Source organism: Pleurodeles waltl, chromosome 11 (genome assembly GCF_031143425.1).
Source record: "Pleurodeles waltl isolate 20211129_DDA chromosome 11, aPleWal1.hap1.20221129, whole genome shotgun sequence".
Lineage (NCBI taxonomy): Eukaryota > Metazoa > Chordata > Amphibia > Caudata > Salamandridae > Pleurodeles > Pleurodeles waltl.
In genome coordinates, this window is record NC_090450.1 from 955,253,095 (window position 1) to 955,496,887 (window position 243,793).

The window sequence follows — 243,793 nt, forward strand, 5'->3', positions numbered from 1 at the left end:
AAAAATATATAATATTTATCTGGGTATCTTCAGGTCAAAACGATCAAAGATGCAATATGAATTTGTAAAGATATCACTGAAAAGTGATATAAAATGTCTTAAGTCTTTAGAAAGTAAACAGAGTCTCTTTCAAACACAAAGTACCTGGTTTCTGGTGGAAAATCTCCTCAGAGGGCCACAAAGGAAGAGGTGCGTGGAAAAAGGGTGTGTGCGTCGATTTCTCCCCAGCACACACGGACTTGCGTCGTTATTTTCCACGCGGGGAAGTCGGGCGTCCTTTTCCGGCGCGCGGACAGTCTCTTTCTGTGGGTCGCGGGGATTACCAGATGTCCCGGGTCTGTGCGTGGATTTTCCTGCTTGTTTTCTGGCTGCGCGTCGTTCTGCGGGGCTGCGCGTCGAAGTTTCGATCTCACGGCAGGCGTCGCGTCGATTTCTCCTGCGGAGTCGGGCGGCGTTGTCCTTGCGAGGCCGTGCGTCAAAGTTTCGGTCGTCCCGAAGGCGTCGCGTTGATCAGCGTCGGTGTGCGGCGTTTTTCTTGCCGCGGAACAAGCTGTGCGTTGAAAAGTTCGGCGCACGGAGCGTCCAAGAGGAAGAGTGAAGTCTTTTTGGTCCTGAGACTTCAGGGAACAGGAGGCAAGCTCTATCCAAGCCCTTGGAGAGCACTTTTACAGCCAGGCAAGAGTTCAGCAAGGCAGCAGGCCAACAGCAAGGCAGCAGTCCTTTGTAGAAAAGCAGACAGGTGAGTCCTTTGAGCAGCCAGGCAGTTCTTCTTGGCAGGATGTAGTTTCTGGTTCAGGTTTCTTCTCCAGCAAGTGTCTGATGAGGTAGGGCAGAGGCCCTGTTTTATACTAAGTTGTGCCTTTGAAGTGGGGGTGACTTCAAAGAGTCTCTAAGAAATGCACCAAGTTCCCTTTCAGCTCAATCCTGTCTGCCAGAGTCCCAGTAGGGGGTGTGGCAGTCCTTTGTGTGAGGGCAGGCCCTCCACCCTCCCAGCCCAGGAAGACCCATTCAAAATGCAGATGTATGCAAGTGAGGCTGAGTACCCTGTGTTTGGGGTGTGTCTGAGTGAATGCACAAGGAGCTGTCAACTAAACCTAGCTAGACGTGGATTGAAGGGCACAACAAGTTTTTAGTGCAAAGAAATGCTCACTTTCTAAAAGTGGCATTTCTAGAATAGTAATATTAAATCCGACTTCACCAGTCAGCAGGATTTTGTATTACCATTCTGGCCATACTAAATATGACCTTCCTGCTCCTTTCAGATCAGCAGCTGCCACTTCAACAGTGTATGAGGGCAGCCCCAATGTTAGCCTATGAAAGGAGCAGGCCTCACAGTAGTGTAAAAACGAATTTAGGAGTTTCACACTACCAGGACATATAACTACACAGGTACATGTCCTGCCTTTTACCTACACAGCACCCTGCTCTAGGGGTTACCTAGGGCACACATTAGGGATGACTTATATGTAGTAAAAGGGGAGTTCTAGGCTTGGCAAGTACTTTTAAATGCCAAGTCGAAGTGGCAGTGAAACTGCACACACAGGCCTTGCAATGGCAGGCCTGAGACAGGTTTAAGGGGCTACTGAGGTGGGTGGCACAACCAGTGCTGCAGGCCCACTAGTAGCATTTAATCTACCTGCCCTAGGCACATGTAGTGCACTCTACCAGGGACTTACAAGTAAATTAAATAGTCAATCATGGATAAACCAATCAGTAGTACAATTTACCCAGAGAGCGTATGCACTTTAGCACTAGTTAGCAGTGGTAAAGTGCCCAGAGGTCAAAAGCCAACAACAACAGGTCAGAAAAAATAGGAGGAAGGAGGCAAAAAGTTTGGGGATGTCCCCGTCAAAAAGCCAGGTCCAACACTTTGCCATCTCTATTTTCAGATCTCTGTGTCCCACTCTGGCTCCTGCTATGTGTACTGCTGCCCACCAAAGTTCATTCCAAAGTATATTTAACTGTACATATGACTTTCAATGCTTTGATAAGGTTGAACTAATACATATTTCAATCATTGGACAGACTCCAAATTTGTATTTGTTCCAAGGGTGTTTATTTAAGTGTTCATAAGTATAGGGGGATGTGCAATGGGCTGGGGTGATGGTGGAGGAAAGTCTAGGGTAGAGTCCAGTCTCTTGGTATCACAGGTGCTTTGTCCAATGGGGCATAGGAAGAGGAGTAATGGCAGTTCAAGGTGGACAGGGTGACAGAGTGGGACACAAGGGTGACAGTCAGGAGAGTCCTATTTCCCGGCGGGGTCTTGGCAATGTTCTCTGGCTTCTACCTGGATCGCAGGGACCGTTTGCGGGGTGGTTCTCCTTCTGCAGTGGGGTGCTGGTGGCCTATTGGTCCTGTGGCGGGGACTCCTGTCCACTAGCGCCGGCGGAAGTGGAGGGCTGTTCTTCGGTGTGGCTAGTGACAGGGGCCCGTTGGGGTGCCACTGTCTCCGTCATGGTGTTGGCCATGTCAGCCAGCACCCCTGCAATGGTGACCAGGATGGTGTAGATGTTTTTGAGGTCCTCCCTGATCCCCAGGTACTGTCTCTCCTGCAGCTGCTGGGTCTCCTGCAACTTGTACAGTATTTGGCCCATGGTCTCCTGGGAATGGTGGTATGCTCCCAGGATATTGGTGAGGGCCTTCTGGAGAGTCGGTTCCCTGGGCCTGTCCTCCCCCTGTCGCACAGCAATCCTCCCAGTTTCCCTGTTGTCCTGTCCTCTGTCCCCTGAACCGTGTGCCCACTGCCACTGACCCCAGGTCCCTGATCGTCTTGTGTTTGTGGGGTTGCCTGGCGTCCCTGTAGTGGTTGGCACACTGCTGATTGATGTATCCTGGGGACAGTGGCATGGGCCCGCTGGGTGGGTGCTGTGCTGGTGTTTCCTGAACGGGAGGCTCTGTGGTGGGTTGGGACTGTGGCAGGGGAACCGACTGTCCAGAGGTCCCTGATGGGCCAGGTTGGTCATCGTGATCCAGGCCTGCAGAGCTGCTGTCATCACTGTGGGCCTCCTCTGCCGGGGACTGGATGTTGCTGGCACCTCATCTCTGGTGACGTTGAGTAGGGGTCCTGTGTGGATGAAAATGCAGTGTTATTGCATCTGTGTGTGCCATCTTGTGCATGGGTGTGTTTCTCTGTATGGTTGTGATTCCCCTGTCAGCTTTGCCTTGTATGTGTGGTGATTTTGTGGGCTAGGTGATTCTCTCTAATGGGCATGCTGTGGTGATGGGTGTCCATGCAGGGCTGTGATGGGGTCCATTGATTGGTGTTACATGCAGGGCTTGGCTTTGGCATGGGTGGGTTGTGATAGTGGGGTATATGTGAGGTGGTGGAGTGATGGGGGTGAGGGTAGGAGTAGGAGTTTCTGATGGCATGCAGGTAGGGTGGGGGATGTAGAAGAAAAGATTTGACTTACCAGAGTCCAGTCCTCCTGCTACTCCTGTGAGGCCCTCAAGATGCATTATTGCCAAGACTTGCTCCTCCCATGTTGTTAGTTGTGGGGGAGGAGGTGGGTGCCCACCGCCAGTCCTCTGTACAGCTACCTCGTATCTTGCAACCACGGAACGCACCTTCCCCCGTAGGTCGTTCCACCTCTTCCTGATGTCATCCCTTGTTCTGGGGTGCTGTCCCACTGCGTTGACCCTGTCCACGACTCTCCGCCATAGCTCCATCTTCCTAGCAATGGACGTCTGCTGCACCTGTGATCTGAATAGCTGTGGCTCTACCCGGATGATTTCCTCCACCATGACTCTTAGCTCCTCCTCTGAAAACCTGGGGTGTCCTTGGGGTGCCATGGATGTAGTGTGAGTGGTATGTGTAAGGATGTGTGGGGTGTTGTGTTGTGAGGTGTGTGGATGGTGTATGGGTGATGATGTTTTGTGCCTCTGATTGAGTGGGTGCTCCTGGCTTGTCTCTCTCTGCTTGCTATCTTTTTTTTCACTGTAAGGGGTTGTGGGTATTGTGGATGTGTGTTTTATAGTTGTTTGGGTGTGGTGTGTGAATGTGTGTCAGGTGTGTGTAGTTTGAATTGTCCAATGTGGTGGTCTCTTGTAAGTGTGTGTGTATTTTGAGGGTGGTGGTGTGTACTGCCAATGGTTTACTGCGATTGATTCATGGGTCGTAATACTGTGGGCGTATTCCTGTTGGCGTAACGGTGTGGGTTTTCCTACTGCCAGTTTATCACTGACCTTTGGTGTAGCGGTCTTGTGTGCGTGTCTGTATGGTGGCAGATTTCTTAGTGTGGGACATAATACCCATAGTGGAATACCACCGTGGTCACGTTATGTTGGCGGCTGTCGGCACGGCGGTAGGCAGCATTAACCGCCAGGGTTGAAATGAGGGCCTTAGTCTCCCACACCGCGGGCGATTCTGCAGCTCAAAATCCAGTAGTCTCATTAGAATAATGAGAGCCTACGTGACACTAAAAAATAACTTTAACATTTCCACATACTCGCCTTTCCATATTTTTTCCTTTGTTGACATCATTAAATGTGCTCCTAAAGGCTTAGATGTCCCCATATAGGGTAACTTCTTTACCTTCAACTCTTTACTCTCTAATGGTTCCTGCTGCACTTTCTCCTACATTTCCTCGTCTCCTGAGTCCTTGTCCCGTCTCGCTTGTCTACATAACTCTGCCTGCTCTTCCCTTTCAGCTTACCTACATCCTCTTTAGAAGACTTCTTCGGTCCGTCTTTGTCATCCGACCTTACAGCCATTCCTACTTCCATGTCATGCACATAAATACATTTACAAAGGCGGGCCTCCCCACCCTCAGGCGACCCTTTCGCTTCCACAGCTACTGACACTATATGCAAACACTGTCCTAACCAGCATCTAGGCTTACCTGGTGCCAAGGTTGGTGCCCGCTCTTGAGCCCTCTGTCTTGCCGGCTGCCTCTGCCGTACCGCTTCCCCGTGACAACCTTGGCCTTGCACTGAATCTGCTGCCTGTAACACATAAGGCACAGATTGATGAGAAACTCCCCACTGCCCACAATTGCCCTTCTTGTTCTTCTTCACCTTCCTCCCTCAATTCCCCTTCTTCCAAGCTCTCCTCATCGCAGTCTAACATAGTAGTATCTAGAACACCTCACTCGCCTGCCCATGATGTGACTTCACACGGCTTACTCTGTGCCAGTACCTCCGGGTGCACCAGCTCTCTACTGCTGCCGATGTGTGAAGAGGCTTCACAGCATCCCTCCTGCTGCTTCTACAGTTCAGGGCGTCTCGCCCTGTGTGCCCTGATGCCCGAGGATGAGCCTCACCCTCTGTCTCGCAGCACCAATGTTAAAGAGACCAGTATCACATTCCAGCTGGCCACACGGGCATCCCTGTCACTTCACCTTGGGCCATGGGATTGCACTAGTCTCCCCCGAGTCCGCAACCTCCTACGTTGTGCTGACCTGTTGGTAAGAGAAATTGTTCTGTGTGCTTGTTGAATCTACCAGTTGCCCCTTTCGTCCAGTAATGCTGTCCATCTCTAACTCACTCACCTGCGCTTGCTGGGCCCCCAGCTCAATGAGCTCCACCCTGGCGGCCTCTCTGCACCATGAGATTGAGGCGGCCTGCCTATTCAAGAAGCTTCACAGCCTGGGCCACTTTTATGTCTGCTGACATACCCGTAAGACTCTATTCTTCTTATTAAATTTAATAGCCAATGAGAGCATGACTACAAGCGTGACACACTTAGTTGTAAGGAAAAAACCCTGTTGCTTACACAACCAACCACTGTGTCACCACTACTAAAATGGTGTTGGACACAGAAAATGTCCGTCTATATAGCCCAACCCAAAGAAGCCCAACCTAGTCCAAGCAGTTCTCAGACTGCAACAATGACCAAATATCCCTGGGGTCCTGTGGTCGGCTCCCCTCAAGACCCCATTGACCGAGGCACAGGAGATTAGTTGCTGCATCAGCAGTGGGGGCATGTGTTCTTTTGTTATGCTCTTCTCCTTTCCTGCTACTGAGTTCATTGCAGACGGCAAGAGATAAGTGGCTGCACCATCGGAGTTATGGGTGATGCGAATGCTTGGAGTTGATGTATCTGAGCATACGTGCTCTTTATCTTCTGGCTGGAGCTCGAAGTTCACTGTTTCGCAGTTTTTAAGAGCACTGTAGCAGGTAAGTGTGGAAGTGCTGGAACCATATTGAGAGGCTATTTTGAGCATTGTTTAAAGTAATCCTTTGCTGTGTTGAGTACTATTACCCTGCTGGGCTGCTATTACTACAATTTGCGATGGGGAAGCTTTACTCAAAGAGGCATCATACCTCTTTTTCTCGGTCTCCTTCTTTATCTAGAGATGAGATTTCTTCTCCCTCCCCAAAGAGAGGTAAGCGGGGGGTAGTGGAGGATGAGGAGGAGAGCATTTACTGTATAGTCCTAGAGACTTTAATGTCTTTTAAAGATGATTCCAGGAAGGACGTCTCTAAGAGAAGTCTGTTGCTGATCACCTTTCGGCATCTGACATGTCTTTGGACAATAAAACTTCTCTGACTGCTCCAGATCTCAACTGGAAATGCATCTATAAGGAAGTATTGCAGGACATTCTTTCTCATGTTTGGGAGAATATGGGATTTTAAACCAGTTCAAAGGCCTTCCTCTTCTGAGAACAATTTGCTGCAGCAGTTTCACAAACCTCTTAATGTGGATTTTCCAATTCACCAATTTATTTTAGATGTAATCAGAAGTGAGTGGAAAGATCCTGAAAAGATATCGCTGCCAAGATTCATGGTGAAACTCTATCCTTTGGAAGACATGAAGAACATGAAGTATGTTTTACCGGATTCTGTCCAGGTTGATTCCATTGTAGCCAGTTGGTGGGTCATTCCTCGGTGGCAGAGGAGAATATTTTTAAAGACCCTGTGGAAAAGAAGGTGGACTCTTCGATAAAGAAAGTTTTTTTTATAGATCTCAGAATGCGCTCAGAGATTAAGTTTATGGAGCATATACAACTCAGCCTTTGATTTTAAGCTATTTAAAGGCATTCAGGAGGAGAAGGATAGTCTTCCTCTTCTGGAGTCTTTGGAACGGCATTTTGAATTTCTACCAGACATATCCTTTGATGCAGTGGGATTATCGACTCTTGCAAATGGAGCATCTATTTCAGCAAGGCGGATTCTTTATTTAAAAGACTGGAAAATAGATGTGGGCCAGAAGTCAGCCACCCATAAAATGAGTTTTGAATGCCAAAAATTGTTTGGAGTAGGTTGGAGACGTTCCATTGTCTATTCAAGGAGAGGAAACATTCCTTGTTTCAAAATGTTAAAGTCCCTAAATCTTCCAGGTCTTCTCGATCGAAATATTTTCGGCAGCCTTCAAGGAGGCAAACGTCGGGTCATTCCCCCAGACCCCACGGCAAATCTTTCTAGTCATGTCGTTATTTCAGGATACAGAAATCAGACGGTGGATCCAAAAAGCAGAGTTCCTGACTATGCCAGGGTGCAGGCTCCCTTACAGGTTGGCAGATAGATAAGGGAGTTTTTCTACAAACAAAGTCCAGGAACCTCAGGCAATTGGGTCCTCAGTATCGTCAAGAGGAGCTATCAGATAGAATTCCAGACTCCTCCAATTCCGTCAGGGAGAATCTGCACCCCTGTTCCCCTGAACATCAAACCTTGATGGAGGGAACTGCCTCTCTCGTAAAGAAAAGAACTGTTTGTCCTGTGCCCCAGGAAAACAGAGGCTGAGGAGTCTACACCATTGTCTTCCTGATCACGAAATCCTCTAGGCAATACTGTCTGGTGACAGGCTTGAAGAATCTGAATCTCTCTATTACAGATGTAAAACTCAAGTTGGAGACTCTCCAGACGATTGTCCCATTGATACCATTCCGTAGTTTCATGATCACCCTAGATTTAATGGATGCCTTGCTGCATATCCCTCTTGCAAACAAAGTACTGGAGATTCCTGGGATTTGCAGTAGGGAGTCATTGGCAACTTATGAACATCCCCTCTGACATAAAATCAGCTCCCAGGGTATTCACCAAAATGATGGCTTCTGTTGTTGCTCATCTTCATTTACATGGGATCCCAATTTCCCCTTATGTAGGAAAGTGCCACTGTTGGCATAGTTACCACCCCACTTTTTGCCTAATGTTGATGCCAACTTTGATTGAAAGTGTGCTGGGATCCTGCTAACCAGGCCCCAGCACCAGTGTTCTTTCCCAAAATCTGTACCTTTGTTTTCTCAATTGGCACACCCATGACACATAGTTAATTCCCTTGTAAAAGATACCCATGGTACCATGGGCCCTGTTGCCATGGAAGGTCCGCAAGGGCTGCAGCATGTATCATGCCACCCTGGGGGACCCTCCACCAAGCACATGTACACTGCCTTTGCAGCTTGTGTGTGCTGGTGAGGAGAAAAAGACAAAGTCGACATGGCACCCCTCTTACGGTGCCATGCCCACAAACTACTGCCTGTGGCATAGGCACCCCTCTAGCAGGCCTTACAGCCCAAAGGCAGGGTGCACTATACCAAAGGAGAGGTCATAGCTGCATGAGCAATATGCCCATACAGTGTTTAAGTCCATTCGTAGACATTGTACATACAGTGTAGCCATAATGAGTATATGGTCTGGGAGTTTGTCATTACGAACTCCGCATTTCCATAATGACTTCACTGAATACTGGGACGTTTGGTATCAAACTTCTCAGCACAATATCGCAAAATACACCCAGAGGGCATCATAGAGATGTCCCCTGTATGTTAGCTAACTTGCTAATGCAGGACTGACCGGTCTGTGCCAGCCTGCCACTTTCAGACAAGTTTGTGACAACATGGGGTGAGAGCGTTTGTGCTCTCAGTGGTCAGAAACAAAGCCAGCACTGGGTGGAGGTGCTTCACACCTCCCCCCTGCAGGAACTGTAACACCTGCCAGTGAGCCTCAAAGGCTCAAGTCTCGTGTTACAGTGCCCAGGTCACTCCAGCTAGTGGAGTTGCCGCCCCCCTTCAGACAAACTTCACTTTTGGCGGCAAGTCCAGCGTAAAAAATACGGAAAAGAGGGAGGAGTGACCACCCCAGCTAGGACCACCCCTAAGGTGTCCAGAGCTGAGGTGATCCCCACCCTGCAGAATCCCCCATCTTGGTTTGGAGGACAGGGGCCAATATGGTTAGGTTTGTGCCCCCCTCCCCAAAGGGAGTGGACACAAGAAGGGTATAGCCACCCTCAGGAAAAGTAGCCATTGGCTACTGCCCTCTGACCCTTGACACACCCCTAAATCTAGGATTTAAGGACCTCCCTGAACCCAGCTCACCAGATTCCTGACAACCTGACAAGAAGAAGATGGACTGCATAGCTGAAACCCCAGCAGCGAAGAAGGAAGATGACAACTGATTTGGCCCCAGCCTTACCAGCCTGTCTTCTGCTTCAAAGAACCTGCACTTGAACAGCGACGCATCCAGCAGGACCAGCGACCTCTGCCAAGCTCCAGAGGACTGCCCTGCTCCCAAAAGGACCAAGAACTCCTGTGGACGGCGGCCCTGTCTAAGAAGAAACTACAACCAAGAACTCCAGCCTCACTCCGAATGTGTGAGTCCTGACCAATCTGCACCCGGCACCCACGGCCCGTGTCCAGGTGGCCAAACCAGCTAGAGGAACCCCAGGCGATTCTGAGAAAATGCCCACCCTGGGTTGACCTCTCCATCCCTCCACGACCACACTTGCAGAGGGAATCCCAAGGACACCCCGACCGCGGAAGCTCCAGACTAAGATATCTGACACCTAAAGACACACTGTACCCGCAGCCTTCAGGCCTTGGAGAACCCGACCCCCGGTGCAGCAACATTCAGCAGGCGGCCCTCCTCCCTGTCTAGCCTGTGGTTTGCCCGAGACAACCTCCTGGGCCTCGCCTGCAGCCTCTGAGTGACCCCCGGAATCCCCTCATGGAGAATCATTGGAAACCCGACGCCTTGTTTGTACCCTGCACCTGGCCACCCCAGCGCCGCTGTCGGTGTATGTTTGGTGCCTATTTGTGCCCTCCTTCCACCCCCAGTGCTCCTCTAAACCCTGCAGGTCTGCCCTCCGATGACGCAGGTACTTACCTCCCTGCAGATCCAAATCCAAGTGCCCCCAGTCTCCATAGGAGCCCATGTTAATTTTGCCTAATTTTTTACCTCTGCGCCTGGCTGGCCCCGTGTTTCTGTTGGTGGGTGTTTGGGGTTAACTTGAACCCCAACCTTTGGACTTCCTAACCCCCAGAGACTACAACTGTAAGTGTTCTACTTACCTGCAATCTATCCAACTTTTCTTCCCCCCAGGAACTGTTTCTGAAAATTGCACTGTCGACTTTTGAAACAGATCATTGCCAATATTTCAAAAACTGTATAACTTAACAATTTCAAACAAAGTGCTATTGATACATGTGTGAAATATGAAAATATTGAAGTACTTACCTGCATCTCAAATTTTGTGGTTCTAAAAATAAATTAAGAAAATATATCTTTGCTATATAAAAAACATTGGTCTGGAGTTAATTCATTGAGTGTGTGCTTCTTCTATTGTATGTGTGTGTACAACAAATGCTTTGCACTACCCTCGATAAGCCTAACTTCTCAACCACACTACCATAAAAGAGAGCATTAGTATTATCTACTTGAGCCTCTGTTAAGCCTGTGGGGAACCCCTGGACTCTGTGCACAATATATCTCACTTTGCTATAGTATATACAGAGCCAGCTTCCTACACCTTACCTCAACAACTGGCTTCTTCATGCTCCTTCCATTCAGGACACCTTGGACATTTTGCACCGCACAAAGGAGGTGTTTAACAGGGTGGGTATTTTCCTCAATCTTCCCAAATGTCAGCAGACGCCCTCCTAGGAGATCAGGTTTATAGGAGCCGTATTCAGGACTGATTTGGTAAGAATTTTTCTTCCCCAAGATGGGGTAATTTGTATGCAAAGCCTAATCAGTTCACTTTTCCTCAGCACAGAGGTTCTGGCTTGGCTGCGTCTGGAAGTCCAGGGGCATATGGTTGTATGGATGTTCACAGTTCCCTGGGCACATCTACATCTGCGTCCATTCATTTGGCACCTGCACAGGTTCTTCTCCCAAAAGACCCACTCCCTGGATCACTTAGTTCCTCTCTCCAATCATGTCAAGCTGGTAGAGTGGTGGATGGACACTTGCAAGCTTGTCAAGGGTATGCGGAAGAAGCAACCCTTGGTCTTAAACACCAATGCCAGCAAGATCTGCTTCGGTGTCATGTATCTAACTCAGCCATGTCAGCAGAATGGTCATGGTTAGAGCACAGGAGATTGACAAACTGAAGGGAACTCATGACGATCTACATAGCCCTGAGAAACTTCTTGGATCTCATCAGGCAAAATGATGTGTTAGTGAGATCTGGCAACCCAGTCAGCATTGCTTACATTAGCCATCTGGGGAGCACCAGATCCAAGACTTTGAATCAAGTGGCAACTTTGATTGGTCGCTGTGTGGAATCCAGCCTTCTGAGTTTGACAGTGTCTCATATCATGGGTACAGACAACTCTCAGGCAGAACACTTGAGCATGTCATTTCCTTCATCAATGGATCTGTCAATTGACTCTCAAAGACTTCTACCAGACCTGCATGAAGTTAGGCCATTTGTTTGTGGACTTGTTCACTTCAGGAAACAATTTTAAGGTTCAGAAGTTTTATTCAAGGTTCCCAAAGCAGGGAGCAGGGGGCCTGGATGCTCTCCTAGTAGATTGTCCCCCAGAGACTGCTTTATGCTTTCCCTCCATGAGTTTTGGTCCCATCCATGGTGGCAGCAACATAAATAGGAACAGAGATTCTCCTGACATGTTGAAAATCCCTAAAGGGATTGTAACTAAATATGAAGATGGTGATGACATCACCAAATGGTTCACAGCTTTTGAGAGGGCTTGATCAACCAGAAAAGTAAACAGATCTCACTGGGGTGCTCTCCTTTGGGAAATGTTCACTGGAAAGTGTAGGGATAGACTCCTCACACTCTCTGGAAAAGATGCAGAATCCTATGACCTCATGAAGGCTACCCTGACTGAGGGCTTTGGATTCTCCACTGAGGAGCATAGAATTAGGTTCAGGGGGTTCAAAAATCCACGAGCCAGACCTGGGTTGATTTTGTTGACTACTCAGTGAAAACACTGGATGGTTGGATTCAAAGCAGTGGCGTAAATGATTATGATGGGCTGTACAATTTATTTGTGAAAGAACACCTGTTAAGTAATTGTTTCAATGATAAACTGCATCAGCATCTGGTAGACCTAGGACCAATTTCTCCCCAAGAATTGGGAAAGAAGGCTGACCATTGGGTCAAGACTAGGGTGACCAAGACTTCCACAGGGGGTGACCAAAAGAAAGGGGTCACAAAGCCTCCCCAGGGGAAGAGTGTTGAGACATCCAAAGGGAAAAATAGTAAAGAGTCTTCTACAGGCCCCCAATAACCTGCACAGGAGGGTGGGCCCAGAGCCTCTTCACAATCCAATTTTGGGTACAAGGGAAAAAACTTTTATCCCAAAAAGGCCTGGTGTCGTAGCTGTAATCAGCCTGGACACCAAACTGGAGACAAGGCCTGTCCCAAGAAAGGTTCCACTTCTAACTCTACTCCAGCTAACACTGGAATGGCTAGTCTCCAAGTGGGATCAACAGTGTGCCCAGAGCAAATCAGGTGTCACACTGAAGCTACATTAGTCTCTGAGGGTGGGGTGGATTTAGCCACACTGGCTGCCTGGCCCCCTAACATGCAAAAATACAGGTAGCAGCTTTTAATCAATGGGACAAGTGTAGAAGGCCTGAGGGATACAGGTGCCAGTGTCACCATGGTGACAGAGAAATTGGTTTACCCTGGTCAATACCTGCAGGGATGTGGAATTCCTATCACCTGGGACATCTTGCTTGGGGTCAAGGGCAACAAGTTTTTATGTTTACTTTGTCCTTGGGACAAGTAGGCCTAACCATCTCCAGCACAAACCCTTTGGCTGCCTGTTTACAGAGAGAGGAACTCTCTGCAGTTGAGGTAATGTGTTTCCAAAAGATAATGCTGTTCGAACTTGTATTTATGGTTCATTATTTGAAAGCCTTCATTATTAGGGTGAGTGCTGTAAATAAATGTTTTAAGGTCACACTTCACTACTGACGTTGGTTCCAGTACACAAAAAAAAAAAACGTGTATACACATGTTTGAAAAGTTTAGGCTATGAGGCTAAGTATAATGCTCCCAGAATGCTCTCTAATTAGATGCAAATGAAGTGTCATTTAGTAAAATGTGTTGATGCATGTTACTATTTCCCAAAAATATTTCTAATGGAAAATCAGTGTAACCATTTTCAACACGAATATGGGAAGCATGAAAATAAACAAACACTGACAAAGCCAACTGGTCTGACATATTTTTATAAGTCTTTTAGTTTCATCAATGCGTGTCTTGTTTTGACATGGCCTTTGTAACACTTTATTGTTGTGGGAGCTACCAGGACCTCAACATTGTAACAAACACTGGCAAAACCCCCCCAAAAAGTTTTTGAACTCTAAAAGCACACGTTGCCTCCAGTGGCATAACAAAGGCCCCGCAGCCGCCCTCCAGGGGGCCCCTTCAGCACAGCACCTGCCATGAGTGAATCTGGAGAGGGGGCTCCTCCATGTTCTTTGCAAAGGGGCACCCTCCAGTTTCGTTACGTCACTGATTGCCACTGTAGTTCCTGACACTGAACAAAACTACTTTGTGTGCCAATATGCTCCTTGTGGAAGAGCAGAATGTGATCACTCACAGTAAAGCCAGCCGAAAGAGAGAGAAGTAGAAGATTAATAAAAACAAAATGTCTTTGTTAACACCAGACCTAATTAGGGGCCAAGACCCTCATGTAGGTAGCTTTTTGCATGTCGCAAACAGCGACTTTCGCTGTTTGCGACGTGCAAAAAGCACATTGCGATGCACAAACCCAGTTTTGCGATTCAGTAACCTGGTTACCGAATCGCAAAACGGGTTTGCGACTCGCAATTAGGAAGGGGTGTTCCCTTCCAAATTGCGACTCGCAGTGCAATGTAGGATTGTTTTGTGACCGCGAACGCGGGCGCAAACCAATCGCAGTTTGTGAGAAAGTAGCCTCTTTCTAGCCTTGTTACCCCCACTTTTGGCCTGTTTGTGAGTGTATGTCAGGGTGTTTTCACTGTCTCACTGAGATCCTGCTAGCCAGGGCCCAGTGCTCATAGTGAAAACCCTATGTTTTCAGTATGTTTGTTATGTGTCACTGGGACCCTGCTAGTCAGGACCCCAGTGCTCATAAGTTTGTGACCTATAGGTATGTGTTCCCTGTGTGATGCCTAACTGTCTCTCTGAGGCTCTGCTAACCAGAACCTCAGTGGTTATGCTCTCTCTTTACAAATTGTCACTAACAGGCTAGTGACCAATTTTACCAATTTACATTGGCATACTGGAACACCCTTATAATTCCCTAGTATATGGTACTGAGGTACCCAGGGTATTGGGGTTCCAGGAGATCCCTATGGGCTGCAGCATTTCTTTTGCCACCCATAGGGAGCTCTGACAATTCTTACACAGGCCTGCCACTGCAGCCTGAGTGAAATAACGTCCACGTTATTTCACAGCCATTTACCACTGCACTTAAGTAACTTAAAAGTCACCTATATGTCTAACCTTTACCTGGTAAAGGTTAGGTGCAAAGTTACTTAGTGTGTGGGCACCCTGGCACTAGCCAAGGTGCCCCCACATTGTTCAGGGCAAATTCCCCAGACTTTGTGAGTGCGGGGACACCATTACACGCGTGCACTACACATAGTCACTACCTATGTGTAGCTTCACAATGGTTACTCCGAATATGGCCATGTAACATGTCTATGATCATAGAATTGCCCCCTCTATGCCATCCTGGCATAGTTGGCACAATCCCATGATCCCACAGGTCTGTAGCTCAGACCTGGGTACTGCCAAACTACCTTTCCCGGGGTTTCACTGCAGCTGCTGCTGCTGCCAACCCCTCAGACAGGTTTCTGCCCTCCTGGGGTCCAGCCAGGCTTGGCCCAGGATGGCAGAACAAAGGGCTTCCTCAGAGAGAGGGTGTTACACCCTCTCCCTTTGGAAAAAGGTGTCAGGGCTGTGGAGGAGTAGCCTCCCCCAGCCTCTGGAAATGCTTTCATGGGCACAGATGGTGCCCATTTCTGCATAAGCCAGTCTACACCGGTTCAGGGACCCCTCAGCCCTGCTCTGGCGCGAAACTGGACAAAGGAAAGGGGAGTGACCACTCCCCTGACCTGCACCTCCCCTGGGAGGTGCCCAGAGCTCCTCCAGTGTGCTCCAGACCTCTGCCATCTTGGAAACAGAGGTGCTGCTGGCACACTGGACTGCTCTGAGTGGCCAGGGCCAGCAGGTGACGTCAGAGACTCCTTCTGATAGGCTCCTTCAGGTGTTGCTAGCCTATCTTCTCTCCTAAGTAGCCAAACCCTCTTTTCTGGCTATTTAGAGTCTCTGCTTTGGGGATTTCCTTAGATAACGAATGTAAGAGCTCATCCGAGTTCCTCTGCATCTCTCTCTTCACCTTCTGCCAAGGAATCGACTGCTGACCGCGCTGGAAGCCTGCAAAACTGCAACAAAGTAGCAAAGACGACTACTGCAACTCTGTAACGCTGATCCTGCCGCCTTCTCGACTGTTTTCCTGGTGGTGCATGCTGTGGGGGTAGTCTGCCTCCTCTCTGCAATAGAAGCTCTGAAGAAATCTCCAGTGGGTCGACGTAATCTTCCCCCTGCTACCGCAGGCACCAAAGAACTGCATCACCGGTACCCTGGGTCTACTCTCAGCACAACGAGCGAGGTCCCTTGAATCCAGCAACTGTGTCCAAGTGACTCCCACAGTCCAGTGACTCTTCAGTCCAAGTTTGGTGCAGGTAAGTCCTTGCCTCCCCACGCCAGACTGCATTGCTGGGAACCGCGACTTTTGCAGCTACTCCAGCCTCTGTGCACTTCCGGCGGAAATCCTTTGTGCACAGCCAAGCCTGGGTCCACGGCGCTCTAACCTGCATTGCACGACCTTCTAAGTTGTCCTCCGGCGACATGGGACTCCTTTGTGCGACCTCGGGTGAGCACCGTTTCACTCCTCTTCGTAGTGCCTGTTCCGGCACTTCTGCGGGTGCTGCCTGCTTCTGAGAGGGCTACTTGTCTTGCTGGGCGCCCCTTCTGTCCCCTGACACAATTGGCGACATCCTGGTTCCTCTTGGGCCACAGCAGCATCCAAAAACGCTAACCGCACGACTTGCAGCTAGCAAGGCTTGTTGGCGGTCTTTCTTCAGGAAAACACGTCTGCACGACTCTCCACGGCGTGGTGGATACATCTTCCAAAGGGGAAGTCTCTAGCCCTTGTCGTTCCTGCAGAATCCTCAGCTTCTACTGTCCAGTAGCAGCTTCTTTGCACCCACAGCTGGCATTTCCTGGGCATCTGCCCATCTCCGACTTGCTTGTGACTTTTGGACTTGGTCCCCTTGTTCCACAGGTACCCTCGACTGGAAATCCATCATTGTTGCATTGCTGGTTTGTGTCTTTCCTGCAGAATTCCCCTATCACGACTTCTATGTCCTTTGGGGAACTTTAGTGCACTTTGCACTCACTTTTCAGGGTCTTAGGGTGGGCTATTTTTCTAACCCTAACTGTTTTCTTACAGTCCCAGCGACCCTCTACAAGGTCACATAGGTTTGGGGTCCATTCGTGGTTCGCATTCCACTTTTGGAGTATATGGTTTGTGTTGCCCCTATCCCTATGTGTCCCCATTGCATCCTATTGTAACTATACATTGTTTGCACTGTTTTCTAAGACTATACTGCATATTTTTGGTATTGTGTACATATATCTTGTGTATATTTGCTATCCTCATACTGAGGGTACTCACTGAGATACTTTGGCATATTGTCATAAAAATAAAGTACCTTTATTTTTAGTATATCTGTGTATTGTGTTTTCTTATGATATTGTGCAAGTGACACTAGTGGTACTGTAGGAGCTTCACTCGTCTCCTAGTTCAGCCTAAGCTGCTCTGCTAAGCTACTATTATCTATCAGCCTAAGCTGCTAGACACCCTATACACTAATAAGGGATACCTGGGCCTGGTGCAAGGTGTAAGTACCCCTTGGTACTCACTACAAGCCAGTCCAGTCTCCTACACAGTTTGCACCCATTTCAAATGGGTGCTAACACTTTCGCAAAAGGGAAGGGGTCCCTATGGGACCCCTTCCCCATTGTGGATGTCACTGTAAACATTTTTTCAGAGCAGGCAGTGGTCCTGTGGACCACTGCCTGCTCTGAAAAAATGAAACGAAAACGTTTCATTTTTCGTTTTTTGTAATGCATCTCGTTTTCCTTTAAGGAAGCAGTCACAGACATGGTGGTCTGCTGTCTCCAGCAGGCCACCATCCCTGTGAGGGCCGCTATTCGCAAGGGGGTCGCAAATTGCGACCCACCTCATGATTATTCACTAGGTGGGCATTTGCGAAGCCCTTGTGAATCACAGATGGTGTCAGGGACACCATCCTACATTCGGATTTGTGACTCGCAAATTGCGAGTCGCTCTGACTCGCAATTTGCGGGTCGCAAATCTGAACCTACCTACATGTAGCCCCAAATTCTTAAAGAAAGTCACAAAAGTGCACCCATGGTATATGTCGTACCCCCTATAAAATATTTGTGAACTGTATTTTAGCACGGGTAAATACGCATGTGTAGATTTGCTCATGTGAAAATCTATTGAGCATTTGCAAGTTCATTTTCCCTCCGGCCACTTTCTTCCCAACCCTGGAAGAAGTTCTAATTCTGCCATTGTCAGGAGTAAATGTCCAACCTTTCTTATTATGGGAAAATATTAGGGAGAAGCTGGTGAAAATCTTTAAAACATGCAGGTTAGTAGGTTTGCAGACTCAAAGGCATTCCAGCCCTGGAACTATTGTTTACTGCTTCCTCCAGCCCCAGTATGCAGATCTGCAGAAAGGTGGCAAAATAAGGAAATTGCTACAGTAGGGATTGAAACTGCAAGTATTCAAGCCCTACTATGGTAGTAGCGCTGGCATAATCAAAGAGGCTATTATCAGAGCTCTTACATAATGAGATTGCTGCCATCATTTTTCGCCACACTACATGGCACCAAAGGGACAAGTAGATCTTTTTACAGGACAAGTAGATTTGAGAAGCAACCTGTCCCTTGGACAAGTAGATATTTTACTAAATTCCACACCCCTGATACCTGGCTGGACAAACTTATCCAGTCACCAACGCTGACAATCAGACTAAAGTACATCCCATGGCTATGGTAACTTTAGAGTGGGGAGGGGTCAATGGCCTGAAACAGGTGGTGGTCTCCTCAAATATCCCTGTAGACTGTTTGCTTGGAAATGACCTGGAGTCCTCAGCATGGGCTGAGGTAGAACTGAAAACCCATGCAGCCATGCTGGGTATCCCTGAACTGGTGTGTGTCAAGACAAGGGCACAGTGCAAGGCTCAGGGTGAAAAAGTGGTGTTGGAGCCTGGAAAAAGGGCCCAACCCACCAAGAGAAAAGGAAGGAAGACTGGGGAACCAGCTTCCACACAACAAGAAAAAGAGAACCTCTCTTCCCAGGAAGAAGTTCTGCCCTCTGAGGGAACTGAGCCTCTGGAGTTAGAACCTTATCAGGTTGAGCTCCTAGGCCCAGGGGGACCCTCAAGGGAGCAGTTGTGGAAGGGGCAAGAAACCTGTCCCTCTCTTGAAGGCCTTAGGCAGCAAGCTGCTGAAGAGTCCAATGGAAAGATAACAGGAACACATAGGGTCTATTGGGAAGATGGACTCCTTTACACTGAGGCAAGAGATCCCAAACCTGGTGCTACTAGGAGAGTGGTAGTGCCTCAGGATTTTTGGGAGTTCATTCTGACCTTAGCCCATGATATTCCTCTTGCTGGGCATTTGGGACAGACCAAGACGTGGGAGAGATTAGTCAACCACTTCTATTGGCCCAACATGTCCCAGAAGGTCAAGGAATTTTGTTTCTTCTGTGCCACCTGTCAAGCCAGTTTTAAGACAGGTGGGCACCCAAAGGCCCCCCTCATTCCACTTCCAGTGGTGGGGTCCCCTTTGAAAGAGTGGGTGTGGACATAGTGGGTCCACTTGAACCTCCCACAGCCTCAGGGAACCTGTACATACTAGTAGTAGTGGATCATGCTACTAGATACCCTGAAGCAATTCCCCTTAGGTCGACTACTGCCCCTGCAGTAGCCAAGGCACTCATTGGTATTTTTACCAGAGTGGGTTTTCCTAAGGAGGTGGTGTCTGACAGAGGTACCAACTTTATGTCAGCATACCTGAAGCACATGTGGAATGAGTGTGGGGTGACTTACAAATTCACCACACCCTACCATCCACAAACCAATGGTCTTGTTGAGAGATTCAACAAGACATTGAAAGGCATGATCATGGGGCTCCCTGAAAAACTCAAAAGGAGATGGTATGTCCTCTTGTCATGTCTGCTTTTCGCTTACAGAGAGGTGACTCAGAAGGGAGTAGGGTTTTCCCCCTTTGAACTTCTGTCACCAAGACAGATGCCCATCCCATTCCAAGGGCAGATGAACTCATTGACAAACTAGGTGCTGCCAAATACTTAAGTACCTTTGACTTGAGAGCAGGGTACTGGCAAATCAAAATGGCACCAGGAGCAAAAGAAAAGACCGCATTCTCCACACCTGATGGGCATTATCAGTTTACTGTTATGCCCTTTGGTTTAAAGAATGCCCCTGACACCTTCCAAAGGTTGGTGAATCAAGTCCTTGCTGGCTTGGAGTCCTTTAGTGCAGCTTATCTTGACGATATTGCTGTCTTTAGCTCCAACTGGCAGGATCACCTGGTCCACCTGAAGAAGGTTTTGAAGGCTCTACAATCAGCAGGCCTCTCTATCAAGGCATCCAAATGCCAGATAGGGCAGGGAACTGTGGTTTACTTGGGTCACCTTGTAGGTGGAGGCCAAGTTCAGCCACTCCAGCCTAAGATCCAGACTATTCTGGACTGGGCAGCTCCAAAAACCCAGACTCAAGTCAGGGCATTCCTTGGCTTGACTGGGTACCACAGGAGGTTTGTGAAGAGATATGGATCCATGGTGACAGCCCTCACAGAACTTACCTCCAAGAAAATGCCCAAGAAGGTAAACTAGACTGTAGAATGCCAACAGGCCTTTGACACCCTGAAACAAGCAATGTGCACAGCACCAGTTCTTAAAGCTCCAGATTACTCCAAGCAGTTCATTGTGCAGACAGATGTCTCTGAACATGGGATGGGGCAGTTTTGTCCCAAACAAATGAAGATGGCCTTGACCAGCCTGTTGCTTTCATAAGCAGGAGGTTACTCCCCAGGGAGCAGCGTTGGAGTGCCATTGAGAGGGAGGCCTTTGCTGTGATTTGGTCCCTGAAGAAGCCGAGACCATACCTCTTTGGTACTCACTTTGTAGTTCAGACTGACCACAGACCTCTCAGATGGCTGATGCAAATGAAAGGTGAAAATCCAAAACTGTTGAGGTGGTCCATCTCCCTACAGGGAATGGACTTTATAGTGGAACACAGACCTGGGACTGCCCATGCCAATGCAGATGGCCTTTCCAGGTTCTTCCACTTAGAAACTGAAGACTTTCTTGGGAAAGGTTAGTCTCATCCTCTTTCGTTTGGTGGGGGGTTTTGTGTAAGGAAATGCCTCCTTGGCATGGTTACCCCCTGACTTTTTGCCTTTGCTGATGCTAAGTTTTGATTTGAAAGTGTGCTGAAGCCTGCTAACCAGGCCCCAGCACCAGTGTTCTTTCCCTAACCTGTACTTTTGTTTCCACAGTTGGCACACCCTGGCATCCAGGTAAGTCCCTTGTAACTGGTACCCCTGGTACCAAGGGCCCTGATGCCAGGGAAGGTCTCTAAGGGCTGCCGCATGTCTTATGCCACCCTGGGGACCCCTCACTCAGCACGGACACACTGCTTACCAGCTTGTGTGTGCTAGTGGGGATAAAAAGACTAAGTCGACATGGCACTCCCCTCAGGGTGCCATGCCAACCCCACACTGCCTATGAAGTATAGATAAGTCACCCCTCTAGCATGCCTTACAGCCCTAAGGCAGGGTGCACTATACCATAGGTGAGGGCATAAGTGCATGAGCACTATGCCCCTACAGTACCTAAGCAAAACCTTAGACATTGTAAGTGCAGGGTAGCCATAAGAGTATATGGTCTGGGAGTCTGTCATGCACGAACTCCACAGCACCATAATGGCTACACTGAAAACTGTGAAGTTTGGTATCAAACTTCTCAGCACAATAAATGCACACTGATGCCAGTGTACATTTTATTGTAACATACACCCCAGAGGGCACCTTCGAGGTGCCCCCTGAAACCTTAACCAACTACCCGTGTAGGCTGACTGGTTTTAGCAGCCTGCCACACACCAGACATGTTGCTGGCCACATGGGGAGAGTGCCTTTGTCACTCTGTGGCTAGTAACAAAGCCTGTACTGGGTGGAGGTGCTTCACACCTCCCCCTGCAGGAACTGTAATACCTGGCAGTGAGCCTCAAAGGCTCACCTCCTTTGTTACAGCACCCCAGGGCACTCCAGCTAGTAGAGTTGCCCGCCCCCTCCGGCCACGGACCCACTTTTGGCGGCAAGGCCAGAGGAAATAATGAGAACAACAAGGAGGAGTCACTAGCCAGTCAGGACAGCCCCTAAGGTGTCCTGAACTGAGGTGACTCTTACTTGTAGAAATCCTCCATCTTGCAGATGGAGGATTCCCCCAATAGGATTAGGGATGTGCCCCCTCCCCTCAGGGAGGAGGCACAAAGAGGGTGTAGCCACCCTCAGGGCTAGTAGCCATTGGCTACTAACCCCTCAGACCTAAACACACCCCTAAATTCAGTATTTAGGGGCTCCCCAGAACCTAGGAACTCAGATTCCTGCAACCTAAGAAGAAGAGGACTGCTGTACTGAAAAACCTGCAGAGAAGACGGAGACACCAACTGCTTTGGCCCCAGCTCTACCGGGCTGTCTCCCCACTTCTAAAGACACTGCTCCAGCGATGCGTTCCCAGGGTCCAGCAACCTCTGAAGCCTCAGAGGACTACCCTGCATCTAGAAGGACCAAGAACTCCCGAGGACAGCGGCTCTGTTCCACAAAGACTGCAACTTTGCAACAAAGAAGCAACTTTGAAACAACACATGTTTCCCACCGGAAGCGTGAGACTTTGCACTCTGCACCCGACGCCCCCAGCTCGACTTGTGGAGAACAAACACCACAGGGAGGACTCCCCGGCGACTACGAGACCGTGAGTAGCCAGAGTTGACCCCCCTGGCCTCCCACAGCGACGCCTGCAGAGGGAATCCCGAGGCTCCCCCGACCGCGACTGCCTGCTTCAAAGACCCGACGCCTGGTAAAGACTCTGCACCCTCAGCCCCCAGGACCTGAAGGATCCGACCTCCAGTGCAGGAGCGACCCCTAGGTGGCCCTCTCCCTTGCCCAGGTGGTGGCTACCCCGAGGAGCCCACCCCCTTGCCTGCCTGCATCGCTGAAGAGACCCCTAGGTCTCCCATTGATTTCTATTGAAAACCCGACGCTTGTTTGCACACTGCACCCGGCCGCCCCCGTGCCGCTGAGGGTGTACTTTCTGTGTGGACTTGTGTCCCCCCGGTGCTCTACAAAACCCCCCTGGTCTGCCCTCCGAAGACGCGGGTACTTACCTGCTGGCAGACTGGAACCAGGGCACCCCCTTCTCCATTGAAGCCTATGCGTGTTGGGCACCACTTTGACCTCTGCACCTGACCGGCCCTGAGCTGCTGGTGTGGTAACTTTGGGGTTGCTCTGAACCCCCAACGGTGGGCTACCTTGGACCCAAACTTGAACCCCGGAGGTGGTTTACTTACCTGCAAAAACTAACAAACACTTACCTCCACCAGGAACTGTTAAAAATTGCACTGTGTCTAGTTTTAAAATAGCTATATGTCATTTATGTGAAAACAGTATATGCTATTTTGCTAATTCAAAGTTCCTAAAGTACCTACCTGAAATACCTTTCATTTGAAGTATTACTTGTAAATCTTGAACCTGTGGTTCTTAAAATAAACTAAGAAAATATATTTTTCTATACAAAAACCTATTGGCCTGGAATTGTCTCTGAGTGTGTGTTTCTCATTTATTGCCTGTGTGTGTACAACAAATGCTTAACACTACTCCTCTGATAAGCCTACTGCTCGACCACACTACCAGAAAATAGAGCATTAGAATTATCTCTTTTTGCCACTATCTTACCTCTAAGGGGAACTCTTGGACTCTGTGCATACTATTCCTTACATTGAAATAGTGCATACAGAGCCAACTTCCTACACCCATTCTGGCCGAGATGATCTAGGTTCTTCTACAGTGATTGGCAACTTGTCCTCCATGGCGTCTCCCATCAAGTCTGTCTCCCTTCGAGACTCCTTGCCCTCAACATCTTCAACTCACTGTCTTGGTTTGGAGGTTGAGAGGCCAAACCTTTTAAGTAAGGGTCTCCCAGATGTTTTGGTCGAGACCATTCAGAGCTCACAATGGCCTTCGACTCTCAATGCCTACTCTAGACACTGGGATATTTTTCACAGATAGTTTTCGCAGCATGATCTCTTGGCTTCTTTGTGTCTCTTTTCTGCAGTTTTGCATTTTTGGTGGAAGGTCATCAACTTAATCTTTCTCTCTCTACCCTTAAATCTCACTGGCTTTCCATTAAAGAGTTTTTCTATTTTGAGGGTTATGGTGAAGTCCTCTCCTACTTCGGATTTGCCCGCTGCTTTCAGGTCTTTATAAACCCCTCCTTTCGAACAGTTAGAGGAGGTCAGTTTGAAGTTTCTCTCCCATACAGTTCTTGTTCTGGTGGCTATCACTTCACCTTGAGGGATTGGTGAACTTTCTGCTTAACTGTCGTCTTCATTTTCTCTGCTTTTTTGAGGATGAGGTTATTCTCTGCCCAGATTCTTCTTTTCTGTCTAAGGTCAACTCTTCTTTTGATGTTTCACAACAGGTGATTCTCCTTTCTTTCTTTCCCTCTCCTTCTTTAAAGGAGGAGAATGCCCTTCACTCTTTAGATGTTAAATGTCCTCTCTCTCTTAACAGGTCTCAACTGTTCAGGGAGACAGGTCAAATTTTTGTGACTTTTGGGCATGCGGTTCAAGGCAAGCCTGCAACCAGAGCAAAATGAACTAAGTGGTTGAAGGATACTATCATGCAGGCCCAGCAGGGTCTTTCTGGAGGTGCCTTGATTCAGGGACAGTCTACCAGCGGTATGGCTGCCTCTTTGGCAGAGTTCCAGGGAGTTAATCTTCCAGGGATTTGTAGAGCAATCACATGATCTTCAGACTATACTTTTGTGAGACATTACACACTGAAAAATGTTCTAGATTTACTAAGAATTTTAGTGTGGGAGTGTTAAGTTCAGTTTTTAAATGAATTACTTTGGTTAACCACTATTAATTTCACAGGTTTAGTGAGCATCAATTCACTGGCTGTGCATACTTTGATGTGTAGTATGTTTTTATCAAAGGCTTATAATGTGGTATATCACATGATGTAATGACTTCTGCTTGGATGTTTCAGGAGGATTCTGGGTAAACCCACACCTTAAGTGGTACACAGTGGGTGGGTGGGATTTGCTAGAATTCTCATTTTTTTCTGTCCAGAGGGTGGAGTCACCCTCATTGTGTAATAACTGTGATGAGGACGAATAGGACTAAGATTGATAATGATTAACAGTGTAAGGAAATGTCTCTTTTTGCATGATCATCCCCACATTTTGGAATGATGTTGATGATGTTTTGACTCTGAGAGTGCACTGAGGTAAGCTAAACAGCCCTCAGTCTCAGTGTTCTAACCTATTACGAAATGTATGTTGAATTAGTACCCCCAATTGGCATAAGCTCACTTACTTATAAGTCCCTAGTATATGGAAACAAGGGTACCGAGGTCATGTAGGACAGAGTGTCCACACAGGGCTGCAGCACTGGTTGTGCCACGCAGTATGTGACAAAGTATAAAATGGCTCCTAGCCTGCCACTGCAGCCTGGAAGAGCAGTTTTAAAACTGCTAGTTTGCCTGGCTATTAAAACCAATGGTAAAGTCACCACTTCCCATAGCAATATATGTAAGTCTCCCCTATGGAAGGCCTGTCGAGCCCTAAGGCAGGGAGCTATATACTATTAAGTAGGATATATACTTTTAATATGTTCTAACAGCAAATCTTCCAAATTGTTGTGTGGAAAGGGTACTAGCCCCGTTGGCTAACACAAACTTACCAGCTGACCTCTTCATCCAGTTAACTTCTGAATGGGACTTCTAAAATGAGCACTTCAAGGTATCAAATTAACTGTGGAATTAAACCTGTCTTGTTGCCCAAATAAAATGTAATGTAATTTTTACGGAAAGGCAACTTTTAGAAGGTTGCCACTCTTTTGCCCAATTTCTTCAGTGGCCTTGCACAGTTGCTGGCCCCAAGACGGCCTTCTGTACTCCTGGGGAATTTTGTGAACAACACCCAAGATCTGTAACAATAGAAGCCTGCTACAGTGTGAGGTGTTATCTCCCCCTTCCAGGAAGCCACATAGGGTGCTTCCCAAAAGGCGAGCTTCAAAGGCTAGGCCGCATTTAGTGGACAAATAGCAATCACACTCCTGAAGGGTTGCCCCTTTGTTCAGGTAGACAGGCTGGCGGCTGCAACAGAGAGGAGAAATCAGTGCTTAAACTGGTTTTCATATAGGCGGGTTGCCCACAGGCAACCACACATCAAGAGTGGGCTACCACACTCCTAACATCTAAGGAAGGGTTCAAACATATTGAGTATGGGCAGAATAGTGCACTCTGGGATTGCTAGATGCCATACATAGCCAGAAGTCATCACAGGGCAAAGGGATCCTGGTAGCCCATTGGCCAGTGACCGCATCACCCCGCCTCCCCCAGGGCACTTTCTGAGCATAACCAGGGCACCCATATGACCCTGAACTTCAGATTGCAACGGAACTGGAGAAAGGACCAAAGAAAGACTGCTCTGCTGTCCCTTGGATCTGGCAAGAGACTGCATTGAACGCTGAACTGCATCTGCCACAGCTTGGGCTAGCAAAGAGAGAACTGTACCTGTGCCTTCTGCCTCAAGGAAAAGTCGCTCCAAAGTCCGATACCAAAGAAGTGATTCCAAGGGTCAATTGGCTGACCTCCTGCCACCAGCACCAGGGCCATCAAAGCTGAAGAAGCCCACTCTAGCAAGTCAATAGTCACATTCTTCGAATCACTGTTGACTGTCGCTGGGTGGCCCAAGCGACTGATCCTCGACAGCCAAAAGTTGTAGCCAAGTCTGCTCAACCCGGGAGTGTTGTGTGAGTCCAGATTGGTCACGAAAGATGGACACCAGCTTTCACCAAAGGATACTGTAGGAGGCTGGCCTGGTTTGTAGTGGTTACCTAAGGTACTTATACCGTATACCAGGTCCAGTGATCCCTTATTAGTGAAATGTAGGCAGTGTTCTAGCAGCTTAGGCTGTCTAGAGGCAGCTGTAGCAGAGCAGCCAAGGCTGAACTAGGAGACATGCAAAGCCATCCATTATAGTAACACAGTAATTGTACACAATAAAAAACAATACTCAGTGTTACCAAAAATAAAGGTACTTTATTTTAGTGACACAAGGCCAAAAATATCTTAGAGGCAATACTCCTTCTGGAGGTAAGTATTATAGACAATATATACACTAGCAACCAAAATCAGCTACGTACACAGTAAGAAAATAGTGCAAACAGTGAAAAATGCAATAGCTTGCAATAGACCTAGGGGCAACACAAACCATATACTAAAATAGTGGAATGTGAATAACAAATTCCTCCCTAGGCAAGTGTAGTGTGTAGAGGGGTGCTGGGATTGTAAGAAAACACCAAAGGTAAGTAAAATATCCCACCCCAGATCCCAGGAAAACAGGAGTAAAGTACAGCAAGTTTCCTCAGGACACATTACAAGTTGTGATGAAGAATTATGCAAGAACCTAGCAAGACTGCAAGCAACAAACAATGGATTCCTGCACCTAAAGACCTGTGGAGAGGGGAGACCAAGTCCAGAAGTCATAGAAGAGTCCAGGAAGGACAGGAGCCCCTGCCAACCTAGAAGAAGGTGCAAAAGTGGATTCTCCAGTCAGAAGAAAAATACAGAATTGCATCAAAGAAGATAGTTGCAGGTTCCTGCTTGGTGCAGGAGATGTCCCACGTTGAGTTGTTGGATACAGGCTGTTTGCGTCACTGGATTTCGCAAACAAGCCCTGGTTCACGCAAATAAGCGGTTTGCATCAAAGAGGAGCTACCTGGACCCAGGAGGGACCTGGAGTCTCAACTCGAACTGAGGAGACAGAGGGGGCTCTCAGCACTTTAGAGAGGCCTTAGAAGACCAGGCAGCACCCACAGGAGTCCCAGAACACGGGGACAAAGAAGATGCAAAGTGCTGTCATTGCAGCACTACACTGGAGGGTCACACGCCGCCGGAGGACAACTCAGGGAGCTGAGCATCGCAGGATAGAGTGCTGGGGACCTGGGCTACGCTGTACACAAAGGAATTTTGGAAGAAGTGCACAGAAGCCCAAGGAGCTGCAGAAGACGTGGTGATCAGGGGTACTGTCGCAGCACAGGGAGGCAAGCTCTTACCTCCACCAAATCTGGACAGCTGGACATTTGGATAGTCTGGGTCACTTCAGTCCACCACCTGTGTTCCAGGGATCACACTCGTCACCAGGAGAGGAGTCTCAGAGTACCAGCTGTCGTCGCAGAAAGGTGCCTGCAGAAGCAGGGAAGTGACTCCGTCCCTCCACAGGAGCTTCCTTCGGTTCTTCTGGTGCAGGATGAAGACAGGCAGTCCTCAGATCGTGCACACCTTGGAAACTGTTACAATTGCTGGCTGGAGCTGAAGTTGCAGGTCACAGTAGCCTTCCTGGATACTTTGTTACAGTTGCAGTTACAGCGGTTCCTGGAGCAGTCTGCAGTTGATCCTACAGTCAGAAGCTGAAGCAGAGGCAGCAGTGGAGTCATGGAGGTGTCTTGCAAACTGAATCAAAGGAAACACCCAGAGGAGAGATCTTAAATGGCCCTGAGAGTGGCATTGGCTACCTACCCAAGTATGCACCTATCAGGAGGGGTCTCTGACGTCACCTGCTGGCATTGGCCACTCTGAGGTCTCCAGAGGGTCCCCACACCTTGGAATCCAGGATGGCTAATGCCAAGGACCACACTGGAGGAGCTCTGGGCACCACCCCTCGGGTGGTGATGGACAGGGGAGTGGTCACTCCCCTTTCCTTTGTCCAGTTTCGTGACAGAGGAGGGACTGGGGGTCCCTGAACCGATGAAGACTGGATTATGCAAGGAGGGCACCTTTTGTGCCCTTCAAAGCATTTCTAGAGGCTCTGGGAGGCTACCCCTCTCATCCCTGTAACACCGATTTCCAATGGGAGAGGGTGTAACACCCCTCTTCTAAAGGAAATGCATTGTTCTGCCTTCCTGGGATTGAGCTGCTCAATCCCTAGGAGGGCAGAAACCTGTCTGTGAGTTGGCAGATGCTGGGGCTGCAGTGGAAACCTCAGAGAGCTGGTTTGGCAGTACTGGGGGTCCATGGTGAAGCCCCCAGGGTGCATGGTATTGCCCCCCCAATACCAGATTTGGATTGGGGGGGTTAATTCCATCATCTTAGATACCTCACATGGCCATATTCAGAGTTACCATTGTGAAGCTACATATATGGATTGACATATGTAGTGCACGCTTAAAATGGTGTCCCCGCACTCACGAATTCCGGGGAATTAGCCCTGGACAACGTGGGGGCACCTTTGCTAGTGCAAGGGTGCCCTTACACACAATAACTTTGCACCTAGCCTTCAGTAAATGAAGGTTAGACATATAGGTGACTTATAAGTTACTTAGTGCAGTAAGAAATGGCTGTGATATAGTATGGTATGGAGGTATGCGTCCTCCCACGCTCATCCACTTCCATTCCAATTAAGAGTAGTATTTTATTTGAGGCATATGAGATCAGTGCAGCAATAAATAAAATGAAAATAAAGAAAGCCCCCGGCCCCGATTGGATTCCAGTGGACCTATTTAATCCTTACCTGATTTGTGGGTTCCGCTAATTACAAATGTTTTGAACAGTGCTATTCAAAGCGCTATCCCTCCCTCATGGCTAACGGCAATACTTGTCCCGATATTTAAAAAAGGTAATAGGCTTGACCCCTTCTGCTATAGACCCATTTCTCTCATTGACTCCACAGCTAAGATTCTGGGGAGTATCATTTTAACTCGGTTGGAGGAGTGGGCTGCAGGGAAAAACATTCTATCGCCAATTCAATATGTGTTTAGGCCTGGATTAGGCACAGTGGATCAGGCCCTAAATTTACATCTCATTCTTAGCAAATATGTTATTGCAAAAAGGGAATCTATCCACCTAGCCTTCATAGATCTGTCCAGTGCATTTGATATGGTGAACAGAGCAAAACTGTGGGAAATAATAGACACAATGGGGATTGAACATGATTTGTTGGATTTGATTAAACGCCTATATTCTGACCTTACTATTATAATTCAGTTTGGACAACATGGCGAAAGATCCCATCCTCTCGCATCCGATCAGGGTGTCAGACAGGGCTGCACTTTGGCACCTTTTTTATTTCTGTTGTATATAAATGGTTTGTATAGTTATTTAGCCCAAAATGGCAAGGATTTCCCAAGGAGGAGTTTTAGACAATTGCCGATTTTATTATACGCTGACGATGCCGTTTTAATTGCCCGCACGGCTAATGGCCTACAGTCCCTTTTGGATCTTTTTTTAACACACATACAAGAGCTTGATCTGAAAGTTAATTTAAAAAAATCACATGTTATGATTTGCGGCCCTAAAAACACACGCACTAAATGTTTTATAATGGGGGGAAATGTTTTAACAAAGGTAAAAGATTTCTGTTATCTAGGTCTGTATTTAAGTACCACTTTGTCATGGAAATTTAATCTGAATTTTAAGCTCCAACAACTGGAAAGAAATGTTGAAGCAATTTTTCGCTTTGCCCGTAGATTAGGGCATAGACCGGTTCATCAGATCATTACGCTCTATAAATCTAAAAGTGTTTCGGTGGCGATTTATGGGAGTGGCCTCTGGGGATATACCAGTTCAAGCATATTAGAACTGGCAGAGAATACATTTCTCCATTGGTTACTTATGGTGCCCAAGAACGTAGCAAATATTATATGCCATGAGGAGTTGGGAATTCGTCACATTACAGACCTGATAGATATTGCCCCACTGCTGCTATGGATAAATGTATGGTCAAATCCGGCGGCCATCTTAACACATGATTGTATAAAAGACTGTATCTTGTTAGCAAATTTTAATAAAATTCCATGGTTAAATTCTGTTCGCAATGGCTTTCGAAACTTGGATTTGGAGTATATGTATCTCAAACCAGAGCTTTTGTCTGCCAATGTGAAAGAAATTTTTAAACTCCGACATAAAGAGCATGTTATGAACCTTAGATATCAAGTGGCAGAGAAACTGAGTTCTTTTAATTAGTATGTACAAATTTCATCTTTAGATTCGTTAGAACCTTATTTTGTTTGGTTCCCGATTCCCTCCTTATACTCTTTACTTGTACTTTTTAGATTTAACCTGATCCATTTTAGAGTGGCGTTTCCGACAAAATGTGTGTGGGAAAAATATTACCACCATGTCCTTGTGATAATTTTTCAAAACAAAGCACTTGCCATTTTATTTTATTTTGTACACTTTACTCAGCTCCTAGGAAAAATGTTTTATTACCTATTCTGCGTAATTTGCACACCCTTTCCTATAAAGAAGGACTGATTGGCATTCAAAGCCTTTCATCCAAACAAATGTGCAGCTCTATTTTAAGTTTTATCAAATCCGCTCTCACCATTAGGAACTGATATGAATCAGTAATGTGATTATTAATTAAGGAAATTTAGATATTGTTTTACTGTTGTACACAATTTTATAAGTATTTTTATTTTATATTGATTAGTAGGTTTAAGTGGTAAACTTAGATTTTATAGGTTTGCAGATTTAATATATTTGTCTTTGAATTATATAAATAAGTACTGTATACCATGATGATTTATATGTATGTATGTGTACTTTTCTGGCAGTATGCTGAATAAAGTTATTTTGACTGACTGACTGACTGGCTGTGAAATAGTGTGTGCACTATTTCACTCAGGCTGCAGTGGCAGTCCTGAAGAAAGGTTTGTATGAGCTTCTTATGGGTGGCAAAAGAAATGCTGCATCCCATAAGGATCTCCTGGAACCCCAATGCCCTGGGTACCTAGGTACCTTATACTAGGGACTTATAAGTGGGGTCCAGTATGTCAATCAGAATTGGAATATGGAGTCACTAAACTGAAGTAACAAATTAGGTAAGTAGAGAGAGCATACGCACTCGAGTTCTGGTTAGCAGCGCTTCAGTGACACAGTCAAGCACACTGACAACACATATAGGCCACAAACTATGAGCACTTGGGTCCTGGCTAGCAGGATCCCAGTGAGGCAGGCAAAACACACTGACAAACAGTTAGAAATTGGGGGTAACATGCCAAGAAAGATGGTACTTTCCTACACATACACCCAAAACAAGGGACAATAAGGCTAACCTTGGAGAGTCCATCTGCATTAGAGTGGTTACTCCCAGGTCTATGTTCCACTGTAAAATCCATCCCCTGTAGAGAAATGGACCACCTCAACAACTTAGGGTTTTCTCCTTTCATTTGTTTTAACCATAAGAGAGGTTTGTGGTCTGTCTGAACAATGAAGTGAGTCCCAAATAAGTATGGTCTCAACTTTTTTAGGGCTCAGACCACAGCAAAGGCCTCCCTCCCCATGGCTGACCAATGCTTTTCTCTAGGGGTCAACATCCTACTGATAAAAGCAACAGGTTGATCCTGGCCCTCTGAGTTCAGTTGTGATAGCACTGCCCAAACCCCCAGTTCAGATGCATCTGTCTGGACAATAAATTATTTAGAGTAATTTGGCCTTTTTTCAGACAGGTGCAGTACACATAGCCTGCTTAAGCTTCTCAAAAGCTCATTGACAGCTGGCTGTCCATAATACCTTCTTAGGCATCTTTTTAGAGATTGGGTCATTAAGGGGGGCAAGAATGGAGCCAAAGTTCTTACTGAACCTCCTGTAATACCCAGTGAGACCAAGAAAGTCTCTAACCTGGGTCTGAGTAGTAGGGGAAGCCCAGTCTAAAATAGTCTGTATCTTCCCCTGTAGTAGTTCAATCTGTTCTTCTCCTACCAGGTGGCCCAGATAAACCACTTTCCCCTGCCCTATCTGGCATTTTGAAGCCTTGATAGTGAGGCCTGCCTTTTGCAAGGGCCTCCAAAACTTTGCACAGGTGGGCTAGGTGGTCATCCCAGGTGGAGCTAAATACAGCAATATCATCTAAGTATGCTGTACTGAAAGCTTCAAGACCTTGGAGGGCTGTGTTCACCAGCCTCTGGAAAGTGGCAGGTGCATTTTTCAAATCAAAGAGGCATAACTGTAAACTGATAATGCCTTCCAACGACTGAAAATGCAGTTTTTGGCTTAGCCTTCTCTGCTAATTTGATCTGCCAATACCCTGCAGTCAAATCAAAGGTGCTTAGATACTTGGCAGAAGCCAGTGTATCTATGAGCTCATCGGCCCTGGGTATAGGGTGAGCATCTGTTTTAGTTACAATATTGAGCCCTCTATAGTCCACACAAAATCGCATTTCTCTCTTTCCTTCTTTGCTATGAGGTTTGGGGACAAGCACCACTGGGCTGGCCCAGGGGATATCTGAGTGCTCAATAACACCTAGGTCCAAAACTTTTTCAACCTCAGATTGAATACAGTCTCTGACATGATCAGGCTGCCTATAAATCTTACTTTTGACAGGCAAACTGTCTCCAGTATCAATGGTATGTTCACACCAAGCACTGGTACCAGGTGTGAGTGAAAAGAGTTCAGAAAATTGGACTAGTAAATTCTTACAGTCCTCCCTCTGCTCTGCTGTAAGGCAGTCTGCAAGTACAACTCCTTCCACTAAGCCGTCAACTTCAGTGTTGGAGAACAGGTCAGAGAGAGGGTCACTTGCTTCCTCCTGCCCCTCATCTTTGGCCATGAGTAGGGTCAAATCTGCCCTATTATAGTATGGTTTAAGGTGGTTGACATGAAGTAACCTGGGGACTTCTGCCAGTGCCAAGGTCCACCAAATAGACCTCACCCTTTTTCCTCACAATAAGATGTGGTCCATTAAATTTGTCCTGGAGTGTTCTTGATGCCACAGGCTGCAAAACCTACACCTTCTGTCCTGGGCTGTACTCAGTCAGGATAGCCTTCTGGACATGCCATTGCTTTTGAAGCTCTTGGCAGGTTTTTAGTGGCATTTTTCATATACTCAGCCATCCTTGATCATAGGTCAACCACATAGTCCACAATGTCTTGTTTAGGGGGCTTCAATGATTGCTCCCACCTCTCTTTCACAAGAGCAAGGGGACCCCTTTTTGCCTGATATTGATACTGACTTGACTGAGAAGTGTGCTGGGACCCTGCTAACCAGGCCCCAGCACCAGTGTTCTTTCATTAAAAATGTACCATAGTTTGCACCATTGGTACACCTCTGGCACACAGATAAGTCCCTTGTAAAAGGTACCAGTAGTACCAAGGGCCCTGGGGCCAGGGAAGGTCCCTAAGGGCTGCAGCATATGTTGTGCCACCCTAAGGGACCCCTCACCTAACGCATGCACTCTGCCATTGTAGATTCTGTGTGTTGGTGGGGAGAAAAAGCCAAAGTCGACATGGCATCCCTCTCAGCATCCCATGCACACAAACTACTGCCTGTGGCATAGGTAAGTCACCCCTCTAGCAGGCCTTACAGCCCTATGGCAGGGTGCACTATACCACATGTGAGGGTATAGTTCTAAGTCTATTCTTAGACATTGTAAGTACAGTGAGGCCATATTAAGTGTATGGTCTGGGAGTTTGGCAAAAACAAACTCCACAGCTCCATAATGGTTACACTGAATACTAAGAAGTTTGGTATCAAACCTCTCAGAATAATAAACCCACACTGATGCCAGTGTTGGATTTATTACAAAATGCACACAGAGGGCAAAGATGCCCCCTTTATTTTATTCAACCCTTCAGTGCAGGACTGACTGGTCTGTGCCAGCCTGCCACTGAGATGAGTTTCATCCCCCCTGGGGTGAGAGTCTTTGTGCTCTCTGAGGACAGAAACAAAGCCTGCACTGGGTGGAGGTGCTTCTTACCTCTCCCTGCAAGAACTGCAACAGCTGGCGGTGTGCCTCAAAGGCTCATGCCTTTTGTTACACCACCCCAGGGCATCCCAGCTAGTGGAGATGCCCGCTCCTCCGGCCACTGCCCCTACTTTTGGCTGCAAGGCTGGAGGAGATAATTAGAAAAACAAGGAGGAGTCACCCACCAGTCAGGACAGCCCCTAAGGTGCCCTGAGCTGAGGTGACCCCTACCTTTAGAAATCCACCATCTTGAGATTGGAGGATTCCCCCAATAAGATTAGGGATGTGTCCCTCCTCCCCTCAGGGAGGAGGCACAAAGAGGGTGTAGCCACCCTCCAGTACAGTAGCCATTGGCTACTGCCCTCCTGACCTAAACACACCCCTAAATCTAGTATTTAGGGGCACCCCAGAACCCAGGAAATAAGATTCCTGCAACCTACACAAAGAAGAAGGACTGCTGACCTGACGACGAAGATGACAACTGACTTGGCCCCAGCCCTACCGGCCTGTCTCCAGACTCAAAGAACCTGCACAGCGATGCATCCGACTGGGACCAGCGACCTATGAAAGCCTCAGAGGACTGCCCTGAACTGAAGGACCAAGAAACTCCTGAGAACAGCAGCACTGTTCAAAAACAGCAACAACTTTGCAACTTTCTTGCAACTTTCAAAGACTTCACTCTTCCCGCCGGAAGCGTGAGACTTCACACTCTGCACCCGACACCCCCAGCTCGAGCTCCAGAGAACCAACACTGCAGGGAGGATTCCCAGGTGACTGCAACCTCGTGAGTAACTTGAGACGACCCCCTTTGACCCCCCACAGTGACGCATGCATAGAGGATCCAGAGGCTCCCCCTGACCGCGACTGCCTGGATCAAAGAACCCGACGCCTGGACCAAAAACTGCACCCGCAGACCCCAGGACCAGAAGGAACCAAACTCCAGTGCAGGAGTGACCATCAGGTGACCCTCTGCCTAGCCCAGTTGGTGGCTGGCCCGAGAAGCCCCCTGTGCCCTGCCTGCACTGCTAGAGTGAACCCTGGGTCCCTCCATTGATTCCTATTGAAAACCCGACACCTGCGAAGCACACTTCACCCGGCCTCCCCTGTGCAGCTGAGGGTGTGTTTTGTGTGCCTACTTGTGTCCGCCCCAGTGCTCTACAAAACCCCCCTGGTCTGCCCTCCGAAGACGCAGGTACTTACCTGTTGGCAGACTAGAACCAGAGCACCCCTGTTCTCCATAGGCGCCTATGTGTTTTGGGCCCTCTTTTGACCTCTGCACCTGACCGGCCCTGTGTTGCTGCTGCCGTGAATTTGGGGTTGTCTTGAACCCCCAACGCCCAGGAACTTGAACCTGTAAGTGCCTTACTTACCTGGAAAACTAACCACTACTCACCTCCTCCACGAACTATTGATTTTGTGCACTGTGTCCGCTTTTAAAATAGCTTAATGCCATTTTAACTAAAACTGTGTATGTTACTGCTTTAATTCAAAGTTCCTTACTTACCTGTGTGGAGAACCTTGCATTTTATGCATTTACTTCAAATCTTGAATCTTGGTGTTCTAAAATAAATTAAGAAAATATATTTTTCTATATAAAAACTATTGGCCTGGAGTTAAGTCTTTGAGTGTGTGTCCCTCATTTATTGCCTGTGTGTATACAACAAATGCTTAACACTGCCCTCTGATAAGCCCACTGCTCGACCACACTACCACAAAATACAGCATTAGAATGATCTAATTTTGCCACTACCTTACCTCTAAGGGGAACCCTTGGACTCTGTGTACACTATGGCCCTCATTATGATCATGGTGGTTTGGCCCCCCATGCCGGCAGTGGCGGCTGAAGCCGCCAGCCAACGTGGCAGGCCAAACTGCCATATAATGTACATGGTGCCAGGCTCCCGCCATCAGGCAGCCTGGCAGCGGGTTGAAACACCATCCACCAGGGTAGCTGGCTACCCTGCGGATAATGGTTCATTTCCCGCCAGCCTTTCCCGCCAGGAAAAGGCTGGCAGAGGGGGTGCCCTGGGGCAAACCAGGGGACCCCTGCACTGCCCATGCACTTTGCATGGGCAGTGCAGGGGCCTCGGTGCAGAGCCCCGTCGCGCATGTCACTGCCCGATTTTCCGGCAGTGATCTGAGCGACGGGTGAAACTGCAGCTGCTGCACAGAGGTATTGATGGCATCTCCATGTGGAGCCGCCGTCAATGTCCCAGCCGAGCCTTTCTGTTTCTGACTGCCGGCTCACAGAAATGTTCATTATCTGGCCGGCGGGGTTCCAGGGTCGCTGGTGGGCACTGTTTTGACCGCCAGCATGAACACGGCGGTTGTTTCCGCCGTGTCCATAATGACCACCTATGTCTTACTTTGAGTTAGTATACACAGAGCCAACTTCCTACATTGGCACCAGCGATAGGATCTAAGACTTTGCATTTGCTGGACTACTCAGCCAATACCTGATCACATGACTAAATTCCAAAAAATTTCATTAGAAACTGATTTTTTGCAAATTTGAACTATTTTTCTAAATTTTTAAAAGTCCTGCTAGGGCCTTGTGTAAGTCCCTGTTAGCATTTCTTTTAGAGTTTAAAAGTTTGGATTTAAGTTCTAGAAGTAGTTTTTAGATTCTTAAAAAGTAATCCCAACTTTTAGAGAAGTAATGTCTAGCACAGATGAGATGGTGGTGGAACTCAGCCTCACCCCTTACCTGCATCTAAGGAAGTCAGAGTTAGGAACTCTCTGTAAGCTAAAAAAGATAAGAACTGGGTCCACCCCTACCAAAGTAAAGCTCCAGGAGCTTTTGGCAGAGTTCAAAATGGACCACCCCTCTAAGGATAATCCTTCAGATGGGGAAGTTAGTGAACAGGAGGATGAATTCCCCCCTCTTGTCCTAATCAGGGAGAACAGGGTCCCTCAAACTGTGACTCCTCAAATCATAGTCAGAGAAACTGGTTCTTCCACAGGGGAGACCAGTACCTCTGGAAGTATTGAGGGTGGCCTCAATGAAGATGACCTCCTGTTAGCCAGGATGGCCAAAATATTGGCTTTGGAGAAGCAGCTCCTAGCCATAGAAAGGGAAAGACAAGAGATGGGTTTAGCTCTCATCAATGGTGGCAGCAACTTAATTAGGGTCAGAGAGAATACTGACATCCTAAAAATCCCCAAAGGGATTGTAACAAAATATGAAGATGGTGATGACATCAGCAAGTGGTTCACAGCTTTTGAGAGGGCTTGTGCAACCACAAAAGTAAACCGATCTCACTGGGGAGCTCTCCTTTGGGAAATGTTCACTGGAAAGTGTAGGGATAGACTCCTCACACTCTCTGATAAAGATGCAGAATTCTATGACCTCATGAAGGCTAGCCTGATTGAGGGCTTTGGATTCTGCACTGAGGAGTGCAGGATTAGGTTCAGGGGGGCTCAGAAAACCTCGAGCCAGACCTGGGTTGATTTTGTAGACTACTCAGTGAAAACACTGGATGGGTGGGTAACTAGACATGAAGTGTATGACTTTAATGGGCTTAATAATTTGTTTATGAAGGAACACATTTTAAGTAACTGCATCAATGAAAAGTTGCATCAATATCTGGTAGACCTAGGTCCAATTTCTCCCCAAGAATTGGGAAAGAAGGAAGACGACTGGGTCAAGACTAGGGTAACCAAAACTTCCACTGGGGGTGACCAAAATAAAGGGGTTACAAAGCCTCCCCAGGAGAAAGTGGGTGACACTAGAAATAAAGAAAAAGAGTCCTCTGTAGGCCCTCCAAAATCTGTCCAGGTGGATGGGCCCCAAGATACAACCCAAAACAAAGGTGGGTACCAGGGTAAGAACTGGGATGCCACTAAGGCATGGTGCCAAAACTGTAGACAGACAGGGCACCACACCAAGGACACTTCTTGTCCCAAAAACAAACCCCCTAGCAAAATCCCAGGGGTGACCAGTGTAGCCATTGGGGATGACTCCTCAGATGAGAAGGTCTTCATAGCCTTCAATTGGAAAAAGGGCCCAACAGGTGGGTTGGAGATTCCAGAGGGAAGTAGACACTTCCATCACCTACTGGTGAATGGAATCCCAGCCACTGCCCTAGGAGACACTTCAGCCAATCACACTATTGTGCATGACAGGCTGGTGTACTAAAACCAGTACATCCCAGGTGAGACTGCCAGAGTAAGAGTTATCCCAAGCAAGGTCACTGATAGGCCTGTGGCTTTTGTGCCCCTAGAAGTGGGTGGGACTTTTAGCTGGAGAATGGTGGTAGTCCGTACAGACCTCCTCCTTGATTGTCTCCTTGGAAATGACTACCCAGAGGTTAGTCAGGGCCCAAGAGAGGAACTGGTCCAGTGCCCTTTCTATCCCAAGGATTCTGGAGGTGCTGCCCCTGCAGTAACTGCAATCAATCAATCAATCATTTGTAAAGGGCACTACTCACCCGTTAGGATCTCAAGGCCCTGAATGGGGGGAGGGACTGCTACTGCTCAAAAAGCCAGGTCTTGAGGCGTTTCCTGAAGGTCAGGAGGTCCTGGGTCTGTCGTAGGTGAACCGGGAGGGAGTTCCACGTCTTGGCGGTGAGGTGGGAAAAGGATCTGCCACTGGCTGTGGTCCGACGGATGGGAGGGACGGTGGCGAGGGCAAGGTTGGCGGATCATGGCTGGCGGGTGGGAGCGTGGAAGGTAAGTCGCTTGTTGAGGTAGACAGGGCCTGCGTTGTGGAGAGCTTTGTGAGCATGGACCAGGAGCTTGAACGTGGTCCTCTTGTTGACGGGAAGCCAGTGTAAGTCTCAGAGGTGAGCTGTGATGTGGTCGCGGCGAGGGATGCTGAGGATGAGGCATGCGGAGGTGTTCTGTATTCGTTGCAGTCTCTTCTGGAGCTTGGCCATAGATCCTGTGTAGAGTGCATTGCCGTAGTCCAGTCTGCTGCTGACAAGGGCGTGGGTGACCGTCTTTCTAGTTTCGGTGGGGATCCATCTGAAGATCTTGCGGAGCATGCAGAGGGTGTTGAAACAGGCAGATGAGACGGCGTTGACTTGCTGGGTCATGGTGGGAGATGAATGAAGGATGAAACCTAGGTTGCGTGCATGGGTGGTGGGTGTTGGTGAGGTTCCTAGGGTGGCTGGCCACCAGGAGTCATCCCATGCAGAGAGGTTGGAGCAGAGGATGAGGATCTCAGTCTTGTTGAAATTCAGTTTGAGGCGGCTCATCTTCATCCAGTTGGCGATGGCATGCAGTCTGTCGTGGAGGCTAGTCTTAGGGGTGGCAGGGTCCTTGGTGAGGGAGAGGATCAGCTGGGTGTCGTCTGCATAGGAGATGATGTTGAGGCTGTGGGATCTGACAATGTTGGTGAGCAGAGCTATGTAGATGTTGAAGAAAGTTGGGCTGAGAGAGGATCCTTGGGGAACGCCGCAGATGGTCATGGTGGCTTGAGACAGGAACGGAGGGAGGTGGACTCTCTAGGTTCTGCCGGAGAGGAAGGATGTGAGGCAGTCCAGGGCCTTTTGGTGGATCCCAGCATCGTAGAGGCGTGTGTGCAGGGTGTGGTGACAGACGGTGTCGAAGGCTGCGAGAGATCTAGGAGGATGAGGGCAGCGGTTTCGCCCTTGTCGAGCATGGTCCTGATGTCGTTGGTTGCGTCGATGAGTGCGGTCTCGGTGCTGTGGTTCCTACGGAATCCGGATTGGGAGATGTCTAGCATGTTGTTGCCCTCCAGGAAGCAGGTCAGTTGGCCGTTGACGATCTTCTCGATGACCTTCGCAGGGAAGGGGAGGTAGGAGATGGGCCGGTAGTTCTTGAGGTCTCCGGGGTCTGCTTTGGGCTTCTTTAGCAGGGCGTTGACTTTGGCGTGTTTCCACATATCCAGGAAGGTTGAGGTCTCGAAGGAGCTGTTGATGACGTCTCGGAGCTGGGGAGTGATGATTTCGTTGTCCTTGTTGAGGACGTGGTGGGGGCAGGGGTCTGTAGGGGAGCCTGAGTTGATGGAGTTCATGGTTTTGCTGGTTTCTTCATCGTTGGTTGGGGTCCAGGAGTTCAGTACTTTGGTGCGGCAGGGTTCTTTGGTGTTGGTTGTGTCGTTGGTGCTGATGGTGGGAGATGCTGATGTGAAACATTCTTGTATATCTACGATCTTGTGGTGGAAGTAGTTGGAGACGGAGTTGCAGAGGTCTTGGGAGCGAGGGAGTTCGGTGGCGCAAGTAGGCCCCAGAAGAAAAAGAAAAAAAAGCAGTGCAGGAAGGGTGGACAACGTTTAGCCACGGTTCCAGCAAGCCAAGGAGACTCTGCTCCAGTAGGGGAGAACTCCAAAAGTGGCACTGGTAAAGTCCAACCTGACCCACAAGAAGTCCTGGCTAGTCAGGCTACTGTTAAGCCTGAGTGGGTGGATCGTCAGCTAACAGAAGAAAGGGTGGAAGAAGGGTGTTTACTACAAGTTGCAGTAACACCTCACTCTAACACAGCTGACAGGCACCCTGAACCCAAAGAAGCCTGTAGCTTAGCCCCTTTCCTTGTAGGTGAAGAGCTAAAGGTGTGGTTGTGGGCACTGACAGCTGTCAGTGGCCTCTGCTGGGTGTTAGCCTTTATGGCTGCACTGTCCTTGGCATGGTGGTCTGACCCCATGCCAAATAGCAAGTTAGGCCCCCTGACCCTGTTGGTCATGGTGGGGTTACTCCAGCTATGGGTAACCTCTTCGTGTAAGCTAGGGTTGACCCTGGCTAAGATAAGATTAGCAGGGGTGAATACCTCTAACCACAAAATAGGGAGAATGGGTGAAGACATTTACAAAAACAGACAAGAGGCAATTCAGACTAGGTCCTATCACTATGGAAATAGGTCAGTTCCCTGGAGGGAATGACTTGAACAGGAGGATGTAAAGCAGACTAGGCCCTGCTACAAACCAACCTGTTTTCCCTACTCTTCCTCGCCTGACAGACTAGGAAGACTCTTCCAGCTTTGGCTGAGTCTCCTGGCCTGTGGGCTGGGGGGGAGCTTGTGTAGGAAAATGGATCCCTGTTGCAGTTACCTCCCACTTTTTGCCTGATATTGATGCTGACTTGACTGAGAAGTGTGTTGGGACCCTGCTAACCAGGCCCCAGCACCAGTGTTCTTTCATTAAAAATGTACCATTGTTTCCACAATTGGCACACCCCTGGCACACAGATAAGTCCCTTGTAAAAGGTACCAGTGGTACCAAGGGCCCTGTGACCAGGGAAGGTCCCTACGGGCTGCAGCATATGTTGTGCCACCCTAAGGGACCCCTCACCTAACACATGCATACTGCCATTGCAGATTGTGGCCCTCATTATGACATTGGCAGTAAAAGCCACTTACGCGCCGTGCAGAAGACCGCCAAAACACCACTGCGGCCACGGAATTCCGCCACAGCTATTATGACCCACAGTTCGGAATCTTCCAAAATTCAGACACCCACACCAGTCCGCCACACCAAAGGTCAGTGATAAACTGGCGATAACAAAACCTCCACCGTCACGCAAACAGAAATACGCCCACACTATCACGACCCACGAATCCGCGCAGCGGTCTTTCAACCGCGATATTCCATTGGCGGTACACACCGCCGCGCTCAAAATACACACACATTTACAAAACACAATCACATTGGACAATTCGAAATACACACACCTGATACACATACACACACCACTCCCACACACTCAATACAATATAAAACACACACCCACATCACCCACAAACCCTGACAAGCACAAATCACGAACGAAAGCCAGAGAGAGACACCACCATCAACAACACTAGCATCCACAGGCACACAACACCATCACCCACATAACTTCCACACACCTCACACAACACACCACTACATATCAGCACACTTATCACCCCACACACCACCCCACACATCACCAACACCACCCCATGGCACGGCAAAGACACCCCAGGTTCTCGGAGGAGGAGCTCAGGGTCATGGTGGAGGAAATCGTCCGGGTACAGCTACAGCTATTCGGATCACAGGTGCAGCACACCTCCATTGCAAGGAAAATGGAGCTATGGCGAAGAATAAGGGTCAACGCAGTGGGACAGCACCCAAGAAATCGGGAGGGCATCAGGAAGAAGTGGAATGACCTACGGGGGATGGTGTGTTCCGTGGTCTCCAGACACCACCTGGCGGTTCAGCGGACTGGCGGCAGATCCACACCTCCTCCCCCACAACTAACAACATGGGTGGAGCAGGTCTTGGTGGCGATTCTGCATCCTGAGGGCCTCACAGGAGTAGGTGGAGGAATGGACTCTGGTAGGTCAAAGCTTTACTATTACATCCACCACCCTACCTGCATGCCAGCCCATACCCCACCCTCACACTCACCCCCATCACTCCTACTCCTCACAAATGTCCCACTATCACAAACCACCCATCCCAACACCAAGTCCTGCATGCAACAACAAAACATGGACACCCATTATTAAAGCATGCCCACTGCACATACCCATACACCCCCCTAAACCATCATCACACAAGGTCCCACACAGGAATGCTAGCACTGGGGTACACGGTCACCCACCCATTGCACACCTTGACACACACAGATGCAATAATCATGCTTTTATACCCCTGCAGGACCCCTACCCAATGTCACCAGACAGGAGGGTCCACACGTGTCCACACCAGCAACAGAAGAGGCCCACAGTGATGACAGCACCTCTGTCCAACTGGATCTAGATGACCAGCCCGGCCCATCGGGGACCTCGGGACAGTTGGTTCCATCATGGAAGCCTACCACCACTCCCAGGAGACGATGGCAATGGTACTGGCCAAGTTTCAGGAGACCCAGCGCCTGCAGGAGTAACAGTATATGGGCTTCAGGGAGGAACTCAGAACCATCAATTCCACCCTGGGCACCATCGTAGGGGTGCTGAAGGAAGTACTCAACACCAGGAGGGACACTGTGGCACTAAAAGGGGCCCCTGACACTAGCCTGGACGATGAACTGCCCACCACCACAAGTGGACAGGAGGCACCGCCACAGGACTACCACACCAGCACCCCACCCCCTGCAGATGGAGAACCACCTTGCAAACGGTCCCTGAGATCCAGGACAAAGACAGAGAACGTTGCCAAGACCCCCGCCAAGAAATGAGACCATCCTGATAGTCATCCTACAGTCCCACTTTGTCACCCTGTCCATCCTCAAACTGCCCTAGCTCCACTTCCTATGCCCATTTGGGCAATGCACCTGTAAGACTAATAGACTGGACTCTGCCATGGACTTTTCTCCGCCATCACCCCTCACCATTTTACAACCCCCTCCAATATTGAGCACTTAAATAAGCACACTTAAAGCACAAAACAATCTGGAGTCTGTTTGTGATTTCGGAATACTGTATTAGCAATATCTGTGGCAAAAAGCTTTTTCATTGGTAATGGCAACATACCTATGTCACACAGCTCTAGTCCAAGAGGAATCAAAGCAGATGTCACACAGTGGGACCCACATCTGTGAAATCGTAAGGGAAAGTGACAACTCAGTGACCATACACTGGGTGAAAACGACAGACAGTAGAGAGGTAGTAGTGTTTAAGTACATGTGGTAGGCAGGTTTGTATTCTTACCTGTGTCACACTGGAAATATTGCTGGATCACTGAGTCCCTGTTGTCCATGTCTTCTTCCTCTGCTTCCTCGACTTCACTGTCCACAGGCTCCACAGCTGCAACAACACTGCCATCTGGACCATCCTCCTGCAGAAAAGCCACCTGTCGTCGCAAAGCCAAGTTGTGAAGCATACAGCAGGCCACGATGATCTGGCACACCTTCTTTGGTGAGTAGAATAGGGATCCACCTGTCATATGGAGGCACCTGAACCTGGCCTTCAGGTGGCCGAAGGTCCGCCCGATCACCCTCCTAGTTCGCCCATGGGCCTCATTGTAGCGTTCCTCTACCCTTGTCCTGGGATTCCTCACTGGGGTCAGTAGCCATGACAGGTTGGGGTAACCAGAGTCACCTGCAAATGGCGAGGGACAACTGCTAGACACACACTAACCTGGAGGGATATCCCCAGACCCAGACAACCATTCCCACTGACTAGCTTCCAGGTGCTCACCTAATAGCCACACACGGTGCTTCTGGAGTTGCCTCATCACATAAGGGATGCTGCTATTCCGCAGGATGTAAGCATCATGCACTGAGCCAGGGAACATGGCATTCACATGGGAGATGTACTGGTCTTCCAAACATACCATCTGTACATTCATCGAATGATAACTCTTCCGGTTTCTGTACACCTGTTCACTCCTGTGGGGGGGGGCCAAAGCCACATGTGTCCCATCAGTGGCACCTATGATGTTGGGGATATGTCCCAGGGCATAGAAATCACCTTTCACTGTAGGCAAATCCTCCACCTGAGCAAAAACGATGTAGCTCCGCATGTGTTTCAGCAGGGCAGACAACACTTTTGACAACACGTTGGAAAACATAGGCTGGGACATCCCTGATGCTATGGCCACTCTTGTTTGAAATGACCCACTTGCAAGGAAATGGAGCACCGACAGCACCTGCACTCTGAGGGGGGATTCCTGTGGGATGGCGGATAGCTGACATCAGGTCTGGCTCCAACTGGGTACACAGTTCCTGGATTGTGGCACGGTCAAGCCTGTATGTGATTATCACATGTCTTTCCTCCATTTTCGACAGGTCCACCAACGGTCGGTGCAACGGAGGATGCCGCCATCTCCTCACATGTCCCAGCGGATGGTGCCTATGAAGGACAACAGCGAGCACAGAGTCAAACAACTCAGAGGTACGTACCCACAGCCTACACAGAACACCATTCATACTCAAAAAGTGGCCTGTATGTGTGTTGAGTTTAGGACTAGGCATGTGTGACGCAGTTGAAAATGAAGCCATGTGGGCCCCTGAAATGGCGGCTGCCTGACCTCTAAAGTGGCACAATGGGATGTGAGGTAACTGCGCTGGCGTTGTAAACCGTCGCGGTAGGCGGTCGAAGACCGCGGCGCAGTGCTGCATTGGTTAACATTGGACCCTATGGGTCCCAGGAGCCAATGATGATGTACGCTTGCGGTGACGGTACGCACCGCTGCGGACGTGACCGCCATTTTCTATCTGTTCACTCACTCAATACCTGATTTTCGACAGGAGAGGACCTACACTGCAAGTGCTGCTGTGACCTTGGTCTGGAAGAGACAATGGCTCATGTGTCTGGGGAAAGGGGCCCTGCCTTCACATCAGAGGAGTTGGAGAAACTCGTGGATGGGGTCCGACCCCAGTACACGCTACTCTACGGTCCTCCAGACAAACAGGTAAGTACACTGGGAGCATGATGTATGGGCTATGCCTGTGTGGAGAGGGGTGGATGTAAGAAGGAAGGGGGGAGAGTGCGGCGTGCATGAAACGATGGTGCGTGCATGTGCCACATGGAAAGGGTAGGGATGGGGGCCAATCACTTTGATGGTGCAGTTGGTAATAAGTTTATCTTCCCCCTGTACAAATCATGTAGGTCAGCGCCCACCAGAAAAAACATATTTGGCGTGCCATCGCCAAGGACGTCCGGACCCTGGGGGTCTACCATAGACGGAGCACCCACGGCCGGAAAAGATGGTAGGACATTTGCTGCTGGAGCAAGAAGATGGCGGAGGCTCAGCTGGGGATGGCCTCCCAACGTGGGAGGGGTGCCCGTCGCACCATGAGTCCCCTGATGTTCAGGATCCTGGCGGTGGCGTACCCGGAGTTGGATGGGCGCTTGAGGGCATCACAGCAGCCACAAGGGGGTGAGTACACTCGCATTCTGCTGACTTTGCGCGCAGTGGAAGAGTCTAGGTGGGGGAGGTGGGCTGTGGGTTTCCCTAGGCCAGGGCGAGTTCCGTACGCAAGGTCCCTCCGTAAGGCAGGGCATGTGGCACCCCACCCCACCTCTGTAGAGTGACAACTACACCTAGTCATGCCCCTGTGTCATCTATGTGTGCAGATGTTGTCCATAGCCTTGTAGGCCATTTCCCAGGAATTGAACAGTGGAGCCCAAGAGCGCAGCGTAGTTCAGGGGGCTTCTGTGTCTGTCGTGTCCGCCAACTGTAGCGGTAATGCATGCACTCAACATGTCTTTCTTCTGTCACCCCCCCCTTTTTGTGGTCTCCCTGTTCTTGTGTGCATTAGCATCATCAGGCGGAGGACCATTGGCACCGGAGCACCAGGAGGCTGCATCCCACATTGCCATGGAGGGCCACACTATGGAATTGGAGTTCACCAGTGGGACGGAGGGCAAGGGGAGCTCCACGGCAGGGACAGGAGCTGAGACCAGTGACATGGACTCGTCCTCTGATGGGAGCTCCCTTGTGGTGGCAGCAACATCTGTGGCCCCCCCATCTACAGGTACAGCCGCCATCCCCCCTTCCAGTACCGCCCTCCCAGCAGCCCCTCAGCCTTCGCCCCATGGCCGCTCACCCGGGAGGGTGGGCATCACCTTCGCCCCAGGCACCTCAGCCCCTGCCCCAGTCACCCCTGCTTCCCTCAGTGAGGAGGCCATTGACCTCCTCAGGTCCCTCACTGTTGGGCAGTCTACCATTTTGAAAGGCAGTTGCAACAAACCAATGCATTCCTGGAGGGCATTCATTCTGGTCAGGTGGCCCTTCAGCAAGCTTTTCAGACTCTGGCCTCAGCACTGATGGCATCCATTGTCCCTGTGTCTAGCCTCCCCCCTCCAACTTCCTCCACCCGACCCAATCCCCTGTACCTCAGCCTATCCCAAGCACACCTACAGACCAGCATGCACACACATCAACACACAAGGGAAGCTCAGGGAAACATAAGCACCACACATCCTACAGGCACTCACGCAAGCATCACACACATGCAGACACACCAACATCCACTGCCTCCACTGTGTCCCCCTCCTCCTCGTCTCCCTCCTCCCTCCCTGTCTTGTCTACACTCACACCTGCATGCACTACCTCTACAGCCACTACATCCCTCTCCAGCACACCCACCACCACATCCCGCTCACGTGCAGTCACCACCCCCACTACCATTCACACGTCCCCTGTGTCCTCTCCCAGTGTGTCTGTGACGCCCCCTCCGAAGATACACAAACGCAGGCACACACCCACCCAACAGCCATCCACCTCACGACAGCCTCCAGCGCATGCACCTTCACCCAAAGTCAGCAAACAAACACCTCCTACAACCACAACCTCTTCCTCTTCTCACAAACCCCCTCCAGTTACCCATCCCAGTGTGTCAAAAAAACTTTTCCTGTCCAACCTTGACCTCTTTCCCACACCTCCCCCACCCTGTCCGTCTCATAGGTCCCGAACTAGCACCTCAGCCACAACATCTCCGGGACCAGTGGTGCCTGTAGTCACCGGAATCTGGAGTGCACTGGCCACCAGGGCAGCCAGTGTGGCACGGAGCCACAGCACAGGCAGTCCCCCACCTGTGAAGCATCAGAAGTTGGCCAGTGCCCGGCGGGAGAGGGGGAAGACTCCAGCCACCAAATCCGCTCCCAGGGGTCCCGGTGGGAGTGTGGAGTCAGCCTTGACACCTTCCAAGGTGGGGAAGGGCCACAAGAAACCCGGCAAGTCTGGGAAGAGCAGCACCGGCGGAGAAGACCACCATCATCCCCGCTGCCCAGGAGGCCACCGCCAGCACAAGCCCAGCTGCCCAGGAGGCCACCGGCAGCACAAGCCCAGCGGCCCAGGAGGCCATCGCCAGCACCAGCCCAGCTATCCAGGAGGCCACCGCCAGCACAAGCCCAGCTGCCCAGGAGGCCACTGCCAGCACAAGCTGAGGAGGCCACCGCCAGCACAAGCCCAGCTGCCCAGGAGGCCAGCACCAGCCCAGCTTCCCAGGAGGCCACCGCCAGCACAAGCCCCACTGGGCCATGAAGGACCGCCAGCAAAAGCCCCGCTGGGCCATGAAGGACCGCCAGCAAAAGCCCCGCTGGGCCATGAAGGTCCGCCAGGAGCTGAGTCCCTGCAATGGAGACCGCCGTCTCAAGCACCGCTGAACAGGGCACTGCCGCCTCAAGCACTGCTAAACAGGGCACCGCCGCCTCAAGCACCGCTAAACAGGGCGCCGCCGTCTCAAGCACAGCTGAACAGGGCACCGCCGCCTCAAGCACCGCTGAACAGGGCACCGCCGCCTCAAGCACCGCTGAACAGGGCACCGCCATCTCCAGCACCGATGAACAGGGCACCGCCGTCTCAAGCACCGCTGAACAGGGCACGGCCGCCTCAAGCACCGCTGGCCCATGAGCGGCAAGGGCACTGACGCTACTGAGTCCGTCACGGGCAGAATGAAGCACTCTGGGCACCATGCCCCCTCCAGAACCAGTGGAGAGATCCATCCACTACCTCTGTCCTTAGCAGGATGAAGCACAATGGGCACCAAGCCCCCTCCAGAACCAGTGGAGTGATCTATCCACTACCTCTGTCCTTAGCAGGATGAAGCACTCTGGGCACCATGCCCCCTCCAGAACCAGTGGAGAGATCCATCCACTACCTCTGTCCTTAGCAGGGTGAAGCACTCTGGGCACCATGCCCCCTCCAGAACCAGTGGAGACTGTTATCCACTTGAGAGACTGTGGCTTTGCACTCCCCAGGATTGAACAGTGGGCAACCCACCCACTGTAGAGACTTGAGAGACTGTGGCTTTCCACTCCCCATGATGGAACAGTGGGCAACCCACCCACTATAGAGACTTGAGAGACTGTGGCTTTGCATTCCCCAGGATGGAACAGTGGGAAACTCACCCACTGTAGAGACTTGAGAGACTGTGGCTTTGCACTCCCCAGGATTGAACAGTGGGCATGTGGCCCCCTCGTGGATTTGGCGTTGTGCACTCAACCGGCTGAGGTGCCCCCCCTTTCCCTTCCCCTGAGGTGCCCTGCAGTGTTCTCTCCGTCATGGTCAGGGATCTTGTGTGGGCCTCGCCCATACCGTGTGGGCCCAGTGTTCCACTGACTTAATTGGAGCACTACCTGGACTACTATGCTTGGTATATAATTTGTAAATGATGTATATATATATTTTTACCTACTTGATTTTAATAGATTACAATGGTTACACTCATTTTCTATTGTCTTTGCATGGTTTCGGGGGGTTGGGGTGTGACTGTGATGTATTAATATGCATTAGTGTGTGTGTTGTAGTGGGTGAGGGTGGGGGTGTTGCGTGTGTGTGTCCCTGTTTTTTCCCTCCCCCCTCCCCTGTGTCGTAGGTGCAGTACTCACTGTGGTCTTCGCCGCCGCCGCCGTTTGTGCTCCTGGTAGAGGAGCAGGAAGACTATTGCAGGTAGAATTTGGAGCTCCGGGTCCATGGTGTCCTCGTGGGGTGTGTAGAGGTGAGCGTTTTCCCTTTGGAATTCTTGTTTCTGCCGTGTTTTTATCCGTGGTGAATCCGCCCCGGAAAAGGTGGTGGATTGGTGGGTTGTAATAGTGTGGGCGGTACATTGTCTCCCGCCTGTCTGTTGCTGTGACTGCTGCACTGTTTGTTTGTACCGCCGTGGCGGTCGGAGTGTTAAAGTGGCTGTCTTTGTTGGCGGTTTCCGCCACGGTCGTAATTGCAAATTTTTTACCGCTGGCCTGTTGGCGGTCTTACCGCCACTTTAACACCGTCCGCCAGGGTTGTAATGACCACCTGTGTGTGTTGGTGGGGAGAAAAAGTCAAAGTCGACATGGCATCCCCCTCAGATCCCATGCACCCAAAATCCTGCCTGTGGCATAGGTAAGTCACCCTTCTAGCAGGCCTTACAGCCCTAAGGCAGGGTGCACTATACCACAGGTGAGGGCATAGCTGCATGAGCAATATGCCCCTACAGTGTCTAAGTCTATTTTTAGACATTGTAAGTACAGTGAGGCCATATTAAGTGTATGGTCTGGGAGTTTGTCAAAAGCGAACTCCACAGCTCCATAATGGTTACACTGAATACTGGGAAGTTTGGTATCAAACTTCTCACAATATTAAACCCACACTGATGCCAGTGTAGGATGTATTACAAAATGCAAGCAGAGGTGTATTTTACCCAACCCTTCAGTGCAGGACTGACTGGTCTGTGCCAGCCTACCACTGAGACGAGTTTCTACCCCCCTGGGGTGAGAGCCTTTGTGCTCTCTGAGGACAGAAACAAAGCCTGCACTGGGTCGAGGTGCTTCTCTCGTCCCCCTGCAGGAACTGTAACACCTGGTGGTGAGCCTCAAAGGCTCATGCCTTTTGTTACAGCACCCCAGGGCATCCCAGCTAGTGGAGATGCCCGCCCCTCTGACCACTGCCCCCACTTTTGGTGGCAAGGCTGGAGGAGATAATTAGAAAAACAAGGATGAGTCACCCACCAGTCAGGACAGCCCCTAAGGAGCCCTGAGCTGAGGTGACCCCTGCCTTTAGAAATCCTCCATCTTGAGATTGGAGGATTCCCCCAATAGAATTAGGGATGTGTCCCCCCTCCCCTCAGGGAGGAGGCACAAAGAGGGTGTAGCCACCCTCTAGGACAGTAGCCATTGGCTACTGCCATCCTGACCTAAACACACCCCTAAATCTAGTATTTAGAGGCACCACAGAACCCAGGAAATCAGATTCCTGCAACCTACACAAAGAAGAAGGACTGACATTAAAGCCCTGCAGAGACGACGGAGACGACAACTGACTTGGCCCCAGCCCTACCGGCCTGTCTCCAGACTCAAAGAACCTGCACAGCAACACATCCGACAGGGACCGGCAACCTCTGAAGCCTCAGAGGACTGCACTGAACCGAAGGACCAAGAAACTCCAGAGAACAGCGGCACTGTTCAAAAACAGCATCAACTTTGCAACTTTCAAAGACTTCACTCTTCCCGCCGGAAGCGTGAGACTTCACACTCTGTACCCGACACCCCCGGCTAGAGCTCCAGAGAACCAACACTGCAAGGAGGACTCCCAGGCGACTGCGACCTTGTGAGTAACCTGAGACGATCCCCCTGGGCCCCCACAGTGACGCATGCAGAGAGGATCCAGAGGCTCCCCCTGACCGCGACTGCCTGGAACAAAGAACCCGACGCCTGGACCAAGCACTGCACCTGGAGCCCCCAGGACCAGAAGGAACCGAACTCCATTGCAGGAATGACCATCAGGCGACCCTCTGCCTAGCCCAGTCGGGGCTGGCCCGAGAAGTCCCGCTGTGCCCTGCCTGCACCGCTAGAGTGACTCCCGGGTTCCTCCATTGATTCCTATTGAAAACCCGACACCTGCTAAGCACACTGCACCCGGCCGCCCCTGTGCCGCTGAGGGTGTGTTTTGTGTGCCTACTTGTGTCCCCCCCAGTGCTCTACAAATCCCCCATGGTCTACCCTCCGAAGACGCAGGTACTTACCTGTTGGCAGACTGAAACCTGAGCACCCCTGTTCTCCATAGGCACCTATGTGTTTTGAGCCCTCCTTGGACCTCTGCACCTGACCGGCCCTGTGTTGCTGGTGCAGTGACTTTGGGGTTGCCTTGAACCTCCAACGGTGGGCTGCCTATGCCCAGGAACTTGAACTTGTAAGTGCCTTACTTACCTGAAATACTAACTAATACTTACCTGCTCCAGGAACTGTTGTTTTTTGCAGGGTCCACTTTTAAAATAGCTTATTGCCATTCTATCTAAAACTGTGTATGTTACTGCTTTAATTCAAAGTTCCTTACTTACCTGTGTGGAATACCTTGCATTTTATGTATTTACTTCAAATCTTGAATCTTGTAGTTCTAAAATAAATTAAGAAAATATATTTTTCCATATAAAAACTATTGGCCTGGAGTTAAGTCTTTGAGTGTGTGTCCCTCATTTATTGCCTGTGTGTGTAGAACAAATGCTTAACACTACCCTCTGATAAGCCTACTGCTCGACCGCACTACCACAAAATAGAACATTAGAATTATCAAATTTTGCCACTATCTTACCTCTAAGGGGAACCCTTGGACTCTGTGCACACTATCTCTTACTTTGAGATAGTATTTACAGAGCCAACTTCCTACAAGGTGCTGTAGTGGTCCTTAAAGGGATGACTTCTGGGTATATTGTTGCATGGTCTACTACCACTAAGATGACCTATTACCAGAAGAAGTTGAGGGGTCAAGGGGGCAAACAATGTCAACCCCTACCCTTTCAAAGGGTGCCCCAACCACTGCCAGTAGGATTAAGGGCGCCTTTGGGTGCCACTGGCCTGGCAAGTCACACAATAGCGACAAAACTCTTTTGTATCCTCTGACATGTGAGGCCAGTCAAAATGAGGGACAAGTCTGTCCCAGGTTTTGCTTTGCCCCAGATGTCCAGCCAAGGGAATATCATGTGCCAGAGTTAGGAGGAACTCCCTATACTGCAAGGGAATGACCAGCCTCCTGATAGCACCAGGTTTAGGGTCCCTTCCTCAGTATAAAGGAGATTGTTCGCCCAGAAAACTCTGTGTGTGTCACTGATATCCCCTTGTTGCTGTGTGAGAGCTTGCTGTCTTAGACCCTCTAGTGTGGGACCGGTCTGTTGTGCCACACTCCGTTCCTCCCTGGCAGGCCCCCTGCACCCAAGAGCTCAGCTGTGTCAGCTTGAAGCTCCGCTGGTGTAGGTTCTGCACAAGGAGTTGACTCCTCCTCATCAAAAGGGGAATCTTCTGGAGATGGACGGATAGTGGACAAGTGTTTGCCCTTTCTACCCCTGGTTTTTGGGAGCACTTGGTCCATTGTTCCAGGATCAAAGTTTCCCTATCCTCTTTGCTTCTAGGCCTGAGCCCTGGTACACCCCTTGTTTGGCTATTTGTAGAGTTACCACCAGTGCTATTACTAGGGGTACTACTGGAAGCAGTGGGGGAGTGGTGGTGGGAGGCTTGGTGTTTCTTTTGGGACAAGTGGGGTCACTTGCCCAATGGCCTTTGTGCTTTCATAAATAACACCAAGGCTTTTCCTGCTGATTAGAAGAGGATTTGGACCCACCACCCCCAGAGGATGTATGTGGGCCTGATGAAGACTCTGATGACTTTTTATCATTGTCCCCACCCTTGTCATGTGACTTGCCAACCTTCTTCTTGCTTTCCTTGTCACCCCCCTGTATGAGCTTTTCTGCTCACCTATGTTCTGACCCATTTGTCTGGTTTCTTTCCCAATTCTTGGGGAGAGGTCAGATCTGAGTCCACAAGATATTGGTGCAACAAATCAGACACACAATTGTTAAGACTATGCTCTCTCAAAATCAGATTGTATAAGCTTTCATAATCAGACACCTTGCTGTAATGCAACCAACCTTCTAAGGCCTTCTCTGAACAGTCCACAAAGTCTATCCAATCCTGTGAAGACTCTTTTCTGGTTTCTCTGAACTTGATTCTATATTGTTCAGTGGTTAAGCCAAATCCATCCAAGAGTGCAGTTTTTAGAACATTGCAGTTGTCTGAGTCATCTTCTCTAACAGTAAGAAGTATATCTCTCCCCTTTCCAGAGAAAGACAACCACAGGATAGTAGCCTACTGTACCTGAGGGACCCTCTGAACTTTACAGGCCCTCTCAAGTGCAGCAAACCACTTGTAAATGTCATTCCCCTTCTCGTAAAGGGGGACATTATTGTGAAGGTTTCTAAAATCAAATGGGTTCTCTCTAACACTGGAACTTCTGAAACTACTGCTGCTGCTGCCACAATGGGGAACTAACCCCAACCCCTATCTTTCCCTTTCCCCAGCTAGGGATTCCCTATCTAAGGCCAACTGTTGCTGTTGCAGCCTCAGTCAGGCCTCCCCCAACCTCAGCTTTCTGAGTGCCCTATCTAGAGGTTGATCCTCAGGGTTGGATGTGTGGGACACTTCTGATACAGAAGTGACATGGGAATAAGCAGAGGTTGACCTTTCCCTGACTTGAGTTACTCTAGTGACCTGGCCTCTAGGTGTGACGGGTGCCCTACCTGTGTATGACCCCTTCCCACTACCAACTACACTAAGAGGTTTGTTAAGGGAAAGATCTGAGGAAGGACCCTCCCTTGGATCTTCAGGACCCCCTCCTGAATCTACCTGGGTGGAATCTCCCTCTACCTCCCCTTCTGATTTTACCTGGCCATTAGGATGCTCTTGGTCATCTTGTAACAGGAGATTCAAGAGAAATTCTTTGTTAGGGTTCTTCCCAATCCCTAAGCTTCTTTGCAAGCAGAGACCCCTCAGACTTTTGAAATTCAGACTTCCATAAGTGGTCTTAACAAACCTGGGGGTAGCCTCTATAACAGACATAGGGCCTCATTTTAACCCTGGCGGTCGGTGACCGCCAGGGCTATAGTGGCGGTACTACCTGCCGAACGGGACCGGCGGTATACCGCCATGGCAGTCCTGGCAGTCGCAATCCACCAGGGGAATTTTGACTCCCCTTACAACCAGCCTGTCCGTGGCAGTAGACACCGCCATGGAAAGGCTGGCGGTAAGGGGCCCCCAGGCACAGCCCCATCGCTATTTCCACTGTCTGCTTGGCAGACAGTGGTTAGCGTGAAAGGTGCTGCTGCACCCGCCGCACCCCACATTGCCGCCGGCTCCAATAGGAGCCAGCTGCAATGCTACGGCCCAGCGGGGATGTGGGAATGAGGCCGGCGGGTTTGCGGCCACATAGGCAGCCGTTTGGTGGTTCAACTTTGGCGGGCAGCCTCTGCCGCCCGCCAAGGTTGAAATGAGGGCCACAGTGAAAGAAAAAAGTTAGGGAGAAGAGTAAAAAGTTGGCAAACTATTTCACCTAACTTTTTAGAGGAAAAGAAAAACTTTTCAGAACTTTGTAAAACTTTTAAAGTGTGTAAGAACTTTTTGAAAGTAAAAAAATTACTGCTAGGTATAATTGTATATCGCTCTAAGTACTGGAGTACACTTTTCTTGTGAAAAGCACCAGTAACAATTGGTAAAGCAATTGCAAGTAGTTATCCCACCGCTGCACCACCAATGCAGAAGGCTGGCCTGGTTTGTAGTGGGTACCTAAGGTATTTACACCGTATACCAGGTCCAGTTATCCCTTATTAGTGAAATGTAGGCAGTGTTCTAGCAGCTTAGGCTGTCTAGAGGTAGCTGTAGCAGAGCAGACAAGGCTGAACTAGGAGACATGCAAAGCTCCTGCAATACCCCTATAGTTACACAGTACTTGTCCACAATAAAAGACAATACTCAGTGTTACCAAAAATAAAGGTACTTTCTTTTAGTGACACAGGGCCAAAAATATCTTAGAGGAAATACTCCTTCTGGGGGTAAGTATTATACACAATATATACACTAGTAACCAAAATCCAGTACGTACACAGTAAGAAAATAGACCAAACAGTGAAAAACACAATAGATTGCAATAGGCCTAGGGGCAACACAAACCATATACTAAAATAGTGGAATGCGAATAACCAATTTCCCCCTAGGCAAGTGTAGTGTGTAGAGGGGCACTGGGAGTGTAAGAAAACACCAAAGGTAAGTAAAATACTCCACCCCAGACCCCAGGAAAACAGGAGTAAAGTACAGCAAGTTTCCTCAGGACACACTACATGTCGTGATGAAGAGCTATGCAAGAACCAAGCAGGACTGCAAGCAACAAACAATGGATTCATGGAACTGAAGACCTGTGGAGAGAGGAGACCAAGTCCAGAAGTTGAAGAAGAGTCCAGGAATGACAGGAGCCCCTGCCAACCTAGAAGAAGGTGCAAAAGTGGATTCTCTGGTCAGAAGAAGAGTACAGAAGTGCACCAAAGAAGATGGCTGCAGGTTTCTGCTTGGTGCAGGAGATGTCCCACGTCAAGTTGTTGGATGCAGGCTGTTTGTGTCACTGGATTCCACCAACAAGCCCTGATTCAATCAAATATGCAGTTTGCATCAAAGAGGAGTTGCCCAGGAGGGACCTGGGGGTCTCAACTCGGACTGAGGAGACAGAGGGGGCTCTCAGCACTTCAGAAGGCCCTCAGAAGACCAGGCAGCACCCACAGGAGTCCCAGAACACGGGGACAAAGAAGATGCAAAGTGCGGTCATCGCAGCACTACACTAGAGGGCCCCATGCCACCGGAGAACAACTCAGGGAGCTGAGGATCGCAGGATAGAGTGCTGGGGACCTGGGCTACGCTGTGCACAAAGGAATTTTGGAAGAAGTGCACAGAAGCCCAAGGAGCTGCAGAAGACGTGGTGCTCAGGGGTACTGTCGCAACACGGGGAGGCAAGCTCTTACCTCCACCAAATTTGGACAGCTGGACCTTTGGACAGTCTGGGTCACTTCAGTCCACCACCTGTGTTCCAGGGATCATGCTCGTTGCCAGGAGAGAAGTCCCAGAGTACCGGTTGTCGTAGCAGAAAAGTGCCTGCTGAAGCAGGGAAGTGACTACGTCAGACCTCAGAGTGTGCACACCTTGGCTACCTACCCAGGTTTACACCTATCAGGAGGGGTTTCTGACGTCACCTGCTGGCACTGGCCACTCAGAGGTCTCCAAAGGATCCCTACACCTTGGAATCCAAGATGGCTAATGCCAGGGACACACTGGAGAAGCTCTGGGCACAACACCTGGGGTGGTGATGGACAGGGGAGTGGTCACTCCCCTTTCCTTTGTCCAGTTTCATGCCAGAGCAGGGACTGGGGGTCCCTGAACCGGTATAGACTGGATTATGCAAGGAGGGCACCGTTTGTGCCCTTCAAAGCATTTCCAGAGGCTCTGGGAGGCTACCCCTCCCATCCATGTAACACCTATTACCAATGGGAGAGGGTGTAACACCCCTCTCCTAATCAATCAATCAATCAATCATAGTATTTATAAAGCGCGCTATGTACCCGTCAGGGTTTCGAGGCGCTGAGGGGGGGGGGAGCGCTGCTGATTTAGCGGTCGAAGAGCCAGGTCTTGAGGAGCCTTCTGAATGCGAGGAGGTCCTGGGTCTGGCGAAGAGATGTGGGGAGAGAGTTCCAGGTCTTGGCGGCGAGGAAGGAGAAGGATCTGCCGCCGGATGTCTTGCGCTGGATTCGGGGTACGATGGCGAGGGCGAGGTTGGCGGATCGGAGTTGACGTGTTGGAGTGTAGAAGTTAAGTCTGGTGTTGAGGTAGGAGGGTCCGGTGTTGTGAAGTGCCTTGTGAGCGTGGGTCAGGAGTTTAAAGGTGATCCACTTGTCTACCGGGAGCCAGTGGAGTTCCTTTAGGTGAGGGGAGATGTGACTTCGGCGGGGTATGTCGAGGATCAGTCGGGCGGAGGCATTTTGGATACGTTGGAGCCGTTTGATGTCTTTGGTTGGGATGCCTGTGTTGAGTGCGTTGCCGTAGTCAAGTCTGCTGCTGACGAGGGCCTGGGTCACCGTCTTTCTGGTTTCTGTTGGAATCCACTTGAAGATTCTGTGGAGCATTCGAAGGGTGTTGAAACAGGAGGAGGAGACGGCGCTGACCTGTTTGGACATGGTGAGGGCGGAGTCCAGGATGAAGCCGAGGTTTCTTGCGTGGCTGGCAGGGGTGGGCGGGGGTCCGAGGACGGAGGGCCACCATGAGTCGTTCCAGGCCGAGGGAGTGCGCCCGAGGATGAGGACTTCCGTCTTGTCGGAGTAGAGTTTCAGGCGACTGTTGTTCATCCAATCGGCGATGGATTTTAGACCCTCGTGGAGGTTTGTTTTGGCGGTGAGCGGGTCTTTGGTCAGGGAGAGGACGAGCTGGGTGTCGTCGGCGTAGGAGATGATGCTGAGATGATGTTGGCGGGCCAGTTGAGCGAGGGGGGCCATGTAGACGTTGAACAACGTAGGGCTGAGGGAGGATCCTTGGGGGACGCCGCAGATGAGGTTGGTGGCTTTGGAGCGGAAAGGGGAGAGACGGACTCTCTGCGTTCTGTCGGAGAGGAAGGATGAGATCCAGTGGAGGGCTTTATCTTGGATGCCGGCTTCCTGGAGGCGGGTCAGTAGGGTGCGGTGGCAGACGGTGTCAAAGGCGGCTGATAGGTCGAGGAGGATGAGGGCTGAGGTTTCGCCGTTGTCCATTTGATGTCTGATGTCATCTGTGGCGGCGAGGAGAGCAGTCTCAGTGCTGTGGTTTCGTCTGAATCCGGATTGTGAGGGGTCCAGGATGGAATTGTCTTCGAGGAAGTGGGTGAGCTGAGTGTTGACGATCTTCTCGATGACTTTCGCTGGAAAAGGGAGGAGAGAGATCGGACGGACGTTTTTGAGATCGTTGGGGTCGGCCTTGGGTTTTTTGAGGAGGGGTTGGATTTCTGCGTGTTTCCAGCTGTCCGGGAAGGTGGCAGAAGTGAAGGAGAGGTTGATGATCTTGCGGAGTTCGGGGGCGATGGTGGCGTTGGCTGAGTTGAAAACATGATGGGGGCAGGGGTCCGTGGGGGAGCCTGAGTGGATGGTGTTCATGGTTGTTATGGTTTCTGCCTCGTCCACGTGGGTCCAGGCGGTGAGGCGGCAGTCGCGGGAGGAGACGTCGGGGGTGGGGTCTGGCGGTGGACCGGTGTTGAAGCTGTCGTGGATGGTAGCGATTTTCTGGTGGAAGAAGGTGGAGAGGTCGTCGCAGAGTTTCTGGGAGGGCGGGATGTCGTTGGAGTTGGCTTTTGGATTGGAGAGTTCCTTCACGATGCCGAAGAGTTCTTTGCAGTCGTGGGCGTTGTTGTTGATGCGTTCGGTGAAGTGGGCGCGCTTGGCGATGCGGATCCGTTGGTGTTCGCGGTTGGCGTTTTTGAGGGCGGCGAGGTTGTCGGGTGTGCGTTCTTGGATCCATTTCTTTTTGAGCTTCTGGCAGATGCTTTTGGAGGTGGTTAGATCGTCTGTGAACCAGGCTGGTTTTTTCTTTCCTTGGATGGCGGTGGGTTTCTTGAGAGGGGCAAGGGTGTTGGCGCAGTCGAGGATCCATTGATGGAGGTTGATGGCGGCTGTGCTCGGGTCGGTTACGTCGGGTGGAAGGTTGTTGATGAGGGTGCTGGTCAGTTGGTCTTGGGTGACTTTGCCCCAGCGGCGGTGGGGAGGTAGCTGGATGCGGTGTTGCTCTGTGGTTTTATTATAGGTGAAATGGACGCAGTGATGGTCGGTCCAGTGGAGTTCGGAGGTGTGGCTGAAGGAAATGTGGTTGCTTGAGGTGAAGAGGGGGACAAGGGTGTGTCCGGCGATGTGGGTGGGCGTGTTGACTAGCTGGCGGAGTCTGAGGTTGAGGAGGTTGGAGGTCAGTGATGCGGTGTTGACGTCGTTGGCATTTTCCAGATGGTAGTTCAGATCTCCCAGGAGGATGTAATCCGGGGAAGCGAGGGCGTGGGTGCTTGCAAGGTCGGCGATGGTGTCGCTGAAGGGGGCTCTTGGTCCTGGAGGGCGGTATATGAGGGTTCCTCTGAGGGTCGTGTTGGGGTCCGTGTGGATCTGGAAGTGGAGGTGTTCGGCTGTCCTGAGGGTGTCGTCCGAGTGGGTGTGGATTTTGAGGGTAGCTTTGTGAGCGATGGCTATTCCGCCGCCGATTCCGTTGGTTCGATCTCTTCTGGTGATTTTGTAGCCATCCGGTATGGTGATGGCGATGTCCGGAGACGAGGAGTCGTTCCACCAGGTTTCGGTCAGGAAAGCCACGTCAGGAGCAGTGGTGTCGAGCAAATCCCAGAGCTCGATGGCGTGTTTTCGTGCGGAGCGGGTGTTGATGAGGATGCAGTTCAGGTGGTTGGGGTTGAATGTTTCAGTAGTTGGATTGGTCGTTCTGATGCAGGAGAAGTTGCAGGTACGGCAGGAAAAAGGTCCTTTAGTGTGCTTCGGGGATGCCCGGCAGCATTCAGTGGAGGGGCCGGGGTTGAAGGCGTGGAGTTCGTTGATCGAGTAGCGGATGCGGGGGGCGCGAGGGCCAGGGGGTGTGGCGCTGGGTGCGGTCCAGGTGCAGACGGGCGCAGACGGGCTTGCCTCTGGCATGCCTCCGGCGCGCCAGCGGCGCGCCCGCTGCGCGGACGCGCAGCGCCAGCCATTAAGAAGGGAGGGGGGAGGGAGGAGCAGCTGGGAGGCGGGAGGCGGGAGGGAGCGGCAAATGGGGGCGCGAGGGGGGCGGGGCCGCAGGGAGGCAGCAGCAGGGAACGGGGAGCGCACAAGGGGCAAAAAACACTGAAAAACGAGCAAAACTACAAGCAGTTACAATGAGAAAATACAATCAGAAATACAATAATGGCACAATACACGATCAGGGAGACAGCAATCAGGGGGGCACAAAGGGGGCAGAAGCGCCGGCGGCGAGGCGCTGAAAAAACGAAAAAGCCAAAAAACACTTACAGGACGGCGGAAGCGGCACACGGGTCAAGTGAGCCCACTAGCCACCAGGGTGGCTAAAGGAAATGCATTGTTATGCCTTCCTGAGATTGAGATGCTCAATCTCCAGGAGGGCAGAAACCTGTCTGTGAGGTGGCAGCAGCTGGGGCTGCAGTGGAAACCTCAGAGAGCTGGTTTGGCAGTACTAGGGGTCCATGGTGGAGCCTCCAGGGTGCAAGGGATTGCCCCCCCCTTACCAGATTTGGATTGGGGGTCAATTCCACGATCTTAGACACCTCACATGGCCATATTTGGAGTTACCATTGTGAAGCTACATATGTATTGACATATATGTAGTGCACGCTTATAATGGTGTCTCCGCACTTACGAAGTCTGGGGAATTGGCCCTGGACAACGTAGGGGCACCTTTGCTAGTGCAATAACTTTGCACCTAGCCTTTAGTAAATGAAGGTTAGAGATATAGGTGACTTATAAGTTAATTAGAGCTTAGTGTAGTGAAAAATGGCTGTGAAATCCTGTGTGCACTATTTCACTCAGGCTGCAGTGGCAGACCTGAAGAAAGGTTTGTATGAGCTCCTTATAGGTGGCAAAATAAATGCTGCAGCCCATAAGGATCTCCTGGAGCCCCAATGCCCTGGGTACCTAGATACCAAATACTAGGGACTTATAAGGGGGGTCCAGTATACCAATCAGAATTGGAATATGGAGTCACTAAACTGTAGTGACAAACTGGGTGTAGGAAGTTGTCTCTGTATATAATATTTAAAAGTAAGAAATAGTGTGCACAGAGTCCAAGGGTTCCCCTTAGAGGTAAGATAGTGGCAAAAGTAGATAATTCTAATGCTCTATTTTGTGGTAGTGTGGTCGAGCAGTAGGCTTACCAGAGGGTAGTGTTAAGCGTTTGTTGTACACACAGAGGCAATAAATGAGGAACACACACTCAAAGACTTCCTCCAGGCCAATAGGTTTTTATATTGAAAAATATATTTTCTTAGTTTATTTTAAGAACCACAGGTTCAAGATTTACAACTAATACTTTAAATGTAAGGTACTTCACTTAGATAGTTTAGGAACTTTGAATGAAAACAATATCATGTACAGTCTTTGTAAAAATGGCAATAAGCTATTTTCAAAGTGGACACTGCAAAAATCAACAGTTCCTGGGGGAGGTAAGTAAAGGTTAGTTTTGAAGGGAAGTAAAACACTTTCAAGTCTCAAGTTTCGGGCATAGGCAGCCCACCGTTGGGGGTTCAAGGCAACCCCAAAGTTACCACACCAGCAGCTCAGGGCCGGTCAGGTGCAGAGGTCAAAGAGGTGCCCAAAACACATAGGTGCCTATGGGGAACAGGGGTGCTCTGGTTCCAGTCTGCCAGCAGGTAAGTACTTGCGTCCTCGGGGGGCAGACCTGGGGGGTTTTGTAGAGCACCGGGGGGGACACGAAAAGGCACACAAAGTACACCCTCAGGGGCACAGGGGCGGCCGGGTGCAGTGAGCAAAGCAGGCATCGGGTTTTAGGTTGAAAACAATGGAGAGACCCAGGGGTCACTCTAGCGTTGCAGGCAGGCAAAGGGGTGGCGTCTCAGAGAGCCACCACCTGAGCTAGGCAGAGGGTCGCCTGGGGGTCGCTCTTGCACTGAAGTTCGGTTCCTTCAGGTCCTGAGGGCTGCGGTGCAGTGTTGGTTCTAGGCGTCGGGTCCCTTGTTACAGGCAGTCGCAGTTGGGGGGAGACTCTGGATTCTCTCTGCAGGTGTCGCTGTGGGGGCTCAGGGGGGTTGTCTCTTGCTACTCACAGGCTCGCAGTCGCCCTGAGGTGTTGGTTTTCTGCAGGTCGAGCCGGGGGCGTTGGGTGCAGTGTAGAGTCTCACGCTTCCGGCGGGAAACGTCAAGTCCTTGGAAGTTGCTTCTTTGTTGCAAAGAAGTAGCTGGTTCTGAACAGGGCCGCTGTTCACGGGAGTTTCTTGGTCCTGTAGTCCAGGGCAGTCCTCTGAGGCTTCAGAGGTCGCTGGTCCCTGTCGGATGCGTCGTTGGAGCAGGTTTTCGAAGTTGGAGACAGGCCGGTAGGCCTGGGGCCAAAGCAGTTGTCGTCTTCCTCCTTCTCTGCAGGCTTGTAGGTCAGCAGCCCTTCTTCTTTCTTCAAGTTGCAGGAATCTGATTTCCTGGATCTGGGGAGCCCCTAAATACTGGTGTGTTTAGGTCTGGGAGGGCAGTAGCCAATGGCTACTGTCCTTGAGGGTGGCTACACCCTCCTTGTGCCTCCTCTCTGAGGGGAGGGGGCACATCCCTAATCCTATTGGGGGAATCCTCCAAAACCAAGATGGAGGATTTCTAAAGGCAGGGGTCACCTCAGCTCAGGGCACCTTAGGGGCTGCCCTGACTGGTGGGTGACTCCTCATTGATTTTCTCATTATCTCCCCTGGACTTGCCGCCAAAAGTGGGGGCTGTGATCAGGGGGCAGGCATCTTCACTAGCCCTGGGACATTGTAAAACGAAGCTTGAGCTTTGAGGCTCACTGCTAGGTGTTACAGTTCCTGCAGGGGGAGGTGTTAAGCATCTCCACCCAGTGAGGGCTTTGTTTCTGGCCTCAGAGAGCACAAAGGCTCTCACCCCAGGGGGGTCAGAAACTTGTCTCTCAGCAGCAGGCTGGCACAGACCAGTCAGTCCTGCACTGGAGGATTGGGTAAAATACAGGGGGCATCTCTAAAATTCCCCCTGTGTGCATTTATTAATAAATCCAACACTGGCATCAGTGTGGGTTTATTATTCTGAGAAGTTTGATACCAAACTTCCCAGTATTCAGTGTAGCCATTATGGAGCTGTGGAGTTCGTTTTTGACAAACTCCCAGACCATATGTTTAATATGGCCATGCTGTACTTACAATGTCTAAGAATAGACTTAGACACTGTAGAGGCATATTGCTCATGCACCTATGCCCTCACCTGTGGTATAGTGCACCCTGCCTTAGGGCTGTAAGGCCCGCTAGAGGGGTGACTTACCTATGCCACAGGCAGTATTTTGTGTGCATGTCGACTTTGCCTTTTCTCCCCACCAACACACACAATGAGGGGGATGCCATGTCGACTTTGCCTTTTTCTCCCCACCAACACACACAGGGCCTGATTCTGATTGAGGCGGGCGGCGGTAGCCGGCCGCCTCGTGGTCGAAAGACCGCGGAGGCCATTCAGGCTTTCCCGCTGGGCTGGCGGGCGACCGCCAGAAGGCCGCCCGCCAGCCCAGCGGGAAACCCCTCCCCACGAGGAAGCCGGCTCCGAATGGAGCCGGCGGAGTGGGTATGTGCGACGGGTGCAGTTGCACCCGTCGCGTATTTGAGTGTCTGCTTTGCAGACACTGAAATACTACATGGGGCCCTCTTACGGGGGCCCCTGCAGTGCCCATTGCCATGGGCACTGCAGGGGCCCCCAGGGGCCCCGCGGCACCCCCTACCGCCATCCTGTTCCTGGCGGGAGACCCGCCAGGAACAGGATGGCGGTAGGGGGTGTCAGAATCCCCATGGCGGCGGAGCGCGCTCCGCCGCCATGGAGGATTCTGTAGGGCAGCGGAAAACCGGCGGGAGACCGCCGGTTTTCCCTTTCTGGCCGCGGCTGAACCGCCGCGGTCAGAATGCCCTTGGGAGCACCGCCAGCCTGTTGGCGGTGCTCCCGTGGTCGTTGACCCTGGTGGTCAACAACCACCAGGGTCAGAATGACTCCCACAATCTGCAATTACAGTGTGCATGTGTTAGGTGAGGGGTTCCTAAGCGTGGCACAACACATGCTGCAACTCTTAGAGACCTTCCCTGGTCACAGGGCCCTTGGTACCACTGGTACCTTTTACAAGGGACTTATCTGTGTGCCAGGGGTGTGCCAATTGTGGAAACAATTGTACATTTTAGGTGATAAGACACTGGTGCTGGGGCCTGGTTAGCAGGGTCCCAGCACACTTCTCAGTCACGTCAGCATCAGTATCAGGCAAAAAGTGGGGGGTAACTGCAACAGGGAGCCATTTCCTTACACTGGGTAAGTAGAGAGAGCATAAGCACTGGAGTTATGGTTAGCAGAGCTTCAGTGACACAGTCATGCATACTGAGAACACATATAGGCCACAAACTATTAGCATTGGGGTCCTGGCTAGCAGGATCCCAGTGAGACAGGCAAAACACACTGACAAACAGGTAGAAATTGGGGTTAACATGGCAAGAAAGATGGTACTTTCCTACAGATAGCACTGGGCCTGCTGTGTAAGGAGATCAGTAGCCCAGTTGGCCTTCTACTGGCTCAAAGAGCACTTCGAAGAACATCGACCCCTTTGGCCAAAGTCGCCCCAACCTACCTGTTGATTGGGAAATAACCGCAAGGACAACCCCATCGACCGCACAGCATCCAGAGCATCTTTCAGCATCATCAGCATCCTGCATCCCCAGCATCATGACTACTCTATTAAAGTCTATGGTGGTCTTGATGTAAAGTGTGGAACTGGACTTGAGACTGCTGTGGTGACCAAGTAACTGTCCAAATACTCCTTAGTTGCCCCCCTAACCTTCTCCCTGCTGGGTTTGGTCATCCCACTCAGGCTAGAGTAGCCTAAAACAACCCTTTTTTAATTTTTCAAGTTTCTAAACTTGCGCTTGGACTAAAAAGCTGAGATTTATGTTTTACTTAAAAATCTGTACCTCCAGAACCTTCCAGTGGATTTTGCTCATCTTGGTGTGTAATAATTCATAAAAGTATAATCTTTTTTTTTTTTATAAATTGGTGTTCGATGTCTTTCATGCTGTGTGACTTTCGTATTTCATTGTTTGGTGATTCAGCGCCTTGAGACCCTATAGGTGATTAGCAGCGCTATATAAATTTGTGACTGATTGATTGATTCTGAATCCTTTACACTAGTTCCATTGTTTAAGCCTTGCTGCTCGGAGCAACAGCTATCCAAGGTTAAGGTAAAGGTCCTACGAACGATCCTGATTGGACCCAGGACTGTTTTGTGAATGCATTACACAGTAAGTTCCCTCAACATACCATATAATACACTTAAGTCCTCACAACTGGTAAGTAATTGGCGCATAACACCTCCCACCAGCTGCCCTAGATCATCTTTTTAGTTGGGTACATGTACATCTCGCTTCTTGTTGAGAAATCTAAGGCTCCCTTCCTCCCCACTCTAGCACTCCCCCGAATATAATTGACTGATATACTGATATACGCCCTGGCTATGGTGGTGTCAGGAACAGTTAAAATGTTCATTAAGCAGTGGCAACCCTAAGTTAACGCGTTTCCGATGTTACTGCTTTCTCGGGAATTGCTATCGGCCCGAAATCATGTCGAAGGTCACCGGTGTCAGTGACCCGAGTTCTAATCTTTTTAGACCTTCCACCACATTCCAATCAGTCACCGTCCCTGCGAACCATCCTCAAACTGGCTTCGTCCTCAGTAGAGACCGAGTAGATAAGTGTAAGAATACCAGTGGCAGTGAACTTCAAAACTCCTTCCAGAACAACATGCAAGCCAAAAAGAGGTGCTTCTGGCACCTCCACGAAGCGCTGAACCCTGTAATCTCAATGCCCTAACGATATAAGGTAATTTTAGAAATTAACATTACATTTTGTCTTTTCAACATTCCAGGTAATGTTCATGATATTTCCGAGAAATATTTTATTTCATTTACATGAACGCACATGTGGGTCACTGTATTAAATTCCTAAATAACGTAAGCCACGCTAGACTTTTTAAGCGATATTTAAGTAACGTGCACAGTTACTAAAGTTACTAACTCAGTGGTTCCCAACCTTTTGACTTCTGTGGACCCCCATTTTATGATCACTTGAACCCGGGGACCCCCACTGAATCATTATTGGAGTCTGGGGACCCCCCACTGAGTCATTACTGAAACCTGGGGACCCAATCTGTTAACATTGTTTAATTTTCTAAGCAGTCGCGGACCCCCAGGAGTGTTCGCGGACCCCCAGGGGTCCCCGGAACACAAGTTGGGAACCAGTGTGCTAACTAATCACATCACCGCTCCTGAAGTTAACGAAAGCTTGTTAGGTCTTTTAGTTAGGGCCGTTATCCGTAGCAACCAATCCAACCCGATATCTGGCGTGGGCTCCTCCTATTGGTCCGCGTACTTCTGGCTGACAGCTGACAGCCATCTCCCAAAACAGACACGTGGACTTTCAGCCCTCAAAACAAAAACAGAAGTGGCGAGACTTCGGCACGCCTCCGCTGGGCGCACTGAATGCTGATTGGAGCACCTTGCTGCCGCCACGCTTTTGCCACCTGTCTGTATAAGACAGCAACCTCAAGGGCTCACTACTATTGGCTTCAATGATCATCAGTCAAATATGTGGTCCAATGAACAGCGAGTCCGCCTGCAGCCAATCATTTTACGTAACGTAAAAGGCAATCGCGGGGATTTCCCCATCCCGCAGTTCAGAGCTGTTGGGCGGGATTGCAGCGTTTTTCTGGTCGTTGGTTTGTAAGAAAGACGCTGTCTGTCAGGGGACAGGCGCACAAGGCAGCCCAGTCATTGGCTGGCTGCTGAGATGCCGGGACGGGGGCGGGGTCTTGTGTGTTAGCAGCAAAGATCTGTACTGACCTGTTCCTGTATTAAGTGACGATAGCTTCGAATTCGAGGGACCCCGGGAGCAGGCCCGGGTAGTCGCTGCTGCCTCCGCCATGGCCTATCAGGGCTTAGCCCAGGAGTACATGCAGATTCCAGCTGTGACCCGCGCCTACACCACGGCATGCCTGCTCACCACCGCCGCTGTGGTATGGGGCTGGGGCAAGGGGTGACGTCTGTAGGGTTCGGGGGCAACAGGTGGAGCAGGGCACATTGACATGGAGACTTCCACAACGTGGAGAAGAGAATACAGCAAGGGAGCATGGCAGACCAGACATGACAGAGGGGGTGGCACCCCGTCTAGTGAGAGGATGCAAAATGGAGGGTCTGTTGAATGATGCTGCTGAGGGCCGGGCCCCGTTGGTGAGGGCAAGCGGAGCCCGTACAGGTGGAGAGGGTGTGGCGACTCTTGTGGGTGGGTGAATGGCATGGAGAAGTAATTTAAGGGAAGAGGTGACGTTTGTGGGGAGAAAGTGAGGATATTAGGGACTTTTTGGGTGGTCCTGCACAAGAGAGTTAAGTTATATGATCTTTATTGGGTACATGAAGCAGGCAGGTGTGGAGGGTGGAATGAGGCTCCCTCTACTAGGAACTATGGTAGAGTGGGATGAGGCCGTGTGCACCAGGGAGGTATGGTGGTATGGAATTGAGTTGTGTGAGCCAGGGGATTATGGTTCGGTGACGTTAGGTGATATGCAAATGTGGCAGGATCAAATTGTGATCCGCGCATCAGAGAGGTGCAGTGCGATGGGATGAGGCTGCATACTCTCCTGAGGTCCGGCAGGATGGGATTGGGCTGTGTGCATCATGGTGATGTGTGTGGTCGTTCTTAATGAGGCTGTGTGCATCAATAAGGTAGCGTCGATAGCAGCGAGGCCCTCTGAACCAGGTCTAACTCAAAATAGGGAGATTGTGGGTTTGCACGAGGAGCATGGTAGGAATGGTAGAATGGGATGGTTGTGTGTGTGCACAAGGGGCATTTATTCGATGGGCGAGCACAGTGCTATATGCATCAGTCAGGTATGGTAGGATGGAAAAGGGGTTGTATGCACTAGGGCTGGTAGGATTGGAGGAGTTGTCCACAGAAGGCACGTGGTATGATGGATGTGGCTGTATGCACCAGTGAGGTATGGTAGAATGGAGAAGGGGTGGTGTGCCCCACAACATGTTAAGAGTCTGGGGAATCTGTGTATACGAGGCGTCTGGTAGGATGAAATGGGGCTGTGTCCATGGGATTGGGCTGTGTACACCATGGCTGTGGTAGGATGGAGTGTGGTAATGTGGAGTATAAAGATATGCATCACGAAGGCTCAGAGAGAGGTATGGATACCAGAGTTGGTATGATGGTATTAAACAGGATTACGTTTACAACCTTGCTAGGATGGTATGCTTTCGAGAGAACCAGTGAGGTATAGAGGTAGTAACAGGACTCTGCACCAGCAGGGCATGGGCAATGGAACGAGTCTGCGCACCAAGGAAGTGTGATGCAATTGAGTTGGGTGCACTAGAGGTCTGGTGGGGTTGGTTTGTGTGCATTAGAAGGATATGGACATGGGATGGGAGTGCGTGCACCAGCACGGTATGGTTTAATGTGTCTGTTACATGGATGAAGATTTAATGTGTCTGTTACATGGAGGAAGATGTGGGGCTGTGTGCACCAGGGAGCTGTGGAGGATGGAATGTGATAGTATGGACCAGTGAGGTACGGTTAGACACAACCGGAGTGTGTACACTGTGGACGGGTGAGAGCAAGGAGCATTTAGTGCTGAGGTAATTTTTAATGAATATATCCGTTTTATTCCCTTAATGGAGGTACCTTGTGGTTTATGGAAGATGATATCACCACTTTGGCTCAATACTCCCCGGCCTACTTCAACATAGGCTGTAGTTTATGCATTCTTTCACATCGACATATGTGCGTTTATCAGCTAAGCATAACTGGTTTTACGTCGTGCCTCTGTAAATTTAATTTGGTAGTGCAACTAGTGGATGATCTCCTCTGCAACTGTCTTCATTCCAGACCTGTCTAAATATTATCTGAAGGCAGGTATGAATTGTGTGACTGCATGATTCTTTGGTACGGGCGGAGGACCCAGATGGTAAGGTTTTCTGAAAACGAGCCCTGCATTGTGACGACAGAGAAGCTATAATCTGAATAGAGTCACAGCTTGAATCCCTGCCCTTAATTCAGAGCGAAATATGATCTTTTGCAAGTACTTACCACAACAACACTGAAGTGCAGCATCAACCTTCTGGGCATCTACCTAGTGGCAGGCATTGACACAGACTCATTCTCGTGGTGAGGGTTGGTGGCGAGGAAGGACAGCAATAAAAAAAAACCTGAAACTTGTGGCACTCAACGATAGATCAGATTCACAGAAGGTAATGGGCGGATTACTTTCAATTTATATAACCTCTCGGGTAGCATTCCAAACAATTGTTGGTCTGCCCACCATTACACTTCAGAATATGCACAGAGTTGTGCACATAGTCTTGGACCTGCTTCAATAGGACTCCCTCAATCAAAACACAAGCAACCCAAGACCAGTGTCGGTCTGATTGGGCCATTTCAGTGGGTACAGATTAGTTCCAGTGGCACAGTGAGCAGGGGACCCACATTTGGCACACCCTTGGCCACGTAGGGCGTTAAATAAACAAAAGATGATGGCAGAATGCTTGCAATATGTCTAACTATTGGCAATCTCTCGGGGTAGGATTCTATCCCCTTATTCTTTTTCCCACCGTGCCTCATCACATTAGACCCAGCTGTATGTAACTCAGTCTTTGTCCTGCTCTAGTAGGAACAGTTCAGCCCAAACTGTCAAGCTGGTCCTCCCTTAACTGGAGCACAAACAAACCAAGACCGGTTTCTGTCTAATTGAGCCTCTTCAGTTGGGTGCAACTTGGTTTCCAGTGGCACAGTGAGCAAGGGACCCACATCTGAGCATACCGGACCAACATGAAACCACATTCTACCTCTGGCTCTGCCTTTAGTGACTGGGCAAATGGTTCTTTCCAAGCATATCACCGCTAACCCACCTCTACATTCCACTGGACAAACCACACTTTCCTATTAGTCAAATGTCTGTTGACTCATTCAGTCTCATTTTTGAACTGTCACACAGACCCGTCCTTGCTGCGCTGGCCATTATATTGCGCATGAAGATATCATCTTTGTATGTTTGGTTATATTGCAGCCAAAGGAAGATCTGCAGTGGGCATAGAAGATGGAATAACCAACATAGATCACTTAAAACATGTTATTGATTTGGGGTCGATGCTCAGTCTGAAGAAGAGCAAGTTAGGGCAGAGGAATCAGACACAACTTGCCAAGTTAAGAAATGTCACCTTCTGGTTAGTCAACGTTCTTGTGGGGGCTAAAAAAGCTATAACAAGCACTAACATCTTCCTTTTTGATCTTCCTCAGCAGTTGGAGTTTATCACCCCTTTCCAGCTGTACTTCAACCCCGACCTGATATTTAGGAAATTTCAGGTAAGAGTTCTTCTTTTGTGTTTATATTGAAAGACCAGGCAGCCCTTCTGAGAGAAGGGTTGTGTCTCGTTACAGTTTCTTTATATAAGGATAGCTTACAAACTAAATGGTAACATGAAGATGATGGGATTTGACATCCAATTTATTCGTCAGCACAGGTACATCTAAATTACGAGGCATATACTTAGATACATATCTAGTCATATTTATGGATACAATCTACCACTTTTACCTTTCAAATTAACTACACTAAATATTCCGTTTTATTTGCTATTGTCATGCATGCGCGACTGTCTCCGCTTGATGTTTCTACACACGTTTAATTTACTTACGATGTCTCATAAATTGTTTGATTTTCCTCTAGTTCTCTAGATATTGGTTAATTTTTATGCATCATGCCTCATCTATACTTATCACATTTGCCTTTTGAGCATACACATTTCATGATCTTTTCGTGCTCCAGCTCTCATCTTATGCACCTATTTGTGTTTTTAGTCCAATTATCTTATGATCACAGGTTCTCTCTCTCTGAAACTATTTATCCTTTGCAGATATGGAGGCTCTTCACAAACTTCCTCTTTTTTGGACCCCTGGGATTCAGCTTCCTGTTTAACATGATCTTCCTGTATCCTTTGCACTCTTGCACCTCTCAATACAAGTTGTCTCTAGTTCAGATTTTTATTCTACAGTTAGGTGAGAGTTTGAAGATGTCAGCAATAAGACCTGTGTAAATTCTAATTCAGGTATGAACTTCTGTTTGCACGCTTCACTTGGATGCTAATTGCACACTCTGCAGGTGTTTGCCTACACATATTTCACCAAGTAAAACCTAGCACAAATTGTGCAGGCAGTCTATGTGAAATCTGTGTTTGCACACCTCAGAATGATAGATGACATCCACAGTAGCATATCATCCCCCAGTCCCAGGTCCAATTCTCATAATGATTTTCAAATGGCGCACCAGAGAAAGACCCTTCTCCATGGTATCAAGTATGTTCAGACTGCACAATTTGCATCCGTTAGGATGAAATTTGCAGAAGATGGTGCCCCAGAGGGCAGGAGGCACCATGTGGTACCACAGGACCTGAGGCTAATGTCTGCATGCTGTCGTGATGGGAGAGAGGTGGTTCAGGATAGCTGTTAGTACAAACCTGGATAGGACGTCAGATTGAAGCCAGTGTTTGTCAGTAGATTAACTTTTCAATAGCAAATGTAATATTATTAACATGTTTTTTAAAAATTGACTTTAACTGTGGTAACTATGCGTTCTTTCATCAAATAGCACACCCTGTGCTCTGTGTTTTTATCTTCCCTCCTAAAGGTGCTCTCCCGTAGTTTTGGTCATTCATTTAGAAGTCACAGCATTTTTAAGAGAAATGTTCTTTTAAAATAACAATAGTGGTACATAGCATCTCAGGTAGACAGGTGGTTAAAAAACACCAACATGAGAGTTTGTAGTAAGAATCATTTGCACCGTTTTGTGAGCGTAAACAGCGAAATGAAAAGAAGTGCTAAATATTGAAGCTGAAATGTAGGTGCAGGGCTTGTCCACAAGCAAGGTGGCAGATAGCCAGTAGAGGTTTTTGATGCTGACCACTTTCAAATACCTTGAAAATATACCAAGGGCTTTCAAGATGCAGTGCAGGAGGCAGAAATGATAGTCCATAATTGTGGATTACTAATTGCAGTGGATGGGAGCCCACCAAAAGCAATATGGCCGCAAACATGTTAAGATAAAAAACAGTATCAGTAATTTATATCTGGGCTCAGGCGCCTGGTAGCTAAGGCATGGAACATGTTTAAAGTTGTTAACAGTAACAAAGCAGTTTAATTATAAAACACAATACAGTAAAAATCCCACAACCAAATTAAGAAAATAGAAAAGCATGTAATAAGTAAAATGACACCAAAAGAAAAAAAATTCAATGAAAGGAAACAGTGATATTTTTTTTAATATTTTAAAAAAACGATCACCAAGAAAAAGTGAAGGGCTAGTCAGAAGTCACTGTTCATTGTTGACGGGGATCTACGCATGATTGCAGGTTAACCATGGATGGCGTGCAGGTCGGATACAGCAAGCCGGATCATCTGGTCAAAGATTTTACCTTCGGACTTAGTCTCTGAAATTGAAGTCAAGGCTGCATCTGCTGAAGGCCTCTTGAAGCTGGATAACTGGTGAACAAATTCCCACAAAGTCCGTTGGTTTTCTTGGGAAAAGCTTGGAGCGGGTGAAATTCAATTTCCGCTGCCAATGAAGTCCTTGCACTGCACAGCTACTTTTCATGCATTTGTCAGGTAAATATTTCTACCTTCTGACTTTGGGGATGTTTTATATTTGGGTGGTTGCCCCATCCTCCGCCAAGGCAAAGGAGTAAATTACTCCGTCACCCTGATGGAGATGTTGACCAACAACTTTTGAAATATCAGTTCCCCTGTGAATATTTCAAGCATGGAAAGGGTCCGCCGTGACGGTGGTCCTGCCATTGCATAGTACAGGGGTGTAGAATTCTTACAGCCCGACTCCCAGGACATATTGTTTGAGGTCAACAAGTTTTCATGTTTCTTTCTTTTGTCCTTGGGACAAGCAGGCCTAACCTCCTTTGGCTGCCAGTTTACAGTACTGAATGATGGATCAGGGAAGGGCACTGTCTGCAGTCAAGGTAACATTTGTTTCCATATGTTAGTGCTGTTCTAACTTGTATTAATGGTTCATATATGCAAAGCCTTTATTTTTAGGGTGAGCGCTCTATGGAAATGATGTAAGTTCGAACTACATGGTGATCCCAATATAAGAATGTGTAAACATGTTTGCAAAGTTTAACATTATGAGGCTATGTAGGAAACTGGCCCCTTGTTTGCAGTACCCCCACCTTTTGCCTGATATCTGATGCTAACTTGACTGAGTGTGTGCTGGCATCCTGCTAACCAGGGCCCAGCACCTGTGTTCTTTCCCTAAAACTGTACCATCGTTCCATAATTGGCACACCCCTGGTACACAGCTAAGTCACTTGTAAAAGGTACCAGTGGTACTAAGGGCCCCGTGACTACAGAGAGTACCTAAGGGCGCCAGCATATATTGTGCCACCCTAAGGGACCCCCTCACCAAACACATGCACACTGCCAATGCAGCTTGTGTGTGTTGGTGGGGAGAAAGAGATAACGTCGACATGGCATCCCCCTCAGGGTGCCATTCCCACCAACCACGGCCTGTGGCATAGGTAAGTCACCCCTCTAGCAGGCCTTACAGCCCTAAGACAGGGTGCACCATCCCACAGGTGAGGGCATAGTTGCATGAACAATATGCCCCTACAGTGTCTAAGTCCATTCTTAGACATTGTAAGTGCAGTGTGGCCATACTGAGTATATGGCCTGGAATTTATGCATTACAAACTCCACAGCTCAATAATAGCTTCACTGAAGTGTGGGAAGTTTGGTATCAAACGTCTCAGCACAATAAACCCACACTGATGCCAGTGTTGTATTTAATGAAAAATGCACACAGAGGGCTTCTTAGAGATGCCCCTTGTATTTTACCTAATCCTTTAGTGCAAGACTGACTGGTCTGGGCCAGCCTGCCACTAAGAGACAAGTTTCTGACCCCATGGGGTGAGAGCCTTTGTGTTCTCTGAGGCCAGAAACAAAGCCTGCACTGGGTGGAGGGTCTTCACCCCTCCCCCCGCAGCAACTGTAACACTTGGGGGTGAGCCTCAAAGGTTCAGGCCTCCTGTTACAATGCTCCAGGGCACTCCAGCTAGTGGAGATGCCTCCCACCAGGACAAAGCTCCACTTTTGGCACCAAGTTCAGCGGGAAACTTAGGAAAAACAAGGAGTGACCACTTCGGCTGGGACCACCCCTAAGGTGTCCAGAGCTGAAGTGACCCCCTCCCTGCAGAATCCTCCATCTTGGTTTGGAGGACAGGGACTAATAGGGTTAGGTCTGTGTCCCCTCCCCCCCCCCCCAAATGGAGTGGACATGAGAAGGGTGTAGTCTCTCTTGGGGACAATAGCCATTGGCTATCGCCCCCTGACACCTGTAATGCCCCTAAATCAAGGATTTAAGGGTCTCTCTGAACCCAGCTAATCAGATTTCTGGCGACTTAAAGAAGAAAAGAAAAAAGACTGCTAAGTCGATTCCCAGCAGAGAAGCCTGAAGACACCAACTGTCTTGGCTTCAGCCCTACTGGCCTGTCTCCAGCTTCTGAAGCCCAGCAACCAAAGGAAGATGCATCCCGCAGGACCAGCGACCTCTTTAAAGCCTCAGGAGGACTGCGTGCAACCCAGAGGACCAAGAACTCCTGTGGACAGCGGCCCTGTCCAAAAAGAAACACGAACAAAGGACTCCAGAATCACCTCGGATCAGCGAATCCTGCCCACTCTGCACCAGACGCCCACAGCCCGTGTCCAGGTGGCCCAACCGACTAGAGCTGGTCCCCAGGCGATTTTGACATAGTGTTCACCCTGTGTTGACCCCTCTTGTCCAACATGATGATGCCTGCAGCCTAAATCCGGAGAACTCCCCTCACTGCAACAGAACCGGATGAAGATTTCTGATGCCAAAAGGTACCCCTGCACCCGCCTGGCCTTGGGGAATCCGACCTTCAGAGCAGCAACGTGTTGAACGACCCCCCTGCACTTCACCTGCAGCAGCTTTGTGACCCCCCAGGGACACCCTACAAGAAAGCATTGGGAGCCCGGTGCCGTGTTTGAACCCTGCACCCAGCCTCCCCCCCTGGAATTCACCTGTAAGCAGGCCTGTGCTCCTCTAACCCCGTGTCTGCTCTCTGAATACACAGGTACTTACCTGCAAGCAGGCCTGAATCAGAGTGCCCCCACTCCAGGGATGTGGAATTCCTATCACCCAGGACATCTTGTTTGGGGTCAAAGGCAACAAGTTTTTATGTTTACTTTGTCCTTGGGACAAGTAGGCCCAACCCTCTGCAGCACAAACCCTTTGGCTGCCTTTTTACAGAGAGTGGAACTCTCTGCAGTTGAGGTAATGTGTTTCCAAAAGACAATGCTGTTCGAACTTGTATTTATGGTTCATTATTTGAAAGCCTTCATTATTAGGGTGAGTGCTGTAAATAAATGTTTTAAGGTCACACTTCACTACTGACGTTGGTTCCAGTACACAAAAAAAAAAACGTGTATACACATGTTTTAAAAGTTTAGGCTATGAGGCTAAGTATAATGCTCCCAGAATGCTCTCTGATTAGATGCAAATGAAGTGTCATTTAGTAAAATGTGTTGATGCATGCTAGTATTTCCCAAAAATATTTCTAATGGAAAATCAGTGTAACCATTTTCAACACGAATATGGGAAGCATGAAAATAAACAAACACTGACAAAGCCAACTGGTCTGACATATTTTTATAAGTCTTTTAGTTTCATCAATGCGTGTCTTGTTTTGACATGGCCTTTGTAACACTTTATTGTTGTGGGAGCTACCAGGACCTCAACATTGTAACAAACACTGGCAAAAACCCTCCCAAAAGTTTTTGAACTCTAAAAGCACACGTTGCCACCAGTGGCATAACAAAGGCCCCGCAGCCGCCCTCCAGGGGGCCCCTTCAGCACAGCACCTGCCCTGAGTGAGTCTGGAGAGGGGGCTCCTCCATGTTCTTTGCAAAGGGGCACCCTCCAGTTTCGTTACGTCACTGATTGCCACTGTAGTTCCTGACACTGAACAAAACTACTTTGTGTGCCAATAGGCTCCTTGTGGAAGAGCAGAATGTGATCACTCACAGTAAAGCCAGCCGAAAGAGAGAGAAGTAGAAGATTAATAAAAACAAAATGTCTTTGTTAACACCAGACCTAATTAGGGACCAAGACCCACATGTAGGTAGCTTTTTGCATGTCGAAAATAGCGACTTTCGCTGTTTGCGACGTGCAAAAAGCACATTGCGATGCACAAACCCAGTTTTGCGATTCAGTAACCTGGTTACTGAATCGCAAAACGGCTTTGCGACTCGCAATTAGGAAGGGGTGTTCCCTTCCTAATTGCGACTCGCAGTGCAATGTAGGATTGTTTTGTGACCGCGAACGCGGGCGCAAACCAATCGCAGTTTGTGAGAAAGTAGCCTCTTTCTAGCCTTGTTACCCCCACTTTTGGCCTGTTTGTGAGTGTATGTCAGGGTGTTTTCACTGTCTCACTGGGATCCTGCTAGCCAGGGCCCAGTGCTCATAGTGAAAACCCTATGTTTTCAGTATGTTTGTTATGTGTCACTGGGACCCTGCTAGTCAGGACCCCAGTGCTCATAAGTTTGTGACCTATAGGTATGTGTTCCCTGTGTGATGCCTAACTGTCTCACTGAGGCTCTGCTAACCAGAACCTCAGTGGTTATGCTCTCTCTTTACAAATTGTCACTAACAGGCTAGTGACCAATTTTACCAATTTACATTGGCATACTGGAACACCCTTATAATTCCCTAGTATATGGTACTGAGGTACCCAGGGTATTGGGGTTCCAGGAGATCCCTATGGGCTGCAGCATTTCTTTTGCCACCCATAGGGAGCTCTGACAATTCTTACACAGGCCTGCCACTGCAGCCTGAGTGAAATAACGTCCACGTTATTTCACAGCCATTTACCACTGCACTTAAGTAACTTATAAGTCACCTATATGTCTAACCTTTACCTGGTAAAGGTTAGGTGCAAAGTTACTTAGTGTGTGGGCACCCTGGCACTAGCCAAGGTGCCCCCACATTGTTCAGGGCAAATTCCCCAGACTTTGTGAGTGCGGGGACACCATTACACGCGTGCACTACACATAGGTCACTACCTATGTGTAGCTTCACAATGGTAACTCCGAATATGGCCATGTAACATGTCTATGATCATAGAATTGCCCCCTCTATGCCATCCTGGCATAGTTGGCACAATCCCATGATCCCACAGGTCTGTCTGTAGCTCAGACCTGGGTATTGCCAAACTACCTTTTCCGGGGTTTCACTGCAGCTGCTGCTGCTGCCAACCCCTCAGACAGGTTTCTGCCCTCCTGGGGTCCAGCCAGGCTTGGCCCAGGATGGCAGAACAAAGGACTTCCTCAGAGAGAGGGTGCCCAGAGCTCCTCCAGTGTGCTCCAGACCTCTGCCATCTTGGAAACAGAGGTGCTGCTGGCACACTGGACTGCTCTGAGTGGCCAGGGCCAGCAGGTGACGTCAGAGACTCCTTCTGATAGGCTCCTTCAGGTGTTGCTAGCCTATCTTCTCTCCTAAGTAGCCAAACCCTCTTTTCTGGCTATTTAGGGTCTCTGCTTTGGGGATTTCCTTAGATAACGAATGTAAGAGCTCATCCGAGTTCCTCTGCATCTCTCTCTTCACCTTCTGCCAAGGAATCGACTGCTGACCGCGCTGGAAGCCTGCAAAACTGCAACAAAGTAGCGAAGACGACTACTGCAACTCTGTAACGCTGATCCTGCCGCCTTCTCAACTGTTTTCCTGGTGCTGCATGCTGTGGGGGTAGTCTGCCTCCTCTCTGCACTAGAAGCTCCGAAGAAATCTCCCGTGGGTCGACAGAATCTTCCCCCTGCTACCGCAGGCACCAAAGAACTGCATCACCGGTAACCTGGGTCTCCTCTCAGCACGACGAGCGAGGTCCCTTGAATCCAGCAACTCTGTCCAAGTGACTCCCACAGTCCAGTGACTCTTCAGTCCAAGTTTGGTGGAGGTAAGTCCTTGCCTCCCCACGCCAGACTGCATTGCTGGGAACCGCGACTTTTGCAGCTACTCCGACCTCTGTGCACTTCCGGCGGAAATCCTTTGTGCACAGCCAAGCCTGGGTCCACTGCACTCTAACCTGCATTGCACAACCTTCTAAGTTGTCCTCCGGCGACGTGGGACACCTTTGTGCGACTTCGGGTGAGCACTGTTTCACTCTTCTTCGTAGTGCCTGTTCCGGCACTTCTGCGGGTGCTGCCTGCTTCTGAGAGGGCTCCTTGTCTTGCTGGGCGCCCCCTCTGTACCCTGACGCAATTGGCGACATCCTGGTCCCTCCTGGGCCACAGCAGCATCCAAAACCGCTAACCGCACGACTTGCAGCTAGCAAGGCTTGTTGGCGGTCTTTCTTCAGGAAAACACTTCTGCACGACTCTCCACGGCGTGGGGGATCCATCCTCCAAAGGGGAAGTCTCTAGCCCTTGTCGTTCCTGCAGAATCCTCAGCTTCTACTGTCCAGTAGCAGCTTCTTTGCACCCACAGCTGGCATTTCCTGGGCATCTGCCCATCTCCGACTTGCTTGTGACTTTTGGACTTGGTCCCCTTGTTCCACAAGTACCCTCGACTGGAAATCCATCGTTGTTGCATTGCTGGTTTGTGTCTTTCCTGCAGAATTCCCCTATCACAACTTCTATGTCCTTTGGGGAACTTTAGTGCACTTTGCACTCACTTTTCAGGGTCTTGGGGTGGGCTATTTTTCTAACCCTAACTGTTTTCTTACAGTCCCAGCGACCCTCTACAAGGTCACATAGGTTCGGGGTCCATTTGTGGTTCGCATTCCACTTTTGGCGTATATGGTTTGTGTTGCCCCTATCCCTATGTGTCCCCATTGCATCCTATTGTAACTATACATTGTTTGCACTGTTTTCTAAGACTATACTGCATATTTTTGGTATTGTGTACATATATCTTGTGTATATTTGCTATCCTCATACTGAGGGTACTCACTGAGATACTTTGGCATATTGTCATAAAAATAAAGTACCTTTATTTTTAGTATATCTGTGTATTGTGTTTTCTTATGATATTGTGCAAGTGACACTAGTGGTACTGTAGGAGCTTCACTCGTCTCCTAGTTCAGCCTAAGCTGCTCTGCTAAGCTACCATTATCTATCAGCCTAAGCTGCTTGACACCCTATACACTAATAAGGGATACCTGGGCCTGGTGCAAGGTGTAAGTACCCCTTGGTACTCACTACAAGCCAGTCCAGCCTCCTACACAGTTTGCACCCATTTCAAATGGGTGCTAACACTTTCGCAAAAGGGAAGGGGTCCCTATGGGACCCCTTCCCCATTGTGGATGTCACTGTAAACATTTTTTCAGAGCAGGCAGTGGTCCTGTGGACCACTGCCTGCTCTGAAAAAATGAAACGAAAACGTTTCATTTTTCGTTTTTTGTAATGCATCTCGTTTTCCTTTAAGGAAGCAGTCACAGACATGGTGGTCTGCTGTCTCCAGCAGGCCACCATCCCTGTGAGGGCCGCTATTCGCAAGGGGGTCGCAAATTGCGACCCACCTCATGATTATTCACTAGGTGGGCATTTGCGAAGCCCTTGTGAATCACAGATGGTGTCAGGGACACCATCCTACATTCGGATTTGTGACTCGCAAATTGCGAGTCGCTCTGACTTGCAATTTGGGGGTCGCAAATCTGAACCTACCTACATGTGGCCCCAAATTCTTAAAGAAAGTCACAAAAGTGCACCAATGGTATATGTCGTACCCCTATAAAATATTTGTGAACTGTATTTTAGCACGGGTAAATACGCATGTGTAGATTTGCTCATGTGAAAATCTATTGAGCATTTGCAAGTTCATTTTCCCTCCGGCCACTTTCTTCCCAACCCTGGAAGAAGTTCTAATTCTGCCATTGTCAGGAGTAAATGTCCAACCTTTCTTATTATGGGAAAATATTAGGGAGAAGCTGGTGAAAATCTTTAAAACATGCAGGTTAGTAGGTTAGCAGACTCAAAGGCATTCCAGCCCTGGAACTATTGTTTACTGCTTCCTCCAGCCCCAGTATGCAGATCTGCAGAAAGGTGGCAAAATAAGGAAATTGCTACAGTAGGGATTGAAACTGCAAGTATTCAAGCCCTACTATGGTAGTAGCCCTGGCATAATCAGAGAGGCTGTTATCAGAGCTCTTACATAATGAGATTGCTGCCATCATTTTTCGCCACACTGCATGGCACCAAAGGGACAAGTAGATCTTTTTACAGGACAAGTAGATTTGAGAAGCAAGTAGATATCCACACCCCTGCCACTATCAATAGGAGCCCTGTTAAATCGACCACAGCTTTGCCTTCTGCACCCGGCCGGCCCCATTTTGCTGGTGATGGGTGTTTGGGGTTAACTTGAACCCCAACCTGTGAACATACTAATTCAGACTGGAACTGTAAGTCTTGTACTTACCGCAAAACTGTACTATCTCTTCTTCCTACCTCCCCCCCCCCTCCGAACTGTTTCTGAAAATTGCACTGCCAACTTTTAAAGCAGATTATTGCTATTTATTTGAAAACAGTATAACTTGTCAATTTGAAGCAAAGTGGTATTGGATACTTAACTTGCAAATGTACTTGCCTGCAACTTGAATCTAGTGGTTCTAGAAATAAAGTAACAAAATATATTTTTGATATATAAAAAAAAACATTGGCTTGAAGTTAGTAATTGAGTGTGCGCTTCCTTTATTGTCTGTTTGTGTACACACAGACAATCCTCCGATAAGTCTAACTGCTCGACCACACCACAACAAAAGAGAGCATTAGTATTATCTACTTTAGCCTCTGTCAAGCCTCTGGGGAACCCCTGGACTCTGTGCACACTATATCTAATTTTGATATAGTATATACAGAGCCAGCTTCTTACAGGCTACCTATAATGCTCCCAGAATGCTCTTTGATTAGATGCAAATATTTGCAGAACCTTGAAAGCAAAATTGATGAGTCTTTGCTTTCCAATTAAATCTTCACAAAAAATGAAACTAGGAAAAAAACATTTTGCTCAACTAATGTGAAGTTTTAGGTATCCTTTCTTTGAAGCATCATCTACTAAAATGTGTTTAAAAGATTAGAGAACATCAGGTGAAAACTCCTAAAAAACTCAAGTCAGTACGTTTGCGCAGACTCCAAAGCACATTCCAGCCCTGGACCTATTGCTTAATGTTACCTCCAGCCACAGTATGTAGATCTGTGGAAAGGTGGCAAAATGCAGGAATCTTAGAATTAAAATCCTACTATAGTATGAGCCCTGGCATAATCAGAGAGTTTATTATCCGAGCTATAGTGAGATTGCTGCCATAATTTATGTAGCACCAAAGGGATAAATTGATTTTTTTGCAGGACAAGTAGATTTATGAAGCAGCCTGTCCCATGGACAAGTAGATATTTTATCAAGTTTCACACCCCTAATAGTCACTTAGCCGGATGGCTCCATCAAGCATGACAGAGCCGTACAACAAAGTAACATTTTTTAATTTTCAAAAAGAAAATCCCCAAACATCATTTCTTTTGGGAGAAAAAAAAAACATATCCCCTTGCCATGACGTTTCCTCCCATGGCAAGGGGGGCATTGAGCAGTTTTGGTGAACCATATCTGGTGGCGATGGACAATGAAAAACGGCTATATATCAGTCTGTCTGAATTAGGTGAGGGGTAACATAGCCAATTCTCCAACGGCACTCACTCCGTCAGGCTGCCGGAGAAGTGTGACAACGGTGGAGATGGAGTAGTCTCCACCATCGTCACATTATGGTCCCCCTTCAATTAAATCAGGTGGGAAGACCCTAGTCATGGTGGGGAGGAAACTCCATCACCGTTGTAACTTCTTTCCCCCTCTGCCGAGGTCTAAAGAAGGCTCTTAATGGTTTTTCTGGTCTCAAGGTTCTCCTGCAAAGTAGGCCTGAAGCTGCATCTGACAACGTTTAATTAAAATTGGACACCTTTGCCACAAAGTCCTCTTGACGCCCTGGTGGTCCTGGAAACACAAAAGGTTTCTAAGTCCTAGCTTTTCAGAGTTTCTGGAGCAGCTTTTCTTGGTCGCTTCTAAGGCTCCCAGGACTTCATGAACAGAAATTAGGCACAGTCACTCCAGTAGAGGCCACCGTTCGGGTCCTGTCCAATTCAGGTTGATAATGGTCACCTGGGTATTTCAGGAAAAATGCCTCTTCTGGCTTGTTTTGTTCCTATTGCCAATTGACCCTTGATGTCCACTTCTTAGGCCTGGGTGTGGGTGACAGCATATCCTTCCAGGTCTCCACACAGATCTCAAACAGCATGTCAAGTCTTCATCTATTCTTCTGGAGGTCCAGAGAGTGTTGCGGTGAGCTGTGTGCGAGGGGCCAACTTTATAGGTTTTACTAGCCAGTGGGTGGAGAGAATTCCAGGACACTCCATGACTAATGAAAAAAAAAACATTTCCCGGGGCAACCCTTCCCACTTTTGCAGCACATTGTGTTTGTCTTACTGCAAAGTATCTCATATTTCACTACTTTGAGGTACATCCAACATGGCAGAATCTTTCTGCCCCTGAGGAGAACTTGTGTGTCATACAGGGGTGTGGTTAGGGAAATGACCAGCCCTTGGCTGCACAAAACTGGTTCTGGGACCAGCTACCCCTCCCACTTGGTTGGTGCCCAACTGGCTACAGATGGTCTATGGAACAAAAGGCTTCTCTTCCGCAGGTCTTCCTTTACACTTGAATGACCAGGTGTCACTCACCCTGGTCACTTTCAGGTTAATGAAGTTCCTGAACCGTCCCTGCCTGTCCTTTCCTGAACTGCTATGTGTCACATATTTCATATCCTGGCCTTCCTATGAAAAGGACTAAGCCAATGTTCCTGCTCTGGGTGAAGTTATCACACCTCATTAAGTGGAACCACTAGCAGGGCCATTTGTGAGGTGGCTGATAATTAGCCGTCTACAGTCTCAGGGACGTAAAGTGAAATGTTTTAAAAGTCACTTTTCCTAAATGTGTATTTCAAATTTAACTTCATCACTAAATTGATTTTTTTTATAAATATTAAAAATAGTAGTTTAAGTACTGCTGTAGCTTGGGGGGCAGAGCCAAGATGGCGAACAGTGCAGTCACATAAGACGGAGCTCTGCGAGGGCCCCTGAGATTTTATCCTGTTCAGTGCCTGAAACCGGAGCGGGACACGCTTCACCTTGCCGCCCAAGGAGGGGCACGCGGGCCTGCAGGCGGTGGTGCTGTGACCGCGCCCAAGTCTGGTGCGTCGTGGAAGGGCGGTGCAGCCTAACGCCGGGACGAACAGCAGCGTGGTCGGGCCGTGGGCCCAGGATTGCGCCAGAGGTGAGCAGCAGAGGGCCACCAAGGAGGAGGTGCATACTGAGGCCCTACTTGCCCCCCCCCCACACTTGAGGAGAACAACCAGAGGCCTACCCCCAAAAGAGCCGGGTGAGCAAGGCTGCCCCCCAATGCCGCAAAGAACGTCATGCCTAAACTGGAGTGGCCGGCGACATGGCGAGGCCGCGGACCCAGTATCGTGCTGAAGGTGAGTGGCGGGGGGCCTCCAAGGAGATGGGACATACAGAGGCCCTACCTGCCCCCACGTTCGAGGAAAATAGCTGGACGCCTGCCCCCCAGAGAGCCGGGAGAGCAAAGCCGCCCACTGGGGCCGCTGACGCAAGGCGCACTGGGGGAACTCCTGGGTAACAAGTGGACCTGCAGGCGGTGGGTCCACTGACGCTCCCCAGGGACTGCTGCGCCACGAAGAGCTGAGAGGCCTGGGAAGGACGTGGACAGCAGAAGACGCGCAGCAGCGTGCAGAGATGGCGAGGGCCCAAGGCTGCGCAGGAGGTGAGATACAAAGGAGCTGCTGGAGGGAGGGAGGCGTGAGGACCCGACCTGCCCCCGCTAACCTGAAGGAACTGCTGGAGCCAATTGGGTCCTGATCACTTGTGCGCCGAAGGGGCAGGGACACCCCCACCTCGGGGACAGTGGACACGGTGCAGGCCTCGTGGGGCTGCTGGACAGTACGTGGATCTGAGGGTAGTGAGGGCATGCCCGCACTCCATGGCAGCTGCACCACGGAAGAGTGGTGCGGGCCGGAGAAAGAGAGTCCACCAACAGACACAAGGCCACGCGAAGGGACCGCAAAGATCAGAACTAGACCGGAGGTGAGGGGTGAGGGACTGCTGAAGGAGAGGTGGGGGATGCATGAGGAGGCTCTGTCCGCCCCTGACACCCGAGAGAACCGAGGGAGACCTCCTCGCCCATAAGGAGCCACACATATAAACTGTCCAGTTGAAGAATATTGGAGCGTTAGCCCTCTAAGATCAGGAGGGTCCCCTGAGACTCCACGGAGGAAGCTCTCACACAGCTTGAAACTAGGCTTATGGCATACTCCTCTCGGTTTGATAAGGTCCTCCAAGCTATCCTGGAAACAAAGATCTCCCTGGAATCCAGAATTAATGCAATATCCATGGACGTAAACTTACTCAGGGTAGACCATCATAACCTGGCGGAACGGGTGAATGGGGCAAGTCCTCCCTCGTCCCTTTCCGCCCTACAGTCCAGGAACTACAAACTTAAATGACGCAAGTCCTGACGGAAGTAGCTGCCCTTCACAGACGAGCAGAAGACGTCAAAGGGAGATCACGGCACAATAACATCAGACTGCTGAGCTTTCCCGAGCACATAGAGGGCCCCAGCATGGAGCTATTCGTGGAAAAATGGCTGATCGGTGGTAGTTCTTCAAGATTTTTTTTTTTGGTGGAGAGGGCCCACAGGATATGCCGGATACTCCTCCCAGGCCGGGTGCTCCGCCTCGACCCATTGTAGCCCGTCTACTTAATTTTAGAGACTGGGATCTGATTCTTCAATTGTCCCGCACAAAAGGCCCATGGCGCCATGAAGACGCAGAGATCACAGCCTATCCTGACTTCACCACTGAGGTACAGAGGTGGCGCAGCACATATGGCAAGGTGAAGCGACACCTCGGAGAACCGAACTTCAAATATGCGTTCCTTTTCGCAGCAAAACTTAGGGTGGTTGATGGCGAGGCGATCCAAATGTTTACCACCCCTGAGGACATGTGGACCTGGCTGCACATGAAGGGCTTAATGCACTCCCCAAGAGAGGCTAGAGCCGAGACGACCTGGCTAACGCCCTGCAGACGACGATGCACCCACAGATGACCTAAGGCTGGGCCGCCCGGGTCTCAGGCGGCTAGGGAGCGAGTGAAGGCAGTATTGGGGGCCTCACTGCTATCTATTAATCTCTTCCTCGCCGTCGAGGACCAGTGGCCCACCGACCTGGCTCGGACACAGAGACTCCAGTTGCCTCCCAAACTTCGCAAGAAGAAGGTCCGGCACTCACCCCATGTGTAGCCGATGATTTATAAGTGCATGGACATCCCCCCGGGCCTGCATAGCCCCGCAAGCTCACCCAAACAAGAAGAACCAGAACCAGTATTGGACTATCCTCTGGCTGGCTAATAACTACTTATGGGCTCTTGTTCCACATTTGGTTCTTCTCCGTGGGCCAAGGCCACAGACCTCCCCCCCCTTCTGAAGCCCTTACCGCGAGGGTTACTACCTTAACTGTACAGACTCAAGTGTACGAAAAGCGCCTGGTGCACTAGTTTAACCGGTTGGGGAGGTTGTGGCATGATACTTGTTGAAGTTCAAGCCTGGGTTCGGGGAGTTGTTATAACTGTTTCTATTGTTCTAACATGTCTCGCTGACAAGGAGAATGCTTGGTATTTGGTAGCGATAAGGGGAAATGGTGGGTGAGAAGTCAGAGGTAGGAATGGACATTGTAAACTTATGGTATGGCTGCTGATTATGTTGCATTGTCTTGGAATATCTGGGGCATGGGCACACCTGTTAAAAGACACAAGGCATATTCCTACCTCATATGTAGAAAAGTACACTTTGCATGCCTTCGGGAGACACACCTGATACATGGAGAGCAGCTCAAAGTTCACCAACGATGGAGGGGACAAATATATAGCACTGGATACTTCACCTATGCCAGGGGTACTCTTATCTGGGTTACCCCAGGAGTACCGTTTATCAAACACAGGGTTCAAGTTGACAGGGAAGGATGATATGTCCTCCTAGAGGGCACCCTGGATTGGCACCCTCTCATGATTGCGTCCATATATGCTTCTAACACTGCGCAAGGAGCCTTTCTGAGCACACTGTCTCTGACCCTAGTACAAGACCCCCGGGCACCCGGACTTTGGGGAGGGGACTTCACCTGTATACATGACAACACTATATTGCTCGGTCCCTCCCCTCCTGAAAACCCCTGGCTTGCAGGCCGGCAAACACTTTCAACACTCCCTTGCATGAAATATGGCACCTAAACCACCCTGGGGATAGGGAATACTCATACTACGGACCAGGACACCAAATACACATGCAGCTTGATTACTTCTTTTGTAACTCAGATTATTGGCCTCACATATGAGGATCTGGGTATTTGGGTAGGACTTTATCCTATCATTACCCTCTTAAAATTACCTTTCAATGGGGCAGGACTAAACCACCCATCCCACCGTGGAGACTAAGAGCGGAGGCCATCCATGATACGGCGTATAGAGGGACGATAAGCGCCCATAGTGTTGCATACTTCACTGGCAATGCAGGCTCTTTGGGAGATCCAGGGGTGGAATGGGACGCAATGAAAGCGGTCATTAGAGGCCATATGGCCACAACTTGGGGAGTGAAATCCTTAATCACACGCAGTGTATCAGAACTTGAAAACAACATCCGCAGACTTGAGAAAGAGGCAGTTCATGTCCCATCTACACGCCCCCTCCTAACGACCCAATGACACCAATATTGAGAAGAGCCACCTCACCTCTGTAATGATGACTACAAGGCCTACCTAATTAGATAACACAAGGACGGAGATAAACCTGGACACACGCTGGCATGGTTATTGCGCTCCGAGGCCCCTAGAACTGTCCTGGGAGCTATTCATGATTGCAGGGGCTAGGTGGTGAACACCCAAGAAGCGATTAATGACGCTTTTACCTGGTACTATGAGCGATTATACTCCTCGCCCCTTGCATTCAATCACTCCTACAGGAGATACCCTTGCCCAAATTAACGCAAAACCAAGTGAGTGACTTAGCACAATCATTGTATATAGATGAACTACATCTAGCTGCTCAACAAATGGCTAGAGGAAAAACACCAGGTATAGATGGGTTCCCAGTTGAATACTATGCTACTTTCAAGGATACCCTAGCACCTTGACTGCTGGTTATGTATAGGGCTTCCTACCAATTGGAGGAACTACCCAGCTCGCTATGCGAGGCACTCATAGTGGTGTTACCTAAGCTGGGCAGGGACTCACTAGAGGGGAGCTTGTATCGCCTGCTGTTAATGTTGAACATTCATTATAAGATCTTAAGCAAAATTGCGGCGAACAGACGGCTTCTGATGATGCACCATTTGATACACCCAGATTATTGTGAATTAGTGCCATGTACAGCCACATACCATAACATTAGACGACTATGCCACATCAAAGACACAGTCTCTGGAGAGGCAGGTCACCCAGCAGCCATCTCTCTGGACTTTGAAAAATCATTTGATACCCTGGGTTGGGCTTCTCTGGAGCGGGTCCTGGAGCGATTTGGGATCTGACTCAATTTTCGTTGCTGAATGAGGCTACCTTACACCACCCCATGAGCATGAGTTTGCACTGGCACCCAAATTTCCTGTGCATTCCCCATACAGAGGGGAACGCGTCAGGGCTGTTTCCTTTCCCCGGTGCTTTTCGCCCTAACTATGGAGCCCCTGGCTGTGTGGCTGCGAGGCAGGGAGCTGGACTGGGGAATCCAGGTAGGGGGATATTAGCACATATTATCATTATATGCAGATGATACCCTGCTATATGTGCAGGATGTAGCAAATACTCTCCCAATCCTTTTTGACCTCTTGGACCGGTTTGGTGAAGCAGCTGGTCTTAAGGAAAACTGGGAGAAATCATGTGTTTTCCCATTGCGATCAATGAGTGTCTTGCATCGTTGGATCCGAGTGGTGGGCTCATCTCGTGGGCTCTTGGGACCTTCTGATATTTGGGGTTTAACATTTACCACTCAGAGACAGACTTAATAGAGGGTAATCATGGCAGGGCCCTGGCCTCCATCTGGCAATCTCTGACCTTTTGGACGCTCCTGCCTCTTCTATGGGTAGAGCGGCCATAGCCAAAATGCTGGTTGTTCCCCAGCTCTTTTATCTCTTTTTGGCACTTCGTGTGACCCTTTTTCAAAACCTTATGCGGTCTGCTAACAGCACTCATATGGGGATCTGGACGCAGGAGGATGTCCATCAACACGCTCCAACACCCCTTAATGGAGGGCGGCATAGCGTGCCTAATATGGAGCTATACTTTGCGGCAGCTCAGTTACAATGGCCGATGCGTTGATTGGCTGGAAACTGCACAATATAAGGCAATATGTTTCGCACCATGCTGGTTGAAAGGAAGGTGCTAGAGTGGCTTCTCACCCTGAGCTCACACAAGACGCCCCTGGGCTGCTCATGTGGATCCTGAAGCAGGTTTGGAACCAATACATCCAACCGCGGCAGACCCCAGCACCCACTGTGGAGTTTACCCCAGTTGAGGTGCCTTCTCCAGACTCATAACTTTGCCCCCTGGAGAGACACTGGTCTCAATCATCTGGGTGATCTTTATAAGGATGGTTTGTTGTGCTCCTTTAGAGACCTCATGGAAACATATGGGCTGAGCCCAGGACAGTTTCTTTCTTAAGTAGCTGTGAGGACAGTTGTTGGGCGGGATTTGGCAATTGGGCCAATCCGAGCTCCTATCTCACTGGGGACTACATTGTATAATAGCACACGGCCTGGGCGGGAAGGCGGTCTCCACCCTATATATAGAATTGTGGGAAGCCCCTAATACTCTACACCTGCGCAGCAAAACCAAATGGGATGAGTGTGTAGGTGTTAATTTAACAGACAAACAGTGGGCGATGGCACTAGAAAGGGTGAAATATGTCTCATGCAACGCTAGACTGAAATACTCGCAGTTCAGCTACATTCACGAAACATACCTAACACCCCACCGCCTCCACAGAATATTCCCAGGAGCCTCCTCCCAGTGCCTGAGATGCGGCCGAGACGATGCTACTTTGCCACATGACGTATGAGTGTCCATTGATTCAGGCCGCATGGTCCCAAGTACTACAACATGTTTCAGAGATTATAGACACACCGCTCACACCAGATCCACTCCTTTGCCTTCTAGGAGTCACAAAGAGATCCAAGCAGACCAAACACTACTTACATTTTTTATACTCCACGGGAAGGGAGAGGGGTGGCTATGCTTTGCTGAAGTTATCAGACAAACTGAATCTCGAAGCAGCCGGAGATGCTCTCTCTGGTGGCTGAGGATCCGCCTCCAATCTAAATGCCACTTTCATGTCATGGAGGCCCTCGCAGTAATTCCTCTGGATACAGCTGGGACTATTAAGTGCCAGCTAACAGAATCCTTATACATCTGTCCATATATATAGACATACCATAGTCACTCCCCACGGCTCGCTGTGTCTCGGGGTGGTACTCTGGTACAGGGACCCACTGACGGGGCACATTGGCTTTATTTCCTAGTTAACTATAAGCCACTCTAGACATGTCTAACTGTTAGCTATCCCCCTTCACTACTTTTCCTCCCTATTTGCCTGCTGGTTAAGCAGGGATCCCCAGCAAGTTCTGGAAAGAGGCAATAACACAATGGTCCCTTTAGCAAGCAAAAAGGAGAGCAAGCAACGGCTGTTTCTAATAATAAAAAGACATTTAGCCTGAGGATGGCAACTGTATTACCATAGGTATATACTTGTCAGATCACTTACATGACATTTTACTAGTCGACAGGTATGTTCCTCCACATGTTCTGCTGCTATATACAATGAAATGCTGATACTTTTGTTTCTGTTCAAATCCAATAAAAGATTTTTTTATTTTTATTTGAAAAAGCACTACTGTAGCTTATCCCAATCCAAAGACAGCTTACCTATTATTTTATCTGAACTTTAGTGTTTCTGATAGGACAGCTACAGCCCTGAGAGTGAAAATAGCTTTTGGTGGCTTGTCACTAGGTGCATGCTAACATTAATTTCATGCATGTACCGCTTTTAAATACTAGACATACTGCCTTGTTGGCTGCAAAGCCTACTCAGCAGTGTGAGATTTAATATTTAAAGGTAGGATTCTTTCCTGTTAAAAAGGGTTGTTTTGACTGATTCGCCTGCAGGTTAAAAAGCTGCAGGAGTCAGGCTACACAAGTAAGGCTGAGGCCGGGTTTTCTTTATTTGTCACTGTAGTGGATGGCTTAGTAAGTGCTACAGTCCACAGGTGATGTTTAACGTTTCATGCAATTGATGTATTTCCTTGCAACATATATTATGGCCTTATTGTAAAGTTAAATATGTCAATTGGGACTGACCAATTTTACCATGATTTGAGGGTCAGAGTGCATTCACTGTGACCTCTATAGCAGTACTCCAGTGTACTAGTATTGCTGCCTTTTGAGCTCTGCACAGTGGGCCGTCAGTCAGATGTGCAGTTGCTGCTTGAGGAACTGAGTCTGTATAGTGCCTAGTAGCCTGCTTATCTGCCTGCTGAGTGTTGGAAGGAGAGTGCATGGCTCTGTAGTAGGAGAGTCCGTACAGGAGGAGAAGCCCAGTGTGTTCCCAGCTTGAGGAGCAGTCCGAGGAAGATGAGTGTCCTACAGAACCAAGTCAGGCGTGGCCTGTGTTGCAAGGGGAGTCTCCCGGTCTCCCTACATGTTTCCTGTTGTAACCTGCACTACAACTTTACAAGCACAAGTGACATTTTTTCAGCTTGCAGCCGCAATCGGTCCACAAGCTGGTGCTGCTACTTCCGAAGAAGAGAAGTCATGGAATCGGATCAGTCTGGGAGGCCCCATCAGCCAAAGACACATGACAGCTGACCAATCACTCTGGAGGCCGCAACTGCCTTGCCTGGATGCCCAGCTGCAGTCAGCCAGGGGGGCTATAACTGCAGTAGACGTGTCACTATGCCAAATATACCATACTGGTCTTGTCCAGCCATTCTGGTTCAGACAGAAAGTTGCAGTTGTAGTCCCTACAATGAGGAGCTGCCTCTGTGAAGGTTGAGGATGTAGGTTGCGCCCAGTGCACCTATCAATCTGCAACAACAGTGAACAACTTAAAGCAGGGTTTTGACTGTGAAAAAAATGAAGGTCTCTACCCTTTACATGAAAGGGGCCAGTAGTTGGTGCTCCCAGTAACTCAATGAAAAAGGTCTGATGATAATAATAGAGAGTCACAAAACATAGCACTTTACCATCACCACTTTATGTGATACTCCCAAGACATGGGCAGTCATCCACTGCTTACTATGAGGGTATTCTTGGTGCACTCTTGTAGGTCACAGGACAGTTCTTGCACCTTGGATTGCCAAGGGCGGGCCTTGGCCTCCGCATTCACACTAGGTTGGTCTGACACCAGGGTCTAAATATAAATTAGGATACCAGTTTCATATTAAGTCAGGCACTCGGAGCCAGAGTAGACAACTGTTTACAATGCCGGCGACATACCTGTTGCAACAGCGACACCCATATCTACTAATCAGGCACAAATGCATCTAATAAATGCAAAGTAGTTATCCTGATAAGGAAGGTGCTAACCTGTAAGGTCTTAAAAACCACAGAGGGCCAATAATTGAATAAAACATTTATACTGGGCCCTATGCCCCAGTTTCCCATAAGATGCATTTCTTTTCCTCTATATCAAGAGTCTTTTTAGGATTTGGCAGAAACAAGTTTATGATAGGAGAGGATTGAAACCTAGTCCTAGACCCCATTTCTGGACAGATCTGGCTCCCATGATAAATGCAGTGAGAATGACTCCGGCCTGATTTATCTATGTAGACTTTTGTATTTCAATATATTGTGCACATGGCTGGAGCTCCAGAACTGACTTCTTCCAGGTATCCACATTGCTTTCTGTATACTGGAAGTGACACTTTCAGATCACTTACCTGCCCTATTGAATTTTACCCTTAGCCACATGTCCCTTCTAGGCAAGCTTTGCCACATGCACAAATGAAAAAGAAAAACCTCTGCCAGGAAGACCATCCTAAAAACCCATATTAAACGCTGTTTGACAGACAATGACGGCACACAAATTACAACAAGCAAGTATTTGAGGAAGAATGGTGAAGATTTACAGTATCAAAAAGAGGAGGAATAGTGATGTGAAACAGTATTGTAGTGGGACAAGAACATTCTAGTTCTTGAGAAGGGCAAGGTGTGCAACTGGACGCAAATTGCTGGTGGCAATAAGTGACCAATATCTTTGCATGTAGCAGATATTTTTAGAAACTGATCTATGTTGGTTCAGTAAAAACAGATTCGGATTGAGTTGTAATCTGATGTTCCATATTCAGATTCAGTACGTAGGTCACAAATTGTGACTCCGTTAAATAGGTCACAATCACAGGGATGGTAGGTTGGTAGCCTGCAAGAATCATCAGGCTACCATGTCTGTGATTGATTTTCAGTAACGTAAAGCATTTTAAAGACAGCCAGTGATCCTTGAAGGAAAAGGTGCTTTATTATTTATATATATATATATTTGTTCGATGGCATGTGTAGCTGCAGATACACATGCTTTGCACATCCCGCCATCTAGTGTTGGGCTCGGAGTGTTACAAGTTGTTTTTCTTCGAAGAAGTCTTTTCGAGTCACGAGATCGAGGGACTCCTCCCCTTTCGGCTCCATTGCGCATAAGCGTTGACTCATCTTAGATTGTTTTCTTTCCGCCATCGGGTTCGGACGTGTTCCTTTTCGCTCCGTGTTTCGGTTCGGAAAGTTAGTGAAAATCTCCAAAAATTCAACGGTATTGTTTGCGTTCGGTATCGGGTTAGTTACAACAGATCGACACCGAATTTGGAAGAGCTCCGGTGGCCCTTCGGGGTTTTCGATTCCCCGGCGGGGCCTGGTCGGCCCGACCACGTGCGTCTTCAAGGCTAATGGAACGGACCCCATTCCGCTTCTGCCCCGGATGTCACAACAAGTATCCTTATACAGATCAGCATCTGGTCTGTAATTTGTGTTTGTCTCCAGAACACAAGGAGGATACTTGTGAGGCCTGTCGTGCGTTTCGGTCCAGAAAGACCTTAAGGGACCGAAGAGCAAGAAGACTACAGAAGGCGTCGGTGCCGACAGGACAAAAACAGATGAAAGAAGAAGAGGAAGCCTTCTCCATCGAGGATTCGGACTCGGAAGAGGTCGATCCTGAACAGACGCTGAAAACCGTGAGTAAGACGTCGATACACAAAACTCATGCAAAGACCACAAAAGCCCAGGGGATGCCACCGCCGGCAGTCCATGGCTTAACCCGAAAAATAGGTGACCGAGCATCGGCACCGAAAAAGGGCATGCATGTGTCGAAGTCATCCGACTCTGGTCGAGATACCGGCACAGAGCAGACTCGACCCCGAGACACCGGGTCAGAGCAATTTCGGCACCAAGAGAGCGGCACCGAAGCAAGTCGTCACAGAGAGATCACTACACCGAAGAGCAAAAAAGTGGTGTCGGAACCGAAAAAGGCAGCCGAAAAGGTTTCGGTACCGAAACATCCGGCCTCGGAACCGAAAACAAGTTGCTACACAGAGGAAAAAGGCCTGTCCTCACAAATGCAAACACATAGATTTGGACAGGAACTAGAGACAATGGAGCCAGATTACACCCAAAGAAGGCTCCACATCCAATAAGAAACGGGGAAGATCAGTACTCTCCCTCCGATTCGGATGAAACGAAAACTTGCCTTCCAAGAGAAAGACAAGCAGCCACAGGTAAAGGTGGCTCAACAAGTAACCCCGCCACCATCTCCACAACGCTCTCCGCACCCATCACCGGTAGCCACTCCACCAATGATACAATCCCCAACTCATACAGGTATAAGTCAGGATGATCCAGACGCGTGGGATCTTTATGATGTTCCAGTGTCAGATAACAGTCCCGACTGTTATCCAGCCAGACCGTTACCACCTGAGGACTCTACCGCCTACACACAGGTGGTGTCAAGGGCAGCGGCGTTTCATAATGTTAGCCTGCATACAGAGCCAGTTGAAGACGACTTTCTATTTAACACACTGTCGTCCACACATAGCCAGTACCAGAGCCTCCCCATGCTACCTGGAATGCTAAAACACTCCAAACAAGTGTTTGAAGAGCCTGTCAAAGGAAGGGCAATAACTCCAAGGGTGGAGAAAAAACGTAAACCGCCACCAACAGACCCTGTGTACATCACGCAACAGTTAACACCAGACTCGGTGGTAGTAGGTGCAGCACGCAAGAGGGCAAACTCACACACCTCAGGAGATGCACCACCTCCAGACAAGGAGAGTCGTAAGTTCGATGCAGCTGGGAAAAGAGTGGCGGCACAAGCAGCCAACCAATGGCGCATTGCCAACTCACAGGCCTTGTTGGCGAGATATGACAGGGCTCATTGGGACGAAATGCAACATTTTATAGAACATTTGCCCAAGGAGTTCCAAAAAAGAGCGCAACAAGTGGTAGAGGAAGGACAGAGTATCTCGAACAATCCGATACGGTCAGCAATTGATGCAGCAGACACAGCTGCTAGGACTGTCAATACAGCAGTAACAATACGGAGACATGCATGACTGCATACATCTGGATTCAAGCTGGAAATACAACAAGCCGTGCTGAATATGCCATTTAACGGACAGCATTTGTTTGGGCCGGAGGTGGACACTGCTATCGAAAAACTTAAAAAAGACACTGATACGGCCAAAGCCATGGGCGCACTCTACTCCCCACAGAGCAGAGGCACATTTTGTAGATCACAATTTCGAGGGGGGTTTCGAGGACAAAGCACTGAACCCACAACCTCACAAACAAGGCCCACTTATCAGAGCCAATACCAGCGGGGAACTTTTCGGGGACAATATAGAGGGGGACAGTTCCCAAAGAGTAGAGGGAAGTTCCAAAGTCCCAAAACTCCACAAAACAAACAGTGACTTACATGTCACAAATCCCCAACACACAACACCAGTGGGGGGGAGACTAACCAAGTTCTACAAAAACTGGGAGGAGATAACAACAGACACGTGGGTCCTAGCCATTATCCAGCATGGTTATTGCATAGAATTTCTAGAATTCCCTCCAAATGTCCCACCGAAAACACACAACATGTCAAAACAACACATAGATCTTCTACAACTAGAAGTTTAAGCGTTGTTGCAAAAAGATGCAATAGAGTTGGTACCAATTCATCAGAGAGGAATAGGAGTCTACTCACTGTACTTTCTCATACCCAAAAAAGACAAAACTCTAAGACCTATATTAGATCTCAGAACATTAAATATCTACATCAAATCAGATCACTTTCACATGGTGACACTGCAGGACGTAATCCCATTGCTCAAACAACAAGACTACATGACAACACTAGACCTAAAGGATGCGTACTTCAATATACCGATACATCCTTCACACAGAAAGTACTTAAGGTTTGTATTCCAAGGGGTACATTACCAATTCAAAGTGTTGCCATTCGGGATAACAACTGCGCCAAGAGTTTTTACAAAATGCCTGGCAGTAGTGGCTGCTCAGAAGACAGCAAATACATGTGTTCCCGTACCTAGACGATTGGTTAATAAAAACCAACACGCAGGAACGGTGCTCACAACACACAAAAGTATGTCATAGAAACCCTTCACAAACTAGGTTTCTCACTCAACTACAACAAGTCACACCTTCAGCCGTGTCAAGTACAACAATACTTAGGAGAAACAATCAACACAACAAAAGGGATTGCCACTCCAAGTCCACAAAGGGTACAAGTATTTCACAATGTAATACAGGCCATGCACCCAAAACAAAAGGTACAGGTCAAGATAGTGATGAAACTACTAGGCATGATGTCCTCATGCATAGCCATTGTCCCAAACGCAAGATTGCACATGCGGCCCTTACAACAGTGCCTAGCATCACAATGGTCACAGGCACAGGGTCAACTTCAAGATCTATTGTTGATAGACCGCAAAACATACACCTCGCTTCAATGGTGGAACACTATAAATTTAAACAAAGGGCGGCCTTTCCAAGACCTAGTGCCTCAATATGTAATAACAACGGATGCCTCCATGATGGGGTGGGGAGCACACCTCAACCAACACAGCATCCAAGGACAATGGGACACTCAACAGAGACAGTTTCACATAAATCACTTAGAATTACTGGCAGTATTTCTAGCGTTGAAAGCGTTTCAACCTATAATAACACACAAACACATTCTTGTCAAAACAGACAACATGACAACGATGTATTATCTGAACAAACAGGGAGAAACACACTCAACACAGTTGTGTCTCCTGGCACAGAAAATTTGGCATTGGGCGATTCACAACCACATTCGCCTAATAGCGCAGTTCATTCCAGGAATTCAGAACCAGTTAGCAGACAATCTCTCTCGGGATCACCAACAGATCTACGAATGGGAGATTCAACCCCAAATACTAAACACTTACTTCCAAAGATGGGGAACACCACAAATAGATCTATTTGCAACAAAAGAAAATGCAAAATGCCAAAACTTCGCATCCAGGTACCCACAGGATCAGTCTCAGGGCAATGCGTTATGGATGAGTTGGTCAGGGATATTTGCATACGCTTTTAACCCTCTCCCACTCCTTCCATATCTAGTAAACAAATTGAGTTAAAACAAACTCAAACTCATACTAATAGCACCAACTTGGGCAAGACAACTTTGGTACACAACACTACTAGACCTTTCAGTAGTGCCTCATGTCAAACTGCCAAACAGACCAGATCTGTTAACTCAACACAAACAACAGATCAGACACCCAAATCCAGCATCACTGAATCTAGCAAATTGGCTCCTGAAGTCTTAGAATTAGGACATCTAGACCTTACACATGAATGTATGGAGGACATAAAACAAGCTAGAAAACCTACAACAAGACATTGCTATGCAAATAAATGGAAACGATTTGTTTATTACTGCCATAGTAATCAAATTCAACCCTTACACGCATCTGCTAAAGACATCGTAAGCTACTTACTGCACTTACAAAAGTCAAAGCTAGCTTTTTCATCCATTAAAATACATCTTACCGCAATTTCAGCTTATCTGCAAATTACGCACTCAACTTCACTCTTTAGGATCCCAGTCATAAAGGCTTTTATGGAGGGCCTAAAAAGAATTATCCCACCAAGAACACCACCAGTTCCTTTGTGGAACCTCAACATTGTCTTAACACGGCTCATGGGTCCACCGTTTGAACCCATGCACTCATGTGACATACAATATTTAACATGGAAAGTAGCGTTTCTCATTGCCATCACATCTCTAAGAAGAGTAAGTAAAATACAGGCATTTACCATACAAGAACCCTTTATTCAGATACACAAGCATAAAGTAGTTTTACGAACTAATCCGAAGTTCTTACCAAAAGTCATATCACCGTTTCACTTAAATCAAACAGTAGAACTACCAGTGTTCTTTCCTGAACCAGATTCTGTAGCTGAAAGAGCACTACATACATTAGACATCAAAAGAGCTTTAATGTACTACATTGATATAACAAAACAAATACGGAAAACAAAACAACTGTTTGTTTCTTTTCAAAAACCTCATACAGGGAATCCAATATCCAAACAAGTCATTGCCAGATGGATAGTTAAATGTATTCAAACCTGTTATCTCAGAGCAAAAAGAGAACTGCCTATAACACCAAAGGCACATTCAACTAGGAAGAAAGGTGCTACTATGGCCTTTCTAGGAAACATTCCAATGACTGGAATATGTAAGGCAGCCACATGGTCTACGCCTCATACGTTTACCAAACATTACTGTGTGGATGTGTTAACACAACAAGCCACAGTAGGACAAGCAGTACTACGAACTTTATTTCAAACAACTTCAACTCCAAAGCATGTGTATCTGCAGCTACACATGCCATCGAACGGAAAATGTCACTTACCCAGTGTACATCTGTTCGTGGCATGAGATGCTGCAGATTCACATGCGCCCACCCGCCTCCCCGGGAGCCTGTAGCCGTTTTGAAGTTGATCTTGAACATTTGTAAATTTGTAAATATATCACTTTAAACCACATTATGTACATACATATTTACTCCATTGCATGGGCACTATTACCATAATACACAACTCCTACCTCACCCTCTGCGGGGAAAACAATCTAAGATGGAGTCGACGCCCATGCGCAATGGAGCCGAAAGGGGACGAGTCCCTCGATCTCGTGACTCGAAAAGACTTCTTCGAAGAAAAACAACTTGTAACACTCCGAGCCCAACACTAGATGGCGGGATGTGCAAAGCATGTGAATCTGCAGCGTCTCTTGCCACGAACAGATGTACACTGGGTAAGTGACATTTTCCATATATATATATATATATATATATATATATATATATATATATGTTCAATGGCATGTGTAGATGCAGATACACATGCTGTACATATACTTCTGCCATCTAGTGTTAGGCTCGGAGTGTTACAAGTTGTTTTTCTTCAAAGAAGTGTTTTCGAGTCACAGGATCGAGTGACTCTCTTCTTCGGCTCCATTGCACATGGGCATCGACTCCATGTTAGATTGTTTTCTTTCCACCATCGGGTTCGGACGTGTTTCCTTTCGCTATGAAAGTTCGATACGGAAAACTTTGAAAACGCTTCATCTTTCGTCGGTATTGTATTGATCGGGTTACATCTTCTAACGACACTTCGGTACCGTTGGAACAGACATCTCTACTCGCCCAACTCGGGCCTGGTCGGGCCGACCGCGTGGAAGCCTCATGGATCGGACTCCATTCCGATTCTGCCCTCTGGGCCACGCCAAATTGCCTTATACAGACCAACACCTCATCTGTAATCTTTGATCCTTCTGATCAAAAAAAGACTCTACGGGACAAAAGAGCACGAAGGCTCGAGAAGGCGTCCAAAAGCTCTGAACATCTTGACGTTGAAGAGGAAGAGATCATGCAGACAGCAGTCTCCGTTCGAGGTTCCGACTCCGACCAGGAATCCGACGAAGACAGACCGGTCACGGCAGGACAACACATGAGTACACCTGCCCCCTGTACCATCCCAAAGACCGAAATATAAGGCCTTGGGTACTCCACTGCCGGAAGGCCATGGCTCGACCCGTATGAAGACACCCGGTGACCAAAACCGGCAGTTCGACTCCCCTGAAACCATCTGAGTCGACGAAAGGCTCTGTGTCTGACTCGAGCAAACACCGCTCTTCGGAGTCGAAATTTCTGAAATCACTTTTGGAACCGAGACCATCCACAACACCATCTTTTTCGATAATGAGAAAGCCGGCTTTGGAGCCGAAAAGAGCAGGTTACACCGAGGAGCATGGACTTTCTAAGACACTCAAAGAAAGCCATAAGACTTCTGAAGAGGACTCCTAGGTACAGCCAATACTTGAAATAATGGACAAAAGGCAAGCCAGGATTCATATCCACAAAGAAACTGTCAGAATCTTAACAGCACCTCCTCTAAAACCTAAGAGGAAATTAACCTTTCAGGAGGAATTGGGCACTACACAGCCTCCAGCTAAAGTGCCAAAGCCAAAGGAGAGACCACCACCTCCTCAATTGTCTCCTCCTCATTCTCCTCCTCACTCTCCACACCAGCATATCTCTCCTCCTACCAATCAGTCACCATCACATTTGTTTGACTCGCAACAAGACAATGTAGACTCATGGGATCTTAATGATCCAGATCCCATTCCCGACAACGACCCAGACTGCTATCCCTCTAAGCCTTCACCACCTGAGAATAGTCCAGGGTACAATCAAGTGTTAGCTAGGGCTGCAGCATACCATAATGTCACCATGCACACTGAACCGTTGGAGGACGATTTTTTGTTTAATACACTCTCCTCCAAGCAGTCAAAACAGTGCCGGTTAGGAAGAAATTCATAGGATTAGGGCGCTCACAGAACGTCCATTAAAATCAAACACATTCCGTTCATGGCACGGTGCTTCTGACAAGAGGATCTTCCTTAGTCCTCCAATGTCTCAAGGGAAACAAAACAGCAAAAAAACAGATGTCAGAGCACTCATGATATCAAATTAGAAGTAAATTCAAATGTCCAATCTCCTTGGTGAAATTACGACAAACTCGTGTTTGTCTCAGAGTCCAGTTTAATTCATAGTATTCTATTGTTCTCCACAAGAACAGCCAACACGTGTTTCATCCTCTGAGAAGTTTCTCTCTTGAGGACTTCATCAGGGCTGAAAATAAATAATAATAGTGTCTATATATGTTGTACAAAACTAAAGTTAGAGCAGCAAAATGGGACAAATACAATTGAATATATTAGAGTGACAATAGTGCGATGAACAGAAATATAAAAATTGTGACTTATGTGAAAACCAACAAACAAACAGATCCGTTGATCTGTTTGTATATATTACATCTCATAATTCTCACAAAACCAAGGGAAAACCCCCTGATCAGTAAAGTATTGTGTGTCACACATCAGATATAAAATAAAAGAGTCTGAGTGCCGAAGGTACATGTAGTACGAATGTGCACGTCACCATTAAATAACCAAAAACTTGATAACATTCCATGTGAGTATAGCCGAAAAGGACCCCGATTCGTGCGTAAAAAGAAAATTAAGAGTTTTGAGTAGTAATAAAGATTGGAGCCAAGGAAAAAGTCCTGTACTGACCATCAACCAAATAAATATAATTTGGCTACAGCATACCTTCATTTCCATTGGATTAAGAAGTTGAAAAATCTCAATAATTAGGTGAAAAGTCTAGGAAAAGACAAAGGGAAAACACGCTATATCAGCCAAAGTCCCTAAATGAGTAAGGGATATTAAGCCATCACCAAGTATTGCCCTGAATAAAGAGGGGCGAAATAACCTCCACTAACCTTAATGCCATATAATCAGTCCAAAAACAATTCCTATACCGAGATAATCTCCGTCCGTATCTATGATGGAGTGAAGAAAACAGGAACAGTAATGTGATCGACCCCGTAGTATAGAGTTTAAATGTCTTTGAGAAGATTCTAAATGTCTAAAATCTGAATGCCATGGGGATGTCCAGACACTGGACATTCCAAACTCACCTCTCGGTTACTATCTTAGTTCAAATTTAGGTTCAGGAAACAGCCGCGCGGTCGGATACAACCTGCAGCGTTTCCATATCTTCGAACTGCATTGTATCCGAGCGTCCAGGAAATGGACGTAATTTTAACGTCTGCCCGCGTTGAGTATAGAAATAGAGAAAGGGCTCCGACTATCGGGCCCGGGCGCCATATTAAAGTGTCTCTGATACTACATGTTGAGACATAAAACCTATCTATTAGTTAACTTGCGGGTCCATACATGTAAGAGCAAGAAGTAGGGAACAACTCGGGCGCCATATTGGAATATCCACGTGATTATCCAAGAAATATATATAGACGAAAGAAAAACCTATTGTTTTGTGAGTACGACCAGTATAGAGTGCTTCCTTGTGATAGTGACGCTATTAGGATCAGTACAGGAAGGGATAAAGGGATAAAAGAACGATATGCTGCCACATAGGGGGGGACGATAGTAACGTGCAACATTAGAACCACATGTAACCATGTAACATATGCAGAGGCAAAATAGAGTCAAAACGACATTACACTGAGAATCACAATATTGTTGTGTCCTCCTTATTAGTAGTGAAGTATAAACATTATATGCTAAGTATATAACGTACATAGCACAGTCCAAGTAATCGATATGCTGCCACAGAGGGGGGACGATAGTAACGTGCAACATTGGAACCACATGTAACCATGTAACCTATAAGGAGGCAAAATAAAGTCAGACCGACATATATTGAGAATCGCAATGTTGTTGTGTCCTCCATATTAGTAATGAAGTATAAACATCAAATGCTAAGAGTCTAACGTACATAGCACGGTCCAAAACAATTGGACCTGTGTAAGAATCGATTATGAGTATGTTAACAGGACATAGATAAAAGCCTCTTACAGTACACGCGGTGATGAGTGTTCAGTCAAAACAAGTAATTGTAAATACAAGTCTGCATACAATAGTGACAGGAAGTAAGTAAAGGTGTATTATTAGTAGACTAACATTTCTGATGCATTAGTTGTGATGGTTCACAGGAAGGCTAAGTACATATCAGTCTAATCAGAGAATAAATTAAGGACAATAAATCAGTCCCCTAAGTAGTATTCCATCTCAAAATTGGTGTTTAGGCCATCTTCCACAGCTCTGAGTTTTAAAATCCAATAACATTCCCTTTTTCTAAGCGCTAGTTCTCTGTTTCCTCCCCTAGGGTCTCTTTTGATGTAATCAAATCCAAAAAACTCGAATCCACAATGGTTGTCGTGTTCAGGGCAATGTCGCATGTGGTTCTCTATAGGGTATCTCCCATCATCCTGTCTTAGGGCTCTGAAATGTTCACTTGCCCTGATTTTGAGTGGTCTGATAGTGCTGCCTATATAATACAGGCCACACTTACATATGATCATATATACAACAAAATTACTGTCACATGTGATATTGTAGTTAATGTTGTATGTCATACGAGTTGAGCTCATAAATGAGGTGATACCTGACTTTGCCCATCTGCACATGCCACAATGTCCGCATTTGAAAAAACCTTTATTGCGGTTGCTAAGCCAGTTGCTGAGATTCTGCTTAATGCGAAAGCTAGGGCATAGAATATTTTTGAGAGTTCTGCCCCTTCTAAATGTAAAAACCGGGGTTCTAGGGATCACTGTTCTAAGATTAGGATCAGCTTTGAGAATATCCCAATGTCTGTTCATACATTTGTTAAGGAGCGTCGCTGGTTTCGTATAGTTAACTATACATCTGATAATATTGTCCCTGGGTCTAGATTTGTGACAAAGTGTGTCTGATCTCTGAAGACGTATCGCCCTAGTACGGGCATTATTGATCACATTTGAAGAGTACCCTTGTGTCTTAAATCTGTTGCTCATATCCTTGATACATATACCAAAGTCTTCTTCAAGGCTACAGTTGCGTCTAGCCCTTACCATCTCACCATAAGGTATTGAATTAATTTGGTGGATTGGATGTGCGCTATTGGCATGTAATATAGAGTTACAAGAGGTGCTTTTTCTATAAAGACGACTCTCTATTTTGTTGTTTTGGATGAACAGTTCCACATCCAGGAAGGCAATTTTTGATACACTATGTTCGGATGTGAAATGAATATTGTAATCATTATTGTTAAGGTACAATATAAATTCATCCAGTTTTAGTAGATCACCTGTCCAGATCATCAGGCAATCATCAATATATCTACCCCAATAGAGTATGTCCGACATCCAGGCACTACCCTCTTTGCTCCAGATTTTATTTAGCTCAAAAAGTCCCATAAAGAGATTTGCGTAAGCTGGCGAGAATTTAGACCCCATGGCGACACCTTGTCTCTGGCGGTGCCAGTCATTTTTGAATAAAAAGACATTGTCGTTTAAAATCAGATCCACCATATTGATTAGCATAGTTGTGTGGTCATAAAATTTCGCAGGTCTCCTGTAAAGAAAATATCGCAGAGCTTCCTTTCCTTGTTCGTGATTGATACTGGTGTATAACGAGGTAACATCTAATGTAACTAGGATCATGCCTGGTTCCCATGTCATATCCGTTAGTAAGCTAAGTATGTGTTTGGTATCCTTAATGTATGATGGTAAGTTAATTACAAATGGTTGTAAGAAAATGTCAACATATTCCGAAAGTCGTTCTGTGGGACTTCCGATGCCTGATACAATGGGCCTACCTGGTTGGGATGTAGGGTTCTTGTGTCTTTTAGGCAGTATGTAAATACAAGGATTCCTGGGTCTGTGAACACGGAGGTACATGTATTCCTCTTCTTTAAGGAGAGACTGGTTTAAGCACTCTTGTAAGAATTTGTTGATTTTGTTGGACAGTGCGGGTATAGGATCTGAGAGGATCTTCTCATAACAAGTGCTGTCTCCTCATTGTCTAAAGATCTCCTGTTCATAATCTGAGGTATTCATAATCACAATGTTACCCCCTTTATCTGCTTCCCTTATGGTAATATCTTCATTGCTACGTAGTTGTTTTAGATTGCTCATTTCTGTCTGGCTCAGGTTACGGTGCCAGACACTTGTCCGAGTAGTATTCTTTAATTCTAGTCTATTGAGGTCGCACCATACCATCTTGAAGAAAGTATCTATACAGTTGTCCTTCACAAGGGTTGGACTCCAGGTAGATTTTTTCTTTAGTCCACTAGGGAGTGTTTCTGATGGGATATCCAGATCTGTTAAGATCTGTGTTAAGGTAGTCGGATCTTGTTCGTAATTGGCAATAGACAATAAAGTAGCCGTGTCTTGTATATCCTTAATGGATAAAGGGTGGCCCTCATTAAGGGCGTCTACTAGAGTATCTTTTTGTTTATAGTCTGGTTGGTTCATAAAATGTTTTTTCAATTTCAGACGTCTAATAAATTTATAAAAGTCGATTTTGGTAGTCTGAAAGTCTCCAGCCTCTCCTGGACAAAAACCCAGACCTTTGCTGAGAAGTGTTACGTCATGATTAGAGAGTTCAAGATTAGAAAGGTTAATGATGTTAATGTCGTTGTTGACAGAGTTTCCTATTTCCCCCTGTTCCAAGAGCGTGTTTTCATTCCTTTCTTTAGATCTGTGTTGTCTGCCTCTCCCACCCCGTCTGGTTTTCCTGGATCTACCAGGCGTCGATTTGTCTCCCACTGTCCCTGTCGTATTCTCTGGACCTCTGCTAAAAAAGAGGGAGTATCTTGTTGTGTTGTTAAGTCATGTCTAGATGTATTTGAGCAACCGCTCATCTCGCTGTTATTGGTGGATACACTATTTAGAGAGGATGAGGAACCCGCTTCATAGTTCTGTGGGGATTCAATCCTTTTGATCAAGTGGTCATATTTGCGCGAGAATGTGAAAATCCTACCATTTTTATAGTCTGACTCATCTCGTCTGAGTTTACGTGCTTTTCTCTGTGCGACCTCATTCTGGTGAGTATTTATGATTTCATTTAGAATTTTATAATTTTTGGCCGTTGGTTCCTCCAAATTCATATGCTTAATATCTGTTTCAAATTTTTCAATCTCTGTTTGGAGTTTAGTGACCTTCCTTTCTGAGTTTTCTATCAGGATATTCATAAGTCTGAATGAACTTAATGAGGGCCACCCTTTATCCATTAAGGATATAAAAGACACGGCTACTTTATTGTCTATTGCCAATTACGAACAAGATCCGACTACCTTAACACAGATCTTAACAGATCTGGATATCCCATCAGAAACACTCCCTAGTGGACTAAAGAAAAAATCTACCTGGACTCCAACCCTTGTGAAGGACAACTGTATAGATACTTTCTTCAAGATGGTATGGTGCGACCTCAATAGACTAGAATTAAAGAATACTACTCGGACAAGTGTCTGGCACCGTAACCTGAGCCAGACAGAAATGAGCAATCTAAAACAACTACGTAGCAATGAAGATATTACCATAAGGGAAACAGATAAAGGGGGTAACATTGTGATTATGAATACCTCAGATTATGAACAGGAGATCTTTAGACAATTAGGAGACAGCACTTGTTATGAGAAGATCCTCTCAGATCCTATACCCGCACTGTCCAACAAAATTAACAAATTCTTACAAGAGTGCTTAAACCAGTCTCTCCTTAAAGAAGAGGAATACATGTACCTCCGTGTTCACAGACCCAGGAATCCTTGTATTTACATACTGCCTAAAATACACAAGAACCCTACATCCCCCCCAGGTAGGCCCATTGTATCAGGCATCGGAAGTCCCACAGAACGACTTTTGGAATATGTTGACTTTTTCTTACAACCATTTGTAATTAACTTACCATCATACATTAAGGATACCAAACACATACTTAGCTTACTAACGGATATGACATGGGAACCAGGCATGATCCTAGTTACACTAGATGTTACCTCGTTATACACCAGTATCAATCACGAACAAGGAAAGGAAGCTCTGCGATATTTTCTTTACAGGAGACCTGCGAAATTTTATGACCACACAACTATGCTAATCAATATGGTGGATCTGATTTTAAACGACAATGGCTTTTTATTCAAAAATGACTGGTACCGCCAGAGACAAGGTGTCGCCATGGGGTCTAAATTCTCGCCAGCTTACGCAAATCTCTTTATGGGACTTTTTGAGCTAAATAAAATCTGGAGCAAAGAGGGTAGTGCCTGGATGTCGGACATACTCTATTGGGGTAGATATATTGATGATTGCCTGATGATCTGGACAGGTGATCTACTAAAACTGGATAAATTTATATTGTACCTTAACAATAATGATTACAATATTCATTTCACATCCGAACATAGTGTATCAAAAATTGCCTTCCTTGATGTGGAACTGTTCATCCAAAACAACAAAATAGAGAGTCGTCTTTATAGAAAAAGCACCTCTTGTAACTCTATATTACATGCCAATAGCGCACATCCAATCCACCAAATTAATTCAATACCTTATGGTGAGATGGTAAGGGCTAGGCGCAACTGTAGCCTTGAAGAAGACTTTGGTATATGTATCAAGGATATGAGCAACAGATTTAAGACACGAGGGTACTCTTCAAATGTGATCAATAATGCCCGTACTAGGGCGATACGTCTTCAGAGATCAGACACACTTTGTCACAAATCTAGACCCAGGGACAATATTATCAGATGTATAGTTAACTATACGAAACCAGCGACGCTCCTTAAGAAATGTATGAACAGACATTGGGATATTCTCAAAGCTGATCCTAATCTTAGAACAGTGATCCCTAGAACCCCGGTTTTTACATTTAGAAGGGGCAGAACTCTCAAAAATATTCTATGCCCTAGCTTTCGCATTAAACAGAATCTCGGCAATTGGCTGAGCAACCGCAATAAAGGTTTTTTCAAATGCGGACATTGTGGCATGTGCAGATGGGCAAAGTCAGGTATCACCTCATTTATGAGCTCAACTCGTATGACATACAACATTAACTACAATATCACATGTGACAGTAATTTTGTTGTATATATGATCATATGTAAGTGTGGCCTGTATTATATAGGCAGCACTATCAGACCACTCAAAATCAGGGCAAGTGAACATTTCAGAGCCCTAAGACAGGATGATGGGAGATACCCTATAGAGAACCACATGCGACATTGCCCTGAACACGACAACCATTGTGGATTCGAGTTTTTTGGATTTGATTACATCAAAAGAGACCCTAGGGGAGGAAACAGAGAACTAGCGCTTAGAAAAAGGGAATGTTATTGGATTTTAAAACTCAGAGCTGTGGAAGATGGCCTAAACACCAATTTTGAGATGGAATACTACTTAGGGGACTGATTTATTGTCCTTAATTTATTCTCTGATTAGACTGATATGTACTTAGCCTTCCTGTGAACCATCACAACTAATGCATCAGAAATGTTAGTCTACTAATAATACACCTTTACTTACTTCCTGTCACTATTGTATGCAGACTTGTATTTACAATTACTTGTTTTGACTGAACACTCATCACCGCGTGTACTGTAAGAGGCTTTTATCTATGTCCTGTTAACATACTCATAATCGATTCTTACACAGGTCCAATTGTTTTGGACCGTGCTATGTACGTTAGACTCTTAGCATTTGATGTTTATACTTCATTACTAATATGGAGGACACAACAACATTGCGATTCTCAATATATGTCGGTCTGACTTTATTTTGCCTCCTTATAGGTTACATGGTTACATGTGGTTCCAATGTTGCACGTTACTATCGTCCCCCCTCTGTGGCAGCATATCGATTACTTGGACTGTGCTATGTACGTTATATACTTAGCATATAATGTTTATACTTCACTACTAATAAGGAGGACACAACAATATTGTGATTCTCAGTGTAATGTCGTTTTGACTCTATTTTGCCTCTGCATATGTTACATGGTTACATGTGGTTCTAATGTTGCACGTTACTATCGTCCCCCCCTATGTGGCAGCATATCGTTCTTTTATCCCTTTATCCCTTCCTGTACTGATCCTAATAGCGTCACTATCACAAGGAAGCACTCTATACTGGTCGTACTCACAAAACAATAGGTTTTTCTTTCGTCTATATATATTTCTTGGATAATCACGTGGATATTCCAATATGGCGCCCGAGTTGTTCCCTACTTCTTGCTCTTACATGTATGGACCCGCAAGTTAACTAATAGATAGGTTTTATGTCTCAACATGTAGTATCAGAGACACTTTAATATGGCGCCCGGGCCCGATAGTCGGAGCCCTTTCTCTATTTCTATACTCAACGCAGGCAGACGTTAAATTTACGTCCATTTCCTGGACGCTCGGATACAATGCAGTTCGAAGATATGGAAACGCTGCAGGTTGTATCCGACCGCGCGGCTGTTTCCCGAACCTAAATTTGAACTAAGATAGTAACCGAGAGGTGAGTTTGGAATGTCCAGTGTCTGGACATCCCCATGGCATTCAGATTTTAGACATTTAGAATCTTCTCAAAGACATTTAAACTCTATACTACGGGGTCGATCACATTACTGTTCCTGTTTTCTTCACTCCATCATAGATACGGACGGAGATTATCTTGGTATAGGAATTGTTTTTGGACTGATTATATGGCATTAAGGTTAGTGGAGGTTATTTCGCCCCTCTTTATTCAGGGCAATACTTGGTGATGGTTTAATATCCCTTACTCATTTAGGGACTTTGGCTGATATAGCGTGTTTTCCCTTTGTCTTTTCCTAGACTTTTCACCTAATTATTGAGATTTTTCAACTTCTTAATCCAATGGAAATGAAGGTATGCTGTAGCCAAATTATATTTATTTGGTTGATGGTCAGTACAGGACTTTTTCCTTGGCTCCAATCTTTATTACTACTCAAAACTCTTAATTTTCTTTTTACGCACGAATCGGGGTCCTTTTCGGCTATACTCACATGGAATGTTATCAAGTTTTTGGTTATTTAATGGTGACGTGCACATTCGTACTACATGTACCTTCGGCACTCAGACTCTTTTATTTTATATCTGATGTGTGACACACAATACTTTACTGATCAGGGGGTTTTCCCTTGGTTTTGTGAGAATTATGAGATGTAATATATACAAACAGATCAACGGATCTGTTTGTTTGTTGGTTTTCACATAAGTCACAATTTTTATATTTCTGTTCATCGCACTATTGTCACTCTAATATATTCAATTGTATTTGTCCCATTTTGCTGCTCTAACTTTAGTTTTGTACAACATATATAGACACTATTATTATTTATTTTCAGCCCTGATGAAGTCCTCAAGAGAGAAACTTCTCAGAGGATGAAACACGTGTTGGCTGTTCTTGTGGAGAACAATAGAATACTATGAATTAAACTGGACTCTGAGACAAACACGAGTTTGTCGTAATTTCACCAAGGAGATTGGACATTTGAATTTACTTCTAATTTGATATCATGAGTGCTCTGACATCTGTTTTTCTCCTCCAAGCATACAACATACCAGTCGCTCCCTATGCTTCCTGGCATGCTATAACATGCTTATCAAATATTTAGCGAGCCAGTCAAGGCAAGGATAATAACTCCCAGGGTAGAAAAGAAATATAAGCCACCTCCCTCTGGTCTTGTCTGTATAACTCAGCAACTCCCTCCAGACTCAGTAGTGGTAAGCGCTGCCAGAAAGAGGGCAAACTCACAGTCATCAGGTGATGCACCCCCACCAGACAAACAGTAGGAAATTCGATGCTGCAGGGAAGAGAGTTGCATCCCAGGCAGTTAACCAATGGAGAATAGCCAACTCACAGGCGTTGTTGGCTAGATATATTCAGGGACAATTGGGATGAGATGAAAGATATAATTCAGCATCTCCCCAAGGAACATCACAAAAGGGCACAGCAAATAGTGGAGGAAGGGCAAGCCATCACCAATAATCAGATTAGGTCTGCCCTACACTCAGCAGACACAGCTGCCAGGAGTGTCAACACTGCTGTAACAATAAGGAGGCATGTATGGCTCAGGTCCTCCGGTTTCAAACCTGAAATCCAACAAGCGGTGTTGAATATGCCGTTCAACAAAAAAAACTTTTCGGCACAGAAGTGGACACTGCAATTGAAAAATTGCATAAGGACTCAGACCCCGCAAAAACTATGGGTGCACTATACACCACACAATACAGGGGATCCTTTAGGAAACCTCAGTTTAGAGGTGGATTTAGGACTCAAACTGCAGGGGCATCCACATATCAACCAAAACCAGCCTACCAACCTCAATACCAGAGAGGTGGTTTTAAGAGCACATATAGAGGACAGTATCCCAGAAGAAGAGGGAAGTATCAAACAGCTAAACAAACCTCACAACACACTAAACAGTGACTTGTTTCATTCCCTTCCACTCCACACCTCCCCTGTGGGAGGAAGACTACAGAAGTTCCACACCAATTGGCAAAACATTACCACAGACAATTGGGTACTATCAATTATCTGCAATGGTTATTGCCTAGAATTGATACAAACTCCCCCAATCATTCCACCAAAACCACACAAATTATCCACAGAACACATCAGTCTGTTACAGGAAGAAGTCAGATCTCTATTACTCAAACAAGCAATAGAGCCCGTGCCACAAAATCAAGTAGGGACGGGAGTTTACTCACTATACTTCCTGATTCCCATAAAAGGATGGCACCCTATGGCCAATATTAGATTTCAGGACCTCAACCATTACATCCTGTCAGAACACTTTCACATGGTAACTCTCCAGGATGTAATCCCACTACTTCAAAAACACTATTTCATGGCAATATTAGACCTCAAGGATGTGTATTTTCACATACCCATCCATCCGGCACACAGAAAATATATCAGATTTGTCATTCAAGGAAAGCACTATCAGTTCAAAGTGTTACCCTTCGGGATGCCAGCAGCTCCAAGGGTATTTACAAAATGCCCAGTAGTAGTCGCAGCCTCCCCAAGAAGACAACATATACATGTCTTTCCATATCTAGACAATTGGCTGATAAAATCAAACAGTCATACGCAATGTCAAAACCATGCGCATTACGTAATACAAACCCTGCACACGCTAGGGTTCTCAATAAATTACCAAAAGTCGCAACTGCATAGTGCGCAAATACAACAGTACTTAGGTGCAATACTAAATACTCAAAAAGCGCTAGCAAGTCCAAATATGTAAAGAATACAAGCATTCCAAAATATAATCGCACAGACACACATAGGTCAACACTACACTATCAGATTTGTCATGAAAATATTAGGGATGATGGCATCCCGTATTGCAAGCATCATGTATTGCAATAGTTCCACATGCAAGACTAAACATGCAGCCCTTACAACAGTCCCTTGCACAACAATGGTCAGAGGTACACGGTCAACTTCAAGATCTAGGTTGATATACCGCCAAACATACATGTCCCTTAAGTGGTGAAATTCCACAAATCTAAACATGGGGCGGCCTTTTCAAGACCCTGTGCCTCAGACCATAATTACAACAGAAGCATCAATGATTGGCTCAGGAGCTCACCTCAACAATCACAACATCCAAGGACAATGGGATACCCAACACAAACAGCTACACATAAATCATTTAGAGCTGTTAGCTGTCTACCCAGCAGCCAAAGCTTTTCAGCCTCTTCTCACTCAAAAGAATGTCCTAATCAAAACAGGCAACATGACTACCATGTATTACCTAAACAAGCAAGGAGGGGCTCATTCGTCTCAACTCTCCCTCCTAGCTCAAAAAATGTGGAAATGGGCCATACACAACCAAATTCACCTGGTAGCACAATACATTCCAAGGATACACAACCAACTAGCAGATGTTCTCAGCAGAAATCATCAACAAACACACAAGAGGGAGATTCACCCTCAAGTACTTCAAAAATACTTTCAACAATGGGGAACACCAAACATAGATCTGTTCGCCACAAGCGAAAACGCAAAATGCCAAAACTTCGCATCCAGACACCCACATCCCCTATCCAAGGGCAATGGTCTATGGATCAATTGGTCAGGGATATTTGCTTATGCTTTTCCCCTCTCCCACTCATTCCATTTTTAGTCAAGAAATTGCGTCAACACACACTCAATTTGATTCTCATAGCGCCAACGTACATTATTAGACCTATCAGTAGTACCACATTCCAAACTCCCAAACAGACCAGACCTGTTGACACAAAACAAAGGACAGATCAGACACCCAAATCCCAACACACTCACCTGGCGATTTGGCTCCTGAGGTCATAGAGTTTGGGTATTTACAACTACCATCTGAATGTATGGAAGTGATTAAACAAGCAAGAAAACCCAATAGACAATGCTATGCTAACAAATGGAAAATATTTGTATATTATTGTCAATCTAAACACATTGCCCCTCTTACAGCATCAATACAAGATATTGTATGCCATTTACTTCATTTACAAAAATCAAATTAAGCATTCTCTTCCATAAAAATACATCTTACTGCAATTTCAGCATATTTGCAAAATGTACAACACAGCTCTTTATTTAGAGTTCCTGTTAATTAAAGCCTTCATGGAAGGCTTAAAACGCATCATTCCACCCAGAATACCTCCAGTTCCTTCTTGGAATTTAAACATAGTGCTTACGCGACTTATGGGCCCACCATTTGAACCTATGCACTCATGTCAAATGCAATTCTTAACATGGAAGGTTGCCTTCCTAGTCGCAATTACATCATTGCAAAGGGTCAGTGAAATTCAAGCTTTCACTATTGAAGAACCGTTCATATAAGTACACAAACATAAAGTCGTACTAAGAACTAACCCTAAATTTCTTCCAAAAGTAGTATCACCTTTTCATATCAATCAAACAGTAGAACTACCAGTCTTCTTCCCACAGCCAGATTCTGTGGCAGAAAGAGCTCTTCATACAATAGACATTAAAAGAGCACTAATGTACTATATAGATAGGACAAAACTATTCAGAAAAACTAAACAGCTGTTTGTAGCCTTTCAAAAACCTCATACTGGTAACCCCATTTCAAAATGAGGATTACCAAGATGGATACTAAGATGCATCCAAACATGCTACGTTAAAGACAAAAGACAACTCTTAGTTACTCCTAAAGCACATTCCACAAGGAAGAAAGGTGCTACAATGGCATTTTTAGGAAAATGGCTGAAATATGTAAAGCAGCTACTTGGTCAACACCACATACATTTACTAAACACTATTGTGTAGATGTTTTAGCAACACAGCAAGCCACAGTAGGACAAGCTGTACTCAGGACTTTATTTTAACCCCTTCGCTGCCAGGCCTTTTCCCCCTCAGGTGCCAAGCCTTTTTTTGGCTATTTGGGGCAGTTCGCGCTTAGGCCCTCATAACTTTTTGTTCACATAAGCTACCCACGCCAAATTTGCGTCCTTTTTTTCCAACATCCTAGGGATTCTAGAGGTACCCGGACTTTGTGGGTTCCCCAGAAGGAGGCCAAGAAATTAGCCAAAATGCAGTGACAATTTCGTTTTTAAAAAAAAATGGGAAAAGTGGGCTGCAGAAGGCGGCTTGTGGTTTTTTCCCTGAAAATGGCATCAACACAGGGTTTGCGGTGCTAAAATTGCCAGCTTCCCAGCTTTCAGGAACAGGCAGATTTGAATCAGAAACCCCAATTTTTCAACACAATTTTGGCATTTTACTGGGACATACCCCATTTTTACAATTTCTTGTGCTTTCAGCCTCCTTCCAGTCAGTGACAGAAATGGGCATGAAACCAATGCTGGATCCCAGAAACCGCAACATTTCTGAAAAGTAGACAACATTCTGAATTCAGCAAGGGGTAATTTGTGTAGATCCTACAAGGGTTTCCTACAGAAAATAACAACTGAAAAAACAAAATATTGAAATTGAGGTGAAAAAATCTGCAATTTTTCTCTACGTTTTACTCTGTAACTTTTTCCTGCAATGTCAGATTTTTGAAAGAAATATACTGTTACGTCTGCTGGACTCGTCTGGTTGCGGGGATATATAGGGCTTGTAGGTTCATCAAGAACTCTAGGTACCCAGAGCCAATAAATGACCTGCACCCTGCAGTGGGTTTTCATTCTATACCGGGTATACAGCAATTAATTTGCTGAAATATAAAGAGTATAAAATAACTATCAAGAAAACCTTTGTATTTCCAAAATGGGCACAAGATAAGGTGTTGAGGAGCAGTGGTTATTTGCACATCTCTGAATTCCGGGGGGTGCCCATACTAGCATGTGAATTACAGGGCATTTCTCAAATAGACGTCTTTTTTACACACTCTCCTAAATTTGGAAGGAAAAAATGTAGAGAAAGACAAGGGGCAATTTACACTTGTTTTGTTATTCTATGTTCCCCCAAGTCTCCCGATAAAAATTGATACCTCACGTGGGTGGGTAGGCCTAGCGCCAGCGACAGGAAATGCCCCAAAACACAACGTGGACACATCCCATTTTTTGAGAGAAAACAGAGGTGTTTTTTGCCAAGTGCCTTCCTGTAGATTTTAGCCCCTAGCTCAGCCGGCACCTAGGGAAACCTACCAAACCTGTGCATTTTTTAAAACTAGAGACCTAGGGGAATCCAAGATGGGGTGACTTGTGGGGCTCTGACCAGGTTCTGTTACCCAGAATCCTTTGCAAACCTCAAAATTAGGCTAAAAAAACACATTTTCCTCGCATTTTGGTGACAGGAGGTTCTGGAATCAGAGAGGAGCCACAAATTTCCTTTCACCCAGCGTTCCCCCAAGTCTCCCGATAAAAATGATACCTCACTTGTGTGGGTAGGCCTAGCGCCCGCAACAGGAAATGCCTCAAAACGCAACGTGGACACATCCCATTTTTTGAAAGAAAACAGAGGTGTTTTTTACAAAGTGCCTACCTGTAGATTTTGGCCTCTAGCTCAGCCGGCACCTAGGGAAACCTACCACACCTTTGCACTTCTGAAAACTAGAGACCTAGGGGAATCCATGATGGGGTGACTTGTGGGGCTCGGACCAGGTTCTGTTACCCAGAATCCTTTGCAAACCTCAAAATGTGGCTAAAAAAACACATTTTCCTCACATTTCGGTGACAGAAAGTTCTGGAATCTGAGAGGAGCCACAAACTTCCTTCCACCCAGCGTTCCCCCAAGTCTCCTGATAAAAATGGTACCTCACTTGTGCGTGTAGGCCTAGCGCCCACGAAAGGAAATGGCCCAAAACACAACGTGGACACATCCCATTTTTTTTTACAGAAAACAGAGGTGTTTTTGCAAAGTGCCTACCTGTAGATTTTGGCCCCTAGCTCAGCCGGCACCTAGGGAAACCTACCAAACCTGTGCATTTTTGAAAACTAGAGACCTAGGGGAATCCAAGATGGGGTGACTTGTGGGGCTCTGACCAGGTTCTGTTACCCAGAATCCTTTGCAAACCTCAAAATATGGCTAAGAAAACAAATTTTCCTCACATTTCGGTGACAGAAAGTTCTGGAATCTGAGAGGAGCCACAAATTTCCTTCCACCCAGCGTTCCCCCAAGTCTCCCGATAAAAATGGTAACTCACTTGTGTGCGTAGGCCTAGCGCCCACGAAAGGAAATGGCCCAAAACACAACGTGGACACATCCCATTTTTTTACAGAAAACAGAGGTGTTTTTTGCCAAGTGCCTACCTGTAGATTTTTGCCCCTAGCTCAGCCAGCACCTAGGGAAACCTACCAAACCTGTGCATTTTTTAAAACTAGAGACCTAGAGGAATCCAAGATGGGGTGACTTGTGGGGCTCTGACCAGGTTCTGTTACCCAGAATCCTTTGCAAACCTCAAAATGTGGCTAAAAAAACAAATTTTCCTCACATTTCGGTGACAGAAAGTTCTGGAATCTGAGAGGAGCCACAAAAGTGCCTTGGCACCTAGAGGTTTCTCCCCCCCCCAGGGGAAAATCGGCCTAATAACAATAGGCCGATCTGCCCCCAGGGGGGGCAGAAATGGCCTAAAATAAATATACCCCCCCCCCCGGGGAGTGACCGTTGCCTACAAGGTGGCTCCCCTTGCGTGACGGCGCAAAAAAAAAGATCCCTGGTGCCTAGTGGTTTCTGCTCTCCTTGGGGGTAGATTGACCTAAAATCTGCCAATCTGCCCCCAAAGCGGGCAGAAATGGCCTAAATTTGCCTAATGGGTCGCTCCCCATCTCTAAAAAAACAAACAAACAAAAAAACAAAACAAAAATTGCCCTGGCGCCTAGAGGTTTCTCCCCCCACCCCGGGGGCAGATCGGCCTAATAATAGGCCAATCTGCCCCCAGGGGGGGCAGAAAAGGCCTTAAAAAAAAATGCCCCCCCTGGGAGCGACCCTTGCCCAAGGGGTCGCTCCCTTATGCCAGTTTCCAAAAAAAGAAAACATCCCTGGTGTCTAGTGGGAGTTTCATAAGCCGGATTGCAAGCAATCCGGCTTTTTTTAAAGCTTGGAGAGACTTCAAAGGGAAGGAAATACATTTACTTCCCTTTGAAGCCTCTCCGGGCCTCCCCCACGTGATCGAAAGAGAAATGCAAAGCATTTCTCTTTCGATGGGTGAGGTTCTGTGATTACCAGCGCGTGCTCGCGCGCTGACATCACAGGGGGGTGGGGGGGGTCGGGGGTGGAAGGGGAAGGGATTTCCCTTTCAGCCCTGGCCTGGGGGGTTGGGGGGATGGCCCTCAGGTGGAGCGCTAGCGCTTCCCCCGAGGGCCGGTCGCAGGACGTAATGGTTACGTCCATGGCGCCACACGGACGCTGCCATGGACGTAACCATTACGTCCATGGCGGGGAAGAGGTTAAACAACTTCAACTCCTACAGGTTAACCACAGCTTTTATGGGAGGACTAACTGCTTTGTAGTCTATGCACAGCATGTGTATCTGCAGCTACACATGCCATAGAACGGAAAATGTCACTTACCCAGTGTACATCTGTTCGTGGCATGTTCTGCTGCAGATTCACATACACCCTCCTCGGAAGCCTGTCGTCGTTTCAGTTAACAACATTTGTACATATATATTTAACATTCCATTAGCATGAGCATCTCTCTTCTTTATACTCTATCACTCCTACCTTACCCTCCGTGGGAAAACAATCTAACATGGAGTCAATGCCCATGCGCAATGGAGCAGAAGAGGGGGAGTCACTTGATCCCGTGACTCGAAAACACTTCTTTGAAGAAAAACAACTTGTAACACTCCGAGCCCAACACTAGATGGCAGAAGTATATGCACAGCATGTGAATCTGCAGCGAAACATGCCACGAACAGATGTACACAGGGTAAGTGACATTTTCCATATATATAAATATACATACATATAATCTTACTGGCGATAGCCAGTAGGTAGTTATAGTTAGGACCAACTTTTTCCATAGATGGAGCGTTTTTTGTTTTTTCGTCAATAACTTTGGCACCGTTTGACGAATCTTCACAAACGCTTCAAAACGAATACAACATTCACTTTAGCTGCTGTCTTGAAAGTTTCGGGTGGATTTGTCAAGCAGGGGTCGAGAAAAAGAGGGACCCTTGTTCCCCATTCTATGTCTATGGGATTTTTCAAATTTTGAACACGACTACAGCCCAAACCGTTGAACGGAATTACACTGAATTTGGCAGAAAGCTATATCTAGGTCCAGAAAGTGTGCTTTTTATAGTTTGGTGTAAATCAGTTCAGTAGTTTTGGAGTTATTTAAGGTTAAAAATGTATAGGGACGCAGATCCACTCAGGAGATCCGGTGGAAAAGAAAGACCCTGATTGGCCTTGGCTATATAACTTGTGCTCTAAGGTAACTATAACTCACACCCTTGCCATGCGCATTTTTCTCATCAATAATTATTTTGCAAATTTTGCGGACATATTATCAATGATGTCATAATAGATGTCATGGCTGATGTAATATGTGGGGTAATTAGCAGAGCATGGCAAGGGTGCGAGTCATAGTTACTTGAGTTAACCCTAACTATAACTGCTGAATTTTTGTGGTTTTGTGCTATTAAATTAATAACTTAGCTTAACGTCCCTGTAACCTTTGATTTTTTTCAGTGAATATATATGTATATATACATCGACACTAGTCCCTAGGAGTCCCCCCTAGATGCACTGCCTACACTTCAACAACTCCGGTCCTTGTGCAAATGGCTTACCACCTCATTTTGAGGTATTGATACATTTTCAATGTTGTGTGACTGGATTTTGCTTACAAAATATTGGCCCAGAAGATATTTATTCGGTATTTGGGGGGGGGGGGGGGGGGGACTCATACAACATGCCCCTTCAAAATACCAAATCAGTATCCATTCTGAAATCCATTTTAGGAGTTGGAAAAACTTTTCTGACTAATAAAATGGGATTAGGACATAGGAACATGCCTTACTGGAATGTTTGTGATTATTAAAATGCCTAGTACATCTGCCTCTATATTCTTTGAAGCAATGGAAGGAGTTTACTGCATAATGTTAACCAACTGTCTTTCCTTTAAAATCTCCCCTTTTACTACTGGGAACAAAAGTACATAAACAAACCAGAGAATTAGCTTGTTAAATGATTAACTGGTATAATTTTAAACAGATGATTTATTCTTCACCTAACTGCACGTAAGGTAAAACAAGCATTGGCAAAGTAAAAAGGTTTTGCCTATGTGAATTCTGTAACCTTTTCAATGTTATTTTTTTTTTTTTTTTTTTTACATATTGCAGAGCAGTTGAGCTGCTGTGCAATAGAACTTAAAGTTAAAAAAAATAAAAAAAACATTGTGACACGGGCAATGCAAAAGCCAATACATTTTGCACAGGCAAAACCTATTTGCCTTGCCAATGCTTGTTTGTGATGAATAATCACCGGGTATTGGCTGTTTATTAACACGTGTATTTGAGTAATCTCTATCAGTAATCTGGAGTATCTGAAAAGCGAGTCCGATGACGAGGCAACTGCACCGCTGGCCCAGAGCCAGCAGCTCTCATCCCTAAGTCCTGAACAAATAGGCGCTGTGTTATCTGGAAAAGGCAACAGCCCTTGAGAGATGTCACACTGCAACGTCAATGGAGGCTGGTGAGAATGGGTTGATGTGTATGGCTGATAGACTGAAGGGGAGGAGAAGAGGCTGTTATTATAGCCCCCGCAACCCAGGTTACTATCCTTCAACAAATAATCATTTTTGAGAAGCACATCTTACAGTGCTTATTTACAATAAACCTATGTTTGCATTTAAGACAGGTCCCTTTACTTTTGGCTTGGTCTGCATGTCTGATTCAATTGAGCTCTTCATCCTTCCCAAGTCGATACACAGGGCAGAAAGAAATTCAATACCACAAAGCCCATTATACAAAGTGCTTAGAATTTTTTTTTACGGTGCAAAGTGGTGTATAAAACACATAACATATTTTAATATCCCCGTTTGTTGCTACTTTTATTGAAGTAACTGGCTTATGTGTAACATCTTACAAACTGGCACATGGTAGTGACATAGAAGTGAAGTGGAGAAGTTTAAATTCTCGCAGTTCATCTTAGTTGGTCAAGGAGGGTGCCCTAAAGTCAGGTGTGACATCCATCAAACCCAGTTTCTTACCCAGCATTATGCTGCGATTATTATGGCATAATTCCAACAGTGAAGAGAAAACTACAAGTCCCAGAATGCTGTTGGCTAAAAGCCAGGACAATGTCTCATGTGACTGCTTAGTTCCTCAGGTTTTGACAGATGTGAATAAATACTTCGCCCATATGTAGTAACATACTGGAGTCCCAGGTTGGTTTGCTCTTTCTTGATCAGCTGAATACTACTCCTGGTTTTAAACATGTAGCTACAGGTAGCAAGTACCTCTCTGCTGCTGGCACATCCTCTCACTGAGCTGTCTTTCTAGTTTATCAGCATTAGCATTTTTACTGCACCTCTAGCGATGCATGCTCTTCCCCCACTGAGGTTTGCATTGCCCAGGCCTTGTGCTTTAGAAGTATAGAGAAGGAATTCACGTCTATGGGGAAAATACAGTGTTTAGTTTCCAAATGTATTGCTTCGTCAAGGGGTACTAAGTGCTATATAAATACAAATAAAAAGAAGAAAGAAGAGAGAAACTTCGGAATGAAACAGGCAAACCTGTTATAGCTAGTGGAAAGTTTATGTGTACTCTAGCCACCAGTCATAAGCATAGCTTTGGGAGTAGGAAATTAGGGAAAACTACTTAAAACCTTTCCACCCTTGTTATATTAAAATCTACCAAAATAACAGTATGGTACATCCGATGAGAGAGCAGCATTACTAAAGATGTGTTTAGAATGAAAGGTGTGCATACTTTAATTCAGGAACAAGTTTGACCTGCCGAAAGTTGTGTATGACACCTTGAGGCAGACCTTTAATATTTTAGAGAACTGCATATGTTAAAACTGAAAGTACAAGTCCCAGAGGACAACTTGCTGCTGGCAAAAAGGCAGGGTGGCTGAAGGTGTCCCGCATTACTAGTCAGCCGTATAGTCAGAATTTTGCAACTGCTCTAATTGTAGATGTGCAGTGTTCCAATTTTGACTGTCCAGCTTATGTGCCCATGAAAAGCTGCATATTCAGTTAACTTGCCAGCGATGCGGCAGAGGGCAAACAATCACTTCCCTGAGATATAGTTGTATTTGGATGGCGCTCCTGCAATCAAAGTTCAGTGAGAGAACAGAGGCCTATATATGTGAATTGACGAATATCCCTAAAAACAGATTTCTGGAACAGCGGTTTTAAGTGAAATAATTATGATGCAAAAAATACTGTGTTTCTGGGATAATCACTCAATCTCACCGTGCCTTAACAAAAAAAAAGATGAACGCAACATTATGTAAGTTAACTGATCCTCCTGTAACACACCCCAATACATTCGGGTGGAGTTCACACTATATAGAAGTAGAAATAAATGAGGCTAGGCTTCTTCTGGTAGATAGAACAGGAGAGAAGACTGCTTGCATATTCACTTGCAAGGAGCGCTCATTTAGAAATGCCAACAATAGTACCTTCACAGTGAAGAAGCCCGTGGAATAATACTGGTCAGTAGCCAGTGGCCACTGACCAGGAGTACTTGATTCAGAATCCACCCAATGGCATGGACGGCAGGACGGCAAAGCAGCAGAAGCCGCATCAGGCAGGAAGTGAAAGCAGATAACGTAGTGGCCAATGAGAATCATGTAAATTAGGGCAACTTTGGACTAAGCCAGTGGTAAGTTCAGGTAAGTAAGGGACGTGTTTTAAGCCCCTTTTAAGTTTATTTGTTTTTTTTATTCACAAAAGATTTCGCAAGCACACGTGTGAGGCGAAACCTTAAAAAACATCCATCAGTTCACTTTGGTAAGGGCTTATACCCTGCGGTGTCACAGCTTGTTTTCTACAGCACTTGGCATTGACTAAAATGTATTTAAATAACAGCTGAGTAATAAATCAGTATCTTGAACAAAATCGCTTTGAGGAGCTTCTTCACAATGAAAATTATTTCTAGCTTAAAATAGTATGTTCCATTTTTGGCCAATACAATGCAAGTCATTTTATTTTACAAATTTAGTAGAATTACACTTCTTGGAAAAAGAGAAGTGAGGTAAAGGGGGTATTTTAATCATTTTACCCTTACAGAACACCTGGAATTGTGTGGTGAAAATCAAGAAAATGTTTTCCTCTGCGGGTGGGTACTGTATCACATGCCACTATGGCCCTCATTACGAGCCTGGCGGTCTGTGACCGCCAGGCTCGCGGTTGGCGGGAGCACCGCCGACAGCCCGGCGGTGCCCCGCAGGGCATTCTGACCGCGGCGCTTTGGCCGCGGTCAGTGCAGGAAAACCGGCGGTCTCCCGCCCGTTTTCCGCTGCCCGTTGGAATCCTCCAAGGCGGCGCAGCTTGCTGCGCCGCCGAGGGGATTCCGACCCCCCCTACCGCCATCCAGTTCCCGGCGGTCCGCCCGCCGGGAACCGGATGGCGGTAGGGGGGGTCGCGGGGCCCCTGGGGGCCCCTGCAGTGCCCATGCCACTGGCATGGGCACTGCAGGGGCCCCCGTAAGAGGGCCCCTAAATGTATTTCACTGTCTGCTGCGCAGACAGTGAAATACGCGACAGGTGCAACTGCACCCGTCGCACAGCTTCCACTCCGCCGGCTCGATTCCGAGCCGGCTTCATCGTGGAAGCCTCTTTCCCGCTGGGCTGGCGGGCGGCCTGAAGGCGGCCGCCCGCCAGCCCAGCGGGAATGTCAGAATTACCGCTGCGGTCTTTCGACCGCGGAACGGTAACCTGACGGCGGGACTTTGGCGGGCGGCCTCCGCCGCCCGCCAAGGTCAGAATGAGGGCCTATGTCTTAAAGTGCCACATCAAGTATGACACAGGCCTATTTGCAAATCTCAGCCCGTCAGGCAATGGCCTGAGCTCTGCTTTAGGGGTTTGCAGCAGGTTCCAGCACAGATCTGGCAGAACCAAGAGGAGGGGAGGCAGCCAGATCTGTCTTTTGCTAAAGGAAGGGTGCTTTTCCCCACTACTTCTGTCACTCATCTGTCAACTCGTCCTCATTTGGTTGGTATTACTCTCTTTTCAATATTATACATCCTTCTAAAAAGCAGCATACCTCCCTAGACTTCAATTAATTCTCCACCTTTGCAAACCTCCATCACCCTTCATAAATGTCTTATTTCACATCTAATTTAATGGGATCACCCTCTTGAACCCTCTTATAACAGATGGTATTTTGCTTTTTTTTTAAATATATATATATATATATACTTTTCTAATTTTATGATTGTGTACATGACCGTTGCCTTGTGAAGTAGCTTATGCTTAAAACAGTAGGTCTGAGTTGGTTATAGTGACAAGCTGTAAGCCTTATTGGTGCACAGTGAACCATTATGTCAGATGCTATAGGTCTGATCATCTTATTATGAAAAGGTATGACAATGTCAGCAGGCCTAGCTTATTTATTGTAAAAAGCATCCAGTCTGCAACAAAATGTGATAATAATCATGTATTATCTATGGATGAGTAAGCTATGGTGCATGGGGTGCAGGGTTTGGGACACAATCTAATCTTCTTTCCTCAGCACTCGATGGCTAGAAATGTTCCTAATTACAGCCCTTGCATTTTGGACTACAGCGTTTTGCTTACTGTGGCATTTACATTGTTGGGAAACTTAGAACTTTAAGTCTTATCCTGCAAAGTGCTGTGAATTGGAAACTTGGGCCTACCTGCTGGTGTTTCATACACAATGGAGCAACTTGGCAGTTGGCTCGAAATGACATCGGTGTGTCTTCCATGGCTCTAGAAGAGTATCCACCTTCTGGAGTATGAGATAGGATTTTATGTCAGGACAGGAGGATGGCATTATGCATAACCTTTTTTCACCACTTCTGTGCAACAAACGTAAAAGCTTCCAAAATAGAATGTCTACACATCACAATAGAATTTTGAGTCCCATAAATCCAGCTTGTGCACCATTTTCTCCGTCATTTATTTGCTGCTTCTAAGGAAATAAGTATTGTAGATGTATAGGTTGTATGACTGGGTATTCTTTAGTTTTTGTCTACTTATGTGTGGATTTAATGATAGATTCTACCCAATTTATGAGTAATGTGTGCTTGACTATTATTGTCTATTTTGTCTATTAATATAGCGTTAGTTCTTTTGGATAAAAGAAATGTTTTTCAGTATTTTTTTTTTAAACAAGCAATATATTGCATAAGTCATTTACATTTTTAAATTGCTTGGGTATAGTTAGTTTCAGCCTTTTGAAGGGCTCTTTTTCGTAATGTACAATGCGGTTTAGTTACCGTTATTGATTGCGCGCAATGTTCGCTCGAGAAGCTTCAGGATTATCAGGAACTACGCACTGAGCGAAGCACCTGGAAGTTGCCTTTCCATCGTTGAACAATAACAGTTGGATTCCTTTTTAGAAGAGATTGAGCTTGTTTCTCAAGTGTGCTGGACGTGGTGTTGCACACATTTGTTTTTATTGGAAATTGGCTTTCTGACTATTCAGTAAGGTCATTTTCTAAGGGACCTAGCAGTACAAAGCTGTTTCCATGGGAAAAGAAGGAGCAGCTACGATTGTTTGGCAGTTCTAACCATCGGAAATGATTGCATACACACTAACTTAATTTTGTCAGTACCTTGGTGAATATTAGGTTGTTTTTTCCATACTTTTCAGGATTTAAGCGGTTCTTTAGTGAGTGATATATTTCAGTATATTTAGTTGATTTTTAAACACTATGAGTGAGCTCATTACAGAAGTTATCTTGCGGTAATTAATAAGAAATTCCTTGACTAAAGAACTACAAATGGTGTTTCAAGAGACAAGTCAACTAGTTTTGAGTAAAAATAAAGAGAAAAGGGATATAGAGGATGAAGAATATTATTCGATATCAGAAGAAAAAGATTTGAATAGGGGTCCTGGTGGTTAATGTCTGAAGAAACGAAAACACATGCATGAGGTGTTGAGTAATAGAGGAATCTAAAGTGGTTCAAAGAAAAAAGATGTCCTACATGACATAAAATGTCAGTTACACGCTGAAAGTAAACATGATTCATTCGATGATTTGGGATCATATGGTAAAAATCGTATTTAGACGAGTATATTCTGGATTAAGAATATAAAGATGATTTAGATGTTGATGAGGTGATTGTAATGAGGCACAAAATAAAATAAGAGGCGGCTGTTGTAGATCCATTTGATGAGAAATCATTTGATCGCAAGGATATTCATCATCCTAGAGGCAAGGAGTGGTGGCCCTTAGAACACATTGCAGATTATATTGAGGCAAGGTTATGTGAACCTTTGGAAAAAGATGAAAGAAGTATAATGAGGGCTGACTGCTCACAGCCTGTTATTGATAAAGTTACTATAAAACCTATTTTGGACCTTGATTTAATCACATATTTGTTTAAACTAGAAAAATATACTAGGAAAAGATTAGAAAAATCCTTAAAACAATGTCAAGACAAAGTCTTAGATATAGCGGGACCTTTGGCAAAACAAATTGATGCAGTATAGGATGCTCTCATAAAGGGTACAGATTGAAATATTATGTCAATGAGCAATATGTTTTGTAGGGAAAGCTAATACCAGGTTACTGAGTGAAAGACGCAAAACAGTGTTAATGCCTATAAACCCGAAGTTATGCGGCTTAGAAAAAACTTTTACTAGTCTAGACAAGGCGCAATACTCCAGGAAAAGAGTATTTTATGACAGTAGTTTTTATGGTAGGGCCGAACGACGAGAGCGCCATTCTGGCCGCGCATACAGTAGAGCCCAGTATCAAATGCAACAGTCAGGAAACCATGTATATGGCTCCTTTGGAAACCATGGTCCTTCTCAATTCTATACCCAGAAAGGGAGAGGGCATGGTAAATCGAACAGAGGTAGAGGACAGAATTCTACCCAAAGTCAAGGACAAGGTGAGTACAAGGATTATTTCCTTTTTTATCCCTACAAATGTTGGAGGAAGGTTGAGGTTTTTCAAAGAAAAATGGGAAATGTTTACTCAAGATGTGTGGGTTTTCCAAGCTATACAGGTTTACTATATAGATTCCAATCAAGAATTCCTCCAAATGAGAGAACAAAAAGACTTAGGCCCTCATTCTGACCCTGGCGGATTGAATCCGCCAGGGCCGAGGGCAGCGAATGCACCGCCAACAGGCTGGCGGTGCATTCATGGGCATTCTGACCGCGGCGGTAACGCCGCGGTCAGAAACGGGAAACCAGCGGTCTCCCGCCGGTTTCCCGCTGCCCATGGGAATCCTCCATGGCGGCGCAGCAAGCTGCGCCGCCATGGGGATTCCGACCCCCTTCCCGCCAGCCTGGTTCTGGCGGTTTACACCGCCAGAACCTGGCTGGCGGGAACGGGTGTCGTGGGGCCCCTGGGGGCCCCTGCAGTGCCCATGCCAATGGCATGGGCACTGCAGGGGCCCCCTAACAGGGCCCCACATTGCTTTTCAGTGTCTGCTTAGCAGACACTGAAAAGCGCGACGGGTGCCACAGCACCCGTCGCACACCTTCCACTCCGCCGGCTCCATTCGGAGCCGGCATCCTCGTGGAAGGCGCTTTCCCGCTGGGCCGGCGGGCGATCTTTTGCAGATCGCCCGCCGGCCCAGCGGGAAAGTTGAAATGCCCCCGCGGTCTTCTGACCGCGGGGCGGTGTTTGGGCGGTTTCCGCCCGGCGGGCGGGGTCCGCCGCCCGTCCGGGTCGGAATGAGGCCCTTAGTGTTTCAGAAGAATTGGAGAACATTGTACAGGAAGAAATACGGTGTATGTTAGCGAACAAGGCTATTGTGGAAATAACGGAAGAAAACAAGGGATATGTGAGTACCTTGTTGTTGGTAGAGAAGGAAGACAAGGGCTGGAAGCCTATCATAAACTTAAAAGATTAAAATCAGTTTGTGACATTCTACCATTTCAAAACGGAGTTGATACATTTGCTGAGGGTCATTCTTCAAAATCTGGATTGGATGGTGAAATTAGATCTCAAGAATGCTTATTTCACAATTCAAATGGCAATGGAGAGACAGAGATGTTTACAATTCCACTAGAAAAAGCAGCTGTGTTAATTTATTTGCCTTCCATTTGGATTATGATCGCCCCCTTGGTGTTTTTTATGAACGTTCTGAGACCAGTTGTGGGTTATTTAAGGGAAAGAGGAATAAGGATGATTGTTTATTTAGCCGATTTGCTCATAATGAATCAGGGTGTTCTAGAGTTACAACAGCAGTTGATAAAAGTGCTGGAATTAATTCAAGATTTGGGCTTCATGATAAACTCGGACAAATCCATTCTAGTTCCAACAAGGATCTGTAGGGGATTTGGAGGTAAGTCAATTACAATTTCCGGAAAAGAGGTATGAAAGATAAGAGAGAATGTGAAATTAATGTCGAAAAAGAATGTTGTAAAAATGAGGGATTTGGCTCGAATAATAGGTCTGTTATCTTCCATCCAAGCTGTGTTTCCGGGTCCCCTACATTACAGAGCTCTTCAGTGTTTGAAGACTTCAGGATTGAGGAAAGGTCTGTGGTATAGAGATATAGTGACCATGAAAGAGGAGGCAAGAGAGGACTTGTTCTGGTGGAAAGAAAATTTGGAGGCCTGGAATGGCCGAGCGATTTTTGGTATCAGCCTAGATTTTGTTGTAGAGATGGATGCAAGCACCTTGGGCTGGGGTGCGACTTGTTTGGATCAGGAGACAGGTGGAATATGAAATGAAGACGGAACACATACATTATCAAGAGATGCAAGCAAGGTTGTTTGTGATTCGCTGTTTCAAAGAGACATTGATGGGGAGTTCAGTATTATTACAAATGGACAGTGTGACACCATTAAGTTGTGAACAGGTTGGGGTACAGCAGATCCAAACAACTGAGAGAGTTAGCGAAAGAAATATGGTAGTTTTGTTTAGAGCACAAGATAGGATTGAAGGTGGAGTATTTCCCTGGGATCCTCAATGTAAAAGTGGACTGATATTTGCGGAATATTGGGTATTTCAGCAATTGGAAGTTGAAAGACAATTTATTCATGAGGATTCAAATGCTTTTAGGGCCTTCAGAAGTGGATCTGTTTGCTTCAAGGCTAACTTATCAATTACAGAATTATGTCAGTTAGAGGCCAGACCTTAGTGCAATGGAAATAGATGCATTCACTCAAGATTGGTCGGCAATGAAGGGTTACTCATTTGCACCTTTCTCAATGATACAGACAGTTTGGGTTCAGGTGAGGAGACAGATGTCAGTTGGTTCTTGTGACTCCCTTTTGGAAGACTCTGGTTTGGTTTCCAACAGTCATGGAAATGGCTGTGCAGATACCATATTTTACATGCTCTCAAAGAGGTCTTCTAGTGGGTGCAGGAGGGAAGGAACATCTGTTAGTAGAAGCAGGTCACATGAACCTTCTAGTGTGGAAGATATAAGGTGTTCCCGAAGATTCACAGGTTTTTCGAGAACAGCTTCTGGGTTACTCCATGAATCATGGGCACCTGGAACCATAAAGAAGTACAGAGGAGCATGGAAAGTTTGGTCATGGTGCTTTGAGAGGGGCTTGGATACATTGGAAGTTGATGATATAGAGGTTGCCAATTTTCTGGCAGATTTATTTGAGAAAGGTTTGTCTGCTAGGACTGTCAATAAGTCTGCAATTGCAGCAGGCCATTCTTTGCAACAAGGATTTTCAATTGGGAGGAATCCACCGATATGTAAAGTTATGAAAGTAATTTGTTTGCAGAGGCCTCCTAGGTTGAAATATCAGACCATGTGTGATGTTGAACAGGTTTTTACAGTTATTCGTTTCTCGGCCAGGTAATAGGTTTCTGAAAAAAAGGAAGTTAACTTTGAAATTGACGACTTTGTTACATTTAATTACTTTCAGGAGATTCTTAGATGTGCAAGCTTTAGAAATATTGCATAGGTTTTTTCCCAACCAGAATAAGTGATTTTTCAAGATTATAAACAAACCAAGACTGTGTCTGAATCTATATTATATCCAATGTTTGTTGACTTACCGAAATTGTGTGTGGTGAGATATCTGAAGGTGTATGAAGTTAGGGTATCAGTCAATACGAGAGCAGGTGGTACTCAGTTATTAATTTCTTATGTGAAACCTTTTAAACCAGTGGCAAATGCAATAATTGCTAGATGGTTTAACAGTAATGATTGATGCTAGGGTAGATTTGTCCAAATTTACAGCACATTTAGTGAGAGGTGCATTGGCAAGTAAGGTATGTATCATGGGAGGTCGTTTGGAAGACATTTTGAAAGCGGCGGATTGGTCACATGCGGAGACATTTAGGAGGTTTTATTTCAAAGAAGTTGAGCATGTTTCGAAATGTGCTCTTTAGGGCTTTGACCATGCTTAATGCTAGTGTCCTGTCCTGACATAAAATTGTGATTCTTATAAGTTCGCTTAACAAAGAATCAACATTTTATTAAAGACAAGGAGGGTAGCATTATCCCACCCACCCAGCCGTAGCGGTGGGAAGGTGATATACACATACATACATTTAGGTACAGCTATGACTGTATATACGTTTGTGTATATTAATCTGTACATAACAGTTTAAATCAATATATATGTATGTGTGTACATATATTTATGTGTATATATATATGTGTGTATATATGTGTGTATATATATATATATATACACACACAGTATAGGTGTGGTTTACATTTTAACACAGCATAACAGTTTAGGTATTATTTGCTTCTAGGAAGCTTGACTAGAAATTAATTTGAAAGAATGGATAAATCAGAAGTATTAAACGATGTTAGTGGAAAGAAGACAAACTAAAGAGGGAGAAAATGGTGGACAAGCTGAACTTATGGGACTCAAAATTCCATTCTGTTGTCATGTGTGCTCATTCTATTTTGGAAGCGTTTAAGTTTACTGCACATTGCTAGCCTCCTTGTCTTTTATAGAATCACGATTCATTGTTCAGCAAACCTATAAGAGTTGCAAATCTAGTGGAAGCAATAGACTCTATTCTTCTGGAGGCTTCTAATGGCTTCGATAGGCTCTGCACTTTCTGGAGGATGAGATGGACATATCACCCCTGGAGGCTGTGCATAGGCTTTTGCCCCTGCTAGAGTATGACATGCATATCTAGTGGCACTAGTAGGCTCTTTATTTCCCAGACGAGAAGCTGGGTTCTGCACTTTCTGGAATATGAAGTAGAATTAGGAAGACTCCAAATGGTTCTGGTAGGTTATATATCCACTACGGAATGAGCTATCCTCCTGTTGGCCCTGGTAAATTCTGCACCTAGTGAGATTTAAGCTAGGCTATTAGCAGGTTAATACACTCTGCATCTTCCAGGGGTGTCTCAGGCTCTTAGTAGTTTTTGTACATGTGCATTTACCAGGGTGATGAGTTAGGCTTGTAGTGATCTACTTTTCACAGAGGTTCTAGAGCATTTGCTAGCACCTGGGTAGCACTTCTTTGAGAGTTTGAGGCAGTCTTTCACTTACAGTAGTGGGGCTATCATGGTTGTGGAGGGCCACCCTTTCCCTCTGTGCCTATGAAGTAGAGACCCAATGGACAGTTGACACACTGAGAAACCAGAGGCATGAACTAGGTAAACCTAGACTTGTTGAAGCGTGCCAGACTTGTGGGTTTAACAAATATTGTATCTGTGTATCATTCTCACATGCTGCATCCTGTCAGTGAGCCTGGTTCCTGTTGGCGCAGAACCAACTATTAAGCTTCCTTAACTTTACATCCTGTCATCAGGTACCGCTACTGCCGCATGCTGGAGGAAGGCTCCTTCCGAGGGAGGACAGCAGACTTTGTCTTCATGTTTCTGTTCGGGGGACTTCTCATGACAGTATCCTTTCAGTGGGTCCAACCCCTGGTTTTCCCTGCTGCACTTCACCCCATAGCCCAAACGTTTACAAAGTGCGTTCAGGCGGCCACATCATTTTTTGAATATATCATCAACTGAAATAAATGATTCACCTGCTTGTTTAACCCCTTACCATCCTGTCGCACTTTGCAACTGTTTGCAACCAGCTTTTTCGTTTTTTTTCCACTAATCTTTAACACCTGCACTCTTCAAGAAGTCTGTGCATTATTGAAAAACAGCACAGACTTGTGGACATGAGATGCACGGTCCCTGAAGCATTGTGAGTGGTTGGTATCACCAGGGAACAAAATATTTTCCATTATTAATTGACTTATGAGCTATTTGTGTGTGAGGTACAAGTGTGAGATCACTCTTAATGTACCATGGGGGCTTTGCTATATACATTGGATAAATATAATATGTAATTCCTTAGCTGTATAGATGAGAGAACATGTAACTGGGTTTAATGTATGGTACAGGTAATTTGATTTCTTATAATACATTGCTGTATCTTCTATATCCTCCAGCCCCCAGTGTATCATTGGTTTATTGCTCTTTGTAGTTAAAGATTAACTCTGGTTTGACATGTAGAATGTGTATAGAATTTGTATTGCCAGTAATGCAAAAATTTGCAGCTTCCAGTTTGCAGAGAATATATTTTATGTATTTTTGAGTAAGTGCCGATCAAAGCCTGCTTCATTGTAACATGCAGGTAGATTCCTGTACTGAACGGCAGCAGTACAGAAAAATAATTTGTCATAAATTTCTCCCCATCAGTCATTGTTTCTTTCGTTGTAGGACATTGATGCTTTTGTCCGTTTTTTGTAGTTGAAATTCGTCTTAAGTAGCTGCTTTCCCAGTCCTGCCTGTGGAAGAGGCAGTGTAAGGTCACAAAGCTGGAATATGTGATTTTGTGGAGTAGTGATGTCATTTTCTTGCATCTGGTGAAAATATACATCTTAGCGCAACTGTGACAAGGAAAGTAGAGTATGATTGTATACAGAGTTTGCATCCCTTGTTATATTACACCATGCTAATGTACAGTAAATGCAGCTTTTCACAGGTTCCTCAGTTTATAAGTATCTCAGAAAACATTTCCCCAGCAATAGCTCTGCAGTGCCAACTGTGGGGCTATGCGCCTATAGCCAAGATTTCGCTTGCCAGATGTGAAGACACCAAAGCTTATCTGACACCAACAGATGTGCTGGCCTCAGACCCAGTTCTTCTGTCTTGTAGGCACGAATCTGGAGCTCTCTATGTGTTTCACTGAAGTAATTCCTTAGTATTTGATGGTAACTCATCATATGTCTCCTAACATTTCAGGATTCAAACTGTTGCAGATGCTGCAGAAACTGTTCTTGTTAGACCTATATAACATCTGCATGTTGTGTTTGGGCTCAGAACACCATGCGCCTGAAGACATCAATGAGAAATGGCGCTTCTGGTGACCACTTGGAAATTTTTGGTTCTGGCAAAGCCTACGTAAAGCTGATCACTCATTCTGTCCTGTTGCGTGAGATGTGTTATGGTACCTAGCACAACTTGAGTCCAGTCCATTCAGCCATTCTTCCTCTTTGGTGGGATGATGAGGGTAGAAATGGATGGAATGGTAATGGCAGATAGCTCCGTAAGTAGGAGGAGCAGGTGTGAAGGAACAACTTGTTTGAGTGAAAAAACTTGAAAGGTTGACAAACTGAGAGTGGTTGAAGTTCTGCGACCATATGAACTATAATTATTGCCAACAACAATACTTTATTTAAAGGGAGAAGTTGTAGTGGATAGCTCGAATGAGGATGCTTTAAGGAACTCAACACCAGATTCAAATCATATTGAGGAACAATGAACAAAGGGGAGGAAATGAGTAAACCTTTCTAGAAAATGCTCCAATATTAGTGGCTTAAGTAAGAATGGCTGATCAGGTAGACATAGAAACGTGAACAGGGCAACCTGGTAGCCTTTAATTGGAGATTCTGCCAAGAGACAGTAAACTGGAGAATGTTGGAATAGGGGCGATGTAAAAGGATCTAGGCCTTCAAACCTGCAACACACTGAACGAACTTGTTTCAGTGACTTGTATAATTAGGTTTTGTAATGGGTTCACTGGCAGCCAAATGAATTTTGCAGCCTCATCAAGAAGGCAAAAGTACTCTGTTGGCACCGCTTAATCTTCACATGTGCAGCCAAACTATTTGGAAACTTTAGTGGAAACTTGATCATCCTTCTGCAAAGGTAGATTCACCAAGTGTGGAATAGAGGTGGCCAAATGCTGACTGCCAACAGGTCAGAGTATCAGATCTTCCTTGCCAAATATGGGGCGATCATGATCAACTGTGCTTGATTCTCCCACAAGTTCTACAGTGTTTTTCACAGAGGAGGAATCAGTGGGAATGCCTCAATATCAGATTGACTTAACGGCATCCGGGGGAGGAGGTCATGGGAGATGGCCAGTCCGGACAAGATGGTGGGCACGATCTAGCATCGCTCCTACTACCTGACCCATGATCCGGCATAAAACTCTGCCATCCTTGCCATCACTGCCTTGGTCGGGGAGGATTAGCCAGTGGGTATTGAGTGGCGCCATTCCATCTGTTTCTTGGGCAACTGTGACAGATTGTAGCGACAAGGAGGCTGGTGAGCTGCTGCCAACATAGGGAGTTCTGGGCCGAGAGGTCTCTGGCGGCTGCAACAAATACTGCATCGCATCTCGGCCGTACCCAGGGTGATTGGTGTTGGCCAAGACATGGATCTCCCCACCGTTGACCAGACCTCGCCGCCAGGCTTCCTGTTCTGCACAGGAATGAGATGGAGGTGGCGCCTCGCACACCTTAACTCAGAGGTCTCCCTCTGGCACCAGGGTTTGAGTGGGAGGAATATGCCTGGCTGCCTCTACAACGGAAAGGGAGGCCATGGAGGACTTGCACATAGCAACATCAGCTGAGTCGCACTGGGAACACGGACCCAGCAGCCATCCGCAGCATCCACTTGATACCTGCCAGCAAAACTAAGGCCCGGCACGCGGGGTAGGTCCGGGTGAGTGGAGGTCCAGGGTGGCCGCTCACTCCCCCACGCACAGTATTTGTTGCGGGCTCCCCCCTTTTGTGCCTGGATGACCTTGGATTGAGCAAGGGAGGCCCCCCTTTTTTTCACCTCTCCTCCCTGTTTTCTGCACCCCTTATCAAGTGCTGGGGCTGACTGGGGAAGCGGCCTGCCCTGGCAGAGCTGCACTATATAGGGGCCCGAAACCTGCGTGTTAAGGCCCTGAGCCTTGAAGCCATGCACATCTGAACTTCGCTCCCATTGATGTGACCGGTCTGGAGGGGTGAGGCGGGTTCTATAGTGCCCCAATGAGACTGATCGTGGCTGGTACGCTTGGTGGTGGCGCTGCTGGAGGTGAATTGCACACCAAGGGGACGCGCTGATCAACCACCCACAATGTAATAAGGCTATTGCTGTGACAAAATAACTGATATTGGAGCAGGATAGGGCATCCTACAGTGAATTGGTGGGGCTTCATCTCTCCTTTTCTTTGGGTTTTAATCTTCGCTTGCTTCATCTGTAAGTGCCCTGAAGAAGGTGTGTGGTCAGCTGACCACTTCATACAAAATGCACGTTGGCACCTGTGCTTCAGCTGTACAGACAATTGCTGAAATCAATTTACATTGTGTTTATGGGATATGCACATCTGCAATGATAGGTCTATAATGTAGGAAGCTGGCTCTGTATACACTATACTAAAATGAGGTATAGTGTGCATAGAGTCCAGGGGTTCCCCAGAGACTTAACAGAGGCTAAAGTAGATAATACTAATGCTCTTTTTTGTGGTAGTGTGGTCAAGCAGTTAGGCTTATCAGAGGGTAGAGCAAAGCATTTGTTGTACACACCCACTCAAGAAATGAGGCACACAATGAATGACTAACTCCAGACCAATATTTTTATATAGCAAAAATATATTTTGTTTCTTTATTACTAGAACCAAAAGATCTTTTAAGTACAGTTGGAACTAGGTATCAAACGTGTATCAAATGTACTTTAGGTTTTGCAGATAAAACACTTTACAAGTAAGTAACACTTTTCAAGTTGACAGTGCAATTTTTCATAGGAACCAAAGCAGTCCTAGGGGAGGAAAAGTGTTAGCACAGTTAACAGGTAAGTACTCGAGTTACAATCCCAGGCTTCGTTCGTTAGGATGTCCACAGGTCAAAGTACAAGTTGACCCCAAAAGTGCACCACCAGCTACGCAGGGCTGGCCGGGTGCAGAGGTCAACATTGGTGTCGGATTTTCAGTGGAAACCTATGAAGACTGGGGCCACTCGGAAGAACACAAGTTGCAGGTAAGTACCCCTGGTTTCAGGACACAGGCCTGGATAGTTTAGGTCTGCACCAAACACGCACCCTTAGTGGCACAGGGGCAGCTTGGTGCAGGGTGCAAACACAGCTGCAGGCACCCAGTGCTTTTCAATGGGGGAACCCAGGTGGTCACAAAGATGCTGCAGGCTGGGTCTAGGTGGCTCGTTCTGGAAAACCAAAGGCTGGACAAGAAGGAGAGATGCCTGCTGGACGCTCCTGGACCGTCGGTCGGAATTCTCCAAGGCCAGGGGGCTGCTTGTGCAGGGGTCTCCTTGGGCGTTGGGAATCTCTGTTGGATCCAGTCTTGGTCATGGGGGTCCTCCAGATTCAAGCTGCAGGCGTCGTTGTGTTGGCCTGAAGGGGTCAACCCATGGTGAACTCAAGGTTGGAATCGCCTTGTGACCTTCTCTGGACCGGTGGGCCACCTGGACACGGGCCGTGGGCATCGGATGCAGAGTGGATAGGGCATGCAGGTCCAGGGTGGTTCTGGTGTCCTTTTGGAGGGTTTCTTTTTGGACAGGGCCACTGTCCTCAGGAGTTCTTGGTCCTCTGCTGGGCAGGCAGGTCTCTGGGGGTTTGTGGAGGTCTCTGATCCTGCAGGATGTGTTGTCATTTTGTAGCAGTAGTATTGAAGCTGGAGGCAGGCCGGTAGGGCTGGGGCGAAGTCAGTTGTCATCTGGGGGCCGCTCTTCAGTCCGTCTTCCTTGCGGCCACCAGGAATCTGAAGAGCAAGGATCGGGGGTTCACCTGAATACTAGATTTAGGGACGTTATAGGAGTTAGAGGGCAGAAGCCAATGGCTACTGTCCCTGAGGGTGGCTCAACCCTTCCTGTGCCCACTCCCTTTGGGGACGGGGGGACTTTCCTATCCGTATTGGTCCCTCTCCTCAAAAACAAGATGGAAGATTATGCAAGGAGGTAGTCACTTCAAGTCTGGACACCTTAGGGGTGGTCCTAGCTGCACTGGTCACTCCTCCTTGTTTTACCTAATGTTTCCACCATACCTGCCGCCAAAAGTGGGGCATGGTCCTGGGGGATCCCCCCCTCCCCAGCTGGACTGCCCCGGGCACTATTGAGGCTCAGCACCAAGTGTTGCAGTTCCTGCAGGAGGCAAGTTGTGAAGCACCTCCACCTAGCGCAGGCTTTGTTCCTGACCCCAGGGAACACAAAGGCTCTCACCCCATGGGGTCAGAAACTTGTCTGTTAATGGCAGGCTGGCACAGACCAGTCAACCCTACACTAAAGGGTTGGTAACATACAGGGGGCATCTTTAAGATGCTCTGTGTGTGCATTTTACAGTAAATCCAACACTGGCATGAGTGTGGGTTTATTGTGCTGATACGTTTGATACCAAACTTCCCAGTCTTCAGTGGAGGGATGCCATGTCACCTTTATCTTTTTCTGCCCACCAGCACACACAATCTGCAAGGGGAGTGTGCATGTTTTTGGTGAGGGGTCTCTTGGGGTGGCACAATACATGCTGCAGCACATAGGCACCCTCCCTGGCCACAAAGCCCTTGGTACCAATGGTACCTGTTACTAAAGACTTAGCTGTATGGCGGTGGTGTGCCAATTGTGGAAACAATGGTACAGTTTAGGAAAAGAACACTGGTGCTGTGGCCTGTTTAGCATGATCCCACCATACACTTAGTCAAGCTAGCATCAATATCAGGCAAAAGTTGGGGTGGGGGTAACCATGCCAAAAGGGGCACTTTCCTACATATAATACATAGATAAAGTATTGCAGACAGGAACTGTTGTAAATAAGCCAGCAACAACAACTAAGGTTTAGGAGGTTTATTCACAAACTCCTCAATGCCAACACTACTCCCAACGACCTCCCACCGCTCTCTCTCAACATTCCAAGGTAAGCTCCCGGCCGGTCCATTTGTACTTACATTCTAAGGAGGACCAGGAGTGTACCATTGGTTAATTATTTACAAATTGGTTCAATACACACTTAAAGTTTGCCTCATTACATTAATGATAATTATGAGCATAACATAATATTTACAAGAGTTTGGGGATGACAGTTCTAGTCTTTTATAAACATATCATCACTGTTTGTCATATACTTATAACATATCTCCCTTCCTTAATGAGGGAAAACAAAGGGGGTCATTCTAAGTCTGGCGGGCAGACTTCCCCCACCAAAATACCGCTCCGCGGTCGAAAGACCGCTGAGGGTATTTTGGGATTTGCCCTGGGCTGGCGGGCGACCGCCAAAAGGCCGCCCTCCAGCCCAGGACAAATCATCCTTCCCACGAGGACGCCGGCTCAGAATTGAGCCGGCGGAGTGGGAAGGTGCGACGGGTGCAGTGGCACCCGTCGCGTATTTCAGTGTCTGCATAGCAGACACTGAAATCCAAAGTGGGGCCCTCTTACGGGGGCCCCGCGGCACCCCCTACCGCCATCCTGTTCCTGGCGGGAGACCCGCCAGGAACAGGATGGCGGTAGGGGGTGTCAGAATCCCCATGGCGGCGGAGCGCGCTCCGCCGCCATGGAGGATTGACAAGGGCAGCGGAAAACCGGCGGGAGACCGCCGGTTTTCCACATCTGACCGCGGCCGAACCGCCGCGGTCAGAATGCCCTGTGGGGCACCGCCGGCCTGTCGGCGGTGCTCCCGCCAACCCTGGCCCCGGCGGTCTCTGACCGCCGGGGTCAGAATCACCCCCAAAGTCTTTATGCCAGGTTGGGCTTCTCCTGATCAGGGTGCTATTGCTCCGATGCCGCATAACTGTATAGTTATTGGCTTCACTTCCTGCTGCCGAGGTTCCTTCTTGCTTGTTCTCCGTCTCTTGGTGGCACACAATACGGTCCATACTCCAGATCTTACCATCCTCCAATTTTACATTTCTGTAGATTTCTTTAATCCTAAGGGGCTCGGAGAATTTACTGCCATTGTTTTGCATGCGAACTGGGAGCTTGACCCTGACCCACTGCCCGACCTGCCATGTTCTATCTTTGGTACCGAATTTATTATTGTACTATCTCCTGTATTTTTCTTGCTTTTGTCGAACACATTCAGCAGACACCTCTCTTTGCTCACACACTTGCTCACCTCCCTTTAACCAATTAGGATTCAGTTTGGTTCCCGGATGTCTTCCCTTTAAGGACTGGAAGGTGACAGCCCTGTAACTGCATTAGGTGTGGTGTGGTAAGACCATACCATTTGGTTTAGCGCTGCCTCTCCTGACATACCTGACACTCTTGCTCTTTGAATGCACTCTTTAAACATTCTGTTCATCCTCACGACCAACCCATTGGCCCTGGGGTTGTATAAAGCGGTCCTGAAATGATGAATGCCCCAATTTTTGAGGAATTCTTTCATGACATCTGAAGTGAATTGTACACCGTTATATGTCACTAATGTACTGGGAACTCCTTCCCTCATGAATGCTTCTGTTAGAAAGTTAACGGCATCCATTGTTGTTATTTGGTTTACAATTTTGAACATTGTCCAATGTGATTGGTAATCGATTAAAACAAAGATGTAATGACCTCTGCTCCCCAGATGATTTACTGGCCCTAATATGTCAAGTCCTAGTTTATCCCCAGGTTTCACAGGGACACTCACAGGTGACAGCAGGGCTTTGCGTGTTAGATTAGTTTTTTCACTCATGGCACATGCAGTACAATCTCTCACCATATTCTCTACCAACCAATCCATTTTTGGAAACCAGTACGTAGCTCGCAGTTTATTTTTTGTAAGGCTTCGCCCGAGATGTCCTTCGTGCGCTAGCTCTACCAATTTGTCCCATAATTTGCTGGGGGGTATAATTCTCTCTCCTCTCATGATTAGTTCATTAGAAATGTGAAGTCCCAATCTGATATCCCAGTAACTCTTAAGATCTTCCTCCACGTCTCTTAAATTATTTGTCCAACCACTAACAATCTTTTCCCTGAGTAGTTGTAGAATACGATCCTTCCTAGTTTCTTCCACCCATTCCTCCTTCGTGAGGCTTTGTTAGTTCTACCCACAACACTGGTTCAGGTGTCTCTGTTTCCAATTTACACTCCTGCTTTTCCACCTCTTCCGAACTATGCCTTGTAGATCTGGACAGGCAATCGGCTATGGTATTCTTGCTACCTGGAACATATATCACATAAAAATCTTTGCCTTCGAGGCCCAACATCCTCTTGGCTATGCGTGGAGTGGCGCGTTCCTTACCTTGAGTAGCAAATATGTTGATTAGGGGTTTATGATCAGTTCTAATCGTGAATGGTAAACCCCACAAGAAGAATTTAAAATGTGTTATGGCCCAGAAGCAGGCCAGGGTTTCTCTTTCAGTGGTGGAGTAGTTTCCCTCTGCTCCGCACAACGCTCTCGATGCAAAGGCTACGATTCTTTCTTGTCCATTAACACATTGAGACAACGTTGCCCTCAATCCTTGGTCGCTAGCATCCGTAGTCACCCACGTTTTTAATTTGGAATCAAACTTCCCTAAATGTGGAGAACGAGCTATGGCTTACTTGACATTGCTGAATGCCAGTTGACATTCATTATTCCATACAAAAGGAATATCTTTCTTTAAGAGCATCATCATAGGGGCCGTGACCATGGCAAAATTTTTTACAAACTTCACCATGTATTCAGCTAGGCCTAAGAAGGATTTGAGCTCCTGTTTGTTAGTGGGAGCTAATGCTTCCTTTACGGCCTTTACTAAATCATGTTTGGGTTGGACACCATCCTTTGTGATCTTGTGTCCTAGGTATTCAACCGATTCCACACAGAATTGACACTTTTCTTTCTTAATTGTCATCCCAGCTTGACTCAAAACTTGGAATACCTCCCTTAGAGTATCGTTATGTTTGTCTATACTGTCACCATAAATTAACACATCGTCCTGGAAACATAAGACATGATCAGTGTCTTGCTAGATATTTTGCATAATGCGTTGGAACACGGCCGCTGCGGATGCCAGGCCAAATGGCATCCTGCGATACCTGAAAGCTCCAAACGGTGTGATGAAGGAGGTGAGGGAGCATGAAGAAGGGTGCAACTCAACTTGGTGGTAAGCCGAGGACAGGTCTATGACGCTAAAAAAAAACAGGCTGGACCCATTGTACTTAACATTTCATTGATCCTGGGCAAGGGAAACCTTTCCACCCAAATATTAGCATTCAAATCCCTCAAGTCCACGCATACACGTATGCCTTTCCCTCCAGGTTTCCTGGCTAACACAATGGGAGCTAACCATAAGGAGCTTTCAATTGGTTCAATGACCCCCAACTGTTCCAATCTGTTTAATTCCTGTTTCAAAGGTTCTCGCATAAGGAACGGAATTGATCTTACTTTATGGGAAACAGGAACTGCTCCTTCTATAACTATGATTTTATGCTGGTAGTTAATCAGCCAACCTAATTTATCTTCAAATACTCTGGGGAACTCTTTACATATTGCATACTCACTACCCGACTTTTCTACTAGTAGTACTGGTTCCTCCATATTTGGGTCTAGGCGTATTCCCAATTCACGCTGATGTTCCCAGCCTAAGAAATTGGATCCCTTGCTAGTGAAATATACCTTGCTCGTGGTCTGCCTATCCTTAAATGTTATGTGCATGCTCAGCATTCCCTCCAACGGTATGGGATCGCTATTGTACCCACCCGGGGAAATAACCCCTGGTTTTAATATGTATCCTTTATTCTTGAAACTGCTTTCGTAGATGCTATAATTTATAAAGGTGAATGGGGAACAAGAATCGGCAAACACTCGTACACGCTTACCATCCAGAGTAATATCACATGAAGGGTATGCCTCATTCCTACGCTTGGTCTCGTTACTTCCACTACCCTTGTAGTACGAATTTGCTATGAGAATCCTGGGAGTCTTCTACTTTATGCACCACCTTCCTCCCATTATATTAATTTTTGTCCCCTTTGCATACTCTTATATAATGTCCCCTGGCTCCGCATTTCCGGCATATGCAATTCCGAGCCGGACACTCCGGGTTGTTAGCCAGATGTCTACTATTACCACATCTATAGCATCTATTTCTCGTGCTTTCTGGGGTGATTTCCTAAGTAAGACTTCCTGGACTCTACTTTCTTCCTCAATTTTAGGTTCTCTACACTCCTGTTTGGAACTAACCTTGACTTCCCTCACTTCTTCCACTGTGGTGGTACTTTTTATTAACTTCATGCACTCCGCTGTGTGCTCAATACTCTTGGCAACCTCAATAGCCTCCTTTAAGGTGGGGTTTAGTATCAATAGTTTTTCTTGTACTTTAAAATTGTTGGTGCATCTTACCAATTGGTCTCTAATTAAAGAATCTTCAAGGTGCCCAAAATCACAAGTTGTCGCAAGACCTTTCAGGCAAGCAACATAACTTGAGACCCTCTCATCTTTACCTTGCGTCCTACTGAAAAACTTGTGTCTTTCTAGAACGACATTAACTCTTAACCCAAAATGACCTTCTAATTTCTTAAGGGCTTTCTCATATCGTTTAGTTCCTCCCCCTCCTCTTCCTCGGGATCTGATAAGTTGTCGTAAACTTTCCGTCCTTGTATGCCTAAATTATGTAGTAGAATGTGCTGTTTTCTTAGTGGTGAGAATTTCTCCCCACCAGTGGCTATTCGGTATGATTCAAATAATTGTATCCAGTCCTTCCAAAGTAGGCTTATCTTTCCTACTTCATTTAGGAATGGAGGGGGTTGAGACATACTAGCAGCAGCCATGTTGTGCTATGTGTCTGTGTAGTCAATTGTTAACAATTAGATTGATATATAGTTTACTCTAATACCCTTGTACACCAGAGGAAAAAACATGAATATTCCTTGATCTGCACTTTGAGACAGTATACTTACTGTAGTCTACAATGGATTAGAGATTTCTGGAAAAAATCACATACATAAACAACTGTGTTTGCATGCATCTACTGTGCACTTGTTAGCTCTCAATATACAGTTAATTTATAAATCATTGATATTTAGTTATCTCTAATACCCTTGTACACAGAGGAAATGTGAATGTTCCTTGATCTGCACTTTAAGACAGTGTACTTACTATAATCTACAATGGATTAGGGATTTCTGAAAAGATTCACATGCATAAACAACTGTGTTTGCATACATCTACTGTGTACTTGCTTGTTCTCCATCTACAGATGATTTGTAGAACTAACACTTGCTGATATGGTAATAACTAGATCAACACGTTTAGTTTCCTCTTAAACGTATTCCCCGCATAACAGGGAATCCAAACTCTCAGCCGTCAGTCACAGCGCTGATTTGATCTTCGAAAGTGAGCCAAAACAAGCAAACACAAGATCATCTCTCGGCGCTGTCCACGACGCGTACGAGCACCATTGAAATATGCTTCCTCCTCACTTCAGAACCATGGAAACGCGTCTCTTCCACGCCTACAACTCCGCCTTAGGACGTCCGCCGTCTCAGTTCCTCACGTCGCCTCACTTTGCTGCTCCGATCAGAGAGTCTCTCGGCTGCTCCGATCAGCACCTCGCAGATACGCCGTTTTCCTACCTGGAGAAGCGGCCGATCAGCACCTCTCAGATACATCGTTTTCCTACCTGGAGAAGCGGCGTAGTCACGTCTCTCCACTGCTTATGTTGCTGCTTTGCTCGGCATTTCTCTGGGTTATCAACCTGAGGAAGCAACGTTCACAGCTCCCTGCACCGCCTCTTCCAATCGGCGCTCATCACCGCGCTTCTCCAGTCAGCAGGTTATTAACCTGGAGAAACACTTTGTGGGAGTCAATTGACTTTCCTTCAAATAGAGACAGGTTACTTCCACCGCACTTCGGCCTGGGCTCACGCAGGCTTCCCTCAGACGGCAACCCGACTCCAAGTTCAATGGAGGCTCGACAGCACGTAACGTCCACAATGGCACTAGAACCAGGGGTGAGGAGTTCAACTGCCCCCTGCGCAGTATCCCACTCTCGTCACCAATTTGGTTGTTGTTATTAAGCCAGCAACAACAACTAAGATTTAGGAGGTTTATTCACAAACTCCTCAATGCCAACACTACTCCAACAACCTCCTACACCTATCTCTCAACATTCCAAGGTAAGCTCCCAGACGGTCCATTTGTTCTTACATTCTAAGGAGGACCAGGAGTGTACCATTGGTTAATTATTTACAAATTGGTTCATACACACTTAAAGTTTGTCTCATTACATTAACAATAATTATGAGCATAGCATAATATTTACAAGAGTTTGGGGATGACAGTTTTAGTCTTTTATAAACATATCATCACTGTTTGTCATATACTTATAACAGGAACAATCGTCCTACTCTTGAAAACGATAAGTTTATTTGATGTATTTATAGTTTATATGCTGCACTAGATTTCGTTATTTGAATGATGGGTATTATATGGTGCTGTACAAAGTTGGTTCTGTTTGGATTACATTACTTTTTGACTTTGAGTATGATATGTGAGGTTTGAGTGATATGCAATTAGGGAGTGAGTGTATATGTTTCTGTTTGGGGGAGTTAGGCAGTCAATTAAAATGTATATAGCTTTGTTATAATTGTGGTAAAAAGTGTACACCTATTTTGAAATAAAAAAAGAAATGAGAGATGTAACTTATTATTGAAAGTTATTTTGATGTTCTGTTTAGTTTATGACTCTAATTATCGCGCATATTGTTGAGGTGGGTTGTTTATTTCTTATGTTTGACACACTGATCAACTCTTTCAGAGGGCACCGATCCTGGGGTTGCCTGCAGCAATTAATTACCTCCCCCACCTGTCCCTGGTGCTGGAGCATCCGCCTCAAGGGCCCGTGGGGGACGCTATGGGTAACCCTCCACTACCCCCCTCCCCACCGCGCATGGAACTGGGCTTTCTTCGTCCCTATCCCCACTTTGCTGCCAGCCACCCTGTCGGAGAGACGGACTGCACATGTCACCCTGAATAACAAGCCCTGTGGAGGGAAGCAAGGGTCTGGCATGTCTGTGGAAGACGATTGACAATACTCCACAGGAGCTGGCCTCTGATCCTCACTGACCCAGGACTGTTTTGACCTTGGAGTAACCATAGCACTAGAGCGGTCTCAACATGGGACGCCGGGCGGCAGGAGTCCCCAACCAGGTGGAGCGTAGGGAGCCTGGAGGGCATTGATCTGGCTGCTTGGGCAACCTTGCAGAGAGATGCGCCAGCAGCATTGAAGGATATGAAACTAGTAATAAATTATAAATCAAAAAGGTACACTGTTCCACAAAGCAGTAGATATGAAACTAGATCAAATCATTGCTGTAATTGCAGAGACAAGTGTTGTGAAGCAGAGTAGATGCGATTGCGGTAGAACTAATCCTGCTGTGCAATGACCAAAGGAAGCTTATTACCAGAGTCACACAGGCTTAAAACTCACTCAAAACACTCCGACCCGAAGTGACTGATCTGGAGACTCAATTTAAAAGCCGAACGACCAAGGTCCACGACCTCAAGAACAGGGCAGAACACTCAGAGGGGCAATCAAGTCGAAATAACCTGCAGATTGTTGGGTTTCCCTAGTGTGCTGAGGGTTAAGACCTGGTGGCGATCTATGAAGTATGGCTCGTGTGCACAGTAGCACTAGTAGAACTATCACCACACTACCTGGTTGAATAAGCCCACCGGGCCCACTGGGTCCCAGCAAGATGGCGGCGGCCGGGGACTCCCCCCTAGGCTGAATGTGGCTAGACTGATGAACTATAGAGACAAAGAAACTATCCTGCATGCAGTCCTCACCACTGGGCCCATCATGCACGAAAAGGCACAAGTCTTCTTATTCCCGGACTACACTCTGGACTCTGGAGAAAAGCTGCAGAGCATCATTTCTGAGAGTGAAAATGTCCCTGTGCTCAGTGGGTCTGTTTTACTTGCTACTGTTCCTTGCCAAATTGAAGGTCATGGTTAACAGATCCAGCTATTTCTTAATTGAGCAGGCAGACACCTATGACTGGGTGGAACAGATGATATGGGTCCTCAGCTGGCAGCACACCGGCCACGCAGACCTCTTCGGACTGTGTTAGAGATCGCTGAAACCGTTGACGTGAGCATGGTGTAGCAGGAGTCGGCTGTGCCCCTACTCCAGCCCAGGCCTGCAAGGAATAAATGTCTGCATTAACGGCCACCATCCTATGGGCAGAAAGATGATCCCCGTTGGCCCAGACTGCAGATGACATAGTTTGAGGACATTGGAGGTAAGGAGAGGGGGTTGTGCCTATGGACCGCCGGTAGACAAGGCAGGAGAGACCTCAATACACACTCGCCCTCCCAGGATGGTCAAGTGATGCACTTGATCACCCGTCCCCCATCACAGCAAGATGCTGCCTTGGTGAACTTGGTACTGTACTGTGGCTGGTGACGCTCACCCAAAAGATTTCTGGTACTGATTATCTGATTATGAAGAAATGGATGGGTAGGACCTCCCCCCCTCTTTATTCTATGGTTTCCCTTTTCTATTGTTAAAGCATGGCCGGATTTAATTAAATATCAAACTCGAAGGCCGTGATAGGCTGAGGCTTGAGGGGCACATGATGTACCAACATACGGACAGGTAATCCCCACCAATGGGACAATGTGCTGTTTGGATGGATATTTGAAGGTTGCTCGGCCACCCTGGGCTAAGGGTTGGGAGTTTTTTTTCTCTCTTTTTATAGCCATGCTAATTGATCTCGGCTGGTCCTGCCCTACCCCCGTGTTAGAACCCTGTTAAGGATTGGTTTTGCAGCTTATAACCCCCTCAACCCTCCTCCCCCACCCACCAAGTCTATGGTTAATGTAGGAAAGTGTCCTTTTTTACATGGTCACCCCCACTTTTTGCCCACTGGTACTGAGGGTTTTCGACTGAGGTGTACTGGGTCCCTGCTAAACAGGTCCCAAGTGCCAGTGCTCTTTCCTTAAAAATAGGTGACAGTGTGTACAATTGGAACACTCCTCTATCTGTGTTAGTCCCTAGTAAGTGGCACGCCTGGTACCTAGGGCATGGGTAGGGAAGAGGGCCCCTAGGGTTGCAGCATGTATTGTGCCACGCTAAGGGACACCCCCTAAAAACAAGATGCACACAGCTTCCATTGCTGTCTGCAAGTCCTCCTGCAAGACAGGCAAAAACACAACATGGCACACCCATTGTATACCATATCACCATCCCATGCAGTTCCATGGAGTAGCGGAGCTGTTTCTCTGCACATTGCAAGCACCAAAGAAGAACCTTGAGGACTCCAGACTGTCAAATACTGGAAAGCACCACTGCACCTGTGCCCCCTAGTCTGAGTTGCAATGAACTAATGGTGCCAGCATAGTCCCCAGGCCCTCCAGGTCCCAAGCCCACCTTGAGTATGTCAACTGTGGACTTCCGGATGCCACCTGCAGCTTCTTTGTGCAGGCCCCCTCTACCGCAACCGCTTCCGATGACAAAGACCCGATGCCTCAGGACACCTCTGCACCCGGCGTACCAAACCAAGGTAAAGAGGACCAAAGGTGTCCCTATGTCTCCAAGCATAGCAAGACCTGAGCCCTTCTGTTGGTTCATTCGGACTGCCCCTCCAGTCCTTACGTGCAGCCTCTTTTCCTGAGGACCGTTTTCCATTGAATCCAGTAGGGCACCCAACGCTGTAAGGTAAACCTGCACTCGGATGCCCAAGAGCCTCCTAGGTGACCTGTTGGTGCTGCCTAAGACAGTGTCCTGTACTTGCCTTGACTCCAGAAGAGTTGTCCTGTCAGTCCCTGTTGGGTACCTGTATGCAGTATATTTGTTTTCCCTGTAGGATTGCATTACCACATTACAGCCACTACAAGTATATTGCCGGATTTCCACAAACTGTATCAGTATTTATTTTCGTAAAAGGATTCTGGTGTTGAAACACAATATAAACAAAGCAACTATTTTTCTAACAATTGGTTTAGAGTTCCTTCTTGAGGGTGTGTCTCTCATTTACTGTCTCTGTGAGTGCAAGAAAATGCTTCGCACTACCCTCTGATAAGCCTAACTGCTCGCCAACACTACCACAAAAGAGAGCTTTTGGGATTGTCACTTGTAATCTTGTAAACCAATAAGGGTCGCCTGGACTATCTGCATAGTACCCCAATACATTTGGTACACTACATAGATAGCCAGCTTCCTACAGTTAGGTTGCGCTTCATAACATGGAACATCCAGGGCATGGTAACAGCTTGTAAAAGGCACACAGTTTGGCAATATACTACAAGGCGCTATGCCTACTTTGCGTTCCTTCAGGAAACTCGCATATCAAAAGAGGAAGACACATACTTGCAGAGGCGCTGGCGGTAGCAATATTGCAGCACCACATATTCCGGCTTTATCAGGGGGCCTCATATGGATTAGGCCCTTTTGCTGTGTATCCACTGAGATAGAACCCGAAGGGCACAATGTCCTAGTGCAGGGCAGCCTGGATGGTCGTTTATACCCTCTTCTGTGAACCTCCCCAGTGGTGGTAGCAGCTGCTTGTCTGTCTGAGTGTCTTACACTGGTCCCTGTTAGATAGCTGGCGTGCCTTAAATCTGACTGCCGGGGAATACTCTTACTGCTCGCCACCTCATGATCTGCATGTCCACTTGGACCACATCCTCTGTCAACACGCTACACAATTGTAAGTAGTGAACACTGAATAACTGGGGAAAACAATATCTGATTACAATCCATTTCAACTGCACTTGGTGTGGGGGGAGACACGTGCACCGGTCCCTACTTGGTGCCTACAGCCCACCATGTATTCAGGGATACAACAGAAATCGCCCTCTCTAATTATCTGACGGAAAACTGGGGCATGGCCACTTACGACTAATAGAGTGGGAGGCCATGAAGGTGGTCCTCTGGGGCCACTGTATATACTTGGTGGTGGGGGTACTTGCTGACATCCACGGGAACTCCTCTGGGTGGAAACAGCTCTAGGTGCCCTGGATGTTGTGGCATGGCACCTACTCTGCAGGCCCACCCTGTGCATGGCACAGGAGCGGTATGGTTAGCTGCTGGCATATATGCAAAGATTAGACTTTAAAGTGTATCAGGCGAAGATGTATGCAGAGGGTGACAAATCCGGTTGGTTACTAGCGTGGCTGTTGAAAAGCACTGCGCAGACTACCCTTTTCACCGTGATCCAAGCGTCCCCAACCCGCCTCAACACCACACGGGTAGACATTCATGAGGCTTTCACTGCACATTATTGTGCCCTATACGACCCCCACCCCCTGATGATCGTCTACCCAAAATCCTGGACTTCCTCAATGAGGTCACCTTACCTGTTATTGAGCCCACGGACAAAGAAGAATTGAATGCTCTTATAATAGAGAAGGAGATCTGTGGAGCTATTGGGGGGTGGAGGAGGGACACCTGCAAGAACCCAGAATTGGGCAGACTGCTTGTCGAATTTTATAAAGCTTACAAAGGCCTCTTGGTCCTCAAGCTGCTGGAACTGTACTGAGCTACCTTGGCAGAGGGTATACTTCTGCAGACACTTAGGGAAGCACTGCTGGCCTCTCTCTCTCTTCCAGAACCAGGCAGAGACCCTCTGGAGCTTGCGTCATATTGCCCTTTGTCTATGGGGACAGATTATAAAAATTGTGGTGACATGGCAGCTGGAACACCACCCTGTTTGTTCCACCGGGATCTAAACAGCTTTACCCCAGGCAAATTAACCATTTTCAACATACAGAGGCTCCACAGAGTGCTGGATGTGACTCCCATGCACTGGCCTTATGCAGCCGGTGCATGTTAGACTTAGAAAAATTGTTCAACACCATTGACTGAAACTGGGTGTTTTTGATGCTAGCTTCCATGGGCATAGATGCAGAGTGCAGTGGCATGTTACACTCTTTTTTTTCGGCCCCCACAGCCAAAGGAATATAGGGCAATGCATCTCTGCCCCTTTTCTAGTAAGCAGGGGAACGCCACCAAGGGTGCCTTCTCTGCCCACTCCTTTTCGCTTTGGTGATGGAGCCGTTGGCACAGAGGCTCAGACAACAGGGCCAAACATGGGGCAGACCATTGGATGGGTTGACACAGGTTGTTTCCCTCTATGCGGGTGATGTCCTGAATTATGTCCATGATACCTTAGAGGGCATAACAGAGATCACAGACATATTATTAGACTTTCGGGAAAACCTTAGGGCTTGCGGTGAACTGGGCTAAAACCTGCTTATTTCTGATACACCCAAAGCAGTTCTGTGTAGTGAACACCACCCACTCCGCTGGGAACCACATACCTTCAGGTACTTTGGGATTAACAAGCATCACAACCCCAGAGACCTCATTTCAGCAACTTGACGAAAGCCATCATCTCCCTCTACTCCCAGATGTCATTTTGCTGCACACTCACAGAACAAGGCAGATTGTCACTATCAAAGATGGTGAAACGCCCCAGACTGTTATATTACTTCCACGACCTTCTGGTACACATCCCCCGGGGCACATTCCGTATCTTGCATGTCTAGCTGGGAAGCTTCCTCTGGATGATGGGTAGACACAGCACAACACTGTATAAGATGCAGCTGCCAGTGGAGAAAGGGGCTATTGGGACTCCCAACTTTGAACACTACTATTTAGTGGCACAGTTGCAGTGGCCCGCCTGGGTGCCTGATGGACGAATTAGGTGTTCCCACAGGGGATCGAGTTCAATGCAGGAAGAGTTGCCCCTGGAAGTCAATAGCCCCTTACAGGTGGCTCATACCAGTTTCCTTAGAGGCCTTCCATGCCACAATACACGCCAGAGGTTCGACTTGGCTCCTTTAGTCAATTTAGAAATTTGGTCGGAAGGGAACGATTAGAGACATGGGAGGCAGCTGGCACTGGCATCGGAACTCTGAGCGTCCTGTTCGGGGATGGAGTGCTCATTCCCTTTGAACAATTACAAACTGATAATGCTTTGCTAGCTGGCCATTTCCTAGCTCATGGCCAACTAATGGCTGAGTTTGGACACCTGTGGTAAATCATAGACGGAACTGGAGCCGCATCCATTAATACACACATTGCAGACCATTGGTGATGGCTGTCGATTGATTACATGGCTAACGCAAGCATTAACGTACACATCACAGGACCCCTTGCTGTCTCTTCGTAGAACCTGGGAAAGGGACATTGGTCGTGACTTGTCCCAAAAGGAGTGGGATAGTGTGCTGCACCACCCACAGAAAGTATCTTGCAAAACTAAATCTCAGAATATCCAACATAACATATTACATAGAGCTTACCTCACCCCATCTAGACTTCACAGAATATTTGGGTCCCCATTAAATTGCCTGCAGAGTCAGGCACCAGATGCTGACATGTCACATGTTTTGTCTATGCCCCTGAAGGTGTAGCATTGTGGCATGAAGTAACCAGCACATTAGCTGACATAACAGGTAGAACTCATCTATGTACAATGGCGAGTGGCCTCTTGTGATAGTTCAGACTCAGGAAAGAGGGAGGTGCCACAAATCGCTTCCTAGACCTAGTGATGATAATGGTGCGCAGGTTGATTGCTATGAACTGGAAGGCTGTCACACTGCCCGCCCTGGAGCATTGGTGCACGGCTACACTTAGGTGGGGTTACAACAAGAGGAAGCACGAGGGGTTGCGTAGAACACCAATTGCATTGATTGGGAAGGCTTGTTAGATGAGTTGCAGACAATCGGGAGGGATCCCCTGCGCATGAGTAATGTGCAAGTCTGACAATGTACTGGGTGTAGCCCTCAGGGACAAAGTTTACCCTCCCCTCTTCATGAGAAAACATGACAGGAGGTGGGTGTGGGACCAATGGGGGTGTCTGACTGCACGTCTTAGGAATACAGATCCCTGAGTAATGCGATTTGTACTATTGGCTACTTTAGAAATGTAGGGACTACTTTCTCGTTGGAGGGCCATAACGGAGCTAATGATACTTGTCATGGCTTTTCGTTACTTCATTCGGTTACCTGTTTTTTATCTACTAATGAGTCTAAGAGTCCTACTACTTCTGATGTTGATGGATACATATATAACACCTATAGTGGGATCATACTGCAGTGATCTGTATGTTGTGCACACATTTATTACATTGTGTTGTAATAAACCCCAATACAGATGGTAAAAAATAGCCTGAAGGCATTCCCAGGAACCATTCAGAGGGAAGTATTTGGCACAAAACTCACAACTCTTCCTGGTCTGGGGTATGGCAGAGTGATCCATTTATAGGCATCCCACTCTTCAGAGACTCTTCTGTCTCTTTTTTATGGTCATCTGGTCTCATGTTGAAGGATCCACCTAGATTAACTGTTTTTTTGGTGGGGGGGGACAAACTTTATTGGATTTTTAGGAGAAAACGTGCAGTATGGCAGAAATGACAACATTCAGAATTGCATCTTACATCATATCAGTTTGGCATCAGTATCATCGTATATAGAGGAAGACGATTTCCCCCTCACTCATGGTAAAGTTGTTGCCATAGCTTGATATTCAGGAAAAAGTATTGTAAAACCCTTAGGATCGAAACAGTAAGTTATAATTGAACAACAGCAATCCCCCCCACCCTAACCCCAATGAATAAACTGTCATGCCCAGCTGGGTCACGTAGGTAAACAATATAATAATCGCTAAAGAAGCAGATTTGGGGGGGACAAAAAAGAGGAGGGGGAAAGTGAGGAGACAGTCGCCCGGCCAAGGACCAGCGACTTCCACCAGGCACCGTCAGTTTTAGATCTCATGATTCACAGAAAGCATCTATCATTTGGAGTTAGTGCAAGAATGCCGGGGGATTCAACCCATCAAACAATGATGACTATTACAGGATGTTAAGCTTGGGTCATCAACTATTTGGGCCTTAACCAACTTCAGATGGAGGTCCCATGTCATTGCAATCAGCTGCTTCCTAAGCGCTCGGTACTCCTACCGTCGTAGTGCCTGACTCCTGCCTCGCCGCAGCGTATGACTTCCCCAGGCCAGTCAGTCCCCCATGGGTCTCAGGCGATTTCCATCTCCTCGTAATTTCACGCGTAGCCAATAAGAGGGCCAAATATATCAAACTGGTCGGGGTTTTATTCTGTTATCCGCCTAGATTAACTTTTACCAGGAAAATTCCCAGTTGATGCGCCCACTCCATGAAGAGTGGCGTTTTGTAAGAGAATCTAAATGGTATTCCCTTGGAAGGAAGGGAGAAATGCCTTGATGGCAAAACGGACTGCCCGCAGCTCCAGCACCTTTATCTGCAAATGCTGCATCAATGCAGATCGACCTCACCGTGCTGTCATGTTGCTAGAAGAGCACCTCAGCCCAATGTGGAGGCGCCTGTGACCTTGGTAACACGTGGCACCAGAGGGCTGAAACAATGACCCACCTAAAGGTTAGAGTGAATATGCAGGAGAAATGACTGGAAGATTTGCACCTGAGCACAAAGACGTTTGGTGCTTTGGGGATAGAGGCGCAACCTGATGTCCGAACAAATCAGCCCATGCCTCATTATTACTTTTAAAATTATCTATGGCACTCAGTGGGCTATCTGGCCCCCACCAAACACAGATTAGATTGAGAGAAAACTCCCATGTGCCCCGTTAGGTGGGGCAGAAAAACTGTATTGCCCCTTTAGGTGCAGTGGCATGGCAAAGTGCCAGGGTGCAATTTTTTGCCTCACAGTCTAATCTTTGGTGTCTAGCAGGCTTTCTAACCCTACGAGGCTGAATTGGAGCAGACACCAATCTTCACAAACTGCATGTCTGCCTGACGCAGGGTGAATGAACACTGTATTACTCCTTTTGGGATGGAGGAATGGCCAGATGCCAAGGTGGGCTGCCATCACTCCTTTTTTCCCATTGTATAATCCCTGATGTCTATTGGGGTTTCCCTGCCCACCTTGGGGAGTGCAGATTGAAGGAAAACCATTGATCTGTTTTCCAGGTTGGGCAGAAATGAAAGCCTAGTCAGGTGACTCCAATCCCTCTTTTTTGCGGGAGGAGGAGAGCTGGTGTCTAGTGGTCTTTCTGCCCACAGGAGGTCAGACTGGGTGTAAACACCCTTAAACTACCACAGGGAGGCAGAAAGTCTAATGGATCTTTCTAAAGTAGGTTCTGCCCAGTGCCTGCACCCTTGTTAATTCGTATATGCTTCCCTGGTGTCTAGTAGGCTTTTTGCTTCTTCCTCGAGGGGCAAATGGGCATACACACTCCCATCTGCACCCAAGGAGGGCTGAAAGACTATTGTGTCCAGGAATTTGGGGGAAGCACAGGCCCATGCTCAGGGTGGGCATTCCCACAATTTTTTTTTACCCAATATCTAGTCAGCTTTCTGCCCCTTTCCTGGGAGACAAGCTGGGGTAAAACTAAATCTGGCCTGGTAGTTGTAGAAAGATTGTATAGTCCAGTTGTGTGTAGGGGCTCTGCCAGATGTCTGTTTGGGTCCTCCTCACCCACGTTTTTAATTTGTATTCTTTGTCCAGTGACTTCATGCCCCTGGGGGCAGTCTAGGGGTAAACATCCCCTATCAGTCCCCTATGAAGGGGCAGAAAGACTGGTGCACCCGTTCTGGGGTGGGGCACATTCTGATGCCTAGTGGGGTGGTCGGCCCAACATTTTCTTATTTTATGTTTTTTTAAGAGTGAATCCTACAGACAGTAAGACAGCACAGCTGCATGTTATGCCAAGAATTCTTAGGGACATTCTGAAAGCTTCCCTGGGAATGTATTCCGCCCATTGCTTACCAATTGGCTTTGTGTTTTGTAACTTGAATTTGCTTTCTTTCTATTTGCTGGCTTTATTTATTCTAGGCTGTCCAGCTTGAGTTAGTCCTCCCTGTGAAGCATAACATGTTTATTCTGTTCCTCCACGAGTGCTCTCTTTCTGCAAACAGGCCTATAAATTGTGCATTCAAAGACAGAGGTTAAATGTTAGGCTCAATCTTTTGAGAGCTTAGTGGTTACTCAGCAAAATGTAAATGTCTATAAATCAGCTATGCAACTATTTCAAAATATATCAGAATTAGCTAAGCACAAATGAAGCACATTTTTTGTAATTCTGAAGTGTTCTGGAAACAAATATGCAAATACGATCAAAACAAATCAGTACACTAGTTGATGCCATTTCGTTTGTGCACTGTGTACTGTATGTCTGTGCAAACGTAATGTTAATTTAATTTGAAAATGTGTTGTCTGTAATGGCAACGCGCTACCACACCATGAATACTCTGCTCTATGCCACTGCTCTCTACGACACTCTACTCCACTGTCACTCGATACCCCACCACTCTACAACACTTCAGTCTACTTCATTTTATGGAACTCTGCTGTATGCCACTCCACTTCACTCTATAACATTCTACTCCATTCTTTGCCACGCCACTCTGCCAATCCATGCCACACTACTCTACACCACTGTACACCAGTCTAGGCCACTCTACAACACTCCACTGTGACACTCCATGCCACTTCACTCTACGGCACGCTACTGCCTTTCTACGCCCACGCACTCTATGACACTGTACTTCACTCTATGCTCCTCCACTCTATGGCATTGTGTGCAACTCCCTCTATGCCACTTTACTTACTCTGTGCCATTCCACTCTACAACACATTACTCCACTCTGTGCCACTCCACTTTACGCCACTCTTTGCAACCCCACTCTGCTTCACTGTACTCGCCTCCACTCTACACGCCACCACTCTACACCCCTCCACTCTAAACCACTCCACTCTACACCACTATACTCTTCTCTGCTGCACTCTAATCCATGACACTCCTCTCCTCTACTCTAGTCTACGACATTCTACAACTACACTTCACAACACCCCACTCTGTGACACTCTTCTCCACTCTACACCACTTCACTCTCCTCTATGCCACTAACTTGTAGCCATGCTGAAGAGCAACCACTCTGGTGTACAACATGGCTAAAACACATTGGCAATGATGGGCTAGGCCTATTGCTTTTGCCAATGATTGTAAGTCATACAGGTTTTCCCTGATGTGTAGTGGTGTTCCTGCATACCCAAGAGGGGCAGATGGGCGTAAACATCCCCATCTGTCCAGCCCTGGGTGGGGACTGAAAGATTGTTTTCCCAGGGGCTTGGAGGGGAGCACAGGCTCTCCCCGCCCCCAGAAATAACAATTCATGGTGTCTTATGGGCTTTCTCCTCATTTTACTTTCATCTCCAAGGTAATGTCATTAGCACACAATGAATGCTTACCGTCATTGATTAAAACAGAACAGCCTGGGTGCTTTGATGTGACCGCCATGTCAATAGTGCCTGACAAAGAGCAATCTTAATGCAGAGGTCACGTCAGTAGCACCAAAGCAGTTAGAATCATCTACAGAATGTCAATAATGCTCGATGACGGTAGGCCATGTGGATCGTGTCTAGAACCGCCCCACTAAAGGTCAGGCTCTGTGGCAGTGAGGTGCTGTTTCTGGGTGTTGATGTTAAAGCCATAATCATGTATACAGTCATCGTTTGCTGAAAGTTTTCTATGACTACTGCCAGAGACTCTGCTTTTACTAGGCAGTTGTTCCGCTATGCTTACTCTGATGTAGGGCAATTTATTGATAGTGCTGTAAGCCAACTATGAACCTAAGGTAATGTCGAAGGGTGGAAATGTGAGGAAAGTGGAAATAGGGTCCTTCATGTTCAGGGTTACTATCCAGTCCCTCATATTCAGGGCCAGAAACACTTGCTTCAGATGTAGCATCTTGAACTTATCCTCCTCCTGATTGAACCAGTTCAGAAAGAAGAGCTTCAGAATGGGTCTCAGAACTCCGTCCTCTCTGGGGACTAAGAAGTAAAGGGAATATAATCTTGTGCCCCTTTCTTCCAGCGGCACCACCTCTATAACCCCTTTATTCAGCAGGGCATGAACTTCCATTTCCAAAACTGAGCTGTGTGCACAGAGCACATCCTGGCGGAAAGAGGGTGGCCCAGGAGGAGGAGCAGGAAGGACAGAGCGTAGTCCTTGCTGATTAGATGAAGACCCATCTATCCTTCGTGATCATCTCTCAATCGGTGTAAAAGTGGGGAATCCTTCCATGAGTGGAAAATAGTGGTGGAAGTGGGGCACAGAGTGGTTTACAAACAGTAGTGCTTGCTGAGGGTGGCATGAATTGGATGTGCTCTTGCTACAGCTGTTTGCGGTGTTCCTTTGATGTACTCCTGTCCTAAAGGGAGCTATACATTTGTTTGGAAATCTTGATTGTTTGAAAAGTTTATCTCTGTTAGGGGTGTTGTGCTTTGGAATAGCCTGGAAATTTCCTGTAAATGTGGGGCAACTGCATGGCTGGGGCAGGGGTAGGCCCAGTGAGTGTGTCATAATCGGCCTCCTCTCGAAACAGCCTTTCACTATTTAAAGACATATCCAGAAGGGGTGCCGGGACCTCTTCAGAGAAGCCTGTGTATTGATGTTTTCTCGGTTCCCCTACATTGGCCCTGATGAGACATGGAACAAAGTATTAGCAATTGACGTCTGTTTGTTCCTAATATATGAAAGCATTGCCAGGTCCAGCTTGCAGAGTCATGGCTGAAGCCACATGGTGCCATGGCACTGGAGAGCTATTGCTCGGGAAGGATTTTTCATACCACTCTGGTGCCTGGTGTGATATCCATAAAGGAAACAATCTTCTGGAAGAGTATGTATCCACTAGAAATACCTTTACTGAAGGTAAGTAACCTTTTCTTTTGATAATCCTCCCTTTCAAGCATTTGCCTGTATTGCTATAAACCTCTAGTCGTTTTTTTTTTATTGCAAGTGTAGTCACTTTATAATTGTCTGCTATATTTTAAATACATTCACCCATGGGGCAGTTTATGACATTTGTGTGCAATTTTGAGGCTTCAAATTTGGACACTTAAACGTGAAAAGTATTAAAATGTCATGTAGCTTCAGATTAGTCTTGAGTGCACAACTGTCCAACGAATTTTGAAAAAGGACAGTTCCATATATGTATGCTAAATATTATCAGCACTTCATACCTTGACCTGCAGGGTAAAAATGGGAATTCTGCAGTGGTATCGTTGTATGTTTAATTTCACCCTCATGCTGACCTTGGCAAATCCAGAGCTTCCTGCTTTATAGTGAGCCATCTCCAATCTGTAGTCCTCGCAGAGATACAGGCATGTTTGTGAGCCATGCTCTTCTCACAGACACTAGCTAAGAACTGATTTATCAGATGGGCATCATTTCATAGGTGACACAGACATGTTCCCTGTATAGCCTGCACATAGTATTCTAGAAAGTGATTATATGTATTTATTGATTTTGAGGAATAGGTCTAACTGTGGCAAACCATGAGGTACTTGATTATTTTGAAAGCTTCTTTTATTTAGGACTGTATTTAAGGTCACAAAAATGTGCTTTAAAATTAGTTACACGAAATTGATGGATGGAATGCTTGAATTCATCCTTTGCACTGGTGGTCACATCACCTAGGGCTGCATTGCAGTCCCTTGTTTTCACCCACTGTGCCACTCTATACGTAGATCTGCGATTTGCATATCAGGCTTGATCCTGCTCCAGTAGGAAAAGTCCAGTCCGAATTGCCGCGCCAGGGCATCACCAACTGGGAACACAAACAACCCCAGACCTGTTTCAGCCAACTTGACCTTGTCAGTGAGGTATAGCTTGGATCCTGCAACACAGTGCACATTTGGACATACCCTTGTCACATGGGAGTATCTGCTACAACAAACAGCATGATGAATTTAATGCTTCAATTAATCTCCGCCACTGGTGATTGCATGCCAGTCCATGTGTTTTTTTTTTACCCAGTGTGCTGCTCTAGACAGAGACCTTCCCTATGCAGAACTATTCCTTCCAACAGAAATATTCCAGCCTGAAATGTCAGGGCAGGTCCCCTTCTGACGGTAACACAGGCAGTCCTAGACCGATTTTGGCACTCTTTGGCTTATTAGTGAGGTACAGCTTGAGTCCTTTAGTGTAGCGAGCATGAGACCCAAGTCTTAGCATACCTAACTCACTTAGGATGTTTAATAGAAAAAACAACCAAGTGAATAATGAAATGCTTGAATATGTCTCACTCACTGATTTTTGCACGGCTACATTCTATTAAATCATTTGTTTACCCACTGTGCCTCTTCTAAAAAAACAAAGACTTGCCAGGCCAGATCCCTTTAAGACAGAAACACAGGCAACCCCAGACTATTTTTCATCTTCATAGGCCTCGTCAGTGAGATATATCTTGAGTTAAAACGTGTGTTTGCAAAAGAAACCTTTTAAATGTGTTGTGAAGTATCATGTTTTAGAAAATCTAAGGGGAAATTCCTCCATTCTGTTCTCTATCCCATTGACTCCCTTCCCCACTCAAGACCTCAACCCCTCTCTTGAAAAGGTGAGGTTTGCTAATTAACTCCCTTATAAATGTTGGCACTTAAACCTATCCACACCATACTAAAAGCATTTATAGTTTCCTTGCCCCAATTAACTTTAAGTGTCAGTGGATCAGCTTTAAAGACAACAAGTGTAGGATAGTAGCCTCTTTCTAGCATGGTTAGCCCCACATTTTGCCTGTTTGTCAGTGTGTTTGACTGTGTTCACTGGGATCCTGCCAACCAGGACCTTAGTGAATATGCTCTCTCCTTTTTTTAAACTTGGTTGCTGGAATCTGTTTCACCCCACATTTGGCATACTGGTGCCCCCATGTGAGCCCCTAGTATATGGTACCTAGGTACCCAGGACATTGAGGTTCCAGGGGTACCCTATGGGCTGCAGCATATATTATGCCACCCATAGGGAGCCCATGCAAAGTGTTCTGCAGGCCTGCCATGGCAGCCTGCGTGAAATGGATACATGCACCTGTTTTCACTAGTGCTCACTGCATCAGGTCACTGTAAGTCACACCTGTGGCAGGCCCTCTCAGCCCAGAGGGCAGGGTGTAGGTACCTGTGTGTGAGGGCACCACCTGCACTAGCAGAGGTGCCCCCACAAACTCCAGCTCTATTTTAAGGGACTTTGTGAGTGCGGGACGCCATTTTACGCGTGTACTGGACATAGATCACTACCTATGTCCAGCTACATAATGGTAATGCCAAACCTGGGCATGTTTGGTATCAAACATGTCAGAATCATACCCCAATACTGTATTGGAAGTATGATCCAGTGCACCCTGGGGGCTCCTTAGAGGACCCCAGCAGTGCTACTACAGGTCATCTAGGGTTTTCCGGGCAGCCCAAGCTGCTGCCACCCCTCAGACAGGTTTCTGCCCTGCTGCTGCTTGATCTGATCAAGCCCAGGAAGCAAGAACAAAGGATTTCTTTTGGGAGAGGGAGGTAACACCCTATCCCTTTGGAAATAGGTGTGACTCGCTTGGGAGGGGTAGCCTCCCCAAGCCACTGGTATGCTTTGAAGGGCACATTTGGTGCCCTCCGTGCATAAATGTGTCCATACCGGTTCAGGGACTCCAAGTCCTTGCTCTGGCATGAAACTGGACAATGGAAAAGGGAGTGACCACTCCTGTGTCCATCACCACCCCAGGGGTGGTGCCCAGAGCTCCTCCAGAGGGTCCCTGGGTTCTGCTGTCTTGAATCCAAGGTTGGCAGGGACCTCTGTGAGCATCCGAGTGGCCAGGCCAGGCCAGGCCAGGCCAGGCAGGTGACATCAGAGCCCTCCCGATAGGTGGTCACCTGGTTAGGTGACCAGTCCCCCTTTCAGGGCTATTGAGGGTCATTCTCTTGGGTGGGTCCTCCAATTCACTTGAAAGATTCCAGCAGGATTTCTCTGCAACCTTTGCTTCTACTTCTGGCCTCCGGAGCTGCGACTGGACCCCCCAGGATCCTGCAATCTGCCTCCAAGGAGGAGAACTCTTCTGCAAAATTATTTCCCCAGCTCCTGCCAGCTTCTGCAACATTTCCACCGACTGTGCATCCACTGAGGGGGGCGTCTTCAGCCTGCACTAGAAGGAATCTCCCTTGGAGTGAAGGAGTCACTCCCCGGCATCTGCAGGCACCTGTTGCAACGATGACCGGGTACGTGAACCTTCTCTCATCCTGAGCGGCGTGGATCCTGCATCACGGGTGGTGATCCGGAGAAGTCTGCCAGCTGTCCAACTTTGGTAGAGGTAAGCTCTTGCCTCACCACCCAGGACAGTACCCTCATGCACTGTCTCTCTTGCAGGTGCCAAGGCTTGTTTGCATCTCCTCCATAGGAACTTTAGGCTAGGTGCAGTTCCAGCCTTCAACACTCCCTCCTGCTACACACAGCCCTCTGCGTGGTTCTTTTGCGGCGTGGGTCCCTTCTTCTGTGTGCTGCATGGGCTCCTTCTGCAACTTTGATGTCCCCGTCCTGTGGGTGCCGCATCTACTCCTGTGGGTTCTGTGTCGCTGAGGGTCCCCTTGTCCCGGTACCTCCACTTTTCGTCAACCGCGACATTTGCCTTTGCCAAGGCTTGTTGGTTGAATTCCTGCACCAACACCCAACTACAATTCTTCTTCCAGCGTGGGACATCTGCATCCCTCAGGAACTCTTCTCCAGCTCCAGGGCTGCAGTGCTCACCTTCTTCTCATCACCGTCAACCAACTCCTGCAACTACAGCTGGGTGGGTAGTAGCTCCTACTTCCCTTGGACTCCACTGTGTCTCTTGGACTTGGTCCCCACTCTCCACCGGTCTTCCTCTCCAGGAATCCACTGCTGGTTGCTTGCAGTCGTCTTTGTGTCTTCTTTTCTTTCCTTTTGGTGGTTTGGGGAAATACCAGTGATTTACTCCTGCTTTCCTGGTCGCTGGGGGGGGGAGGGTACTGTGATACTTACCTCTGTGGTTTTCTAATACTCCCAGCTCCCCTCTGCACATTCCACTTATCTAGGTGGGGGTCCTGTGTTTGCACTCCATTTTTTGTAGTACATGGTTTGGACTCCCCCTAGGGTCACTGTTGTTTATTTGCAATTGCGCTGTTTTCTAACCTTTTCTATTCCTATTACTGTTTACTAGTATATATAATTAGTGTTTTACTTATTGGAGGGTTACCCTTCTAGTATTTTGTGGTATTGTGTGACCAAAAATAAAGTGCCTTTATTTTTGTACAACTGAGTGTTTTCTTTCATGTGTATAAGTGCTGTGTGACAACTGTGTTTTTGCATGAGTTTTGCATGTTTCCTAGACAAGCCTGGGCTACTCATCCACAGCTCCCTCTAAAGAGCCTGGCTTCTAGACACTGCCTACACTTCACTAAGAGGGAATACTTGGACCTGGTATAAGGTGTAAGTACCTTGGATACCTACCACACACCGGGCCAGCTTCCTACAATGTGCCCTTCATCCCCACGTCACCTGTCGTGTGAACACTGAAAGCCCCATCACTATGCCCCGCATCTTTAAGATAAACTGGTTATTGGGGTGCCAGTCCCCCAAGGTTTTAGATCCATAGCTGTGCCTTCTGAAAAAATCTGGTAGTTGATTGGGGCCTGCTGCATGTGTTATAAGTGAACACAAGTGCATTTGGAGTATATTGAAGGTCCTGGGATAAGTGGTTTTGTCTTTTAAAAACCTCTTCAGTAGAGTGAACGGAGTGGATGGACGAGCAGTGGTGGGCCACTCGGCCAATAACCAGACTGAGGTAACACCTCCTAGAATTATAAACAGCGACCCAATGTGATGAGTTAGGTGAAATGCCGGAGTTCCTTGATGGGATAGCAATCCCCCACCTGGCAGTTGAGTGTCAGGAAGACATTGAAGGTGAGGTCCAACTGGACGAGCTACTGAAGGTTCTTTGCAACATGGCCAGAGTAAATGTCTAGGTCCAGATAGCCTCCCAGTGGAGTTCTTTCACGTGTACTCCACAGATCTCCTCCACAGGCTATTAGATTCCCTTTAGGAGACTACCTCGCTTGGAGTCCTGCCTGAGCGCATGCGGGAAGCATTCTTAATAACGCTGCGAAAAAACGGGTAAGGATCCTAGTGATCTGGGTTCTCACTGCTTGTTACCTATGCTTAATGTAAACATTAAGGGCCATATTTATACTTTTTGACGCAAAACTGCGCTAACGCAGTTTTGCGCCAAGAAAATTAGCGCCGGCTAACGCCATTCTGAAGCGCCATGCGGGCGCCGTATTTATTGAATGACGTTAGCCGGCGTTAGTCGACCGGCGCTGCCTGGTGTGCGTGAAAAAAAACCACATACACCAGGCAGCGCCGGCGTAGGGAAAAATGGCGTTTGGGCGTCCCAAAATGGGGCAAGTCAGACTGAGGCAAAAAAATCGTCTTAACCCGATTTGCGCCATTTTTTTTTGGCGCCCAGACGCCATTAACATGACTCCTGTCTTAGCAAAGACAGGAGTCGTGCCCCCTTGCCAAATGGCCATGCCCAGGGGACTTCTGTCCCCTGGGCATGGTCATTGGGCATAGTGGCATGTAGGGGGGCACAAATCAGGCTCCCCTATGCCACAAAAAATTGTTTTTTAAAAACTTACCACAACTTACCTTTTCTTCCCTGGGATGGGTCCCTCCAGCCTTGGGTGTCCTCCTGGGGTGGGCAAGGGTGGCAGGGGTTGTCCCTGGGGGCTTGGGAGGGCACCTCTGGGCTCATTCTGAGCCCACAGGTCCCTTAACGCCTGCCCTGACCCAGGCGCTAAAATCCGGCACAAATGCGGGTTTTTTAGTCCTGCCCACTCCCGGGCGTCATTTTTGCCCGGGAGTACAAATCCGACGCAATAGCATCGGAGTCATTTTTTAAGACGGGAACGCCTACCTTGCATATCATTAACGCAAGGAAGGTGTTCACGGAAAAAAATGACGCTAACTCCATGAACTTTGGCGCTAGACGCGTCTAACGCCAAAGTATAAATATGGAGTTAGTTTTGCGTCGAATTTGCGTCGAAAAAAACGACGCAAATTCGGCGCAAACGGAGTATAAATATGCCCCTAAGCTTCTTACGAAGGTTCTGGTGACACAATTGCACCAGGTGGTCACCCACTTGGTGCATACGGTCCAGTGTGGCTTTATGCCAGGAACGAGTACCAAGATGAATTTGCACAGTCTTTCCCATATCCTACACTCCACAAGGTCTGCAAATATCGAAGGTGAGCTGGTAGCTTTAGATACACAAAAAATGTTCAGCATACTTTCCTGGACATATTTTTGGCAGGTGCTTTGGAAAATGGGGCTCAGCCCCAAATATTGGGCCTGGGTATACCTACTATATAGAGAACCCAGGGCCAGAGTCCACACCAGACGGGTGATGTTGGAGGCTTTCAACATCAGCAGGGGTACATAGTAGGGATGCCCACTGCCCCCACACTACTGTTCACGCTCGCCATGGAGCCACTTGTGATCTGCCTCTGAGATAACCTTAGTAGCTGCCGCCAGTTAATCCTCCAAAGCCTTATGGGGGGATGTCGAACCCCGGTTGGCATCCCATTTATAGTGTCCCAAATTAGGGGGATCTGGGAAAGGACGGTGACTCACGTATTGAGACGTGCTGCATATGCACAACTACTTCCATTATAGTGGGTCACGCCTTTCAATGTCTGTGGTCCTTTATAAATGTCACGCAATGGGTGGAGGGTGGATGTCAGAACATGGAAGACCTTTATTTCAACAATTCCTTTATAACACTTCAGGAAGCGGCTGAGTTGTTCGGAATAGGCCCAGGACAGTTTCGACAGTACGCCTGCATATTATGTACAGCTCGAGATATATGCTCTACTGTCCCTGATGAACCTGGCAAATCTCAGGTACCAGAAGTACTACTGAATCCAGGCACACATAAAGGCCTTATTACCAGGAAATAAAGTGCGACAGGCAAATCGACATAACTTCGACCAGCATAAGGTGGGATGGAGATCTTAATGCTCCCTCATGGACTGTGAGTGGAAGCGGGCTAGGGCACAGGTACAGGAAACAGCTAGCAATGCCAGATTTAAAATGGTGCAATTTTATTATCTTCATAGCGGCTATTTGTCCTTAGAAAGACTCAGTAGGATCTATCCCATCTTATGCTGTTGTATGCTGGTGTAAGGTGTGGTGAATCCCCTGCTTATTTTGTCCACGCCAAGTGGAGTTGTAGGGTAGACGCGGGTTACACTTTCATTGACCTGGATAACAGAGACACAACTAACCCAAATGATCTGACATTGCCTTCTAGGCCTTCTACCGCTGCCCAAGGAGGGCAAAAAAATGAGTTGTAGATTTGCTCTTTTCAGTTTGGGACAAGCCAGGCGCTGTATTGCCATTCATTGGGCACAGGCAGCGACCCCACCTTACAGCAGATGGAGGACGAATGTGCTGCAGTGGGCAGTGGCGGAGGGAGTGTGCCTCCGGAACGTTCACACAGACGAACATGCAGAGAGGGACCTTGAGAGATGCAGCAAGATGATGGATTGAATGGGAGACAATCAGGGGGGAGCCCCCGCCCCCACCCCTCCCCAAGGAAGAACTGCCTGAACATGCTTAATTTCCCCTCCCTCAAAGGTGCCCTCCAGTTGAGCAGTACCATCTGGCAGTGTGTGGCCCCCAGTGGTTGGCTGAAGTTTAGGGTGCGTGAGTTTGGGATCTATGCAGGCCTGAAAGAAAACACTGATTCCCTGACACACTTCCCCCACCCCTTTAGAGTCAGCAGGATCCTGCACACACAACCCAGGGAGGGGTGGTTGGTACCTCCTTCAAGCTCTTCTGGGGTATCCCCCTTTCCTCGTCCACTCTCCTCCCCTCCCCCTTTCCTCTCCCCCCGCCTTTCCAATTTTCTGAATGCCTCTCAATGTGTTGGTTTATCATTGATTAATGATCGCTGTTGGCGAGGGGGGCTGAAGCACTATTGCAATTGTTGTATACCAAAATGTTAATAAGGAAATATTACAAAAAAAGCAGCTGCTTCATGTTTCCTTGGAGATTTTATCATGCCCGGAAAAGTGATGGAGCACGGAAGAAAATACCAGTGGTCAATCATTGTGTAAGACCCACCCTAGAGGAGGGGAAGGAGATATGGCCTAACAGACAGATGTGCTGACTTTAGAACTGGGAAACAGGCTCATGTCCCGTACTTGCCCTAACATCCTGTGATTCTAGGCAAATCACTTATTCTCTCAGTACCAAAAAAAGAAAAACATAAATAATGTAATCTGGTGCTCATGTAAAGGCATCTAATGCCCTTCAGCTACGTTTGTGCTACATAAAATTGCAAAAACATTACACCCAAAAAGATTTATGTAGAGTGCCAAGTGGTGGGATATACGTTGTGTCGCCCGCTTTGAGAGGGACGTCCAAAACTGGGCAAAAGAACTTGGGAAGGGGAAACTGTAGTATGCCTTCATAGAATTTGACCCCTAACGCAATGGTGTTATACAAATCCTTCCCAAAATATGCATTTTGGACAGCTCTGTTCCTTGACTCTGTAGCTCTCAGCTGTTTGGTCTCTTCGCCAGCCTCTTCTTCTTGGGACAGGCCTTCACGATTATGCTGGTGTATGTGTGGAGCCGCAGGAATCCCTACATTCGGATGAACTTCTTCGGGCTGCTTAATTTCCAAGCTCCCTTCCTGCCCTGGGTGCTGATGGGATTCTCCTTGTTGCTTGGCAACTCCATCTTGATAGACTTGTTGGGTAAGGTTCCTGGTGAGAGTTTCACTGGATGCTCCTCACAAATCAGCTTCACCTGATGAGATGTATTCAGCCCGTTGCTACTACACTCCACTTATCCTGCCTACAATACTTCCTCTCCGGCCTTCTCAGCAATCTCATCTTCTTCTAAATGCTTGCCTCTTTCCACTTTTAATAACCTAACTTTTTGTGAACTTCCATCTATCTAATGGTAAGTGATCAGCTGACTCTTGTTAATGATTTTGTCTTCTATTTCTCCAAAGAGGACAGCCCAGTTGTCTCAACCCCACCTCGCTTTACCAATGCCAACCCCAAAACCCTAAAATTACCCATGCCTCCCTTTACCAATGCCCACCTCTGACCCTAAAATTAACCTTAACTCCCTTTACCACTGCCCACTCAACAGTAAAATTCCTCATTCCTTCCTTTACTATCTACCCTAAACCTACAGTTACCCTTACTTCCCTTTACTAGTACCCATCCTTAACCCTAAAATCACCCTTACATCCCTTTACCACTGCCCATCCCTGAACCCGAAAATTACTTTCCTGTATGCAATATATATACATGATGCACACACGCAGCATGTTTTCCATCAGTTACACTCCCTGGACCCGCCAATTTCTTTTTACAATGCTGGCTAATGTTCTCACCCTCCACTAAGCTGCTGTGTGGTCACCAATAGTTCTAAGCACTCAGTAACAGAGATCTGGGGTGGGGTGTAATTGGGGGGAAGATTGCTCCCTGAAAAGAATGAACCTTGGATCACTGCTTTTACCATTCTGGATGAGATTTCGACATATTGCTTTTATGTTCTTATATGGACTTGTTACAATCAAAGGAAGCTTCTGAATATTATTCATGAGGAGACTGTACCCTAAAACGCTCACACCTTGATTGATTGTGTTTTCTAGATGGTGGTGACCCTTGTTATCTAGACAAAAGACACAATTAAAAATGTCCTAGCTATCGTAACTGAAACTTTCAATTCTGTTAAGGACATGGAGGCGAGGATTATGCTTTCTTTCACTTTATTCAACCATCAGCCATGCTAACATATCAAAATCAAATACATTTCTCACAAAACTTTGGGGGAAAAAACATGAGAGTAAACTCAATCATGGCATGCATCATATCCCTCCCCTTTCTTCCTGTGACAAAAGCCAAAGATGACATTCGTCAGTCCTGTTTGGATGAGTCCGATCCTGAAACAAACGTATAAATGTTACCTTAAAAAAAGCATGAAGCAGCAATGCAGCAGGTTCAATGCAGATTTAGAAACATTCAACAATCATAAGCAAGATACCCATCTTATCATTCAAAACCAATATCAGAAAACAGGAGCACACTTGCTCATAACGCCAGAAGTCAATCTCATGAAGGGTGGGGTGAAGGCAACCAAGCTATGGGTGGGCTAATCCTCACCTTGTTTCTTTAATAGAATTGAAACTTTCCATTACAATAGCTAGGGAATTTTTCATACTATGCCAGGACTAGAGGCGAGGATTCTGCTAATTTTCAGCTTGTCATCCACCAGAATCGCTATCAAAGAGACTGGTTTGACATAAAGGGCCTCATTCCGAGGCCGCCCGCCAGCCCAGCGGGAAACCCCTTCCCACGAGGAAGCCGGCTCCGAATGGAGCCGGCGGAGTGGGATGGTGCGACGGGTGCAGTTGCACCCGTCGTGAATTTCAGTGTCTGCTAAGCAGACACTGAAATTCTTTGTGGGGCCCTCCTACGGGGGCCCCTGCAGTGCCCATGCCATTGGCATGGGCACTGCAGGGGCCCCACAACACCCCATACCGCCATCCTGTTCCTGGCGGGCGAACCGCCAGGAACAGGATGGCGGTATGGGGTGTCGTAATCCCCATGGCGGCGCAGCAAGCTGCGCCGCCATGGGGGATTCCTGAGGGCAGCGGAAAACCGGCGGGAGACCGCCGGTTTTCCCTTTCTGACCGCGGCCAAACCGCCGCGGTCAGAATGCCCTTGAGAGCACCGCCAGCCTGTTGGCGGTGCTCTCGTGGTCGTTGACCCTGGCGGTCAATGACCGCCAGGGTCAGAATGACCCCCAAAATCTCTTAAAGGTAGAATTAGCAAACCAGTCAGCAGCATTAAGGATGTACTCTAAATGTGCCTCAAGAGCAAAAGCTTTTGAGGCCATAGCCCCTCTGGTAGAATGAGCCCCAGATGCTTTGTTGTCAGTGCAGGCTTCCTGCATAGCCCACCTAACCCACATAGCAATAGTAGATGAGGATAATGGCTTGCGTGGCTTTGAAGTGGCAATAAGGATCTGCTGTTCTCCTGGTGGTCACCATTCCTCAGTCATGGCTTCATATGCCTTTAGGAACTGAACTTCACAAAGTTTAGAGGGAGTCCAAGAATGTAGGGTAAGGGATTACTCGCAAATTACATTTGGTCCTCCTGGATATAAGGAAGGTAACCCCTTCTGAAGTGAATGTTCTTACAGTAATGTTCAGGGCCCTGACATCCGAGACACGCCTACAGAAAACTAGACAGAGTATATGTAGGCGGGCGTCGCTCGCCTCGCCTACAGAAGTAACGCGTTGGCGTTCGTCAAACGCCATTCCCGACTTCTGCCCACGTCGTCAGGGAGACGCGTGGAGGCGGAGACGGCAATCGGCCCCGGACTTCCGGGTTGCCGATAACTTTAAAAACAAGGACGCCGCGATCGAGGACGTCGAGAGGGAGCAGGAGGAGACAGAGCCGCGGAAACCACCCAGACCCCGAGAGCCAGAAGGGAAACCAGCGAGAACAGACCCCGAGGAGAGGAAGACGACCGGAGCAAACCAAACGGGAGAGGACGAGAGAGCCAGCCACGGCCCAGGAGGGTCGTGGCTATACAAGGAATTCACGGTCCCAGGAGAAGGACACCGGGAAAACACCACCTGGGGAAGAAAAAGAAAGGAGACCATTTAAAGACCTTAGCGGCCCAAAGAAAGCAGGAAACCAAAGGAAGAGAAGAAAAAAACTACCAAGAGACTCGAATTGTTCCACCTTCCCTACAACTTAAATAAAGCACATAACTCCCTATCAAGGGTTGATACATCCGCGTCTGTGTACTCTGTAGCCCAGACCATCCACCCCACCCCTCACAGTGGTGTCAGAAGTGGGATATTGGGGTACCGACGGGCATACCGAGACTGTACTACAATGGAGGTAAAACCCAGTCTTGAGGACATGATCAAACAACTTGCGGAAGGGCAACGCCACCTTCAATTAGTGTGGGAAGCACAACAAAGGGAGGCCAAGGAGGATAGAGAGGCCCTGCAATCCGCTCTAAAAAGTCAGGCTACTATCATGGCCAGTAATCAACTGGTCCATGAGAACGCGTTAAAAAAACTGACCGACACTATCGCTGCAAGCAAAGTGCATCCCAATGTGCCCAGTTCGGTATTGCAAAAGTATCAGGAGGGGGAAGATCCCGATTCTTTTTTCACGAACTTTGAAAGTGTAGCCTCCTCAGCGCAATGGCCTGAAGAAAGATGGGGCCAATACATTGCGCCTCTCCTAACGGGCACTCTCCAATCGGCTTATCAGGCTGCTAATCCAGGTGGCACCAACCCATATTCAGAAATAAAGAAAAGTGTTTTAGAACGTGTGGGACATGATACTGAGTATTACAGGACAAAGTTCAGAAAAGTCAAATGGGGACCCAACGAAGACCCACGAACCTACTACTACCGGGTGAAGGACCTAGGACTAAAATGGCTGGGACCCCTAGGGACAGATCGCGAGGACGTTATTAAGATCATTGTACTAGAACAATATCTAGATTCCCTACCGTCCAGCACCCGAAACTGGATAAGGCAGCACCCTAAAATAGACACTGAGACAGCCGTTGACCTTGCATGCGCTTATCACAGGTCGGGGGACGTAAAACATCAATCAATCCGACCCGTGGGAAAACCACCTATAACTCCTCCCCATTTCCCTCCCCGACGAACAATGGAAGAGCCAGGACCCTCAAGGAGTACCGAGAGAAGTCCCATGCAACAACCTCAGTGTTTCCATTGTGGGGAGTGGGGTCATATCGCCCGCGGATGTCCAAAACGACATGAGGGCATAGAACCGATGGAAATAGGGGTCACGCGAGGAAGAGTCCTATGCCTGGGAAAAAGTGATGTGTCATTTAAACACCCCCTTCGGATAAATGGGTTGCCGGTCATGGCCTTGATTGACTCAGGATGTAGTCAGTCGGTAATCCGTCATAGTCTCATTCACCCTGTACAACCGACTGAAGATCAATGGGTTACAATATGCTGTATTCATGGAGATCGCGCTCAATATCCCCTGTCAACGGTCAAAGTAGAATGGAACTCCCACCTTGACCTTCTCCCCATGGGAATCATGGATAACTTGATAGAGGAGTGCGTCATTGGGACTGACTATCAGAGATTCCATGAGATCCTAGACCAAACACGAAAGAAGAAACCGGAAGATGAGTGGTGGCGTACTGCCCCTTTCTGGGAAGACCCTATATGTAGCTCCCCCACAAGGAAAAAGTTAACCCGAAGAGAAAAGAGGGCAGAGAAATATAGATTTGCAACTAAACAAATCCGAACAAAGGAAGAAGGAGTGGTAGCCCATATAGACACTGCCCCTGTGTCTTTTAGAATGAGTCAGCACGAAGACCCTACCCTGGGGAATGCCTGGAAGAATGTCCAACCAGCCTCTACTGGAGAGGTAGGTCCCTACTTCTTGAGACACAAGGACTTGCTGTATAGAGTAACAAAAAAAGCAAATGAGGAGAAGAGACAGCTCGTAGTTCCCGAACCATATAGGACCCAGGTACTCTTCCTAGCCCACAATCAACCGGGGGAGGTCATTGTGGCCGGGAGAAAACGGAGGAATATCTGCTAAGACGGTTTTACTGGCCCGGTCTATACGCACATATCCGACGGTATTGTGCCCAATGCCCAAAATGTCAACTGATAGAACCCGGAGCCATTAGGAGAGCCCCATTGCAACCCCTACCGATTATCGATACACCATTCAAACGAGTTGGTATGGACCTAGTTGGACCCCTTCTGCCATCCAGTTAAGGACACACCCATATCCTCGTTCTGGTAGATTATGCGAGCAGATATCCAGAGGCGATTCCACTCACCAGTATCACCACGAAGGCAGTGGCACAGGCCATGATAACATTCTTTTCCCGGGTGGGTTTCCCTGAAGAGCTTCTTACTGACCAGGGAACTCCATTCGTATCCGGACTTATGAAACAGATATGTAAGTCCCTAGGTGTTCTCCAGATAAAGACATCAGTGTATCACCCCCAAACGGATGGTTTGGTGGAGCGATACAATCGCACAGTCAAAACCCTGTTAAGGAAAATAGTGAGCGAGACGGGAAAAGACTGGGACCAGAAACTTCCCCTAGTGTTGTATGCAATCAGGACACACGAGCAATCCTCTACCGGGCATAGCCCGTTTGAACTTGTATTCGGGAGACAACCACGAAATTTACTTGACATGGCAGCAGAATTGTGGGAAGAGGAGAATAATGAGGAGAGACCCATCTTAGACTATATACACAAATTAAAATCCCATCTCCAGACAGTGTGGGAAGATGTAAGACGACATTTAGAGGAAGCCCAAGACAATCAGAAAACGTACTACGAGCAGGGTGCCAAGTTAAGGGTACTACAACCCAACGATAAAGTGTTAATCCTACGACCCACTTCTGAACATAAGCTAATCGCCAAATGGCAAGGGCCGTATCGGATAATAAAAGCGCTCACCCCAGTTACCTACGTAGTGGAACTAAATAACCGCCCAAGACGAACCCAAATCTATCACATCAATCTATTAAAGAAATGGGAGGATTCCGATAATGGCAATAAGGCACCCGCAAGAGGGTATATGATCACCCCTACTCACCCACTAGGGTTAGAACTATGCCCCACCTCCCAACTAGGTTCCCCCAAACTTCCCAGAATCAATGAGTCCCTTTCTGAGACGGAGACAAGGCAAATTATGGAGCTAATACACCGTCATGCCTACTTCTTCTCAGAACTACCGGGGAAAACTTTGTTGGTTCAGCACCATATTTGCACACCTGAGAGCACAATTGTACGCCAACGTCCTTATCGAATCCCCGAAGCAAGGAAAGTCCTCATAGAGGACGAAATCACTAAAATGCTATCTCTTGGGGTTATTGAGACGTCCACCAGCCCATGGTGCTCTCCTATCGTCCTAGTGCCGAAACCGGACGGTTCGGTCCGTTTCTGCATTGACTTCCGAAAACTCAATGAGGTATCACTCTTTGATACCTACCCCATTCCCCGGGTCGATGAAGTATTAGAAAAAATTGGGCAGGCCCGTTTTATGTCAACTATTGACCTGACGAAGGGTTATTGGCAGATTCCCTTAGCCCCCTCAGACAAAGAGAAGACAGCATTCGTTTCCCCTTCAGGGTTGTACCAATTTACTGTCCTCCCGTTCGGGCTCCATGGTGCCCCGGCTACATTCCAACGCTTGATGGATCAATTATTGAGACCCTTCCATGATTTCACGGCTGCCTATCTCGATGACATTGTCATTTTTAGCTCTACCTGGCCAGACCATCTCCTCCATTTAGGAAAAGTATTCGCAGCACTGGCCGCCGCAGGCCTTACAGCCAACCCAAAGAAATGTGTCCTAGGTCAGACCCAGATCGCCTATCTTGGTTATGTCATCGGTAAAGGAGTATTGAGCCCACAAAAAGATAAGGTAGCCACCATTAGACAGATACCACTCCCCAAAACCAAGAGGGAACTCCGCTCATTCCTAGGGTTGGTCGGATACTACCGACGGTTCATACCACAGTACTCGACCATTACGGCCCCCCTTACGGACCTATTGAAGAAACAATACCCAAATGTCCTTCCTCCTTTTTCCCCCTCACAATTACAGGGATTTCACTGGTTGAAGGAAGCCCTTTCTACCGAACCCGTGTTACGATGTCCCAATTTTTCCAGACCCTTCCATCTTTTTACCGACGCTTCTAATGTCGGATTGGGGGCCGTATTGGCACAGCCGGACGATCAGGGTTTTGATCACCCAATCGTGTATATCAGTAGGGAATTGTTACCTAGGGAAACTAACTATCCTACCATCGAGAAGGAATGTCTTGCTATAAAGTGGGCGATAGAATGTTTACAATACTATCTCCTGGGTCGTCCTTTCATCCTTTTCACTGATCATGCCCCCTTGACGTGGTTGTCTTCCCACAAGGACACAAATTCCTGTGTATTGCGCTGGTTCCTTGAACTGCAACCCTTTACCTTTCAGGTCCGTCATATACCTGGGACACGTCAATGCCCCGCTGACTTTCTCTCCCGCTGCCCAGATTCCTCGGTCCTCTATCAGTCCCGATCAAGGGAAGGGGTGTGTAGGCGGGCGTCGCTCGCCTCGCCTACAGAAGTAACGGGTTGGCGTTCGTCAAACGCCATTCCCGACTTCCGCCCACGTCGTCAGGGAGACGCGTGGAGGCGGAGACGGCAATCGGCCCCGGACTTCTGGGTTGCCGATAACTTTAAAAACAAGGACGCCGCGATCGAGGACGTCGAGAGGGAGCAGGAGGAGACAGAGCCGCGGAAACCACCCAGACCCCGAGAGCCAGAAGGGAAACCAGCGAGAACAGAACCCGAGGAGAGGAAGACGACCGGAGCAAACCAAACGGGAGAGGACGAGAGAGCCAGCCACGGCCCAGGAGGGTCGTGGCTATACAAGGAATTCACGGTCCCAGGAGAAGGACGCCGGGAAAACACCACCTGGGGAAGAAAAAGAAAGGAGACCATTTAAAGACCTTAGCGGCCCAAAGAAAGCAGGAAACCAAAGGAAGAGAAGAAAAAAACTACCAAGAGACTCTAATTGTTCCACCTTCCCTACAACTTAAATAAAGCATATAACTCCCTATCAAGGGTTGATACATCCGCGTCTGTGTACTCTGTAGCCCAGACCATCCACCCCACCCCTCACAGTATAGTTGACAGTTTAGTTGTAATTCCTTCCTGGAAAGGTAACAATTACTAGGCCACGATAATTTAACACCTTGTTGGCACCCCAAAGGACTGAACATCGTGGTTCAGGAGGTAAAGACAACCTAATCTCTCTGAGAAGTTTGCAGACTCATGGGTGTTTGCCCACCGGAAGACCAGCAAACAGGGAGTGTCCAGCAGAAGTCTATGAGCAAAAGGTATTGATCAAGCAATACGCCTTATCCTCTGAGGCCAAGAAACTCAAGATATGGACGTCTGCCCCCACTGGATCCAGAAAAGCGTCAGTTGCTACTTCATAAGTGTCCGGCCTCCAGCTGAAGTACCAGGAAAGTTGGTGGTCCAGATGGGGCGCACAAAGATCTACAGAGAATGGGCCCCACCTCATTGCCAGGATTTGGCAAATTGTTGAATTGAGCTTTCACAGGCTTGCGTCTCTGAAGGTCCTAGATTGCCAATATGCCATCTAACTAACCCAGAAGAAGCTCTGCTGTCTCTATAATGTGACTCTGAATGCAGTAGTCCCAGATTTTTTGAGCTAGATCCGAGAGAGCCTTGGACTTCATTCCCCCAACTGATTGATGTTTTACCTCCGCTACATTGTCCATCTTTAGAGGGACACAACACCGTGCTGTGTTTTTCATCCAACATTTCACTGTGAAAGAACCTGAAAGCAATTTGAGGCAGTTGATTTGCAAGGACCTTTCTGAAGCGGACCAGGTACCACCTGTGGTGAAGTCCTCACATCTTCCCCCCACCCCCAAACTGGAAATACTGGTCTCGGACTCTAATAGATCAGATCCAGTTGGAAACCAAAAATAGCATGCCTGTTCCAGGTCTCCACATGGGAGAGCCATCAAGAGAGCTCCTCTTTGGCTGCTTCAGAGAGTGAGACCTTCTGAGCGTAAGTGAGTCCTCTCCGAAGGAGGGTGGCTTTCAGGTGCTGGAGAGCACATTGGTGCAAGGGACCCAGGAAGATCGCCTGGATGGACGATGACAGGAGGACCACAATCCTTGTGAGTTGCCTGAGAGATGTTGTGAGACTGGACAGTGTTCTGCGTATCTCATGGCAAATGCTGGCAACCTTCCTGGAAGGAAGATTCAGTAGAATTGACAGAATTTACCACAAACCCCAAGAATGTCAGAGACTGAGAAGGGAGTAAGATGGACTTTTTGTTCTTGATGATGAATCCTAAGGATTGGACAAGGTCGACCATGCAGCGTAGATGGCCAGTCAGTGTCTGTGGGCACTGGTCCATAAGAAAAATATAATTGAGGTAGACAATCATGCAGATGCCTCTGGTCCTGAGGAACTTCACAGCTGGCTTCAAAACCTTTGTGAAGCATCAAGGTTTGGATGATAGACCAAAAGGAAGAGTGGTGAATTTGAAAGTTTGGGATTTCCACTGAAATTGGAGGGACCTCCGATGTGGTTGGTAAATCGGGATCCTCAGATACACATTCTTGAGGACCAGACATACTAGCCAATTATTGGGTCTGAGTAAATCCCACAAGAGTTGGATCCCCTCCATTTTGAAGTGGTGGTAAACTAAGCACTCATTTAATTCTCGCAGGTTTATCACAGGACGTTGACCGCCGTCCCGTTTCTCCACCAAAAGAGATTGCTGAGAAATCCCCTGGGATGTACCATGGTTGGAGTAATAGCCCAGTTGGTAAGAAATTCCTCTACCTCTGTCTCCATGAGTGCAGCCTCTGAGTTAGAGAAGGCCAGGGGAAGGAGATGGGTGGGTTGAAACAGGGATCCGTAAAACTCTGTAGAAGCTCTGGATGGTTTGAAGGACCCAGGGATCCGAAGTTACCTCCCTCCATTTGGTAACGAAACCAACCAGTCTCCCAAACGTATATGGAAGAGGAGTTGAACACTCACCATGGGACGTGGAAGAGGTGATGTCTCCTCTTGTATCTCCTCTGGCGACTTGGTTGCGAGGGTAACTTGTGGAGGGTTAGAAACCATGGAAAATGGAGGCATATTGCCATTGGTACTGCTTAGAGCCCTGACCTATGGAGGCTTGGAGTTGGGCATGGCTTATCAAGCGCCCCCTGCCCTGGCCAACCCCAGTGAAAATCCAGGGGTAAAACGCGTTTAATGGAAGACTTCGCCTTTTCCAGAGAGTTAAAAGTGGACACAAACTTGCTGAGCTCTTTATTGAACAGATGTCCGAAGAGCCCACCCTGTGCTATCGGGCCTGCCCTGATGTCACCAACTCGCCCAGTTTACGGTCCATTTTGATTAGGAGAGACCTGTGCCTCTCAGTAAGAGAAAGGTTTTGAGAGGTTCGCATTCCAAAGAAAAATTATTTCCCTTTGGGCCCAGCCTGACAGGGCGTCTGGGGCTATGAGGGTGCCTGGTGCTTTGGCGTCCTCAACCATGTCGAGGATCTTGGTTAGGGGCCCAGAGATGTCTTGTAGTTTATCTTGGCATGACCATCAAGTGCGGTTAATGCCCTTCTTGGGGTCCCTTATGTATATGGCCAGGAATATAGCTATACGTGAGTTTATCCCAAGAGTAAAGGCCACTGTGGCATCCAGGGACAAACGGGTGCATTACGCATGTAGGCGGTTGCAGACCTCCTTATCTAGGGGTTTCCTATCCCTCCCCACCAAGTAAGTGGTGACCTTCCCTGATGGAGTCCATTCTGGGGAGGGTGGATCTAAAAGATCATCAGGATCAAGCATATCGGTGTTCTTGCTTTGGGGTTTCGACTGGGGGAGGAATTAGTTCCCCTTCGTAAATACCTGCTGACAGGCGCCACGGCCTGTCTAGCTGTGTATTCCCATCCGCCTAAGCAGGGTAGTCGTACCCGTCGGGGGAGGGAGGGGCGGGATATATCAGTGTCGCCTGATTCCTTAGGTAGGTCACCCAAGGGTGGGGGAGGGAACCAGTGGGTCTGCGACATAAAGGCTTGTGTAAGGCCTGCAAAGTCTATTCAGGCTCATGAGAGGGTTTGCACAGGTTAGGCTGAGTAGGTGCGGTAGGCTTTCTAAGAGGTAGGGGGACAAGAAGTCAAAGAGGGTCTTTCCTTGATGGGAAGGTTTTTTTTTAACATTCAGCTATTGCCAGGAGCTTCTACTCCAAGGGCGCCATGACGTCTGATAAAGCCATGCATCCATGGCCTCACAGAATTCCTCTGTGATGGGAAAATAGAAGAGCTCCAGTCCTGACATAGAATACAACATTTTCTAGCTTTGCGTTAAGAATTTCAGATTCTATTAAGGACACAGAGGTGAGAATTATGCTTCTCAATCTTTACTACTCAAAAAACAGCAGCCAATATAAAACAGTAAACATTAAGCAACTTTGTACCCCGCCTCCCATAACCACCAATAGCAGTCCAACATAGTCTATAAACTGGAGAGGGACCATCTGACTTCCTCTTTCGTTGTAGCCGAGCTATACCATACAGTGCCGAATTCCAACAAACTCTCCTGGATGGATAGAAACATCAAACCAAAGATACATTCTAGCCAAAACGAAAAACGGATGATCCACCAAAACTTCATCCTTGTTTGGAATCAGATTCTGAAAGAAAAAACAATTATGAGACTCAGTTATATTACAACCGATAAGTTCAAAGGTGGGTAAAATACTTCATAACAATGCAGAGTGTGCAATAACATTTTAATTTACTAGGTGGGATAATCCTCGCCTCCTTGTCCTTAATAGAATCTAAAATTCTTAACGCAAAGCTAGAAAATGTTGTATTTTATGTGAGGACCGGAGGCTCCGATTATGCTGGTTCAAAGCTGATCCACCACCAAATTAGAAACATGCACTACTGGTTTATAATAAAACATTTTAAACATGGAGTCACTAGACCAGTCGGTAGCTCTAAGAATATCTTCTAACCTAGAACCCAAAAGAAAAGCTTTTAACGCCATGGCACCTCTGGTGGAATGAGCCCCGTATAAAGACATGTCAATGCCAGCTTCTGCCATGACCCTCCGAACCCAGCGGGCCAAAGTAGCAGCTGACATCAGTCTGAAAGGTTTCTGAATGGATATCAGAAGAGGACCAAGAGAGTCCACTCTGAAACTCTCTGTGCGTGTTTATAGACCTTTAAACACTTAACCGCACAGAGGTTCACATTATTAGGAAAAGCCGGATAATCCACAGAAGTAGACATGCATTTTGTATGTTTAGATATAAGAAACGGATCTCCAGAAGGAGAGAAAAGTCTGCTAGATCTAAAGCTTTCACATCGGAAACTCTGCAACATGATATTAAACAGAGCAACATGGTCAATTGGGCCGATAATTGCTTCATAGATAACAAATGATTATCAGGCCAGTTGTTCAAGAAAGATAATGCAATGTTCACATCCCACAATTGTGAATAATGTGGTTTGGGTGGATTCGCCACCCTAATACCTTTAAGCAATTTACATACTAAGGGATGTTGACCAACAGGTTTATTATTCATTCATGAATGTCCTGCCGAAATAGCTGATCTAAAGTTATTTAATGACCTGTAACACAATCCTGTTTCACACATTCAGACAGGAAATTTATAATGTCTTTGACCTTGGATCCCACGGTATCCACTTCCCTTCGAAGGCACCAACCCACCCATTTTGCCCATGCCAGAGATTATCTTTTGTGGGTGGACGGAGCCCAAGCCTGTTGTATAAAAGAGGAAGCTGAAGACGAAAGGCCTTGCACTTGAGCATGTGTCCCGATATCTTCCAAGCCATAAGAGACAGTTGCCCCGATAGTAGACGAGAATGAGGCAATCCCACCAGATCCTGGAGGAGCCGAGGAAAAATCAGGAGCTGCAGAGGCAGAGCAATCGAGAGTTCCATAAGGGATGGAAACCACGGCTGACCCCTCCATTACGGGGTGATGATAATTGTAGATGCTGCTTGATGACACAGAAGCGTTGCTACTCGTGGGATCATGTCAAACGGGGGAAACGCATAATTCATCTGAGTTGACCAATCCTGAAGAAAAGCGTCCGTTGCCAGAGCTAACGGGTCTGGTATCCTGCTGAAAAATTTTTGGAATCTGAAAATTGAGACGAGATTCAAATAGGTCAACTTGACACGGGCCCATCAAAGACATGACCTTCTGAAACACAGAAGGAAGAAGTTTCCAATTGCTGGAATCCTTAAAAAAACGGCAGTTCCAATCTGCCACTAGATTGTCTTTGCGTGGAAGAAATTCTGCTATCACCATGATTTTCCAATCTAGGCAAAGATGACAAAACCCCCTGGCAATATTCACTAACAGGCGAGACCTGGTCCCCCCCCAAGCAGTTGATGGACACATTGTCAATTTTCAGGAGAATGCAACAATTGCTCCTGAGTGGGGAGAGAGATCTGATGGCACACAAACCCGCTAAGAATTCCAGACATGGAATGATGTGGAGTCGAAGTTCCTCTGAGGACCAACGACCTCTGGTTGAAAACGGACCGCATCTCGCTCCCCAGCCCCAACGACTTGCATCTGACTCTATCACAACTTTGGGTGATTCTCCAAAAATGGCTCAGCCATTCCAGGCCTCCATATCAGAAAGCCACCACTGGAGTTCCTCTTGGGCTGGAGAGGCCCCGGGAACACTGCTTGAATCGATGAAGCCAAATGACCCACAATCCGTGCCAGGGACCTCAGAGATACCATCTGTTTCGATAATGACATTCTTAATTCCCTCTTGATCGACTTCATTTTCTGAGAAGGAAGTAACAACTGAGCTTTCACTGAATCCACCTGAAACCCCAAGAATTCCATTTGCTGAGATGGAATCATGGAAGATTTCTTGTGATTGATTACAAATCCCAGTTCCCGGAGAAGAGAACCTACCCAAAGCAAGTGAGTTAGTAACAGGGCTTGATCCTGTGCCGTGCTTATCTTATCATCTAGATAGACTATCAGGCGAATGCCACTCCCACAAATGTGTTCCACCACATGTTTCGATAGTTTGGTGAACACCCAAGGAGCCAAAGGCAGACCGAAGGGGAGCGTCAGATACTCGTACCAACTGTCTCTCTCCATCGAAAATAAAGAAACCTTCGGTGAGAAGGAGCTATGGAACCAATAAATAACCATCCTTGAGATTCAGATGAACCATCCAGTCCCTGTCTTGTAGTAGATCTCGCAAAAGATGGATGCTCTCCATCTTGAAATGGCGGTAGACTACAAATGGATTGAACTTTCCTGAGGTTGAGGACTACCCTCTGATTTTGCACCAAAAAGACCTTGCTGCAAAAACCCATCGGGTGACAGGAAGTTACTGCAATAGCTTTTTTTGCCACCAAGTCTCGAATTTCGCAATCTATAAAGGATAGGAGGAGGGAGAGCCGGTTGCCGAGGGATAACTGATAATTCTATGGGGTACCCTTGTACTGAATTCAGAACCCATACATCTGAAGAAAAGGAGGCCCATTTTTGAATAAAAAAGTTTAGTCTGCCTCCTAAAGGGATAGAAGGAAAAGGAAGATTTATTACCTGTGGGGGTCTTATCAATGGCTCTGAAACCTCTACCAGCCCCTCAATAGTTGCGGCTGCAGGATCCTCTGTGTCTTTAGGGGTAGAAGCCTGCTTGTGAGGGTTCTTGTGTATAACCCCTGTGTTGTGAAAAATTTCCTCTTCCAGGACCTTGCTGGAAGCCTTGGCTGGCTGAGCGTCCTCGAAATCGACTTCCTTCCAAAAAGGGGGTTGAAGGTTCTTTTGAGAGAGAACTGACATTTGTCCAGAGATGTGAAGGTGTTCACAAATTTCGCAATGTCTTTCACAAATTTGCCTCCAAACAATTGCCCCTCAGCTAAGGGACCTGCTTCAGCAGAGGCCAAATCTACCAATTGCGGGTCAGTGCGTAATAAAATGGACTTCCTTTGCTCTGATGCCAAAGCACAATTAGCATTCCCCAAAAAACAAATAGCACGTTGAGTCCACTCAGCCAAAACCTGTGGGTGAATAGCAGCACCTGTCTCCTGAGTCTGGAGAGCCAATGCCAGGATTTTTGCAAGCGGCCCTGAAACATCTAGAAGCTTGTCCTGACAAGTTTTGAAGGCCCTGTCTATTCCTTTTTTCTAATCTTTTTTTGAATTTCTTGAGAAAAGTCACCATAGTATTATCGATTTCAGGGGTGACTTTGGTTTTATGGGGAAGGTATGGGCGAGGGCATTCAGATCTCAATCTGGAACTGACCTCTTTTCAAAATCTTTACGAATATGTAACTGCATATATTCTGCCACCGCAGGGGCCGGAGCCCAATCAGAAGAACTGGGATGGATAATATCAGAAGGTTCAAAAGTAAAAGGGGAAGGAGAAAAAGAAGAAGAAAGTTTATGTTTCTTATTGCGTTTCTTAGTTTGGAAAGACTCATGCGAAGAAGAATCAGAGGCAGAATCCGCAGGAGGCAAAGATATAGGAGTAGGAGGATCTGTAGCATTAGTATGTTCAGAAGTAGAAGGTAGTGAGATATTGGCCAGTTTGCTCTTGTGAGGCCACAGCTGTTCTGAAGAAGGGACAGACTGAGATGAGGTATCTCCAGCAGGAAGAGAAGGTGCAGACGGACCAGCTAAGTCATCAAGTCTTTTAGACAAAGGTTCTAGGGCAGAGGTAATCACTTTATCTAAGGCTTTTTGCACTTAAGAATCAATAACCTGTACAAAACACGGATCAAAATAGTAAACTTCATCCTCATAAGGCCCATACATCTCTAGGCCTTGCTCATAATTCTCATAATCAGACATGATAATGTCACAACTTGGATCTTCCAAGAGAGTTAAAATAACTCTGTTGCAGTGTCTGCAAAGAGTCTTTAATTATTACAGCCCCAGCCAACTTTGGTCAAGGGCGTGGGAAAAATAGACAGGAAGCTGCACAAGAAGGTGAAAATCACCAAATTATTTCCACAAAGCGATCCGGAGAGCAGGATCGTCGTTATACTGAAATTGCCTGAATTATATTCACTCCCCCCATTCTTGCAGCCTGGGGCCGGCGTCTGTCGTCGTACGAGAAGGGCAGTTGACAAAAACCGTCACTTCCCCTCCCGTAGGAAGTGCGCGCGCGTGTAGCCCAATTGGGCTACCACGCACGTCTTATTGTGCGCTTCGTGAACGCGACCCAAAGGTCAGGCAAAAGTGCCTAACTCTGCAGTTGCGGACAGCCAAAATGCTCTGACGTGTGCCTCTAGAAGACACAGAACCGCCGCTGAGGTGGCGTTGACCACTTAATTTAGCCGCCAAAGCAAATGCTCGGAACCGCCGCCAAAGCTGCATTGACAATTTTTGATTTTTTGATTTTCCTGTCGGCAGAAAGGGTGCCCCCAACAGGAAAATCCCAGCCTAAATTTTAAAATGAATACTTAGGGCGCAACACACACCCTGATGCGTGGCAGAAGAAACAGGAGCATGCGTAAACACCACTAATTACCAAGATGAGGGTACACAAATTTTATATCACATTAATAATACATTGAAATGGGGAGGCACTTATCTGACTGTGGAGCAGCAAAGAAAGAGGAAGTTAGAAGGTGCCTCTCCAGTTTATAGACTATGTTGGACTGCTATTGGTGGTTATGGGTGGCGGGGTTCAAAGCCTCTTAATATTTACTGTTTTTTGTTGGCTGCTGTTTTTTTAAAAAGTAAAGATTGAGAAGCATAATCAGAGCCTCCGGTCCTGACATAGAATTAGTAGCCACGAAGGAGCGGAAAACATTCCAGCGGCCACAGCTGAAATTAAATAGGTTAATAAAGCAGTTAATACAGCAGTTAATATATCATTTTAGGCAACAATATAGTACTGAGTGAGCGTGAAGAACGTAAATTGCCAGAGCACGGATTCTGAAGAAAACAAAAGAAAACAGCATTTAACTGTCGGCTGCCAGAGCAGCGAAGAAAGAAGTGGCAGGAAAGTCTAGAGGAGGATATGATGCATGCCCTAATTGCGGATTGGTTTAACTGACTCATGTTGTTTTCTCAGTGTCCCATGGGAAATATAGTTGCTTTTGATGTGTTCACATGCTTTCTGGTTGAATAAAGTGAAGGAAGGAAAGCATAATCCTCGCCTCCGGTCCTGACATAGAATGTATGCTAAGCATCACATGACTTTCAAACAAAATTAATGGAAACTGATGTTCCTGACTTTAGTAATTAGATCTCAAGCAAAAAGGGAGCAAAGAGGGAATTAAGAAAAAAGGGAGCCCTCCACTCAGACACAATAACAAAAAAAACAATTTCCTATAACCATAAGAAAATCTAATCACAAATAAATTAAGGCTCCATGCAGCAAAACTTCACTGTATGGGTACTAGCCAGTAGAATCATCTGGACCAAAAAGCGTCATATTTACATTAAAATTCAAAAACATTATTGTACTAGGTGCTTAGTTATTGCAGCTAGACAAATTAATTGCCTCCCGTAAGGTACCACCTCAAGCCATTGGTTGACAATCCCACTAACTCCTGCTTCTCATCTTCGGTGGACCTCCTTATTGGAGAAAGAACACTGAGAGGTTACCACCAACAAAACACATGACCCTTGGTCAGCATTTCATCAAACAGCGGGGGAAGGGATACATCACATGCATCCTGGTGCATGGTTAAAAACAGAATTGCGTGTTCTAACCAGTAATTATGAAAAGCCAACCAGTTTCATACCACTAAAGTTTAAGGTAAATTCATCAGGCCTAGAGGGACCGGCATCCTAGAAAAAAGAGAAGGAAAACTAAACTAAGGCCAGGTTAAGTTGTCAAGAAGTCTAATGAAAAATATAGTGCATACCAATACTTAATTTGAGCCGGTGGTTTCCGGTGCCTGGCATCAGCACTTAATTGTCAACACAGTGCCTTTGGCAGTCTGCCACAGTGTGGCGTTGTCTGGCTAATTTAGAGATGACCACAACAACAGTTAATTATTAATTCAATATATATTAAAAAGTACTATTACCTGCTGCCCAAGCCATTCGTATAGGTCAGGAGGAGGAAGGGGAGGGCTGAAATAGTTTGAATTGTCACACTTGCAGGAGTGTGATGGTTAGGAGCTCTGTTGTTACTCTCATTGGCAGCATGACAGGGGCAGTGTGTGGTGCAAGTTGCAGTGGTCTCCTAACGAGAACCCTGGCACTTCTTTTCGTTTACTTATCTTTTTATTTTACAAATTAAGTACTGGTGCATACCTCCAAAATGTAAATAAATATGGAGAAGGCATTTTTTTTTTTTTAAGGGCTAATTTCGGAACTTATGCCGGGTAAGTACATACCAGAGGACACAGGGTACAGCAACTTTTTTTCTGTTTAAATTGCCACCTGAACAAAATTTGAGATATTTTCTATAGTCCAAAAAATGTATGTTCCATGGGAGAGACACATTAGAAACCATGGTTACTCAACTGTCCAGCAGTAACACAAAGGTCACAAAATGTGCAGATATTCAGCATCTCTTTTTAGGGGCAGAATGGAATCCCGCTGCCTATGCGCATACATAAAAACATTTAAAAGATCTGTTGTCAGTACGACAAAGTTTGTATTCAGTAAGAGTGGTACAGCTTATGTGGCTAAATAAAACAATGTCCTTATAAGACCTCAAGCAAATGTTAAAAGTCACTACATCGTATGCCTCGATAATCCCTAAATTATGATGTTATTTTAAAAAATAAGAAAGCTTGCTGTTTCGAATGTCAGTCTAGCAGCCCAATGCCACGACATAATTTCCTCCACCTATAACCCAAGTTCAGATACCAGAGGCTGTCGTTCCAGCCCTAGAAGATCACTAGTTCATCATTTCAATGTGTATCAATCAGTTTCCATGCACAGGCTACGTTACTTAGGTAGATCGAAAATACATTGCCCTATCATTCACATTTAGTCTTCTTTCTATTGTATGGTGTACCAAACTGGGCGTTGTGTAGATATATTTTCACCCATTCTTTTGTTTTGATCTCCCCCTTCAGGCATTGCGGTTGGCCATATTTATTACTTCTTGGAAGATGTTTTCCCCAACCAGCCTGGAGGGAAGAAGTTGCTTGTGACGCCAGGACTATTGTAAGTTGAAGTTATGTCCTTTCTTTCCACCACCCGGGTTCTTTCTAGGTCCAGTGGAACGAGCTGTTTGTTTGGCACATACGTAATACTGTGGTACTTCTCTAAATATAAAAATGTAATATCTCTTACTTGAAATGGAAAATATCCCCAAAACAATTTCAAAATGGTGATGAACGTGGAAGGATTGACGCCTGAATAACCAGAGAGAGACTAGGACCGAAAGTCCATGCTTGGAGAATACCCTGTGTTTATTGTTGATTTCCACCAGAGTTCGATGGGCAAAGGCCCACAGTTCCATTTCAAGGAGTCCAAAGAAAATCTCAGAATATTTGAATGGCGTAAGGGCATTGTCACTTTAACACAGCTTTGTCAGCCAAGGATGGTCTTATGTCAGTAATCCTCAGTTATTTTGTCTAACCAGCTCGAGCCTGATTAGTGTGAATCAGGGTTGTGCATACCTCTCTATGTGATGTTATGCTGGTTATTTGTATGAACCTTTACATTTTGGAGTATTACTCTGTGAGCTGTGTGCATAATGTCTTTAATTGATGAATTGAGTGCCTCCTATGTCATGTTCCTACTCTAAATCCATAAATGAACAAAGTCAAGACCCAGCAACTACTTGTATCTTGAAACAAATATCAGTTGAGTGGCATGCAGGAGTACTTGCTTTGAACCAAAGTGAAAACCTCTTGGTGTGCCTGCTTTTTCTTGAAATTAGAGCCGTGTGGCCATTTATGGCCGCTTACGGTGGTGAGAGGCCATCGACATAAGGATATCTCAGGTGGGCAGCCCCTCTCTTACTGGAGTAGAGGCCCCAGACTCCAGTCCCTAGGTGAGAACTGCCTCTGCTGCTGGAATAATTCAGCACCAGAATTAACTGATATGAAAGTATAAGGAAAGTCATGTTCACCGGACAGCATGTAAGATCCTTTCAAAGCAGAAGTTGTTTGATATGTAGTTCACATAACCCGATGGCAAAGGATGCAACCTGATTTAATGAAAGTGAGTCCCATGGCTAGCCTTTGCCAGGGTGGCCACATTGTGGGGAATACACTCCCTGACTGTATGCCCAGGACCAGTTTTATATCACACACTCCACTGATTGATGTTTAGAGTAGGCTGTGCCTCACACCAAGTGGGACAGGATTATTTGTCTATTTTGTTAGCACAGAGAGATGCACATCTCTTTGCCTTACGTCAAACTCTACAAAAGTGCAGGTTTACCTGCAGAAAAGAGCTATTGCACTTTGAAATTAGACAACACTTAAGTTGTGGGCCTTCTGCTAAAATGCAGAACTCATCCAGGGGCGTGACCCTTTATGCAGAATAGGCAACTCGCAAACTGAAAGTGACAGCACGTTTGAGAGATGCACATAACCAAAATGAACATTGCTGGCCCTTATGGTCTATGCCAAAGCACATCAGATATGGAAAACATAAACTTCTCCTGCTGGAGGCAAACATTTCCAGAAGGGTTTCATTTCTACTACACTGGCCATCAAAAATACAGAGATGTAATCAATCACAAAATGTGTATTCAGTATAATTTAATTAAACAGATTATTAAAATATATATATTGATATGGAACTGGACAAATACATTTGAACATTAAACTTACAGTTACACCAAAATCAAATACAGATATATCTGATAGAAACTTCTAGTTGCAGATTCCTTACCTTAGAATTTCCCCCAGGTGTCAGACTGGATCCAGAGATTTTTCTTCGAGCAATACCCTTGCACGTCGGTAGGTGGCGTCAGTCAACTCCGCGGCCGTCGTTGGCATCATAGTCGCCATGATGACGTCAGGAGTAGTACATAGATACCGCCTCAGCGCAGTGACGTCAGTTCTTTTCTTTCCGCACCACATCCTGATCCGGAGAGAGCTACCCTGGTCTCTTTTTGACCGATTTCAACAGTTTTGTCGAGTTTTGAAGTGAGTTTTTGGTGTGTCGAGGATGTCCCCAAAGACTGGGTTTAAAGCAGTGCGAGGACTGTCACCGCATGATGTCGGTGACGGATCCTTATTGGGTTTGTCTGTGGTGTCTGGAGCGTGACCACGACCCGAAGTCGTGCTCCCAGTGCTGGGCCATGCCCCTGAAGGCCTTGAGGGAGCGTTACCTCAAGCTTATGGCGGCCCGGAGCTCGACTCCACGTAGGTCCTAGTCTCGCTTGAGAGGAAGGTCTTGAGACCATTCGCGGAGCCACCACCACTCGTTTTCCTTCAAATCTTCGGGTGCAGATAAGAAAAAGAAGAAATCGAAGCGGTTTCATTGCACTTCGACTTCGTCCCGTCGCTCGGCTGACGCGACGCGGGAGGAGCGTCGACGCTCAAGGCCTCTGTAGGAAAATGGCTCCCTGTTGCAGTTACCCCCCACTTTTTGCCTGATATTGATGTTGACTTGACTGAGAAGTGTGCTGGGACCCTGCTAACCAGGCCCCAGCACCAGTGTTCTCACTTAAAATGTACCATTGTTTCTACAATTGGCACACCCCTGGCACACAGATAAATCCATTGTAAAAGGTACCAGTGGTACCAAGGGCCCTGTGACCTGGGGAGGTCCCCAAGGGCTGCAGCATATGTTGTGCCACCCTAAGGGACCCCTCACCTAACACATGCACACTGCCATTGTAGATTGTATGTGTTGGTGTCGACATGGCATCCCCCTCAGGATGCCATGCCCACAAAATACTGCCTGTGGGTTAGGTAAGTCACCACTCTAGCAGGCCTTACAGCCCTAAGGCAGGGTGCACTATACCACAGGCGAGGGCATAGCTGCATGAGCAATATGCCCCTACAGCGGCTAAGTCTATTCTTAGACATTGTAAGTACAGTGTGGCCATATTAAGTATATGGTCTGGGAGTTTGTCAAAATGAACTCCACAGCTCCATAATGGCTACAATGAATACTGGGAAGTTTGGTATCAAACTTCTCAGAATAATAAACCCACACTGATGCCAGTGTTGGATTTATTAAAAAATGCACACAGAGGGCATCTTAGAGATGCCCCCTGTATTTTACCCAATCCTTCAGTGCAGGACTGACTGTTCTGTGCCAGCCTGCTACTGAGAGATGAGTTTCAAACCCCCTGGGGTGAGGGCCTTTGAGCCCTCTGAGGCCAGAAACAAAGCCTGCTCTGGGTGGAGGTGCTTCACACTCCCCCCCCTGCAGAAACTGTAACACCTAGCAATGAGACTCAAATGCTCAGGCTTTGTGTTACAATGCCCCAGGGCACTCCAGCTAGTGGAGATTCCCGCTCTCTGGACACAGCCCCACTATTGGCGGCAAGTCAAGGGGAGATAATGAGAAAAACAAGGAGTCACCCACCAGTCAGGACTGCCCCTAAGGTGTCCTGAGCTGAGGTGACCCCTGCCTTTAGAAATCCTCCATTTTAAGTTTGGTGGATTCCCCCAATAGGACTAGGGATGTGCCCCCCTCCCCTCAGGGAGGAGGTACAAGGAGGGTGTAGCCACCCTCAAGGACAGTAGCCATTGGCTACTGCCCCCAGAACTAAACACACTCCTAAATGTAGTATTTAGGGGCACCCCAGAACCCAGGAAATCAGATTCCTGCAACCTGAAGAAACAAGAAGGACTGCTAACCTACAAGCCCTGTCTCCTGACTCGAAAACCTGCAACCAGCGACGCATCCGACAGGGACCAGCGACCTCTGAAGCCTCAGAGGACTGCCCTGGACCAAAGGACCAAGAAACTCCTGTGAGCAGCGGCTCTGCTCAATTTCAACAACAACTTTGCAACTTTCTTGCAACTTTAAAGAACTTCACTCTTCCGGCCGGACTTCACGCTCTGCACCCGACGCCCCCGGCTCGAGATCCAGAGAACCAACACCACAGGGAGGACTCCCCGGTGACTGCGACCCCGTGAGTAGCCCGAGATGACCCCCCTGGACCCCTACATCGACGCCTGCAGTGAGAATCCAGAAGCCCCCCTGACTGCGACTGCCTGTAACAAGGGACCCAACGCCAGGACCAAGCACTGCACCTGCAGCCCCCAGGACCTGAAGGAACCGAACCTCAGTGCAGGAGTGACCCCCAGGTGACCCTCTGCCTAGCCCAGGTGGTGGCTGTCCTGAGAAGCCCCCCCGTGCCTGCCTGCACCGCTAGAGTAACCACCGGGTCCCTCCATTGAAACGTATACAAAACCCGACGCCTGCTTTGCACACTGCACCCGGCCACCCCTGTGCCGCTGAGGGTGTGTTTTGTGTGCTTACTTGTGTCCCCCCCCCAGTGCTCTACCCCCCTAGTCTGTCCCCCGAGGACGCGGGTACTTACCTGCTGGCAGACTGGGACCGGAGCACCCCTGTTCTCCATCGCGCGTATGTGTTTTGGGCACCTCTTTGACCTCTGCACCTGACCGGCCCTGAGCTTCTGGTGTGGTAACTTTGGGGTTGCCTTGAACCCCCAGCAGTGGGATGACTATGACCAGGAACTGAGACTTGTAAGTGTCTTACTCACCTCACAACCTAACCAATGCTTACCTCCCCCAGGAACTGTTGATTTTTGCAGTGTCTACTTTTAAAATAGCTTATTGCCATTTTAACAAAGACTATATATGATATTGCTTTAATTCAAAGTTCCTAACTTACCTGTGTGAAGTACCTTGCATTTTATGTATTTACTTCAAATCTTGAACTTGTGGTTCTAAAAATAAATTAAGAAAATATATTTTTCTATATAAAAACCTATTGGCCTGGAGTAAGTCTTAGTGTGTGTGTTTGTCATTTATTACCTGTGTATGTACAACACATGCTTAACACTACCCTCTGATAAGCCTACTGCTCGACCACACTACCACAAAATAGAGCATTAGAATTATCTAATTTTGCCCCTATCTTACCTCTAAGGGGAACCCTTGGACTCTGTGCATGCTATTTCTTACTTTGAAATAGTACATACAGAGCCAACTTCCTACATTGGTGGATCAGCGGTGGGGTCTAAGACTTTGCATTTGCTGGACTACTCAGCCAATACCTGATCACACGACTAAATAACAAAAATTGTCATTAGAAACTGATTTTTGAAATTTTAGCTATTTTTCTAAATTTTTAAAAGTCCTGCTAGGGCCTTGTGTAAGTCCCTGTTAGCATTTCTTTTAGAGCTTAAAAGTTTGTAAAAGTTTGGATTTAAGTTTTAGAAGTCGTTTTTAGATTCTTAAAAAGTAATCCCAACTTTTAGAGAAGTAATGTCTAGCACAGATGAGATGGTGGTGGAACTCAACCTCACCCCTTACCTGCATCTAAGGATGTCAGAGTTAAGGACTCTCTGTAAGCTAAAAAAAGATAAAAACTTGGTCCAACCCTACCAAAGTAAAGCTCCAGGAGCCTTTGGCAGAGTTCAAAAGGGACCACCCCTCTACGGATAATCCCTCAGATGGGGAAATTAGTGACCAGGAGGATGATCTCCCCCCTCCTGTCCTAAATAGGGAGAACAGGGTCCCTCAAAGCCTGACTCCTCAAATCATAGTCAGAGATATCAGTTCTTCCACAGGGGAGACCAGTACCTCTGAAAGCATTGAGGACAGCCTCAATGAAGATTACCTCCTGTTAGCTAGGATGGCCAAAAGACTGGCTTTGGAGAAGCAGCTCCTAGCCATAGAAAGGGAAGGACAAGAGATGTGTTTAGCTCCCATCAATGGTGGCAGCAACTTAAATAGGGTCAGAGAGAGTACTGACACCCTAAAAATCACAAAAGGGATTGTAACAAAATATGAAGATAGTGATGATATCACCAAATGGTTCACAGCTTTTGAGAGGGCTTGTGCAACCAGAAAAGTAAACATATCTCACTGGGGTGCTCTCCTTTGGGTAATGTTTACTGGAAAGTGTAGGGATAGACTCCTTACACTCTCTGGTAAAGGTGCAGAATCTTATGACCTCATGAAGGCTACCCTGATTGAGGGCTTTGGATTCTCCATTGAGGAGTACAGGATTAGGTTCAGGGGGGCTCAGAAAACCTCGAGCCAGACCTGGGTTGATTTTGTAGACTACTCAGAGAAAACACTGGATGGTTGGGTAACTGGAAATGAAGTGCATGATTATGTTGGGCTTTATAATTTGTTTATGAAAGAACACATTTTAAGTAACTGCTTCAATGAAAAGTTGCATCAGTATCTGGTAGACCACTGGGTCAAGACTAGGGTAACCAAAACTTCCACTGGGGGTGACTAAAAGAAAGGGGTTGCAAAGCCTCCCCAGGAGAAAGTGGTTGACACTAGAAACAAAGAAAAAGAGTTCTCTGTAGGCCCCCAAAAACCAGACCAGGTGGGTGGGCCCCAAGACACAACCCAAAACAAAGGTGTGTACCAGGGTAAGAACTGGGATGCCACTAAGGCATGGAGCCAAAACCGTAAACAGACAGGGCACCACACCAAGGACACTTCTTGTCCCAAAAACAAACCCCCTAGCAAAATCCCAGGGGTGACCAGTGTAGCCATTGGGGCGGACTCCTCAGATGAGGAGGTCTTCTTAGCCTTCAACTGGAAAAAGGGCCCAACAAGTGAGTTGGAGATTCCAGAGGGAAGTAGACACTTCCACCACCTTCTGGTGAATGGAATCCTAGCCACTGCCCTGAGAGACACTTGTGCCAGTCACACTATTGTGCATGACAGGCTGGTTTTCTCAAACCAGTACATCCTAGGTGAGACTGCCAGAGTAAGAGTTAGCCCAGACAGGGTCACTGATAGGCCTGTGGCTTTTGTGCCCATAGAAGTGGGTGGGACTTTTAGCTGGAGAAGGGTGATAGTCAGTACAGACCACCCCCTTGATTGTCTCTTTGGAAATGACTACCCAGAGGTTAGTCAGAGCCCAAGAGAGGAACTGGTCCAGTGCCAGTCCTCTCCCAAGGATTCTGGAGGTGCTGCCCCTGCAGTTACTGAAAGTAGGCCTCAGAAGAAAAAGAAAAGAAAACAGTGTAGGAAAGGTGGACAACCTTTAGCCAAGGTCCCAGCAAGCCAAGGAGCTTCTGCTCCAGTAGGGGAGAACTCCAAAAGTGGCACTGGTAAAGTCCAACCTGACCCACAAGAAGTCCTGGCTAGTCAGGCAACTGTTAAACCTAGGTGAGTGGCTCCTCAGTTAACAGAATAAAGAGTGGAAGAAGGGTGTTTACTACAAGATGTAGCAACCCCCCATTCTACCACAGCAGACAGGCACCCTGAACCCAAAGAAGCCTTTAACTTAGCCCCTTCCCTTGTAGATGAAGAGCTAAAGGTGTGGTTCTGGGCACTGACAGCTGTCAGTGGCCTCTGCTGGGTGTTAGCCTTTATGGCTGCACTATCCTTGGCAGGGTGGTCTGACCCCATGCCAAATAGCAAGTTAGGCCCCCTGACCCTGTTGGTCATGGTGGGGTTACTCCAGCTCTGGGTAACCTCTTTGGGTAAGCTAGGGGTGACCCTGGCTAAGATAAGATTAGCAGAGATGGATACCTCTAACCCCAAAATAGAGAGAATGGGTGAAGACATTAAAAGCACAGACAAGATGAAATTCAAACTAGGTCCTATCACTGTGGAAGTAGGTCAGTTTCCCAGAGGGAATGACCTGAACAGGAGGATGTAAGGCAGAGTAGGCCCTGCAACAAACCAGCCTGTTTTCCTTCCTCTTCCTCGCCTGACAGACTAGGAAGACTCTCCCAGCTTTGCTTGAGTCTCCTGTGGGCTGGGGTGGAGGGGGTGGGGGTGGGAGGCTTGTGTAGGAAAATGGCCCTCTGTTGCAGTTAGCCCCCACTTTTGGCCTGATATTGATGCTGACTTGAATGAGAAGTGTGCTGGGACCCTGCTAACCAGGCCCCAGCATCAGTGTTCTTTCACTTAAAATGTACCATTGTTTCAACAATTGGCACACCCCTGGCACACAGATAAGTCCCTTGTAAAAGGTACCAGTGGTACCAGGGGCTCTGTGACAAGGGAAGGTCCCTAAGGGCTGCAGCATATGTTGTGCCACCCTAAGGGACCCCTCACCTAACACATGCACACTGCCATTGTAGATTGTATGTGTTGGTGGGGGAAAAAAAGGCAGAGTCGACATAGCATCCCCCTCAGGATGCCATGCCCACAAAATACTGCCTGTGGCATAGGTAAGTCACCCCTCTCGCAGGCCTTACAGCCCTAAGGCAGGGTGCACTATACCACAGGTGAGAGCATAGCTGCATGAACAATATGCCCCTACAGTGGCTAAGTCTATTCTTAGACATTGTAAGTACAGTGTGTCCATATTAAGTATATGGTCTGGGAGTTTCTCAAAACGAACTCCACAGGTCCATAATGGCTACACTGAATACTGGGAAGTTTGGTATCAAACTTCTCAGAATAATAAACCCCCACTGATGCCAGTGTTGGATTTATTAAAAAATACACACAAAGGGCATCTTAGAGATGCCCCTTGTATTTTACCCAATCCTTCAGTGCAGGACCGACTGGTCTGTGCCAGCCTGCTGCTGAGAGACGAGTTTCTGACCCCCTGGGGTGAGGGCCTTTGTGCCCTCTGAGGCCAGAAACAAAGCCTGCTCTAGGTGGAGGTGCTTCACACCTCCCCCCTGCAGGAACTGTAACACCTAGCAGTGAGCCTCAAAGGCTCAGGCTTCGTGTTACAATGCCCCAGGGCACTCCAGCTAGTGGAGATGCCTGCCCCCTGGACACAGCCCCCACTTTTGGCGGCAAGTCCAGGGGAGATAATAAGAAAAACAAGGAGGAGTCACCCACCAGTCAGGACAGCCCCTAAGGTGTCCTGAGCTGAGGTGACCCCTGCATTCAGAAATCCTCCATCTTAAGTTTGGAGGATTCCCCCAATAGGATTAGGGATGTGCCCCCCTCCCCTCAGGGAGGAGGCACAAAGAGCGTATAGCCACCCTCCAGGACAGTAGCCATTGGCTACTGCCCCCCAGACCTAAACACACCCTTAAATTTTGTATTTAGGGGTGCCCCAGAACCCAGGAAATCAGATTCCTGCAACCTGAAGAAGCAAGAAGTACTGCTGACCGACAAGCCCTGCAGAGAAGACGGAAGCCAACAACTGCTTTAGCCCCAGCCCTACCGGCCTGTCTCCTGACTCAAAAACCTGCAACCAGCGACGCATCCGACAGGGACCAGCGACCTCTGAAGCCTCAGAGGACAGCCCTGGACCAAAGGACCAAGAAACTCCTGTGAGCAGCGGCTCTGCTCAATTTCAATAACAACTTTGCAACTTTCTTGCAACTTTAAAGAACTTCACTCTTCCCGCCGGAAGCGTGAGACTTCACACTGCATCTGACGCCCCCGGCTCAAGATCCAGAGAACCAACACCGCAGGGAGGACTCCCCGGCGACTGCGACCCTGTGAGTAGCCCGAGACGACCCCCCCTGGACCCCCACAGCAACGCCTGCAGAGAGAATCCAGAGGCTCCCCCTGACCGTGACTGCCTGTAACAAGGGACCCGACGCCTGGACCAAGCACTGCACCCACAGCCCCCAGGACCTGAAGGAACTGAACCTCAGTGCAGGAGTGACCCCCAGGCGACCCTCTGCCTAGCCCAGGTGGTGGCTGTCCCGAGAAGCCCCCCCCGTGCCTGCCTGCACCGCTTGAGTGACCCCCGGGTCCCTCCATTTTAACCTATACAAAACCCGACACCTGCTTTGCACACTGCATCCGGTTGCCCCTGTGCCGCTGAGGGTGTGTTTTGTGTCCCTACTTGTGTCCTCCCCCCCACCCCTAAAGTGCTCTACAAAACCCCCCTGGTCTGCTCCCCGAGGACACAGGTACTTACCTACTAGCAGACTGGAACCGCATCACCCCTGTTCTCCATAGATGCCTAGGTTATTTGGGCCCTCCTTCGACCTCTGCACCTGACCGGCCCTGTGTTGCTGGTGCTTGGGGTTTGGGGTTGCCTTGAGCCCCCAGTGGTGGGCTGCCTATGTCCAGGAGACTGAACTTGTAAGTGCTTTACTTACCTGAGAAACTAACTATTACTTACCTCCCCCAGGAACTGTTGATTTTTGCACAGTATCCACTTTTAAAATAGCTTAGTGCCATTGTTGCCAAAACTGTGTATACTACTGTTTTAATACAAAGTTCTATACTTACCTGTGTGAAGTACCTTACAATTTATGTACTTCCCTAAATTCTGAATCTTGTGGTGCTAAAATAAATTAGGAAAAAAATATTTTTCTGTATAAAAACCTATTGGCCTTGGAGTTAAGTCTTTGAGTGTGTGTTCTCATGTATTGCCTGTGTGTGTACAACAAATGCTTATCACTAATCAATCAATCAATCATAGCATTTGTAGAGCGTGCTACTCAGTGTGAGGGTCTCAAGGCACTTTAACACTACCTTCTGATAAGCCTACTGATCGACCATACTACCACAAAATAGAGCATTAGTATTATCTAATTTGCCACTATCAACTTCTAAGCGGAACCCTTGGGCTCTGTGCACACTATCTCTCACTTTGAGGTAGTATATACAGAGCCAACTTCCTACTCCTTGGAACTGAGTGAGCTGATTGCATTAATTATTGGTGTAGTGCCTGGTTTCCCTCTGACTCCCTACTCATGCCCAGCCTCTGCTTTTCTTCTCCTTTTGCATTGGCAGCCATGCAAGACATCTTAATTACCAGGCATTCGGGATATGTGCATGGTGCCCTCATATGAGTTGCCTCTGCTGTCCTCTTCAAGCATTCTTGCACTGTTTTAGATGCCGAGGGGCTCTTTGTAAAATACTTGAAGGTACACTAGAAGCCCATGTGCTCTGCTTAATCAATGTATATGCTCCTAATACTGATGGTGGGGAATTTCTCTGCAGAATACTGGTTTAGGCGCAAATTCAGCCTACAGCCGGGATTCTCATGGTGTGTGACTTCAACTGTGTCCTTGATGGGCCATTAGATAGGTCTCCTCTGCGTAATGACACCAAACCCTATATGACTGCTGCGTTACAGCACTCTCTTGTCTTTTTATCTCTTGTGGACATGTGGCGCACACATGCATGCTTACTCCTGCCATACCCCGGTGGCGGCAAACCCACAACTGCCTGGACTATTTTTTCATCCACACCACCGAGGCCCAACGGGTACTTGACATACGTTATCTAGCAAGATGCATCTCAGACCACTCACCTGCACTACTCTCCAGCCCGACAAAGCCCCAAAATACCACTGTGGCGATTGAATACGGAGGCACTCACTGATCAGGCGTTTAGGCATACACTCTTAGAAACCTTGGCTCAATACTTTGACAACAACAGGGGCACTGCACTTAATAGAGACACGGAATGGTACGCAGTGAAGGCAGTGGTCCGGGGAATGTGTCTTTCTACCACAGTTGGCATTCGTGAAACCTCAGTGCAGGATCTCACTAACAGAGAAACACGGCTAGTGGAGACTGAAGGGGCCTTGGCAGTTGACCCTAGTCAGATGGTCGCCTCGGACAGGGAAAGACAATTGCTTAACAAGATATGGGACCAACTTGAAATATATATCCGGACAGTAAACCAGAAACGTTGGTACATAGAAGACGACAAAGCAGGGCGAAAGCTGGTCATACACACCTAGGAAGGAGTTAATAACGTATTTGCAGCCCACCTACAGGTAATATATGCTAGGGTCCTAATTACCGGCCCTGTCATCACTCTCCCTGAGTAACTTGTGGCCCTACCCTTACAACAGCTGCCACGACAGGACGGCAACTCCCTAAATGTCCCCCTATCACTGCAGGAAATCTTTGAAGCGATTACTACCTTTAAAAACAGCCAAAACTCCTGGTGCTGATGGGGTCTCTGTGGAATTCTGTAAGACTTTTGCGGCTCCCTTTGCTGACAAGCTGTTACTGGTGTTCAAGGAGGCCCTTAAATCAGACGTCCTGTCTGATTCTGAAGGAGGCCCTTATTGTCATGATCCTCAAAACAGATAGGGACCCACTGGGCCTATCCTCTTACAGACCTATCTCTCTGCCAAACACGGATCAAAAGATACTGAGTCACGTTTTGGCACACCGGCTGCTCCTGCTTCTCCAGAACTTAGTACACGCTGATCATTCGGGATTTATCCCTTGCAGAAATATGCTGTGCAACTTGAGGAGGCTTACTTATGTTCTACACATGCCTGCAATACAGGAGAACCCTTACGCACTGGTGTTCCTCAATCTTGAACATGCATTTGATACAGTTCGATGGGACTATCTATTGTAGCTGCTAGAGGTTTTGGGACAGGGGCACACATTTATCTGCTGGGTTTGCTTGCTTTATCAATCCTTCAGGGCCCGAGTGCACACAGACCGATATGTATCAGATCCTATTGAACCACAATGTGGCACCCGGCAGGGCTGTCCTTTGTCTCCATTGCTCTTTGCCTTGGCAATGGAACCACTAGCCTGCCGATTGAGACAGGTCCTTCGTGGGTGGGGCATAGACTTAGGTAAAACTTAACATATTGTGCCATTATATGCAGACAATGCATTGGTTTAACTCCGCCAACCAGATGTTTCTGTACCACTACTGCCTATCCTTATGTTGAAATTCCATAAATACTCTGGGCTACTACTTAATAAGACTAAATCTCTCCTGTTCCTGGTGGGTCGCCTCGGAAACCTTGGGGCCCAGCGGCTACCCCCAGGGTGGAACTCCCTTGGACAGTTGAATCTGTTAAGTACCTGGGGATATATATATATATATATATATATATATATATATATATATATATATCATATCACATGAACATCAGGCTTATGAGCTGAATATGGTTAGAGTGATTACGAACCTTTGTTCCTCGATCCAGTTCTGGAATACTCTAAGCCCTGATGGCGAAGATAGTCTTAACTAAAATGGTGATCCTTCCGAGATGCCCCTCAGGGGCGCAGTGCATGCGATACCACGAAAAGTGTTTAAGGAGGGTTATTACAACTTTGGAGGAGGTGGTAATCCATCCCAAATGTGACAGATATACCACCAGCCATATTACGAGTTCCATAGGATATAATGTACTCATAATACGGCTGGTGGTATATCCGTCACTTTACCTTCACTTTTGGGACGGATTAACACCTCCTCCAAAGTTGTAATAACCCCCTTGATGCTTTATTACTTGACTTCCTCTGGGCGGGTGTTAAACGCAGGGTCAGCCTTGCAGTGCTTAAAGGGAAATGGTGCACAGGAGGTATGGATGTCCCTGACATAGAACTATATTATTTTGCGGCCCACTTAAAACATGCGGTTCACTGGTTCGATGGAGAGCCAAACTGGGAGAGGTCCCTATTCGAGGGTACTCATGAAGGTTATGAGTGGGGGGAATTACTGTTCAGGGGACAGCTCGTCCCCGAAGCTTGCCCGTTCCTGATACATCAGATGGAAAGCCTGTGGGAAAGGGTCTCTCGTCAGATAGTGAGGCACACTTCGTTTGCGCCAGACCTGGATATTTGGATCTTGTGCCCCTTTGCCCAAATAGCGTCGTGTTTGGCGGTGGAAAGCTGGCAGGATGGGGGATGCTTGTTTTTGTTTGATTTGTACCCAGAATGGCACTTCATAACCATGCAGGATGCGTTTGACACATCGGACTGGGACGTGGCCAGTTTCTTTATTACAACAAAATTGTGGTAATGGCTAGAGAGTTTTGGCCCTCATTCCCAGATGCACCTGCTCCCTCCCTTACAGTGGTGACCATGCTGAACATTGCAGGTGGCTGCCGCTTCATAACTCTTCTATACAGGGCCATTTGCGCTGACAGACTGACATCCCCGCTACTGGTCAAGGAGAAGTGGCGGGACATATGTGATGACCCCATTACACAGACACAATGAGGGAGTTTGTAGAGTGTCCACATCTGCACGCTTCTGACAAATTCAATACAACACAGTGCACGACTTATCTTTTGCCCAGATGCCTGCGCACCATTTTCCCCGACAGAGACCCCTGTTGTCCCCGCTGTGAGGGGACTACAGCAGACTTCATCAATCAATCAATCAAAAAATGTATTAAGCGCACTACTCACCCGTTAGTGTCTCAAGGTGCTGGGGGGGGGGACGAGGGTTGCCGTTTAATGCTCAGAAAGCCATGTCTTGAGGTGCTTTCTGAAAGTTAGGAGGTCCTGGGTCTTGCGTAGGTTGGTGGGCAGGGAGTTCCAGGTCTTGGCGGCGAGGTGGGAGAAGGATCTGCTGCCGGAGGTGGTGTGTTGGATTCGGGGGACTGTGGCGAGGGAGAGGTCAGCGGAGCGGAGAAGTCAAGTAGGTGTGTGGAAGTTTACTCGTTCGTTGAGGTAGGCTGGTCCAGTGTTGTGGAGGGATTTGTGAGCATGGATAAATAAGGACTTTGAAGATGATCCTTTTGGTGATGGGCAACCAGTGTAGGGATCTGAGGTGAGCGGAGATGTGTACCTCCTTTGGTACTGCCCGCGGGTGATCCTATTCTAAGCCGAGATGCTTACCTGTCTTCAGTGGTACACGGGGTGGGCACCACGACGACAACCTCCCGTGCTTGCTGGGCCAAATCCCTGAGAACCCCCCAAAGAAAACCTTTGCAGACAGTACACAACCTTGGGGCTCATAACGGCCAAACGTTGCATCGTGAATCCCTGGCTTAGCCCCCGGCCTACGACAATAAAGTACTGGAAGAAAGACTTAATTGAATAAGGTGACGCAGGGGAGACGCATATGAGACGGACTAGAACAGATAATAAGGCGCCGGACGCTCTGCTGGCTTGGGGACAGATGAAACAGGTCTTGAATTAATATACCGAAGGAGGCTTGGGGGAACAGGATGGTCAGGATAAGGATGAAACTAACCCCGAGTATGCTTAACAGTAGGTACTGCACCGTGTATATTACTGTGCTCCCTCCGGGAGAGATGCACTGTGTCGTTTACGCATGATATCTAATCCTGTCATTGGACTGATGTGCAATTTGATAACTGTACCTTCACAAAGCTGCTGGAGTTCTTGGAAGATCTGGGGTGGGGGGGAGAGGGTTGTTGACAACACTGTTTCAGTTCTGAACGCAATTTTAAGGAATATCAAAAATAGCGATTCCTTAAAATTGCTACCCTGTTTAGAGAGTCGCAAATTGCGACTCTCTAAATTAGAAATCGCAAATAAGGATTCCTTATTTGCGATTTCTTAGCACATGTATGAAGCAATTCCTAAATGCGATTTTAGCATTTAGGAATCGCTAATTACCACCAAGTTGAACTTGGTGGTAACCATGTGCAAAATTTAAAAATGCATTTTTAAATTGTACATGTAAAGCACACATGCCCTTTTGGCATGTGTGCACCTTACATGTCCCCCACAAAAAAATTGGGGTGCAGCACAGGGGGCCTTAGCCCCCCAGCACCCTGGGGTTTTGCATTTCCAAAATTGCGATTTCTGGTTCAGAAATCCCAATTTTGGAAATGCAAAAAAATTCGCAGATATGGGCCAACAGGCCCATAGCTGCAAATGGGGCCGGAATCGCAATTTGCGATTCGGTAATAGCATTTGCGATTTTTAAGAAATCGCTATTACCGAATCGCAAATGTGATACATGGCACTTTGCGAGTCAGAAATAGCGATTTCTTAAAAATCGCTATTTCCAATTCGCAAAGGGCCGTGATGATACATCTGGCCCCATGTCTCTTGTTGAAAATGTAGATTATGGTCTCAGTGACCATACGGGGGCCCATGTAACGATACCTGCAAATATTATAGATTGCTTATTACACAGTTCTGGATATATATACTGTCACATTCTACCAATGTAATGTACCTGTTAAGTGCTTATACTAAATAATTAAAAAAACATTGAAGCAGAGGCAATCTTAGGCAGGAGACATCTAGGATAAACCCATTTTTGGCTTCAAAGATCAGAAGTCTCCTGTCTGAATCAGGTTTGTTGCCACATATGTCACACATGTCAACCCATCCTCATTTGGTGTGTGCTTTTTACTTCTATTCCTCTGCCTAATAAACAAAGTCTCTCTATAGATTTTAATAGTCACCCGCTTTTCAAACCAATATCACTGTCCAAAAATGTGTTCATTTTTACCTTAAAGGCATCACCCCTTAAATACCTCACTTCACCTGCATTTTTGATTGAAGAAGTTGACGGATATGTAAAATAGCTATTGTCAAACAATGTAGTTGTTTATGACCTGATAACTCCATTTTACTCAATAGTTTTTTTAATTATGTAGCCCAGTTGAATATGTGTTAGTGCTGTAATTCTAATTCTCCTTTTGCCTGAGTTCTTCTTAACTTTTCCACAAAGGTTGTGCACATTTTGAAGTCTACACAAAACTGTTTATTCTACTCTTGATCTTTGCAAAGCTTGCCTTGGTAAAATAAACTGGGCCCAGGCTGATCACATAATTAGTCACTTCTCCACACCTTAGCCCGGTTCATTATTGCCCAAGGCAGCACCAAAGCAAACACGGTGGCTGCCTTGTTTAAATACCAGTACAGCACTGCGCTGCCTGCAGTGCCTCGTTGCACTACTGGGAGCTAGTCATTCGCGACCACACATTTTTGTGTGGTGATGTGGACACCAGCACAAACATGTATTGCTCTAACCCCTGATGCGTGGTACTTGGTAGGGCTGAGTATTGGTTCAGATGCTACTGGCAGCCTTGATACTTCAGAGACCTAAAAAATACTTGCATTCATAGTTTCCTGTGGTATTGTGGTTTTAATGACAATGCATAATTGAATTAACATGTATGATTAACGTAATGAACTTGAGATATTTTGCTGAGAAGCTGTGCTTATTGTAACACGAATAATGTAGTTCTTAATTTCAAAATGGTTGTTGCTGGCCGTTGTCATCTTATTCGTACACGCAGTTGTCTTTTTGTCTTTCCAAACCATGCATTTCAGCACACAATAGAAACAATGTTTGAAACAAAATGTAATTCTTTCACGTACAACATGATGCTTTGTTCTCCAAGTTCATTTTCATGCCGTGCTAGCAAAGTTAATATTTTCTCAGCAGAATTTGTGCAAACTATAAGGTGTCACAGGAGTGCCAGGGATGGTAATTGTATTATAAAAGTCTGTATGGCAGTGCAGACAAATGTGGTTTGACGTTTTATCGTTCTCTCTGTAATACGATTGGGTGGGATTTTTGGGTCTTTGCACGCTCATATCAAAATAATCAAGCCTTGTTGTATTTCACCCTACAAAATGGGCTTCACCCAGAAGGTGTTGGGTTCGCTTTCCTCTGATATTTAGTAGGTGAAACTCTGTCGGTCTGAGCCCCGATTTATGACTGATTTGCTGAGCTGCATTATACTCTGTTCTGCTATTTCATGAGTTGCGTTTTAATCTGAACTCTGTGCTTCTATATGACAAAATGACTAAATGACTGACTCTTTTCCAGTTATTTACTTTCTGTAATGCCTTAAAGCCTTCCATAAACCTTCATGATTTTCGATATTTAAAAAAAAAAAAAAAAATGTCTGTGATTGTTAATAAACTTTAAGGAAAACCATGACTTGGTCCTTGCATTTCCCACCACTAGTCTGGGATTTTCTACAGCAGTATTACCGACACGTTTGGCAAACAAGCTGCAGTGGTAAAAAAAATATATTACCGCCCTCATTACAACCCTGGCGGTAAATCCTGCTTTCCGCTGTGCTGAAGACCACCAACATACTGTTGCAACGGCGGAATTCTGCTACAGGTATTACGACCCACATCTCTGAATCCGCCACAATACAGACACCCACACAAGTCCACCACACCAAAGGTCAGTGATAAACTGGCGATACCAAAACCCACACCATCACGCCAACAGGAATACGCCCATACTATCACGACCCACGAATGAACGTGGCGGTCTTTCAACCGCGGTAATCCATTGGCGGTACACACCGCTGCACTCAAAATACACACACACTTACAAAACACAACTACATTGGACAATTCAAAATACACACACCTGATACACATACACACACCACACACTCACAGCACTATAAAACACACACCCACATTACCCACAACCCCCACAACGTAAAATTTGGAAGAAGGCCAGAGAGAGAGATTAGCAAACACAACACCAGCATCCACAGAAACACAACACCATCACTTATACAACATCCACGCACCTCAAACAACACACACCAACACATCCCCCCACACATCACAACAGACAGCACCTCACGTATCACCCACACCACATCATGGCACCTCAAAGACACCCCAGGTTTTCAGAGGAGGAGCTCAGGGTCATGATGGAGGAAATCATCAGGGTAGAGCCACAGCTTTTCGGATCACAGGTGCAGCACACCTTCATTGCAAGGAAGATGGAGCTATGGCGGAAAATCGTCGACAGGGTCAACACAGTGGGACAGCATCCAAGAACACGGGATGACATCAGGAAGAGGTGGAACGACCTAAGGGGGAAGGTGCGTTCCGTGGCAGTGGACCCCCACCTCCTCCCCGACAACTAACAATATGGGAGGAGCAGATCTTGGCAATACTGCATCCTGAGGGCCTCACAGGAGTAGCAGGAGGACTGGACTCTGGTAAGTCAAATCTTTACTACCATATCCCCCACACCCCACCTGCATGCCAACACATACCCCCACCCTTACCCTCACTCCCATCACTCCATCATCTCACATATGTCCCACTATCACAACCCACACATCTCAATCCCAAGGCCCCGCATGCAACACCTATGCATGGACCACCGTCACCAAAGCATGTCCAGTACAGATACCCACACATACCCCAAACCAACTATCACAAAAGGGCAAACACAATGATGCAAGCACAGGAGTAGAGAGTACCTCACCCAGTGCACAATATGGCACACACAGATATTAAAACTATGCACTTACAGCCCAACAGGACCCATACCCAACATCACCGGACAGGAGGTGCCAGACATATCCAGTCCCCCCACGGAAGAGGCCCACAGTGATGACAGCAGCTCTGCACGCCTGGATCAAGATGACCAGCCCGGCCCATCAGGGACCTCGGGACAGTCGGTTCCCCTGACACAGTCCCAAACCACCACAGAACCTCCCCCCTCAGGAAACACCGCCACAGCATCCACCCAGTGGGCCCATCCCTCTGTCCCCAGGACATGTCAATCAGCAGTGTGTCCACCACTAAAGGGAACCCAGGCAAACCCACCAACCCAAGAAAATCAGGGACCTGGGGTCAGTGGCAGTGGGCACACGGGTCAGGGGACAGAGGCACAGGATAACAGGGAAGCTGGGAGGACTGCTGTGCAACAGGGGGAGGACAGGCCCAGGGAACCGACACTCCACAAGGCCCTCTCCAACATCATAGGAGCTTACCACCTTTCCCAGGAGATCATGGGCACGGTACTGGCCAAGTTTCAGGAGACCCAGCGGCTGCAGGAGGAACACTACCTGGGGATCAGGGAGGACTTGAAGTCCATTAACACCACCCTGGTCACCATTGCAGGGGTTCTGGAAGACCTTGTCAACACCATGAGGGACACAGTGGCACACCAATGGGCCTCTGACACTAGCCTGGACGATGAACAGCCCTCCACCTCCGCCGGCGCTAGTGGACAGGAGGCACCGCCACAGGACCAACAGGCCACCAGCACCCCACCCCCTGCAGAAGGAGAACGACCCCGCAAACAGTCCCTGAGATCCAGGAACAAGACAGAGAACAATTCCAAGACCCCGCCAGGAAATAAGACCCTCCTGAATGTCACCCTTTTGTCCCACTTTGTCACCCTGTCCACCTTAAACTGCCATTGCTTCCCTTCCTGTGCCCCATTGGACAATGCACCTGTGAGACCAAGAGACTGGACTCTGCCATGGACATTCCTCCACCATCACTCCAGCCCGTTTCACACACCCCTCCACTTATTAGCACACAAATAAAACCCTTGAATCACCAAAAAATCTGGAGTCAGTCTGTGCTTTCACAAATGTGTAATTGCAAAATCTCTATAATATAGCAATGTCAATGTACTTGTTCACATACCAATGTTACACAACTGTAGGCCAGGAGTAAACATAGCAGAGGGCACACATTGGAACCCAGATCTGTGAAATGGAAAGCCAAAGTGACAAGTCAGGGTCCATAAACAGAGGTTAAAAGGCAGACTTATGCTAGGTCCTACAATAGTATGAGATGTGGGAAGCAGTTCCATCTTCTTACCTGTGTCTCACTGGAAGTATTGCATGATGATAATGTTGTTTCGGTTGTCTACATCTTCTTCCTCTGCCTCCTCTTCTTCACTGACCACAGGCTCCACAGCTGCCCCAAGACCAGCATCAGGCCCATCCTCCTGCAGAAAAGTCACCTGCCGTCGCAAAGCCAGGTTGTGCAACATACAGCAGGCGACGATGATCTGCCACACCTTCTTCGGTGAGTAGTATAGGGAGCCACCTGTCAGATGGAGGCACCTGAATCTGGCCTTCAGGAGGCCGAAGATGCGCTCTATTATCCTCCTAGTTCGCCCATGTGCCTCATTGTAGCGTTCCTCTGCCCTTGTCCTGGGATTCCTCACTGGGGTCAGTAGCCATGACAGGTTGGGGTAACCAGAGTCACCTGCAAATATCGAGAGACAACTGTTAGACATACTCCAAACATTAGTGAATCTCCCATACCCAGACAGCAAATGAAACTGTGTGTGGACTTTAGGCTCACCTATTAGCCACACACGGTGCTTCTGGATTTGCCCTATCACATAAGGGATGCTGCTATTCCTCAAAATGTAAGCGTCATGTACTGAGCCAGGATACTTGGCATTCACAAGGGAGATGTACTGGTCTGCCAAACACACCATTCTGCACATTCATAGAATGGTAGCTTTTCCGGTTTCTGTACACCTGTTCATTCCTGCGGGGGGACAAATGCCACATGTGTACCATCAATGGCACCAGTGATGTTGGGGATATGTCCCAGGGCATAGAAGTCACCTTTCACTGTGGGCAAATCCTCCACTTGAGGGAAAACGATGTAGCTGCGTGTGTGTTTCAGCAGAGCAGACAACACTCTGGACAACACGTTAGAGAACATTAGCTGGGACATCCCTGATGCCATGGCTATTGTTGTTTGAAAAGCCCAACTGGCCAGGAAATGGAGTACAGACAGGACCTGCACTAGAGGGGGGATTCCTGTGGGATGGCGGATAGCTGACATCAGGTCAGGCTCCAACTGGGCACACAGTTCCTAGATGGTTGCATGATCAAGTCTGTAAGTGATAATGATGTGTCTGTCTTCCATTGTCGACAGGTCCACCAGGGGTCTGTACACCGGAGGGTGCCGCCATCTCATCACCTGCCCCAGCAGATGTGCCCTATGGAGGAGAACGGTGAGCAGAGGGTCATACAACACTTAGGTATCACAAGGCTGTTTAGCAAAAACGTTACATTTTCTCTATGTGCCTTTGTCTGTCCGTATTCCTGGCCTAAATATGTGTGACGCAGTTATTTGGCCTGCCATGTGGCCCCCTGAAATGGTGGCTGCCTGACCTGTAAATGGGGTAACTGCGCTGGCGTTGTACACCATCGCGGTAGGCGGTTGAAGACCGCGGCGCAATTCAGCATTGGTTATCATTTGGCCCTACGGGTTCAAGGAGCCAATGAAGATGTACGCCGGCGGTGACGGTACGCACCGCCGCGGACATGACCGCCATTTTCTATCAGTTCCCTCACTTGATACCTGACCTTCAACAGGAGAGGACCTACACTGCAAGTGCTGCTGTGACCTGTGTCTGGAAGCGACAATGGTTACAGTGTCTGGGGAAAGGGCCCCTGCCTTCACTTCGGAGGAGTTGGAGAAACTGGTGGATGGGCTCCTCCCCCAGTACATGCAACTGTACGGTCCTCCAGACAAACAGGTGAGTACACTGAGAGCATGGTGAATGGCACACGATTGTATGGAGTGTCGTGGATGGAAGGGGGGGGGGGGAACAGGCCAGCATGTGAGGATGTTGTGTGTATGTATGTCTGGGCCGGGGTGGGAGGTTTGTGGGCAATGTGTGAGAAGGACTGTACGGGAGAGTAACATCCATTCTAACTTCACTTTTTCTCTAGGTCAGTGCCCACCAGAAGAAGGGTATTGGCATGCCATCGCCAAGGGAGTGCGGTCCCTGGGGGTCTACCACAGACGGAGCACCCACTGCCGGAAAAGATGGGAGGACCTGTGCCGCTGGAGCAAGAAGACGGCGGAGGCCCAGCTGGGGATGGCCTCCCAACGTGGAAGGGGTGCCCGTTGCACCATGACCCCCCTGATGTACCGGATCCTGGCGGTGGCATATCCGGATTGGATGGGCGCTTGAGGGCATCACAGCAGCCACAAGGGGGTGAGTACACTCTCATTCAGCTGACTCTGCGCGCTTTACGAGGTGTCTGGGTGGGGGTGGTGGGCTGTGGGTTCCCGTAGGCCAGGGCAGACGCGCAAAGGTAGGTCCATTGATTTGCAGGCTTATTCCCACTCCAACCCCAAAGGTGGTATTTTCACTCTACACCTAGTCAGGCTCCCATGGGTTCCAGTCGTGCATGAAATGGATCTAGACAGAGTCCCCCTTAGGCGTGTGCTTTTCCCCTGCACTGTTAGTGCATGGCTTAGTGCATAGGGCTGCTCCCTGTGTGTTGTGTCCTCCAACGGTAGTGGTGTTGTATGCATTGACCATGTGTCTCTTCTGTCTCCCCCCCCCTTTTTGTTTTGTCACCCTGTTCTAGCTTGCATTAGCATCATCTGGTGGAGGAGCAGTGGCACCGGAGCAGGAGGGAGCTGCATCCCACATGGCCCTGGAGGGTGAATTAACAGAGTCTGAAGGCACCAGTGGGACGGAGGGTGAGGCGAGCTCCACGACGGGGACAGGAGCATACACCAGCGACAGCAACTCCTCCTCTGATGGGAGCTCCCTTGCGGTGGCGGGCACCTCTGTGCCCACCGCATCAACAGGTACAGCCGCCACCCCCCCTACCAGCACCGCCCTCCCAGCAGCCGCTCAGCGTGTTTCCCGTGCCCGCTCAACCATGAGGGTGGGCACCTTCTTTGCCCCAGGCACCTCAGGCCCTACCCCAGTCAGCCCTGCTGCCCTCAGTGAGGAGGCTATTGACCTCCTGAGATGCCTCACTGTTGGGCAATCTACCATTTTGAATGCCATCTAGGATGTTGAGAGGCATTTGCAGCAAACAAATGCATACCTGGAGGGCATTCATTCTGGCCAGGCGGCCCAACAGAGAGCATTTCAGGCTCTGGCCTCAGCACTGGTGGCAGCCATTGTCCCTGTGTCCAGCCTCCCCCCTCCAACTTCCTCCACCCAGACCCAATCCCCTGTACCTCAGCCTATCCCAAGCACACCATCAGACCAGCATGCACACTGATCAACACACAAGGGTTGACATGGCAAACATAAGCACCACACATCCCACCGGCACTCACATAAACACTATCCCCATGCAGACACACCAACATCCACTGCCTCCACTGTGTCCCCCTCCTCCACATCCTCCTCCTCCCTCCCTGTCTCATCTCCACTCACACCTGCATGCACTACATCCTCAGCCACTACCTCCATCAACAGCACGCCCATCACCACACACCGCTCATGTGCAATCACCACCCCCACTACCATTCACACATCCCCTGTGTCCTCTCCCAGTGTGGCTGTGAGCCCTCCTCCCAAACTACACAAACACAGGCACACACCCACTCAACAGCCATCCACCTCACAACAGCCTCCGGCCCATGCGCCTTCACCCAAATTCAGCAAATGTACACCTCCTACAACCACTACCTCTTCCTCCACTCCCAAACCCCCTCCATCTTCCCGTCCCAGTGTGTCTAAGAAACTCTTCCTCGCAAACTTTGACCTCTTCCCTACACCTCCCCCACCCGTCCTTCCCCTAGGGCCAGGCTGTCCAGGTCCCAGCCCAGCACCTCAGCCACCAAATCCTCAAGCACAGTGGTTCCAGCAACTCTGATCTCATTGCGGGCGCCACCCATCAGGGCTGCCAGTGTGCCCCCTAGCGAGGCCAAGGAGCAGGCCATTCCGCCACCTGCCAAGGAGAAGAAGGTGCCCACATGCCGGAGGGAGAAGCCGCACCTACCAGCAAGCAACGGCTCCTCCAAGCCAAAAGGGGACAGTGGCAAGGCACCAGCAGCGACATCCAAGGTGGGGAAGGGACACAAGCCGAAGAGCAGGTCAGGACAGGGCACAGTGGCTCTGGATGAGGGACCGGAGACACCCCTTCTGTCAACCACAACATCAACACCGCCACCAGCACTGCCACCGGCACATCTGCTGCCTCAGCAACAGTCCCCAGCATCATCCCCAGTGGGCAGCCGTCCAACGCTGCAGGAGACGTCCTGCTGTGTCCCTCAACAGGTGCAGACATATGCACCACTGCCGGCACCACCTCCAAAAGCCCCGTGACGTGCTCAGACAGTGCCACCACAGGTGACATGGCAATCATCCCAGTGGGCAGCCGTCCGAGGCTGCAGGAGACATCCTAGTCCCTGCCCAGCGTACATGAGGCATGACTCCCAGCACTGTTTGTACCTGCAGGTGGCAGGCGAAGTCGCAGCAGGGTGGAGTGTGTCTCTGCCTTCATGGAGTATCATGCTACCTGTTCCCAGGCAATCTCCTGGCACACACACCTAGGTGAGGGAATGGGACCTGCCACACTGCATGCGAAGCACTCTGGGCACAAAGCCTCCTCCATAACCAGTGGAGAATCAAATCCACTACCTTAGTCCTTGGCAGGATGAAGCACTCTGGGCACAATGTCCCCTCCAGAACCAGTGGAGAATCATATCCACTACCTCAGTCCTTGGCAGGATGAAGCACTCTGGGCACAATGCTCCCTCCAGAACCAGTGGAGAATCAGATCCACTACCTCAGTCCTTGGCATGATGAAGCACTCTGGGCACAATGCCCCCTCTAGAACCAGTGGAGAATCACATCCACTATCTCAGTCCGTGGCAGGATGAAGCACTCTGGGCACAATGCTCACTCCAGAACCAGTGGAGACTGTTATCCACTTGAGAGACTGTGGCTTTGCACTCCCCAGGATACAGCAGTGGGCAAACCACCGCCTGGAAAGACTTGAGAGACTGTGACTTTGCACTCCCCAGGATACAGCAGTGGGCAAACCACCCACTGGAAAGACTTGAGAGACTGTGGCTTTGCACTCCCCAGGATACAGCAGTAGGCATGGAGCAGTGGTGTCGTCCATTCATCCGGTGGAGGTGCTTCCCCTCCCTCTCCCCCTGAGGTGCCTGTTTATTTTCCATCTGATGCCCCTGCAGTGTTCTCTCCGTTACGAGTCAGGTATCTTGTGTGGGCTTCGCCCATGCATTTTGGGACACTGATCCATGGACAATGATTTAATTTATATCCGGGCTTGTGCAGTTGGTGTACATATTTGTATATACTCATTTTTGAATTTGCCCAATCTGATATTTAATAGATTACACTTGTTACAATCATTGCCTTTTGTCCTTGTGTTCTTCCGGGGGAGTGACGGGGTGTATATGTAATGTTGCTGCATGTATTTGTGTGTATGGTGTTGTGGGTGAGTGGGGGGTGAGGGTGTTGCGTGTTGCGTGTTGCGTCTGTTTGTCACTCTTGTTTCCCTCCCTCTCCCCTGTGTGCTAGGTGCACTACTCACCTTGATCGTCGATGGCGTCTATCCTGCTCCTGATACAAGAGGAGATAGACCAGCATGGGCAGGACCTGTAGTTCGGGCTCCATGGCGTCCTGGTTCCCCGTTGGGTGTCGCGAGGTGAGTGGTTTCCGTTCCAAGTCCTGTTTCCACTGTGCTTTTGATAGCGTTGGTACCGCCCCGGAAACGGTGGTGGATAGGCGTGTTGTAATACAGTGGGTGGGCAGGACCTTGTGTTCCGCCTGTCTGTTGGCGGTTAATCCACGGTGTTCGTTTCTACCGCCGTGGCGATCGGGGTGTTAAAGTGGCTGTCTATGTTGGTGGTTTCCGCCAGGGTCGTGATTCCATTTTTTTTTCTGCTGACCTGTTGGCGGTATTACCGCTGCTTTAACACCGACCGCCAGGGTTGTAATGAAGGCCTATATCTCCATTGATAAGCACTGAATAGTCCCACCTATGTGCAGGGACCTCGAAGCATTTTTTCACAGTATATCTTCCTAAGTGTAATGTTCACCTTTTTTCGGGAACGCCTGCAGAGTCACTTAACTGTGAAATATATCATGCAGACTATAGGACCCAGCTACAATGGTCCAATTCTCCATCTTAGATTCAAAAAAGGGGCCAGGAGATCAATGTATGGATATCATTTTATGATGTTTTCGGAGAACAGCATAAATGTCTTTCTCAAACCCTTTTTTGAAAGTAGAGAGATGAATTGAAGTATGAGTTAAAAATAGAGACTGTACATTGAAGAACCTTGAGACAGCCAATATCCCATTCCATCATGTTAATCAGGTGGCAATTGCTTCAGTTTTTTACGGCTCCTGATGACAGGATCTTGGAGCATTGAGCTCTGCCTTTTTAGGCTTTTTCTCATCAAAACTTTCCAGTAGAATTTGGTTACAACACTTTTATGCATTTAGGCATTTAATTTCTTCCTGCCTTTTTCTGCTATTTCCTTACAGAAAAGTAAGGTGTCTTGCCGAATTAAGGGCCAGATGTAGGAACCAGTTTGCATGTCGCAAACTGTGAAAAACACAGTTTGCGCCATGCAAAACGGCCTTTGCGATGCTGATTCACACTTTGCGAGTCGGTACCGACTCGCAAAATGTAAATCCGACTCGCAAATAGGAAGGGGTGTTCCCTCTCTATTTGTGACACGCACCGCGATGCAGAATTGCTTTGTGACCGCGAAAGCGGTCGCAAAGCAATTTGCAGTTAACACCCACTTGAAGTGGGTGGTAACTCATTCGCAAACGGGAAGGGGTCCCCATGGGATGTCCCCTTTGTGAATGTCGCTAAAAAATACTTTTTCAAAGCAGGCAGTGGTCCAATGGACCACTGCCTACTCTGAAAAAATGAAACCAAATGGTTTCATTATTTTTTTGTATTGCAACTCGTTTTCCTTTAAGGAAAACGGGCTGCAATTCAAAAAAAAAAAAAAGAATGCTTTATTAAAAAAGCAGTCACAGACATAGAGGTCTGCTGTCTTCAGCAGGCCACCATCCCTGTGAATGCATGGACTAGCTATGGGGTCGCAAAATGCTACCCACCTCATTAATATTCATGAGGTGGGTCTTTGCGACCCCATAGCGAGTCGCAGAAAGTGTCTGAGACACCTTTCTGCATACAATTTTGCGAGTTGCAAATTGCGAGTCGGTCTGACTCGCAATTTGCAATTCGCAAAATTGTATTTTGCTACATCTGGCCCATAATGCCTTCTTTATTGGACCAGTGCCCTGCCTGTGGGAGGAAGCAGCCCAAACAGTCCTTCATGAAGTCTTTCTGTATTCCAGCATCTCATGTTCCTGACTCATGTCATCACTGTGGGAACTTTTTCGCGATGCACCTTATGTGAAAGGGAGAAGATTCGCCTATATGGGACTGAGGAGAGACAGTGACCACAAGCACAGGTTGGAGGTGGGACCTCAGAGTGAGGGGAAGGTCAGTCTTCCACCAGGGCTCTTCAGTCAGCTTCGGAAGGACGTGGGAGATCCGAAAAGAGGATTTCTGTACAAAAACTACATTGGTCCCGGTCGTTGTCAAGAAAGGTACGGCTCCTACCTGTTCGCTGTCAAGAGCTGGGTTGATGAATAGAAAGTGACGTTGAGGCAACAACACTCAATGTTGAAGGCCCATACACCATCGACACGCAGACGACGGTCAATGTCGAGGAACGTCTTGTCCGGAAGGAGTGGATCGATGTTGAGACATTGATGGAACTCGACATCGAGGAGCAGATCAACGTAGAGGCGTCATAGTAGAATGTCGACATCGAGGAGACATCAGGAGACAAGGAAGAAAAGGAGATACATTTATTCATCTTCAGATTCTCAATATCTAAGAGTTTATTTGCCTTCTCCAGTTGTGTTACCATCTTCATGGCTGTCTCCTCCACCTATGCCTCCTCCACCACCAACATTGCCTCCACCACAATTGGCATTGCCTCCTCCACCACTACCAACAGTGCCCCTCACAATGGCACCAGTTCCAACTTTGGAGACTTCAAGTCCAAGGAATAGATTGTGCTCACAGATTTTCCACCGCTCTCGCCATCACAGAAGCCACGTTTCCAGGCACCCATCAACATCTTCGTGCCATTCTCATTGGCGGCAAAGGTCACACCACTCAAGATCATGCTCTATATCTTACACAAGATCCCATCATAGATATAGAGATACTACCTCCACCTCTACAAGAGGATATTCTCGAACATTGTGTGACTCTCCAGTGCCTTATATCTCTCCACTGGATGACGTTACAACCTTGCAAGAGGTCCTAGTATGGGGGCAGCCAAACTTAATATACAGATGTTGGTACCTACACTCTCAACCAAGTAATGCGCAGGGTCCCTAACCAAATAAGGAGAGAGATTCAGGGAAAAGTACCAAAAGTAAATAGTGTATCACTCTCCTGTACAATTAGGAAATCAGCTCAATCCTGGACGGACAGAGACTGCAATATTGGATATGTAAAGCTTTTTTCTTCTTTAATGACAATCAAAATATATTCTCAATATATATATATATATATGTTCGATGGCATGTGTAGCTGCAGATACACATACTGTGCATTATCCTGCCATCTAGTGTTGGGCTCGGAGTGTTACAAGTTGTTTTTCTTCGAAGAAGTCTTTTCGAGTCACAAGACCGAGGGACTCCTCCCTTTCGGCTCCATTGCGCATGGGCGTCGACTCCATCTTAGATTGGTTTTTTTCCGCCATTGGGTTCGGACGTGTTCCTCTTCGCTCCGTGTTTCGGTTCGGAAAAGTTAGTTAACAATCGGAAAATTTGACTGTATTGTTTGCGCTCGGTATCGGGTTAGTGATAGCACATCGACACCGAAGAAAAGAAGAGCTCTGGCAGCCCTTCGGGGCTTCCACTCCTCGGCGGGGCCTGGTCGGCCCGACCGCGTGTGTCTTCAAGGCTCATGGAACGGACCCCATTCCGCTTCTGCCCTAAATGCCACGCTAAGTATCCTTATACAGACCAACATGTGGTCTGTAATTTGTGTTTGTCCCACGAACACAAAGAGGATACGTGTGAGGCCTGTCGAGCATTTCGGTCGAATAAGACGCTGCAGGACCGGAGAGCTCGAAGGCTTCAAATGGCATCGACACCGGCCGGACAACCCGACGTCGAAGAAGAGGAGACATTCTCCATTCCAGATTCGGACTCGGACGAGCCCGAGAGTGAGCAGCCGATGAGGCAATAAACCGTGAGTAAACCAACCCCGGCAAAAACTCACTCGAAAATCATGAAAGCCAAGGGGACGCCACCGCCGACAGGCCATGGGTTTACCCGAAAGCACGGTGACCAAGTATTGGCACCGAAAAAGGCTTCACAGCAGCCGAAGACATCCGACTCCGGTCGAGATACCGGCTCCAAATATACTCGCCACCGAGATACCGGCTCCGACCAGATCCGGCACTGAGAAATCGGTACCCCGAAAGCCAAAAAGGTTTCTTCGGAGCCGAAAAAGACTACAGAAATGTTTCGGTGCCGAAACACCCAGCCTTGGAGCCAAAACAAAGCTCCTATACGGAGGAACAGGGCCTTTCTTCACAATTACAAGGCCACAGGTTTGAACAAGAACTGGGGATGGGAGAGCCAGACCATACACAGAGGAGGCTCCATATACAGAAGGACACAGGGAAAATAAGTACACTTCCCCCCATTAAAATGAAGCGGAAGCTCGCATTCCATGAGGCGGAAATGCAGCCAAAAGCAAAAGTGGCTAAAGAAAAACCAACACCACAGTTTTCTCCACAGCCATCGCCACCGGCCTCACCACATCTGTCCCCAATAGCAACACCACCAATGGTGCAGTCACCAACGCACACAGGGATGAGCCAAGATAACCCAGATGCATGGGATCTGTACGATGCACCAGTCTCTGATAATAGTCCGGATTGCTACCCGGCAAGGCCATCACCACCGGAAGATAGTACTGCTTACATGCAGGTGGTTTCCAGCGCAGCTACTTTTCATAACGTAGCATTGCATTCAGAACCTATAGAAGATGACTTCTTGTTCAATACCCTGTCATCAACACATAACCAATACCAAAGTTTGCCAATGTTACCAGGTATGTTAAAACATGCCAAACAGGTATTTAAAGACCCAGTCAAGAGCAGAGCCATAACACCTAGGGTGGAAAAGAAATATTAACCTCCCCCTACGGACCCTGTATACATTATGCAACAGCTGACTCCTGATTCAGTGGGAGTGGGAGCAGCCTGAAAAAGGGCAAACTCACAAACTTCTGGGGACGCACCACCACCCGACAAAGAAAGTCAGAAATTCGATGCTGCAGGCAAAATGGTGGCAGCACAGGCAGCCAATCAATGGAGAATTGCCAATTCACAGGCCCTATTGGCAAGATACGACAGGGCACATTGGGACAAAATGCAACATTTCATTGAACACCTTCCCAAAGAATTCCAGAAGCGTGCCCAACAGGTTGTAGAGGAGGGCCAGACCATCTCCAACAATCAAATAAGGTCGGCTATGGACGCAGCAGCCATGGCGGACAGAACAGTAAACACAGCGGTCACCATTCGGAGACACGCGTGGCTACGTACCTCCGGATTTAAGCCAGAGATCCAGCCGGCTGTGCTGAATATGCCATTCAATGGACAACAGTTGTTTGGGCCGGAGGTGGATACAGCAATAGACAAACAAAAGAAGGACACTGACACGGCTAAAGCCATGGGCGCGCTCTACTCCCCACAGAGCAGAGGCACTTTTAGGAAGCCACACTTTAGAGGGGGGTTTCGGGCCCAAAGCACAGAACCCTCTACCTCACAGGCCAGAACCACATACCAGGGCCAATACCAAAGAGGAGGCTTCCGGGAACAATATAGGGGTGGACAGTTCCCTAAAACAAGAGGGAAATTCCAAAGCCCAAAAACTCCACAAACTATACAGTGACTCCAACGTCACAAACCCCCAACACACAGCACCAGTGGGGGGAGACCCACAGATTATTACCAAAATTGGAAAGACATAACTACAGACTTGTGGGTCCTAGCCATTATCCAACATGGTTATTGCATAGAGTTCCTACAAATACCACCAAATGTGCCTCCAAGAGCACACAACATGTCCAAACAGCACTTAGATCTGTTACAACTAGAAGTCCAAGCGCTGTTACAAAAAGAAGCAATAGAACTAGTACCCAATCATCAAAAAGGAACAGGTGTTTACTCCCTGTATTTCCTAATTCCCAAAAAGAACAAAACACTGAGACCTATATTAGACCTCAGAACACTAAGGGGGTAATTCTGACCCTGGCGGTCCAAGACCGCCAGGGCCACGAATGACGGAAGCACCGCCAACAGGCTGGCGGTGCTTCCAAGCCCATTCTGACCGCGGCGGTAAAGCCGCGGTCAGAAAACCGGGGCCGGCGGTTTCCCGCCGTTTTTGCCCCGGCTGGGCGAATCCGCCAGGGCAGCGCTGCAAGCAGCGCTGCCCTGGGGATTCTGACCCCCTTACCGCCACCCTGTTTCTCACGGTTTTCACCGCCAGGAAGAGGCTGGCGGTAAGGGGTGTCCTGGGGCCCCTGGGGGCCCCTGCACTGCCCATGCCACAGGCATGGGCAGTGCAGGGGCCCCCTAACAGGGCCCCATGAAGCTTTTCACTGTCTGCCTAACAGACAGTGAAAAGCGCGACGGGTGCAACTGCACCCGTCGCACCGCCGCAACACCGCCGGCTCCATTCGGAGCCGGCTCCTGTGTTGCGGCCCCCATTCCCGCTGGGCCGGCCGGCGCTAACTTGGTTAGCGCCCGCCGGCCCAGCGGGAATGTCGGAATGAGGGAAGCGGTATTTTGGCCGCATGGCGGCCAAATGCCGGTTCCCGCCTGGCGGGCGGCTACCGCCGCTGCCAGGGTTGGAATGAGGGCCTAAATCTTTACATCAAATCAGATCACTTTCACATGGTGACACTTCAAGACGTGATTCCCTTGCTCAAACAACAGGACTACATGTCAACATTAGATCTCAAGGATGCTTACTTCCACATACCCATACATCCTTCCCACAGGAAATACTTAAGGTTTGTAATCCAAGGTGTGCATTACCAATTCAAAGTGTTACCGTTCGGGATAACAACAGCACCAAGAGTATTCACAAAATGCCTTGCGGTAGTAGCTGCTCATATCAGGAGGCAGCACATGCACGTATTTCCTTACTTAGACGATTGGTTAATAAAAACCAGCACTCAAGAACAGTGTTTTCAACACACAAAATACGTCATAGAAAGCCTTCACAAGCTAGGGTTCTCTATAAACTACCAGAAATCACATCTACAACCGTGTCAAATACAACAATACTTTGGAGCAACAATCAACCCACAAAAAGGGATTGCCACTCCAAATCCACAAAGGGTACAAGCATTCCAAAATGTAATACTAAACATGCACCCAAACCAACACTATCAAGTGAGGTTTGTGATGAAACTTCTAGGCATGATGTCCTCATGCATTGCCATTGTCCCAAACGCAAGACTACACATGCGGCCCTTACAACAGTGCCTAGCAACACAATGGACACAAGCACAGGGTCAACTTCAAGATCTAGTGTTGATAGACCGCCAAACACACTCCTCACTTCAATGGTGGAATCCTATAAATTTAAACGAAGGGCGGCCATTCCAAGACCCTGTGCCTCAATTTGTGATCACAACAGATGCTTCCATGGTAGGGTGGGGAGCACACGTCAACCAGCACAGCATTCAGGGACAATGGGACGCTCAACAGAGCCAACTTCATATAAATCACCTTGAACTGCTAGCAGTATTTCTAGCATTGAAAGCATTTCAACCGATCGTAGCCCACAAACACATTCTTGTCAAAACAGACAACATGACAACAATGTATTACCTAAACAAACAGGGAGGGACACACTCATCACAGCTGTGTCTCTTAGCACAAAGAATTTGGCATTGGGCGATTCACAATCACATTCGCCTAATAGCACAATACATCCCAGGAATTCAAAACCAGTTAGCCAACAATCTCAGTCGAGATCACCAACAAACCCACGAATGGGAAATTCATCCCCAGATACTACAAACTTACTTTCAAAGCTGGGGAACACCACGAATAGACCTATTCGCAACAAAAGAAAATGCAAAATACCAAAACTTCGCGTCCAGGTATACGCATCCTCACTCCAAGGGCAATGCGTTATGGATGAGTTGGTCAGGGATAATTGCTTACGCTTTTCCCCCCTCCCACTCCTTCCGTATGTAGTAAACAAATTGAGTCAAAACAAACTCAAACTAATAATAATAGCACCAACTTGGGCACGCCAGCCATGGTACACAACACTATTAGAGCTGTCAGTAGTCCCTCATATCAAACTACCAAACAGACCAGATCTGTTAACTCAACACAAACAACAGATCAGACACCCGAATCCAGCATCGCTCAATCTAGCAATCTGGCTCCTGAAATCTTAGAATTTGGACATCAAGACCTTAGACAAGAATGTATGGAGGTCATTAAACAAGCAAGAAAACCTACTACAAGACATTGTTACGCAAATAAATGGAAAAGATTTGTTTATTACTGCCATAATAATCAAATTCAACCACTACATGCGTCCACAAAAGACATTGTAAGCTACCTATTACACTTACAAAAATCAAATCTTGCTTTTTCGTCCATTAAAATACATCTCACAGCAATATCTGCTTATCTGCAGAATACACATTCAACATCACTCTTTAGAATCCCAGTCATCAAAGCATTTATGGAGGGTCTAAAGAGAATCATACCCCCAAGAACACCACCAGTTCCCTCATGGAACCTTAATATTGTATTAACACGACTCATGGGTCCACCATTTGAACCCATGCACTCTTGTGAAATGCAGTACTTAACCTGGAAAGTTGCCTTCCTAATAGCAATCACATCTCTTAGAAGAGTAAGGGAAATACAAGCATTTACTATACAAGAACCCTTTATACAAATACACAAACATAAAGTGGTTCTACGCACAAATCCAAAATTTTTACCAAAAGTTATTTCACTGTTCCACCTAAACCAAACAGTGGAACTCCCAGTCTTTTTTCCACAGCCAGACTCAGTAGCCGAAAGAGCCTTACATACATTAGACATTAAAAGAGCACTAATGTATTACATTGATAGAACAAAACAATTTTGCAAGACAAAACAATTGTTTGTAGCCTTCCAAAAACCTCATGCAGGAAATCCAATATCCAAACAAGGCATTGCCAGATGGATAGTGAAATGTATTCAAGCCTGCTTTATTAAAGCAAAGAGAGAACTGCCTATTACCCCAAAGGCACACTCCACTAGGAAAAAAGGCGCCACAATGGCCTTTCTAGGAAATATACCTATGACAGAAATATGTAAGGCAGCCACATGGTCTACGCCTCATACATTCACAAAACACTACTGTGTAGATGTGTTAACAACACAACAAGCCACAGTAGGACAGGCAGTATTACAAACATTATTTCAAACAACTTCAACTCCTACAGGCTAAGCCACCGCTTTTGGGGAGTAACTGCTTACTAGTCTATGCACAGCATGTGTATCTGCAGCTACACATGCCATCGAACGGAAATTGTCACTTACCCAGTGTACATCTGTTCGTGGCATGAGATGCTGCCTCCCCGGGAGCCTGTAGCCGTTTTAAGTTGATGAGAACTATATATTATATGTTGATAAAACTTGTACATTTGTAAATTTGTAAATATATATCACTTATAATCACATTATGTACATACATACTTACTCCATTGCATGGGCACCTTTACTATATACACAAATCCTACCTCACCCTCTGCGGGAAAAACAATCTAAGATGGAGTCGACGCCCATGCGCAATGGAGCCGAGAGGGAGGAGTCCCTCGGTCTCGTAACTCGAAAAGACTTCTTCAAAGAAAAACAACTTGTAACACTCCGAGCCCAACACTAGATGGCAGGATAATGCACAGCATGTGAATCTGCAGCGTCTCATGCCACGAACAGATGTACACTGGGTAAGTGACATTTTCCATATATATTCAAAAACATATACAATATTTTAATCATTAATCATTTAAGCCCCCCTTCACCAAATCATCTTAAAACAATAAAGACAGACAAGACCAGACAAATCACCATACACAACAACACATATCACATACAAATAGAGTGTTACATCAAAAAGCATTAAAATCACAAATATGTGTCCATGTATATATATGTAACTCATGACTGAATGGAATCAAAGATGTTCTCCCAAATAGTTCAATAATTCCATATCAAAATAAGTGTCATATAAATCAGTGCTGATGATATCAGTTCACGTATTCACTGACACTGCTCAATCCAGTGTCTTAGAGATATAGTCCATTACATGTCGTTCAGTTCATGTATGTGCCATCAAACTTGCCGACGCGCGTTTCGGTGGACTTACACGTCAGAATCCATACACCTTACTCACAGCCACCTTCATCAGGGCAGTCAATCCTTAGTAATGCACAAAATCTTCTCTTCAATTCTGTATCTAATTAGAATCATAGACATTAACTAATTTCAAACATCTAGTAAACAACAGTTTGAACATGAACTGAACGACATCTAATGTAATGGACTATGGGGCTGATTCTAACCCCGGCGGGCTTTGACTGCCGGGGCGAGGGTCGGCGGGAGCACCGCCGACAGGCCGGCGGTGCCCCGCAGGGCATTCTGACCGCGGCGCTTTGGCCGCGGTCAGAAAGGGTAAACCGGCGGTCTCCCGCCGGTTTACCGCTGCCCTCAGAATCCCCCATGGCGGCGCAGCAAGCTGCGCCGCCATGGGGGATTCTGACCCCCCCTACCGCCATCCTGTTCATGGCGGGAAAGCCGCCATGAACTGGATGGCGGTAGGGGGGGTCGCGGAGCCCCTGGGGGCCCCTGCCGTGCCCATGCCAATGGCATGGGCACGGCAGGGGCCCCCGTAAGAGGGCCCCGCAAGGTATTTCAGTGTCTGCCTTGCAGACACTGAAATACGCGACGGGTGCTACTGCACCCGTCGCACCTTCCCACTCCGCCGGCTCGATTACGAGCCGGCATCCTCGTGGGAAGGGAGTTTTTCCCTGGGCTGGCGGGCGGTCTTTTGGAGACCGCCCGCCAGCCCAGGGAAAAACTCATAATACCCTCCGCGGTCTTCTGACCGCGGAGCGGTATTATGGGGGCGGAATTCTGGCGGGCGGCCTCCGCCGCCCGCCAGAATTAGAATCACCCCCTATATCTCTAAGACTCACTGGATTGAGCTGTGTCAGTGAATACGTGAACTGATATCATCAGCACTGATTGATATGACACTTATTTTGATATGGAATTATTGAACTATTTGGGAGAACATCTTTGATTCCATTCAGTCATGAGTTATATATATACATGGACAAATATTTGTGATTTTAATGCTTTTTGATATAACGCTCTATTTGTATGAGATATGTGTTGTTGTGTATGGTGATTTGTTTATGGTCTTGTCTGTCTTTATTTTTTTAAGATGATTTGGTGAAGGGGGGCTTAAATGATTAATGATTAAAATATTGTATACGTTTTTGAATATATATATATATATATATATATATATATATATATATATATATATATATATATATAAATATATATTGAGAATATATTTTGATTGTCATTAAAGAAGAAAAAAGCTTTACATATCCAATTTTGAAGTCTCTGTCCGTCCAGGATTGAGCTGATTTCCTAAATGTATAGGAGAGTGATACACTATTTACTTTTGGTACCTACACCCTCCACATCTGTAATATTCAAGACACTACACCAGCAGACAGCCTCAAGACCACTACTGCCATTCCCTGGCCTCATAGAACCAGCCATAGAACTGTGTTTGACCCCGGACACAGTTAAGGCTGCTCTGTCAAGGCTACAAAAGAAATACCGGCCTCCGGATCAAGATCCTCTATTCCACCACAATGATCCTCTTCCAGACTCTGTTGTAATTTTACCCGCTAAAAAGCACCACTCCACTTCTCCATTATCTGTTCCTCATGATAAGGAGAGTAAGAAGCTGGACTTTGCAGGTCGCAAGTCTGCAGCACTGCCACAAAAACAATGAAAGCAGCTAGTGCAACCGCTCTCTTGTGCAGATACAACAGAACCCTCTGGGACTCCATTCAGCATTTTGCTGAACATCTTCCCAGAGACAAACAGGAGGATCTCATGGAAATAGTCAGTGAGGGTGCAGTGGTCTCTAATCAGGTGATAATTGCAGCCGCGGATTCTTCCCTTTTAGTTGCACATGAATATTGTCACAGAGTGGCCCTACAAGACATTCTTGGTTTGGTCTAACATCTCTCAACCCAGAGTCTCAGCAATGGACCCAGAACTTACAATTCTCAGGTTCCACTCTCTTCGGAAGTTACATTGATGAGATGGCACGCATGAAAAGTGCAATTGAAACCAAAGTGAAATGGAAATCATTAAAGCGGTGGTTCTAGAGAAACCAAAAGAGCAGAGGAAATCTTTCAGACCCTACCAATGCCTTTTGTACCCTCGGAGGGTTCAGACCCCTCATTAGTATTCAGGTCAATCTCAGCAACAACACAAAAAAACGTAATAACAGCCACGAAAGCTAATGATAGGATGCTGTACCAAACAGCCTGCTTAACGAGGTAAACAAGCAACAACATCCAAGCCATGAGTCCTTCCTTACCCCTCTTCCATTAACCACTCCGCTAGGGGTAATCATTTCTCATTATGTGGCAAAACATCATGCAAGATGCCTGGGTTCTGAATATTGTGCAAAATGCCTATTGTCTCGTTTACCAGCCTGCCACTGTCCATACATCCGAAACCATCCAGTTTCCATCTCCTATTGCTACGGTTGGAAGTCAACATCCTCTTGCAGGAGAAGGTGGTGGAAGCTATCCCTCACAGACTACATGTGACAGGCATTTACTCCAGGTACTTCCTGGTGAAAAAGAAAGACAAGAGTGAATTCAGACCCATACTCAACCTCAAAATAGCCAACAAGGAGATTTGGCAAGAAAAGTTCCAGATGCTGGCATTACATCAAATCTACTCCCAATTACACCAGGGAGCTTGGCATATTTTCACATTACAATAAAGCAGTGAAAGTTCTTGAGGTTCGTTGTGGGGCAGGACCACTATCAGTACAAAGTTCTTCCATTTGGCCTAAAGTCAGCACCCAGAACATTCTCAAAGTGCTTGGTTGTAGTGGAGACACATCTCAGGAAGTACCAAATCTTCATCTACCCATGCCTAGTCGATTGACTCATAAAGGTGTCAGCTTCTCAAGAAGCCAAACGTAATTTCAACTGGACCTGTGATCTCCTTCAAAGATCCGGGCTTCATGTCAACCACAACATGTCCGCACGTACTCCAGTTCAGACTTTACATTACTTGGAAGTCTCCATCAACACTATTCAGGCACAAGTATGTCCTTCGTGTAATCCTGCTTTCTGGATTTCAGTTTTAACCCATTTCTACCAGTGAAACCTTGCTGCAGGGGAAAAGTGCTTGTTAGTTAAAACCAATAAATACCACATTTTTCACTAGGCTTGGAACATTCCGTCTGAAAAGTCAGAGGTGTTTCATTCCTCTGACACTCACTTGTGCACCCTGCCCACCCTCCGCCTGCCCTTTAATTTCTACATTACATTCTGTGTGTCATTTTACAACACAGATGCACTGCCTGGAAATATGGAGGTTGTTCTGACAAACATGCAGGCGAGCCAGTGCGACAGGGGCACATAAGTGCAGCTATTAGGGAAGCAGCGAAAGAGCAGGCTTGTATAGGACAAGTAGATCAGAGAGCAAGGCAGGGTCTGATCTATAAAATGTTCTCTGGACTAAGCAAAGTACCGTCAGTTGCATGCATTTTTTAACTTGTAACCAATGAAGCGTGTTTGATATATGATCACACTTACAAAGCCCAGTAGTCATTCAGGGAGGCCCATCTGCATAAGTTTGCCACATTTAGTATGTGAAAGGATAGTGGACACTACGAATAGAAGCCTGCCACTCTTTAGGATTTAAAGAGGCCTGACAAGGGTGACCCACTTCCATTTAGGCCAATGTGAGGACTGGGCAGGAGAACCACAGAAGAGGCGTGACCCAGTATGTAGTATGTGTGTAGGTGATCAGTACCTTTGAGAACATAGAAACTATGCAAGAAAATGCATACTTTACAAGAGAAAGGGCTCCTTGAGTTTTATATTTGATTGTTACAGAGTGTCTAACACCACTGTGAGCTATGTAAACCTAGATCCTGTTGTACCAAAAGACAAGGGGCTTTTTGCCATGCCGGCAGATGGTATTCAGATACCTATTTATGCAGGGTGCTGTGTATGAGCCGCAGATAAAATCATTGATGATGGATTGATGTCATCAGAGATGGCATTTATATACATTTACTCTCACAAACAGCCAACACTTGGGGTTGCATTATGCTACCCTGAGTACAAAAATTAATGCAGTCAATTTCTGTTTGCAATTTAGGAGGAGAAGACCAGCTCTGCCTGAGTACTACTTGTGAAGAGCTCACTTCTGTTTTCTTCTTTCCCATTAGGAAGCTCATCTTTGAGGTACCAGAAGAGGACCCCAATTACAACCCTTTGCCTGAAGACCCAACAGAGCGACAACCAGACGCAGACCACGGACCTAACCAACAAGATCTTAACGAACAATAATGCCAAAGCCCTTCTGCCATGTCCTCTAAATGACTACCCAGAAGACCTTGTGTGTCCTCCTCACACAAAACTTCCTAGTGTTTCACCTTTTTGCACTTTGAAATAACCTGCAAGACAGAGCCAGTTGCATTTCATGTGTTAAATACTAGATCACGTCTACCAGATTAGCCTGTTCGTTTTATATTTGAAAAATTAAATATTTGCTATTTTGTGTGGCCTGCAGTTTGTGCAGTGAAAGGAATTAGTGGCCATATGTACGAACACATTTTCCCATTGACACAGAATGGGAAAAACCCTTTGATACATCTGGCCCTAGGTGCGGCTCATTTTTCTCCCCTTAAGGAGATTCACCTGATTTGGGGTGATCCTGCTTCCACTCTGAACACTGTATCATCAGTCACTCATTCATGGAGTCGAGTCTTGAGCAGTCAGTGATAATGTTATCAATTAATGAAGACTACTTCTGAAGCATACTATAACCATAAAAATGATGTCCTAGTTCAGCGAGTAGAAGCCATGAAATCAGGATGACTACTTTTGAAAAAGCTAAGTTTTAAGCCTTTTCTGAAAGGCTAAGTACTTCTGTTCAAAGGAAAGACATTGCAGAAAAGTATTCCAGTGCTTGATGGCCAGAAAATAAAGAAATAACTGGCCACTCATGTTGATCTGTTTATATTTGGTACACGAAAGAGCGTGAGAGAAACAGACCTTGGAGCTGTAAAAAGAGAGTATAAAGTCACCGATAAATAAAGAGAAGATCTTTCCTTTGCAGGACACTGACTTATACAGACAGTTAAAAACTCCCTGCTTGGCCACTAGGAACTAGTGAAGGGTGGCTGGATGAGATGAAGTAAGCAAGTTACCTATAAGAGGAATCATGGAAATGTCGCCATCGGGCATATTTTCCCTCAGGCATCCCTCCTATCCTTTTTGCCTTTTGCCATTTTTGGGGATACAAAGGTTCACTTCAAGTATCCCTACCCTGCGTTTTCTGACAACTGTCCAACTTCACAAATTCCAAGCCTCTTTCCAACTCTGTACTTAAGGGAAAGAGGGAATCTAGTGCCATAATGATCTACTAAAAAACATGTCAGCCCTGAAAATGCGCGGCACACATTTGGGGCTGAAGGTGGAAATCAGCTTTGGCAGATGAGTGGTAGCTGCCATTAGCTACTGTGTTCCAAAATGGAGGGCTATTTGTTACCTGAAACGCATCTCACTGACATTGCTCAGTGGGTTGTGGGGTGATTGCAGTCCAACAAATTTTCCGTCTCGTGTTGGAATAGCTACTGAGTCCTTACTGAGAAAGGGTCTAGAAAACCGAACTCTGTGTTCTAGAATGATCCAGAAAACATAACAATACAATTCAATAACTCCCCATGCATCTGTAAAATTGGTACTGTTAATTTGTTGTGGTTGGAATCTGAGTCCTGAACAACTTTCCAACAAGGAGCATGTAAACTAAGACTTCCGTCCACAGGCCTACTATCGTCAGTTACTCCAAAACTCATGCTTATGCAGACTATTGCATCACTAACAAATGTTAGAACCCCTTACACACAAGTTAGGCATTCCTCTTGTTGTCCAAAAAACTCCCAATACCATTCCTTTAGATCTAGATTTTAGATTAAGATCAGTCTTTTTTAAATAAAAATACTCCGGGAAACCTATTTCAATACCTAATCCTCCAAAGAAGCCTGAAACCCTCATTTAAAACCATAATTATCTTCATTGAATAGTAACTTATGACTCCCAGCAGACCACCTCACAATACTTGCCAAAAGAAAAAATTAGACAATTTTCTCTTACTTCAAGGATTCAGGTATGCCTACCTTTTCAAGTCAGGCGTGCAGAACCTGCTTTAACTTCTTAACATTTATGCATTCCCTATTGTTCAACTTATAGTTTCAAGAATTCACAATCCTCCCCTGCACTCCAGTCACTGCTGGCCAATTATAAAAGTAACTGGAAAAATAAACTCTCGGATAATTTCCTGTTATTAACTGCAGTTACTCCAAAATGGTGCACCCGCAATGCATTAAGTGACTTGCACCATCATACAACATAATGTTTTCCATATGAACAGTAGGATGCACTTTACTAATCCAAAATTCCTTCTCCATTGAAAGCAATGAACTTTGCTGAATTGAATTATTCATACCGCAGTCTGCTCTATTCTTTTCCAACAAGGGGCATTGTTAAGCATCTTCCAGTTGCAAAGTCATTTTCACTGTTGTATGATGAGATGTAATTATCTTCTTAATACTTGCTGACAAAACTCTAGCCAAAAGATCCTACAACAAAAGTCAATCCAAAAATAAAGCCATAGAAAGGTAAAAATAAGTGTTCATTGTCATCTGAAGAATGACATCTCTGTAGGAAAGTAGCATGTTTCTGACAAAGTTACCCCCACTTTTTGCCTGGTGTCAGTGTGTTTAGAATGTAGCGTACTGGGATCCTGCTAATCAGGACCCCAGTGGCTGTGCTCTCTCCTCTAAATTTGGTTGCTGATAAACATTTACACCCACAGTTGGCATATTGGTGCACCCATATAAGTCCATATTATATGGTAATTAGGTACCCAGGGAATTGGTACACCAGGGGTCTCCCATAGGCTGCAACATCTATTATGCCACCCATGGGATCCCATGCAAACTGTCTACAGGCTTGCCATTGCAGCCTGCATGAAATGGTGCATGCCTATAAGTCACCTCTCTAATAGGCCCTTCAGCCCAAGAGCATGGTGCATGTCCCTAAGTGTGAGGGTACCCCTGCATGAGCAGGGCACCCCTCCAAACCCCAGACTCCATTCCATTACTTTGTAAGTGCAGGGAAGCCATCTTAAGGTATGTAGTGGACACTGGTCAACACGAGTGGTCCAACTACATAATGGCTTCTCCGGACCTAGGCATGTTTGGTATCAAACATGTTGGAATAATGCAACTACACCGATTCCAGTGCTAGTTGCATGATACCATGTACTTTGGGGGTTCCTTAGAGGATCCCCCAGTTCTGCCTGTACAGACTTACGGGGTGTGTCTACCAGCCCTCGCTGTTGCCATCCCCAGACACTGTTCTATCCTCCTGCTGCTGAGCTTAGCTCAAGCAGAGCAAGGCAGAACAAAGGATTTCCTGCAAGGAAGAGGTGTGACCACCTCCCCCTTTGAAATAGGTGTATCTGGGCTGGGGTGGCCTCTGAGCACCACCAGACTGCTTTGAATGGTACATTTAGTGCCCTTCTTACATAATCCGGTTTGCACCAGTTCAGGAACCCCCAGTTCCCACTCTGGTGCAAAATCAATCAAAGGACAGACCACCCACCTGTCCTGCTCCTCCCCTAGGTAGGTGCCCAGAGCTCTGCCAGGTAGCCACTTGAATCGGCCATCTTGAATCCAAGATGTGCAGAGGCCCCTGGGAGCATCTGACTGGTTTGGCCAGGTAGATGAAGTCCCTGACCCCCTCTGACAGGTGGGTCAATACAGAGAGTGACCAACCCCCTTTTAGGGTTACTTAAGGGCTCCCCAGAGGGTGGGTCCTTGGATTTATCGAGCAAGACTCTGCAATGTACTCTCTGGAAGACATTGTCTGCTCCTGGCCTTGGAACCACTGCCGGTCTGCTTTTGGAACCAAAACAAGACTGTATCGAGTTGGGAGGGCTCCCACTGTAACATTGTTTCAGTAGCTCCTGCAAGAATTCTACAACATCTGTGGCTGTGCATCATCCAGGGTCACAAGCACTCTGTGCATCCAAGAAGCAAGAAGGCATCTCCCTTGTAGTGAAGGAGTCACTCCCCTGCTGTTGCGCTGCGGGCCGCTGCGGCGCCTCCCGGCCGAACCGCAGCTCCTGGCCGGGCCGCGGGGGAAGCCGCGGCCCGGGTCGCGGCGCCCGCGGCAGCCCTTTTCTCTGGCTGCACGCTGTTATTAGGGCGCGGCGAGGCCGGAGACCCAGAATTGGGTCACGGTGCTCGCCGCGCACGGAGCGCGACGCAGACATTGTTGTGGGGTGTCTGAGCCCTCCCCCCTAGCATTACTCACCTGCAACACTCCTTCAGGGCCTTTCTCTTCCTCATGCATGGTTTTGAAGCATGCCTTCTCCTTCCCAGCGTGCTGTGCACTTCCCTTCTTCCCTGCATGCATCTGTTCCTTTTGTACAAGGGTATATTTTCTATCCCTAGCTATAGCTCCTTCCCAAGCCAAGATGGTGGTGTTACTTCTTCCTGTTTATCACTTCCTGTCTAGGGGTATATAAGGGGAATCATTTCTTCTTCTTATTGCTTTGCAACACTTCAGTGGTGGTGGTCATGCTCCGGCTGGTCTTCTTTTCGGACGCCAGTCGTTCTTGTTCTGTCTTCAGTCTTCCAGATTTCCAGGATCCTGAGTTCTAATCATTGTGTCCTCCTTCTGTTTCAGGGAGTTCCTGTTGGAGGTTTTTTCCCCCTTGGGGTTTTTTCCTCTGGGACTCCTTCTGGAGGGCACGGACTGTGGTGGCTTACTTCTGTCAACAGCACCGTGGCTACCGGAAGGGGTCGCACCTACCTCGGTCAGAGCAGGACTTGCAGGAACCGGGCCGCTCACCATCCCTCTCCAGTACCGACGGTAAGCCCAGGGTGAATCGTGACAGATTGCAACGCCCAAAACTCCAGTCGCTGACCGGAACCATGGAGAATCCCGTGATGAGCACGGAACCAACAAGTCAAACCTTGCTCCTGACTATCCAACAACAGGCCCAAGAACTCCAACAGCTACAAACCGAAAATACGGCTTTCCGACAAAACTTAGCCTCTAGAGCCACTGATGTTCCTTCTGTCTGTGCAACCACACCTCGCTTCTCTGGGGATCCTAACAAATTGCGAGAGTTCCTAGATGCCTTGACAGTCTATTTCGCATTCCGTCCTTCACAGTTCATGCAAGACAAGACTAAGGTTGGATATTTGATCAGCGCTCTATCTGGCCCAGCCTTGGCCTGGGCAACCCCTTTGGTGACAGGCAATGATCCCAGCCTGTCTAATTATTCAAACTTTGTGGCTGCCTTTAAACAAATGTTTGAGCGTCCTGGACTTGAGTCTTCAGAAGAAGAAGCTCTATGCGATATTCAACAAGGAAGTCAGTACGTTCTACAATACATCACACGATTCAGACAGTTGGCAGCTGAAACTTCTTGGGTGGAGCGTACTTTGGTGACCCTGTTTCGCAGGTGTCTCAGGAATGACATCAAAGATAAACTAGTGCACTCCGCCAGAGTGGATAACCTCAAGGGTTTAATGGATCTGACCCTTGCAATAGAATATCGTCTAAATGAGCAAAGGGTGGAGAAGAAAAAGAGTTGTATACCATCACACTCGATGACGTCCCGCGCCCTTCCTTATCGCTCCGAGGAGACTCGTTCTGAACCTAAAGGTACTACTGATGAAGAGCCTATGCAAATTGACATGGCACGAGGGCCATTATCAACTAGTAAGCGGGAAAACAGGCGAAGAAAAGGACTTTGCCTTTATTGTGGTGCTGCTGGTCATCTACTTCGTACTTGTCCCGTCCGTCCGTCCAGCCAAGCCCTTGGGAAACGCCAGCTCCCGTCCTCTGTGAGAAGGGTGAGGACGGGATATTCCGAGATACCTTCCATCTGTTCCTCAAGGGAAGAAATAACTGCTCTTTTCCTCTTACCCGTCACCTTACACTTAACAGATGGCCGTGAAGAAAGAGCACTGGCCTTGCTGGATTGTGGAGCCAGTGGTATCTATCTAGACAAAACCTGGGCCATGGAAAGACAGATTTTGCAAATACCTAAGGAAGTACCAGAGCAAGTCCACACAGTGGATGGTTCACTCCTAGCCTCGGGACCTGTCCGGCATACCACTCCTACCTTATGTCTGCAGTTCGGGAAACATCAAGAAAATATTTCCTTCGACTTAATATCCTCACCGCATCACGTAATGATTCTGGGGATTCCATGGCTAACTCGGCATAATCCCTACATTAATTGGGAAACCAGAACCATTTCTCTTTCATCCCACTTTTGCCAACACCATTGTTATTTAGCAGGAAACTATTGGTCCCCGAAGAGTCTCTTACACACACCACCTAAGGTGGGATGTTCCATCAACGTCCTACAAGGAGTACCCAGACATTATCTAGAATATGCCGATGTATTCCAGAAACCAGAAAGACCAGAACTGCCACCCCATAGAGAATACGATTGCGCCATTCCCTTGGAATCTGATGCCGTGGTTCCTTTTGGGCGAATGTATTCTCTAACCGAGCCTGAGAAAAAGATCCTCAAGGAATATCTAGAGGAAAATGTACAAAGTGGTTTGATTGCCCCTTCCTCTTCACCTGCAGGGGCTCCTCTCTTTTTCGCACCAAAAAAGACGAAAGACTTACGTCCTTGCATAGACTTTCGAGGATTAAATAAGGTTACTATTAAGGATCGCTACCCCCAGGCCTCTTATTAAGGACATCTTAGAAGCCATCAGAGGGGCTAAGAAATTCACCAAGTTAGATCTTAGAGGACCATACCATCTTTTAAGGATAAAGGAAGGTGATGAATGGAAGACCGCCTTCAGAACACCTTTTGGCCATTATGAATATCGGGTGATGACTTTTGGACTAATCAATGCTCCCTCCATCTTTCAAAGATTCATGGACGCTATTTTTTCTGATCTTCTACACCAGACAGTGGTCGTCTATCTGGATGACATTCTAATATTCTCTGTTCACCCAGAACAACACACTAAACATGTACTCCCAAGTATTGGAAAGGCTTAGACAACATCATCTGTTATGCAAGCCAGAAAATTTTGAATTTGACCAAACTGAGGTAAAATACTTGGGGGCATATTTATACTCCGTTTGCGCTGAATTTGCGTCGTTTTTTTCGACGCAAATTCGACGCAAAACTAACTCCATATTTATACTTTGGCGTTAGACGCGTCTAGCGCCAAAGTTCCTGGAATTAGCGTAATTGTTTTGCGTGAACACCTTCCTTGCGTTAATGATATGCAAGGTAGGCGTTCCCGTCTTAAAAAATGACTGCAATGCTATTGCGTCGTATTTATACTCCCAGGCAAAAATGACCCCAGGGAGTGGGCGGGTCTAAAAAACCCGCATTTGCGCCGGATTTTAGCGCCTGGGTCAGGGCAGGCGTTAAGGGACCTGTGGGCTCAGAATGAGCCCAGAGGTGCCCTCCCCTGCACCCAGGGACACCCCCTGCCACCCTTGCCCACCCCAGGAGGACACCCAAGGATGGAGGGACCCACCCCAGGGACATTAAGGTAAGTCCAGGTAAGTATTTTTTTTAATTTTTTTTTGTGGCATAGGGGGGCCTGATTTGTGCCCCCCTACATGCCACTATGCCCAATGACCATGCCCAGGGGACATAAGTCCCCTGGGCATGGCCATTGGGCAAGGGGGCATGACTCCTGTCTTTGCTAAGACAGGAGTCATTTCAATGGGGGATGGGCGTCGTTAAAAAATGGCGCAAATCGGGTTAAGATGTTTTTTTTGCCTCAGCCTGACTTGCCCCATTTTTAGACGCCCAAACGCCATTTTTCCCTACGCCGGCGCTGCCTGGTGTACGTGTTTTTTTTTCACGCACACCAGGCAGCGCCGGTCGGCTAACGCCATTCAATAAATACGGCGCCCGCATGGTGCTTCAGAATGGCGTTAGCCGGCGCTAATTTTTTGGGCGCTAAACTGCGTTAGCGCAGTTTTGCGTCAAAAAGTATAAATATGGCCCTTGGGGTATTGCAATAACCAAGTAGGTGTTGCCATGGATTCAGACAAGATTCAAGCCATTCTGGATTGGCCATCCCCCTCTTCCATCAAGGAAACTCAGTGTTTTTTGTGATTGGCCAATTTTTATCGACGGTTTATAGCTGACTTTGCCCAGAGAACCAGTTATATTACACAAACCCTTAAGAAAGACAATCTAAGGAAGGGTTTTTGTTGGACCAAAGACGCCGAAATTGCCTTTCAAGAGCTAAAGAAGGCCTTCATTCAAGCCCCTATTCTACGGCATCCAGACACCACCAAACAGTTCATTGTCGTCACGGACGCCTCAGAAAGAGCAATCGGGGCTGCCTTGTTACAAAAACAAGATGATGATGGGCTAGAGCACCCTGTATTCTGTCTCTCACACATACTATCCGACTCCGAACGTAACTAGGGTGAATCGTGACACCTGCATCCGCAGGCACTTCAAAACAACGACTGGCTGGTGGATCCTGCTGTCTCACGGACAACAAAAGGTTGTGGTTCTGTGGTACTCTTCGGGTCCCCTTTGTCTTCTGATCCCCTTGGGAAACTGTGGGCCCCTGCTGCAGCCACTGGAATGGAACGCCTGTGCACATCGGCTCTTCCTCCAAGGAGATCTTCAGGCTCCAAGAAGCCCCAGCACTCTGCAACTCCAAGAACAGCTTCCACTCTGCAACTCCTGCGACGTGGGACTTCTGTTTTGTTGTGCTGCTGTGGCCTCCGTGTGCCTGCTGCCAGTGAGTCACTTGTGGGGGCTCCATTGACTCCCGCTAGCTTTCCCTCCTGATGAAGACCAGCCCTGACTCTCTTCCAAGGGTCGAGTCACCAGGACCTTACTGGTCCTCAAAAACCTACAACTTACCTTGCAACTACTATTTGCATTTGCCAAGGCTTGTTGGTGGACCTGCTCGTGACTGACCCTCCTGCAATCCGGTGACCGAAGTGGGACAGCATGTAGGCGACTCCAAGGAACTTCCTACCTTCACCACCTGGACATCCATGAATGGTCTGGACACTGTCCCTTTCTTTTTCAGGTTCTTCACTTCCGGAACCTAGCCTTGGGTTCCACGGTTCACAACAGCAGCTGGACAATTGAGGCTTCCATTGACTTCAGCAAGGGTTTCCAACACCACTTCACGCCTATGCACCTGGGCTTCCTGGTGTAGGTACTCCGGTCTTCTGAGAATCCACGTTCGGGGCACTCTGCATCCTTCCTTGTGCAAAGTGGTTTCTTCAGGGTCCACTGTGAAAGGTCCTGAATCCATAAAAATCCAACTGTGAAGGTCCTGTGTTAGCCTATGAGACACCCGCCTTAATAACAGCTCTGCACCCAGGCGCCTTTGGGATTTCTAGTACTTCTGGTGATTTCTTACTCCCACAGCCCCAGAGATCCTAACACACTTACCTTGGTTGAGCACCTCCATTCTTATACCACTTTCTGGGTATATGGCCCCACCCCCATCACAGGGCCCCATGTATTTTTATGTGTTTCCTGTTTGTTTCTAAGTATATATTTTTGTGTGTAGATATCTGCAAGTGGAGATATACCAATGTTAGTATAACCTGAGTGTTGCAATAAATACTTTATGTGAGAAAACAGGGCTGATTGCAGAGGCCCCCTAACGTTTTGCCCCCATTTTTCACTTTTTGCTGGTGTTTTCCTGACTCTGATGGTGCCCTAGGTACTGCTAACCAGTCCCAGGGCCTGTGCTCTGTGTAAAATCAATATGCAAATTAGGCTAATTATAATTGGCTAAGTTAACCTACCTATAAGTCCCTAGTATACGGTAGGGCATGTAGGTTTAGGGACCACAGCATAGGTAGTGCACCCATAGGTGCACTGCTGAGGTGCCCAGTGTCATTTTAAAGGCAGGCCTGCCTTGCTGGCTGCTTTTAAATTAATTCCAAAGTCTTAAACTACCTTATTTTTACATATAAGTCACCCCTAAGGTGTGCCCTGTGTGCCCCTAGGACTGGGTGCCATGTAACTATAAGCAGGGACCTTATAAAAATAGTTGTATAAGCCCTGGTGAGGTAAAAACAGCCATATTCGTTTTTCCCTCATTGTAGTAAATGGCCTTCATAGTCTAGAATGGGGAGACTTTATTTTCATTTTTAAAGTCCCCCTAAATGATGGATACCAAGAGTTTGGTATCAAATTAATTGTTCTAATAAATCCCACAACTTCCAGTTGTGGGATTTAATATAACTTGTGCAGGTAAAGAGTTTTAAACTTTACCTGAAAAGTTGCCAATTTCAGCCCTGCATTGTTTTTGCTGCTGTGCTCTGATTGGCCAGCCTCTAGCAGCCTGGCCAGGCTGCTTGATGAGGTGTGAAGTGGCCTGGCTTCACACAAAGGAATGTGCCTGTGGGAGGGAATCTCCCCTCAGCAGATGGTGAGGCAGGAAGGGGGAGGGCTGCCAAACTAGTCTTCAAAGGCAGAGAAGGACATTTGGAGCAACATCCCCACATCCTGCAACCCCAGACAACTAGGTGCCCCCTTGATTAGATTAGGAGAGGGCAGGAGAGGGGTGTGTTTATGATTTTTAGCCACACCAGTGGGTGGGCTCAGCCAGATGTAACCTCCAAAAATCAGGTTCAGCTATGATGGATTTTTGGAGAATGTTGCCTCCTGGGATAGATTTTTGCCACACTTCCCAGGAAGTGGTCATCACAGGGGGAAGGACCCTGCACCTGATTGGAGAATCAGGACCCCCCTGCTTTTCACCCAGGAGCAAGGATAAAACTGGCAGACCTGCACCCACACCTCGGTTCCCTACCACATCCAACAAGGAAGAACTACAGAAGAAGAAGGACTGCCCTGCTGGACCCCTGGCCTGCACCTGGAACCTGCACTCAGAAGGACTGCACCAGCTGCACACCTGGGCATCACCACAAGAAGGACTTTGCCTGGCTTCAACTGGTTCAAAATTGTTAACCAGTGTCACCTGCACCAACTCCTGAAGAAAGCGACCAGCTGACCACTGTCCAGTGGCCAAAAAGGAGTTTGCTCCAGGTGCATTCTGGGAGTTGTAGTCCACACCCCCAAGGGCCATCTCAGAACTTCTGGACCCTTGGGGTGAGCTGTGGACCTCAAAAGAACCTTAAAAGGACATCTGGGAGAAGCCCCAGAAGTTTGGAGAACTTTTGAAAAAAAGCTCCATGGAGGGACTGACCCGCCGCGGCAACTCTAGCCGGCTTGCCTCAACCGCAACCCGGCCTGATTTGCTGGTTCGTCCCGGTAAAGAAAATCTCAGAAAAAGAGACTAAGTCCGAAGGTAAAAAGTTGACCGGGACCTCCCAGCCAGCGTAACCCAGGAGGGCTCCAGGGACGTCGGATCAAGATCCAGGTTTACCCCGGTCGAAGGATTTTCACCTCGAAAAAAACGACTAAGTCCGAAGGTAAAAATCTCCACCGAGGATTCCCGCATCGCGTATCCGGAGAAGGGCTCCAGGAGGTCGGATTGGACTGGCAGGTTCGTTCTGCTGAAGAAAATCTTCGAAAAAGAGACTAAGGGGGTCATTCCAACCCTGGCGGTCGGTGTTAAAGCGGCGGCCAACCCGCCAACAGGCAGGCGGTCAAAAAAATGGAATTCTGACCCTGGCGGAAACCGCCAACACAGACCGCCACTTTAACACTCTGACCGCCACAGCGGGACAAACAAACAGCGCGGCGGTGACTGCCAACAGACAGGCGGGAGACAATGTACCGCCCACCCTATCACAACTCACCAATCCGCCACCTTTTCCGGGGCAGGAGCCCCGCCGATAAAAACACAGCAGAAACAGACTACGAACGGGAAAACGCTCACCTCTACACACTCCACGAGGAATCTGGACAGCATGGAACCAGAACTACACATCCTACCAGCTATTGTCTACCTGCTCCTCTACCAGGAGCACGAACGCCGGCGCAGAAGACAACGGTGAGTACTGCACCTACGATACAGGGGAGGGGGGAGGAGAAAAGATTACGGGCACACACATACGCGACACACCCACCCTCACCCACAACTACCTACACATCAATGCAGAGCAACAACTCAGAGTGACACCCCCAAACCCCCCGGAAGAATGCAAAGACAAAATAAAATGATCATGAAATTCAAATATATTGTAAGGCTACGTAAAAAAAAAAATCAAACATCTATAACTATATACACATATGTAAATTGTCCTGTCCAAATTGGGTTTCAGTCATTGTACGTGGGCCGATGGGCCTCAACACATGGGCAAAGCCCACACAGGAGACCCGAAGCCATTGGAGAGAACACTGCAGGGGCATCAGATAGAAAAACTACAGGCACCTCAGGGGGAAGGGAAGGGGAGGCACCTCAGCCACATGAGTCCACAACGCCAGATCCACGAGGGGCCTCCATGCCCACTGTCCCATCCTGGGGAGTGCAAAGCCACAGTCTCACAAGTCTCTACAGTGGGTGGCTTGCCCACTGTGCCATCCTGGGGAGTGCAAAGCCACAGTCTCACAAGTCTCTACAGTGGGTGGCTTGCCCACTGTGCAATCCTGGGGAGTGCAAAGCCACAGTCTCACAAGTCTCTACAGTGGGTGGCTTGCCCACTGTGCCATCCTGGGGAGTGCAAAGCCACAGTCTCACAAGTCTCTACAGTGGGTGGCTTGCCCACTGTGCAATCCTGGGGAGTGCAAAGCCACAGTCTCTCAAGTGGATTACAGACTCCACTGGTACTGGAGGAGGCATGGTGCCCAGAGGGCATCGTGCAGCCTTGCCCGACACAGATCCGGGCCTGCCCCTTCTGCCAATGGGCCAGCGGTGCTTGAGATGAAGGGCCCAGCGGAGCGGTGCTTGAGACGGCGGTGCCCAGCGGAGCGGTGCTTGAGACGGCGGTGCCCAGCGGAGCGGTGCTTGAGATGAAGGGCCCAGCGGAGCGGTGCTTGAGATGAAGGGCCCAGCGGAGCGGTGCTTGTCTTGAAGGGCCCAGCGGAGCGGTGCTTGAGATGAAGGGCCCAGCGGAGCGGTGCTTGTCTTGAAGGGCCCAGCGGAGCGGTGCTTGAGATGAAGGGCCCAGCGGAGCGGTGCTTGAGACGGCGGTGCCCAGCGGAGCGGTGCTTGAGACGGCGGTGCCCAGCGGAGCGGTGCTTGAGACGGCGGTGCCCAGCGGAGCGGTGCTTGAGATGAAGGGCCCAGCGGAGCGGTGCTTGAGGTGAAGGGCCCAGCGGAGCAGTGCTTGTCTTGAAGGGCCCAGCGGAGCGGTGCTTGAGATGAAGGGCCCAGCAGAGCGGTGCTTGAGATGAAGGGCCCAGCAGAGCGGTGCTTGAGATGAAGGGCCCAGCAGAGCGGTGCTTGAGATGAAGGGTGAAGGGCCCAGCGGAGCCGTGCTTGAGATGAAGGGCGCAGCGGTGCTTGAGACGGCGGTGCCCAGCGGAGCGGTGCTTGAGACGGCGGTGCCCAGCGGAGCGGTGCTTGAGACGACGGTGCCCAGCGGAGCGGTGCTTGAGATGAAGGGCCCAGCGGAGCGGTGCTTGAGATGAAGGGCCCAGCGGAGCGGTGCAGAGATGAAGGGCCCAGCGGAGCGGTGCTTGTCTTGAAGGGCCCAGCGGAGCGGTGCTTGAGATGAAGGGCCCAGCGGAGTGGTGCTTGTCTTGAAGGGCCCAGCGGAGCGGTGCTTGAGATGAAGGGCCCAGCGGAGCGGTGCTTGTCTTGAAGGGCCCTGTTCAGCGGTTCTTGAGACGGCGGTGCCCTGTTCAGCGGTGCTTGTTTTGAAGGGCCCTGTTCAGCGGTGCTTGTCTTGAAGGGCCCTGTTCAGCGGTGCTTGTCTTGAAGGGCCCTGTTCAGCGGTTCTTGACATGTGTCTCCAGGGCACCATATCCAGCCAATATATGGAGTTCACTCGCCATCCGACTTCTCGCTTCCGGGGCCCTCCTGTGCTGGAGTCCCGGGCCCGTGGGTGTCCTCCTTCACACCCGGAATGGGGCTGGTGGGGCCCTCCTGGGCAGCTCGCCTGCTGCCGGACTTGTCAGCCGTGCTGCCCTTGCCATCCTTCAGTGATTCTCTGTGGCCCTTGCCTCCCTTTGTAGATGTGCCAGGTGGCACCCCACTTCCTGACGGTGCCAGGGTAGTGCCAGTGGAGGCTGCCGTCTCTGGTCTCTCGCGCCGGGCCTTGCCTTTCTTGGTTTTCTTCCCAGGGGGTGGGCTGGCTGTCCCTTTACTGCTGGCCGATGTTGCTGCCCTTGAAGGTGGTGGACTCCAATATCCCTGTACTATGGACCTTGTAGGTCCAGGGGTTGTGGTGGCTGAGGTGCTGATTGGACTCTTACGAGATGAAGGGGGTGGGTCAGGTGATGGAAAGAGGTTAATTTTGGACAGGAAAAACTTTTTAGGAGCAGTGGGAAGGGTAGGTGCAGTGGGTATGGGAGTGGAGGAAGAGGATGTGGTTGTAGGAGAGTCAAGTGTGGTGTCTTTGGGTGCAGGTGCTTGTGACGGAGGCTGTCGTGAGGTGGATGGCTGTTGGGGGGGTGGCTGCCTGCGTTTGTGTGGTTTGGAAGAGGGGTTGACAGACACACTGGGAGAGGGCACAGGGGACGTGTAAATGGCAGTGGGGGTGGTGACTGCACGTGTGCGGAGTGTTCTGGTGGGTGTGCTGGTGATGGACGTAGTGTCTTGACATGTGTCTCCAGGGCACCATATCCAGCCAATATATGGAGTTCACTCGCCATCCGACTTCTCGCTTCCGGGGCCCTCCTGTGCTGGAGTCGCAGGCCCGTGGGTGTCCTCCTTCACACCCGGAATGGGGCTGGTGGGGCCCTCCTGGGCAGCTCGCCTGCTGCCGGACTTGTCAGCCGTGCTGCCCTTGCCATCCTTCAGTGATTCTCTGTGGTCCTTGCCTCCCTTGTGACTGCACGTGTGCGGAGTGTTCTGGTGGGTGTGCTGGTGATGGACGTAGTGGCTGATGATGTTGTGCATGCAAGTGTGAGTGGAGACGTCACAGGGAGGGAGGAGGGAGACGAGGAGGAGGGGGACACAGAGGAGGCAGTGGCTGTTGGTATGTCTGCATGTGGCTGTTGCTTGTGTGAATGCTTGTGTGATGTGTGGTGCTTATGTCTGGATGAGCTGCCCTTGGGTGTTGAGGTGTGTGCTGGCTGGTCTGTAGATGTGTCTGGGATAGGCAGAGGAACAGGGGAGTGGGACTGGGTGGAGGAAGTTGGAGGAGGGAGGCAGGAGACAGGGACAATGGCTGCCGTCAGTGCTGAGGCCAGAGCGTTGAACGATCGCTGATGGGCAGCCTGACCCGAATGAATGCCCTCCAGGTATGCATTGCTCCGGTGCACCTCCCTTTCTACCCCCTGGATGGCATTCAAAAGGGTAGACTGCCCAACAATGAGCGTCCTGAGGAGGTCAATGACCTCCTCACTGAGGGCAGCAGCGGTAACTGGGGCAGGGCCTGAGGTGCCTGGGGCGAAGGAGATGCCTGCCTTCGTGTGCGAGCGGGCACGGGGCGATCGCAGAGGGACTGCTGGGAGGGCGGAGCTGGTGCGCTGGGTGGCGGCTGTACCTGTTGTTGCGGTGGGCACGGATGTTGCCGCCACCACAAGGGAGCTCCCTTCCAAGGACGTGTCTGTGTCGCTGATGTCTCCACGTGTCCCCGTTGTGGAGCTCCCCTCGCCCTCCGTCTCACTGGTGAACTCCGAGTCGGTTGCATGGCCCTCCAGGGCCATGTGAAATGCAGCTCCCTCGTGCTCCGATGCCACTTCTCCTCCGCCTGATGATGCTAATGCACACATGAACAGGAAGAGCAGCAAAAAAGGGGGGGGGGGAAATTAAGACATGTTGAGTGCATCCATTGGCAACACAGTTGGCGGAGAGGACAGACACAGAAGCCCCCTGCACTACGCCGCGCACTTGGGGTACACTACTCAATCATTGGGACTTGGCCTACAAGCCTATGGACGACAACTGCACACATAGGTGACACAGGGCCATGGATAGCTGTACTTGGCACCCTACAGAGGTGGGGGGCGGGGGCACAGGGCCATGCCTTACGGAGGGGCCCAGCCTACAGAAATCACCCTGGCCTAGGGATACCCACAGCCCTCCTCCCCCACTCAGACACCTTCACTGCGCGCTAAGATAGCAGAATGTGCTGGTACTCACCCCCTTGTGTCTGCTGTGATGTCCTCACGCGCCCATCCAAATCTGGGTAGGCCACCGCCAGGATCCGAGACATCAGGGGGGTCAATTGACGAGTGGCACCCCACCTACGTTGGGATGCCATCCCCAGCAGAGCCTCTGCGGTCTTCCTGCTCCCGCAGCGGATGTCCTCCCACCTCTTGCGGCAGTGGGTGCCCCGTCTGTTGTGGACCCCCAGGGTCCGGACGTCCTTGGCGATGGCACGCCAAATGTCAATTTTCTGATGGGCGCTGACCTATGTGACATGCACAGGGGGAGAAATAACATTATTATAATTTTCTGCATGCTCGATGTGAGTGGCCCCCCCATCCCCACCCTTGCCATGTGGCACATGCTCTCATCCGTCGTTTGATGCATGCCTCAATCGCTCCCCTCCCCACCATCTTTCATCCACCCGACTCAACACAGGCATTGCCCCCAAAGCATGCTCCCAGTGTACTTACCTGTTGGTCTGGAGGACCGTAGAGTAGCGCATACTGGGGGAGGACCCCATCCACGAGTTTCTCCAATTCTTCAGAAGTGAAGGCAGGGGCCCTTTCCCCAGTCGCAGCAGCCATTGTATCTTCCAGACCGAGGTCACAGCAGCACTTGCAGTATAGGTCCTCTCCTGTGGATGATCAGGTCTCGAGTGATTAAGCAGATAGAAAATGGCGGTCACATCCGCGGCGGTGCGTCCCGCGACCGCCGGCGCACTTCGACATTGGCTTCTGAAACGCATAGGGTTCAATGTTAACCAATGCGGCTTTGCGCCGCGGTTTTCGACCGCCTACCGCCACGGTGTGCCACACCAGCGCATTGACCTCACATCCCATTGTCGCACTTCACAGGTCAGGCAGCCGCCATTTCAAGGGCCCACATGGCTTAATTTCTACTGCGTCACACATGCCTAGGCCTTGCATCGACACTCATACAAGCCATTCAATGCATAGAGAATCGTGTACTGTGCAACTGTGGGAACTTACCTGTGGGTTGATTGACTCTGTGCTCGCTGTTGTCCTTCCTAGGCACCGTCCGCTGGGACTTGCGAGGAGATGGAGGAATGTTCCCGTGTACAGACCGCTGGTGGACCTGTCGACAATGGAGGAACGACATGTCATTCTGACATACAGGCTTGACCGAGCCACTATAAATGAACTGTGTGCCCAGCTGGAGGCAGACCTGATGTCACCCATACGCCAACCCACAGGGATCCCCCCTCTAGTGCAGGTGCTGTCAGTACTCCATTTCTTAGCAAGTGGGTCATTTCAAACAACAGTGGCCATTTCATCAGGGATGTCTCAGCCTATGTTTTCCAAGGTGTTGTCCAGAGTGTTGTCTGCCCTGCTCAAACACATGCGGAGATGCATCGTTTTCCCTGAGGTGGGGGATTTGCCTACAGTGAAGGGTGATTTCTATGCCCTTGGACATATTCCCAACATCATTGGTGCCATTGATGGGACACATGTGGCTTTGGTACCCCCCAGTGAAAGTGAACAGGTGTACAGGAACAGAAAAAGTTATCATTCCATGAATGTCCAGGTGGTCTGTTTGGCTGACCAGTACATCTCCCATGTAAATGCCAAGTTCCCTGGGTCAGTGCATGACGCGTACATCATGCGAAATAGCAGCATCCCTTATGTGATGGAACAACTACAGAGACACCGTGTGTGGCTAATTGGTGACTCAGGTTACCCCAACCTGTCGTGGTTACTGACCCCAGTGAGGAATCCCAGGACAAGGGCAGAGGAACGCTACAATGAGGCCCATGGGCGAACTAGGAGGATTATAGAAAGAACCTTCGGCCTCCTGAAGGCCAGGTTTAAGTGCCTGCATATGACAGGTGGATCCCTAATGGACTCACCAAAGAAGGTGTGCCAGATCATCGTGGCCTGCTGTATGCTTCACAACCTGGCATTGCGACGCCAGGTGCCTTTTTCTGCAGGAGGATGGTCCAGATGGTGGTGTTGTAGCAGCTGTGGAGCCTGCGGAGAGTGAAGAGGAGGAAGACGAAGAGGACGACACAGACAACAGGGACACAGTGATACAGCAGTATTTTCAATAACACACAGGTAAGAATCAACACCGGCATTTTACATTTACTTACAGTCTCCTGCCTCTCTACTGTCTGTCCTTTTCACCCAGTGTATGCTAACAGAGTTGTGACTTTCACTTCCAATTTCAGAGATGTGGGCCCCACTGCGTGACCTCTGCTTTGTTTGCCCATGGACTACAGCTGTGTGACAGTAGTATGTTGTCATCACAATGTAACTGGTCATTTTGGCACGTTTATGTCTAATACATATTTTCAAAAAAACAGGCAGACTCCAGATTATTTGTGTGCAATAAGTGTGTTTATTAAAGTGCTAAATTTTGAGACATGGTTGAAAATCGGTGATGGGTGATGGTGGAGGAATGTCCATGGCAGAGTCCAGATTCTCAGTCTCACAGGTGCATTGTCCATATGCCTGTGGAAGGTGGAGCAGGGGCAGTTTAAGGTTGGACAGGGTGACAATGTGGGACAGTGGGATGACATCAGGGGTATCCTTTCCTAGCGGGGGTCTTGGCATCCTACTCTGTCTTCTTCCTAGATCTCAGGCCCCGCTTGCGGGGTGGTTCTTCTTCTGCAGGAGGTGGGGTTCTGGTGGCCGGTTGTTGCTGTGTCGGGGCCTCCTGTCCTCTAGCGCCGGCGGAGGTGGTAGCCTGTTCCTGGTCCATGCTAGTGACAGGGGCCCTTTGTGGTGCCACATGGTCCCGCAATGTGGTGACAATCTGGTTGAGAGCCACAACGATGGTGCCCATTGCGGAACTAATGTTTCTCAGTTCTTCCCTGAACCCCATAAACTGTTCCTCCTGCAGTACCTGGATCTCCTGGAACCTGGCCAGGACTGTCGCCATCGTCTCCTGGGAGTGGTGGTATGCTCCCATGATGGAGGTGAGGGCCTCGTGGAGAGTGGGTTCCCTGGGCCTGTCTCCCCCCTGTCGCACAGCAGCCCTCCCAGTTCCCCTGTTTCCCTGGGCCTCTGTCCCCTGGACCGTGTGCCCACTACCACTGACCCCAGGTCCCTGTTGTTGTTGGGGTGGTGGGTTAACCTGGGTGCCCTGTAGTGGTGGACACACTGCTGATTGACGTGTCCTGGAGACAGAGGCATGGGCCCGCTGGGTGGGTGCTGTGCTGGTGTTCCCAGAGGGGGGTAGGTCTGCTGTAGCCTGCGGCTGTCTGAGGGGAACCAACTGTCCCGAGGTCCCCGATGGGCCAGGCTGGTCATCCGGGTCCAGGGAGACAGAGCTGCTGTCATCACTGGGGGCCTCTTCTGGGGGTGGGATGGACATTTCTGGACCCTCCTGAGCGGTGTGGTGGCGTTCGGGTCCTGCAGGGGTATAAGAGTATGGTTATTGCTTCTGTGTGTGCCATAGCGTGCAATGGGTGGGTGCCCGTGTACCCCAGTGCTGGCATTCCTTTGTGGGGGCTGTTGTGACGGCGGTTTGTGGGGGAGATGGGTATGTGCAGTTGGCATGCTTAGGTGATGGCTGTCGATGGTTTGTGGTGGCATGCAGGGTTTTGTGTTGGGATGGGTGGGTTGTGATGGTGAGACATTAGCAATGAGGATGTGTGATGGTGGTGGGGGGGGAGGGTGGGGGTATGAGTTGGCATGCTGGTGGGGTGGGGGGGATGAAGTAGTGAAGATGAGACTTACCAGAGTCCATTCCTCCAGATACTCCTGCGAGGCCCTCAGGATGCAGGATGTTCAAGACCTGTTCC

At 47.6% G+C, this 243,793-nt stretch overlaps 1 protein-coding gene across 1 annotated transcript; it reads left to right on the plus strand.

Moving 5' to 3' along the window:
- The first annotated feature begins 66,955 nt into the window (after positions 1 to 66,955).
- On the plus strand, positions 66,956 to 224,352 carry DERL3 (derlin 3). The gene is made up of 7 exons (XM_069215181.1): positions 66,956 to 67,171; positions 70,450 to 70,515; positions 71,067 to 71,140; positions 130,490 to 130,583; positions 165,194 to 165,389; positions 184,295 to 184,385; positions 224,023 to 224,352. The coding sequence occupies exons 1-7, from the start codon at positions 67,079 to 67,081 to the stop codon at positions 224,141 to 224,143; spliced, it is 735 nt and encodes a 244-aa protein (XP_069071282.1). The 5' UTR covers positions 66,956 to 67,078; the 3' UTR covers positions 224,144 to 224,352.
- Positions 224,353 to 243,793: the final 19,441 nt, after the last annotated feature.

Coding starts and splice junctions, on each gene's coding strand:
- DERL3 (XM_069215181.1), top strand. CDS start 67,079: ATGGCCTATCAGGGCTTAGCCCAGGAGTACATGCAGATTCCAGCTGTG. Junction 130,584..165,193: donor TCGGGGGACTTCTCATGACA/GTATCCTTTCAG, acceptor TGTAGCTCTCAG/CTGTTTGGTCTCTTCGCCAG. Junction 184,386..224,022: donor CTTGTGACGCCAGGACTATT/GTAAGTTGAAGT, acceptor CTTTCCCATTAG/GAAGCTCATCTTTGAGGTAC.